General features: G+C 39.5%; 1 protein-coding gene and 1 pseudogene across 2 annotated transcripts; one reads left to right on the plus strand and one right to left on the minus strand.

The window, feature by feature from the left end:
• The first annotated feature begins 106,241 nt into the window (after positions 1-106,241).
• On the plus strand, positions 106,242-233,317 carry LOC149233828 (Haloacid dehalogenase-like hydrolase (HAD) superfamily protein). 2 transcript variants are annotated; one of them, XM_089379861.1, is made up of 6 exons: positions 106,242-106,531; positions 144,209-144,668; positions 231,671-231,782; positions 231,944-232,098; positions 232,505-232,766; positions 232,854-233,317. In XM_089379861.1, exons 2-6 carry the CDS (start codon positions 144,211-144,213, stop codon positions 233,007-233,009), a joined length of 1,143 nt encoding a protein of 380 aa, XP_089235987.1. In that variant the 5' UTR covers positions 106,242-106,531; positions 144,209-144,210; the 3' UTR covers positions 233,010-233,317. The 2 variants fall into 2 exon arrangements, with proteins under 2 accessions (XP_089235987.1, XP_089235988.1); XM_089379862.1 differs by lacking the exon at positions 144,209-144,668 and having other exon boundaries at positions 106,289-106,531.
• A 31,148-nt stretch (positions 233,318-264,465) lies between these two features.
• On the minus strand, positions 264,466-265,398 carry LOC149233829 (10-deacetylbaccatin III 10-O-acetyltransferase-like; annotated as a pseudogene).
• Between the last annotated feature and the right edge of the window lie 22,960 nt (positions 265,399-288,358).

Here is a 288,358-nt window from a genome sequence, read left to right on the forward strand (position 1 = left end):
CAACAAGCACAAACACATCCGGCGGTGGCGAATAGGATGAACTAGAATTGATGCAGACAAACGAACTGCTCACTTGCACACACCGAGGAACGAACAATGTTCTGATACCAAATGGAGTAAATAGATTCAGCAATAAACATAAATGCATATATATGCATATATATATATATATATATATATATATATATATATTATTAATAAATTGAAGGATGATGATTTTAAAATAAAGGTCCCTAGCATATATATCACCATGGGTACCTTTTCGGGAAAGGGTATGATCTTCTGATCGTGCCCTTTTGTTAAATTATACTAATTAATTAATTACATAACAACTTAACCACACATCGATTTAAAAAAGAGTATTATATTAATCACAAGAGTCTTCAACAAATATTACAAATAATTCACAATAACAACTATTATCTTTTGGTCTCGCCTCAAGGCTTTTTATACACTTCTTATCAAAATTGATCTAAGAGTCCTATGTCGAGAGGCAATTTAACTAATCTGACAAATAAGAGGTAATATTAAATTGAAATTCTATCTCCTCATGATTTTCTACTAAAAGAGAAAATCATGAGGGATTTTGATTGAACACATCAGCTCCTGAATCATTTCCATGCTTGCTTGATCTCGCCATGATCTTCTGCCGAAATCTGCCTAATTGCTAGAATGTCATAGCCAGAGTTGACTTCTAGTTTGACTTCTAGATCTTTCGATCTCTGTGTTTTTCCAGATCATGAAGGTAGGTGGACATTCATGTGTGGAACAATTATCATATGTTGGTACCTTTCATTCGTCCTCTAGTGCATTGAAACCTGTCTAACCATGGAGATAGTTGCAGAATGAGAAAGATTTTGTAGTTTTAGAAATGTTTAATTATATTTCACAAAGAAACAATAGATTCTAAAAAATGGATGATTAATACCTTTTGGATGCTTGAGTATGTCTATGATGACCTTGTTTAGACTGAAACTGCAACAAAATGGTCATAGAAAGGGTAAAGGAGAGGAAAAAGGATTGTAAAAAAGAGAACAATTTCAGACTTCAACATTCCCCCACACCAAAGTTTTTGCATGTCCTCATGCATCAAAAATTCAAAAGCAGTTCTTTCTTTCCTTTATTGTATAATCTCATAAGCTTGTGCAAGCACATCCAGACTAGTCCTCTTCTTTCTCTTTTTGATACCAAAGATTTCCCATGGTTTTTGCATTGAAATTTTGTTATGTAACCTTATGATTTTGTTTTTGAGGAATCTATTATTTGCTTTGAGTTTCTTGTTATTCTTGTACCAGTGGCATAGATGCAAAAGTATATTGTCATTCTGAGTCCTTAATATTTCATTTTGTATCTTTGCTACTTCTCGTTCCTTTATAAGATTTTTATTGAGAACTTCTAATTCATATATATCTTGCTTCAAAACATCCTCAATTCTTTATTCTTTTTCAAGAATATGATTTGAAAAAGGGGTTTCTTCATTGAAGGCATCTTCTTGATTCTGAGAAGAGAAACTTACCTTTTGTTGCACTTTTTGCTCTAAAGACTCCACATAATCATAGATTTCTTGTTGTACTAGATCAATATATGGTGTCTCCCTTGTTGGATTATATGTCTGAGGTGGTGTAATGTAATTTTCTTCTTCAAGATCAACATTTTTTGGAGGTTGCACGTTTGAAACTTTAGAAATGTTTCTACTTCTTCTCAGTTTTACTCCTGATTCTTCAATGTTATGAAGACTTTTCCTTTTTTTGGTTTGTTCCTGTTTCTTATTTTCTGGCTCTTCATTTTCTAGTTTGGTACTTAAGCTGACTTTCTTGCTTCGAACATTTTATTTTTCATTTTTATGTTTACATTTTTCCAAACACTGAAAAAGAGGAATGTCATCTTCAAGTGGGTATTACAATGCCTTTGTTTCATTCTGACCTAAAACCTCCTTTTCATTTTCTTCTTTAGGATTAGGATTTGAGAGTGATCTATGCTGACTTCTTTTAACCTTTTTACTTGCCTCTTCTTCCTGAGCTTCTACAAAATGATTGCGAACTAGAAAATCCTGCAAATTCTCTCCTTTGGGTTCTAGGTGTGCTTCTATGAGGATTTTAATGAGTCCATAATAATAGAGGCACTATTGAGGGTTTTTTATTCTCACTACACACTAGAGGCCATCTTCCTAAGACTACAAAGCAAGAAATATGGAAAATTTATTTCATTCCCATAAATAAAATGCATCAAAAGTTGAGCATGATAAAAGAACATGGTTCTGAACCTTCCTTCACAGGTTAAAAATTTCTGAATAACTAACAGTAAATTCCTCCATTTTCCTTTCAATGTTGTGACTAGAATTCCCTTTTTAAAGATAGAAATATCCATACCTGGATCCATGAGGAATTTTACCCAATCTTTCTCTTTGATTTTCTTGTTCTTAAACCAACTTTATATGTTTTTGGGTAATTTTGTAGCTTCTGACATTGTATATTTTATCAGTATAATTTTTATGTCGCCAATTTCTGCCTCTACCCCATCAAAAGCTTGAGCAAAATATTTGGTCACCTTTGTCTCGTGCCCATCAATTTTTTCAAAGAACTTGAGCCAACCCACTTGCTGTAGCTATTCTCTGACTCGAGGATATGCTTGAAGGAACTTGGCTCCATTAGGTTCTAATCGGATGATGACACCCATGGTGGAGAGAAGTCTCAATCCTGAACTACTTCTTTCTTGACAAAGGTGATGGAGAGTTGATAAGAGGAAAGGTAGGAAAACTGGATGGAGAGGGGTATGAAATGGAGTGAAATGATAACAAAATGAAGTACTCATGTGATATTTAACTTATGATAGGATTAAACTATTTCTCATGATTCCCACAATTTTTAGATTTGATTTCATAGGATCGATGAAATTTCAAATGGATTTGATGTGACATGTTAAGCTATAATGATGGAATTGGGATATAACGATTACAATAATAGTATATAATTTTAAGCAGTTCGCAAGATCCTTTATTTTCCCAAGCCTTATAATGAAATCATCCAATGAATTAAAATCTTATGCTCTTATATGAAAATAATTTAAAATTCTACATACCTCATTGTAATCTTCCTTTGCTCCAGATTCTCTAAATGTAAAGTGTTTGACTTGTTCTCACTGTAGAATTTGGAATCGGTTGTAGAAATGAAGAATATTTGTAGAATGACACTAATTTCATTGTTGTTTATTCTATGAGATTTTGTTGTTTGATCATAGGAGAGTTCCTTATTGTTGTTTCTTCCTTGATAAAAATCTGAAGAAGGTTGGTCTTCAGAAGTGCTAGATTTGCCACCTATAAACTTATTAGAGAGAAGAAGGATAAAAAGAAATGGGGAAAATATAAAGGAATTATGAAAATCTAAATGCCAAGAACTCTTGGTTTTTAGTTTAGATTTTCTGTATAAGCATGCCAACGTTGTTGGTTTTCATGCTTATACTTTTATTATTATTATTGTTATTTTTTTATGATACGAAAAATTACAATGGCGTTGGAGAATGGGGAGAAAAATCTCCCTTCTTAACCAACTTGAATTTAGAATTTTCTTGCAAACATTTGACAAACTCTTCCTTTGTTAGTGGTTTATGATATAATCTTAGTCTATGACCATTAACAAGGAAAGTAACTTGTTCATCATCAATAGTTTTGATCTTGATTGCTCCATTATTAAAAATAGTATCTACCTCATAAGGACCAAGCCAATGAGTTTGAAATTTCCCTTGAAAATATTTGAATTTGGAATAAAAAAGAAGAGCCCAGTCAACTAGCTTGACCTTTTTAGCTTTGATAAACTTGTCATGCCATCTTGATCTTTGTTGTTGAACTACGTTAGTTATTTGGATAGCATCTTGTCGAACCTCGTATAGATCATTCAATTGCGTCAGTCTTTGTTTTTGAGCTTCATATAGATCAAGGCTCAATTTACTTCTTGTCCTAAAGGTATCCACTTGGAACTCAATTGGAAGTAATAATTTCTTCCCATAGATAAGCTCATAGGAAGTATGCCCAGTTTTTTTTCTCCATGTGGTTCGTTATGCCCATAGTGCCTCTGGATGCTGTTCTGCCCAATCTCTCCTATGCAAATGTACAATTTTGGTTATAATTGCTTCAAGTACCTTATTTGTGGACTCCACTTTTCCATTGGCTTGTGGATGATATGGAGTAGGCTTTTGATGCTTGATTTTACATTGCTCTGTGATCTTTTGCACCAACTTGGATGTGAATTGAGTACCTTGATCTATTACAATTTCTCTCAACACACCAAAAAAAGTAAAGATATCCACAAAAAGAAATGTAACTACAACATTTTTAGTTGTAAATAAAAGAGGTTTAGCTTCTACCCATTTTGTAACATAATCTGTACAAACAAGTATATACCTTTTCTGTTTAGATGGACGATTTAGTGGCACAACAAAATTTAGAGCCCATTTTTCAAAAGGCTCTACAAGTAACTATGGTTGTAAAGGAAAATCATTTGATGGAATAGGCTTCCCCATTATTTGACAATCATCACATATTTTGACATAATCTTTGGCATCCTTAAAAGAGAAGGTTAATAATTCTGTTAACAAAGTGTCCTCCACATGGATCATTATGACAAGCTTTCAATACTTTTGTTACTTCATCTTCTCAAACACACCTTCGAATGACCAAATCAGGTCCGGTTTTGTATAATTTTCCATCTATCCAAGAATAAGGTGCACTAGTTTTGATAACTTTTTGCTTTTCCCTAGCTCATGGTTGTGGAGGTAATTTTCCTGTAGCTAAATAATTAGAAATATATTCAAACCAAGATGTTTTAGTAGATACTGCAAAAACATATTCATTTAGAAAATTGTTTTTTACAGGAACATCATCATTATTATTCTGCATTCTAGAAAGAAAATTAGCAACTGTGTTTTCTTTTCCTGGTCTATCAAGAATAGCAATGTTGAATTCTTGCAATAATAACATCCATATTGTAATTCTACCATTAGTAATTGTTTTGTTCATTAGATATATAATAGCAAAATGGTATGTATGAATGAAAGTTTCATAACCAATGATATAATAATGAAACTTATTAATGGCATGCACTACATCAAAAAACTTTTTTCTGTTACAGTGTAATTTAACTCTATTGGAGTCAAATTTTTTCTCATGTAATAAATAACATAAGGAATTAGATATTTTTGTCCCAACAAAGCTCCTAAAGTTGTGTTCACACCTAATCCGAAGGCGGTTGGGTAAACTGGAACGTGAACAGTCATCAAGAAGATGAACTGTTCTGTCTCCTTTTTGTATATAAACAATAGTTCTCTAATGAAATAATAGATAAGTATTCTTCTGCTCATTCTGGAGTTACCCTGGCCTGACATGGTATCAGAGCACAGGTCCCAGGTTCTAAAAATAGTTGTAACTCCTGCCTCTGTCCTGCGTTTCATTCTTTGCGCTGAATACCTGAGCGCTACCTCTGTCCTGCGTGTCATTGGGTATCTGCGCATCGGTTAAAAGTCATTGATTGTCCTGCGGCCTGCTCTCGCTCTCCTCCCTCTCCGTCTACCGCCTCCTGCCCCTCGAACCCCTCGTTGATTGGATCCAAAATAGCACCCTCCTCGGGTCTGCTCGGGCTGACAGGTGCTTTGATCAACGGTCTTCCATGACATGGAATCGACCTGCTATTCTACTTCGTCTCTAGTAGTATCTGCCCCTGCGTTATTCATCTCTCCTTCCGTGTTATTCATCTCCCCTTCTGCTTTATTCAACTCTTCCGCATGCTCTATATTGGCTTCTCCAGCCCCGTCGAAGGTTTCCAGAAGCCGATCCATGTTGGCTGCAACCATTTCCTCTTCTAAGAAATTGGCTTCTTTCGGTATTTGGTCCATGACAGCCCTCCTTTAGCTACATCTTGTGCTTTTCTTGACAGAGAATCCACTTCCGTATTCTGGTTCTCTACACCAGGGAAGTCAAGAGCAGAGCCTCTGCCTGAGGTGTTGCGACTTGGACATTCTCAATATACGCGCCTCAGCTGTATCCATTCATTTGATCTCTGTTTCTTTGGAGCGGTATTCTACTTGCTGCGAGTCGCGGAAGGTCTGGGATTTCATTGACGGAGGTGATTTTGTGGGAGTTTCAAAATGACTCGTCCTCTTGGAAGGAGATTGCAAAGAGTTCGTGCGAAGGAATTCGTTCGTTTGAGTGTGTAGGAGTGGAAGATTTTGTGTACTTCGCACACTGCCAATGTAAGAATTTTGGTGTTTACAATTTAAACGAAGACACATAGAGTTGGCTACCCACTATAGATGCAGAGTATCGGGTTCAGCGTCTCATGGCATTTAAACCCAGGCCCGATAGGAAGGTTTGGTGAAGCCTGATTTGATTAATACCCATTTGGTATTGTTTTAGTGCTTAATGTAGCGAATCTATGGCTATTTTTTTATAAGCTTCAGTGGTGGTAGTTGCCTGATTTGATGCGATCCCCAGCCAGAGACTCAAGAGACTCAATGTGCTGTAACAGTGAAGACTGTGAAGATTAAAACGCGCAGTATCATTCAAAAATTTTACATATTGCGCTGCTTTCATAATAGTTTTTCATTGATATATATATTGAAGTGATATATCCCTTGCGCATTTTTTTCAATTGCATAATATATTGATATATTGAACTAATATATTGAAGTGATCCATTGCGCATTTTTCAAAACATAGTAATATTGTAGTGATATAAGAAATGTTGATGCTTCTATCAAACGTTAGAAGAAAATAAAGTGCATAAGACTGTGGCATAAGGATTTTTTCAGCAGAAGTTTTTTTTTATCAACAGAAGTTTTTTTTAGCAGAGACATTCTTTTACAGAATGCATTCAATCATCTCTATGGTCGGAATAGTTCTCACTGGCAAGGAGAACTATTCTGAATGGTCTCGGATGGTAAAACACACCCTCATCTACAATGAGTTGTGGAAAGGAGTGTGTGTCGGAGAAGAAGACAAAGACCCTGTGCAGCCGACATCAGATAAAGAACTTGTCATTTGGGAAAACAAGAATAGCAAAGCCTATGCATTGATTGCAGCATCTGTAAATGAAGAAGTAAGTCGTCATATTTCATCCTATTCCACTGCCTTTGAAGCTTTACAAAAGCTGAAAGAACTCTATGATACACATTCTGCACTTGAAGTTGTTCAGCTCATGATTAAACTCTTCACTCTTGAACTGAAAAATAATGATCCTCTTGCTCTTGCATCTGAAATAAAGTCTATAATGCATGATATTAAATCCACTAAGGTTGAGCTGGATATCTCTCTTATTGCCTTTCTCAAAGCACTCTATCCTACCTACTCCAATTATCTTGAGTCATTACAAGCAAATGGAAATCTTAAAGATATAACCTTTGACTCTCTTGTGAAAAAGTTTGCTGAAAGAGAGAAAGCTTTTGTAAAGAAGACAGTCCCTGAATCTTCTGAAGAGACTGTTTGCCTTGCTCATAAAGAAAAGCATCCTGCTCAAGATTCTACAAGAGGAAGAGGTGGACGAAGAGGAAGAGGAAGATACTTCAGAGGCAGGGGGGGCAGACATTCTCAAGGAGAAAAGGCAGATCTGCATTGCATTCGCTGCAAACGAAATGGATCACATGATGCTTCTACATGCAAGCTACCATGGGACAAAATTGAGCAGAGAAGAAACCAGCAGAAAGGTAAAACTGATGACACAGACAAAGGTAAAGCACCTGAATCCGCTCACTATATTGAGGCACAATGTAACATTGGAGTAAATGAAGATTTGTTTAATGCTTCACTTGCTTCTTCGAAAAATGATTGGTTGCTTGATTCAGGAGCAACCTGTCATATGACTCATAGGAAAGATTTTTTTGAAGATTTCACTGACAATGTTGATGGAGCAGTATACTTTGCAGATCAGTCAAAAATCAAGCCATCAGGGCTTGGCACAATCAGGCTTAAACTGCCTGGTCTTCTAGATTTTCTTCTGGATCATGTTCTATATCTCCCACAGCTCAAGAGAAACTTGTTGTCCCTGGTCCACATCCGCCAGCAAGGTCACTCCATTCATATGTTTGATGGAAAGCTTGAGGTAAGAAAGGCATCTGACCACTCACTTGTCATGAGGGGTATAGAAGAAGAAAGACTTCTTAAACTGCAAGGAACCTCTGCTCATGCACAACATTTCTCATATATTTCTCATCATGAAGAAGGTACACTTCCGTCAAGTTTATTATGGCATGCTAGATTTGGACATTTAAACTATGATAGTCTCCGCTTGTTGAAGAAAAATGGTGTTGCTGGTTTGCCTACAATTCCTAGAAAACATAAGCAATGTGATGCTTGCATTCTAGGAAAGCATAGCAAACAGTGTTTTCATGATTCACATTCAAGAGCACATAGGAAGCTTGAACTCATTCATTCATATTTATGTGGTCCAATTCATGTTCCTTCTGCAAATGGAAATAAATATATCATGACATTTATTGATGATTACACCAGAATGTGTTGGGTTTATTTATTGAAGAACAAATCTGATGCTTTTCAAACATTCAAAAATTTTCATAAATGGATTGAAAATGATGCACAATCTCATATTGGGTCTATTCGCACTGATAATGGAAAAGAATATACATCAAATGAATTTGAACACTATCTTCGCCAACATGGGATTAAACATCAAACAACTGTGCCTTATAATCCTCAACAGAATGGTGTAGCTGAAAGAATGAACAGAACAATCTTGAATATGGTACGATCCATGCTTTTCTTCAAAAATGTAAAGATAATGTTTTGGGCTTATGTTGTTCTATGTGCTACATATATAAAGAATAGATGTCCATCTAGTGCTATAAGAAACAAGACTCCTTATGAATTGTGGTATGGACATGTTCCTTCGGTAAAACATCTCAGGATTTTTGGTTCCACCTGTTATGCTTTAATACCAAAGGTACATAGAAACAAACTTGGTGCTAGAAGTCGTAAGTGTATCTTCCTGGGGTATTCAAACACCTCTAAAGCATACCGTCTCTATGATGAATTAAATAAAAAGTTTGTTGTATCTAGAGATGTCATTTTTCTTGAATCATCCAAATCTGACAATGTTGTTGAGCGGCAACTTGATCGCTTGGATAGATTCACAAAAACGAAATCATTTCAAGAGTTTGATAATCAGATTCCACATCTTGAAGGGGGGATTCCTATACTAGATCAACATGTGGAATCTTCTTCTGAAGAACAATCTCCCGTGCATGAAACTCCAACACCGGATGATCCTTTAAGTGATGTAATTGATAGAATTGGGAGACTCAATCTTGATTCAGTCCCAACTCAATCAACAGAGCAGCCTGGACCATCTCAGAAATGTCCCCCAAAGTGGCTGACAAAGACACTTGAAAGTGTTCATCCTGATGAAATTGGAAAAACAGGAACCAGAAATACAAACCGACAAGATGGAGGTGATGTAGATAACTCTAATTCACCTGTTGATATGGATGTTACTTATGATTGTGAATTGAACTTGTCTACAGATTTTGAACCAACTTCCTTCAAAGAAGCTACTTCTCATGATGAATGGAAAGAAGCGATGCAGAAGGAGTATGATGCCCTCATAAAGAATGGCACTTGGAAGCTGGTTGATCCTCCATTTGGAACCAAACCAATTGGATGCAAGTGGGTCTACAAGAACAAGTACAAATCTGATGGCTCACTTGACAAGCACAAAGCTAGGCTTGTGGCAAAAGGTTTTGCACAGAAGGAATGGGTCGATTATGAGGAAACTTTTGCCCCCACAGCAAAATGGGCCACCATTCGGACACTCTTTGCACTAGCTGCTCAGAACGGTTGGAAAGTCCATCAAATGGATGTAAAAACTGCATTCTTGAATGGAGATCTAAAAGAGAATGTTTTTATGTCCCAGCCTGAAGGATTTGCTGTGAAAGGACATGAACACAAAGTATGCAAACTTGTGAAGTCCTTGTATGGCCTCAAACAAGCACCACGAGCCTGGTATGAAAAACTAACTGAGCATCTTCTGAAACTCAACTTCAAACATTTTGATCTTGATGATGCAACTTTATTTGTCAAGAAAGTTGGCAAAACAGTTGTATATCTTGTGGTATATGTAGATGATCTTTTAATGACAGGGAACAATGAAAGCTATATTGCATCCATAAAGAAAGAATTAGGAAAAAGTTTTGAAATGACTGATTTGGGCTATGTTCATTACTATCTTGGCATTGAAGTAACCCAACATCCAAAATCCATATTTCTTTCTCAAAAGAAATACATTGGAGATTTGTTAAACAGATTTGGCATGACAGAGTGTAATCCTCTTTCTACTCCAATGGAACAAAACTTGAAGCTCACATCTATTGAAGGAAAGGAATTTGAGGATGCAACAAAGTATAGACAGCTTGTAGGAAGTCTCGTCTACCTCAATACTACTAGACTAGACATTTCATTTGCTGTTGGAATCCTCTCTAGGTTTATGCAAAAGCCTTGTGAGGGACATTGGTCTGCTGCAAAAAGAGTTCTAAGGTACTTGAAGGGAACTCAAGACCTTGGAATCAAGTATACACAGGTGGACGACTTCAACTTGATTGGATACTCTAATTCAGACTTCGATGGAGACAAAGAAACTGGGGTATCTACTTCAGGATATGCTATGAGTCTTGGATCAGGAGCTGTCTCCTGGAGATCACGCAAACAATCAGTTCCAGCAGATTCCACAACAGAAGCAGAATACGTGGCAGCAGCTGAAGCAACGAAAGAAATTGTGTGGCTCAGGAAAATTCTTAAAGATTTGCAGGTAAAACAAGTACAATCAACTCCACTCATGATTGATAACACCTCTGCAATAAAGTTGGCCAAGAACCCAAAGTTCCATGATCGTACTAAGCACATCAATACTAAATATCATCTGATCCGACATCATGTTGAGGCCAAAACAATCCATCTTCGTCATTGTTCCACAAATGAGCAAAATTGCAGACATCTTCACCAAAGCGCTTGGAAGAGAAAAGCTTGAAAGTTTCAGAACGATGCTTGGACTCACCAACATCCCTTCAGATTAAGGGGGGGAATGTTCACACCTAATCCGAAGGCGGTTGGGTAAACTGGAACGTGAACAGTCATCAAGAAGTTTAACTGTTCCGTCTCCTTTTTGTATATAAACAATATTTCTCTAATGAAATAATAGATAAGTATTCTTCTGCTCATTCTGGAGTTACCCTGGCCTGACAAGTTGTATCTGAAGCATAAATAGAAATGTGAAAAGGAAGAGACCAATTAGGTCCTCTTAAAATTGGTGCTTCAGTGATCTTCTGCTTCAATGACTCAAATTCTTTTTGGCAGTCAGAATTCCAAACAAATTCAAAATCTTTTGTAAAAAGTTTGAAAAGTGGAAAGGTTATTTTTGTTAAATTTTCTATGAATCTTCTATAATAACCACTGAACCCAAGAAAACTTCTAACATCTCTTTGACAAACAGGAATTGAAATTTTAGAAATTAATTCTACTTTAGATGTATCCACTTTAATTCCATTACTTGAAATATGGTGGCCTGGAACAATCCCTTCATTAAACATCATAAAGCACTTGTCATTGCTTAATCAAAGGTTTGCTTCTTTACATCTAATAAGAAATTTTTCCAATTTTTTAAGAGCTTCTTCTAAAGTATTTCCATAATTAGTAAATTCATCCATATAAACTTCCACACAATCATGAATTAGATCAGAAAAGATACCTAAAACTGCTCTCTAAAATGTTGTAGGTGCATTACGTAATCCAAAGGGAAGTACCCTATAGGCATATGTTCCCCATGGACAAGTGAAAGTAGTTTTATCTTGATCTTCTGGTGCTAGTTGGATCTAGTTATATCCACTAAAACCATCAAGAAATGAAAAATATTTCTTCCCTGCCAAGGTATATAATACTTTATCTATAAAAAGAAGTAGAAAATGGTCTTTCAAAGTAGCTTTATTCAATTCCCTATAATCAATACACACTCCCCATTTTCCATTTTTTTTTGGAACAATTACCAATGGTGATGCCCATTGACTATCTGATATCAAATAAATGAAATTCACATTAAGTAACTTTTGTAATTCCTCCTTAACAATTTCTCTTAGATTAGGATTCATCCTTCTCTGAGTTTGTCTAATTGGTTTGGCATTTTCCTGGATACAAATATGATGCATACAAGTTTTAGGATCAATCCATTTCATGTCAATATACTCACACGCATAAGCAGAGGAATGTTTTTGCAACATATTTATCAATATCCTCTTTTGAAATTCTTCCAAATTATTATTAATATTCAATGTTTTTCCTCGAAAGATTTCCACGTGAGAATTGCCAAACTTTTCCATAGAATGTAAAGCCATTTTGTGAGATGGTAGATATTCAATATTGCATTGTTCTTGTATTTTTTATTTTTTTTTATTTCTCATAGTATGAAGAAGAATCATTATTATCCATTAAGTTTATCAATTGATCTTCTTCATCCATTTGTAAAAGAGTGAACATTGGTTGAATATCATCAAAGTCTTCATTACCATCATCTATCCAAATTTCACTTTCTATTTCAGTCATTGTTTTTGCGGGTGGATACAATGTGAATTTCTTAGTGGAGTTTCCATCACAAATATACATATCACCATATCTACAACTTGTGAATGCATTAGTTGTAGCTAGCCAATGCCTCAAAGGATCAATGGATGGCCTCCTAAGTTATTCTTGGGAGTTAAAATCATGAAATCAACAGGATATTTCCAAGAATCTAAAGAAACGGACATATCTTCCAACATACCATCTGATTTGATAACAAATCTATCTGCTAATTGTAACAGTGTAGGAGTATATTGAAGATTATGAAGCATTAATTGATCCATAGTTTGTTTACTCATGATATTGACGACTGCTCGTAAATCGATCAAAGTGTTTGGAATCTCGATACCGTTGATATGAATTTTTACAATAGGGCTACCTAAATCTAGATATATTTGAACAATTGGCTTCCCCATCATAATATCGACATTTTCTCCTACTAGTTGGATTTTTTTGACATCTTTTCTTTTTCTTCCTGGTTTTCTAATTCATAGCTCCTTAATATTTTTTACAAATATTGGTATTTTCTTTATAGCTTGAAGCAAAGGAATTTTGATGCAAACATTCTTAAGTTCATCTAGAATATCATAATCTGGTAAAACAACTTTCCTTTCTATTCCTTTATCAATTTTGAGACTTTCAGGAAAAGGTGGATCTTGTAGGGAAATAAAAGGTGGCTCTACTAGAGGAACTGTAGGAGCTTGTTCTACTTCTTCGTCTTTCAATTATATAGCAAAATCTTCCTTTGGAGGAGTAATTTCTTGATCAAGATTTGCATATTTTTCATGAACTTCATCCTCTTTAGATTTTTGGATGGCAATTGTTGGTGACTTCTTTTGCAAAACCCTAACAAATCTAAGTTGAACATCATTTAGACCTAATGGGGTTGCCATACAAGTTTGAAAATTTTGACCTTCAATATTATAAATGACTTTGATCCGGATTTAAACGGGAATGCAACAAATTACAGGGATAACCATAAATACAGATATGCAGCGGAAATAATACTTCATTTCATTAATGTAAAATACTGAAATATGCTTACAAATAGAAATGGAAATAAACCAGCTAGGGCGATGGTAGCTTATCTCTGAGAAGAGATGTGGCAGCTACATGCCTTTGAATTGTGTTGCAATGAGGCTAAAAGGCCTATTTATTATTGAGAAACAATGCAAAACCCTAAACATCCAAAAACCTAACCCTAGGAGATGAAACGCCAAACTGTGGGCCCCGTTTGGGTAAATTGGTACATCAACTTCTCGGGGTCGTAACTTTGGCATACGATCTTCGTTTGACGCGCACAGTAGCTCATTAGAAAGATCTATCCAAGGATTATAAGTTTGGGAAGAGCAACATCATTCCATGAACCAATGCTGCTCCCATTTTTCCCAAAAAAACGTCGTTTAGGGCCTCAAAACAGATCCGGAAGTTCAGGACCCGAAAAACTGCTAAAAATAGTAAATTGTGCTACAATTAAGGTAACTGAAAAACTGAAAGAGACAGTTGTGGGGGTCCAAGTGGGATAGGTGGGTGGCCACTGACATCCACCTGGATCAGACTTGTTGATTATTATTATTTGGATTTGGGAGTGGTTGAGTAGGTAGTTGATTGGATTTTTGAGGGAATGGTGTGAATGGTAACGAAAGTTGTTGATTTGGGTTTTGGAATTGAGGGGGGATGATTTGGTTGAGGAGGGTAATATTGTGGTGGATAAGAAGAATAAGGTTATTGTAATTGAGGATATTCAGGATTTCTACCATAAGGATTTTTCCAACTTTGTGCCCAAGATGTATTTTGAGGTTGTGGGGGCCAAGGTTGCCAAGGCATAGATGCAGTCCAGTTATTCTATGGTTGTGCATATGATTGAGTATTGAAACCTTGAGTCATATTGGTTGTTTATTTTTCCATGGTCTTTTAGCAACAAAACAAAGTGATTCAACTTGGCTTATTCCAACCTCTTCTTGAAAAACAACTTTAAGACCATGTATTGAGGCATTCCCTTGTATCATGATTTTAAGCACATATGACACAAATTTGTATACTATCAAGGGGACATTCTCTCAATGCATGTTTATTTCTACATCTGGGACAGAAAATAGATAATGCAGAATTCTCATATTTCTGCTTGTTTTGTATCATAAGAGTATCTAGTTGCTCACTAAGATTCCCAAGAATATTTATTTTGAAGTTATCAACAAAATACTTATTTAAGATCTACTTATTTTTCCAATTGCAAATTTACTAATTCTTGACATGATAGGATCTCTTGGATTTTTACCAATTCTAGCCTTGCCTCTTGAAATGTGTTACACAAATCACAAATTTCACCAAATAAAAGTTGAAAAACATCTCATTTGCCCATTAAGTTGAGAAGATAAATCCACTTGTCTCTTATAGATTTTAACAAAAGATATTTTAGTGTCCCATCATCTAGTTCATGCATCCTAGCCCTTTTAACATTATAGGAAAATATTTCGACTAAGTCTTCAAGACTTTCATCCTCTTTTTGCACCATCTTAAAGACTTCATCCTTAAGTTTATGGGGCATACAATAATCCTTATATTTTTCTAAGAACACATTTTTCATTTATTCCCATGCTCTAATAGTATGTGTTCCTAGTCACATGAACCATTTAAGTGCTCCATCCTTAAGGGTGGATGGAAATAATCTCAATTTTTTAGTATCAAGTAAGTAGTCATAAGACCTACATAAGACTTCAAACTCAAAAAGAAATTTTTATGAATCCTCAGTTCTTAGGTCATGGAAATTAGGGAGAATAGAAAGGGATATATTCTTCATTGTGGATGTGGTATCTTCATCAAAGATAGGAAATCCATAAGGATCCGGTTCTCCACTACCTCCTCTACCACCTCATCCTCCACATCCTCCTCTGCCTCTTCCACCTCCAATCCTAAGTTCACCATTTATATTGTGTACTTCTCCTTCCCCTTCCCCTACCATTTTAGACTCTTCAAAGTTGATATAAGGTTCAATGATAGGATTATCTAACTCTTCTTTTGGTTCCTCTACTAATGGTATATCAGAATAAAATTCCTCTTCTTCACTCAATACCTCTAGTTCTTGTCTTAAGAGTTGCTCTCCTTTCAAAGAAATAAATATTACTCCTATTTTTGGGAATGTAGGTTCTTCAACTACAACTTCAATAGAAAAAGTTGGTGAATTTCTAAGTTGGATTTCAGAGCCATGTACCTCAGGGAGTTTATGTCTACCTACTATGGATGGAATGTGAGTAATAGTGGATGGTGTAGCACTACGAGCTCTAGCGGGAGCGAGTGGTGATTTTGGAATTGAACTTCTACCTCTAATTACAAATCTACCCCTGGAATCCCTTTCTCTATGCATAAATGTTTTTTATCATGCTTTAATTATGAATCTACAAGATTGAATGCATCTAAAATGATATGCAAACCAAGAATAGAATCCTATATACACTTCCTCGACAAAGACACCAAAATGTTGGGTGATTTAATTGATCTTCAATTACTTCATTAATTGTCAACCAAGGTTCGTGTACTTATGAAGTGCATGTGCACAATATATGCTAGGAATTATTATTTTTTATGAAACTGATCTAAATATGGATGAATGTTTAAATTTGATCAAATTGTTATTACGCACATGTTCTTCTCATTACAACTACTTCAAAATGAATTGAAATCCAAATGTTGAATTGAATTGAAAATTAATCTATGAATTGAAATCACAACTTATTCTAATTGCATAATTGAAGGTCTATTTTGGAATTGCATAAAATAAATCCTAATGCTAATTTCAGTAAGGAAATATTAATGTTAATTGCATAAATGAAATAGTAATGCTAATTGCAGAAAGGAAATAAATCAAATTAAATATCTTCAATGAAATATTGCAGCTTCAAATGGTTACTCATGTGGCAACTAAACTTCGAAAGGAAACAAAATTCTAATGCTCATTGCAGAAAGGAAATAAATCAAATTAAATTTCTTCAACAAAATATATCAGCTTCAAATGGTTACTGATGTAAGCAACTAAACAACGAAAACCATCTATTCATTATCCACGAATTTTAACTGAGTTATGAAATGAAATTGCCAAACAAAATGCGTTTTGAAAAACAAATATTTTTGGTGTTTTTATGAGTGATCCATTGATACAAACAACAAGAAATTAGTCTAGAAAACAAGCAAATGTACTGACATAAAGAAAACTATAATGAATTGCAGTATAAATCAAACTAATCTATTCTTACAACTCTCCAGGGGGGCCTCCTGTTGAGCGTAAGTTCGTCACCAATTCAATTGACTCGCTTGACAGAAATGCACATATATATATTATTAATAAATTGAAGGATGATGATTTTACAATGAAGGTCCCTGGAATATATATCGCCATGGGTACCTTTTGAGGAAAGGGCATGATCTTCTAATCATCGACAATTTCAATGGTTAGGTCTTCAACAAGCATCTAGTATTTACATTAAAGGAGTCTTCAACAAAGAGGAAGTATTGTTTTACAACACTATAAGTAAATTGGTTAAGTTTGGTTCCCTTCTTCCCTTCTTCTCTCTTAGAAATCATTCAACCTTCCTAGCCTTGAATTTTTCCAAGCATCAAGGTTGAATCCTAATTGAAGTGTCTTTTCTCTTCAGGTTTTTTTCTTATTTATATGGTTCATAGGAGCCCCATCCCTGTCTTTAAATGGGTGAATGAATTTTAATTTTTCAAATATTATAAAATCTTATTTGAACATATATATATATATATATATATATATATATATATCTTTTCAAAAATGTTCCTCAAAGAACTACAGAAGTTCAAGTCTTGTGTGATATTTTGACTTTGAGTTCAAAGCTTGAAATTGCAAGGGTATAACTCTTTTCATCCCCACGGTTCTAAATGCAATTATCTTTTAAATTTCTCTACAAATGTCTTCGATGATTACTTTCGTCTTATCGAAATTTGTGATTCTTTTACTTACGGTTGTACTGGAAATTATCGATATTCAATTTTATTCATGTTTGTATGAATGTTATATCATATTATTGTGAATATCTAAGGCCTAGACCTATCTCAAGCCCTTTTCTTTCATGTATTTTATTTGATATGTTAAAGAGTAATGCCGCCTATATAAAAATGAGTGGTGAAAAAATTATTCCCTCGAATGTAATCTTGGAGATTTGATCATTCACAATGATCAACATTTATCGGCAACACCATTAGGGATGAACAAAAGGTTGACTTCAAAGACCATTAAAATTTATATGACACATTGAAATCCATATCAACCTCAATTACCAAATGGACTTGAAGATCAAAGGTGTGTGCTCCATTAGTTGCATTACTTAGCCTTACAAACTACACAAACACAATAAGAACTTGAACAATCCTAGCAAGTTCTTGCCTAATGAGAAAGCCTTGTTGAGTCACAAAGAGAAAGAATTGTTGAGTTATAAAGAGAAAGAGTTGAGTTATAAAGAGGAATAATTGCATAAATATGAAGGAAAATAAACTTGTGCTAAACATTGGAGTCGTTAAAAACTTTAAATGAATAATAATGAGAAGTGGATGGAGACTTTTTGAGACAATTCACAGAAGTTAATAAAAAAATTATTATTTCAGAAGGAGTTTCTACAAAGAAGGAATATATGATGGGAGATCGAGAAGAATGAGAAAATTAAGAATGGATAAATGAACAAGGAACGAATATACATCACTTTATTCCCTTACTTACTAATTGAAATACGTTATATTATTCGTTTTGTGGGTCCTCCACCCATAGTGTAGACCTATGACGGTCTTAACCTCTACCTTGGAACAGACTTCAACTCAGCCTTCCTTGGTTACCTCATCCCTACAGCCTTGGGTGGGACTATCCTTGGGAACCTATGCCTCTGACCTCCTTCGGAATATACTTCTGCCCTTGACAATAGACTTTGTAACCTGTACCTTTGACCTCTGCCTTGGGACCTGACAATTAGCTTACTACTACCTGATTGAAGAAGAAACCATTGAAGAATACAAAGATCTAGCCCTCTTAATATTAAAGGAGAGCTGCATCCTTTTCTAGTCCTTCCTCCCAAAATTATTTCAACATTTATTGGTGATGGTGCTATGGATCCAAAGAAACACCTTGATTAGTTTTTCACTATATGTGGCATTCACTTAATTAAACATGATGATCTTATGGTCATATTATTTTTGCAAACTTTGATTAGGGTAGCATATGACCAATATCTTTCACTAATTGCTAGAATAATTTATTCTTTTGATTATATTGCGCAAGTATTTATGTTAAGATATGTCGAACTAGTTGCATACCACACATCCTCTACAAAGTTTACACAAATTCATCTTAAGAAAAACAAGAGGATTAGGATTTTAATCTTCATTTATTTCATATCTTATAACAAATTCCTAAGAATCAATGTCCAAATGACACAGTAGTATCTGGATGTTATCTTAATGCCATTCCCTCGAATGTGAAATATGATATAAACTCTTCTTAGATTGTTGTTCTACAAGAAGCAATAAGAGATGGAGGAATATGTGATTGAAAGCAACCCTAACCCATAAATTATCCTTGGACATGTCCAAAGACAAGTATGTAGACTAGTGGTATCATATCAACCTTTTGATTTATCAAAACCAATACAAGAACAAGGAGTTGGAAGAGGAAATTTTCAATGACAACCCCCAAATGGAAGAGATGTTGTAGAGGAAGTTTCAAGAACACAAAAAGGTGTAGAAATTGTGCAATTTAATTGAACTTTATGACAAATGCAAAATGAAATTACTCACCTCCAAATAAATGATAGTCTAATTCCATGATCGTTGCCCTAGGCTAAAAGGATAGCAATGCCAAATCCACGAGAACGAGGTTACATAAATCAAAGACTTTAATAACATAGACCAAGAGAACCTTGGGTGCTGAATATGAATGCATCAATATTAGAAGAAGATGATGTATTTGAAGAAATTCAAGAATATTTAGAAACCCTGACAAATAAAAAATTTCAAGAATCCCATGTCTTAGAAACAATGCAATCTGAGGAAAATCTGAATACCTCCACTTAAGGAGATTTTGTTGAACAAGGAAATTCTAAACAAAATCAAGAGATTTTAGTTCATACAAGAGCTCAAAATAACAAATTCAAACAAAGGAATCAAGTTGATTAAGTGAAAACTATCAATAATGATTCTTAATAAACATCCCAAAAATTCACTCCAAGTGTAACAAAATATCAAATAGATACAACAACAAAGATGTTTTACAATATAGTGGATGAGATTATGAAGTTGAAAATCACTCTTCTTTTCTTGAGTTAATCAAAATACCCCAACAAAGGGAAAACTTATTAAAAATCTTAGAGAACATAATTCCATCAAGTTCAACAATAGAAGGAGCCTTGATTAGTGGTCAACAAAGACGAATTTATTTTCCACCAAGAGCACAAGGAAAAGTACCCCCTTTCTATCTTTCTCTAGAAAATCATGATTTGTTTTTTGACAATTAAAAGGTCGATATTGAGGCCAAAAATAATATCATGTCACTTTCAATAATGGAATCTTTAGGGTTAGAATGCACTAAATATTATGAAGCTAGAGAATTATTTTATGCTATTGATTCAAGAAAAGTCCCCGCGTATGGTGAAATTAAATACTTTTGTGCATGGATCCACTATTACTACTATATTCATTATAATTATAGCAGGTCTTCCATCTGCGTATGGATTTTTTCTTGGACATGATTGATGTTCTATGATTAGAGGATACATCATGAATGATGGAAGTTATATAATGTTTCCAAACAAAGAAGAAAGCCTTGTTAGGATCCCAAGGGAACATATGAAACTCATTTCTTATGATAAATACGAATTGGAACTTATTCAAAATTGCATAGTTTTAGGAATAAAAAATTATGATGTTTTCAATATGGAACAAACAAAAGCCCTTGAGGGGAAGCTCATTGGGCAAGTGACGTGAAAATGAAGTGCTATGTACCAAGATATTTGAGGTTCGAATCCCCCTAACTTACCCATGTCTACAGAAGGGGCATACAAAGGCACCTAAGGGTTATAGTGGCAGTGATCATAATCGACCCCGTGTAACGCTAGTATGAAACAGGCTCAATTGTCGATTCCTCTAGTCATAAAAAATGGAACAAACAGAAGATTCCACATTAAGAATTTTTCAAGGATTCTAGAGCATGTCATTTGACGGTGCTTGTTCAAATTTTGGAATTAGAGCTAGGATTGTATTTCAAAGTCCAAAATCTCATGTTCATCCATATGCTTTCATACTAGAGTTTCCTTTTATACATAATGAGGTAGAATATGAGGCTGTAATTCAAGGGTTAATCCTTTCCATCCAAATGTATATAAAGGATTTAGTTATAAAAGGAGAATTCTGAAGTAATCAATAATTAAATCAAGAAAAGGTACACAATTAAGAAAAATAAACTCAAGCGTTATGCCATAGGAGTTTGGAATATTCTTCAAAATCTTAACTCTTTTAATATAATCTTTGTTCCATAAGAACATAATCAAATGGATAACTTCTTAGCATTAGAGACATCTCTTTTCATTGCATATGACTCCATGGCCTAGAATTCTTTTCATGTGGAGAGAGTTTCTCACCCATCAATACATGATAATAATTATTATTGGAAAGTATTTGAAAATGACGAACATGTCAAAAAATTCTTCTCTATTGCATAAGAAATGTTATGAGGATAACTCAATTCAAAATATTTTCAAGAAGATGTGAACAATGAAGATTCATTCCTAACTTAAGACGAAAAGAATCCCTCTCGTCTAAAAATATACGTGAGTTTAGAATCTTTGTTTACAAGGAATGGTCAATCATAGAAGGAGAACCTTAAAGAAGAATATTCTTTAAGGAAAATTCAAGAAACTTAAAAAATCAAGGTTGGTGCAACAGAAAACCCATTCAACAATATCTTGATTTATTCAAAGAATTTCAAGATGTTTTTGCATGGACTTATTATGATTTGAAAGAGTAATACAAATCATTCTTGGCATACAATACCACTCAAGGAAGGTACAAATCCTTAAAAAAAAAGGTAAGAATCATAAATCCAAAGTTAAAACCACTAGTCAAGCTGGAAGTTAAGAAGATGAAAAAGGCTGGCATTATTTTCCTAGTAAGATATTTTAAGTGGATTTCTAGTTTAGTGGTAGTAAGAAAGAAGAATGGAAAAATATATGTCTCTACTTTGATTTTCGATATCTTAATAAAGAATCTATAACAGGAAATTATCCACTTTTGAATATGGAATTTCTCCTCCAACAAGTTATGAGTTTTGCATTAATGTCAATGCTCACTAGGTTCTTCGGATATAACCAAGTATTGGTTGTCGAAGAAGATAGACGCAAGGCTTCTTTTGTAACACTATGGGTAACATTTGCGTATGCAAGGATTCCCTTAGGGCTAAAGAATGTTAGAGCTATATTTTAAAGAGACCTGAATCATGTATTTAAAGACACGATAGGTAAGTGTATGGTAGATTACCAAGATGATCTTATTGTCCATGCAAAACTAAGAGAATGCCATATCAATGATTTAAGTTTAAGTATTTCAGTCTTGTAGATTGTATGGCATATCTCTTAATCCAATGGAATATTTGTTTGCAGTATCAAAAGGAAATATTTTGGGTCACATTGTAAGAAAAGAAGGGATTTATATTGACTCAAATAGAATTAAATCCATAGATGATTTACATCCCCCAACTTTTTTAAAGGTTGTATGATCATATTTTGTGAAGATAAATTTTGTCTAAAGATAGATACCATATCATGCTTCAATAATAAATCCCATAAATAAGTTTTTATGGATTTTGAATGGACTTCAGAAATACAGATGTCTTTTACAAATACCAAACAAGCAATTACAGTGACCCCATACTAACAAGTCCATATTTTGAGAGAGATTCCATACTTTACTCCTTTGCTTCAAAATACCTCCATACTTACTCAAAAGGACTTAAAAAGGAGAACAATTTCCTATTTCATTCATGAACAAAACATTATGTGATTATGAGTTGAAATATTTAGATCTAGAAAAATAAGCTTTTACTTTAGTCAAGAACTTGCCCACTTCAGAACCTACATTATCTCAACACATAATTAGCTTGAAGTAACCCTCCAATGACTAGATGAGGTCCATATTTACTTTAATTGCCTTAAAACCCTCAATGACTTGCATTAGAGTGCTCAACATCCCCTTTGGTCAAGTCAACTTAGTCAAAATTCTTGAAATACGATGTTTTCTTCATTTTCCTTTGATGTTTTTCTTTTTAGTTTGAGTAAATTAACCTTTTCCATCTTTGTTTGGGTCTGTTAAACACACATGGAATGTGAAGAGATATGAATGGTAAAACAGTGAATTTTCTTTTACTATTAACATAGATGTACATTTATTATACATTATTGTGACTATTGGATTCATCTTCCAATGTCTCTTGGACTCCCTTTGATTGTTTATCTTCCACACCATAACCTTTAGAGGATTAAGTGTCCAACATTCCCCCCCTTAATCCGAAGGGATATGTATGAGTTTAAAAAGAGAGATGTAATACACAATGTGAAAAAATATGGATGGCAACACTAGGCTGAATGTGCTCTCTAAAATGTTGGTATGAGGGGGTGGTTTAAGGATTACCACCAACACTAGAACGCTTAGTGCAGTGCCCAGAACTCTTCCAAATCTGAAAAGAAGGTGAAGTCTTCTGCTAGAGGAAGTGTACCTAATGCTTTGGAGAGGGAGACCTTCAACCTGGAAAAGGAAGGTCTACAACCTGCGATGGTTTAAAGATGACCACCAACTCTGGAATGCTTAATGCAATTCCTGGAACTCTTCCAGAACTCGCAAGAAGCTGAATCTCAACCTAAAAGGGAGGTGTCAACCCCGCATAGATGGTTTAAGCCTGACCGCCAACCAAAGACATGCTTAGGGGCATCTTTGTCTCTGCCTACAACTTTGAATCTGGTATGGAAGTTTGTGGCTCAGGCTTGCTTGATGTGGCTTTGAAACTTGTATATTACAATCACTTCCCCCCCTGTCATATACAAGGTGAGAAGATGGAGAAAACTCAACTCCAAGGTTGTTCAATACTCTAGAACAAGTTCTATCATATGACTGAAATATCTTCTTGGTTGTTGAAGCCCATTGCTAAGAAGCGATCCATCCACCATGAATCTTTGTTCTTGCCGGAGGCTTATTTTTGAAGCATCTGTTTGAATAATGAGTGGTTTTACGACAGTGCTCACATGCATGAAGATCAAAACAATGGTATTTCATATGACCAACTCGGTCACCATGTTGGCATTTAACAATCTATTGTGGTTGTTATGGAAGAGAAACAGTATCTGGAACAGCTGAAGATGAACTGTCGTGAAGAAATCCATCACTCTGAAACTGGATGGGCTTTGAGTAATCTGGAATATGAAAGGACAATTCCTTGTCATATCCAATACCGATTCTATGATCGTTATGGACAAGCTCTTCGCAAGGTCAGGTAATTGGCTTGGGAAGTGCAGACTGACCCTCTGCATATTTCTACACATCTGCTCCTGAAATGGGTACTACATTTTCCATTTCTTGTTTTTGATGGGAGTTTATCTCAATGTTCTAAACATAAACAAGTTCAAAATGATGATTCCACTATTGTAATTCTTCGTGTTGTAGATTTGACTTGAGTTGAAGAAACTTAATTTTCTCCTGTACATCTTCTAAACAGATTTGAATATTAAGGAGAGAGGCTTTGTCAATTTTCACTGTATCATTGTCAATGGAATGTATCAAAGTTTCTAGGAAATATAAAGCTTCACCAATTCGAGCCATTTTCAAACAAATGCAGCGCATTGATGATACTTTGAGTCCCTCAAAAAGCTAACTAGATTAGTTTATTTGTATAAAACAAGCTTCTTGAAAAAATCTGTCAAGTTTCTTGAATAAATTTTTCAACCATTCCTTAGAAAACTAGAGCATTACTTTAATCTAAAGTTCGAAAAAAGGTAAACTACTCCAAATTGGAAAAATTTCTAGTTACAACTTACCTGATAGATTGTTGAAGAACATAATTTATAGACTTTTCAAATACCAAAATTCTTCAGCAAAACCTTATTCCCTTTGAATAATACTTTGAAGCTTCCTAAAAGTGATATAAACACACTCTTCCTAACTTAATTTAATGGCTTCTCCATCTCTTTTGACGATAAAAAGAATGATCAAATATCAGTTCCTTCATCTATTTAGTAGAGTTAGTTTACCAAACAAACACAACACAAAGGCAGTTGATCTCGTTGGTGCTATCGAAATCGATGTTCATGTCTATTGTAGAATATTCTTCATTGGAGTTCATCTACCATTGTTATCATTACTACGTTTTTTTACCAGCCTGTTGATGGTGCTGGACCCGCCAACATGTCAAGGGGATCTCCCCGGTAAGAAGCCCCAATTAGACCTCAAACTGTTTGGTGTAGGAGTCCCAACAATGGGTCGTAAGGTAATGCCTTGACCGCGATGTCGCACAGAGGCAAGTAAGATAAATTTGTCAGTAGCAAGGGTGTGACTACTGCAGTGATTCAAGGAAGATGTATGAGAGGTTCTAACACATAAAGGGGGAGATAAGGGTGAAGGTGAGTTCCTGGTTGAAAGGGATCGGTCCCAACTCAGCTAGGAACACACAACACAAAAGGACATACAAAACTTCCAGCGGAGCAGTCCACTCGGATACGGTAGTCACAACATACAAGGTAAGATAACACATACATCACTCATAGATTAGTCTGAATGAGTGCAACGGTTGTTACAGCAAGGTTCATGTGAAAGGTCTGTCTGGTGTCTGGCAAAGTAGTTGACATAGACGGTGACAGCATTAACATCATATACAACACATTTGCAACAAGATTCATATAATTGCATGTGAATCAATTCATACACAAATACGTAAGTTAAACAACATATATCATTAAGGCAACCGGAGCAGTCCAACTACAATAACAACATATGCATGAAAATGTGTTGGCTCTTATTATATAAAAGTGTAAGTTCCAATCATACAATACATCCATGTAAACCTGCTAGCCCCATCAGTGAAACGTTACAGCCACATCCGCCTGCTCCTCCAAAGAGATGTACTAGCTCTGTGTAGTGGAGAAGCCAAGGCGTGTTACAATATTGTCCAAGATTTCTTCAAGATAGTCTTAATAGAAGCTTCGCTGACCAAAAGCCCATACAATGAGTTATGAGGGACTATTTATAGCAAAGGGTGAAGTGACCCTTAACATTCCCCTTTGTGACAGTTCAACTACCCTCATGACTCTTCACCTACTCTATGAGTGTTACATCTAACTGTTGACACTTGACTTACACTTAACACGACTCAACATTACAATGCACATGTACTCATGTGAGACAACATGGCTTGAGCAAGCCTTCCAAGACATCGTTGACACTCGGTCCGCTATGGTGAGACCAACTCTTTGACATGCTTGTGATGGTGAAGTTGGTGAGCTGATGCCAAGCTTGGTCGTCTGTGATGGTGTGCATGCACATCATGGTGACATCTTGCTAAAGCGAACTCTTGCTTCTGTTGCAACTGGTGCATTTGTTCGACCCCTTCATCCAACTCATCTGTTAACATGTGCATGGTCTTCTTGGGTGCTTTTGAACCGACAGCACATTGATGCATAGTGTCTGTGTTGATCTTCAAGTGTGTGCTAGTGGTCATGCGCATCAACTTGTCGAAGTACCTATTCAGCTCCAGTTGGACTTGCTTCTTATTTTTGCCTTGGTGAGTGTGTTGAATGGGTTGGATTGCATGTGTACGTACAATGACATGCATGCTGTTAAATCCCTTGCATGTGATCAACCACACTGCTCACCATTTTTGCTTCGTGTTAGCTGTTGGGATGAATCTTTAACTTGTACAGGCGCAGTTTCATCCATGAGTGCATGTTGCAGCCACTGATCTTCTTGATCTTGCTGCAACTCATTCGTATGTTTGTGTAGCTTCATGTTCTTCCTTGAGTTGCTACTTCGGCACATGCAATTCCTTCTTCATTCCATTCTCTGTCTTCGCACAATCTTCATGTCACGTTGTCACCTCATAGCCCGAGTCTCCAAAGTTGCTTTCATTATCAGTGGATCTACTTGATCTTGCAACTTTGTTTTGCCTCTGTGTTGTCAACAACCTTCCTCTTGCATTTGTTTCATTCGGTATGCTGCCTTCAGTTGTTGTTCATGATGTTTCTTGTTGTGATGTTGCTGCTTGATTTCCTTGTCTACGAACAACTTGATGTCTTCAGGAGTAGGCAAGCTCATAGAAACTTGATCAACTGCATCTCCAAGTGTGCACTTGATCTGAAAATGGAATGTACTTGTTTAAGGGTGCAAGGTATCCATTTCCCATAATTTCAAATGTGAGCTATACACTCCAAGTGACCTCTGAAAATGTGAAAACTTCTTATTTCTTATACAGAGATAGACTGTAGGGGCATTCACCGGACATGTCACCTCTAAAGAGAGGATGAGTTCCAGAGGCTACCTGGCCCTCTACAGGCTCTGCCTAAAGAAATAACAAAGTAAACACTTAGAAGTCTTTGACATACACATACTTGAAGTTTGATGTCTTGCGGAATAAGACAAATAACTTTCTGCAGCTGAATAGGTGATTATGTGTGTATGAAAGTTATGTATATTTGTTGTTTAACACTTTATATCAGTTTTGTTTAGCATATCATCTTCAGCAAATAAAGACATCAAAATGATAAAGCAGTTCACCCCCTCTGGGCTACATCTGCTAGACCAAACCTCTCAAACTAGGCTTGTCCTCTTGTATTAAAAATGCTACAAAGGCTAGTACAAGAATATGAGTGTCTCGAAAGATAGATCTAACTGTAAATACAGGATCAGAAGATAGGAATTAGCTAGACATGCTCTTTCCCAAACACTAAACAGTGAAATTGTACCTCATACAGTGCTTTCCCCAATTGGCCCTAGTGGCCCTTTAAACTTGCATGGAGAATTTCGAGGTGAAGATGACCTCAATTGGTTCTGAAACCTCTGCCATTAGCCTTAGAAGGTCTAAAATAGCAGACATAGGCTTTTGAATCACCAAAAATGGATGAACATAGTCCCCAAACAGCTCAAGCACTGAAATGGCCCTAGTGGCCCTGAAAGCTTCCCTGAAGCTAAACAGTGAGAAGAATGCCTCAACAGGAAAAAAAAGTTGTAGAAATAGATTCAAAATGCTGAAAACCTTCAGGAATGACCTTCGTTCCACATTCAATGGCTGCACAATTCCCAATGCAACTCCCAAACTGATTTGGCCCTGGTGGCTCCTGGAACTTCCATGAAGCTAAAACACCTGCAAACGACCTCAGATGGCTATGAAACCTATGTCAATGGCTTCAGAAGGTCGAAGATACCCAAAATCAAAAAAAAAAATCGTCCAAAAAGGACTTTCCTAGCCAAAGTTATGGCTCATTGAAGATTTCCTCCAATTTGGCCTAAAATCACTCCAGCTAACAGTAGTGGAGGTCCAGATAGGTCCGCCAATTATGGCAGGACTGCAAAAATTTGGTGCTCCGCCAAAATTCTGCCAACTTGACTGTTAGTTAACTCCGCATTCAGCGCGCATGTGACTGGGATAAGCGGCTGGAGGTTTGTATTGGAGTTCGTGCCGGCGGTTGAGTTAGGCCCGCAGTTATGGGGAGAGGGTCCCATGGTATGGGGGCTGGCCCCCTTCAGGCCCCGCCAAAAGCCATTTTAAACTTCATATAAGGTTTTCCCCGCTCACATAACAAGACCTTCAGTTGTGGCTCAGCAGTTAAGCATTTCGGTGTTAGACGGGAGGTCATGGGATCAAACCTCACTGTCACCAAAATTTTAAATAACGCACATGTGACCTGCTGACGTCACCCTGGCCATGTGGTGCCCTCCAGGCTTACCACGTGGCAACTTTTGATTGGCTGCCCAAAAAGGAATATTCCAATGAATATTCTGTGGAATATTCTCTTTTAATTTTTTTTTGAAAAAATTCAAAATTTCAATGTTATTAGGCAATTCTTCTTTTTGGCATAACTTTCTCATACGGCGACCGTTTTCCGAACCATTTGTGGCATCGGAATCAGGAAGACGATCTCTATCTAGTCGTTCAGATTAAAAATAGTTTTGAACACTTTCATTTTTGACCATTTTACGACACTTGGTCCTAAGCTCCTGATCACACCTCCCAATTGAGAAGGCTTTTGGTCCCCAAAAGCTTACTGAAATGCTGAACTGAACTGTACGGCGCTTGAGGAACAGAAATATTCTCTTTCGGTCAGCCAAAAGAGCATACTAATGCCAAAATGTCCTGCCTTGCCAACTGTCGTCATGGCGACTTTTTGCTGCATAAGCCAAGTACTTATCAAATCCCGACCAAGTTTGTTCATCAGACAAACTGAAAATTTGCAGGAACCAGCAATGAAACTTGCTGATATATGAGCTGAAATATTCCTCTGAACATGTGGGCTTGCAAGCTGTCACGATGCCCATTCATGGCACCTCCGCTCCAGAAGAAGAGCTGCCTCTAAAATGAGAAGGCTTTTACAAAGATGAAACACTTCATCATTGCTCCTCTTTACAATCTTGGAGATCAAATTAACTTTTTCCAAGTCAATATTACATTACATGCATGGTTAAAAACAAAGTAATCAACCCTTCAAATTAATCGTGCACATACATGTTTAAAATACAAGGAAATCATCATGATCCCTGTGCTCATGCATATCATTCTCATGCATGCAGTTTATCCTTCAACTTTCTCTTAAGTACAATCATAAGTACAAGATCCTCGATCACATGTACATGTACTTTCAAAGCTGAAATGAATATAACTTTTGCTGCGATAGAGTGAGTCTCATACTCAGCTTTTCCATCCTGCAACTTGCATTCCCTTAACAAAGAAATGCATTCAATCAAAAGACATGCAACTTTAATTGGATAAGAATTCTAACCATTTCTTACCAATCCATTTCAAAAGTGCTTCCTTTAACTGCACATCAATATCAACATGTGTATCATCCTGACACATATCAATGATGGAAACTTCCTTCCCATTCTTGCCATACTCTTTCTCCAATTTCTTCAATTTTCATGGAAGCATTGTTGGATTCAGAGTCCAACACCTTTCAACAGTATGTCCTTGCTTATGGCAATAAGTGAAACACATGTTCATCTTCTTGACAGCATGATTTGCATTGTTCAATGGAACTTTGGCTTCCTGCCTCCTTTCCTTCAAAAGTTTCCTGTATGTTGCCATTCTTTTCCAACATCTAGAAACCCTATGGTTAACCAAACCACAAAATGAACATGCAATTCTTTTCCGATGCTTATGTGGAAATTTACCATGCTTTACATGATCAAAGGAAATATGATGGAAATCAGATTTATACCTTTCTCTTTCACCTTCATTACCTTCATGAGGATGTGAATCGAAAGACAAAGAAGCTCCCTTTGGAACACTATCAATCCCTTCAATGGTTTTAGAGCTTTCACAATTCTCTTGTTCAAGTGCATGCTTATGCACACCTTCTTCTTGCAAGGTATGTTTCAAACTATTGCATTCCTCAAGGATACAACCTTTACAACCTTGAGATAAAGAACCTGAAATGAAACTACTTCTAGGAACTGTTTCAATTGCCTTCATGGCTGCTTTGGAACTTTCTCCATAAGATTGTCCATAGCCAAGACCCAAATTCTTAGGCCTTACCTCAACCATTATTGGCTCAACTATACCCTGTGCATGTTTGCCCAATCCTTTTCCTTCATATCCCATTTTGGACATCAACTTGGACCCTATGCCTGTGGTATGTTTCTCAAAAGAACCAACATAAACATTCTTATAAGAATTTGAATACAAACTAGAATTGTTTACCTCTTCTTCAAGCTGATACTTGGCTAAGGCTTCTTTGGCAACAAGGAGTTGTGTCTCCAACTCATGCATCCTTTCCAGCTTCATGTTTTCAATATGAAGTTGGCCTTCCATTTCCTGTAATTGGTCAGAAAGCAACTGCTTCTCTTCCCTCATGGAATTCAACTGCTCTTGAAGTCTAGAGCTCTTTCTTTCATCCTCATACGTTTCTCTCACCATATTCATCATGATGAAAAATTCTTGCTTCAAGCCTTCATCAAAAAATCTTGTGAAGGAGGACGATTTTGAGAACTCGCTTATGGAAGTTGCCATTATAAAAATTAACAAAAGAGCTTCAGCAAACTCAAACAACAAGCAGTTTGCGGAATAATAAAGCAGTCAATCTTTAACACTACTTAAGACACCTTTCAAGCTACACAATCAAGCTAGTGATGTCAGTCAAGCAAACCTAGTGCTCTGATACCATCTGATCTGAAAATGGATTGTACTTATTTAAGGGTGCAAGGTATCCATTTCCCATAATTGCAAATGTGAGCTATACACTCCAAGTGACCTCTGAAAATGTGAAAACTTCTTATTTCTTATATAGAGATAGACTGTAGGGGCATTCACCGGACATGTCACCTCTAAAGAGAGGATGAGTTCCACAGGCTACCTGGCCCTCTACAGGCTCTGCCTAAAGAAATAACAAAGTAAACACTTAGAAGTCTTTGACATACACATACTTGAAGTTTGATGTATTGCGGAATAAGACAAATAACTTTCTGCAGCTGAATAGGTGATTATGTGTGTATGAAAGTTATGTATATTTGTTGTTTAACACTTTATATCAGTTTTGTTTAGCATATCATCTTCAGCAAATAAGACATCAAAATGATAAAGCAGTTCACCCCCTCTGGGCTACATCTGCTAGACCAAACCTCTCAAACTAGGCTTGTCCTCTTGTATTAAAAATGCTACAAAGGCTAATACAATAATATGAGTGCCTCGAAAGATAGATCTAATTGTAAATACAGGATCAGAAGATAGGAATTAGCTAGACGTGCTCTTTCCCAAACACTAAACAGTGAAATTGTACCTTATACAGTACTTTCCCCAATTGGCCCTGGTGGCCCTTTAAACTTGCATGGAGAATTTCGAGGTGAAGATGACCTCAATTGGTTCTGAAACCTCTACCATTAGACTCAGAAGGTCGAAAATAGCAGACATAAGCTTTTGAATCACCAAAAATGGATGAACATAGCCCCCAAACAGCTCAAGCACTGAAATGGCCCTAGTGGCCCTGAAAGCTTCCCTGAAGCTAAACAGTGAGAAGAATGCCTCAACAGGAAAAACGAGCTGTAGAAATAGATTCAGAATGCTGAAAACCTTCAGGAATGACCTTTGTTCCACATTCAATGGCTGCACAATTCCCAATGCAGCTCCCAAACTGATTTGGCCCTAGTGGCTCCTGGAACTTCCACGAAGCTAAAACACCTGCAAACAACCTCAGATGGCTGTGAAACCTATGCCAATGGCTTCAGAAGGTCGAAGATACCCAAAATCAAAACAAAAAAATCGTCCAAAAAGGACTTTCCTAGCCAAAGTTATGTCTCATTGAAGATTTCCTCCAATTTGGCCTAAAATCACTCCAGCTAACTGTAGTGGAGGTCCAGATAGGTCCGCCAATTATTGCGGGACCGCCCAAATTTGGTGCTCCGCCAAAATTCCGCCAACTTGACTGTTAGTTAACTCCGCATTCAGCACGCATGTGACCGGGATAAGCGGCTGGAGGTTTGTATCGGAGTTCGTGCCGGTGGTTGAGTTAGGCCCATGGTTATGGGGAGAGGGTCCCATGGTATGGGGGCTGGCCCCCTTCGGGCCCCGCCAAAAGCCATTTTAAACTTCATATAAGTTTTTCCCCACTCACATAACAAGACCTTCAGTTGTGGCTCAACGGTTAAGCATTTTAGTGTTAGACGGGAGGTCATGGGATCGAACCTCACTGTCACCAAAATTTTAAATAACGCACATGCGACCTGCTGATGTCACCCTGGCCACGTGGCACCCTCTAGGCTTTCCACGTGGCAACTTTTGATTGGCTGCCCAAAACGGAATATTCCAATGAGTATTCTATGGAATATTCTCTTTTAATTTTATTTTGAAAAAATTCAAAATTTCAATGTTATTAGGCAATTCTTCCTTTTGGCATAACTTTCTCATACGACGACCGTTTTCTGAACCGTTTGCGGCGTCGGAATCAGGAAGACGAGCTCTATCCGTTCATTTAGATTCAAACTAGTTTTTATCACTTTCATTTTTGACCATTTTACGACACTTGGTCCTGAGCTCCTGATCAGCACTGAACGGTGTCTTCGACTCTGCTCTCTTGGAAACCATTGTACCTACACTGTTTAGAGGCAGATGAGCACCTGCAATACCTGGGGACATGGAAACACTCATGGCAAGCAATTTTTCAGTCGAAAACCAAAATGAACTTTAAGAACTGACTTGCAACATACCTATGTGACTGATCATGGAGGTTGTGCAATTTCGTCCGGGAGGTCAGGAGACCGAATGCCATGACTACACAAGGCACAGTCTGGGCTACTGGGAGACTGAATGACTCCTAGAACTGCGCAATTCACTGTCCAGTCTAGCTGTTGACTACTAGGATTACATAGTGCGTAATTCCAGCTGGGAAGGACTGCTAGCCTAGGGACAAATTTGCGCAATTTCTTAGGCCAAGCAGCCACTGTCCTCCAGAAATGTGCAAAATAGTCCTGAAGGCCAGTCCTGGGCAAGAATGCACAAATCTTGAGAGGAAGGTGAGCCTTCCTTCCCCATATTGCGCAATGTAGCCTTGGGGAAGTCAGAGTCTGGGCCGAGGTTTGTCGACTTGCTAACGGGCAACTGAAAGCAACTAAGACAGTAAATGCATGGCAACACTAAGTGATATCAGAAGTGATTGACAGTGCACACAAAACATGAATGAAAGATTCAACAAACAGTTTCATGCATGCGACAGCAGTGAGATAGTAACGAAAACTGAAACAGAGCTAGGAAAAGATAGTATACATGTAAACAACAATAATTGTTCAAAGAAATCAAGCAAACAATACTCCCACAAGTGAAAACACAAAAAGCGACAGAAATGCAGCACAAGGCATGGGAAGCGGACTTACCCCAAAACAGTTGAGTTGAATGTGCCGATTGCTCCTAGATGTGATGTGGGATGTTAAAGCTGCAAGGTTGATGTGAGGAATGAGCTCTGAGCATCTGGTTGATGACTTTTGATAACATCGAGGTTGTGACGTGCATGCCACAAATCTAGGGGGAAGCGACACTTGGTGGGAGGTTTCTGAATTACTCCTTGAATGTAATCTCCAACTGCTAAACATAGATCCCTGAGACAAGGGATGCCTTTGCATGTTGCCTTAGGAGAAGCAGCCTATGCATGCAAGTCTACTTTGCTCGGTCCCGGAGGGAACCGGTCAACTTAGTTGCACATGTAAGAGGTTGTTCAACTACTTGAAGGAAATGTGCATTTCTGGCTGGGAGTTGGGTTGACTGCCTAGGAGATTTGTGCAATTTCTGGGTAGAGCAACTGACTACTGCTCAGATTTGCGCAAATCTAGGCTGAGTAGCCTTGTTGGGGAAACTTGCGCAAATCCTGTTGGGAGTGTTGGCAGGCAGGATTACGCAATCCTGGAGCCCAGTAGGCTGTCAGATAGGATTGCGCAATTTCTGGAGGGAAGGCTGGTTGCCCTCCAGAAATGCGCAATTTTCAAGGGGAATTTGCTCAGCCTACAATTGGACCAAGTCCAGGTGAGCATGCTATGAGAGGAATAGATCAAACTGTGATCGACAGGTTGCCTTTGTGCAAGGAAAACATTGAAGCTTGAGTACTTGTCGAAGCAAGACAAAATGATGTGTAAGGTTGGTAGGGAGGCTCCAAAAGAGGCTAAGGAAAAAAATTGGAGGGTGTTTGTAGCCGCTACAACACTTGGCGACACATTGGTAGAACTCCAGCTCTCTAAATGGACCTTGTTCGTGAGAAGCAAGTCTAACACCTCCGGAAGTATTGTTTAGTTCTCAGCTCATCTTGGTTTCAAACTAACTTGATTATAAGATTTAGTATTTGCCAGAATCTTGGTCGATTGACACACATTCCAAGCCAAGGCAACACAGTTGTTTCGATTGGGGTCGAGGAGTATATAGGTGCACAAGCAGTATAGTTGTTAGAGTCTTAGTTTCATCTCTGGTGTTGCTCCACTGCCAGCAGGCCTGGACAGTACCCCGATGGAGTCACATAGGAACACAAGCATGGCTCCGCTACCAGCGAGCCTAGTCAGTACCCCGGCAGAGTTACTTGCATCACCTCCCTGCACAGGAAGCCTTTCTCTTCTTTCGCCTTATTCATTTTTCATTTTGAATTTTTTGACTTTTCATTTTTTCATTTTCATTTTCACTGTGCATAGCACTTATTCATTTCAGAGGCGAAAGAGAGATTCCGACTTATTGAGAGCAGAAGAGGTTGTTCCAGCAGAGAAGTAGTTTATTGGATCTTTGACATGCCTGCTAAGTTTTTCCCCCTCACCTTACTCTACTTGATTGAGCTGACAAGGGTTAACCCAAAAACAACCGACTAGAGAAGGTGACACCAGTTAGTGTGCAAGCGTTTTGTTTTCACCAAGGTTCACTTCGAACAGTAAGTATTTTCCTTCGACGTATCATGGACTAAAAGTAACAAGTTCATCATATAGAGGCAAGATGACAGAAAACCAAGAAGTGATAGTTGTACAAGCCCTCTTGTGCTTTACCCAACTCACTTCAAGAGTCATACATGGTTTCATGCAAGACTAACCTACAAACGAAACAAACGAGCTAATAAACATCAAAGCAAAGCAAAAGTAGAAGAGAAGGTGAAAGCAAAGAAAGTAAGCAAATAAGCAAACAAAGCAAACAACTGAAAGAAAACACTACTCCTACTCCTACACTAACAGTGCATGGGCCTTATCACGTGAAGTGATACTTCCAATGCAGCCATTGGTGCATTGGTAGACCCATGTTGGTGAAGGCTTGGTCCGCGAGCAACCCGGTTGTGCGGACCAACAAGAAAGAAAGATATAACAATGAAGACAACCACACTTTGTGTTTCAAGGTGCCCACGAGACATAAGTGAGTGCATGTGCAAGACGGGCAGTCTGTGGAGTTACCATGGTGTTGTGTGACACTACATGAAACTTTGAAGCATATTAACACTCTTGATTGTGACATGCAAGCAAACGAAAGAAACAAAGACAACTTGTGTCGCGAACAAGTACTTGCAATGTAAGACACCTCTAATGCATGAGAAATGAGATCGTGCAGTTCGAGTGGAGAAAGTGTGATCTGTGAGTGACATGGATCTTCAATGCATACAGATAAGTGATGAGGAGCCTTGGGATATTGAACAATTTCATGATCAGAAGTGAGACTAACCCCAAGAGAGCAAGGACCTGGCATAACCATCAGCTTGGGCTGAAGTGCCTCAAAGTCTTGGGTGTCTCAACTTCCTCATCAGGTAGATCATCATAAACCAGTGGCTTTGAAAGATCAACTGCGATGGAGTCATGAATGTGATAAAAAATGGAAGCAAATGGATCACGACCACTACGAAAAAATAAATAAATAAATAAAAATAAATAAATAAAATAAATAAATAAATAAAAATAAAAAATAAAATAAAATAAAACAAAAAATAAAAATCAATAAATTCTTCAGCATCCTCATGATCAGATGAGTTGAACAGAAGGGTAGATGAAAAGCAAACGAACTCATCCTTTGTGTTTGGGAAAAAGAGAGATGAAGGATCAAGTGGATTTTCAACGAGTAACTTATCCTCTTTGTTGTCGAATGATGGACTAACATCCGGTGAGTACTGCAAGTGATCAATAATGGGTGCATCCGTGGATGAAGACACACATGCAAAATCATGGATGGAAGGTTCACCAATGAGGTAGGGAAAGAACGGAGGGGGCTCGAACGGAAGGGAGTCATCCTTCACCGAGTGTTGATGTTCAATCTCCCACTCATACTCTTCATGAATGACAACACATGTTGGTTGTGCAACACCAACTCCGTCAATGGGTTGTTCCCCGTTCACAACAAGTGAAGTGTCCAGAATGGACGAACACAAGACAACATCATCCAAAGGAACACCCGAGTGCGAAGACGGAGGTCGTAGACAAGAATGCATATGAGAACTCGAAGGACTCAAAACCAAATCTAAGCGAGAATTGAGTGAAGTGATGTTGGGAGAGTGTGAAGGATGAACAGGTGTGTGAGTATGCTCTTCAGCATCACTTGGTAGTGGCAGAGCTGTTGAATGAGAGGAAGGCAGACAGTCATTTGAGATGGTGTCCGCATCCACATGAGATTGCGCAGCTCCATCAATGAAGAATGTTGAGTGAGGCTGATTTTAAGCTTTCTCTTGGGATGCGCAGATTTCTTAAGGCAATACTCGAACCAATGCCAAAGATAAGCAAACTTCATCTAGCTCCTCGGAGTTTGAAACTGCAAGTCACGGAAGTGCTGCCAAAAATCAATAATTAATTCATGCAAAGCCCTTTGTTGTTGTAACATTTTCCAGTCAAGATGGTCTGGATCAAAGTGATAGAATGTGTCTTCAATGAGATCACAGAAGAGCTCAAATGAGTGCACAGTGTCAGCTGGTATGCTAAGCACCCAATGAAATGGAGATTCGTAAAGTGTGTATGCAAGCAGCAAACCAACATGTTCGTCGAAAAACTCATCTTCCTCATGAATCATGGAAAGAAAGTTATGTAATTGCTTAGGCCAAGCCACTTCGCCTTCACCATAATACGTGTGAGTGGACAAGAGATTGAAAAGCTTTCGCGTGATGAAGACATCTTCACAATTCGAAAAACACCGCGGGGGAGAAGAGTGCAAGACTCCATGATAGATGTGCAAAGGTTCAAAACTGGATGAGAGGACACGGTTGTCATCAGGCCCTCCTTCTAGCGCCAAAAATGTTGATGGTGCTGGACCCACCAACATGTCAAGGGGATCTCCTCGGTAAGAAGTCCCAATTAGACCTTAGACCGTTTGGTGTAGGAGTCCCAGCAGTGGGTCGTAAGGTAATGCCTTGACCGCGATGTCGCACAGAGGCAAGTAAGATAACTCTGTCAGTAGCAAGGGTGTGACTACTGCAGTGAGTCAAGGAAGATGTATGAGAGGTTCTAACACATAAAGGGGGAGATAAGGGTGAAGGTGAGTTCCAGGTTGAAAGGGATCAATCCCAACTCAGCTAGGAACACACAACACAAAAGGACATACACAACTTCTAGCGGAGCAGTCCACTCAGATGCGGTAGTCACAACATACAAGGTAAGATAACACATACAACACTCACAGATTAGTCTGAACAAGTGCAACGATTGTTACAGCAATGTTCATGTGAAAAGGTTTGTTTGGTGTCTGGTAGAGCAGGCGACACAGACGGTGACAGTATTAACAGCATATACAACACATTTACAACAAGATTCATATAATTGAATGTGAATAACTTCATACACAAATACGTAACTTAAACAACATATATCATTAAGGCAAGCGAAGCAGTCCAACTACAATAACAACATATGCATGAAAATGTGTTGGCTCTGATTTATATAAAAGTGTAAGTTCCAATCATAAAATACATCCATGTAAACCTTCTAGCCCCATCAATGAAACGTTATAGCCACATCCGCCTGCTCCTCCAAAGATATGTACTTGCTCCGTGCAGTGGAGAAGCCAAGGCGCATTACAATACTGTCCAAGCTTTCTTCAAGATAGTCTTAATAGAAGCTTGGATGACCAAAAGCCCATACAATGAGTTATGAGGGACTATTTATAACAAAGGGTGGGGTGACCCTTGACATTCCCCTTTGTGACAGTTCAACTACCCTCATGACTCTTTACCTACTCTATGACTGTTACATCCAACTGTTGATACTTGACTTACACTTGACACGACTCAACATTACAATGCACATGTACTCATGTGATACAACATGGCTTGAGCAATCCTTGCAAGACATCACTGAAACTCGGTCCGCTGTGGTGAGACCAACTCTTTGACATGCTTGTGATGGTGAAGAGGGTGAGTTGATGCCAATCTTGGTCGCCTGTGATGGTGTGTATGCATGTCATGGTGACATCTTCCTGAGGCGAACTCTTGATTCCGTTGCAACCGGTGCATTGGTTTGGCCCCTTCATCCAACTCGTATGCTAACATGCGCATGCTCTTCTTGGGTGTAGCTGAACCGGAAGCACACTAATGCATAGTGTCCGTGATGATCTTCAAGTGTGTGCTGGTGGTCATGCGCATCAACTTGTCGAAGTACCCGTTCAGCTCCAGTTGGACTTGCTTCCTGTCTTCACCTTGGTGAGTGTGTTGAATGGGTTGGATTGCATGCATGTGCACAATGACATGCATGTTGTTGAACCCATTACATGCGATCAACCACACTTCTCACCATGTATGCTCTGTGTTAGCTGTTGGGATGAATCTTTAACTTGTACGGGCGCAGTTTCATTCGTGAGTGCACGTTGTGCCCACTGTTGTTCCTAATCCTACTGCAACTCATTCGTCTTCTTGTGCAACTTCATGTTGTTCCTTGAGTTGTTGCTTTGGCACATGCAACTCCTTCGTTCCATTCTTTGTCTTCGCGTGACCTTCATGTCACGCTGTCACCTCATAACCTGAGTCTCCAAAGTTGTTTTCATTATCAATGGATCTTCTTGATCTTGCAACTTTATTCTGCCTCTGTGTTGTCAACAACCTTCCTCTTTCATTTGTTCTGTTCGCTCCATTCGGTATGTTGCCTTCAACTGTTGTTCATGATGTTTCTTGCTGTGATGTTGTTACTTTATATCCTTGTTTACAAACAACTTGATGTGTTCACGAGTAGGCAAGCTCATAGACACTTGATCGACTACATGTCCAGGTGTGCTCTAAATGGTGTCTTTGACTCTGCTCTCTTGGAAACCATTATACCTACACTGTTGAGAGGTATATGATCACCTGCAATACCTGTGGACATGGAAACACTCATGGAAATCAATTTGTTAGTCGAAAACCAAAATGAACTTTGAGAACTGACTTGCAACATACCTGTGTGACTGATAATGGAGATTGCGCAATTTCGGCTGGGAGGTCGGGAGACCGACTGCCAAGACTGCACAAGGCATAGTCTGGGCTACTGGGAGACTGACTGACTACTGGAACTACGCAATGCACAGTCTAGTCTGGCTACTGACTGTTGGGATTGCACAATGCACAATTCCAGCTGGGAAGGACTGTTGGCCTAGGGACAGATTTGCGCAATTTCTTGGGCCAAGTAGCCACTGTCCTCCAGAAATGTGCAAAATAGTCCTGGAGGCTAGTGCTGGGCAAGAATGCGCAAATATGGAGAGGAAGGTGAGCCTTCCTTCCCTAGATTGCGCAATGCAACCTTGGGGAAGGTAGAATCCGGGCCAAGGTTGGCCTGACTCGCCAACGGGCAACTGAAAGCAACTAAGATAGTAAATACATGGCAACACTAAGTGATAGCAGAAGTGATTGACAGTGCATGCAAAACATGAACGAAAGATTCAACAAACAGATCAACATGCATGTGGGTGAGGCAATTCGCCAGTTGGGCAAACGTGGGTGCAAAATAGTTTCATGCATGCGACAACAGTGAGATAGCAATGAAAATTGAAACAAAGCTAAGAGAAGCTAGTATACATGTAAACGATAGCAAGCATTCAAATAAATCAAGCAAATAGTACTCCCACAAGTGAAAACACAAAAAGTGACAGAAATGCAGCACAAGGCATGGGAAGCAGGCTTACCCTAAAACAGTTGAGCTGAATGTGCTGACTACTCCTAGATGTGATGTGGGATGTTAGAGATGCAAGGTTGATGTGAGGAATGAGCTCTGTAGTGTCCGGTTGATGAGTTTTGCTAATATCAAGGTTGTGACGCGCATGCCACAAATCTAGGGGGAAACGACACTTGGTGGGAGGTTTCTGAATTCCTCCTTGAATGTAACCTCCAACTGCTAAACATAGATCCCTGAGGCAAGGGATGCCTTTGAATGCTGCCTTAGGAGAAGCAGCCTATGCATGCAAGTTTGCTTTGCTTGGTCCTGGAGGGAACATGTCAACTCAGTTGCACATGCAAGAGTTTTTTCGACTGCTTGAAGGAAATGCGCATTTTTGGCTGGGAGCTGGGCTGACTGCCTAGGAGATTTGCGCAATTTATGGGCTGAGCAGCTGACTGCTGCTCAGATTTGTGCAAATCTAGGCTGAGCAACCTTGCTAGGGAAACTGGCTCAAATCCTGTTGGGAGTGTTGGCAGGAAGGATTGCGCAATCCTAGAGCCTAGCAGGCTACCAGAGAGGATTGCGCAATTTCTAGAGGGAAGGTTGGTTGCCCTCCAGAAATGCGCAATTTTCAAGGGGAAGCTTCTCAGCCTACAGCTAGACCAAGTCCGGGTGAACAGCCTGTGAGGGGAATGGATCAAGTTATGATCGACAAGCTACCTTTGTGCAAGGAAAACTTTGAAGCAAGACAAAGTGCTATGTAAGGTTGGTAGGGAGTCTCCAAAACAAGCTGAGGAAAAATTTTGGAGGGTGGTTATAACCGCTACAACACACCCTTTACCTGCGCCTGCGAAAAATAGAATGCAAATCGTGTCGTTGCTACATTTTACCAACATTTACTTGCACCTACCAAGTATTGTTTGGAGAATGTGACCAAAGGAGTAATAATTGTGCGTAATTGTATAATATATATTGGTATGACCTGTGGGCCAACGGTGGTATGGAGGACCGGTGTGAGTGTTTTATTACAACAGAGGTATAAACCAGTGGTATATATTACAGTGTATGGAGTGGTTTGGTGGTATTTAGGAGTATGATGTCACAATGAGAGTAATCATGCGTATACATAGTCACAATGCTGCAATATTCACGATGGGAGGAATGGGAACCAAGGGATCGGAGTGTGAACCAGAGTGTTAGGGGCTCAAGTGTGAACCGAGAGTCAAGGGTGCTGGAGTCAGAGGAGGTAATACCACGGAGGAGCGAGCAGTGGTATATTGTAATGGGAGCGAGCAGTGGTATATTGCAACGAAACTGAGCAGTGGGATATGGAACCGAGTGCAACACAGAGCCATGAACAATCACACTAGAGCCATGATTCAGAAGCCCAACATATAATTGGAGACAACAATTCAAAAGCCCAACATAGTCAAGCCCGATACGCAGCGCCAAACTACGATTTGTACAAGCAGTTTGGAGAGCCACGAATGGCAATTCTAGGCCACCACACTTCCACTTCAATGGAGCTGACAACACACAGGCCGAGGATTATTGTGCCAATGGGAGCGATATGATTTTCGTTGGTTCACTGGTTATGACACAAACATTATTCTTGCACAACACCTCCAGGTAGCGTAACAACTTGCTCCAGTCTTCATGGGAAGCAAAGCAAATTTGATTCTTCAACAATTAGAATATAATGTAGTCTCAACCAATGCATTCAACAACATTGCACAATATTTTGTAGGGATATGTCGGTGTGCAGAAATGCATAACAAAGGGAGTTACAAGTGAAGATATATGAGACCTACGAACCTGGGTATGAGTGAAATATGTCAGTTTTTCTATACCAGGAAAATGGGAATAGCTGCAGGACAAGCATGCATAGAAAGGCCACAAAAACAAGTGGCTCACACTTGAGCAAGGTAGGAGATCGTCCGCTCTGATACCATGTTAGACGCACATGAAATGTGAAGATATATGAATGATAAAACAGTGAATTGCCTTTTATTATTAACACAGATGTACATTGATAATACATTCTTGTGACTGTTGGATTCATCTTCCAATACCTCTTGGACTCCCTTTGATTGCTTATCTTCCACACCATAACCCTTAGAGGATTAGGTGTCCAGCAAGGTCCAATGTTCACTTTACATTGCTTGAAAGGCTCTCGTAGCCCTCATATTTGTAGCCATCCCCTTAGAAGGATGACCCCAAGTGTAGATATCTAACTCCTTGCTTGATTTGATGATTTTGAGACATGGATTGTCTTGTGGAAAAATTGTAGATGCCTTTTGATACCTTGCATGCTCCATTTGACCAAAATTTGACTCTTTTTGCCCCATAAAAGCCCACATGTGCCCTATTGCTTTGACATTTTTCAAAAATTTCACGTGGCATGGCAAGTATGAAATATATTGAGTAATTTGAGCCTTTATTGTCTTTTGACCCCCTGGTACCCTGTGCATTGATATCCACAAACTACCTTAGAAAGAATTAAATGTTGTAAAATCTAAGACTGCCACGTTGAAGAACTAAGACATGATGAATATACCATGGGAAAAGAATGCATATTGACTCAATAAACATGTGGGAATGGCATAAGCGTTCATTTGACATGGGCTAGACTAGCCTTATAATGTGTGATCACCCCTACAAACCTAATGGTTCCCCTAAATCGTGAGTCCTAAAAGGTCAACCCTAAGTCCTCCAATCATATATAGGATGAAATGAGTTGAGACCAATTGCTATTAGGACTAGCCATGGCTAACCGTAATATGCCTAGGATACCATAATACATAGCCTCCACATGGATTACAAGGTTTTAGACTCACATTCCTTGGGCTTGTGATGGTGCTAAAAAAGTTAAAAGTGTGCGCATGTGTACCCTTTCTAAAAGAGGGGTAACGTGACCAACCTAGGATGCCTTTGGGCACTATGCATTTCACCATCTTGTCAAAAAGAAAGGGATTAGATATGATATCCATTCCCATGCTTCTTGTACTGTTCCCTCAACTACCACCTAATTTCTAGTCCTCATGGGCCAGATTACTCACTTGTGGGTTGTGGCACTTAGTTGTTGCAAACATGCAAGAGTCGTTCCACATTGAACAAAGTTAAAATGTTAATATAGAAATAGAAGGACAAGGGTAGATTTATTTTGAAGGAATTTCAAACATACCACTCATCCTCAATCTCAAACTTATCATTGTAGTGTTAGGATATTCTGACACATAGGAAGTAGTTAAGTATAACTTGGTATAGTGTATAGTTAGGTAAAGTGTGTTTCTTTAGTATGTACTTTTTGTAACTTACAATCCGATGGTCATGATATGTCTTGGGTTGTGTTATATTCTTTCCACGACTAGCCTCCCTAGCTAAACTGGGGGGTAGAGCCCCCCTTAGTTGTGCTGCGGGGTGGTCACAAGGGGCCGGCAGCCCCCGCTATACGGGGGGTTTGAGGGGGGTGGTTAGCCCCCGTCTACGGGGTCCAGGGCAGCGCCCCGAGGAATTTTTTTTTTTTTCGACCCATGGTTTTGGGCGCGATGGTTTTCAGTACATGGTATTGGATGTTGTTGGCTTGAGGGGGCCTGACCCAGGTTCAGCGTTAGTTACCCAAACAAATCCCTACACTACTTGTCCTTTCAACATCAACCCACAGAGCGCAGACTGAAGTCTCACCTGAAGTAGTATGGGGGGATGCTGGAACCAAGTTTCTGCACCCTGACATGGTCATGTCATTTATTCCTCCTATTCCTGCTTTCGCACAGGTTGTTAAGTTCTAGGGCTCTGTCTTCCCAACCCCTTATTCCTCCCTTCGATACCTCCGCGAAAGGGTACTGTCGGCCTTCACGGAGCCCTAACCTTCGATTCAGATACTTTTGCGCTGCTAAGGCAACGTATTGCACAGATTGTCAAGTTATCTTAAGAATCTTACTTATCTTATCAAGTAATCGCAGTTAGCACCGCGTAAATAGATTTTCTTTCTTGCATTCACTTAACCAACGTAATTACATACATTCACGCATCATATAAGCATTATAAATGAAATTCATACATAACATGTCAAGATGCATTAATAGGAACAAAGACATAGAATTTGTAGAATACTTCTCTTTATTGATATCTTTAAGCAATTACAGACTCTATCCGCCCTACGCACACAGCTGCAAGGGTCCACACACTCAATTGCGGACTTCCACCTTAGGCCTCTGTGTACTCAGCTGCAGAGCCTCTACCTACACTACGACCTAAAACTTAGACTTCTTACTTCAGAGCTATGACTCTCTAAGACTTATCTCTACTCTAAAACTACTTAGAGCTTAGCTCTTTTTATACAATCCCATAGTCCGCAGACCATGGGTAGATCTTTTACAGCCGACTTTACTTTACAAAAATGAGGGCGAACAACCCTTTATGACTCATGACACCTTCGTGCTCCACAACCACAAAATGCGGAAACTTTACAAGTTTATTACAAAATTCAACCCAGAACATGGGTTTTTGCCCCAAAACTGTCCTTGGGGGATCTCGTTCCAACCAAGCCCCCAACACAAACATCGTGACTCGCCCTTGAGTCACTCGGCAGGCACAGAGATCTTTGCGCGAAGACCTTCCAGTTCGACTCGTATGACCGCAACCTCAGCTGTGCGCTATGCGGTCACCTACTTCACATCTTCGACCATCTACATTGTCATTACTCCTAAACTGTCAACCTGAAGCTTTTGCTATGTCGCTTGCAGATTCGCAAGCTTACCTTCAATAGATCCTATCACTGTGTAAGCCTCATCCAGCCAGGGCTTCAGTCTTGCCTTCAGCACTGCTTCCTTGTGCAGCGCTGCATCCACCTGTTCCTTCAGCTGCTTGGCCTCCTGCAGCTTTTCTAGTCTTTGTGTCAGCGCGACAGTTCACGTTGTGCCCTTAACATCATCATAGCGTTGTTGTAGCTTGTGCGATTCTATCTCTAGTCGTTGTATGCTGGGGTCCTACTACAAGCTTGTTAGAACCTCAAACGAATGCTCAAAAAGTTGCGTGCAGTCTGCTACTGCACTATCCACCGTCGCTATTGCTTCTGTGACAACAGTTTCCCATTGCTCCTTTACCTCTGGCGGAGTGGAAGGTTGGGCCTTCAACTGCAATTCTGTGATCTGCAAGTTCAACTCGAACTGAACCTTCGCCATCTCAGTACAAGTATCGTGCACCCTGTGGCCAGCTTGCGGATGCGCACCTCGACTGGATCCTCCTCAGGAATGGGAAACTCTGGGACCATTTGGCATGCCTCCTCGACGACCTGCATAATGTGCTTGTTTTGATTGGTCGCCTCAGTCTTAGTGGTGATAGCAGAATCGCGTTGTATTGACATTTGCTCGTTGTTGATCTTGTTCACTTATCACATGGAAGGCGCAGTGCTCATGGGCCCTCATCTCTACAATCACTCCATCCTGCAAGAGGTGGAGTGCTTCACGCGGGAGCGCTGACAGTGGGCTTGTCAGCTTCGTTCTCTGTGGTCAGTGCTCCATCAAGTAGCACTATCGCACTGGAGGCCTTCGCACAAAATATCTCAGCAGCTTCTGAAGTGCCGATAGCCAGGCTGGTAGACACCGTGCCAGCCAGAACGTGCGGGTCTGCAGCTCCTACAACCTTGTCCGGATAGCCCCCAACATTATTTGTTGTTGCTGCTCAAATTGTTATAGGGCCTCCGCGGTGACATCCCTCACTGTGTCACCGATGTCGTGCAGATCACCCTTTGTTAGCGTGATGGGGTCCATCAATGTCTTGGTAGCCTTTGATTTCTTCTTGGACCCTCCTTTCTCTCGCTCCCTTGGGCACTTGATGCCTGCGGACGTCTCTTGTGGGTCCGCGTCGTGTTGCTCATTTGTCTCCTCCTCTGTCTCAGGTGAAGGCGACCTCGCGCCTTTGTCAGAGCCTCGCTCTATCCCACCTGTCTGCTGCGTGGCCTCGCACTCCTCCTGGGCCTTTTCAGTGGCCTCCTTTTTCCTCTTTTCAGCCAGTTGTGTCATCTTAAGCTTGGCCTCCTCCTTCTTCCTCTGCGCAGCAGACTTGCTTCCTCCCACCACCAAGTCCGTTGTAGCACGCCACTCTGCCAGCCATTGATCAAGTACTATGTCAATGGCGTCATCCATTGCCAGATAAGGCAAGTCATACCATTTCTGTGCAGGGTCCTTCCGCGCCCTGATAGATACATGATGAAACTTTGCAAATTCTGCGTAGCCCTGCAGGTTGGTGTACACCGTAGGCAAAAATCACGGTTTGTGATTGATGGTCATGCGGATGTGCATCTAAATCAAGATCCATAAGATCTTGTTGTCATTGACTCGCTACGCATCCTTGGTCGCCCACACTGAAGCGTACTTTGCTGCTTCTAGGAGTTCTGGCGCAATCGAAGGGAACTGGCTATCCTCTGGCAGCTCCCACGCTACCAGCACAATTGACAGCAAGAGCCATGCGTAATGGAACGTCTTGCTGAGCTCCTACACTTCGCGAAAGTTTTCAAGGAACTCTCCACGAAGGTAATCCGACCAGTTAAACTGGACTCCTTCGGTGCACCAGGCTGCTAGCGCGACGACAGGTGCCGATACCTCATCGACACGACACTTCCTCATCACTTTCCCCGCTAGAATCTACATAGTTACCTTCACAACAAGGTTGAAAATGCTAGATATAGAATATCCGTGCAGATTTTTCAACAGCTTAAACTTTTCCTTCATAGACTCTACAAGAGCCTGTTCACCACCTTTTCCACCAAATATCATGGTCGGATTCTCTCCTATGTAAGGCAAATGCGTTATTCAGTGTCAATCTATCTGTGTTGGGTATTGGCTCCTTCAGCCACAAACACCCATCATGCACCAAGCACAGCAACTGATTTTTGACCAATACTGTCACGGGGGTGCGGTTGTAGTGCGGCACCCAATGTAGGTTGAGCAACCCTGCCTTGTCTACTCCTTTTAGCCACATCCACAGCTCCAATGCGATCATTCCAATATTCGTATCAATGGTGCGGTGCATCAGCTGCTCAGTCGCCAGGTGTGGGAACTTCTTATGATCAGCCAAGTCCCAGTCCTCAAGTTTTAGCAGCGGCACCCATGCCAAGCGCGGTCCCTTGAAAACAATCTCATCCGGCAGCAGAGGGGTTTGCAAGGGGGTCTTTCTCTCATCGATGTCTTTCAGCACCTTGGTCTTGGGCTTGCGCGGAGGGAAATATTCAGGCAATTGAGTAATAGGGTCCACACCCTGGGCTTCAACCTACTCTACTTCGACTCCCACATCCTCATCATCCATCGGGATGTCTTAAATGTCTTCCTCCTTCGGCTCCAAATTTATGGCCTTGCCTTTCTCTTGTGCGGTGGGTTTTAGTGGGTTTCTCCCTGGCGATGCGCACACTGGTTTGGCAGGCTGCTTGCCCTTTTTGTCCTTTGTGGTTTCTTTGGTTAGGGTCAGCTTTGGCCTCAGCATTCTCGGTGATTTAGGGACTTTGGCAACCTCTGGAGCAGCTACTTCTTCCTCCATCTCAACTTCCGGCACCGACTCCTCTGCTTCGGTATTTATGGCTTTTGTGGGTGCCGACATGACTTTCTACAGGAACTCATGTGTCTCCTTCAGCAATGTCTCAAATGCTTTACTGGCTATCAGAAGTTCATAGTGCTCGCAATTCATGTGCGCCTGGGAGCTCAACAACTGTATTCTCAAAATGCCAAGTGTTTTTCACTAGACAGCCACTTGTAATTTATAGGGAATTTTGAATTCAAATCCGGCTGCTCGCTCCGTTTGTCCACATTTCTACCGTCAAATCATGAACAGTGACTTTAACAGTCACTTTCCGACCGGGCTGCGCGATTTCTCCATGGGTAGTGCAGCTCCCTTCGCACTGTCGCAAACCCTATGACACTTCCTTCCTTCGCGTAGTCCTCAAATCACACAGCTCCCCAACCCAGGCAGTGTAGTTTATAGTCCCGTGCCTCCTTTCAACTGCTTAGAGCACTAAGACTGTGCTACCTTCATTTAGTCACATGGCTGGACCACCGGTGTATGGCTTCAATCGACTACCATTCACCTTTCCTAGGAAGGGATCTCCATTCAATTTGACCAGCTGTACCACCCCTCCATCGATAATCTCCTTAATGACATAGGGCCCTAAATAGTGCATCCTAAACTTCCCTGGAAATTTATCAAACAAAACCATGTCATTTACCTTAAAGGTGCGCAGCTTAATGTGTCAATCATGCCATGTTTTTTCGCGCTGCGTTTGGACCTGTTGGTGAAATCCAGGTAGAAATCTCTCTTTCTCATCGAACTGTGCGAGCCTTTCCTCCAAGGCTCCGCAATCCGTCATACCCGTGAGCGCTGCTATGCACAGACTGGGCATAATATATTCCATAGGCTTTACTGCTTCAACACCATAGACAAGCCTAAAGGGGGTTTGTCCAGTGAACTTCTTGCATGTCGTTCAATAAGCCCATAGTACTACAGGGATGCGTATATCACAATCACTTCACTGAGCGTTGAAAACCTTGGTCAGTGCGTTCTCCAGCACTTTATTGAAGGCTTCCACCATCCCGTTAGCCTGCGGGTGATAAGGTGTGATCTTCTGGTGATATACCTGAAATTCCTCTGTTAGCATGCTGATCGTCTCAATCAAAAAGTGTGTACCGCGATCACTCATCAAAATATTTTGACAGCCAAATCGCGTTAGTACATTCTCAAAGAGGAACTTCGCAGTAGTTGTGCCTGTGTAATCCTTCACAGGCTATGCCTCCACCCAACGAGTCAAATACTCCGTCGCAATGATAATGTACCTTGCTCCCATCTTTCCTTGGGGCTGGATGGGTCCCACAAAGTCTATCGCCCATTTCTCAAAGGGTTGTAACGTCATCTGTGGATTCAAAGGCATCTCATCCCTACGCAATGGCCTGCCAGTCCTTTGACATACATCGCATGCCTTGCAATACACTTTTGAATCTTGATGGAGGGTTGGCCACCACAACCCTGCACATAGAATCTTCTGCATGGTCGCTCTCCCTGCATAACGTCCTCCCACGGTGCCCCCATGACCGTCTGCGAGGATGTTGCTCCTCTCAAACTCGAGTACATATCGTCGCAATAGCTCATTAGACCCCATTTTGTCGAGATGCCCAGCAATGACAGAAAAATTTGTCACGCACATCACTAACTCCTTCTATTGGACGGTGTATCCCTCTGGGGTAGTTCCTGTCGTTAGGAAGTGTATGATATCCTCAAAATGACCATCCGAGACACGCACCACAAAATGTTGTGCGTCGGGCAATCCCTCCTCCAAAGTAGTGGGATCTTCCCCTGTTTCAATGGGCGATAGATGGTCTGGTCCCACATTCAGTCATCCAGGCTTCAAAATAACCTCCAAATCATATTCTTGGAACAATAACATCCATCTGCAGATTATCCCCCCAAACACAGGCTTATTGACCAGGTACTTCAGTGCAGAATGATTTGTGTACATCTTAAAATGGTGTCCCAACAAGTAGTGTCTAAACTTCTAGAGCGCGCATAACATGGCTAACCCTTCGCGCTCGATGGTGGAATAGCTCTACTTTGCTTTGGATAATCTTCTGCTTACAAACACGATAGGATGGTCCAAGTCTTATCCACCATCCTGCGTTAGTACTGCTCCCAGCGCTATACATGACGCATCGACATGTACATAAAAACTCCTTCTTCCAATCCAGGAAGACTAAAATTGGCGCGGTGACCATCTTTTCTTTCAATACATCCAAGCTCTTCTTACAATCCTCATTCCAATAGAATGTGACATCCTTCTTCAACAACTTTTCCATAGGCACGTGATCTGGGCATAGCCTTTGATAAACTTTTTGTAACATCTTGTATGTCCTAGGGTAGCGTGCAGCTATTTCACACTCCTCGGCCCTTCCAGATTCAGTATCACCATGATCTTCACAAGATCTACTATAAGTCCTTGCCTACAAACCACATGACCCAGCAAGGTCCCAAAAGGAACATAGAATGGGCATTTCTTCAGATTGAGCGCGATCTGGTATCTTCGACAGGTATCCAACATCAGGCACAAGCTTGCTACATGGTGTTTCACCAGCCCAAACACAGTCCAATCATCAAAGTATAATTCCAGGAACTTATGAATAAACTCCTTGAACGCAGCAACAACTATGCACGAGAAAGTCACAGGCGCATTCTTCAACCCAAATGGCATTATAGTGCACTGGAAACAACCCCACTCAGTCGCGAAGGTTGTCTTGCTCCTATCTTCCGACGCGATTTTGATCTAGTGGTACCCCAAGAACCCATCAATGAAGGAATATGATTCCTTGCCACCTACATTTTCCAACACTTTATCAGCGAACGGAGTCGAGAAAGGATCATGTACGCAAGCGTCATTTAGCTTTCTGAGATCCACGCATATCCTTATTTCATCCTTCTACTTCTTCTCCTGTACCACCATTGGGCTTACCCAGTCAGATTCTTCCACAGGCTCAATGATGCTTGCCACGAGCATCTTGTCTAGCTCTAAGTGGACCTTCTCCTTATATTTTGGATTGAGACAGAAAGCTCTTTGCTTAACCAGCTTCGCGTCGGGTTTCAACGTTATCTTCTTAACACCTAGGTCCCCAATTATCCCTTTTAGATCTGTAAACTTGGTAGGGAATAAATCCTGGTATTCGCAGAGTAATTCAGCGACCTTATCCATCGTCGCATCATCCCAGTAATCTCCAATCTTCGCGAATTTGGGCTTTGTCTCCGTACCAATGTTTACTTGTTTCGTTTTCAATGGCGCGGTTATATCAGGATTCTCAATCTGCGGTCCTTCAACCTCGCGGTGACCTTCTGTTTCATGGATTTTAATCTTTCGCGGATCCTCATCCTCTTCTTTAGCAATTACGTTATAGCAATCTAGCGTGTGACTTGGCTAAGTAGCCCACTCAGGCTGAATCAGGTCCAAAAAATCCTGCGGTATCCTAAAGATTGTTGCTTTCACTTCTTGTAATGCTTCATCAATACAGTCAAACCCGTCTTCAAAGCTGAAAGTCATTATGAATCCTTCATGCAGAATATCCCATTCACTTGTACCATGGCAGAGCTCTGTTTCTACATACCAATTCATTGGGATGACATCCAAGGTGTGACAGAACAAGTGCACCCATTCAGGTTGGGGCTTCTCTCCATAAGCATGAGCCCATTTGGCCAAGTGCGTGTGCAGACCATCCTGCCCATCATATTTGTTCTTTATTCGTACCTTCAGCTTCCCAAAACGTGTTCTCATCATCCTCCTGCATTCGCGCCAATCATAAAAGATTCCCTTGTGTGTACCCCACCATCTTGCGGGCATAGCGCGCAGTGCCCAATCCAACGCCTGGAAGCGTTGCTTTTATAGTACCTCCATTTCAAATGCGTTCAAAAAGATATCTACATCATTCAAGCCATCAATAAGTAGGCATATTTCTTACCTCTGATGACACACATCACAAAGACTGGGTCATCATGTTACAGCTCAGTGTAGTTACTTCATGTAACCGATTATGCCAGCGCTCCAATTCTTCATCAGAGTTCGAGGTGCAGGAACTCTCGCGATCCCGTGTAATTCGTCCATCCACTGTTGGATTCACCCAATCTTGGTCTCGCGCTGTTATCTTATAGATGTAATCCAGATCATCATCTCTCTCATAATCGCAGACTGGTTCAGTATAGCGCGATCCTTCAACAGGATCTAGGGGTACTATTACGCAGAGCGATTTCTTCTCAAATATCATCTTTCACTTCTTTAGATTGATTACCCCGTTCATATCAGTAGCCCAATAAATTCCCAGGAGCACAGGGTAGGGGTTGCTATCATCCACAATTTCTATTACTTCAAAGTCAGCCAGCGCGCTCGCACCTTGAATATCTACAGTCACCCCCTGCAGCCACCCCATGGGGATGATCTTCTGTTGATTCGCCATCCTTAGCTGAATCAGAGACCACTCTAACGTGAGTGTACCCATCCGTTCCCAAGTCTGCTTCAGTAGGACGTTTGCATCTAACCCCAGGTCCAAGATAACCTGATCCATCTCATACTCTCTTATCTACGCGGTCAGTCTCATCTCCCATCCCGTCCTTGTTTTATGCTTACCAAGCTCTTTTACTACATGCGGTTCAGCCAGAGTGTTTCTGGCGCATCTATTTATGATCTCCTGCAGCCCCTTCACAGCCTTGTTATCGTGCAGTAGCTTCATGCAGGTCTCCAAGAAGGTTGTAAGCATAGAAGGGTCCATCTCCTGATCAATCTTATCCTTTCTCCTCGAGGTGGAGGCCTCAATGAAGCTCTTCTTCATCTCCATGAATGTTTCACATGCGCGCTCCAAATTGAACTCAGTCTCCTTCGCCAGAGCTTTGCGAACCCATGTGTTGTCCTTGGGTTGTTTCCACTTGTCATCTCTTGTTGTGATTCCACTTCAGAGCACTATATTTACGTTCAGATCCTCTTTGCGTGGCTCAGACCTCATCATTTGCAGGTTCTGAGTCGGCTAAGGCAGTCGCGTCCCTTTGTCATGTATCCTTGCTATCAGCGTGGGACAATCTTTTGTTTCATGATCAAACAGAGTGCAATACTTGCACAATGGACGCGTAGGGCTAGTTCAATCACGGGCACAGTGTTCTGGTCCTTCGCAATTGTAGCAAATCAGTTATCCCTGACCTCTGCTAGGTCCTCCTCTGCCTCGGCCTCGTCCGCGCCCCTGAAAGCCTGTCCGCGCCATCCCCACGCTTTAGTCAGGGGGGCGCGTTTATGCCTGAAGCCTATAAGCGGGAGTTCTATCCATCATCAATTCATAACTTCTGTAATTACACTCATCATATCCTACCGACCTACAGAAGTTGCAGAATAATTGTTACGGTGTCTGTACAAACTTTTGCAGCAAATGACAGTTATTCGTGGCATGTTTTCCTGCTACCTGACATATAGCACACCACAATGCAAGCCCCATGCTTGGTCATGCCTGAGCTTCCGGCCTCAAAGGCATTGGTCCTCCTCCTTCTAGGTATTTCACAAAGACTAGGAAATGGTCTTTTTCATGCCCCTGACCCTTGCATTTCAGGCACCATACCTCTTCGCACACCTCTAGTCGAACAGTTCTGTCTTGCTTCAAACTTTGCATCTCAAGTCAAAGATTTTTCAACTACGCGTGGATCTGCCGGACCCCCAAATTTGGATCTTGCATCGGTGTTTCATGTAGTCTCATTGCAATCTCCAAGCCCTCTGCCTGAGTTGTTATCTTCTGTTGTGACAGCGCAACCCTTAGGTGTGGCAGGAGAGAAGCCACAAACCATTCGCGATGTTGTCCATCTGTCAAGTTCATGTTAGCTTCGTGCATTTTACACTTCAACCTCTGATCTAATTCCCAAGGTGTATCACCTGGTTCCATCACGATTTCCTTGAACCCCACAATCAACTATGCCTCAGATTTAGGCCTACTGAATTCTTTATTCAATGTTGTCTGGATGTCTGCCACTCCAACATTCGGGTTATCATTAGAGTACTTGATGTACCAGGTTAGCACGCGCTCATGCAAAACAATAACTAGGGTTGCCTTGTTCATGTTATCATCTATAATTCCTTGAGCTTCCCATACAGTTTCTACCACGAACCAAAACTGGTCTGGGTCCTCATTTCCCAAGCCTTTGAACAAAGGCAACTTTACTGAATTTTCCATACTAAACTATGGTGGAGGCGGAGGTGGTACGGGTGAAGTTGGAGGTGGTGTGGGTGGAGGTGGCAGTCGCGGGAATCCTTGTCTTATTAACTGAATATCACTTCGTGGAGAAACCTGCGTTATTCCCTCTTCATCACCTCGAAGAGGTGAAATTAATGGACTATATTCAGGACCCTTTCTTCCTTCGTTCTTGTAAGTTTTTTCGCTTCGCATAGCTCCAAACTCAAGGTAGTTGCATAACCCGCTTTTCACACAATAACATTTTAATCCAGGTATTCAAAGATTTCAAGTACTTACCTCGCGGTCCTTTGAATAAATGTTGCTCCACCTTGTTGTAGTTGATTGAGGTATCGACCGCGAATTCAGTTACAAATTCTCCTATGACGCAATTGCGCCAATGATTGACAGCGCAGGAAATCTTATCCTCAGATGCTTCCAATTTATGTACTAGCTCCGGGGTCCAAACAATAGGACCGTCAAGTTTCCACCTTCCTTGGCTATCTGCTAGCTTCGTGATCCACTCGTATAGCTCAACCGGAAAGGAGCAAAAAAAGATCTTGTGGATCTCTGTATATAGGTACCTGTCCAACCACTATTCTTTTGTCAGTCGCGGGTTTCTATTCTCCTGTGGGGCAAATTTTTGGATCTTCCTATCCAACCAGTCTTTGATCTCTTTCTTAGTTGGATTCTAATGATACGACATCACACATCTTTTATGTAGATTCCGGTCCCGAAAACGGAACCATTTGTTAGCTTAAGGGGGCCTAACCCAGGTTCAGCATTTGTTAGCCAAACAAAATCCCTACATTATTGGCCCTTTCGGCATCAACCCGCAGAGCGCAAACCAAAGTCTCACCTAAAGCAGTATCGGGGGATGCTAGAACCAAGTTTCCGCACCCTGATATGGTCGTGATGTCCATTTATTCATCCTATTCCTGCTTTCGCGCAGGTCATTAAATTCTAGGGCTCTGTCTTCCCAACCCCTTATTCCTCCTTCGATACCTCCGCGAAAGGGTATGGTTGGCCTTCACGCAGCCCTAACCTTCAATTCAGATACTTTCGCGCTTCTAAGGCAACGTATTGCACAGATTTTCAAGTTATCTTAAGAATCTTACTTATCTTATCAGGTAATCACAGTTAGCACCGCATAAATAGATGTTCTTACTTGCGTTCACTTAACCAATGTAATTACATACATTTGCGCATCATATAAGCATTATAAATGAAATTAATACATAACATGTCAAGATGCATTAACAGGAACAAAGATACAGAATTTGCAGAATAATTCTCTTTATTGATATCTTCAAGCGATTACAGACTTGATCCGCCCTACCCACACAGCTGCAGGGGTTCGCGCACTCAGCTACGAACTTCCACCCTAGGTCTCTGCCCACTCAGTTGTAGAGCCTTTACCTACGCTATGACCTGAAACTTAGACTTCTTACTTCAGAGCTATGACTCTCTAAGACTTATCTCTACTCTAAAACTACTTAGAGCTTATCTTTTTTTATACAACCCCATGGTCCGCGGACCATGGGTAGATCTTTTACAACTGACTTTACTTTACAAAAATAAGGGCGGACAACCCTTTATGACTCATGACACCTTCGCGCTCCGCAACCACAAAATGCAGAGACTGTACAAGTTTATTACAAAATTCGACCCAGAACATGGGATTTTGCCCCAAAACTGTCTTTGGGGGATCCCGTTCCCAATAGATGCTTCGACATGTATATATACGTATTGTAACATTGAAAGGAACATAATGAAAAATCAATCTAGTAGTCTTGGTTTTGGGATCCAGGGGAAAATCTTTGCGTATACTTGTTTTATGTGTTATTCTTTCACTATTGTTTATTTTATGTTTTTATAACTCGTATGCAGGTAATTTATGTATGAGGTTAAAACCTACAATATGTTTTAGACATGAAGTGATCTGACGGTTCATTCTCTCCTCGGTATTACCGACACTTGATTTGTGGCTTAACACCCAATTGGTCCATGATCTAGATTTAAAGAGCATGGAGGGTCATTTTTAAGGTGACCGTTCATGAGAGAAGCTTATGTAAATTTTATTTCTTTTACATTCATAAATTGCCTGAAGTGGTCGCTTTGGCTCAGCCGTGGACTGTTTCCCTCTTTGAGGGTTTTAACGACGTTAAGAGTACTAGTGTATTGATCTGTTTTGTGAGCTGTCCTTTGGTGTTCTATCTGAGGAACTTACCCTGTAAATTCCTACATGGTATTAGAGCAATTTGAGGGCCGCATCCGTTGGTGATCCAAATCCGAAGCAAGTACAACTTCATCTGACCGTCGGTTCCTAGATCTATTGTTTCTGACCACTTTCGGGCCAAGAGGACTGCTCTATTGTGTTATGAGCATCTCTTTCAGTGAGGAACCCCTTTCATTTCACTCGAAAAGGTTTATGGTAGCCCTAGCTACGTTATTTTTAAGATCTGGAGGTATACAGTCTTTATTTGCAGTTTTAGTTATTTATCTCTCTGTTTATTTCGATTTATTTATCTCTCTGTTTTTATTACCGGATCCATACCTTTCATTTCTACGTATTCTCTTTGCCCCGTGACTCTGTGGGATCTAGGCAAATAAAAAACAAAAAGGAAGGATTTTTCTCATGCGTATGCTCTTTTCCGCCGCACCTTAGTGTGATCTCGGAAAATCAGAAACATTGAGGAAAATATTTAGTTTCCAGCTAAATCTAACTTTAAGTCGTAAGGTTTGGTTTTTTTTGCATGTCCATTTTGGGTTGTGTGGTTTTTTGTTTTTTAGGAAAAAAGGGATTTCTCAAGTAAGCATGCACTCCAAAGTTTCAGTGACTAGAAAAAAAAAACCATTCCTCTTTTCCAAAAATTACTAACTTTTAAACTAGCTCACTTGGTCCAAAGTTACTTTATGAGAATAGAGGTCTTGGGTTCAAGTCTTTCTTTTTTTTGAGTTATTTTTTCAAAAAGCACATGTAACATATGTTTTAAAGTTACTTTATGTAAAAGTGTTCTCACCCATTATAAAAAGTGAGTCACTTATAGTTCTAAAGTATCTTTATCTTTTATTTAAGTTACAATTTAGTGGGTAGCTCATAAAGTACCATTGTAAAAGTGGCTTTCACTTATTATTCTATGTCGCGGTAGGGTAATAACGTATTCACAATTTATTGATGTTCATATTAAATCTAAATTCACAAAAAACGTAAACGACATTACCTAATGTTTACATTTGAGAAATTTTTTATTTTTTTATTTTTTATTTTTTAAATCTATTTTTTCTAAGTTCTGATTGGTTAAATTGTTTGAGGTCTTATTTTGTAATGATAATTTCGTCGTCGTTCGTACGTTATTGCAGGTCTCGGTAGATTTTCATCAGTAGGATTTATTGTTTCATGCATTTCTCTTTTTAAGAGTGGAGGCTGACACGATGCAACTGAGCATGAATGAATGAACCTTGGAAACTTTTTCGTTTCACCTTGAAAAATTCTATTTTTTATGATAGATTTTCATAGTGTTAAAAAAACAGACAAAAACTTTACACTCTTCCACCTTTCCTTAATGGAAATCACTAGAAGAATAGAGTTTTCAATGTCGTCATTCGAACATATGGTTATTGCGAATCAGGTTCCGAGCATCGAGATGGATTTCAGATGCAAGTTGTCTTTCCAGGTAATCAATTCAATTCGATGATTAAATGCATATCAGACTTTACACTCTTTCACCTTTCCTTAATGGAAATCACTAGAAGAACAAGGGTAGCAGGAACCTATTGCTAAAGAACCCCTGTAGCATGTAGCAAAACTAGCATTGAGCGATATCACCAGAAAAATAGAGGTAGCACGAACTGGTTGTGTAAGAACAGTTGTAGCATCTATGCAACTAATTGAAGGTATGGCTTGCTACAGTATTTTCCTCTGTTCATTTTGCTCATTGTAACTTTCTTTCCTCTGTGTTGTTGTGTCTATTGTTCACTTATAGAGTGGATAACTCACAGATAAAAGATAACCCATTATAGACCATGATCAATACAATATAAATCAATAAGAATATAGTAGTAATACCCAATAGATAAATCTTCAGACAATAATTTCATCAAGAATTACTGATGCTAATTAACCTGTCAATAACTCAATACTTGTCTGCTTGTGTTCATTGGTTTGACTCAACATCTGATTTTGTAATTGCTCCTTCTCTAGATTACAAGATTCTTCTAGTTCTCGTAACCAGCGAATTCAAGCTCGGAGTTTCTTGATATATTCTGTCATTTGCTCACTCTTGGCCTGTTTATCATCAAATACATCTGTGATTAAGCACTCCAGTAATTATCAACTAAGACAGTAACATCGAAAACAAGGTCTCGTATGCACCTCGAGTTCATGAAGATCGAGGTTATTATCAGCCAACGCATTGACATCTAAAACCGGGTCTTTCCCTGTTTATAATAAAACTCATCTGCGATTAAGCACTCCAGTTATTATCAACTAACATGGTGACTTCTAAAACCGGGTTTTGTATGGACCTCGAGTTCTTGAAGTTCAAGGTCGCGTATCTTGAATACCAATATTCAAAACACTGGTAATTTGTGTGAATTTCGACATGCTTCCCAACTTCGAAGTATCAAACAAGGGTTTTATATGCGTTTGTGTCATCTTCAAGGCACCCAACGCACTATTCAGTTTAATGTGTCGTTACACACACAAAGTGTTGATGCATCTCCCTATCCCTACCCGAGTTTTAGAGTAGTTTGTTGCAATGATAGCCTATGAACATCTAGTTGTATCTTGTTCTGAACTCCTTGTAAAGCTATGTGCTCTACCCTTAACATTTAGCTATTTGAAATGCAGAAATGGACCAAAAAAATAACTAGAGCTCTAAGAAAAGCATACCTTGTAATCAAATTTAGTTTTTCCCTTAATCTTCATATTGAGTAGGGCTTCAACACCATCTTTAATAAAACTTCTTAAACATTTGTTTGCACATTGGGGTTCCCATTGTCAGCAAGATCCATCTTTAGTAAAAACTTCTAAAACATCTGTTTGCGCATTGGGGTTCCCACTGTCAGCAAGATCCAACATTTCTTGACCAGCAATCACTTCAGAGAAGGCTTGGCGAGCCCTTATCTTTGGGGAAGCAGTCATTACCTTAGTCCCAAATATATCACACCCAATCCTCTGTTTCTTATCATAGGGACTAGCAATCACCTCCCCTTGATTTTCCTTATGTTGCATTTTTCAGAAACAGAAAATCATCATTAAGCATACAAAAACCCATTTTCATGATAAAAATTGTTATCAGTAAATATAGAGCAACCCTTCTCAAAAGAACATATTTATCGGTTAATTTACATAAATCCACTTCAGAACTAGATTAAGATTGAGAAATACAGATATGAGAATCGATATCTATGTATTTTTACTTATATTGTAAGGACTCTTATGTCCACTGGCAGGGGATTTGGGTTGCTTTGCAAATGCCTTCATTTTCGATCTGTAAATCTTTGTTATATTTTCAACAAAACTCGATCCCCCAACCTTGCAGTCCTATCAATGCCTGTGCATTAAACACATCAGTGTTCTTAGAGCTCTTTGTGACCACAAGCCGAACCCTTATCTAGTGTCGTTCGCTAAATAAGAACCCAGTGAAGCCAACAGTACTAGATCTTACATTTGGTATAAAGATTAGAGTGGGCAGCGCTGGATGTAGAAAAATCCAGACAAGATAAGCAGGCTCACCAGCCTGATAACAGGAGACTTTCAACTTCCTCAACAAAATATCCGCATGGTTTAAGTGTTTAAGTTCTGTCTCTCCATTTATTTAAGAAATATTGATGAAGATGAGCTCAACTGCCAATGCATTCTAGATTTATATTCTACTACTGGTTAAAAATCACTGGTAGCAAGTCTGAGCTCCTAGATAACAAATTCTAGATTTCATCAATATAGAAAATCATTCAAATCAAGCAACGTAGCTGCTACTGATCAGGGTTGTGGATAACCTAGGACACTTGTGTTGTTCATGCAAAACACAAACTTGAAACTGTACACATGGTCTTCAAATAAAAACAACTAGCTCGTCTCCACTCACATAAAGATGTTTACTTTTTTATTCCATTCAACGGTTCATTTTCTAGGACTTCATTTCGAGGTAAGTGGTAATTAAACATATGAAACAAAGTACAAATGTCGTATATTTCGCAACGAATTTGATTAATGTTATACTTCAAGTCAAGATTAATACCAAATTGTTAATATTTCATATTTAAATATATATATATATATTAATGCTCATAAAAACTGTGTTGACGCCTTCCTAAGGCTTCTTGATTTGCTTCGCTACCCTTTGCATGTTGCCTTTATATTCTTTCTATGGTGTTTCTCTAGACACGATGCTACATGGTTGTGGCTTTACCATTATTCAACATTTGTGGTGTAGTTGGTTATTTTTGGAGGTCTAGATTTTTCAAGGCACGCACTTTTTTGAAAGCTTGTGGGAAGCTTCTTTCACATTCTCCCTTTACTATAAAATTCTCACAATTCAACCCTCGAAAATGATTTTACCTTGGTGTGTCCAATCACATTTAGGTGATTGGCTACCTTTATAATTTTTTATTATAAATAATTAGAATTTTCATTTGAATTAGGGTAAGCAATTTATAATGGAAGTAGGAAAAGGAAAACCAATAAATGTAGAAAAAAATTACAAGCCTTACTTTGAAATCAATGATGAGATACTACCCTTTCAGCATGAAATGGGCTATGTTGGTGAGTTTAAGGAAAATTTTCAATGCTCTTTTAAGTGGTAATGGTACCCTTCGGGTAGCAAAATAGAAGGGAAGCTTTGCCTCTGTTTTCTTTGATATTAGTGGTTCTACTCATTCTACATATGTTCAACCATTAAAACTTAATCTTAGGCCTTAGCATGCAATGTATACATATATTTAATAGCTTAGAATTCATTAGTCATGTGTAGAACATGAAAACCCTAGCTAAAAAAATGGGCATATCCTTGACTACAAGGGACATAATTGAATGACCATCTAATGCATTGATTCATAGATGATTCCTCTATGAATCAATGGTCCATGATTTTGGTCACCAACATTAGTAGAGACGAAATGCGTTCCAAAAAAAAAAACATTGAAATTAGAACATATAATACATACAATTACGATCTCATGGATTATCTAACATTTGAAGGAAAAAATGTAGTTGCAAATTACTAATTTTCCTTTTGCCCTTTACCTACAACTCATATTAAGGAAAAATAAAATTATCAAACATATGCTGACTTAATTAAATATATTTTGTATTCATATGGTTGATAAATACATAGTTCTTCGCATTGGGAAGGAAATTTTTGCTTACCAAACGTAAGTATTCATGGATATGCATTTAACATGGAGGCTTCGATTTCTATGCAACGTGTTAGAACAATTCTTAGATATGCATTTAACATGGAGGTTTCGATTTCTATGCAATGTGTTAGAACGATTCCTTGTTGCTCAGGCTGATCGACATGGGAGGGTCCTAGTGTTCTAATTACATTTAACCAAAACTAATTACATCATAGCAATACAAAATCAATTAGTAGCTAAATTAAACTAAGCGGCAGGGAACACTAGCTATTCGGCCTTGTTTATAAAAGTGGTTCACATAAAATCTTTTTTTTTTTAAGTGAGCTAATTAGATTAATATTGGAAAGGGGCGGAGGATTTTTTTTTTTAAATATAGCATCATCATTCACTTCCGCACATTCACGTACTTCGTCGGCATCTTCAACATTTTTTCTTCAAAAAGCCATAACTTCTTCACTCAAAAGATGTTTTTTTTAATCGGCCTAATTTTTCGAGATATTTCCATTGGAACACTTAGTTTCAGCATCTACCACTTCAGTTTCTATTAAAATGGAAAGTCCATGCCAAGTTATTCTTGACAACACCAACTACTTCCAATGGTTGTCCTACATGGAGGATTTACTTAGAAGTAAATGTCTTTATAGAATAGCCTCAGGCCAAGAGTCTAAACCTAAAGATGAAGATAAGCAAGCCAAATGGGAAAATAGGCAAGATCAAGCACATGGGTTGATAGGGATGTCTATTTCTCCAGACCTTAGATTCCATATCGCAGAACTTGATACCCCTGATGAAGCAATGAAACAGCTCAATAAAGTTTTTGGAATTAAAAATGAAATTAGAGCCCATCAACTCGAAAATGAGTTGCTTACGTTGGACCCTAATAATTTTTCTTCCATTGAAGATTTTTTGTCCAAGTTCAAGACCCTTAGACTTCTCTTGGAAGGTGTTAAGGTTAAGAAAGAAGATGGTAGCCTTATCTATTCCATTCTTACTAAGTTGGGACTAGCCTACTCTGTGTTTGTTTCCACCTTCCATTCTACAAGAGAAGCCTTTATTTCTCAAGGACAAGACTACAAGTCTCACTCTTTTGATGCCTTTTGTGATTCTTTAATAAGAGAACAAGAAAAACTCTTACATCTTGGTCTTATTAATGTTGGAAACTCTTCTAAGAAAACCTTAGCAGCCCAGCATCAACCAAATTGAAAGAATCCTAAAAAGAATGGTCCTAAACCAAACAAGGGTCCTAAGCAATTTCAGTTTCAAAATGAAAAATCAATTCAACAAAATTATAAGGCAAATAAAAACAAAGGGAAGAAGACTGATAGACATTGCAACTTTTGTAATCGTGATGGCCACTTAGAATCCAAATGCTTTAAAAAGATGGAAGCCTTGGAAGTAGCAATGAAGAAGCATAACATCCATTTGGAGCACTCTTCAACTTCAACTTCATCTTCAGGAATAGAACTTTCTACATGTGGTTGTCAAGCATCTCGGTCTAGTTATGCACTAAATGCATCTTCTTCTTCTCATTCTCATGAGTGGCTCATTGATTCTAGAGCTTCTTATCACATGGCAAAAAACAAAGCCATGTTTTCTTCTTTAAATGATTGTAACACCAGAAATATATATGTTGGTGATGATAGATCTCTTAATGTTGTAGGTACTAGAACTATTTATCTAGACAATGGTCAATTTAACAATGTATTATGTGTTCCTACCTTATCCTGCAACCTTCTATCTGTATATCAGATAACTCATTCAGGTGAAGGTAAAACCGTTGAATTTTCACCTCATGATGTTGTAATTAAGGACCTAAGAGATCCTAGACAAATTTTAGCTACTCGCATTGTTGATGATTCTACAAGGTTGTATAAGTTTAACAACTTTAGGTCATCAAATGTTCCCTCGGTATTTGTTCTCATAATGATGAAGTGAGAAAACTTTGGCATGAGTGATTTGGTCACCTAAACTATCGCTCCCTCAAAATCTATGTAAGGAAAATATGGTGACACGCCTTCCTATGGTATCTTGCAGAGATGGTGTTTGTTTCGGATGTGTACTTGGAAAACATCATCGGGATAGTTTTGAAAAATGTGCCTCTTGGCACGCCTCAAACCCCTTACATCTTGTGCACAATTATTTATGTGGTCCACTTCTAGTTGTTTCATTCTCTAGCTACAAGTATTTCTTAACTTTCATTGATGATTTCTCCAGACGCAATTGGGTATACTTCTTAAAACTCAAGCGTGAAGTCTTTAACATGTTCTTGGCCTTTAAGGCCTTTGTTGAGAAACAATATGGACATCAAATTCTTAAGCTAAGCTCTGATAATGGTAGAGAATATGTTAACAACAAATTCATCAACTTTTGCACTGAGCATGGAATTCAATTGCAACATATTGTTCCATATACTCCACAACAAAATGGTGTAGCTGAAAGGAAGAATCGCACTTTAAAGGAAATGGCTAATTGTATGCTTCAATCTAAAGGGCTTAGTCTTAATTTTTGGCAAAAGAAATTAACTATGAAAATTACATAGTAAATCACACTCCTGCTAAGGTTTTAAAGAATACCACTCTAAAAGAAGCATGGAGCTCAATTATACCAAATGTAAGTCACTTTCGTGTTTTTGGAAGTGAAGCATGGGCCCATATTCTCGATGAGAAACTTAAAGCCTTAGAACCTAAGAGTGAAAAATGTATTTTTGTTGGATATTCTAAAGATGTCAAAGGATATAGACTTCTTCCACCGAAATCAAAAAATGTTATCATTAGAAGAGATGTAAAGTTTGCTAAAAATATATCTACCTACGAGCCTAGTTCGGCGAATGTGCCACCTCTCTCTATCCCTTCTACTTCTAAAAATATTTCTTATTCAGATGATGATAGCGATGATGAAAATCCTCCCCCACCTTCTCAGGATCCTCCTTCAGCTCCTCAGCTTCCAAAATGGGTTTGTGCTACTCGGGATGCAGCAAGTGCTCTTGTAGGCGATCCTACAGATCAATGACATGCACGTTCTCAGTTCGATAGAGCCTCTTCTTTACTGGTTCAAGCTTTAACGAATTATGATCTTGACAACTTTGTAGAAGCTTAAGGCCATCCACATTGGGACGCAGCTATGAATGAAGAATATCGTTCATTATTGGAAAATGATACATGGGATCTTGTTCCTCTTCCAAAGGGACAAAAACGTGTTAGATGCAAATGGGTTTACAGAACCAAGTTTGGACCAGATGGAAAAGTTGATAAACATAAAGCTCGTCTTGTTGCTAAGGGTTCTTCACAAGATGAAGGAATTGACTATATTGAAACCTTCTCCCATGTTGCCAAAATGAACTCTATTCACCTTGTTCTTTCCCTTGCTGCCTCTTTCAAATGGGAAGTCCATCAGATGGATGTTAAATCTGCCTTCTTGCATGGGGACTTACATGAATAAATATATATGGAACAACCTCCTGGCTTTATACATATAGACTCCAGCCTTGTATGTTGGCTTAAGAAATCATTTTGTGGTCTCAAGCAAGCCCCTCGGGCTTGGTATGCCAAAATGGATAATTTATTTTGGATACCATCTTTTCTAGGTGTCATTCTGACAATACTGTCTACACCAAGAAAGTGGGTAAGTCTCTTATCATTCTTGTTCTTTATGTTGATGATCTTATCTTTACTGGTAGTGATCCCAACCTTATAAACCATGTGAAGTCCAGCCTTAAAAAGAAGTTTGAAATGACAGACTTAGAACACTTGCATTATTTTCCTGGTCTTCAAGTCTTGCAATCCAAGGAAGGTATTTCCCTTGCCCATTCCAAGCATGCTTGTGATCTTCTACACCACTTTCACATGGAAGACTGTAAGCCAACCCTTTCTCCTTTTCAGTTTGGAACCAAACTTTCAGTCACTTGTACTTCCCATGAAGTTGATGCTACCTTATACCGTAAGCTTGTAGGAAAACTTTTGTATCTGACCCATACCCGTCCTGACCTTTCCTTTGTTGTTGGCCTTATTGCTCGGTTTATGAAAAACCCACATGAAAGTCATTGGAAAGTAGCTAAAAGAATACTTCATTATGTTTGAGGTACAGTTCAGTTTGGGATTCATTACAGTGCATAAGCATCTCCTCTATTGGTTGGTTTCACTGATTCCGATTGGGCTGGTGACCCTGATGATCGGAAGTCTACTGCAGGTTATGTCTTCACTCTTGGTTCTAGACCTATTACATGGGCTTGCAAGAAACAAAGTGTCATTTCTCTTTCTTCAGCAGAAGCAAAGTATCGTGGTGCCGTAGAAGCTAGTAAGGAAGCCCTGTGGTTTCGTTATATCCTGTTAAAGTTTGGATTTTAGCATCAACATCTGACTACAATTTGGTGTGATAATCAAAGTGCCATTCAATTACGCAAAAATCCAGTCCAACATCAATGCAACAAACACATTGAACTACACATGCACTTCATCAGAAAGCTCATTCATGACCATGTTAATGAAGTGCAATATTGTTCAACCGATGATCAAGTTGCAGACATCTTTACAAAGGCTTTCATGGAGGTGAAGTTTACTAAACTTCGATTTATGGTTGGAGTTCAGGAAGTTGCCACTAAGGGGGGATAGGCTCTAATGCCTTCTTCCTTCTCCTATTGTGTCATATTTGTACATCCTTCAATCCTATCCCAAGTTGTTCTTAAGGGGGGATGTTAGGATATTCCGACACATAGGAAATAGTTAAGTATAACTTGGTCTAGTGTATAGTTAGGTAAAGTGCGTTTCTTTAGTATTTACTTTTTGTAACTTACAATCCGACGGTCACGATATGTTCTAAACATTAAGTGATCTGGCGGTTCATTCTCTCCTCGGTATTACCGACACTTGATCCGTGGATTAACACCCGATTGGTCCATCATCTCTATTTAAAGAACATGGAGGTCATTTGTAAGGTGGCCGTTCATGAGAGAAGATTATGTAAATTTTCTTCTTTTTACATTAATAAATTTCCTGAAGTGGCCGCGTTGGCTCAGGCCATGGATTGTTTCCCTCTTTGAGGGTTTTAACCACATCAAGAATATCGGTGTATTGATCTGTGATCTATTTGTGAGTGGTGTCCTTCGGTGTTCTATCTGAGGAACTTACCCTGTAAATTCCTACATGTAGTGGATATATAGAATTCATAAAAACATTAAGGTATTTTCAAAACAACAACATGAGATGTTAGCAAGGCATTTCTATCCCCATAATGAAAACTAATGATTACAAATCATGAGAATGGAAAACCTAGAAGATTGTTTAGAGATATGGTATCTTTGTGAAGGGTGATATATAAACCTTGAATGTCCTTGGGTTCCTTTGGAATGAATCTTTTGAAATGGGACCAACATGTTTTTATATAGGTAAGACAATGTAGGTGGAAGAAGAAATGGAATAGGGAAACCACCAAACCCCTTATAAAGAAATTTTTGATGATTTTGGAGTTTCTATTGAAAGTACTCCTTTAAAATAAGGTTAATACAAACAAGGACCTCCATAGGAGACTAATGTGAGTACATCTAGGAGACTAATTTGGGTACATGTAAAAAATTGTACATCATAAGGGAGAAATGTGACTTTGAAAACCCTCTAAAACACGAAACATTCCAATAGGGGAAAATCACTACATTGGATCTGTGACGAATAAAATCTCTAGAGGAAAAAATGTTATTCAAATTGACATAATAATGGGGAGTGATGTGACAAGGAAGGGGAGGCTTTAACAAATAGGTGACACCAAATAATGTAGGTTCATGCATTGTTCAAACATATGCTCTTGACAGATGGGTGAGGGGACATATGACTAATGCATGGACCAAAGATCAAATGGCACAATGTATCAGCTACAGTGGTGGCTGTTAGGGGTTGTTGGTTGTCGGATGGAGATAGATCTAGGAGAAAATTTCCTCCTACGGGGTCACCCACCTTTGGTGGGTAACAAGAATGATGGGGGAGAGATGATTGAATGATGACATAAACATTGATGATGAGGTAGAGTTATGGATATGATGGAATAGGTCCATCAATAGTTTGTGGGACATAAATAGTGTGTCTATGGTAAGGTAGAGTTAAGGATAGAATGGGATATCTCCATCAATAGTTTGCATGACATAATGAATGTGTCTATGGTACATACATAGTAGATACAATAAAGCAAAATGAACCATGCTTAATATTTGTAAATTTTGAATTTAAATTAATTAACTACTTAATGAACAAACTTATATATAACCAACTGAGATCCATCTTAACGTTGGATCTACTCAGTGTAAAGAGGGATCAAATCTATTTTCACTTTAAGATAGGTTTGTATCTCAAGAGATTTGATCCCTCTAAATGCCTGGTAGATTCAAAATTAAGATGGATCTAGGTTGTTTTAAAAAATAATATAATTTATAGTTTTTATTTCATGTCTCAAAAATACTTAAGTATTAATGTTTTGTTTGTTAAATATTATTTTTATAAATTAATATAGATTATAATATATTAATAGTTATTTATGTTGAAAATGTTGGAAAAAAATATAATAAATATTTATTTATTATTTTTTAAATTATTGATTTTTAATATATAATATTATTTTATATTAATTATTTTAATGACCATACACATATAATAAATTTATTACTATGTTAAATTTTGATGGTCAAATTTAACTGCTCTAAATTAATATTAATTATTTTTTATTGATCTTAATTTATTTTAAAGATTTCTAACTCATATTATTCTCACGAAAACGACAAGGGGTAGGAGGAGAACGGAGGAGGAGAGCGATGACAGGAAACCCTAGGTAGGTCAATGTTAGAGGGGAGGAGAATGTGCTTCAGGGAGGACAATACGCCTAGCGGTAGGCAACTGCACGCGAAGGACACCTGGGTTGTACCTGTCACCAGAGCTAGAGGCCTCGGGAATGAGGAAGGAGGTGAACAAAGGTATAGGGCAGGATCACGAGGGGAGAGGGGTTTTACTATTACTCATATTGTGCTCGTTTTGACCCCTCGGAAGCATGCGATCGATGAAGGTTTCAACAATTATTATTTTTGGTGGAGATTTCAACCAGCAAACAGGTACCGGTAAAATGGTCAACCAACGGGTTTCTATCAACCTGGAGCCCGAACCGGAAGACATCTTGTCAGTTTGGGGTTTGGATATTACTAAGCAGAATATAGAGAAGTTTACTCGTCCAAGTGGGCTTCCAGCTGGGAAGAGGAGAGGCTCGGTAGCGAGTTGAAGCTAGGAAAGAAGTCTAGGGTTTTTGGAGGATACACTATGTGTTTCAAAGGCGGAGGATTGGGGGGCTAACAAAGAAATAGAGGAGAGGTAGGAACCAACGATTCTACCAGCAATCTGTGCAACAAAGGCTGTGGTGGGAGGTTAAGTAAGTATAAAAAACCCTAGTTATGTACATACATCAGGTTTATTTTCTGGAGGCCTTGAAGATATCATTATCAGTTGCGGCTTTAGGGGTAACGAGGGGTTTAAATCATGTTTGATAGAGGATTTGGGACTCTGAGAAGTGGCAAGGAGGAAGTGGTTGGATAGTGCTCTTGCATGTAAGAGCCCGTTGAACCAAAAGACTAGAGAGTGTATAACCTAGCAAGGGAAACTCGCACCAGAAGCGTTAACAAAAGAAGCACCATTTCAGGGTTTTGGGGGTCAGTTAGAAGAGTTAGTGGAAGTATTGGGGGTTTACAGAGGGAAATTTAGGGGAGGAAGCTCTACGCCTATCTCGGTGGTGCGTGAAGCCGAAAACTAGGGTTTCACACTCCAGGAGGTAGGGGAACATTCTCTTTTCTCGGGAGAGGAGGGGCAACCCTCTAAAGTCAGGGCATTAATCAATTGAAGCCTTATAGCAGAGAGGCGGTTAGGGCCACTCTTCGAAGAAGGTATCAATGAGAGGGAGGCTTGACTAGAGGCAGGGGAAGTGAGGAGGAATAAGAATTCAGGGGAGAAGAGGAAGAAAGATAAACTAATTAAGAATAAGGAGGTGTACCTGAATTTGGTCCTTGGAGTCAACATTCAGATTGACAGGGTTATGGAAGCGGCAGAAGTAACCCTGGTCGGGAGAGCCAAGGGGAAAAAACACTCAACAAATTACATTACAGAATGGATTCCCAAAGCATTGAAGGAGGTGCCCGACCATAAGTTTGAAGTGACCACTCTTGCTAGAGGTTGGTTCATGATTAAATTTAGTAAGGGAGAAACTATTGAATGGGTATTGAGGTGAAACTAGTGTTTTGGTAGAGCGCCAATTTTGTTCAAAAAATGGAATCCTCTTTTTGATGTGGAGAGAGAAAAAGTGGGTGATCGGTTTGGGTTCGTCTCCCAGTGCTACCTCCACAATTTTAGACAACATAGGTGTTTAGATCCATTGGAAACACTTTGGGTATTTTCCTGGAGGCAGACATGTCATTTCTTGAAACAAGAGACAAGAGGCTAGCCCTCATTTTGGAAACACTAGATCCAATGGAAGGACTGGCAGAGGAGATACACCTAAAATATAAAGAATTAACTTTTACCTAGATCATAAATTATGAACAACTCCCCTTCCGTTGTCATAGATGCCAAAAATATGGGCATCTTGCAAGGGATTGTCCTCTGGGCTTCAGGAGGAGAAGAAGGTATAGAGGAGATGTAGGAAACACAGATCGCCCTCAGAAAGAAGAGGAGGAAAATGATCAAGCAGAGAAATTGGGGAACAAGCAGGAAGGAGACTAAGAGCCGATAGAAACTCAAGAAATCCAGGAAGTGCAGATGGAGGAAGTGGTCATGCAGGAGTATGAACAACCTGAAGAGTCGGTTTGGAAAGAGCTCGTGGTGAGAGGTGCAACACTCTCTCCACTACAGTTGGAGGGTATTGTTCTCTCTCCCATCCCTCCTCTTCAAAATCCTTTGTGTCTCTGCTCAATTCAATCTCGAGGCCTGGTCCTTTCAAGACTTTTTCTTTGGAAAATATGCATGTAGAATCTATGACCGAAGCCCTGTATAGTAGCATTACCTCAATTCTGAAGATTCATCTGAACCAACCCTTGTCATCGAGCTTTGTGACCTCTAATCCATATGAAAAATCAGTAGAGAAGTCTCATTACAACCTTCAGCCTCATGAGAAGAAGGCATTTCCCATTGGAGTTGTGGGTGGGTTGGGGGTCCCTCTAATATCAGCTGGACCTCGAAAAACTAGAGGAAGGAAGTCCAATCTTTCAAAGGCTCAGCAAAGAGCAAAAATTGACATTGTGGACATGAAACAATTTTCATTAAAAGGGGCACTTAGAGCAATGCTTGCCCCACCCCGAGTGACCTAGTGATAGTGTTGTCTTTTAATTTCCGAGGTTTTGCCAGTGCATCTAAAAAGCTAGCATTGAAGTCTATGTTTAAATGTTACTGTCTTGATGTTATTATGCTCCAAGAAACCCTTGGAGCAAGAGAGGAGATTAAACTGGCCTTGAACAAAATGCTTCCGGGTTGGACATTCATGACTATGGATGCCAAAGGAAGATCTAGGGGATTGGCTCTAGGAGTCAAAGATGGTAGTCTGAAGTTATTAAACTCATGGGGATCAGAGCTGGTATTAGGGGTTGAGGTCTATTCTCAGGAGCTATGCTTGGAATTATTACTTTTGAATATATATGGACCATGTTAGGACAGGTGATCCTTCTGGAATAACCTTTTCTCTAAATCCATTATGAATAATCCAAACTTGGGGGGGGGGGGGGATTTGAATTTCTCCCTGGGCTTGTCAGAAACATGGGGTCCTATAGCACAAGGCGACCCACTAGAAGATTGATTTCTGAACAAGATCCGCACTGGCAAGCTAGTAGATTTAAATATGACGAAATCCAGAACTATTTGGAGGAACACGAGAGTGGGGGAGGCAAGGGTAGCCAAGAGGCTGGACTGTTTTCTTCTAAAAGAGGATATGGCAATGAAGATTCCTTGTTTTAGACATTGGGTGGGTGAAGGAGGAGACTCAGACCACCTCCCCATCCTATTGGAAATGAAAGGACCTAATAAAAATCCGAGGTCTCCATTTAAATTTAATTTGGCATGGCTCAAGGAAGACTCATACAATAATTTGATTAAAGCTACTTGGAGGCCTTTGGCTGGTGAACAGGGGTTGTCTTTAGCTCAATCCTTCATGGAGAACTTAAAACGAATGAAAAAGGAAACCATAGAATGGGCAAAAGCTAAGAAGATAAAAGATGAATCCGATTTAAAACATAGTTACCGATCAAACGAGAAAATGACCTAGTACCCGTTTTTTTTGAGGTAGCAAAAAATCACTCGATTTTGAAAAGTAGTGATTTAGAATAAACGTTTTTTTTTAGCATATTTTTGGCACTTTAAATTTTCTTATGTATCAAGTATGAACATTTTTTTTTAAATGTTAGTGATTTTCATATTAATTTTGAAAAGTGTTGATGCTGCATCAATACAATTTTTTTTAGAGGGCTTATTTTTGACACTTTTTTATGTATCTAGTATGAACATTTTTTTTGTTAGTGATTTTCATCCTAATTTTGAAAAGTGTTGATGCAGCATCAACACAAAATTTTTTAGAGGGCTTATTTTTGACACTTTAAATTTTTTTATGTATCTAGTATGAACATTTTTTTTTGTTAATGATTTACATCTTGATTTTGAAAAGTGCTAATGCAATATCAACCATTTTTGTTTAGAGGGCTTATTTTTTACACTTTAAATTTTATAATGTGTTAAGTGTAGATTTTTTTCTTAATATTGGTGATTTTCATATTGATAATAAAACATAAAAAATAAAATAAAATAAAAACATGACAAGAAAAAAATCAAATATAAAAAATATATATAAAAAGAAGAAGAAGTAAAAAACAAAAAAAAACAAATTAATTTGTAAAAAAAATATATATTAAAAGAAAAATAATAATAAATAATGCAAAAGAAAACAAATATTCAAAAAAAGATAAAAACAATAAAAAAAAACACAAAAAATAATATAAGTAATAAAAAATAAAATAAAAAATAAAAAACATGACAAAAAAATCAAATATAAAAATATATATAAAAAAGACAAAAAAAAACTATAAAATGCAAAATAAAATACAAATTTAGTCGTAAAATTTAAAATTTAAAAAAAATGGAAAATATTTAAAAATACAACATAATTTAAGAAAAAAATAACAAAAAAAACAATTTTTTTTTTTTTTTTTTTTTTTTTTTTAACTTTTGTGATCCATACTGATTTTGATAAATTCTTTCAGATTAATCACATCATGAGTTTTTGACCGACGTTTCGAACCATCTAATGTGGTTCATCATCATGACAAAGGTGAAAAAATCAGTGAGTCGGAATGTTTAAATAGCAATAGCAAGGATGCATTTTTTCCAGAGTTGGCCATTAGAAAATAGTTGTTATGAATTAGCCGTTAAAAAATTAGTTGAATACATTTATTATTATTTTGTTATGTTTTGTTTTAATTTATTAATATTTTTAATTAAAATAATATTCAATTCAAAATTAGTTAGTTTAATTTAATAATATAATAAGAATTGAATATTTGTAAATATATAATTAAATATAAGTTTAATATGGTTATTATTAAAAATGAATAATATCAACAATTATATTTAAATATTATTATATTAAAATATTGGATAATATTTTAATAGGGAGGTCAAAAAGATATAAATTGCCATATAAAAGTAAAAATAATCAATTATTAACTATTATATTTATTAAAAAAATTATGAAAAGAGGGCGGGGATCCCATTGAAATTGAAAAATGTGCTATCAATCTTAACAGGGACGATGGTTGGAAGTTAAGTAGCAGTTGGATCCCTGCCCTCTTTTCGTAATTTTTTTAATAAATATAATAATTAATAATTGATTATTTTTACTTTTATATTGCAATTTATATCCTCTTTGACCTCCCTATTAAAATATTATCCAATCTTTTAAAATAATAATATTTAAATATAATTGTTGAATATTATTCATTTTTAATAATAACAATATTAAACTTATTTTTAATTATATATTTACAAATATTCAATTCTTATTATATTATTAAATTAATCTAATTAATTTTGAATTCAATATTATTTTAATTAAAAATATTAATAAATTAAAACAAAACATAACAAAATAATAATAAATTTATTCAACTAATTTTTGAACGGCTAATTCATAACAGTTATTTCCTAACGGCTAACTCTTGAACATATGCATCCTTACTATTTAAACATTCTAACTGACTGATTTTTTCATCTTTGTCCTGATCATAAACCACATTAGATAGTTTGAAACATCGACCAAAACTCATGATGTGATTAATCCGAAAGAATCTATCAAAAATAATAATAATAATAATAAAATTAAAATTAAATAGAAAAAAAAAAAAAGAATTAATATTTAAAAAATTAAACATTCCAACAAAAAATATTTAAAAAACAAAAATTAAATATTAAACAAAAACATTAGAATATAAATTATTTAAAAAAAATTAAAATTGAAATTAAAAATAAAAAAAAAAAAAAAAAAAAAAAAACAAAACAAAACAAAAAAAAGGCCCTAGGGTGGCCCACCCCAGGGCTTATTGGGTCACGGGGGTTGTCACGCCCCCAAGGCCTACGGTAGTCTTCCAACCGTGTCTGGCAAGGTGCGGCACCACCGTACACTTTCTTTTTAACAATACTCGTGCACATGGACTACGTCTTTCCACATTAACATACTTAGTTTATGTTTCGCAACCAAGTAAAATGCATTAGCCTTTATACTTAATGAAGCCCATACACATTCATTATCCAATATGCAATTTAACCAAGAACAACACAATTGCACACAAGTATAAAGGGAGGGGCAAATCCCGGAAAGTCTGCCCGATAATAATATATTATGACAATCTTCAATAATACATCATACAAGTGTGCCTGGCAAAATCCAAGGCCAACACTTAGAAATATTTACAATGTAGGCATAGACAGCCTTTACAACATTTGTGCACTCTTGCACGGTAGAAAGATGTCCACCCGGTCCACCTACAACACTACCTCAAGCCCGGCACAAATCTGCAACCAAACCGCACCTTAATACCTTAAGATCCACCTCCGGTAAAATCTGCACCTTTACAAGAGAAGCGCATGAGATATGCGCACTTCTCTTCTGCGCACTTGTTTTACCCCTGTCCTTATCACCCAAGAGAAGTGCGAGCTTGATTGGTGAAGATTCGATGATCCAAATGAGCTCAAAGCTTATTGTATATATACACAAGCTGCGTGAGTTTTAGGAGGGGCGTCTAGCCTTAAGGCCGACCCCCATATCCTTCACTCAACGCCCCAAATGTCCTTAATACAAGTCGGCTCCACTCCATTTGGCTGCGCATATAAATCGGCTCCAACACTCAGCTTATTTCTCAAGTGTCGCATTTGTTACAATCTTTCGTCGCATGGTAACCGGCGTTTCGTCGCATCATAACCGACCCATGTCAAACTGTGCCCGCCCGCGTGCAGAACTGCGCCCGCCCACGCCCGCCGTGCAGACTGTGCCCGCCCGCGTGCAGAAGTGCGCCCGCCCGGGTCGTCCACCACCCGTCGTGCAGAAGTGCGCCCGCCCGGGTCGTCCACCGCCCGTCGTGCAGAAGTGCGCCCGCCCGGGTCGTCCACCGCCTGTCGTGCAGAAGTGCGCCCGCCCGGGTCGTCCGCCGCCCGTCGTGCAGAAGTGCGCCCGCCCGGGTCGTCCACCGCCCGTCGTGCAGAAGTGCGCCCGCCCGGGTCGTCCCCCGCCCGTCCATCGTGTAGAAGGGTGTCCGCCCGGTGCGTTCACCGTCCGCCCATCGTGTGAAGGGGCGCCCGCCCTGCCCGAGTCTCGAGGGCGTTACATCCTCCTCCACCCGAAATCGTTGTCGTCCTCGACAACATACCATCCTGGTAGCTCTCCACCAAGATCACTATCTCCATGTGCAAAACTGCTCATGATATGTCAACAAGTGCCAACACATCTCACCCATGTGTCAACACTCATCTCTACACTATAATAGTCATCTTAATGATCATCATGTGAACTCATGTCATGATACTCCAGCATAATGTCAACACATCCCTGTACACTTCGTGACCCCATGTCTGAACTAGTTGGGTAGCTAATCCAACCGTCACGCCCAAACCATGAGAATGCACATCCTCATGCCACCATCAGTTGTTCCTCAAAGCATCTTGCCACATCCTGAACTCGATCAAGAGTCCATCCATATAAGTAAACCATGCTCAGGTCCATGGAACTCCATCCACCTCATCTGCAACATGTTGTCCATGATGTTTGGTGTCAATGTGCTACAAGTGATCAGCCACATTTATCCCAACATCATCATGTGTGTAAAAGATAGTTGAGTCTCGGCTCAACTCATGCCCAAGTGCTATCATCATCGTGACCCCATCACCTCAAAGTGTCTCATTGATCCTCCACATCAAGTCACTCTTCCAAGCCATGCCCATACATGTACTTTGGAAGTATGCATCCCATACTGCATCAAAGTCTTCTGACCTCAGCTCCTCAATGCATCAGATCTCTAAGTCCACCATGTATGATGTCCCAAAAGTCACAACAACCTCATGTCATCATGAGCTCCATAAACCATCCCCAACCAACACCCTAGCAAGCATACAAGTCTCGGCCAAAAGGTCCCTGCAAGATGCCTCAGCTCTCCATGTAGTAGGAATGCTCCATAGTTGCTCACAACTCCATCCAAGTAATCAACTCTCGATGTGCCCCATTCAGGTCCATGAAGCCCTCTTCATCATCTGCAATGTGCCATCCTCAAGTCTCCAACCTGATGTCCATGACTTTGTTGCCCATGTAGTCCAACCAAGTACATCACAACATCGGTCATCCTCATCCAAGCTGCAACCTTCGGTTTGGTGAACTCAGTCACCCAACCATATCATCATCATCACGAGTCCCTTCCATCATAGCTCCTCCACCAAGGTGTCCATCAAGACTATCTCTTGGTCTCGGCCATGAGAAGTCCACCCAAGGGTGTGCCCTTCAATCTGTCCATGAGTCATGCCGGGCACTTAGCCATGTGGCTAAAGCATGACCCAATCATCCACAATGATCATCAAGTTCCACCCTTGTCAAGGGCCTCTGCACCTTCAACCATAAGGTCACAAGTAGCCCCAACAAGTCCTGCAATAGTTGACAATCCTTGCTTCTCCATACAAGGTTCCATCATAGTCATCCATGGCAAGATCCTCCATAGCATAGGCAAACTGGCTTTGCCTTTCACTGCACAAGGTCCATCTACCAAATGCCCAAATGAAACACAAGTACCAATACTTACTTCATCATCATGAGGCTCCTCCTCATTCATCCATGTTGACAAACTGCACGATCCTGGTTCAACTTGATCAGCCTCAAGTTCATCCTTCATCGTAGTCATGTCTGCAACATCTTCATCATAGAAGGGGACAACAATAACCTTGTTGCCCTTCAAGAATTCTCGTCCAAGTATCATATCGAAGTCATTCATCTCCATCGTAATGAAGTCCAACTGACCTCTCCATTCTTCTATCTGCACAGGTACATCGTGTACCAAACCTGCCACCTTAGCTCTAGAGCCCACTGCCTTGACCTCCGTAGTAGATGTCAGCCCAGTCTCTTTTGCTAACCGTGTAGTCATAAAGTTATGTGTCACTTCCGTGTCTACCAGAGCTTGAATGGTTTTACCATAAACCATCAAGTCCATGTAACCCAAACTGTTCTCCATAACTTTTGTCACGAGCAACCCTGCTCAACCGAGTCTTGAAACCTTCACGAGCAAACCTTGCTCACCAGCTCTAGACCGAGCTCTGATATGCTTCAACACCTGAACCTTGTTCAAGTCTCTACGAGCAACCCTGCTCTGATACCACCTGTCACGCCCCCAAGGCCTACGGTAGTCTTCCAACCGTGTCCGGCGAGTTGCAGCACCACCGTACACTTTCTTTTTAACAATACTCGTGCACATGGACTATGCCTTTCCACATTAACATACTTAGTTTGTGTTTCGCAACCAAGTAAAATGCATTAGCCTTTATACTTAATGAAGCCCATACACATTCATTATCCAATATGCAATTTAACCAAGAACAACACAATTGCACACAAGTATAAAGGGAGGGGCAACTCCCGGAAAGTCTGCCCGATAATAATATATTATGACAATCTTCAATAATACATCATGCAAGTGTGCCTGGCAAAATCCAAGGCCAACACTTAGAAATATTTACAATGTAGGCATAGACAGCCTTTACAACATTTGTGCACTCTTGCACGGTAGAAAGATGTCCACCCGGTCCAACTACGACACTACCTCAAGCCCGGCACAAATCTGCAACCAAACCGCACCTTAATACCTTAAGATCGACCTCTGGTAAAATCTGCACCTTTACAAGAGAAGCGCATGAGATATGCGCACTTCTCTTCTGCGCACTGTTTTACCCCTGTCCTTATCACCCAAGAGAAGTGCGAGCTTGATTGGTGAAGATTCGATGATCCAAATGAGCTCAAAGCTTGTTGTATATATACACAAGCTGCGTGAGTTTTAGGAGGGGCGTCTAGCCTTAAGGCCGACCCCCATATCCTTCACTCAACGCCCCAAATGTCCTTATTACAAGTCGGCTCCACTCCATTTGGCTACGCATATAAATCGGCTCCAACACTCAGCTTATTTCTCAAGTGTCGCATTTGTTACAATCTTTCGTCGCATGGTAACCGGCGTTTCGTCGCATCATAACCGGCCCGTGTCAAACTGTGCCCGCCCGCGTGCAGAACTGCGCCCGCCCGCTCCTGCCGTGCAGACTGTGCCCGCCCGCGTGCAAAAGTGCGCCCGCCCGGGTCGTCCACCGCCCGTCGTGCAGAAGTGCGCCCGCCCGGGTCGTCCACCGCCCGTCGTGCAGAAGTGCGCCCGCCCGGGTCGTCCACCGCCCGTCGTGCAGAAGTGCGCCCGCCCGGGTCACCCGCCGCCCGTCGTGCAGAAGTGAGCCCGCCCGAGTCATCCACCGCCCGTCGTGCAGAAGTGCGCCCGCCCGGGTCGTCCCCCGCCCGTCCATCGTGTAGAAGGGTGTCCGCCCGGTGCGTTCACCGTCCGCCCATCGTGTGAAGGGGCGCCCGCCCTGCCCGAGTCTCGAGGGCGTTATAGGGGTGGACGGGGAGAGTGCAACTTCCTCATCGGCCACCCCCACAGCCCAACCGCCCCGAGGGCGGCAGGGGTCGATTCCCGGAATCGGCCCTGCCACCCTAGGGTCTTTTTTTCAATTTTTTTTTCAATTTTTTTTTTGTTGTAAGGATTTGTATTATAATATTTATTTTTTTTTTTTTTTGTTAATGTTTTATTTTAATTTTGTTATTGTTTTTATATTCATTTTCATTTTTTTAATTATTTTGCTTTTATTTTTTTTAACTTTAAAAAGAAAATGTTTTTATTTGTTTTTTTTATTTTTTTCTTTTCTTAAATTATGTTAAATTTTTGAAATATTTTCCATTTTTGTTTCATTTACCAGTAAATTTTGATTTTTGTTTACATTTTATAATTTTTTTTCCTTCTTCTTTTTTTATATATTTTATATTTTTTTTTATGCTTTTTATTTTTTATTTTATGTTTTATTACTTATTATTATTATTTTTAAAATTTTGTGTTTTTATGTTTTATTGTTTTTCTTTTTTTGCAATATTTGAAAATTTGTTTTCTTGCATTATTTGTGTGTGTGTGTTTTTCAAGGTTTTTTAGTCTTTTTTCCATGATGTCACGTTTGAAATATTTTGAGAGCTTAATTTTTTTTTGTAGACATAATCTTTGGTTTTAATTCCATGGTTGAAAAATTGTCAATATTTTAATGTTTTTCTAAGTCATGAATATTTTATCTTTAATGCTATGGTTGAAAACAATTATAAGTATTTTTTCTCAAGTTCATGCTTGAAAATTGTTGGAAATTTAAAGATTTTCATAGTCATGATATTTTATTTTTAACGTCATTATTAAAAAATGTTGAAAATTAAAACAAACAAACAAACGAACGTTATTCCAACATCAACATTTTTTTCATGGTGTTTTTTGCACACAAAAATTTGGTTTTTACTGCCATTTTTAAAAAATGTTGAAAATTTACAAAAAAAATGTTATTCCAGCATCAACATTTTTCGTTTTCAGCGTGTTTGTTCATTTTTTTTTGGGGTTTTTGGGCTAGAGTACTCGTTTTGAGGCAATACTTCTCGTTAGATCGATAACTATATTTTAAGCAGGATAGGGGAGGAATTAGATCTTTAAAAAAAAAAACGTTATTCGAACATCAACATTTTTTTCACGGTGTTTTTTGCACACAAAAAAATTGGTTTTTACTGCCATTTTTAAAAAATGTTAAAAATGTACCCAAAAAAATGTTATTCCAGCATCAACATTTTTCGTTTTCAGCGTGTTTGTTCATGTTTTTTGGGGGTTTTTGGGCTAGAGTACCCGTTTTGAGGCAATACTTCTCGTTTGATCAGTAATTATATTTTAAGCAGGATAGGGGAGAAATTAGATCTAATGGAGAGTCTGGAAGTGGACGGTTATGAGATAATGGAGAAGAGGGAAAGGATCAAACAACTGGAGATTGAAATAAGGAAAATTCTTAATGATAGAGAAGAGCAGTGATGGCTAAAAAGTATAGCAATATGGTTGGCAGCAGGGGACGAAAATTCATTTTATTTTTTTTCAAAATTATGCAAAAGGGAGGAAAAATTCAAACACAATCTGGGGACTAAAAATGGAGGAAGGAGAAACTGCAAAATCCTTTGTCGATTTAGCCTCGTTGGGCAGAAATCACTTCAAAAATCTTTTTAAAGCCCCAAAAGCGATATCAATAGCATAAGTGATTTTGGTCACCCAAATCTTCCCTAGGTATGTTGAGGAGGAGGAAAATGATCTACTTATGGCACCGGTGTCAAGAGGGGAGGTAGAAGGAATCTTAAAATCCATGCAGAGGGACAAGAGTCTAGGGTCGGACGGTTGGATAGTGGAATTCTTTCAGCATTTATTTGAGCTTATAGGGGACAAACTTACTAGGGTGGTGGAGGAATCCCAGGATAAAGGATCGGTGTATGAACCTTTCAATTCTACCTTCTTGGCTTTAATCCCTAAATCGGAGGATCCATCGTCCTTTAAGTAATTTAGGCCTATCTCTCTATGAAACTGTATCTATAAAATAATAGCAAAAGTCATTGCAGTCCGTTTGAAGCCTATCCTTTCAAATAACATATCCAAGGAGCAATTTGGTTTCTAGATGGAAGACAGATTCATGAAGCAATAGGGGTTGCACGGGTGACAATGCACAATATCAAGAGGAGTAGGAAAAAATGGGTGATTGTAAAAATTGATATTTTCAAAGTATATGGCAGAATCAATTGCCTATATATTCGTATGCTTATGAACCATCTGGGGTTTAGCATCGGGTTTATTAACTAGGTAATGGGATGTATCTCAAATGTCAGTTTTGTTGTCCTGATCAACGAGGCAGCCTCCCCTTTCTTCCATAGCCAAAGAGACCTTAGACAGGGATGCCCACTGTCTCCCCTCCTCTTCCTATTGGCAGTCGAAGGCCTACAGTCAACTAATTCTAGAAGCAAGGAGAAGAGGAGATCTAAAAGGAAATGAAGTGGCTATAAACATACATATCACTCATTTATTATTCGTTGATGATATTCTCTTATTCGGTGACGAAAGTAGAAATATTATACATCAAATTAAATCAATTCTTGATTTGTTCCTAGTTGCTACAAGTATGTGCATCAATGTCCATAAATCATCTTTGATCCTAGAAGGTTTCTCAAGGACCGAAATCATGAGGATCACAGTGGTTCTCCCATTTGAAGCAAATTCGATGAAGGACAGTTTCAAGTACTTGGGATTTCATCTTAAGCCAGACACATACATGAAACAAGACTCGTACTGGTTAGTGGCAAAAATTGAAAACCGGATAAAACACTGGAGTTATAAATGACTGTCGAGATCGAGAAGGTTGGTGTTGATTAAGTCGGTCCTTATGGCCATACTTGTATACTCAATTGCATTAACATGGATTCCCAAAGGAATTCTCTCTTAGATAAGGAATGTATGCAGCAGGTTTCTATGGGCCAAATCAAAGGAGGATTCAGTGTCGCCATGGGTGGCCTGGGAGAAAGTAGCTAGACGAAAGGAATGGGGAGGGTGGGGCATAAAATATCTTACAACCTTTGCATCTTCACTTGCAGAAAAGTTGGGGTGGTGACTTATATCAATGGAAAATTTGTGGACGATAGTCATAAAAAGGAAATACATTGGTCTGAATCCAATGGATGAATGACTGAGGAACCCAGATAAGAAGTCACCACATGCCTCAGTTGTATGAAAGGCAACTCTGGAATCCTTCAGGATCATAGAACAAGGTTTGGCCTAGCACATTGGGAATAGAGAGAAGCTCAAATTAGGTATGGACACATGGGTAGGTTGCAACAAGGGTTATGCCTTATCAAGAGAGGTTATTGCATATTTACACTCTCAAGGCTTTGTCTTCTTGAACCAGATTGAGAAGGAAGGCCAGTTGACAATATGGCATCAAACATGGAAATCAACGAAGGATATGCAATTGGAGCCCTAATGGATAGAGGAACGGCAAAACTACATTAGAAAGCTCCAGAGAACAAATGTTTGACTAAGGGATCGCCCAGACGTGCAAAGATGGGTCTATGCTCCGATTGGAAAATATTCCCCAAAGTTTGGCTACAGTCACCTAATGGTAAGAAGGGCGTGGGGTGCACCAGTGTGGTGGTTCAAAACTCTTTGGAAATTAAAAATTCCTGCAAAATCAAGAATTTTTTTCTAGTGCATCTTAAGGAACAAAATCCCAACATGGGATGAACTCCAGAAAAGGAACAAGATGGGTCCAGGTTTGTGCACCCTTTGCAAAAGAAAGGAGGAATCAATACAACATCTATTTTTAAAGTGTCCATTCAATAAAAGAACTTGGGAAGAAAAATTGAGATTAATGGGGAAGAATCAGGCTTGGGATGGGGGAAATATTGGTGAAGCCTGACAAAGATGGTGGGATGAGATTCAGGAGGAAAACATGAAAAATATCCCCCTATTAATCTCATGAGGCATCTGGTTAGCTCGAAACAAGAGTATTTTCAAGGACTTGACACCTGCTCACATTCCCATTGTTGTAGAAAGTGCCTCAATCTATTCTCTTATCCCTTTACCAAACACAGTCAAGGTAACTAGGCAAGTAAGAGAAGAACAGATCAGGGGAGATATACCATGGGCTTATTTTGATGGTGTGTATGATCCACAAAACATTTGTGGCGCAGGCCTCGCCATTCACATCAACAATCATAAAAGTCTAAAAGCATCGGTGGGCCTTGGCTCAGGATCAAATAATTTTGCTGAACTTCAATCCTTAAAATTGTTACTTGGTTGGCTTATTCAGATGGGGATGGGATCGGTCCAGATCTTTGGAGACTCATAAAATGTTGTAAAATGGTTTAATGGAGTACAAAGATGTCAAAACTATATTTTGATTCCATTACTAGAAGAAATTTTACATTTGAAACAACATTTTGATTCTATAAAGTATTTGTCACATTTACAGGGAACGAAACTCAGTTGCAGGCCTCCTTTCTAAGGAGGGTGTACAACAGGCTATGGATAACTGGTGCACAACAAAAGTAGACAAGGATTTGATTCGTGTGTCGGATCAACAACCATTCTTCCCATGATCGAGAGGGGAGGCTCCTTTCAAAAAGTCTAATGCTCTGCACAAGATATAGTTTCTTTTGTTTTTTGATTCTGTCTTATTGTTACAGGGGATAAAACTTTATACTGTTTTTAAAACACTGATTTTTGTATTTTCGTACAAACATTATATTCCTATTTGGGCTATTTTCCTCAAAAATAGGGGAGGCCAGGGAACAATCTATGGCTCATTTTTGGTTATATTAGGGTTGGATAGCACATAGATTTACAATCAACCCAAAATGATTTACTATGTGTTTACGTGATGGACATACAGTACATTGAATGATTAAATGCATCTACAAATGTAACTTTTTATTGCCTTAGTAGAAAGTTCGATTTTTTCCTTGGCAAAAAAAATATTTTAAAATATTTTAAAATTATGAATTTTTAAATTTCTATTAAATTAAGTATTATATATAAATATCATTTGAGTTATATCTTACTAAACCATTTGTTTTAGTCTTTGGATTTGATTGTATTAAGGTAGCTTTTGAGAAAAGTGTTATCATCCATGGTTTTGTATTTTGTATTTATTTAATTTATTAGTTTTTGCCCAAGGTTTTGTTATAGCCTATGGTTTTGTACTTTATATTTATCCAATTTATTAATTTTTGTCGGTTATGTGGAATTATTTGAGTTTCATTTACATTTTATATTTTATATTTATACATGTTTTAATTTTAATATTAATTAAAACATAAGAAACTTTGTTTTGTTTTTTCTTGTTTTTTATTTTATATATTTTTCCTAACATTTAAAACAACCTAGATCCATCTTAATAACTCCCAATCTTTTTTATAGTGAAAAGAGATTTGATCTTTCTAGGTACTTGGTAGGTCGAGAGTTAAGATGGATCTAGGCTAGTTTAATTTCCTTCTTTAGGCAATATTCCACATGAATATCATGAGTTCTCAATATCAAGGGTCATTTTAATTTTAATTTTATAGGGTTATTTTAATTTTGTTATTTTTATAGATTTATTTTATTTTGGTAGAGTTAAAATGTTTAGTTTACATTACATTAACATTTTTATTTAATTTTATTTCTATGTAATTTGACTGAGCCAAAACGTTTATAAGACAGACATTACAACATCTCTTCCATACCACTGGGTTGGAGCAACATCTCTTCCATACTGGGTTGGAAAGTGCCTCTTGGCGCAAAAATGTTACATATAATATTACATTACGCCTACACATCTCCCCTACACTGGGCTAACCCCATTGTTGTATGGAAGAATCACTAGGATTTTATGATGCCTAGACACCCATTGGAATAGTTTAATTTCTCCAAAACTAGCTTCCTCCTCAATCCTTCCACCCTTTTCTATGAGATTTAAAATTGACACTCGGTAGAAAATAAACTTCACACAAACCAACTAATCTACACCTCATAAATATTATAGCTGATATACACCTCAAAAATATTATAACAATTATTCATGATAACTAAAACTAGAATTAAAGTTAAAATAAAATCGTTAATAACCACTCATGGTATATTTACGCCCTAAGGTGTTCCCCTCTGAAATCAACTCCCCTCTTGTCTTACCTGTCTTACTATGATCTGTTTGATCTGATGTTAGACGATTAAAATGTTTGTCATCATTGATAAAAAAAATATCGTTATAATTGAAACAATATCGATCTTCCCTCCTTGAAACCATATGAATAGCCAGAGGATGCTCGATGCACCTCCTCAGAAACCCAGCTCTTTCCCTGCAATTCAATTCAGAGAAGGTTTCAGATCCTGAATACTTGCAACTGTACCTTCTTCTAGGATCAATAAACCTTAAAAACCCTAGAATCTTCTTGGATCCAGAACAGTCAAAACTTAATCTTCTTCTTAGACCAGCGAACCCTCGCAATTCGATTAAGAGAAGGTGTCAGATCCCGTGCCATAAGATGGCCATGGCTTGCATTTCATAATATCGTCGTCCTCTCCCTCTTATCGATGAAAATCCCAGGAAGCGTAGAAAGTTAACGTCATCATGGGATGTACTCCCTTCTCATATGCAGGTTGGTTAATTTTATGATCTGTTAAATTACAATTAGGTCACAAGGGAGCAAGGCTACTTCGATTGGTTCAAGGGGTCATGAACGAAATAGCAGAGATGGAAAATTTGTTGAATTGAAAAAGATAAACGAATGCTGGATGTTTGTGAATCCAGGCTGCTATTGAAATGCACAACTACCTGACGAGCGTTTATGAAGAAGGTGATGCCAGGTAGGCTTTAATTAGAATGGTGCATGCTTTGAATCATGCCAAGAACGGAGTCAATATTCTCTCAAGAACCAGGGTACATATATATTTTTTTCCTTGAACCCATTCAAAGTAGAGATGAGTTGGATAAAGCAAAAGTTCAATAAGTATCAGGCTTTTGGGGATTTTAAGGTGTGAAAATTGAGTAGTAATGACATGCTTAATATTTTCTTCATATGATGAGATGTTCGAACTCAACCAAAGGTTTTATCAAAAATTTACTGAGGAATTCTGATGTTTGGGCTCTCTATAGGGAATGGGATTCTACTTGGGATGAGCACATTCTAGCAGAAGTTAGACACAATTATGATATGGTAGAGGTTCTAACAAATTTCATTAAGGAGTTTGGAGTGAGGATGGCTCCATTAGTAAAGGTTGATGGATATAAGAACATTTAGGTGTATACAAATGCTTGTTAATATTTTCTTATATTATTAATAAGTTTGCATAACATTAATTGTTTAAACCATGATTGTGAAAGCAATAATAGAGTAAGCTTACCTCGGGTAGGTGGACAGCTGGGAGTTATCGACCCAAACTTCTCTTGGGAAATAAAGACTCCCAAAAATAAAGCCAAAAGGGTATTAGGAATCTGAGGCAAGAAGAAAAAGAGAAGAGGAGAAGACTCTCGAACTGGCCACCGTCTGAGGCTAAGAGCTCAACACTGGGGATTCGAGACTAAGTTCCGTAATGACCAAATAGTGTGAGGAATGTGACAAACCTATCCAAAGAACTACATGTGTGTAATGCAAGCCCGAGGGAAGGTGCAGTGAAGACTGGCCTCACGGTTGGGTGGAGTATTGCTCTTCCCTATGATTTATTTTCTTAAAGGAAAGAAAAGGTAAATAATGTTGACATTGTTTGTTTATGGAAAGCTGTAAAAAAAATATTGTCATTATTTCTCTACGGATGACTGTGAATAATACTAACCATTATTATTTTATGAACTACTATAAAGAACAAATTGTTGCGTAGGAAAGAAATGCAAGTGTCACTATATATCTGAGACACACACACACACACACTGTAATACAATTCAGAAAATCGCATTTAATTTCTGTTAACAGAGGCAACCAACATAGTATAGTATAAATCCTGTAAGATTGAATTTAACAATTAAACTCTGGACACCAGGGAGAACCCATCCGAAAGGATTAGCCCCAGGCAGTGCTAGGGGACTAGCAACCTGGAGCAGTCCCTCCAAGTCCAGAGAGAACAATAACAAAGTCTCTGTAGGAGGATAAACCCAACAATTCCATTTCATAATTACAATTTAGAAATAATGTAAAAAAATTGTATGAAATAACGCTTCGAACCAGACATATATGTATATAAATTAGATAATCAATGAAAGTATTTTCCGCAAGCTTCCATTACAACAAAGCGTTGATAACTCCTAGAAACAACTAATACAAAAAGGTAAACCCTTCATAAATTACAACTTCATTACGGTCCTATCTATATGCACATAACTAATCATTGCAGGCGGGCAAAATATAACGAACAATACTTAAGTTTAAAAAATTGGAAGTTCCAATAGTTACAGTCATGTTGGACTATTTTCAAAACAATTGGTTGATTATACCCATAGCAACACAAGGAGGCGACAAACGGCACATGAACCCTTAATACATTCAAAATGAATAAGGTACTACAGTGGCAACAATAAGTCGACCCAATTAAATAGAATATGAATCGTTGCAATTAGACGCCCTCAAAAGAGCTATCAAGCCTTCAAGGATGAACATGAGAACGAAGGAACACACCTAGTAAATGCAACGAAAACATAGGGTATGTTAGGATTCGGTAAGGTAAAGTCCATATTCGAGCCATAATCACTTTGAAGAAACCCTGCCTACGTGCATGCAAATAAACACAACGTATATTAACAATTCATGAACAATAATTGCCGAACTTTAGAGCAATTTATGGGTAATTTGTACAAGTGCAATATACCTGAGCGGAAAAGCTAGGGAAGTAGGAATCCTACTCTGTAGACTGGATAACCAAGTAGGGTAGTTAAATACTGAACTTGGAGATGAAAACCCAACTTAGAAACAGTGAGAATGAGACTGATAACTTACCTGTGAAGGAAATGGCCGCATTACACCAGGCCGTGGAAGCCACAGTAAAACCCTCGGACCCGGACTTACCACCGAAACCTAGTTCCTGCACACAGAAAAGGGTAGTGAACTAACATTTTGACAAATGCAGGTAATAGAGAGAGAGTATGTATGCAGACTGGGAGAATACCTTGAAAAAATTATGTAAATCCAACTAGAGGAGCTGTAACTTTAGAAACTGAAACATTTGGATGGTAAAATCTTGATAAAACTCCATGGTAGGTTGGAGGCATGTTAGCCTTAGCAGCACAAACCCTAAACCATCAAACCCTCAAGCAGACGATAGCCTCAGCGCGAAAGGAAGAATGACAAAATGAGAATCAACCGAGAGGTGTGGTTGCGAGTTAGTTCCCAAGATCCTTGGTCCGCTATTCCTCTACTGTCTGATCAACTTGACCACCATGGGTCATAGATCAATGCCCAGATCCCAAGGGAGGACTGCCAGGTCAATGGAGCAAACTAGGCTTCCAGATATTTCCAACCCACCACAGGTTCCTTTGGCGGGATTCGTTAACCAGACAAGCAGTCACATGAATCAATATATTTACAACAATATCAGGTTATAGAGTTATTGCATAAATATTATGGTTTATGTGATTAATATATGTCAAATCAATTCACGCACAAACCTTTGATATATGCTAGACAATTGTAAAAATATAACCTTTATATTATATATATGGGTAACATTTGTAAACATGTAAAGTGGCCTCCTTGTGTTGGTATGGGCTCAGGACTTCGAGGTTCGTTGATGATATTCTCTTATTCAATGACGAAAGTAGAAATAATATACATCAAATTAAATAAATTCTCGATCTGTTGCTAGTTGCTACAAGTATGTGTATCAATATCCATAAATCATCTTTGATCCTAGAATGTTTCTCAAGGACCGAAATCATGAGGATCACAATGGTTCTCCCATTTGAAGAAAATTCGTTGAAGGACAATTTCAAGTACCTGGGATTTCATCTTAAGCCAGACACATACATGAAACAAGACTCGTACTGGTTAGTGGAAAAAATTGAAAACCGGATAAAACACTGGAGTTATAAATGACTGTCGAGATCGGGAAGGTTGGTGTTGATTAAGTCGGTCCATATGGCCATACTTGTATGCTCAACTGCGTTAACATGGATTCCCAAAGGAATTCTCTCTTGGATAAGGAATGTATGCAGCAGGTTTCTATGGGTCGGATCAAAGGAGGATTCAGTGTTGCCATGGGTGGCTTGGGAGAAAGTAGCTAGACGAAAGGAATTAGTGGGGGTAGGGCATAAAATATCTTACAACCTTTGTATCTTCACTTGCAGAAAAATTGGGGTGGCGGCTTATATCAATGGAAAATTTGTGGACGATAATCATCAAAAGGAAATACATTGGTCCGACTCCAATGGATGAATGACTGAGGAACCCAGATAAGAAGTCACCACATGCCTTTTGATTGTGTTAAAGTAGCTTTTGAGAAAAGTGTTATCATCCATGGTTTTGTATTTTGTATTTATTTAATTTATTAGTTTTTACCCAAGGTTTTGTTATAGCCTATGGTTTTGTACTTTATATTTATCCAATTTTTGTCGGTTATGTGGAATTATTTGAGTTTCATTTACATTTTACATTTTCTATTTTATATTTATACATGTTTTAATTTTAATATTAATTAAAACATAAGAAGATTTGTTTTGTTTTTTCTTGTTTTTTGTTTTTATATTTTTTTTCCTTAAAAAAAAAAAAAAAACATTTAAAACAACCTAGATCCATCTTAATAACTCCTGATCTTTTTTATAGTGAAAAGAGATTTGATCTTTCTAGGTACTTGGTAGATCGAGAGTTAAGATGGATCTAGGCTAGTTTAATTTCCTTCTTTAGGCAATATTCCACATGAATACCATGAGTTCTCAATACCAAGGGTCATTTTAATTTTAATTTTATAGGGTTATTTTTATTTTGTTATTTTTATAGATTTATTTTATTTTGGTAGAGTTAAAATGTTTAGTTTACATTACATTAATCTTTTTATTTAATTTTATTTCTATGTAATTTGACCGAGCCAAAATGTTTATAAGATAGACATTACAACATCTCTTCCATACTACTGGGTTGGAGCAACATCTTGTTGGAAATAATATTGAGGGGGGGGGGGTGAATCAGTATTATCAAATCAATAAAACTTTTTCATTTCCATATTAAGATTCATATATGCTACTTCAGTTAAGGATAATTGCGTATATACGCAACTGTGTTTAATGAAACTAGCGTATATCCAGTAAACTTATGATTTAGTTAGTTGATCTTCAATGAGTGCATCAGAACATTATTCACCATAATAACAGTAAACAGGTGCAGTAAAACAGAACATATCATCACACATAAGGAGCACACATGAACACCATGATATAAGGTGGAAACCTAATGTGGGTGAAAACCACCTGCTGAAATTCGTCTCTATCTTCCTTTAATAAGAAACTTCTTTTTACAATAGTATTGGTGCAGTCTTATACCAGTACGCAGGCTTCTACCTGCAGAAGGCTACAACCTTCTTAGATCTTGTACTAGCCGATCCATTTACTAGTACGTAGGCACCGGCCTACTGAAGGCTCCAACCTTCACTCATTTTCCAGCTGCTCCTAGAAGGGAGCTACAACCCCTTGGCTCTTGTACTGGCCGATATGTTTACCAGTACGTAGGCGCCGACCTACTGAACTCTACGATCTTCCAAGGACCACATTTCATACATGTTCATACTGGATCCATAAATACAAAACAATCACCACTGTAATGCAATCATCAATTTATACCTGCATCATGAATCTCTGAATCACCCAATACTGAACCACTGAAACCCTGTCAACAACACAGTCACTAGAACACAGACCAGACAACAGAACTCTGCAACAATAACCAGATCCAATTGCAACTTCAAATATCATATCTCATAATGTATACGCGCTTTCGCCAAAGCCAACCCGCGTACATACGCACTTTCACCAAAGCCAACCCACGTACAGATCTGCAAATACTTACTCATAACTTTGCAGCTGTTCCAAACATCAGTCATACCCAGATCATAACATTCATACAATACAACATGCGTCAATAATTCAGATCTAGTCTATCCATAATCAAACCATATAATGATAAACATTCCAAGCCTTAAGATCCCGATCCATTGTTCATCATCATCCACATGAGTGCCTCCTTGGTTCAGATCAAGCTAAGCATCACAAACCCATGACCAGCATACTAGATCTCACACTTCATCAGATATTCAATCCTTGCACACTACTCCCCTTGGCCTAATGATCTTCTCCTTATATAGGTTTAGGCTTTTCTCAATACCATGGTCCAAAACCATGTAGAACTAATACCTTGGACCCAATACCTGGGATCAACACTTCGGACCAAATACCATGGACCAAAACTTGGTTTTCCGACATGTACGTGCCTTTCCTTTTGTGAACCTGCGTGTGTACGTATACACGCCTTTTATTCTTCTCACCCGCGTGTATACGCTCTTTCATCAAGATTAACCTGCGTATACCTCTCTCTTGAACTGCTGTATCATGATCTGTCATCTGATTGAGTTGCCACCTGTATCATACCTCTGAGTGAGTTGCCATCAAGGACAACACCGGTATCATAATGCCAACAATCTCCCCCTTTGGACTTGATGGCAACCACCACACCAAGTTGTAGAAATTTTGAATAATAAACACTTATTCACAGAGATTATCCCAATTATACACTATTGCGGAATACATGCATAATACATAAACCTCCTCTACGTTGATCATCAATTTAGCAGCATTAAAAACAATGAAACATCAATCGCATGCGCACATTAACACAGTACGTAACCCGGGGAAAGCATACAGCTGAAAACCCCACACTATCTGTATATATTAATGATTGAGAACATGTAACAATACATAGTACAATAATCCTCACAAGTACTCAGTACTAGCTCCACCTGTTACACACAATACAGCTCAGATTTGATCTCCAAATCTCCCCCGCTACTTGCTTGCCTCCACTGCGCAATCCCTGTTGAGAATGAATGAGAAAGGTTGAAGCAAACTCGTATTTGCTTGGCAAAATCACGTGAGCACAAGCTACAATTGCCCTTGGCCTCATTGGCATAACTCAATCCCATGCATGTGCAAATCTCATGCACAACTGATAGTCACAACTCACCCTTTCACTTACCTCTAACACCTGTCTTTGTTGAATTGTCCATGCACTGAGTTAACTGATGTATTCTTTAGTTGCTTTATGAGTTAATAATTGGTGAATTAATTAACAATCAATTCACACAACTCATCACTAGTGTATTCTTTATTTAGACTAAATACAACTAGTTCAACTAAGTCAAACTGAACACAACTCCATCAACTCCACATCCAACTCCACAGAACTCACATGCATGAGTTCTAACTGAAGTCCTCCATGTAATAGCTCAACTAACACATAAGAAACCACGTGATTCCTTCTGTCAGCTGCATGTGCCACATCCGTAGCTCAAACTGAAGTGCTCCAAGAGAATAAGATAATGTTTAAAGTCCAAATATTACTAAGGGCTAATAATATTTGACTGTTTCTATTTTTACCCTGGCAGTCTAAAAATAGACTCTGATCACTCCGCAGTGAACCAAAAATAGAAGTCCATCTATTTTTCCCAACATGACCAATCATTCATAAACAACATCCTGCAACTCATAGACCATGATCCATGTGTCTAAAAATTGACTTTGTGCCAAAAATAGCCTGTGGGCCCACTTAGTGAAGGTGACTCCTTTCCACTAAGCTCCATCATCTTGTTGCATTTTCAACACAAGTCACTCTCCCCCTTTGACATTAAGGGCAAAGGGTGAACCAAGATATTCTCTTCCTCTGCTGTCCATACTCCCCCTAAGTACCTGTTGAAATCTCTGATTGGGCTCCCCCTTTGTATATGCAAAGATGTACCAATCCGTCCATGCTCCCCCTGAGCACATGCAAGGCCTTTATAACAAAGACCAGCAATCCATTCAAGACCATGATAGTCATTAGCCACTATCATACATCATATATGATCTACACCATAAGCATCAACAACCAAACCTGCAATACCATTCCTTTGATCAAACAACAAGATGTATCATTTAGCCTCATAAGCTTCATCACAAAAGACTTCTAACCATAATGCCAACAATGCATAATTTGAAGTATATGCTCCCCCTGAGCTTGTGCCAACCATCATATACCAGTGACTGAACCATATCAGACTTTTGTACTGCTGCTTTTCTTCAGAACATCATATATGCGATTGTGCAACGTCTAACTCGCGTATATACACGACTTGTTTTCATGAAACCTACGTATGAGTTTTAGAACACTGATGTTCCACACTTTCAGCTTCCTCTGAGTCTGTCATGTCTATGTACTCTGCTATGCCACATCTTTCTGGTTGAACTTCCTTTTTCTTCCATATCTTCAACTGTGATGATGTTTTCTCCTTTTGGTATGGTGTCCACAATCTTCTCCTGCATTATTTTTCTATATGTCTAGGCTTGTTGCATGCATAACATCTTACATGTTTCATATTACTCCTAAAACAGTTAATGGATTTGTGGCTAAACATATTGCAAGAAAAACAATATCCCTTAAAGTATCTGGAACGTGATGATATTTCTGAGTGATGGTCTTGAACCATTCTACTTCTGCATCTGGCTGCAACATGTCCAAGATTATGACATACATAACATTCAACATTATTCATCGAAGGAAATAATCGTCTATCACTTCCACAGTTAGGAGCAAAAGATTTTCTTTGAGGAATTTCTTTCCTTGGCTGTTGATGGGGTTGTCCTCTCATCTCCTTGTTGATCATTTTAGGTTTCTCATTAGAGTTCCTTGCCTCACCTTGTGAGCTAGATTCACCTTCAACAGATTCATAAAAACCAAGACTAGTTTTGATAGTAGGCGACCTTTGACTACTAAGAATATCATCCAAAATCTTAGTACTGTCTTGAAATCGTAATAGTTTATCCTTTTCTTCTAATTTACCTTTCAAGATATTTACCTCAACCTGATGTTGTTCTTCCTTTTCCAGACATTGCTTCTTCAAAATTTCCTCAGACTTTCTTCCTTCTTCCATTTGTTGCCTTAGTTTGAGAATCTCCTTTTCTTGTTCTTCATTCAGCTCCTGTAGCATTTGACGAACTCTGAAGGCACATTCCAGTTGAGCTTTTAAGCTGATAATTTCTTCTTTAAGGGCACTCTCCCTTTTGCTAGGTAGATCTTGTTGATCTATGATTTTATCTGATGCTTCCTTTGCTTGTCCATCTTCAATCTGAGGTGATTCAGGATCTGAATACTTGCTTCCACTCAACGGCAGGCTGTCATTGTTCCTTTGAGCTGTCTTCTTCTTTTGACGCGCTTTCTTTCCCATTGTTCTACAGATCTCCTTCAAGCGATCAAGCTTCTACCAAAGGACCTGCTCTGATACCAATTGTTGGAAATAATACTGAGGGGGGGGGTGAATCAGTATTATCAAATCAATAAAACTTTTTCATTTCCATATTAAGATTCATATACGCTACTTCAGTTAAGGATACCTGCGTATATACGCAACTGTGTTTAATGCAACTAGCGTATATCCAGTAAACTTATGATTCAGTTAGTTGATCTTCAATGAGTGCATCAGAACATTATTCACCATAATAACAGTAAACAGGTGTAGTAAAACAGAACAGATCATCACACATAAGGAGCACACATGAACACCATGATATAAGGTGGAAACCCAATGTGGGTGAAAACCACCTGCTGCAATTCGTCTCTATCTTCCTTTAATAAGAAACTTCTTTTTACAATAGTACTGGTGCAGTCTTATACCAGTACGCAGGCTTCTACCTGCAGAAGGCTACAACCTTCTTAGCTCTTGTACTAGCCGATCCATTTACTAGTACATAGGCGCCGGCCTACTGAAGGCTCCAACCTTCACTCATTTTCCAGCTGCTCCTGGAAGGGAGCTACAACCCCTTGGCTCTTGTACTGGCCGATATGTTTACCAGTACGTAGGCGCCGGCCTACTGAACTCTACGATCTTCCAGGGACCACGTTTCATACATTTTCATACTGGATCCATAAATACAAAACAATCACCACTGTAATACAATCATCAATTTATACTTGCATCATGAATCTCTGAATCACCCAATACTGAACCACTGAAACCCTGTCAACAACACAGTCACCAGAACACAGACTAGACAACAAAACTCTGCAACAATAACCAAATCCAACTGCAACTTCAAATATCATATCTCATAATGTATACGCGCTTTCACCAAAGCCAACCCGCATACAGATCTACAAATACTTACTCATAACTTTTCCGTTGTTCCAGACATCAGTCATACCCAGATCATAACATTCATACAATACAACATGCGTCAATAATTCAGATCCAGTCTATCCATAATCAAACCATATAATGATAAACATTCCAAGCCTTAAGATCCCGATCCATTGTTCATCATCATCCACATGAGTGCCTCCTTGGTTCAGATCAAGCTAAGCATCACAAACCCATGACTAGCATACTAGATCTCACACTTCATCAGATATTCAATCCTTGCACACTACTCCCCTTGGCCTAATGATCTTCTCCTTATATAGGTTTAGGCTTTTCTCAATACCATGGTCCAAAACCATGTAGAACTAATACCTTGGACCCAATACTTGGGATCAACACTTCGGACCAAATACCATGGACCAAATACCACGGACCAAAACTTGGTTTTCCGACATGTACGCGCCTTTCCTTCTGTGAACCTGCGTGTGTACGTATATGCGCCTTTTGTTCTTCTCACCCGTGTGTATACGCTCTTTCATCAAGATTAACCTGCGTATACCTCTCTCTTGACCTTCTGTATTATGATTTGTCATCTGATTGAGTTGCCACCTGTATCATACCTATGAGTGAGTTGCCATCAAGGACAACACCTGTATCATAATGCCAACACATCTCTTCCATACCGGGTTGGAAAGCGCCTCTTGGCGCAAAAATGTTACATATAATATTACATTACACCTACACATCTCCCCTACACTGGGCTAACCCCAATGTTGTATGGAAGAATCACTAGGATTTTATGATGCCTAGACACCTATTGGAATAGTTTAATTTCTCCAAACTAGCTTCCTCCTCAATCCTTCCACCCTTTTCTATGAGATTTAGAATTGACACTCAGTAGAAAATAAACTTCACACAAACCAACTAATCTACACCTCATAAATATTATAGTTAATATACACCTCATAAATATTATAACAATTATTCATGATAACTAAAACTAGAATTAAAGTTAAAATAAAATCGTTAATAACCACTCATGGTATATTTACGCCCTAAGGTGTTCCCCTCTGAAATCAACTCCCCTCTTGTCTTACTTGTCTTACTATGATCTGTCTGATCTGATGTTAGATGATTAAAATGTTTGTCATCGTTGATAAAAAATATCGTTATAACTGAAACAATATCGATCTTCCCTCCTTGAAACCATATGAATAGCAAGAGGATGCTCGATGCCCCTCCTTAGAAACCTAGCTCTTTCCCTGCAATTCAATTCAGAGAAGGTGTCAGATCCCGAATACTTGCAACTGTACCTTCTTCTGGGATCAATAAACCTTAGAAACCCTAGAATCTTCTTGGATCAAGAACAGTCGAAACTTAATCTTCTTCTTGGACCAGCGAACCCTCGCAATTCGATTGAGAGAAGGTGTCAGATCTCGTGCCACAAGACGGCCATGGCTTGCGTTGCAGAATATCGTCGTCCTCTCCCTCTTATCGATGAAAATCCCAGGAAGCGCAGAAAGTTAACGTTGTCGTGGGATGTCCTCCCTTCTCATATGCAGGTTGGTTAATTTTATGATCTGTTAAATTACAATTAGTTTTCTTATAGATCTAACTTCAATTAGATTTTGAAAATAGGGTTTTCTTTTGCCCTTCTGAATCTTGTGAGATGAAAAGAGTTTTCTCACAGGTGATTACTAATTTAGTATTTTTAGCTTTAAGATGAAGTTTCTTTATCGGTTGTAAGTTCGAATCGCAGATCTTTATAAACAATGGAGCCCCCTACAACTGGAAAAAACAAACTTTTGAGAGCAGAGAGTGGACTCTACGGAGATGACGAAAGCAAATCCAAGTATGTTGAACATTAATGAAAGAAATAAAAAACTCAAAAATCCAAGATTCTAAGTATTTAACAGAAGACGAACCATGTGCAGGTTTCCCAAGCTTCGGATGGACGGGCCATATGGAGCTCCGACACAAAATTACAAGAAATATGATGTGCTGGTGTTGATAAGAATCAAAAATAGCGCTACTCCCTTCATAAGCATTCTCAAAGACATGTTAAATCACATGAAACTTGTAGATTCTGCTTCCAAAAGGAAAAGGAAGAACTGGGTTCTAACGAACACTTATTTGCACTGGGTCACAAGGGAGCAAGGCTCCTTCGATTGGTTCAAGGGGTCATGAACGAAATAGCAGAGATGGAAAATTTGTTGAATTGAAAAAGATAAACGAATGTTGGATGTTTGTGAATCCAGGTTGTTATTGAAATGCACAACTACCTGACGAGTGTTTATGAAGAATGTGATGCTAGGTAGGCTTTAATTAGAATGGTGCAAGCTCTGAATCATGCCAAGAACGGAGTTGATATTCTCTCAAGAACCAGGGTACATATATATTTTTTTCCTTGAACCCATTCAAAGTAGAGATGAATTGGATAGAGAAAAAGTTCAACAAGTATCAGGCTTCTAGGGATTTTAAGGTGGGAAAATTGAGTAGTAATGACATGCTTAATATTTTCTCTCATGTGATGAGATGTTAGAAATCAACCAAAGGTTTTATCAAAAATGTACCGGGGAAATCTGATGTTTGGGCTCTCTATAAGGAATGGGATTCTACTTGGGATGAGCACATTCTAGCAGAAGTTAGACATGATTATGATATGGTAGAGGTTCTAACAAATTTCATCAAGGAGTTTTGAGTGAGGGTGGCTCCATTAGTAAAGGTTGATGGATATAAGAACATTCAGGTGTATATGAATGCTTGTTAATATTTCTTTTATTATTAATAAGTTTGCATAACATTAATTGTTTAAACCATGATTGTGAAAGCAATAATAGAGTAAGCTTAAATCAAGTAGTTGGACAACTGGGAGTTATTGACCCAAAGTTCTCTTGGGAAATAAATACTCCCAAAAAGAAAGCCAAAAGGGTATTAGGAATCTGAGGCAAGAAGAAAAAGAGAAGAGGATAAGACTCTCGAACTGGCCACCGTTTGAGGCTAAGAGCTCAAAACTGGGGATTCAGGACTAAGTTTGGTAATGACCAAATAGTGTGAGGAATGTGACAAACCTATCCAGAGAACTACATGAGTGTAATGCAAGCTCGAGGGAAGGTGCAGTGAAGACTGGCCTCACGGTTGGGTGGAGTATTGCTCTTCCCTGTGATTTGTTTTGTTAAAGGAAAGAAAAGGTAAATAATGTTGACATTGTTTGTTTATGGAAAGCTGTAAAAAAATAAAATATTGTTATTATTTCTCTACGGATGACTATGAATAATAATAACCATTATTCTTTTATGAACTACTGTAAAGAACAAATTGTTGTGTAGGAAAGAAATGCAAGTGTCACTATATATTAGACACACACACACACACTGTAATACAATTCAAAAAATCACATTTAAATTCTGTTAACAGAGGCAACCAACATAGTATAGTATAAATCCTGTAGGATTGAATTTAACAATTAAACTTTGGACACCAGGCAGAACCCATCTGAGAGGGTTAGCCCCAGGCAGTGCTAGGGGACCAGCAACGCGGAGCAGTCCCTCCAAGTCCAGATAGAACAATAACAAAGTCTCGGTACGAGGATAAACCCAACAATTCCATTTCATAATTACAATTTACAAATAACGTAAAAAACTGTATGAAATAATGTTTCAAACCACACATATATGTATATAAATTAGATAAACAATGAAAGTATTTTCCGCAAGCTTCCATTACAACAAAGCGTTGATAACTCCCAGAAACAACTAATACAAAAAGGTAAACCCTTCATAAATTACAACTTCATTACAGACCTGTCTGTATGCACATAACTAATCATTGCAGGCAGGCAAAATATAATGAACAATACTTAAGTTTAAAAAATTGGAACTTCCAATAGTTATAGTCATGTTGGACCATTTTCAAAACAATTTTTTTGACTATACCCATAGCAACACAAGGAGGCTGCAAACGGCACAAGAACCCTTAATACATTCAAAACGAATAAGGTACTGCAGTAGCAATAATAAGTCGACCCAATTAAACAGAATAAGAATCATTGCAATTAGACGCCCTCAAAAGAGCTATCAAGTCTTCAAGGATGAACATGAGAACGAAGGAACACACCTAGTAAACGCAACGAAAACATAGGGTATGTTACGATTTGGTAAGGTAAAGTCCAGATTCGAGCCATAATCGCTATGAAGAAACCCTGCCTACCTGCATGCAAATAAACACAACACATATTAACAATTCATGAACAGTAATTGCCGAACTTTAGAGCAATTTATGGGTAATTTGTACAAGTGCAGAATACCTGAGCGGAAAAGTTGGGGAAGTAGAAACCCTGCTCCGCAGACTGGATAACCAAGTAGGGTAGTTAAATACTAAACTTGGAGATGAAAACCCAACTTAGAAACAGTGAGAATGAGACCGATAACTTACCTATGAAGGAAATGACCGCATTACACCAGGCCGTGGAAGCTATAGTAAAACCCTCAGACCCAGACTCGCCACTGAAACCTAGTTCCTGCACACAAAAAAGGGTAGTGAACTAACATTTTGAAAATTGCAGGTAATAGAGTGAGAGTATGTATGCAGACTAGGAGAATACCTTGAAAAAAATATGTATATCCGACTGGCGGAGCTGCAACTTTAGAAACTGAAACATTTGGATGGTAAAATCTTGATAAAACGCCATGGTAGGTTGCAGGCATGTTAGCCTTAGAAGCACAAACCCTAAACCATCAAACCCTCAAGCAGACGACAGCCTCAGCGCGAAAGGAAGAATGAAAAAATGAGAATCAATCGAGAGGTGTGGTTGCAAGTTAGTTCCCAAGATCCTTGGTCCGCTATTCCTCTATTGTCCGATCAACTTGACCACCATGGGTCGTACATCAATGCCCAGATCCCAAGGGAGGATTGCCGGGTCAACGGAGCAAACTAGGCTTCCAGATATTTCCAACCCACCACGGGTTCCTTTGGCGGCATTTGTTAACCAAACAAGCAGTCAAATGAATCAATATATTTACAACAATATCAGGTTATAGAGTTATTGCATAAATATTATTGTTTTTATGTTTAATATATGTCAAATCAATTCACACACAAACCTTTGATATATGCCAGACAATTGTAAAAATATAACCTTTATATTATATATATGGGTAACATTTGTAAAAATGTAAAGTGGCCTCCTTGTGTTGGTATGGGCTTAGGACTTCCAGGTGGACAAAGCAAACTGGGCTTCCAGATATTTCCAACCCACCGCGGGTTCCTTTGGTGGGTTTCGTTAACCAGACATGCAATCACATGAATCAATATATTTACAACAATATTAGGTTATAGAGTGATTGCATAAATACTATGGTTCTTGTGATTAAGATATGTCAAATCAATTCACGCACAAACCTTTGATATATGTCAGATAATTGTAAAAATATAACCTCTATATTATATATATGGGTAACATTTGTAAAAATGTAAAGTGTTGTATAATTTATTTATTTTTTCTTTATTATATGGTAAAACGGGTAGAAGTATAGAGGTACATGACATTGTTATGAACATTTAAATATTTTACTTATAATTACAATGGTTTTTTTTTGTGAAAAGCAAAATAGTACCATTATTTTTAAATGTCATTTTAATTCTTTTGTGGCAGAAATTGGGTCAGATATAAGTAAGGTGTTTTAGAAATTACACATGAAAACGCTTCAGTTTCAGTTATTATGTGTTAGAATCCAGGAAATAAGGTGCCAAAATTCCGATTGATTTAGTGGATTTTAATACTTTTTGAAGTTTTTTGGTTGATGTTATCTTTTATTAAAATTTCAATGAAAACAAGGGTCATTTGAGAGTTTTACATGGAATTGTTTAAGTGACTTACTTTTGGAGTTGTTTTATGGAGTTGTTTTTAAGTGGGATTTTTTGGAGTTTATGGTTTGTGAATCCAGGCTAATATTGAAATGCACAAGTACCTGATGAGCGTTTAAGAATAAGGCGATACCAGGTAGGCTTTAATTACAATGGTGCAAGCTCTAAATCATGCCAAGAATGGAGTCGATATTATCTTAGGAACCAAGGTACATCTATATCTTTTTCCTTGAACCCATTCAAAGTAGAGATGAATTGGATAGAGCCAACGTTGAACAAGTATCAGGCTTCTAGGGATTTTAAGGTGGGAAAATTGAGTAGTAATGACATGCTTAATATTTTCTCTCATGTGATGAGATGTTCGAAATCAACCAAAGGCATTATCAAAATTTTACCGAGGAAATCTGATGTTTGGGCTCTCTATAGGGAATGGGATTCTGCTTGGGATGAGCACATTCCAACAGAAGTTAGACACAATTATGATATGGTAGAATTTCTAACAGATTTCACCAAGAAGTTTGGAGTGAGGGTGGTTCCATTAGTAAAGGTTGATGGGTACAAGAACATTTTTCAATGGCAACAGGTTGGTCCTCAGCTTGTTTATGGATGAGTTGTGCCGAAGACGAAGCTTCTTAGGTTTTCACATCAGATTCCTACAAGGAGACTTACAAAAGAGGAGATGTGAAACATTCCTGATGTTTGTTGGGATATGGATCCTGCAACAACCCCAGTTGGTCTTGTATTTAAAGGAACTACAGAATCTGAAGAAAAAGCAGCACATGATAAAGAAAAAGTAGCACATGTTGGGGGAATAAATTTTAAAAATAAAATTATTACACTATTTTCTAAGAAATTTATAATAAATATATAAAATATAAATAATTTACTGAGTTAAATTAAATGATCTTGCATGGATAAGGTGTTCATGGGTGGGGTATCAAAGTCCCATCTATGTTGAGCATTTGTCTCTTATTATGCCGTAAGGCGTTTCCCTTTGAAAACAACTCCCCTAGCTGCCACTGTGTACCTGTTTGCACAATTGGATTGAATGTTAGTGATCAGATAATCACCCTATGAGTGACCTCAGTGAAGATTTGTTAAACAAAAGGTATTACAGACCCATGCGCTGGTGTGTGTGTTCTGTGTTATTGAAACAATAGATCGATCAGATTGCCAATACACAGAATATAAATGGAAAGACAACAGAGAAATAAAGTAAGCAACACAAAGACACAAACAGTTTTTAATAAGGAGTTCACCCTATTCTCCAGGGCTATGTCTCCGGTCCAGCTTCAGTGGTGGCCTTGTTTTATTGTGTCTTTCAGCAGAGAAATTACAATGCAGGGACTCAATATGAGTTCTCCTGAAGCAGATTTTGCTTGACAGAGTGGTTCTTGGATTCCCCAAGCCACTTGGAGTACACAGACTCTTGTTCTTCCCACCAGCTCTGTGACCCTCGGTCTACAATGGAAAGAGCCAACTGTGATGCTCAATCCGGACAGATTCCTCTATGGGAAGGCTTGATTCCTCAAGCTCTCTGGTGCTCGATGCTGCCTATGGTCATCTCGGCCCTCTGTCTCCTCTGCTTGGCTTTACTGCTCTTTGTGCTCAGTCCTCCTCTCAGGGTTCACTGTTCACTGTCTCTCTTGGTCGCTTGGACTCTTCGTTCTAAATCTCTCTTGATTTTTTTTGTTCAACTGTCTCTGTTCATGGCTTTAGCCATTCGACCTCCACGCCTGTTCGGTTCCTCTCCCGCCTACGTCGATTCGCCTACCACCTGTGTGCTTGGAGTTCCCTGTTCGGCGTCAGCATGAACGCTCGAGAAGTAGCCACGTGTCCTCACTGGAACAACGCCAGCTTGTTCGTCGATTCGTTTCTTTCTCCACCGTGGCGGTCAATGGATTCCAAATCCCCTTAAATCGTGGCTTAATTCCCTATCAATTCTACTCTGTCTATCGGACGCAATCTCAGCCGTCCGATCTGGGCTCCTCCAGATCCAACGTTGTACGCACATCGAGCGCGGTTGACTTGCTTAACTGATAACACGCGATCACGACGATTTTTATCTCACCTCCGCTGCCACGCATCGATCGCTGAGTGTGATCGCTCCGTTTTTTTTCGAAAACCTCTTACCGTTCAAGGGTGCCCCGATCAAACCGCCGGTTTCTAGGTTGTGGGTCCCACCTTCGTACGATGGCACTTTTCGTTTCTCTGCCCACGGTCCTCTGGCTCCCAATGTGACCGAGTGCTTAAGGCTCTACCATTTCAGCCCTGTTTGCCCAGCGATGCGCGTTAACGCGCATCGAAAATCAGCTCCTTTTCCCGATCTGGGCTCCTAGGGGCTATTTTGACCTCCTGCACAGTCTCCATGGGCCTCGATCAGCGTGCTTTGACCGAGGTCCTCGTCGTTCCGCGCCGGCTGCCATGGTCACTGGTTTAGGGTGCTTTCGATTGCTGTTTTGGATTCTTCAAGGGTTTGTTTCATCTCGATATAGTCATGGTTCTATGACAGTGGTTTATGGATCCGATTTGGATCAGTTAGACATTTGAAATATTTTAACCCATTCGATCCACCACCTCCTTCTATAGGAATTTACAGGGTAAGCTCCTAAGATAGAACACCACATGACATTGCTCACAAACATATCACAAATCAATACACTAGTATTCTTGACATGGTTAAAACCCTCAAAGAGGGAAACAGTCCATGGCTTGAGCCAACGTGGCCACTTCAGGCAATTTATTAATAAAAGAAAGAAAATTTACATAAGCTTCTCTCATGAATGGTCACCTTACAAATGACCCTCCATGCTCTTTAAATAGAGATCATGGACCAATCGGGTGTTAAGCCACGGATCAAGTGTCAGTAATACCGAGGAGAAAATGAACCGTCGGATCACTTCATGTCTAGAACATATTGTGACTGTCGGATTGTAAGTTACAAAAGTACATAGTAAAGAAACACACTTTACCTAACTCTACACTAGACCAAGTTATATTTAACTATTTCCTATGTGTCGGAATATCCTAACATCCCCCCTTAAGAAAAACTTCGGATAGGATTGAAGGATGTACAAATATGACACAATAGGAGAAGGAAGGAGGCATTAGAGCCTATCCCCCCTTAGTGACAACCTCTTGAACTCCAACCATAAATCGAAGTTTAGTAAACTTTGCCTTCGTGAGAGCCTTTGCAAAGATCTCTGCAACTTGATCATCGGTTGAACAATACTGCACTTCAAGAACATGGTCATGAATGAGCTTTCTGATGAAGTGCATGTGTAGTTCAATGTGTTTGCTACGCTGATGTTGGACTAGATCTTTGCATAGTTGAATGACACTTTGATTATCGCACTAGTCAGATGCTGCTGCCGAAAGCCAAACTCTGACAAGATCTGACGAACCCACAGGGATTCCTTACTAGCTTTTACAACACCACGATACTTTGCTTCTGCTGAAGAAAGAGAAATGGCACTTTGTTTCTTGCAAGCCCATGTAATAGGTCCAGAACCAAGAGTGAGGACATAACCTGTAGTAGAATTTTGATCATCAGGGTCACTAGCCCAATCGGAATTAGTGAAACCAACCAATAGAGGAGATGCTTCTGCACAGTAATGAATCCCAAATTGAACTGTACCTCGAACATAACGAAGTATTCTTTTAGTTGTTTTCCAATGAATTTCATGTGGGTTTTGCATAAACCGCGCAATAAGGCCAACAATAAAGGAAAGGTCAGGATGGGTATGGGTCAGATACAAATTTTTTCCTACACGTTGACGGTATAGGGTAGCATCAACTTTAGGGGAAGTACAAGTGACTAAAAGTTTGGCTCTAGACTGAAAGGGAGAAGGGGCTGGCTTACAGTCTTCCATGTGAAAGTGGCGTAGAAGATCACATGCATACTTGGACTAGGAAAGGGAAATACCTTCCTTGGATTGCAAGACTTGATGATCAAGAAAAAGGCATTGCTCACAAACAGACCATGTAGGAATTTACAGGGTAAGTTCCTCAGATAGAACACCATAGGACACCACTCACAAACAGATCACATATCAATACATCAATATTCTTGACGTGGTTAAAACCCTCAAAGAGGGAAACAATCCATGGCCTGAGCCACCGCTGCCACTTTAGGAAATTTATTAATAAAAGAAATAAAATTTACATAAGCTTCTCTCATGACGGTCACCTTAGAAATGACCCTCCATGCTCTTTAAATAGAGATCATGGACCAATCAGGGGTTAAGCCACAGATCAAGTGTCGGTAATACCGAGGAGAGAATGAACCGTCGGATCACTTCATGTCTAGAACATATCGTGACCGTTAGAATGTAAGTTACAAAAGTACATAGTAAAGAAACACACTTTACCTAACTCTACGCTAGACCAAGTTATACTTAACTATTTCCTATGTGTCAGAATATCCTAACACCTTCATTTAAGCTAACTACCTAACTAAATCTCTAAGACCTACGAATCTCTATGATATACAACCTAGAGCACCATAATAGCAATAGAAAGCCATGGATTCATCCCTTGAGTTGTTGCAAGTCTCTGTTGTGTTGTGAGCCTGAGTCTGAGCCTGACACTGAGCTAGAGCGAAACGCTGTGTGATCTTCCTTGCGATTGGTTTGATCTGCGTGGTGAAACAAATACCAAGAAAACGGTTGCCCCCGAATCGTCTGGATGGCTTGTCCACCGTTTAGCCCAGTCATTTCCACCAAAGATTCCTTGGATTCGAGCTCTGCAACTAGGATGGTGCAGGCGGGTTTCAGGTGGTTCTGGCAGTAGCGACAACCGCTCATGTGAGAGTTTGAGGCCAATGCCAATCAATGGGAATGCATAAATTGATTTAAAGTTTTTATTTGTTCAGGGTAATATTATATGTTCTGCTCTCAACACATAATTCACACTGGTTACTGTACCTTACTCTCATTTTGCTCTCCATAGAATCTGGTGTAGCTGCAAGGGTTTTGTTCACACAGTACACATTGAAATCAAGCATATATACCCTCTATCCGCTGATAATGGACCTAGGTAATGTAAGTGTTTTCTCTTTATCTTCTACTTTTAAAAAACATTTTGTTTATTAATTTTTATCTTCAATGATTCTTTATATGTCACAATGCTTCTCGAATTTATGCTTACTAGTTTCTTTTACAACATATATTGCAATGGCTAGTATAACACATTGCATATTAAAACAATTATTTACTAAAATTAAAATCAAAATCGTTCATTGTATATAACAAGGAAACCACTCAACGAGGAAAAGAGTCAAAAACGAAGTTCCATGTTTAACATCCATGGTGACCATGAAAGATGATCTCTATGTTGACCACTCTGCTTTTGGTATCGAGATTACGCACAAACAATATCTGTCACAAATTGGTATAGAGCTTGGTCAGTGGACGGAAGCAGAGTACTAACGCGAAACGAACTCTCGTTCACGAATATGCATCCATGATGGGATATATATCTGTGGAAAAATATAATATGCTTATACCTCCCGGAACATTCGGTGTGATGCTCCACGTGGTTCATGCATTTCGAATCCATGGTCGCTCTATATATGGAAATATCAAGAAGCTGAACCACAAATTTGGGCTCTTTGGGCTCCCTGCAGCCATTTGTTAAACAGGCTGCACTGATGCTGTAAATCTGACCATCGTTCCCCATTTTGTGGACTTCAACTTCAGGGGATAAACGAGTCAGGTGCGTGTCTGTGCCGTGGGATGTGATATTCTGTTCTAGATTTGTACATAGACCTTTGTTGGCATTATGCTTATGTGATATTCTGTTCTAGAGTTGTACATAGATCTGAAATTATGCTTATGGAGAAACGGTCGGTTCTTGTGATGCTTATAACTCTTAATGTATCTTTATTAAAAACATGCAGATTTGTTATTGCTTTTCCCGATTGTAGTTCTCTTCTGCTTTTCATTGTTGAACGTAGAATAGTCTCATGCAAGCTTTTCTATATGAAGGAATATGCCTATCTTGTTTTGGGGAAGCATAACATGCAATGTAGCCTCTCTCTCATATCTTTGACACTAGATATTTTGTTTTTCATCCCTACTCTGAACTGCAAGACAAACGCTTCATTAATTTTGGCCTCAAGCTTACCTCCAATGTTTTGCTCAACAAGCTTACCTCTCAATATGTTCAAGGAATTAACTTGCACGGGTTATCTTTTATAGTGGAATTGTGGTCTGCAAGATTTACAGAAATAGAAGATGACTGTCTATAGTACCCCTATCTTTATTGCAAGCATTCTACATATTTACAATACTTGCAAAACCTGTCAGATTGACCTTTTCCTGGTTCACCTATCTTAGTCTCACTTTGTCTTCTTTGGCTGAAAGGCTTTCCCTGTATCAAAAATATTCATATGAAAATACACTGTTGAAGGATCCCTGATGCTGCAAAAATGCTATTTTAAATATGTATTGACATCTTTTCAACTGTCGGAGACATCTATGAGATGTGTAGGATCTACGGTGTTAATGGTGTAAACAAGATGTTGATGAATCCATCGATTGTTCAATCTATTGAAAGGAGGGAGTTCAAGCAAGTGAATGTAATCTTGGTAGGGTTGTTTTTTGCTCAGACTGTATATTCTACTTGGCTAATTGTTGAATTACATTTGTTGAATTACATAAGTAGGCTGACATGTTCAAACCATGAGAACCTCAGAACCCATATTTTCAGGACCTATATGTTAAGGTCATGGCCAAACCAGACACCAAATACCACCACCACCTTGTTTGTGGGACCCTTTGTGACCCTTTGTGGGACAGGGGATCCAGGGGACCCATCTCTGCACAGCAATTTTACTGCTAAAGCCTATGTGGTGTACATGCTCTACCCCTCTGGATTTGAACCTACCCCTCTGGATTTGAACATGTGACTTCTTATAACTTCTTATAAGGATGTGACTTCTTATAAGGAAGCACATAAGCACATGCTCCTAACCATTAGGCCCTCTCTCTATATGTGACCCTCACTCTCTGTATGTGTGCGGAGTTTTTGGTACCCAAATATGATATAATTTTACTTATGCTCTTGTAAGTTGTGACTGCTGCTTAACATTGCTACAACTATGTCTTGATTGTGGCTTAAAGGATTTCACTCTGTTTTTTGGAAATGTGCGTCCTTTTCTTCAAATTCAATATTTTATCCCAGTCTGCAAAAACGGGATGTTACAGAACCGAGAAGCACACAATATGCAAATTAAAGTGTGTATAAACAAAGTTTTGTAGTCCAGAAAAAAGTATGCTATAATACCAATAAAACCTTTTCTTAGTAGAGATAAATGACAACTTTTTTGTACAGTTGCGTCTCTCCCTTTTTTTGTTACGAGTGATACATGTATATATACAATACTTATGTTACTGAAAATCCCAACTGCCACATCCATTCAACTTCCTTTTCCATAGTTGCATTGTGGATTGTCATCTTGTGTGTTCTAGTTTTGTGGGCCTTTGCATTGTAGCAGAACTTTAGTTTCCTGCATTGGAAGCTTGTGGAATATTTGGTCCCTGTAACGTTGAGTTGCAGTATCTGTGGTTTCTAAGACATTGGGTTGCAGGGTCTTTGATCCTTGTAGCATTGAGTTGTGATCTTTATCTGCCCCAAAATCCCGTGTTGTGCCTTGCCATTTTTATAGCACATTAGTGCAACATGCTCACAATCTCACAACCTTGTCTTCTAGTCTTGACCATCTCCTACAACTTTGCTTTATGTGTTACATATACCCTAGAACCTTGGGTTATGGTTTTTCTCAACTCTTGTAGATCTATCTTATGATGAGCATGCACTTTGCAACCTTAGGCTGCCAACTTTCACTACACTTTAATCTGTGTTTGCAGTACCTCAGCATACAACAACCTTATCTCGTGGCATCAAAAGATCTATACCTAGAAAATTTCGATTGATTGAGTTGTCTATATAAGATTTTATAATTGCATAAGGGTGGTGAAAGTGGCAGCTCTACTATTTGGAATCATTTCGGCTAGTGAGAAATAAGTAGCACTGTAGATGAAGTGCACAAGGAAGTTATATCTTTAAGTTTGGTATAGTACTACATGAACTTGAAATATAATTGTTCCATCCATCATCCCCTCAAAATTGGAAGCAGTTAACAGATTCTTGAGATCAGGGCCCGTACCTAGATTTGAATCATACAGGAACTGCAGATTTTCCTATCTGCATTGGATTCTTCAATTTTTGGTAATTTTTCAATCAGATCCATTTACAGAAAAATTCCATTTTGTAAGACTGTAGGCGTGGTTCTTGTGTTAGGATTTGTTGAAGAGGATTGGGAAATTTGCTGTGATTGGAGGAACTAATTCTCTATGCTTGGGAATTGGTTCCTGTTACCGCTCTTGTAAAGCCTGCCAAAACCGGCAAACACAGAACAAGGACCCATTGTCACCTTAGCCCAAGTCCCCACTCTTCTAGCCCAAATACCTCCGAAATGGCTATAGGAGGCTTCCCTTGGATGACTTCAACCAACCAACACAAAATCAATGCCTTGTATGGGATCAAATGGATGAAGTGAAGGAGTTATCTGCTGCTGCCCTGCTGGTTTAATGCATAAAGTCTGGTCAGCAAAAATTGACACCCAAATCTAACAAAATATATCACGTGAGTAGTCAAAATGAGTGTACAAATAACATGCTAAACAAATATCTAAGTATTTCTATGATTAGTACCTTGGTTACAGGGGTTGCTGTGCAATTGACCTTGCGGTCCTGTCATAGCAATCTACAAAATGTACAGAAAATTGCTGAAAATAGTAAGGGAATTCCCTTCAAGGACCACCCAAAAGTACCCAAACACTTCTAGATCCAAGATTTAGGGGTGGGAAGGCTAAAAGACAGAATATGAGTCACTTTGGACTACTTCTAAGCCTAAAACTTGCAACAAAATAGAAATTCACTTGTTGATGTTATGGGGTCAAAACTGCTTGAGTGCAAACCAAAAAATTATTCCAAATAAAATAATATTTTAATGGCTGGAAATAATCAAAGATATAATCTTGTATTTGAAGCTAATGCAAGGTGTGTTTAAGATACTTACTTGAGAAAAACATCTTGTTTGATGAGAAATCTGTAGAAAATGATGTGCTATAGCTTTAATTTGTTGCAGATCTCCATAAACAACTTAATACATCCTTAAAATGTGTGTAAAATATGCTTAAAAAATGGATGTAACAATTCCTTGGCTTAGATTTGGAAATTATTGCTCTTTTGCCCAAGGATTTACTAGCTACACATGATAGAAATTTCTACAACAAGCTAGTTAATAAAACAAAAAAGGAAAAAATTTAGTTTTTATAAAAATGTGGTTGATGGAGTGAGGCTTACCTTGGCATTTTACTTACAATCTTGCCAAGTTGCGATCACAACCCTCTTTGTCAATTTTTCTGTGAGGATTGAGATTGACTGAGGAGTCATGGGTGAGACTATCCCACTCAAATTAGTCTAGAACACTTGAAAAAAATTTGATCCCACTAGAAGGATCTATTCATTTGAGATGCCCCAATTGCTATATCAACAATAGCATCTGTTGATTTGGGGTAGCATCGGATGTGTTCTAAGCCTCAAATTTTGCAGGGAGGCTTGGGCACATGTATTCCAAAGAACCCAGAAAGCGTTTTGGGAAATTCCACCTAGAAGTGATTCTATTAAAATAATTAATATTTTTAATGGGGTTCCTAATTCTAAACTTAGGAAAATTAAAATATTAATGGATATTAATCTAATAATGGGTGAAACTCCTAGAAAAAGACACGGATCAAGCCAAAATGATTTGAGCCTTTGATTATGATTTAATCTAGGCCGTTGGTTGTCCAACAGGAAGATATAAGAAGGGGCTTGAGGGTCATTTGGAAAATACACTGAGAGATCAAGGAAATCGATTTTCTAAAGTGAGAAGTTCTCAGGAAGAAAAAATGATTGAGGAGATTTCTTGCAGCAGAGGGGCAGTGAGAATCCGGAAGAAGGAATTTCCAGAGAGTACGAGGCAGAGGGAGAACAAAAAGACGTCCAGAAGTAAGGCTGACGCCAACCCACACAGTGTTGACACAGAGGCAACACAGTCCTGGAGGGGAAGTCGAGTTTCCTGCTAAGGGAAGTCGAAATTCAGTTGCCGAAAGCCGGCGTGTGAGTCTGGGAGGAAGAAGTTTGATTTTCTCAGCTAACAGAGGATTTGGAAGAGGGGTAGCGTAATACCCAGCTAGGGTGACACAAAAACAACTGGGAGTGACGCAGTCCTGCGCAGAAGCCACGCAGAGGGTGACGCAGAGCCTCCAATGCAGCAAGATCAGTCACTGGTTCTCCAGTGATAGGGTGAGATCTTTTCACCAGTCTTTTGTTCAGTATTCTCTTTGTATCAGATTGCTAGTTGAGCATCCTAGAATTGTACTCAGATTTTCTCCTGCATAATAATAAAACCCTCAGAGCTGCTGCACCGGTTTTCCCACTTTGGGTTTCCGCGGACTATTGTCCAAAAATAACGGTGTCCTATGTGTTTCTATTTTCCTTGCTCATTTTCTATGTTTCAAAATCATATTTAATTTGGTGTAGGCTGCTTCATTAATTTACTTCAATGTTTCAAAATCATATTTAATTTGGTGTAGGCTGCTTCAGTAATTTACTTCAATGTTTCAAGAAGAAATCTTAAATAAGCTTATCATGTAATTTACCATCTAGGTGAAGTAGATTCAGCTGGTTGCAATAGAATTCCTGAGATTGTTAGATCTAGGAATTTTCACATGGAATCAGAGCTGTTGATGTGAAACAGGAAGAGTAGATCTAGCATTGAAGCAAGGGCCAACTTGCTGCAGCAAGCAGCAGTTCGAATCCCCTGAGGGATTGCGCAATTCTAGCCAGGAGGGCTATATTTTTGTGGGTGTCTCTATCTGAGTGAGTCGACAAAGAGGTAAGACTATCTGATCGCCAATTTGCCAAGGAAGAGGGAACCACGGAGAGCATCAACGCAGAGCTAGAGGGATGCTGTTTTCTGCAAGCTGAGTGCTGGGCAGAAAAGCCGTTGGAAGGAAGCAAATAGCATAGTGAGGGAATACTTATTGATTTCTTGCCGAGAAAATCAATATTTCTCATTTGCTAAGCAGTAGAGGAGCAACAACTTACCGGCTTCATTAGGGAGTGCGTAAGCCAGTGTAGAAGCTACGCAGTAGGGAGAAAGAGGGAGCTATTCGACATTTTTTGGAGGATATGGAAACCAATGGCTTGAGGGATCATGACAGGTTGGACGAGGCTTCCAACTATGTCATCTGGAAGGCTAGAATGTCTTTCCTTCTAGATAAGCATGCCCTCAAGACGTATGTTGATAGTGTGGTAGCTGTCCCTGTGGATGTAGATTTGCTGAAAAAGCGCAAAGCTGAGATGGCTAAGGCAAAAAGGATGATCTTGGATGGAGTCAAGGATCACATGGTGTGCCACGTTGCTAGCAAAGGGACTGCTAAGGAAATGTGGGATGCCTTGGCCACATTATATTCGGGATCTTCTGAGCAGCGGAAGATGTACTTAGAGCAGAAGCTGAGATCTGCTCAGATGCAGAAGGGAGAACATGTGGATCCATTCTTCACGAAATTGAAGGAGACCCGTGATGAGTTGTCGGCTACTGGGCACACACCTCAAGATTCAGAGTTAGTTAGACTGGCTCTAAATTATGTCTCGGTCCTCGGATGAATGGCAAGTCTTCGTCCAGAGCATTTTGGGCAGAGCAACATTGCCAAATTGGGACGAGATGTGGGAAGCTCTGAAACAAGAAGAACCGAGGAGAGACATGGTCAAGGTCAAACTTGACGGAAGCAACATCAGTAGTGGTTCGAAGCCCAAAGTAGAGGAGGGGGATAACGCAACCCTTGCATCAAGGGGGCATTAGGGGCAACAGAGACGAAAGAAAGACGTCTCCAAGATGAAATGTTTCAGATGTGGCAAGATGGGCCACGATGCATCCCAATGTCCTTTGAAGAAAAAGGACAAGGATGAGAAGCATGATCCTATGGTTGCAACTGCAAAGATTGAACAGGAGGAGTTTGCCATTACAGCCAAGATACCTCCAGGGGGAAGGTGGGCTGATATAGAACTGTAGTTTGATAGAGCTACAGATGGGCAGGATCATTGAGGAGCCCAACTCTTAGGTCATCACCTTGTTATGAGAGCCCATGATCAGTAGTAGCGGGATGGAGTTTTTTGTTGGTGCCATGGAGTGTTGATTCGACAGATGCAATAGTTAGTAGCGCTAGAATGTGAGCAGCACAGAGCAGAGAGGCAATAGTGCGTGGAGGCACAATGCAGAGCTTCAACAGTGCAGTGGCTTCAGAAGACAACGTGGGACTAGCAACAGTCAGGCTTTCAGCACCGAGGTGTATCCACGGGATACTTATCCAGTTTTAGGTGTTTTCAGTTGCTTCTCTCAACAACGGAGTTGCAGTGCGGATGCAGTGTTAGCAGCATAACGGATTCCACATTTGAGAGGGAGTTGTAGTACAGATGTAGCATTGGTAGTGTCAAAGGCAAAGTACAGTAGCAACAGTAGCGTAGTAATTGGTGGACAACATGTCAGACATCAGCAGTGCAAAGGATGATCCTTCAGAGTCAGAGCAATATGCAATAACAGTGTATTGCTAGAGCACATTCCTCGCTAAGAGGGAGTGTTGATTTGGGGTAACATTGGATGTGCTCTAAGCCTCAAATTTTGCAGGGAGGCTTGGGCACATGTATTCCAAAGAACCCAGAAAGCGTTTGGGAAATTCCACCCAAAAGTGATTTTATTAAAATAATTAATATTTTTAATAGGCTTCCTAAGTCTAAACTTAGGAAAATTAAAATATTAATGGGTATTAATCTAATAATGGGTGAAACTTCTAGAAGAAGACACAGATCAAGCAAAAATGCTCTAAGCCTTTGATTATGATTTAATCTAAGTCGTTGGTTGTCCAACAGGAAGATATAAGAAGGGGCTTGAGGGTCATTTGGAAAATACACTGAGAGATCAAGGCAATCGATTTTTTGAAGTGAGAAGTTCTCAGGAAGAAAAACCGATTGAGGAGATTTCTTGCAGCAGAGGGGCAGTGAGAATCCGAAAGAAGGAATTTGTGAAAATTTCTAACTTGAAATTCTATTGCAACTACTGATTTATTTCACCTACTTATTCTTCAAATAAGTTATTTACGAAATCCTTTCAACAAATATTAAAATAAATTCTACTGCAATTATCCCATAATTACACAGAGAAAATCCATACACAAGAACCAATCACATCAACACAATTGTTTTTGGACAATTGTCCTCGGAAAAACCCAATGTGGGAAAACCAGTGCAACAGATGAGGGTTTTATCATTCTTCAACAACAATCTCTTTTACAAGGAATGGTTTTATAGAGAAATTGAGAGAAAACACCTGAGACTTTCCCTTGGAAACTTTCTGACACCTAGGAGACCCTTCTCCCACTTTTGCGTCACTTTTGCGTTACTTTGTGTGGCTCAGCGTGGCTCTGCGTCCCTCTGCATTAGCCCTGCGTCTTCCCTGGACTGCATCTCCCTCTGCGCTGTCTCTCTATGTCCTTGCGTCACCTCCTCCTCAGTCACTGACTGCTACTGATGCCCTCCTCTTCCTCCACCCTGCAACTCTCCCTCTGAAATCGATCTCCTTCTCTTTGAGAATCAATTTTCCTTGAGATACTGAGTATCTGCCGGTGTTTCTCCAAATGATCCTCAAGTCTTCTCTTATACTTTTCCTATTGATGAATCAACGACCGAGATTAAGTCTCTAATCAACGGCTAATATTAAAACAGACTTGATCCTCGTCTCTTAGAAGCTTCTCACTCTTATCTTTATTAATACCCATTAATATTTTAATTTTCCTAAGTTTAGACTTAGGAACCCGTTGAAAATATTAATTATTTTAATAACTCCTCACCCGGGTGGAATTCCTCCAAACGATTTCTGGGTCTTGGAGATCTCATGTGCCTTGGCCTCTCCACCAAATTTCAAGGGTAGAGCACATCCAATGCTACCAAAAATCAACACTCCCTCTTAGTGAGGAGTGTGCTCTAGCAATGCTTCACCATAGAAGCATCACACTGATTCTCCACATTGGTCCTCTGTGCTGATGCTTGGCTTATTGCCTCACATCCATTGCACTGCTGCTTCCTGTACTGCTGCCCATGACACTGCCACTGCCACTGCTACATCAGTACTGCAGCTCCCTCTCAACGCGTTGTATCATTCTGCCCATAGCACTGCCATTGCTAACTGCTGCACTGCAACTCTAGATACCTATCCATTTCTGCTATTGAAATGGATTCTTCACCATCCCCATCTTCTCCCTGAAATAAACAAACTTTGTTCTTCCTAGAGCCTTGGTGAGGATGTTTGCCACCTGTTCTCCTATAGGAGTGTACCTCAACTGTACTGCCCCTCGTTGGACACAGTCTCTGACAAAGTGACACCTGATATCAATGTGCTTCGACCGATCATGAAATACTGGATTCTCAGAGAGCTTGATGCAACTCTGATTATCACACAAATCCCGGTCGCTTCCATCCTTCTCCTGAATAGATTCACAAGCAATTTCCTAAGCCATATGGCTTCGCACGAAGCTGTGCTAGTTGCCATATATTCTGCTTCAGTTGAGCTCAGAGCCACGAATTTTTGTTTTCTACTGCACCAGGAGGTCATTCTTGATCCAATTTTAAAACAATACCCAGTTGTACTTTTCCAATCTACTGAACTTCTAGCCCAATCTGCGTCAGTGAACCCACTCAGCCTGATGTCATTGCCTTGGGTGTACAATAGTCCATGCTCAACTCTTCCTTGTATATACCTGAGAACATGTTTGGCTGCTGCCCAGTGTGCCCTCTTGGGTTCCACTATGAACTGACTGAGGGTGTTGATAGCGTAACAAATGTCTGGCCTGGTATTGACCAGATACATCAGGGACCCTATAAGCTGCCTGTACAAGGTGGGATCAATGCCTTTGTCTTCTGATGCATCAATCTTCTTCCAGTTGGTGATCATTGGAGTAGCCATAGGTCTACAGTCCTGCATCCTGAATCTCTTCAAGGTCTCTGTAGCATATCTCCCTTGTCCAAGGAAGATCTCACCCTTTTGCTGCCAAACTTCCAACCCCAGGAAATAATGCATCTGTCCCAAATCCTTCATGTCGAATTCTGTGGCTAGGTTCTTCTTGCAGTCTTTGATGAGCCTGGATGATCCTGTCAGGAAAAGATCATCCACATATAATACCAGGATTAGAGGCTCATTCTCTATGACAAGATAGTAGAGATTAGGATCTGTGTCACTCTTGACGAACCCCATCTTCTGCAAGTAGCCATCAATTCGACCGTACCATGCTCTAGGTGCCTGTTTAAGCCCATACAAGGCTTTCTTTAATCTGCATACATGAGATTTCTTCTCATGTGTCTCAAAACCCTTTGGCCGTTCAATATACACTTCCTCTTCTATCACCCCGTTCAAGAATGCCGTTTTGACATCCATCTGGTGAATCTCCCACCCCATCTGTGCTGCAAGGGATATCACGGTTCTAATAAAATTATACCTGGCTATTGGGGCAAAGGTTTCTTCGTAGTCTGTCCCTTCCTTCTGAGCATACCCCTTAGCCACAAACCTGGCTTTGTATTTCTCCACACTGCCGTTTGCAGCATATTTGACCTTGTAGATCCATCTCGAACCTACCATTGACATGTCCTGAGGCCTAGGTACCAATTCCCAGACATCATTGACCATTATAGAACTGTATTCCTCCACCATGGCAACTACCCATACTTGATACTGAATGGCCTCCTGAGAACTAGAAGGTTCCCCAACTTGAGCTACTAGGGCCTAATATCTGTCTGGTTGTCTTCGCTCCCTTTTATCATTCCTGGGTGCACCAATGAAGTCCTTTGCATCCCTGTAGAATCTGTCGGAGTTCCCGACTCGTTCTTCCACTGGTAGTGGGTACATCTATCAACTCTCCCTCTTCCTGAGATTCCTCCTGTTCTGAAGCTTTGCCTTTAGGAGAATTTCTGGTACTACTTTCTGCTGCTCCTTGTGGTTGGACCAACGGATCGTCTTTTGACTGCTCCTCGGAAGGCATTTCTCGGGATTTCCTGAAAGCTCTGTCCTTCATGAACTTTACATCCCGTCGAACTACTACCTTCCTACTCCCTGGAAGATAGACTCTATATGCCTTAGCATTCTTGCTATATCCTACAAGATATCCTTTCTCAGCTGTTTAATTTCTTTCTCTTTTCTTCGGGTATACGGCAATACGCCAAACTCCCAAATATCCTGAAATAACTGACTTCAGGTGTTTTCCTGGTGAAGACTTTTTCCGGAGTGATTTTGCCCAATGCCTTGTGCGGAGTCCTGTTCTGGACATAAATTGCCGTGTTGCATGCTTCTGCCCATAGGAATTTTGGCATATCCTGATCATACAACATTGCCCTAGCTGCTTCCACAATAGTCTTATTTTTCCTTTCTGCTCCGGATTGTAGGGAGCTGTCCACTCTCTTCTGATGCCTTCCCTAGTGCAAAAATCGGTGAAGTCCTTGTCAACATACTCTCCACCATTGTCCGAGCGTAACACTTTATCTTCCTTCCTGTCACATTCTCCACTAGAGCCTTGAACTCTTTGAATCGACCAAAAACCTCATCCTTGGTTTTCAGAAAGTAGATCCAAGTCTTCTTGGAATGGTCATCGATGAAGGTGACGAAGTATTCGACACCACTAAGAGCTTTTGTGGACATCGATCCGTAGATGTCTGAGTGTATCAATCCTAGAACACTCTTAGCTCTATTGTTACTTCTGGAAAACACTGCTTTGGCATACTTGCCCATAGCGCACTGTCTGCATACATCATCTCGTTCGAAACTTAGTTCTAGAACTCCTAATACTCTTTCCTGAGAATTATTAGAGCCCCATGGTGTAAGTGTCCCATCCTCCTGTGCCATAATTCATTCAAATCTTTATCCCCATTGCTGCCTATTAGTGCCATTGGAGATTCTAGCTGTAATCTATATAGCCTATTACTTCTGATTCCAATCCGGGCCTTCTTTTTCCAACTCGGGTGTTTGACATATACTTTCTTCTTAATGAAGAAAACGTCATAGCCCTTTGTTTTGAAGTTGAGATATGGAGAGTAAGTTCATTCCCAATCCTGGCACATGCATCACATTGGTTGCTCGAAGCCACTCTCCTGTTTCGGTTTGAAAGACTACAGTACCTCTTCCTACGGGGGTACACTTTGCCTTATTTCGCATGGTGATCTGAAAATTCATCCTTTCTTCCTGATAATCTGAGAAACATTCTCGAATTCCTGTCATATGCCAGGAAGCTCCACTATCTATGTACCAAACCTCAGAGGAGGCAGAACTTGCTAGGCAAGCGACTTCTTGTTGATTTGGGGTGGCATGGGATGTGCTCTAGCCATGAAAATTGGTGGAGAGGCTAAAACACATGAGATCTCCAAGACCTAGGAATGGTTTGGGTAGATTGTATTCGGTTTGGGAGATATTAAAATAATTAATATTTTTAATGGAGTTCCTAAGTCTAAACTTAGGAAAAATAAAATATTAATGGGTATTAATATAAAATTGTGTTAGAAGTTTCCAAAAGTCATGGATCAAGCCAAATCTAATCTTACCCGTTGATTAGAGATGTAATCTCGGCTATTGAAGGACCAACAGGAAAAGTATAAGAGGAGGCTTGAGGGTCAGTTGGAGAACACATCAGAGTGATCAGTTATTTGATTTACTAGAGCGGGGTTTGCTAAATAACGTCGAATCAGTGATCAACAACGAGGGGCAGTGAGTACTGGAAAGAGAGGCAGGGATAGTGCTGAGAGACCAGCGCAGAGGCAGAGACGCAGAAGCCAGAGCAGGCCACGCATAGCCTGACAGAGACAGCGCAAAGGCCAGAGGGCCCGTGTCATCCACGTAGAAGGCAACAGGAGTGACGTAGAGGGTCCCAGAAGCTGCGCAGTGCCTCAGAGGGCTGACGTAGAGAGGGTTGAGGCTGACGTAGAGGCCAGAAGGGCTAGCGCAATGCTTCAGAGTTGCTGGAGATGGTTTCATGGGATAGGTTTTCTGAATACCTGTTTCCGAATAGAGAGGTATTACTGCCGGATGTTTTTCTCTGACGGGTGAGCTAGTTTGGCACCTAGTTGTAATCAAGGAAATACTGCATAATAATATACCCTGAGAATTGCTGCACTGGTTTTCCCGCATTGGGTTTTTCTGGGGACAAGTTGTCCAAAAATAACAGTGTCACTTGTGTGTTTGTTTTCTTTCAGCTGCTGATCTGTAGATGTTGTGACTGTATTGTGTTTATTTCGTTATTTATATGTTTTAAATAACTTGTTTAGAATTAACAAGTAGAAGAAATAAACAAGAAGAATACAGATTAAATTTCTAAGGGATAGACTTAGAAATTTCAACACTTCTTCTTCCAGTCTGGAAGCTAACATAGAATAATCGTGATCCATGTCCCTTGTGCTATCTTCTGGAAATCTGCGTGAGTTCCTTTGAGTTGATGCCTCTGCATCATGCTCTTGACCCATAGCTGATTCTTCTCTCCTGTTGCCAAATCTTAGCTCTAATACCATGTGAAAATTTCTAACCTGAAATTCTACTGCAGCTACTGATTTATTTCACCTACTTATTCTTCACAATAAGTTATTTACGAAATCCCTTCAGCAAATATTAAAATAAATTCTACTGCACTTATCACTTAATTACATAGAGAATCCATACACAAGAACCAATCGCATCAACACAGTTGCTTTTGGACAGTTGTCCCCAGAAAAACCCAATGTGCAAAAATCGGTGCATTAGATGAGGGTTTTATTATTCTTCAGCAACAATCGCTTTTACAAGGAATGATTTTACAGAGAAACTGAGAGAAAACACCTGAGACTTTTTCTTGAAAACTTTCTGACACCTTGGAGACCCTTCTCCCACTTTTGCGTCACTCAGCATGGCTCTGTGTCCCTCTGCGTCAACCCTGCGTCTTCTCTGGACTGTGTCTCCCTTTTCGCTGTCTCTTTATGTCCCTGCGTCACCTCCTCCTTAGTCACGGACTGTTGTTGATGCCCTCCTCTTCCTCCACCCCGCAACTCTTCCTCTGAAATCGATCTCCTTCTCTTTGAGAATCGATTTTCCTTGAGATATTGAGTATCTGCTGTGTTTCCCAAATGATCCTCAAGTCTTCTCTTATACTTTTCCTGTTGATGAATCAACGGTCAAGATTAAGTCTCTAATAAACGGCTAAGATTAAAACAGACTTGATCCTTGTCTCTTAGAAGCTCCTCACCCTTATCTTTATTAATACCCATTAATATTTTAATTTTCCTAAGTTTAGACTTAGGAACCTATTAAAAATATTAATTATTTTAATAACTCCTCATTGGGGTGGAATTTCTCCAAACGATTTATGGGTCTTGGATATCTCATGTGCCTTAGACTCTCCACCAAATTTCAAGGCTAGAGCACATCCGATGCTACCAAAAATCAACAGAATTTCTGGAGAGTATGAGGTAGAGGGAGAACAAAAAGACGTCCAGAAGGAAGGTTGACGCTGGCCAACACAATGTTGACACAGAGGCAGAGCAGTCCTTGAGGGGAAGTCGAAATTCAGTGGCTGAAAGCCAGGGTGTGAGTCCGGGAGGCAGAAGTTTGATTTTCTCAGCTAGCAGAGGATCCGGAATAGGGGCAGCGTAATACCCAGCTAGGGTGACGCAGAAACTGCCGGGAGTGACACAGTTCTATGCAGAAGCCACGCAGAGGGTGACGCAGAGCCTCCAGTTGAACAGGATTAGTCACTAATTCTCCAGTGATAGGGTGAGATCATTTCACCAGTCCTTTGTTCAGTATTCTCTCTGTATCAGATTGCTAGTTGAGCATCTTAGAATTGTACTCAGATTTTCTCCTGCATAATAATAAAACCCTCAGAGTTGCTGCACCGGTTTTCTCGCATTGGTTTTTTCCGGGGACTATTGTCCAAAAATAACAGTGTCCTATGTGTTTCTATTTTCCTTGCTCATTTTCTATGTTTCAGAATCATATTTAATTTGGTGTAGGTTGCTTCAGTAATTTACTTCAATGTTTCAAGAAGAAATATGAAATAAATTGTAATGTAATTTACAATCTATGTGGAGTAGATTCAGCTGGTTGTAGTAGGATTCTTGAGATTGTTAGATCTAGGAATTTTCACATGGAATTAGAGGTGTTGATGTGAAACAGGAAGAGCAGATCTAGCACTGAAGTAAGGGCCAACTTGTTGCAGTAAGCAACAGCTCGAATCCCCTGAGGGATTGCGTAGTTCTAGCCAGGAGGGCTATATTTCGTGGGTTTCTCTCTCTGAGTGAGTTGGCAAAGAGGTAAGACTACCAGACCGACAATTTTCCAAGGCAGAGGGAATCACGCAGAGCATCAGCGTAGAGCTAGAGGGATGCAGTTTTCTGCAAGCTAAGTGCTGGGCAGAAAAGCTGCCGGAAGGAAGCAAATCGCATAGTGAGGGAATACTTCCTTAGTGATTTCTTGCCGAGGAAATCAATATTTCTCATTTGCTGAGCAATAGAGGAGCAACAACTTACTAGCTTCATTAGGGAGTGCGTAAGCCAACCTAGAAGCTACACAGTAGGGAGAAAGAGGGAGTTGTTTGACATTTTTTAGAGGATATGGCAACTAGTGGCTTGAGGGATCAGGACAGGTTGGATGGGGCTTCCAACTACGTCATCTGGAAGGCTAGAATGTCTTTCCTTCTAGATGAGCATGCCCTTAAGACGTATGTTGATAGTGTGGTAGTTGTCCTTGCGGATGCAGATCTGCTGAAAAAGTATAGAGCTGAGATGGCTAAGGCGAAAAGGATGATCCTGGATGGAGTCAAGGATCACGTGGTGTGCCACGTTTCTAGCAAAGGGACTGTTAAGGAAATGTGGGATGCCTTGGCCACATTGTATCCGTGATCTTTCGAGTAGCGGAAGATGTACTTAAAGCAGAAGCTGAGATCTGCTCAGATGCAGAAGGGAGAACGTGTGGATCCATTCCTCACGAAACTGAAGGAGACTCGTGATGAGTTGTCGGCTACGGGGCACACACCTCAGGATTCGGAGTTAGTGAGACTAGCTCTAAATTCTGCCTCGGATGAATGACAAGTCTTCGTCCAAAGCATTCTGGGTAGAGCAACATTGCCAAATTGGGACGAGATGTGGGAAGCTCTGAAACAAGAAGAGTTGAGGAGAGACCTGGTCAAGGTCAAACTTGACGGAAGCAGCAACAACAGTGGGTCGAAGCCCAAAGTAGAGGAGGATAACGCAACCCTTGCATCAAAGGGACAATAGGGGCAACAAAGACAAAAGAAAGATGTCTCCAAGGTGAAATGTTTCAGATGTGGCGAGATGGGCCACTATGCATCCCAGTGTCCTTTGAAGAAAAAGGACAAGGATGAGAAGCATGATCCTAAGGTTGCAGCTGCAAAGATTGAACAGGAGGAGTTTGCCATGACAACCAAGATACCTCCAGGAGGGAGGTGGGCTGATATAGAACTGTAGTTCGATAGAGCTACAAATGGGCAGGATCCTTGAGGAGCCCACCTCTTGGATCATCACCTTGCTATGGGAGCCCATGATCAGTAGTAGTGGGATGGAGGAGTTTTCAATTGGTGCCATGGAGTGTTGATTCGACAGATGCAATAGTTAGTAGCGCCAGAATGTGAGTAGCGCAGAGCAAAGAGGCCGCAGTGCGTGGAGGCACAGTGCAGTGGCTTCAGAAGACAGCGTGGGACTAGCAGCAGTCAGGCTTTCAACACCGAGGTGTATCCACGGGATACTTATCCAGTTTTGGGTGTTTTCAGTTGCTTCTCTTAACAACTGAGTTGCAGTACGGATGCAGTGTTAGTAGTGGCAGTGCTAGCAGCATAGCAGATGCAACATTTGAGAGGGAGTTGTAGTATAGATGTAGCATTGGTAGTGGCAGTGTCAAAGGCAGTAGTACAGTAGCAACAACAACGCAGTAGTTGGTGGACAGCATGTCAGACATCAGCAACACAGAGGACGATGCTTCAGAGTCAGAGCAGTATGCAGTAGCAGTGTATTGCTAGAGCACATTCCTCGCTAAGAGGGAGTGTTGATTTGGGGTAGCGTTGGATGTGCTCTAAGCCTCAAATTTTGCAGGGAAGCTTGGGCACATGTATTCCAAAGAACCCAGAAAGCGTTTGGGAAATTCCACCCAGAAGTGATTTTATTAAAATAATTAATATTTTTAATGGAGTTCCTAAGGCTAAACTTAGGAAAAATAAAATATTAATGGGTATTAATCTAATCATGGGTGAAACTTCTAGAAAAAGATAAATCAAGCCAAAATGATCTGAGTCTTTGATTATGATTTAATCTAGGCCATTGGTTGTCCAACAAGAAGATATAAGAAGGGGCTTGATGGTCATTTGGAAAATACACTGAGAGATCAAGGAAACCAATTTTTTGAAGTGAGAAGTTCTCAGGAAGAAAAATCGATTGAGGAGATTTCTTGCAATAGAGGGGCAGTGAGAATCCAGAAGAAGGAATTTCTGGAGAGTACGAGGCAGAGGGAGAACAAAAAGACATCTAGAAGGAAGGCTGGCGCCAACCCACGCAGTGTCGATGCAGAGGCAACGCAGTCCTTGAGTGGAAGTCGAATTTCCTGCTAAGGGAAGTCGAAATTCAGTTGTCGAAAGTCGAGGTGTGAGTTCGGGAGGCAGAAGTTTGATTTTCTCAGCCAATAGAGGATCCGGAAGAGGGGTAGCGTAATACCCAGCTACGGTGACGTAGAAACTGTCGGGAGTGACGCAGTTCTGTGCAGAAGCCACGCAGAGGCTTGAGTGCAGCAGGATCAGTCACTGATTCTCCAGTGACAAAGTGAGATAATTTCACCAGTCTTTTGTTCAGTATTCTCTCTGTATCGGATTGCTAGTTGAGCATCCTAGGATTGTATTTAGATTTTCTCCTGCATAATAATAAAACCCTTAGAGTTGTTGCACTGGTTTTTGTTATATAAAAATTATTTAATTAAGTAGTTATTAGGCAAAGGGCAGGATCAAAGATCATGCCTGTTCACCAAGAGGCACCCAGGGCAGTATAAAGCCAGGGGCCTCCCACAATTGTAATCATCTTCTATCTTTTAATAAAAATAAATATGAATTTGCCAAGTATTTGAATGAGTTTGTGCCATCTGGTATTAGAGCAAGTCGGTTCTTTGGCAAGACGCTACACAAAAGTATCATCCGCTGACTCAATCCACTGCGTCTACGTCCTCTCTCCACACCTCCACGCTGTTTACGTTCAATCTTCTGCTATCTCCCTGTCCACAACCTTGCATTCTCTGCATCGTTACTATAATCCACTGTCGTCACCCGTTCCTTTGGTAAGGATACGCGTGTATTTTTTAGTTGCTGGTCGCTGTAGCCATGGGAGTCGTCGACGACGACCACGGTCAACGGACGTGACAACCAAGCGTGATAGTTGGTCGGGTAAGAGTTGGGAAGATTGGTCAAGACTTATAATAATCACATTATAAATTAAATAAACTAAGGAGGTTGGGTAAGCGTGTGGGTGTTTGGCTAATAACCATAATATAAAAATTTAATTTAATTGTTGTTAAAAAAAACTATATGTTTTTTTTTAGTGTGGTTCACGAACACCCTGGTCAGTGAGTGGTCGCTACGTCCACGGAAAAATCTGGGCTAATCGCCCCTTGGCCTACTGGCAAGACCTAACCCCAAGGACTTCGGGCATAATCAAACCTGTGACCTCCCGATGGCGAGGCACGGTTGACCAACTAAGTTAACCCTTGGGGCTAAAAAAAACTATATGTTATATAATTAAATTAATTAATTTAATTTAGATTTTTTTTTTTTTTTAATTCAAATTAAAAGCTGGCGGACAAATATACACCCTCACAACCCTGTTCAATGTCGTCAATGACAATGACCGATTTCAACAAAAAATTGATTGATCTTGAGAATAGGATTACTAGCCACTTCGATGATTTCAACCAAAAATTAGTCGATCTCGAGAGTAAGGTTACTGGACATTCCGACGATATCAAGAAGCTTCAGGATACGACAAATCGGATAGAACTATAGCTCGGACAGAACCGTATCAAATCCGAAATGAATCATAATCAGACAATGTCATTGCTGAGCATTTTGTGTGACAAGATGAAGGTTACACCCGAACAACTACTCCAAGATGATGGAGGTAATCAACAACACAATTCATCAGATTCAACAAATTCAGCAGATTCTCATGAAAAAGCGGAGTCTCCAAAAAAATCATCCACACACCATCAAGGAAATAGTAACACGACTTTTTCAAATAAGCAACTCTGGAATACATTCACCAATCAATTCCTTCTTTTTGCTCCACGTTAGCGACGTATCAATGAAGAGCAAAAATTGAGCTACCCAAATTCGATGGTAACGAAAAATGCAGCGTTGCGTGGCTGAATAAAGCAGAAGAATATTTCGAGATTTACGATATTGACAATGATGACGAAAAGATTAGACACGCTTCCATGAAAATGGAAGGCGAAGCATATAATTGGTATATGTGGTGGAAGAAGACGACAATCGCTATCAGTTGGAGAAAATTTAAGGATGCATTCTTTAAAAGATTCCAAGGTGTAAAGGAAGAAGAGTTCTTTTCAACACTCATCAGATTGCGACAAAAAGGAAATGTGGATGAGTACACTCGAGAATGGGAGACCTTAGCAACACGAGTACCTGGGTTATCAGAATCTCGTCTAATTCAATCATACATCTCCGGACTTAAAACTCATCTACGAGTAGAAGTTGAGTGTCATGACATTACATCAATAGAAGTAGCAAGACAAAAAGCAAAGGCTGCTGAAAAGAAATTTTAACAGATACTGCGGTCAAAATTGGAAAAAGTATATTCGAGACGAAGAATGCCCCAGTCTGTGAATACGGATAATACAAGATATGTTCCACCACATCTTCGTAAAGGTGAAAAATCTAATGTGGAAATGCAAAGGGTAAAAGAAGGAAAATGCAAACGCTGTGGCAAGAAGTGGGACACTAAACATATATGTGCTAAAGGAAAAGAATCAAAGCACCTATATAACTGTGAAACAACTAATGATTCAAACAATGATGAATCAGAGATAGAAGGAATAAAAGATGTCCCAGTATTCTCTCCAGAATTAGATGACGAAAGTATTTCACAAGTGTCACTATCAACTATGACAGGTATATCACAACCCCAAACTTTAAAATTAAAAGGACATATAAAGAAGAACAACGTAGTGGTTCTCATCGACTCTGGTAACACCCACAATTTTTTAGATGCAACCATGGCAAAGAGACTCAACATTTTCTCGTTTCCCTTGCCCAACATGAAGGTGATGGTAGCCAACGGTAAGAAGATTGAAAAGGTAGGGAAATGCCATAAGGTCAAATCGTAGAGTCAAGACTTTAATTTAGAATCCTCGTTCTTCACGGTACCATTAGGAGTAGATGTGGTCTTAGGTATCCAATGGCTATGAACCATAGGCACTTACTCTGCCAACCATCAAGAGCAGTTCATAAGCTTTAACTGGGAAGGGCAGAGGTCTAAGTTATATGGATTCCAAGCAGCAGAGAATCAAATCGTGTCATCATCCCAGATGATGAAGATGATTCGGAAAGAAGCACTGGCTTAGGTAGTACATTGTTACCAATTAGAAATGTTATCTGCAAACATGATCAATGAAGAGTCACCAGAAGTACAAGAGCTAATTCAGAAGCATGAAAAGGTATTCCAAGACCTGCCCATGAAAATGCCTCCTAACAGGGAAATCGAGCATACAATAGAAGTCAAAGCAAGATCAGACCCTGTCAACATCAAGCCGTATCGATATCCACATCACCAAAAGACTGAAATTGAGAGATTAATCCAAGACCTTTTAAAATGTGGGATCATCTCGAAAAGTAAGAGTCTGTATGCTGCTCCAGTGGTATTGGTAAGGAAGAAGGATGGATCATTCAGGCTATGCATTGATTATAGAGGATTAAACAAAATAACGATTAAAACTGTTGAAATTTCTAAGTCTAACCCGATAGAAATTTTCCTGCACTATATGGTTTATTTCACCTACTTGTTTAATTACTGAACAAGTTATTTAACCATATAAATACTGAAATAAACACAATGCAGTCTCAACCATCTACAGATCATCAACTGAAAGAAATAGACAAACACACAAGGGACACCATTATTTTTGGACAATTGTCCCCGAAAAAACCCAACTTGGGAAAACCGTTGCAACAGTTTTAAGGGTTTTATTATTAAGCAACTTTTCTTGAGTACAACTGGGTGCCAAACTGGCTCATCCCACAAAGAAATCTATCTAGCAGTAATACCTCTCTTCGGAAGCAGATATTCGACAAGTCTGCTCCACGAAACTCTGTCCAACAGCTCTCTGAGGCTCTGCGTCAGCCCTCCTGGCCTCTGTGTCAGCCTACAGATGCTCTGCGCTAGCTGTTTGGCCCTTTGCATCACTCACGCAAGCCCTCTGGCCCTCTGCGCAGTCACTTTCACCCTCTGTGTGGCTCCTGCTGGCTCTGCGTAGCCTTCTCTGCCTCTGCGTTGGTCTTCCGGCACTATCTTTGCCTCTCTGCTATGCACTCATTGCCCCTTGCTGCAACTTTGATCACTGGTTCGATTTCTCTCAGCAAACCCCGCTCTAGAAAATCGAACTGACTGATCAACTTGGTGTATCTCCAATTGACCCTCAAGCCTCCTCTTATACTTTTTCTGTTGAGTCTTCAACGGCCGAGATTACATCTTTAATCAACGGCTAAGATTAGATTTGGCTTGATCCATGTCATTTAGAACCTTCTAACCCAGTTTTATATCAATACCCATTAATATTTTTATTTTCCTAAGTTTAGACTTAGGAACCCATTAAAAATATTAATTATTTTAATATCTCTCTCATCGGGTAGAATTTCCCCAAACCATTTTTGGGTCTTGGAGATCTCATGTGCTTTAGCCTCTCCACCAATTTCCATGGCTAGAGCACATCCGATGCTACCCCAAATCAACAAAAAACAAATTCCCAATTCCCTTTATTGACGAAATGTTGGATGAACTACATGGCGCAAAATACTTCTCAAAATTGGACTTAAGGTCAGGCTATTACCAAATCAGAATCAGGTTGGAAGACATACCAAAAACTGCGTTCCGAACACACGAAGGTCACTACAAATTTAAAGTAATGCCCTTTGGGTTAACCAATGCACCAACAACATTCCAAGCCACTACGAACGAGTTATTTCGTCCATATCTTAAGAATTTTGTATTAGTATTCTTTGATGATATTTTAATTTACAGTAAAACTTGGAAGGAGCACCTACAACATCTGGATAAAGTTCTTACACTACTGAAAGAGCATCAGTTCTACGCCAAGAAATCCAAATGCTCCTTTGGGAAGGAAGAAGTAGAATATCTTAGACACATAATGTTAGGATATTCCGACACATAGGAAATAGTTAAGTTCAACTTGGTCTAGTATAGAGTTAGGTATAGAGTTAGGTAAAGTGTGTTTCTTTACCGTGGTACATTTTGTAACTTACAATCCGACGGTCACGATATGTAGTGATCCGACGGTTCACTCTCTCCTCGGTATTACCGACACTTGATCCGTGGCTTGACACCCGATTGGTCCATGAGTTCTATTTAAAGCGCATGGAGGGTCATTGTTCGGGTAATCCGTGCATGAGAGAAGCTTATGTAAATTTTCATTCTTTGATTAATAAATTGCCTGTAGTAGCCACGTTGGCGCAGGCCGTGGACTGTTTCCCTCTTTGAAGGTTTTAACCACGTCAAAAATACTGGTGTATTGATCTGTGATCTGGTTGTGAGCGGTGTCCTTTTGGTGTTCTTTCTGAGGAACTTACCCTGTAAATTCCTACATGGTATCAGAGCTATTTGAGGGCCGCGTCCGTTGGTGATCCAAATCTGAAGCCGGTAGAACTGCATCCGACTGCCGTTTCCTAGATCTGCTGTTTTTGACTGCTTTCGGGCCGAGAGGACTGCTCTGTTGTGTTCGGAGCATCTGTTCCAGTGAGGAACCCCTTTCGTTTCACGCGAAAAGGTTTCCGGTAGCCCTATCTGCGTCATTTTTAAGATCTGGAGGTATACAGTCTTTATTTGCAGTTTACTGTTATTTTCTCTCTGCTTATTTCGGTTTCGGTTTATTTAGCCTTTTTTTTAACCGGATCTATACCTTTCATTTCTGCGTATGCTCTTTGCCCTGCGACTCTGTGCGATCTGGGCAAATCAGAAACAGAAAGGAAGGATTTTTCTCATGCGTATGCTCTTTTCCCTGCACCTTAGTGTGATCTCGGAAAATCAGAAACATTGATAAAAATATTTAGTTTTTCGGCTAAAGCTAACTTTGAGCCGCAAGGTTCATTTTTGAAAATATCTAGTTTTTTGGCTAAAGCTAACTTCGAGCCATAAGGTTCGTTTTCTTTGCATGTCCGTGTTGGGTTTTGTGTTTTGTGTTTTGTAGGGAAAAAGAGCTTTTTCAAGGCAAGCACGCAAACCAAGCCCCCCCCTCTCTCTCTCTCTCTCTCTCAATTTTTTTGTATAGATCAATTGGTTCACAGCTATTTTAAGAGAGTAGAGGTCTTGGGTTCAAGTCTCCATTTTTTGGGGGCGGATTATTTCATTCTCGCACATTCGCGCACTTTGCCGGCAACTTCAACAATTTTTTTTCAAAAAGCCATAACTTCTTCATCCGTAAGCCTTTTTCAGAGCCGTTTTTTTTTAAACAGCCTAATTTTTCGAGATCTATCCATTGGAACACTTACTTTCAACATCTTCAGCTTCAATTTTTTTTTTTTTTTTTTTTTAAATGGAAAGTCCATGCCAAGTCATTCTTGACAGCACTAACTACTTCCAATGGATAGCCTACATGGAAGATTTACTTAGAAGTAAAGGTCTCTACAGAATAGCTACAGGCCAAGAGAAGAAACCAAAAGATGAAGACAAGGCTGCAAAATGGGAAAATAGACAAGATCAAGCACGTGGTTTGATAGGGATGTCTATTTCTCCTGATCTTAGATTCCATATTGCAGAACTTGAAACTCCTCATGAAGCATTGGAACAAATCACTAAAGTTTTTGGGATTAAAAATGAAATTAGAGCCCATCAACTTGAAAATGAGTTGCTTACATTGGATCCTAATAATTTTTCTTGCATTGAAGATTTCTTGTCCAAATTCAAGACCCTTAGATATCTCTTGGAAGGTGTTAAGGTTAAGAAAGAAGATAGTAACCTTATTTATTCCATCCTTATTAAGTTGGGACCAGCCTACTCTGTATTTGTTTCCACCTTCCATTCTACAAGGGAAGCTTTCATTTGTCAAGGAAAAGACTACAAGGCCCCTTCCTTTGACTCTTTTTGTGATTCTTTAATAAGAGAACAAGAAAAACTCTTACACCTTGGTCTTCTTAATCTTGGAAACTCTTCCAAGAAAGCGTTAGCCGCCCAGCAGCAACCAAATTCAAAGAATCCTAAGAAGTCATATCCTAAAAAGAATGGTCCTAAACCAAACAAGGGTCCTAAGCAAACTCAGCCTCAAAATGAAAGATCATTTCAGCAAAATGATAAGACCAATAAAAACAAATGGAAGAAGACTGATAGACATTGTAACTTTTGTAATCGAGATGGCCACTTAGAATCTAAATGCTTTAAGAAGATGGAAGCCTTGGAAGCCGCAATGAAGAAACATAACATCCATGTGGAGCATTCTTCAACTTCAACTTCAACTTCATCTTCAGGAATGGCACTTTCTGCATGTCGCTGTCAATCATCTCAGTCTGGTTATGCATTAAATGTATCTTCTTCTTCTCATTCTCATGAGTGGCTCATTGATTCTGGAGCCTCTTATCACATGGCCAAAAACCAAGCCATGTTTTCTTCTTTAAATGATTGTAACACCAAAAATATATATGTTGGTGATGATAGATCTCTTAAGTTGTAGGGACTGGAACTGTTCATCTAGACAATGGTCAGTTTAATGATGTATTATGTGTTCCAACCTTATCATGCAACCTTCTATCTGTATATCAGATAACTCATTCAGGTGAAGGTAAAATTGTTGAATTTTCACCTCATGATGTTGTAATCAAGGATCTGAGAGATCCTAAACAGATTCTAGCTACTGGTATTGCTGATGATTCCACAAGGTTGTATAAGTTTCACAACTTTGGGTCATCAAATCTTCCCTCAGTATTTGTTGCTCATAATGATGAAGTGAGCAAACTTTGGCATGAGCGATTTGGTCACTTAAACTATCGCTCCCTTCAGCATCTATGTAAAGAAAATATGGTGACAGGTCTTCCTATGGTATCTTGCAGAGATGGTGTTTGTTCCGGATGTGTACTCGGAAAACATCATCGGGACAGTTTTGAAAAACGTGCCTCTTGGCACGCCTCAGCCCCTTTACAGCTTGTGCACAGTGATTTATGTGGTCCACTTCCTGTTGCTTCATTCTCTGGCTGCAAGTATTTCTTAACTTTCATTGATGATTTCTCCAGACGCACTTGGGTATACTTCTTAAAACTCAAGAGCGAAGTATTTAACACATTTTTGGCCTTCAAAGCCTTTGTTGAAAAACAATCTGGACATCAAATTCTTAAGCTAAGAACTGATAATGGTGGAGAATATGTTAAAAACACATTCATCAACTTTTGCACCGAAAATGGAATTCAAATGCAACATACTGTTCCATACACTCCACAACAAAATGGTGTAGCTGAAAGGAAAAATCGCACCTTAAAGGAAATGGCTAATTGTATGCTGCAATCTAAAGGACTCAGTCTTAGTTTTTGGGCCGAAGCAATTAATTGTGCAAATTATATAATTAATCGCACTCCTACTAAGGTTCTAAAGAATATCACTCGAGAAGAAGCTTGGAGTTCCATTAAACCAGATGTAAGTCACTTTCGTGTTTTTGGAAGTGAAGCATGGGCCCATATTCCAGATGAAAAGCATAAAGCTTTAGAACCTAAGAGTGAGAAATGTACTTTTGTTGGATATTCTGAAGATGTAAAAGGTTATAGACTTATTCCATTTAAGTCCAAAAATGTTATCATTAGAAGAGATGTAAAATTTGATGAAAATAAATCGGCCTGCGAGCCTAGTCCGGCGGATGTGCCACCTCTTCCTATCTCTTCTACTTTTGAAAACATTTCTTCTTCAGATGATGAAAGTGAGGATGACAATCCTCCCCCACCTTCTCAGGATCCTCAACTTCCACGATGGGTCCGTGCTACTCGGGATGCAGCAGGTGATCTTGCCGGTGATCCTATAGATCAGCGACGTACACGTTCTCAGTTTGAAAGAGCCTCTTCTTTACTGGCTCAAGCTCCAGTAAATCATGATCCTGACACTTTTGCAGAAGCTTCAGGCCATCCACATTGGGAAGCAGCTATGAATGAAGAATATCATTCATTGTTGGCAAATGATACATGGGATCTTGTTCCTCTACCAAAGGGACACAAACTTGTTAGATGTAAATGGGTTTACAGAACCAAGTATGGACCAGATGGGAAAGTTGATAAACATAAAGCTCGTCTTGTTGCTAAGGGCTTTTCACAGGTTGAAGGCATTGACTACACTGAAACCTTCTCCCCTGTTGCCAAAATGAACTCTATCCGTCTTGTTCTTTCCCTTGCTGCCTCTTTAAAATGGGAAGTCCATCAGATGGATGTTAAATATGCCTTCTTGCATGGGGACTTGCATGAAGAAATCTATATGGAACAACCCATTGGCTTCATCCAAACAGACTCCAGCCTTGTATGTCGACTTAAGAAATCTCTTTATGGTCTCAAGCAAGCTCCTCGGGCTTGGTATGCCAAAATGGACAACTTTCTTTTAGAATCTGGCTTTTCTAGGTGTTATTCTGACAATACTGTCTACACCAAGAAAGTGGGCAACTCTCTTATCATCCTTGTTCTTTATGTTGATGATCTTATTCTTACTGGTAGTGATCCCAACCTTATAAACCATGTGAAGTCCAGCCTTAAAAAGAAATTTGAAATGACAGACTTAGGACACTTACACTATTTTCTCGGTCTTCAAGTCTTGCAATCCAAGGAGGGTATTTCCCTTTCCCAGTCCAAGTATGCTTGAGATATTCTTCGTCATTTTCACATTTAAGATTGTAAGCCAGCCCCTTCTCCCTTTCAGTCTGGAGTCAAACTTTCAGTCTCTTGTACTTCTCCTGAAGTTGATGCTACCTTATACCGTCAACTTGTAGGAAAACTCTTGTATTTAACCCATACTCGTCCTGACCTTTCCTTTGCTGTTGGCCTTGTTGCTCGTTTTATGCAAAACCCCCGTGAAAGTCATTGGAAAGCAGCCAAAAGAATACTTCGTTATGTTCGAGGTACAGTACAGTTTGGGATTCATTACAGTGCCAAAGCAGCTCCTCTATTAGTTGGTTTCACTGATTCTGATTGGGCTGGTGACCCTGATGATCGGAAGTCTACTGCTGGTTATGTCTTCACTCTTGGTTCAGGACCTATTACATGGGCTTGTAAGAAATAGGCTGCCATTTCTCTTTCGTCAGCAGAAGTAGAGTATTGTGGTGCCGTGGAAGCTAGTAAGGAAGCCTTGTGGCTTCGTCAGATCCTATCAGAGTTTGGCTTTGAGCAACAGCATCCAACCACACTTTGGTGTGATAATCAAAGTGCCATTCAGCTATGCAAAGATCCAGTCCAGCATCAGCGCAGCAAACACATTGAACTACACATGCACTTCATCAGAAAGCTCATTCATGACCATGTTCTTGAAGTGCAATATTGTTCAACAGATGATCAGGTTGCAGACATCTTCACAAAGGCTCTCACAGAGGCGAAGTTCACTAAACTTCGATATATGCTTGGAGTTCAGGAAGTTGTCACTAAGGGGGGATAGGCTCTAGTGCCTCCTTCCTTCTCCTATTGTGTCATATTTGTAAATCCTTCAATCCTATCCCAAGTTGTTCTTAAGGGGGGATGTTAGGATATTCCGACACATAGGAAATAGTTAAGTTCAACTTGGTCTAGTATAGAGTTAGGTAAAGTGTGTTTCTTTACCGTTGTACATTTTGTAACTTACAATCCGACGATCATGATATGTAGTGATTCGACGGTTCACTCTCTCCTCGGTATTACCGACACTTGATCCGTGGCTTGACACCCGATTGGTCCATGAGTTCTATTTAAAGCGCATGGAGGGTCATTGTTCGGGTAATCCGTGCATGAGAGAAGCTTATGTAAATTTTCATTCTTTGATTAATAAATTGCCTGTAGTAGCCACGTTGGTGCAGGCAGTGGACTGTTTCCCTCTTTGAGAGTTTTAACCACGTCAAAAATACTGGTGTATTGATCTGTGATCTGGTTGTGAGCGGTGTCCTTTTGGTGTTCTTTCTGAGGAACTTACCCTGTAAATTCCTACACATAATATCCCATGAAGGAGTAAAAATGGACCCTAATAAAATCAAAGCTATAAAGGAATGGACCAAACCAGTCAATATATCCAAGCTAAGAGGGTTCTTAGGATTGATTGGATATTATCGAAGATTTATTAAACACTATGCACATATAACTGCACCTCTAACCAACCTTTTAAAGAAGAATTCATTTCAATGGAATGAGGAAGCCTGAAGGTGTTTTGAAGAATTTAAGGAAGTTATGTCTAACGCCCCGGCATTGGCAACTCCAGATTTCTCTAAACCATTTATCATTGAGTGTGATGCTTCCGGGTTCGGTATAGGTGCAGTGTTAATGCAAGAGGGGCATCCAATAGCTTTTGAAAGCAGGAAGCTCAATAAAAGAGAACGTCTTAAGTCCACATACAACAAAGAAATGCTCGCTATTATGCACGCACTGGCTAAGTAGAGACAATATCTTTTGGGAAGTAAGTTCATCATTTGAACAGACCATAACAATGTCTAGCACCTCCTTCAACAAAAAACACTTTCCGAAGAACAACAAAAATGGATTGAAAAAATTGTCGCATTTGACATGGAGATACTACATAAAAGGGGAAAAGACAATGTAGTAGAAGATGGCTTGTCTAGGAAGGATGAAAAACAAACATTACTTGCAGTCTCGGTTGTTGTTCCTGAATGACTTAATGAAATTCGAAGTGAGTATGCCAAGGATCCAAAAATAGCTGCGATAATCAATAACCTTCCAGACAACTCAAAATTTGAATGGAAGAATGATATTCTATGGTACAAAGGAAGAATCTATCTGAATTCAAACTCCAAGTTTAAATCCAAGATACTCAAGGAGTCACATGATTCACTGTCAGCCGGACATGTAGGATTCTTTAAAACTTACTACAATGCACGACAATCATTCTTTTGGAAGGGGATGAGTCGCGATATTCAGAAATATGTAGTAGAATGTGACAAATGTCAAAGAAATAAAAGTGAAAATATTACGACACCTGGATTACTTCACCCCTTAAACATTCCGAATCAGAAATGGGAAGAAATATCGATGGACTTTATTGAGGAATTACCTGTATCTAAAGGCAAGGATTTTCGTAGTAGTCGACAGACTCACCAAATATTCTCACTTTATTGCAATGAAGAAATCAGACTCAGCGAAACAAATCGCTGAGATATTTTGCAAAAATATTTATAAATTACACGGTTTTCCAAAAGTCATTGTGCGTGATAGAGATGCCAAATTTAAGGGTAATTTTTGGAAGGAATTGTTTAACCATATAGGAGCCTACCTAAATATGAGTTCCGCTTACCACCCTTCAAACAGATGGACAAACATAAGTTGTCAGTAAATGTTTGGAAGCCTACCTACGTTGTTATGCTACAAAAAAACAAAATAAGTGAGTTTAGTGGTTGCATCTCGCTGAATGGTAGTATAATTCTACTTATCATATGTCAACAAAAATGACTCCATTCCAAGCTTTGTATGGGTACGAACCTCCAAAATGGAAGGATCTAGCTACTGTACAGACAAATCTACTAGCTGTTAAAAACCAACTAGAAGAAACCCAAAAAATCGTCCAAACCCTAAAAGAAAATTTAAATAATGAAAGAAACCGTATGAAACAACACGTTGACCGAAACAGAACTGAGAGAGAATTTGAAGTTGGAGAATGGGTATTTGTCAAGCTCCAGCCATACAAACAATTGTTCTTGAATCAAAAAGGAAAAAATAAATTGGTACCGAAGTTCTATGGACCATACCAGATCAACAAAAAGATCAGTGAAGTTGCATATAGTTTAAGCCTTTCGGATAAAAGTCGTGTTCACAACGTCTTCCATGTATCCTGCCTTAAAAAGGCACTGGGCGACCATCAATCAGCACAAACAACACTTCCATTCTTAGATGATGAAGGAAGGATCATTTTAAAACCAGAAGGTATCATATCCACCAGAAAAAAGAATCTCTGATCTCGTGTAATCAAGGAATACTCAAGTGGAAGGACTTACCAGAAGAAGAAGCTTCTTGGGAGATTGAAGCATTTCGTCAACAACATCTGTCGTGACGTATGTTATGAGGACAAAGCATTTTCTGGGAGGAAGGCAATGTTATATAAAAATTAGTTTGTTAAGTAGTTATTAGGCAAAGGGCATGATCAAAGATTATGCCCATTCACCAGGAGGCACCCAGGGCAGTATAAAGCCAGGGGCCTCCCACAATTGTAATCATATTCTATCTTTTAATAATAATAAATATGAATTTGTTGAGTATTTGAATGCGTTTGTGCCAGTTTTCTCGCATTGGGTTTTTTCGGGGATTATTGTCCAAAGATAATGGTGCCCTATGTGTTTCTATTTTCCTTGCTCATTTTCTATGTTTCAGAATCATATTTAATTTGGTGTAGGCTGCTTCATTAATTTACTTCAATGTTTCAAGAAGAAATCTGAAATAAGCTTGTAATGTAATTTACAATCTAGGTGAAGTAGATTGCGCTGGTTGCAATAGGATTCCTGAGATTGTTAGATCTAGGAATTTTCATAGCATCAATATACCATGCTCTTGTTGAAGATACCCCCTAGAGGGTTTGTTCAATGCTTGAGTATGTCTTCTTGATACTAGCTAAGGGCAAGGTGGAAGCTTTGGGTCAAGATATTCCCTTCCACGTGACCATTTGTCCCTCAATGGACTGCTATAACAACACTGTAGTAACCAAATAGTACTTGCAAATTTACTCTATGAAGTACAAATTAAAGGCTAAATCTAAGAAGAGAGAATAAAATAATCAATCCAATACACAAGTATTTTGGAAAACATTTCCTTATTAATGGCATAAATGATCTTACAGTTCAATAACTACAATTCTAGAGGAGAGATTAGCCATTTATAAATAACGGTTAGTTAATGATTAGTTGGACGCCTATAGAAAATAATGTTTACTAGTCATCCACACGTTGGAGACTTAGCAATTTAATAAAATATTACATTATATTCATGAATTTTCGCACTGAGGAGTTGAATTGACACCAATTTACCTTGGAGGTTGATATTCCCTTTGCTTATGTCCTTGGAAGACCAAAAATAGAGAATAGTAAACTTAGGAGGCCCAACATCCAACTTGAAAAACTCAACTTGGTCCTCTTGGAATTTGATTTGGTTGAAGAGAAAACTCTTGACTTTGTAATGACTACATTTTTGTCCACTACACTCAACTTTTTGGTCCAAAACACCCCTACTACCATTTGACTATCCAAAACAACTAGTTTCAAGCTTTAATGGCTAGTGGACTTGACAATTGATTAATAGTAAATCTGACTTCACCACCTTTTTGCTTGATCTCCAACACCTTGGTGAATTTGATGATTTTGCCACCTTGGTTTGCTATAACTTATGTAGATTTCACCTGGGTCTTGCTCCAATTTTCCATATCATGCCCTATTTTGCTACATCATCATTTCATCTACCACGTCATCACACCCCTATGCTAGATATCTAATGCCTTGAGGAAGCTGGAAAATTTGAGACATGGGTTTTATTCCTCTTTTCTTGTAGACCACTTTTGACATAATGCATGTCAAAAACTACCCAACATTGCCCCTGTTTTGCCACTTGGAAACCTGTACTATTAGTTGACCAACTTTTACAAGCCATAACTTCACAATGCCTTCACTATTGGAAAATTCAACGTGGCATGCCATCCTTTTATCAAACTGAATAAATTGAGACAAAGTTGACTTTTGACTTTTGGGACCACTTGCATTGGGAAACATGAACTGCCTCGAGAAACATGAAAAATTGACTCTGTGAGGCTAGAAAATCCACAAAAATTCTGATCTGCTTGAATGAACAAATCTGAAACTAACTTGTAACCCAAGGCACAAAATTTTCTCTACTTAATTTGCAGTGGAATAGGAACACATGATAGCAAAAACACAAAATTTTCTAGGGAACCCAACTGGGAAAACCCTTTGCTTGTTTGAGAATTTTATTGATAGAATAGTGAGCAATATATCTCTTACAAAAACAATCCTTTTTCAATAGAAACCAATCTGGTTTTCTCTGCTTGTATTAAGCTGAAACACCTACAAGACTCTGATCCCTGCTTCCCTATTACAAATCCCAAGGAAATTATCCTATAAATCTGCACACAAACCTCTCTTGGTATGCTGATCCTCTCACAAGCTCACACACACACAAATATGTATTCTCTACTGCCTTGTCTCACCAACTCATGCTCACAAGACAATGAATAACAATGTGCCTTGATCCTCCTTTTAAGCTTTTCAAATAGGCTAAATCTGGCAAGTCTTTATTTTAGGAAATTGAACTGTTGGTTGAAGAGTTAACGAAGGCTATCAAGCTGTTGTAACTTGTAACTTGTCCTGCCTTAATTTAGAAGTTAAGGCTCTCTTAGCTCGTCCTTTCCCAAATTAACTCGCACTAGAAGACAACGGAGCCTTCCACATCCGCACTAGTCAAACTGTTTCATGCACATGTCCTAACTTTTAGGAATTCATACTAAATTTTAGGAAATCGTCCTAATTTTTAGGAACTATATCCTAACTTAAAGGAATTGGTTCCTAACTTATAGGAACTTGTGCATGCTAAACTGCTTCTGGTCTCTTTGACTAAGGCACAAGTCAAAGAAGGACCTTTCTCGCTACTATTTTCAACAGAGACTGCCATTCTCCTGGATGAGTGAAGACTTGAGCCAGTGATCTAGTAACGAGTGAACAATGATCCAGTGTAGGGACTGATGTATGAACCAGCTAGTGAAGAAGTCATTAAAACATAACATTTTCGTTTTTGTTAGTAGTTAGTTAGTTAGTTAGGCTGAGTGTCTGTTTTAAGTTTGCTGTGTATGTTGTTAGCATATGCAGCAAACAGACCTAAAATTCTCTATCAACATTGAATATATCTGCAAATATGTATGCTACATACACAAGTTCAGTGAAACATAGAGTAGGTATATATGCCACATACATGGGTTCAGTGATGCCTGTTTAGCTCTCTTTCTCACCTGCTCATAGCTAACAGATCAATGTAGTCAATGTAGAAGTGATAGCCAACAGATCCATTGGTCGAACGATCTGGAAAGGAAGCAAAAATGGCCACACTGATAAATAAAATGACATATATAAAGTGGATAGAAATTGTGGAGAAAGGGATCTAGCAAGGATGGATACTAATGAAATGAGACTCTGTTGAATATATGACTCATCAAACACAAACCTCTGCTCTAGCAGTCTCGGTCTACAGGAAGGGGGATTAAGTGACTACTATTGCTCCCATAACACTAATAGATAACACCATTACTTATACTCTACAGGCGGTGGCTATGGCTTACATGTAGGTAGCTCACACGGTGGTGGTTTTTTCACTACCAGTAAGAATCTGATGAGAGACAATATCAATGCTTACCTAACTGCTGCTACTAATATTCTATCTATTTTTAATACCAGTAGCTTGGAGATTCTGAAGATTTGCACGATGTTGAGATTTATGAGTAGCCCTCAAAAGTGATCACAAACTTATGTAATGAGAATTGTTTTGATGAGATTGTTCGTGTTCTTCCTCCTAACTCTCATACAGAATTGCAATGTGTAATTGAACCGCACAGTCCATAACCATCTGCTTCTTCTTCATCATCATAAAGTCCTAGTACTTCATCACCATCATCGTCAACTGTTCCTTACACTCCTCTACCAATGCAAAGACCTAAGACTACTTGGGCTCAATCTACTATAAAGGAAGCTGAGAAAGCTGACTTTCAGGTGGCAGGAGAAAATCCCATATTAAGGAGTTAAGGAAAGGTTAATTTTGCTCTCATTGTAAGACTTAACTCAGAAGAAGAACCAAATGACTTTGAAGAAGCTAGTGTGGAAAGATGCAATGAAAGAAAAGTATGATACTATTATGCAGAATAAAACCTGGGAGTTATGTGAACTTCCAGTTGGAAAGAACCTAGTTAGCTGCAAATGGATGTACAGAAATAAGTACAAGTCTATTTAAAGACAAGGCGAGACTTGTAGCTAGATGGTTCACACAAAAAGTAAGAATTGACTATGAGGAGAGTTTTGCTTCAGTGCGAAGATTACAACAATAAGACTTGTTTTTGGCAATTGCTGCAAGGCATTCCTGGTCAGGACATCAGATGGATTGTTCAGATTTACATGGAACAATCCCCGGGTTTTGAAGTTCAAGGAAAAGAACATAGAATTTGAAGGTTAAAAATGGCCTTTTATGGTCTCAAACAGTCTCCTAGAGCATGGTATGAAAAGATTGATGCCTAAATGTGTTTTGACTTCAAGCAATATCCCTCCAATGAACCTTCCAATCCTCCTAGAAATTTATACAAGGCAAGAGAAAAGAACAAGTTAGTTTCATGATTACTTTCAAATAGTAATGTACAATATAGAACAAATGCATGCAACAAGCGAAAGCCTCTCTTGCACAAGAAAGGAAAGGCTATGCCCTTCCACAAGCTCTCAAAAGCTAGATAAAATCAACTAAAGCGCATGATGTAGATCAAAAAGAGATTTTGAATATGAATTTGTGATCTTAGCAAGCTGAAGCAAGAAAACCCCCTTCTTCGATTTCTTTTGATGAGATCGCTGAGAGCAACTTGATATGGGTCCTTGTACTCTTGTCATTGAGAGTGAGTTCGTCTATATGAAGAGTTACCCCACGCCCAAAATCCTTCAACAAATCGTTAACTTTCTACACATTTTGAAAAATATGTTAGCTCTCACAAAGGGATTAGATTGTACAATGGAGGAGAAGGCTAGAGATTCAACTGAGAATCTTCTAGTGCTCCTCTTCCTAGTGTATTTCTCCAATCCAAAAATTATGCAACTTACATTAATCCAAATAAATGGCAAAACGAGAGCTAATACAATCTAGAATCCATGTAGAAAATGAAGCATAGTAGTTGAAATAATCACCTTGCAATCATAGAAGGACACCAACACAAGATAGTACCTCAAAGTCTTTTATTATAGCATAAAGAAGTGAACACAAATTGCAGTAGAGTCTCCCCAAGCACAATAGCTCGTTCCAATATGAGACAATAGGAGCCCAAAGCTTGTTTAAACAGGAGAATGGGAGCAAATCCCAAGAGAAATGCCATATGAAAAGTGGCGATGGGAGGAGATCCCAAGAAAGCCAAGTCGAAATCCAAGTGTGGAGAGAACTTGCCATGTGTGAGGTCTAAGTCTAGAATGTAGACAACGCGTTCCCCATTATTTTATGTTCCAAAAACTCGAGCTGCCATGTGTATGATTGAGACAAGTGATGAGGGAGAAAACTCCCAACAAATCTCCAACAACACCCATGCTTTGACACCTTGCAACTCATGCTCCCAAACTACTCTGTAGACTGCTGTCAAGGAAATGCGTGGAGGCTACAAAATAAGGACTGTGTAGAGATGGACTGAAGTGTCATTGCCACGTGTGAAGGGTAGTGTAGTTGTAGTGGAGACAAGAGTCCCATAGTTTAAAAAACTGGAACCGGGTTGTGAACCAACTGCCTATCTAACCGTGATTCAAACCGGAACCGAATCAAAACGGATTCAGTAAACTGTAATTGGAAAAAATACATAAAATAATTAATTTTAATGAAAAAATCATTTTTAAGATTACAAACCATGATTCCAAACCATTAGAGACAAAATTTGGAAAGTCTTCTCATCTATATACCATGTAAGGTTGCATATATCAAAACGACATTAAGTGCAATAACCAACGAGGCACTAAATTGCCTCTAGAGCCCCAAAAAAAATGCTACAATGAGGCTTTAAATGGTCTCCTAAGTCCAAAAACAATGCTACAACTCAAGCTACTAGGCCCCTAGCCTACTACAAATCACTAATCGACATGATCACTCATCAAACACATCACCACTACTGCACATGGTATCTTCACCAGGAGCTACATAAACATCATCTAGCTTAGAGTTTGAGGACTCCTCACATTCCTCTCCAGCCTGAATAGCAGTACTAGTAGTAGCATGAGCAACACCACTAGGCCTAGCAAAACTAGAAGCACGCGGTCGCCGAGCTGCATGACTATTGCTTCCCTCATGAGTCACCGTGTGCCATGCTTGGTCTTGTTGGTTCACTTCCTTCAACACTTGGTTCAACTACCAAATATGCATTGGGATCAACACCCCCAATTCCACTAGACAACTCCAAACTAGCTCCAAGATGACAAAGAACCTCCAAACTTGTTGTTGCTCCAAAAATCAATTTTTTTGTAGAACTGTACAAGCTCTCATATGCACACAAACACTAGAAATAAGATGTGTGAGGCAAATAGGAGCTTAGGCATCATTTTATAAGCTTAGGGGGCCAGATTTAGAAGGGAACCTACCATGGTTTGCTAAAAAATACCTCCAAAAACCACCTGGGGGTCCCATCGACATGCCCAACCATGTGGCTTCCTGACCCACTGATTTTTTACAAAAATTGGCCGGTCAAGTACAAAACCGGTCGAATCGGCCAATTTGGTACCAAAATTGGCCAATTTGGTATCCAATCGGTCTTGACCAACCAACCAATCAGATTTTATGGGTTGGTTTGATATCCTAGGGAGCTAACCAGCCAGTTTGACCGATTTTTCCGTTTGAACGGACCAATTTTTAAAACTAGGGACAAGTCTCCACAATAATAGTCATCAAATCTGCCACAATAAATCTGATCCATGCATTGATCCTCCACGAAATATCTAGCTGCCAAGTAGATGATTCAATTTCCCCAAATTTGGCCACAAATTCGATTTGTTGGAGTGCAATAAGTCCCTGCTGATGCCATGTGCCAAATCATCTCACACAATTGTCTTTGACTTGACTTTTGACTTGAGTGATTTTCCAAGTCATTTCCACATCATTCTGGCATGTGGGAATTTATATTTTTTTCCACCTTATTTATTTTTGGCTAATTTTGTTGCCACATATTCCTTTAGACTTAGGAAAAGTGGGTTTTGAGGGTCTATAAATGATTTTTCACCCCTCAAAGTGTGTCTTAGTAGAAAGTTGAGGTCTAATTTTGATTACTTATACCCCCTACAACTTCTCTAGACATCACTTTTTACAATTTACATTAAAAATTTATTAAATTTTAATAATTAAAAAATGACACCTAGACCTAATCAAATTTTGCGAAATTTTACAAGTGACCTAACATGGTAATATACATTGACTCTAGACACTAGGACTCACTTAAGGCCTTACCATCAAGCCGCACTCCAGCTTTGGGGTATATCTGGGAGAAAAAACTCAATTAATTATTAAGCGCTGAAAAACACAAATAATTAATTAAGTGAAAAAAACTCCCTAGAGTGAACTCACTTGATAGCAAAGTCCTAAGCTACCTAGGCCTGTTACATGGCTTTATTTCATCATGCTAGCATCACATTTACAATATCCCCGTAGGGCTGCGGAATCTAAGTACAATGAAGAAAAATAGAAGAAAGAAGGGGCTTAGAAGCCCTGATGAAATCTGGAAATCTACAAGTGCAGGAATGCTTTGAAATATCCTTGGGCATGGAGTCTTCAAGTGTACTCCAGTGGTCAACATGTCCTTAGTAATACCCATATCTAGCATTATATTCTCTAAAAAGTCTCACCCAACACTGCTGAAGTTGGTATTCTATGTTAAAGTAAATATTAGCTTATAATGATGAACTATTAGAATTAGGCATCAATAAAGTCAATTTGATGTTCGCTTATTTTATGCTTTTATGCCTTAATTCACTTTATTGTGCTTCTTGGTCTATTCCATATTCATATAGTCATTTGCAAATGAAATATGTAGATTTCATTTGGAGTAAAAATGCTAATCTTCCTCAATTAATACTATGTGCCAGGTATGGAGCTTAATTTTCTTTCAGTTAGTCAGATTATGCGGCACAATCCCCAACTAGCTATCAACTTTAGGAATCATAAGTGCTACATAGTTGAGAAAAAGACCAAGAAGATTGTTGCTCTTGGTGTTGAGGACCATGGATTGTTCAAATTGGTGAATATTGGACATTTCAGAGAGCACGCACTAGTAGCCAAGAGTGCATCATATATCAATACATTATGTCATCAATGGTATGGACATCTCAACTTGACACACCTCTCTCAGTTGGCACAAGAGAATATGGTAGATGGACTTTCAGACATTCAACAACAGATCCATGGAGTTTGGGGAACTTTCCTGGTAGGGAAGCAACATAGAGCACCATTTGATGAAGGACAAACATGGAGGGCACAAAGAGTCCTTCAACTAGCTCATGCGGACATTTTTGGACCAATGAATATGACATCAATCACTAATGCCAGGTAATTCCTTTTGTTTGTGGGTGTATTTTTTGAAACTGAAATTTGACATGTTCAATGAATTTCAAAAGTTCAAAGCCTTAGTAGAAAAAGAATTAGGTTGCCACATTACCTAAATTAGGTCTAATAATGGTGGTGAATTATGTTCCAAACTATGTTGCACAAAACTTCTATGAACTTGACGTTTCGGGGCAGTACCCGTACCCGAAACTTGGAAACTCGACTGAAACTCGACCATCCATGAGAGTTAACATAGACTTGGTTTTCCTTCTAAATTGTCATCTATGCATCTTATTCCCTTTTTTCTTGCAAGATAATATATATATATATATATATGACATTTCGGCCACTGTTTCCATTTTTGGGAGGTGACGTTTCTAAACATATCTGTTTTGGAAACTTCGAAACGTTTCGGCGCTTCGTGCAACTTAGGTTCCAAAGATTTCGATAACTTTTGTGCTAAACATGGGATCAAAAAAGAGTTCACTACACCTTACATTCCACAATAGAATGGAGTGGTTGAAAGCTGGAATTGCACTAGCACTAAGATGGCCAGTTGTATGTTGTAGAAAAAGTGTGTTCCAAACAAGTTTCGGGCTAATTCAGTGTTCAGAACACAACACATGCTGTATAGATCTCAATGATGGCAGTGATAGAAAAGACTTGAAAGGAATTGTGGTCTAGAAGAAAGTCCAAAGTCAATCATCTTAAAGTATTTGGTTCTATTGCCTACATTCGGATTCCAGATGAAAAGAGAACCAAGTGAGATCCAAAAAGCAAAATGTTGATGATCACAGGATACAACAATCATAAATCCTACAAGTTGGTTGATATTGACACCAATAAGGTGCGCTTTAGTAGAGATGTTCATGAGGAAGTTGGACCTTTTTGTTAGTTTTTGGTAGCATTGAAAGTGCTCTAGCCTTGAAAATTGGTGGAGAGGCTAAGACACATGAGTTCTAAAGAACCCAGAAACCGTTTGGTGAAATTCCACCCGGATTGTATTTTTATTAAAAAATTAATATTTTTAATGGGGTTCCTAAGTCTAAACTTAGGGAAACTAAAATATTAATGGGTATTAATCAAAATATGGGTGAGAATGATCTAGAAAGCGGATCAAGTCATGTTTTAATTTTAGCTGTTGATTAGAGACTTAATCTCGGTTGTTGAAGACTCAATAGGAAAAGTATCAAATGGAGGCTTGGGGTTCTTTTGGAAATACACACATAGAGATTGAGGAAATCGATTTTCTGAGGTGAGAAGTTCTCAGGAGGAAAATTGATTGGGGAGATCTTGTAGCAGAGGGGCAAAGAGAATCCGGAAAAAGGACTTTCTAGAGAATATTGATAGAGAGGTGGAGAGAGCTTGCAGAGAGGCATTGCAGTAATTGGGAGAGTTGACGCAAAAAAGCTGCCTGTCACGCAGAATCCAGAACTGTCGGAACAACCGAAACTGCCCTGAACTGTCGGAATAGATGGGAGAGTTGACGTAGAGGGTGGAGAAGGTAACATAGGGCTGACGCAGAGCCAACGCAGAAATAGCCGAGGTTAGCCAGTCTTGTGCTGGATCAACCGAAATTCTGCCAGGTGAAGTGAGGTAAAACTCACTCAAATTTTCCGCTAGTATTTTTCTCTATAAAGGATTGTTAGATGAGCATCCTAGATTTGTATTCAGATATTTCTCCTGCATAATAATAAACCCTCAGAACTGCTGCACCGGTTTTCCTGCATTGGGTTTTTTCGGGGACTATTGTGTCCAAAAATAAGTGTCATATGTATCTTGTTCTTTGCTCTGTTTCCTATTTCATGATATCAAATATTTAAGTAGTATAGGCTGCAAAAGTAATTTGCTTCAGTATTTAGAAGAATAACTTGATGAATGTAATTTAAAAATCAAGTAGGTGAAGTAGATTCAAATTTGCTGCAGTAGGGGTTCCTTCGAGTCTAGGAATTTTCATATGGTATCAGAGCATTGATGTTGAAACAGGAAGAGCAGATCCAGTGGTGAGTAGTGAAGTCGAAAGCTGCACTTGGCAGCAATTCGAATCCCCTTGAAGGATTGCGCAGTCCTTGCCAGAAGTAGATTCGAGGAAATCTCTCTCTGAGTGAGATGACAAAGGTGTGATTTCCAGTGTGTGAGTTTACAGAGGCAGTGATGAGAGCCTCAGCGCAGTGCTTGAAGGGCGCAGTTTCTGCCGGGGCAGAAATCCGCTGGAAAAGAACGAAGACACGTAGAAGAGGAATTTTCTCCTCAGAGAACTTTCCGCCAGAAAGTTCGAATTTCTCACTTGCTGAGCAGCTGAACAGTGCTAAGCAGTGACTAGAGGAGTTAGTTCGATAGTTGTGTGAGATAGCATCACATGGGTTCAGAGATCAGGACAGGTTGGAAGGTGCTTCCAACTATGTCATATGGAAGACTAGAATCTTCGTTGTTCTGGAGGAATATGATCTCCAGGCCTACGTCAAAAGTGTTGTAGCTGTTCTTGCTGACAACGATCAAAAGAAGAAATACAAGGCCGAGTAGGGGAAGGCAAAGAGGCTCGTTCTCGATGGAGTTTGAGATTATGTGGTCTCACACATGCAGGGCAAGGATACAACCGAGGAGATGTGGGAAGCCTTGTTTTACAGTGGAAGATGTATTTGGAGCAGAAGTTGTAGCGGACTTCGATGCAGAAGGGAGGAGTCAACCTCTATCTTCAACATCTTTAGGACACTAGAGACCAGCTTGTTGCAGTGGGGTCCACTCCTCAACCAACCGCGATGGTGAGGATAGCCCTGAATGGAGTCTCGGATAAATGGCAAGTTTTCGTCCAAAGCATATTGGGTAGAGAAAAACTACATTCATGGGAGGAGATGTGGGCGGTTCTTCAATAGGAGTTAAGGAGGGACCTAGTGAAGGTCAACCTCAATGGCAGTAGTGGGAGTAGCACAAAGACGAAGGAGGAGGAGAACGCAACTCTGGCATCGAAGGGACAACAGAAGCCGAAGCGAAAGGACATTTCGAAGGTGAAATGTTTCAGTTTTGGCGAGTTGGGCCACTATGCATCCCAGTGTCCTTTGAAGAAAAATGACAAGGATGAGAAACATGATCCTAAGGCTGCTTCAACAAAGATTGATGAGGATGAGTTTGCCATGAGTGCCCATGCATCTCCAGGAGGGAGATGGGGCGATATTGAGCTATATTCAGGAGGACTACATGTGGGGAGGATCCTTGAGGAATCCACCTCTTGGATCAATTCCTTGCTACGGGAGCCCAAGATTTAGCAGTAGCGAGATGGCTTAGTGTCAGATGTTGTAATAGAGTGTTTGGAGGACAGATGCAATAGCTAGGGACTAGAGGCTGATCAACGCAAAGCAAGGTTGGCCGCAGTGCAGGAGGCACAGTGCAGAAGTCAACAACAACATAGAAGATTCATAGGGTCAAATTGAACAACAGCCAAATTCCAACATTCATTTTACTATGCTGAACACAGTTAAGTTCAGCTAGTTTTGGATGTTTTTTAGTTGCTTCTCTCAGCAATTGAGTTGAAATATGGATGCAATGTTAGCAGTGGCAGTGCTAGCAACATAGCAGATGCAGTGTTTGAGAGGGAGCTATAGTACAGATGTAGTAGCGGCAGCTGCAATGTCATGGGTAGCAGTACATTAGCAGTAGTAGCATAGTGTTGGTGGCAACAATAGTGCAGAAAGGAGGTGCTTTAGAAACAGAGCAACATGTAGGTGGACATTGTTGCTAGAGCACTTTCCTCGCTAAGAGGGAGTTTTAGTTTTTGGTAGCATCGGAAGTGCTCTAGCCTTGAAAATTGGTGGAGAGACTAAGGCACATGAGTTTTAAAGAACCCAAAAACCGTTTGGTGAAATTCCACCCGGATTGTATTTTATTAAAATAATTAATATTTTTAATGGGGTTCCTAAGTCTCAGGGAAATTAAAATATTAATGGGTATTAATCAAAATATGGGTGAGAATGATTTAGAAGGCGGATCAAGTCATGTTTTAATATTAGCCGTTGATTAGAAACTTAATTTCAGCCATTGAAGACTCAACGGGAAAAGTATAAAATGGAGGCTTGGGGTTCATTTGGAAATACACACAGAGAGATTGAGGAAATCGATTTTCTGAGGTGACAAGTTCTCAGGAGTAAAATTGATTGGGGAGATCTTGCAGCAAAGGGGCAGAGAGAATTTGAGAGAAGGACTTTCCGGAGAATACCGTCAGAGAGGCGAAGAGAACTTGCTGAGAGGCAACGCAGTAGGCGGGAGAGCTGATGCAGAAAAGTTGCCTATCACGCAAAATCCAGAACTGTTGGAACAACCGAAACTGTCGGGAACTGCCGTAACAGCCGAGAGAGATGATGCACAGGCAACGCAGTAGCTGGGAGAGATGACACAGAAAAGCTGTCTGTCACGTAGAATCCAGAACTGTTGGAATTGTTGGGAACTGCCGGAACTGCTGGGAACTGCCGAAACAGCCACGAGAGCTGACGTAGAGTGTAGAGAAGGTAACGCAGGGATGATGCAGAACCAACACAGAAATAATCGAGGTTAGCCAGTCTTGTGCTGGATTAGCCGGAATTTTGCTGGGTGAAGTGAGGTAAAAATCACTCAGATTTTCTGCCAATATTTTTCTTTGTAAAGGATTGCTAGATGAGCCTCCTAAATTTGTATTCAGATATTTCTCTTGCATAATAATAAACCCTCAGAACTGTTGCACCGATTTTCCCGCATTGGGTTTTTCCGGGGACTATTGTGTCCAAAAATAAGTGTGTCCTATGTATCTTGTTCTTTGCTCTGTTTTCTGTTTCATGAGATCAAATATTTAATTAGTGTAGGCTATATAAGTAATTTGCTTCAGTATTCGGAAGAATAACTAGATGAGTGTAATTTAAAAATCAAGTAGGTAAAGTAGATTCAGATTTTTTGCAGTAGGGGTTCCTTCGAGTCTAGGAATTTTCACACTTTTGACACTTATCCCTATTAATTTTCCTAACCCCAACAACCCAACCGAGTATTTACTAGCATATTTCCTTGCAGTAAAGTATTTATTACGTAGATATACTAAATATAAAGCACAACTGAGATTTTAACATGTAAATGAAACAAACAATTAAAGAAAAATCAATACGCCAATTTCATACACATGTACACATAAGATTTCTACCTTTTAAATTAGTTCTTCATTCAAATAACCTCATAACCTACAAGGGCTCCCTTCTTGAGATAGTGGTCCATTGAGGAAAATACCAGTACAACAAGAAACCTGGAATTGATCCACCTGATCAAACCCTTGATTTGTCCTTTAATCTCTTGGCTAATTTGCAATGTTCCATGGGGACGCGCCCCCCAGGGTGGGGGACGTACTTCCTCGCTCCCGGGACAGGGAAATTCCTGGGGAAACGTTTCCCCATGTTCCCTTTTCTGGGGAAACTCGGGGAAACTCAGGGGGGCTGTTTTCTGGTGATGAAAAGTGTCCCCCCACATCCCCCCATTTTTTTTTTTTTGCTAATAACAATTAAAGACATTAAAAATTAAAAATTTTAATAATTGAAAATATAAAAAATGAAAACTAAAGGATGAATTATAACTTTAAAACATAATCATTCACATTTCTCATTAACCTATGATTTTACTTTGCCGCCCGACATTTTCCTTCTGCTGCCACTCAACATTTTACCTTGTCGCCTGAGATTTTCCTGTTGCTGCCGCTTAACATTTTCCATCTGCAATTTGCTATGATTCATATTTACCATCGACCGACGGCCTGAGACATCTGGAGCTGCGATTTTCATTTTGTGAGATGGCGCTGTTGGATTTGTTAATTTTAGATAACAATGGCATGTTCTATGCTTAACACAATTTACTTCAATGTTCCTTTAGCAGCCCAATAACAATTTCCAATTATTTCCAGTAGCAATCACATTAACCATTAATCACATTGACAATGTAGATAGAACATAAAACAAATGCAGAAGACAAGCCAAGACAAAAGGACAACGGATTTGGTGGATGCCAGGGAAAAACCCCAATGTGGGGAAAATCCTTTGATCAAATCTTCTTATTATTATTCAATAGTTCAGCACAGAGAGAGAGAGAGTACAAAAGTCAAATAGATTAGCCCGATACAAAGTCAAATCAGCCCTATCAAATTCTGCAGTCAACTGTAGTCAAACTTCTGTGCTAACCAGAAAGTCAAAACAACAGAAATTCTTCCTTGAAGCAGCTCAATCTTCCTTGGTCAAACTCGCCCTGATTAGGAGGATAAATTCAGCCCAAAACAACCCATTGAAACTCGGTCAAAGGAGAGAGAAGACCGCTTCAATTTTCTGCAGTCAAACAACAGTCAACCCTGAAATCAATGCACGTCAACCAGCCCAGAATTCCTCGATTTTTGTGCCCAACAATGCGACTTGAGAAAATTGAATCTTTGGCCCAAAAACCGAAGTCAAACTTAGTCAAATGCCCCTTGGTCAATGCTGGTCAAACCTGCTCCTGAAGTCTGAAATTCGACCTATAATTTTTTGCCCAGAAAATCGTCTTCCTTGCCACACGTGTGTGAGAGAGAGAGGCTGCCCAAGCTGTACGAACCAATCTGATGAAGAGATAGAAGAACATGTGAGTGAATGATGTCCAAATGAAGTGTGAGGTCTCTTCTATTTATACACTTCGTTGTGGGTGAAGAGACACATCCATTGGGCTTCTTGAACCTACATTAAACTGAGGCCGACCTGAACAATTTGCACATGTGAGGGAATAAATTCAAAATCACACTTCTGCTTGTCTGAATGAGATGATATTTATATCAATCTTGGACCTCTCGAAAAGAGGAATCCAATGCAATCATCATCTCCATGAAATGAGCTGTCCCAAGGTGGAATTTGGCCCATGTTGCCAACTTTAACACCCCCTCTCAGCTAGGGAGAATTTCCACTTGCCAATCCATTTGTCATCATCACGCCATCCTGTCATCATGTACCATCTCTGTCATCTCTGCTCTGCTCTACTGAACCATGAAGTAATAATGAAGAAGTGATCGAGAGTGAGTCACTAGACCTTACCACTCTCCACTAACAAAAGTTAGTCCAGAGGTAGAACCTCAAATGATCCCAGATCAAGTTGTTGAACACCATGCATCCTAGTTATAGGGAGTATGGCAGTACACGATGCGTCCATTGGTAGTGCTATGGTCTCTAACCACTTTTCCCAATTCATTGGTCGGATGAGAGGTAATTCCCATGAGTCCCAGCCTCCACGGGTAGGATGTATGCTGGGGCATCGATAGGAGAAGGTGAACCACTCATCCTGCTCATATGCCATAGGAGTAGGCGAACCACTCATCCTATGCGTATGTCAATTGTAGGAGAAGGTGAACCACTCACCCTACATACATGTGTCCGCAATCGTAGGGGAAGGTGAACCACTCACCCTACATACATGTGTCCGCAATCGTAGGGGAAGGTGAACCACTCACCCTACACACATGTCAACCATCATGGGGTATCACAGGGGAAGGTGAACCACTCACCCTGTACATAGCGCACCACTAGGGGAAGGTGAAGCACTCACCCTATGGTTGCTCATAGCTCCAAGAAGTACCCCAAGCCCCCAAGAGCACCCAGAGCTTAGTGTCCAACTCATGTAGGACCCTCATAGGAGGGTCTTTCCACGACTCCAAGTCTCTTTCGTGTTGAAGAAAAAGGGTAACTAGGTTCGGTATTTGTTAATGTAATTTTGATCTTTGTACTTGTCAAGAAAAAGAATTATTATTTTTATAATTAATATGAATGGGTTTCTTTTTCATTCCATAGGTCTAGGAAAGTCAAAGAGTCAAGATTATATTGAAGAACTCTTTTTGAGAATTTATGTCATGTACATGGGTCAACCTAGTGTCAATTAGCCCTCCAAGACAAGCTCCATCCTCCAAAGAAGAAGACTACTGCAAAAACGATGTGAAAGTCAGCGAAGTCGGCCTATAGATGACAAGTAGGCTCAGAGAATAAGTCACATCGATTCATCATGACATGTCGGCTTAAATAGGTGGGTCAAACCACTATGTATAGGCATGTGAACTCAGAGTCAAAGTAAGAAGAAATATTCAGATACATTTTCTGAAGCTTCGATGGCACAGTAAGAAATCTCTCATGAAAAAGACAAGGTTACAATGCTATGATGAGAAGAAGGATTCTACGATCTTCGATGGGTATAACAGTCTCCACGCAAATATGATCTCGGTGCTCTGTATCGGTGATACTCTGTCTTCTTCTCGAGGGTAATAATTGTTGATTGCTCTAGCCACGAAATTTGGTGGAGAGGTTGGGGCACATGAGATTTCCAATACCTAAAAAGGGTTTGGGCAGATTCTAAACAGATCAGGAGATATTAAAATAATTAATATTTTTAATGGAGTCCTTAAGTCTAAACTTAGGGAAAATAAAATATTAATGTTTATTAATATGAATCTGTGTTAGAATGGTCCAAAAGACAAGGATCAAGCCAGATCTAATCTTAGCTGTTGGTTAGGGACTTAATCTTGTCCGTTGATATGTCAACGAGAAAAGTATAAGAGCAGGCTTGAGGGTCACTTGGAGAACACACCAAAGTGATCAGTCATTCTATTCTCTAGAGCGGGGTTTGCTAAGAGAGATAGAATTAGTGATCGGGAGATGCAACTGAGGGACATTTGAGTACAAAGAGACAAAGAGGCAGAGATAGTGCTGGGAGAGCAATGTAGCAGCCAAGGAGAGTGACGCAGAGCCAGCCAGGGATCACGCAGGGCCATACAAAGGCAGCCGGGAGCTGCGCAGAGCGTTAGAGAGGCCAGCGTTGCGGACACAGAGGGCCAGAGGGTTGACGCAGGGTCTCCTAGGGCTGACGCAGGGCCTCCCAGGGCTAACACGGACCCATTCGGGGTGACGTAGAGCCAGCGTGAGGCAGAGAGGGGCTGACGCAGTCCAGAGAGAGGCTGATGCTGGGGTTTCTGGGGCAGATTTGTGCTGAGTAGCTGCCGGAAGGATTATCCGGGGTTTCAGCCAGAAGATTTGTCAGAAACTGAGAGGTATTACTGCCAAGGAAATTCTCTGTTGGGTAGGCCAGTTTTGACACCCAGATTGTACTTTGATATTGCTTAATAAGAAAACCCTCAGATAGCTGCACCGGTTTTCCCACATTGGGTTTTTCCGGGGACATTAGTCCAAAAATAATGGTGTCATATGGCGTGTTTGTTTCTATTTCTTTTAGTTGCTGATCTGTAATATGTTGAGCATGCACTAGTGTTTATTTTCAGTGTTTACATTGTAAATAACTTAAGGAAAATAACAAGTAGGTAGGAATAAATCAGATAAAGTGCATGGAGGGTTTCTAACTAAGTAAAATTAGAAACTTCAACAATAATCTTAGTGAATTGAAGTCACGGTAACATACTCTCGACACATCTGTGATGAGGAGATACAATCTCAACATTCGTGTAATAAAGATCTCAGTCATAGTCTCGGTTAGCTGAGTGACATATTCTCGACATCCTGAATGCAAACATAATAAAACGGGGTTGTAATGTATCTCAGTGAACCCATCAGTCTTGGCGCAATTATGATGATCTCGCAGATCCTACAGGAACACTTAGTTTTGATGGACAGTATCATGATCAGTCTCAACACAATTATGATGACCTCGTAGATCCTACAGGAACACTCCATTTCGATGGAGAGTATCATGATGATTTCTCTGTATCTCGGTATATACTCTGCCTCAAGAACAACATATCTAAAATGATGAAGACCTCAATGCAAGAAGAAAAATCATAGTCATAAGTCTCTGTATACTAGTGATGAGGATATCTCTGTCTAGGCATACTCACGATCTTGATGGAAGATCATAATCTCAATGGATCTACAGTACTACTATATGTTATGATGAAATATCTATATGAATGTACAACAGTGCTTCAACTTCGGTGAAACAACATTAGTGATGACATCGGTGAAGCAAGAGTAGTAGTGATAATCTCAGCAGTGGCAAAGTAGAGGATTGTTGTCTCAGTCTTGGAGTGACTTCATTAGGTTAAGAGTCATGGTCTTGGTATTTGTCAACGAGGATCTCTATAAGAAGAATTTCATGTGGGTTTTCCTCTCAAAGAGTGAGAGGTTTTGGCCATGGCAGAAAGCCAACATCGTGTGTTCTTATCTCTTTTGTTTTGGTAGCTATTTGATGAACTAAAGAAGACACACTCTAATAATGATAAGTGAAGATTGAAATAAGAAAGAAAAATTGAAAAACACCTCACAAATAGTTATCATGCTAAGAAGAATCACATTAACTACATTTGCCCTTGATTCTTCAACATGGTATCAGAGCTATGGTTGAAGTCAAAGGAAGGGCAGTAAAAAGACATTTCAAGGACCAAGTTTCAAGCAGAACATCAAAGCAAGGATATCAAAATCTACATCGCAGGATGAAACCCTAATCTTGATCAAACCCTAAATCTACAACAACAGTCTACATCAGTAAGAGTTTTTTTTGTCTACGCAATCAAGGAGACAATCTACAACAACAAGAACTTGTGTCTCCACAGTCATCATCGAAAGGCCACCAAGACTCTCATCAGAATGTCTACAAATCAAGATAGCTCGAAGGATTTCAAAATGAAGATGACATCAGCTTGGAGAAAGTTGAAACCCTAGCAACAATCCTGATCCTCACCATGAAAGAAGATCATTTGATGGAGCAGCTAATCATCCTCATGAAAAGGAGCAACCTCTCTATTGAGGAAAGGCTTTCTCATTTGAAAGAAGATCATCCAAGAAGAAGCCCTCATTCACCTCCTTCATTAACATGATCAAGGTGAAGATTTTGTCTTCACAAATCAAGTAAGTACTTGTCATTAATCAGTTTGGTAAAATGACTTCATGATTGCAAGGAGATCTACAGGTTGATGAGTCATCAAAAGTCCTTGCATAGAATAAGGAGGCTTGTCATAATCCTCATAGAAAAGGAAAGTCATTAATGTCTATGGAAAGGTCTCTGAAGGTCAAGCATTGTATGAATGCAACAAGAGACTCATAGGATTCGTATGAATCACTCAAAGGTCCTCTCATGCATATGTAGCAGAAGAGGAGACATAAAGAAAGATATATGAAATGCTAGAAGATATACTCTCTGAAATTATAGTAAAGAAGGTCACATCACTTAGACCTACACAAAAATAAAGGTATCAAAGAATGATGGAATATCTTCATAAGATCTCAATTGAGAGATCTGGGAAAGATGATAAGAAGTAAGTCATCATTGATAAGCAAGGTAACAAATGTCAATGAACAAGAAGGTTATCTCATCCGAGAATTTGTGGTCTCTATAGAGAAAGACAAGTTGCAGACAACAGTGTTAAAGGTTAAAGAACTCAATCATGTGCATAAAGAAAAGAAAAGTTTGGTCATCAAACAAAACAAGAATAGTATAAGGTTCAATGCTATGAAAAGAATATGGAAAGAAGTTCATATCACTGGAAAGATGGAGGAAGTTGAATAAAAAGGGCCAAGGAAAGAGGGGGCAATAGATCTCCACTACGATTAAGATGGCCTCCCTCACAAAAGGATATTATCATAAGCTCCTCGATCTTTTGTTAAAGATACGACCATGATAGTAAGATGCATCGTGGCATCATGAAAGCATTAAAAGCAAGAGCTCGTGGCATCACCATGGGAATCATGAAGAACAAAATCCATGGTAGTCAAACATGAAAGACATAACTCTTGGGAACCTCATTGGACTTGAAGGAAAGGAAGAAGTCATCCAGGATAGGTCTCATCATACATCAAGTCAAAAGGGGAACATTTGCTAGATGAGGATATACAAGATCCTCAAGATTCTCTGATAGAATCCTAATTGGAGGATTCACTAATCTAGAGAGGAAGCAAGTTTTTCAACAAGAACTCCAACTCATGGAATTCATGGATGATGTTATGGTGACATAAGAATAGAAGCAGATCAAGTGGTTGAAGACACTTCAATCAAGAAAGATGCTGGAAGAAGCCTAGATGACCTAAAGGTGAAATGAGGTATGTATGTGTATTCAATTTTATAATGTCATATGGTTGCAGGTAATATGATCATCACTTCTATCGTAAGAAGCATGATCGAGGGAAAATGATCTCCTCCTCTGAAAGGATACAGAAAGGCATAAATCACACTAGATGAAATCAACATAATATGTCCTCATATGAAGTGTGAGGTGGTTGGCTATAATTAAGAAACTTTGATTGAAAGCCCGTGGAATGAAATGAGTGAGTAAGGAAGAGATCGTGTGTTAAATTATGGTATGTTCTATGCTTATAACAGTTTACTTCTTTTTTTTATTATATTCCACCGATTAGCAATCACATGTACATAAAGTAAAGTGCAGATAGAACATTAAACGATCGACAGAAAACAAGCCAAGACAAGAGACACAAGATGTGGCGGCTAGCCAGGAACAAACCCCACAATGTGTGGGGAAACCCTTTGATCAAATCTTCTTTTATCTTCAATAATTCAGCAGAGAGAAATAGTACAATAAATCTGATTCATATCAGCAGTAGCAAACCCTAGATCAGTAGCATCAGCATTAGCGGCTTCATTATCAAACTAGGGCAGACCATATCTCACAAACCGACAGTTGGATTGACTTCATTCCACCACCAAAAGTTTCGGCTTCCAGAGGAGGTTCAGATGAACCTACAACGCAGTTCAGATGAGGAGATCTTCTAGGCCACGCAAGTCAATCTTTACTTCTGCAGTTGCAGCTTCAGTTTCAGCAGTTTCCGGCTTCAAACTAGGGCAGTCGATATCTTGCAAACCGTTCGTCGGATTGACTTCATTCCACTACCAAAAGTTGCGGCTTTCAAAGGAGGTTCAGATGAACCTACAACGCAGTTCCAAAGAGGAGATCTTCTAGGCCATGCAAGTCAATCTTTACTTCTGTAGTTGCAGCTTCAAATTCAACAGCTTCCGGCTTCACATGTGTGAGAGAGAGACCCATTTCAGCGCAGTAGAGAAGAGACTCATATCTGCGCAGTAGAGAGAGAGAGAGATGTGATGAGATGAGTGAGTCCAAATGAGGAAAAGTCCTCTTATATTTATACACAACGTTGGTGGGTGAATAGATGCGACTGTTGGGCTTCTGAGCCTACATGAGTTGTAGGTCGGCTTGATAATGATTCCATAATCAAAATAAATTCATATCTCCATGAATACTTATCGGAATTGGATGATCTTTATATCAATCCTACACCTCTCGACGAGAGGAATCTAATAAAAATATTATTAGCCATGAATAAGATGACCCACATGAAGTTTTGCCCTAGTTGCCAATTTTAACACTCCCTCTCAACCATGGAAAACTTCATTTGCAATCTATCGGTCATTACTATTCATCCATCAAATGCACTGCCTTGTACAGCCTGACCCTTGCCCTGCTCTACTCTATTTTGCCTGTTCTGCTTTGTCTTGTTCTGCCCTGCACTGATCTGTATTGTTTTGTTCTGTTCTGCTCTGCTCTTGCATTGTTCTGTTCTACTCTGCTTTTGTCCGAATTATGAAGAAGAAGAAATGATCGAGGATGTATCATACTGACTCAAAGTCAGTCTCAGAGTATGTACCACTGGTCCCAGACCAGTCTCAACCAACCCAAAGTCAGCGTCATAGTGAGTACAACTCCAATGGTCCCAGACCAATATCATCCTCCACTGACTCAAAGTGAGTCTCAGAGTATGTACCACTGATCCCAGACCAGTCTCAACCGACCCGAAGTCAGCGTCATAGTATGGTACAACTCCTACCATTGGTCCTAGACCAGTATCATTGATCCCAGACCAATGGAGGTCATCCTAGCGTAGGGAGTACGGTAGTTACAACGATGCGTCCATCGGTACTACTATGGTCCCTAACTTCATTTCCCTGCTCATTGATCAGATGAGAGGTACTTCCCATGAGTCCCAGACTACATGGGTAGGATGCCTCGACAGGAGAACTAATCAATCCTGTCCTCACAGGAGAACACATCAATCCTGCTACAATTGCCATGGAGAACACATCAATCCAGGCCTCACAGGAGAACACATCAATCCTGCTACAATTGCCATGGAGAACACATCAATCCAGGTTGCCATGGAGAACACATCAATCCAGGCCTCACAGGAGAACACATCATCCTGCTACACAGGAGAGCGAATCATCCTGTTCCACAAGAGAGCAAATCATCTTGTCCCACAAGAGAGCGAATCATCTTGTTCCAGTGTGCACCACCAGGGGAGGGTGAGTCACCCTGTGGTCATATGTTGCTCCAGTAGGAACCGCAAGCCCTCAGAGCTCCCAGGGCTCAATGTATGCAACATGCAGGACCCTTGTACAAGGGTTTCTTGCCGACTCCAAGTCGTTTGGGAAAATCACAGATTAGATCTTTCCTCGGGGCTTTGACAAGGTGTATCAACCTGTACATCATCTTAATGTGATGGAGCTTCCTTGCTCATCGACTTACCATATCCCAGATGATGTCTATCTGCTGGAGCAATTGACGAATATGGTATTCCTCAATAATCGAATCCCACCTCTGGTTGTTACAGAGAATCACAGTGGTATCCAATGTAAATCCAAACAGCTCACTGAAGAGCTTTCGCAACCAGATTGCCTCACACGAGGTTATGCTAGCAACAATATATCCTGCTTCAGCGGTGCTCAAAGCCACCGACTTCTGCTTCCTGCTCATCCAGGATATCGAAGCAGATCCCAAGGAGAAACAACACTCGGAAGTGCTCTTACGGTCCTCCACATTGCCTGCCCAGTCAGCATCTGTGTATCCAAATAGTCTCACATCTCTGGCAATGTATCTTAACCCATAAGTGATAGTGCCACGAAGATATCTCAGCAGATTCTTGGCACCAATCCAGTGTATGTGGTGGGGTTCAACCATATGCTGGCTCAACGTGTTGACTGCAAAGCATATATCTGGACGTGAGTTCACTAAGAACATTAATGCTCCGACGAGTTGCCGATACTCGGTAGCATTTCGTAAAACAGGTCCAACAGCACTACCGCTTAACTTCTTGAAGTCAAGCTCCATCGGAGTAGTTACAGGGTTGCAGTCCACCATTCTGAATCTTTCCAATATCTTCACCACATATTTTCCTTGAGATAGGAAAATTTCTCCTGGCTTTTGCCACACTTCAAGTCCTAGGAAGTAGTGCATCAGTCCTAGGTCTTTCATTTCAAATTCAGAGGCCAGCTCCCTCTTACATTTGTGAATGAGAGGGTCTGCACCTGTTAGAAAGAGGTCATCCACATACAACACCAGTATGAGAGGCTTGTCATCTTCAACCTTAAAGTAAAGGTTAGGATCGGCTTCACTCCTAGTGAATCCTAGCTTCATCAAGTAGCTATCGATCCTCTCATACCATGCTCGGGGTGCTTGCTTCAGCCCATAGAGAGCTTTCTTCAACCTGCATACATGAGATTTTCGATCATAAATCTCAAATCCTTCGGGTTGCTCCAAGTAGACCTCTTCTTTGATCGAGCCATGCAAGAACGCAGTCTTGACATCCATCTGATGTAGGTTCCATCCTTGTGAAGCGGCAAGGGCTATGATCGAGCGGATGGTCGTATATCTGGCAACAGGTGCAAATATCTCATCATAGTCTATACCTTCCTTTTGGGAGAAACCTCGAGCAACAAAACGAGCCTTATACTTTTCCGTGCTTCCATCTGCTGCATGCTTTATCTTGTAAAGCCATTTTGAAGTAACAACAGTCTTGTCCTGGGGTCTGGGAACTACTTCCCAAACATCATTCTTTATGATAGACTCATATTCTTCGGTCATAACATCCTTCCATACTTGATGCTTGACGGCATCTGAGAATGACGAAGGCTCATTTTGTATGATCGTGCTCATGATGGTCAGGTATCCTTGATACCTATTAAGTTTCTTACTTTGATGGAAGGTTCTTCAGGGTGCAACATGTCCTTCAGCATCATCAAGTATCCCCCTAAGCCATGAAGGCCTCTTCTTAGAAGAGGAAGGCTCATGTGGATGAGGATCAATCGGATCCATGGGTTCTTCTACATCAGGCATTGATTCATCATCCTTTTCTTTCGGTTCCCTGGTGTCGGCTTCTTGAGAGCTACTCAAAGTCAGCAGATTGTCCACCTTGCTGAGAGCCATATCTTTGTCAAAGGTGACATCATGACTAATCATGAGTTCCCTTTGACCGGTGGTGAACATTTCTTCAGGAGTTTAGGAACCCAATGCTTGATGAGGGCATCGATTTTGTACATATACGGCGGTGATTGTAGTTTCAGCCCATAGAAACTTTGGAAGTCTTTGATCATGTAGCATGGCCCGGACAGCTTCCATCATCGTGTGGTTCTTCCTTCCCACCACACCATTCTGCTTAGGAGTATGTGGTGTAGTAGTCTCCCTCTTAATGCCAACCTCAGGTATGCCTGAGTAAACCAATTGTAATATATCGGAGGTCTTGCTTTGGCTTGATGGGAATGGTCCCCTTTTGAGCTTTCCTTTGGCACATCCCGGACATACACCTTCTTTCTCTACTTGGAATTCGGGCATCCCTGTTACCATCTGTCTTACATCGGGTAGAGCTTTGTAATGAAGGTGGGCAAACCTCCGATGCCAAAGTTTGGACTAAAGAGTTGTGTCACAAGACATGACACCTAGCAGACTTCCATTGACCTGATATAATGAATCAACAGTAAACCCAAGAGTAAAGGCATCTTTAACATTATTTTTCCATATACATACCTTGCCATTGCTGAAGGTTACCTTGTAGCCTCTGTCTTCCATCGCCGAGATGGATACCAGGTTCCTTTTGAGATCAGGTACATATAATACATCTTGTAAGTGAATCGTATTACCTTGATTCAATTTAAGAGAAACATTGCCTACACCTTTCACTGGGTATTTCATGTCATCTCCAAGGACAATTTCCAGGTTAGTTTCTTTCTCTACTAGATTATAGAGTAATTCTTTGTAACCAGTGAAGTGTCTTGAGGCACCACTATCAATGAGCCAAATTCCCATTGAGTCCGAAGGAGCGGAGGTAGATAGAGCAGCTGGTAGATAATATTCAGCGTGCTTATCGTCAACAGTGTTAGATTCATACCTGGAATTTCTAGCCTTCTTGAATGGTTGCCCTCTTCCTTGATTTCCCGCATTCCTTTTTCCTTTGTTGTTGAATTTTCCATTCCTTTGATTACCATGAGAGGGATTTTGATCATCGTCACGATGAGAGTCCTTTCTATCAGGGCTTTCCCTTGCATAGTGACCTGCTTTATTGCAAATGAAACATTGTCCTTTTCTTCCACCCTTAAATCCAACCTTTCTTTTCGATTTAGACCCAGAATTATTTCTTTTCTTAGCATGAGAAGAAAAAGCAGCAGGAGGGCCTTTAGGCAAGGGCATTTCCTGCTCTTCTACCCTTGTTTGTTCTTGAATGCATCTAGCCATTAATTCCTCGAAACTAGGAATTACGTTATTGTTCAGAAGAGTAGTCCTGAACACATACCATTCAGATGGTAATCCTCCGAGAGTTGTGAGTGCCATTTCTCTGTCAGTAATGGTTTCCCCAATAGATAGGAGATCGTTCTTGATCTCGGTGATTCTTAAGAAGTATGTTTGCATACTTTCATCTTTACCCTTCTTGATTTCCCTCAACTTATTTCTAAGAAACAAAACTTGATTTGCATCATTAACTTTAAATAAACTCACCAGTCTGTCGTAGATTTCCTTGGAGGTGTCTAGATCAGAGATGTAGGCCACCAAGCGCTTGTCGATAGAGTCCCGGATGATCTTCTTTGTTTTGACTTCTCCATTTTTCCATTTGTTCCAGGCAGCAGCAGATGCATTTGATGAAGGCTCAACAATATTGCCTCTTACATGGTCCAACACTCCTTGATCTTCAAGGGTTAGATCGATAGACATCTTCCATCCGTGATAGTCAGCTTTCTCACGGAGCTTGTCTTCGGCAGGAAAGAGTGTTGAGGACCCCATAGTTCTTTTAGGATAGCCTTGCCAATCTTCTCTTCAATGATTGCTCTTGCTCTTGCTCGGGCTTTGTCTTCACCTCAGCTCTGATACCATGTTAAATTATGGTATGTTCTATGCTTATAACAGTTTACTTCTTTTTCTTATTATATTCCACCGATTAGCAATCACATGTACATAAAGTAAAGTGCAGATAGAACATTAAACGATCGACAGAAAACAAGTCAAGACAAGAGACACAAGATGTGGCGGCTAGCCAGGGACAAACCCCATAATGTGTGGGGAAACCTTTTGATCAAATCTTCTTTTATCTTCAATAATTCAACAGAGAGAAATAGTACAATAAATCTGATTCATATCAGCAGTAGCAAATCCTAGATCAGTAGCATCAGCATTAGCGGCTTCATTATCAAACTAGGGCAGACCATATCTCACAAACCGACAGTCGGATTGACTTCATTCCACCACCAAAAGTTTCGGCTTCCAGAGGAGGTTCAGATGAACCTACAACGCAGTTCAGATGAGGAGATCTTCTAAGCCACGCAAGTCAATCTTTACTTCTGCAGTTGCAGCTTCAGTTTCAGTAGTTTCCGGCTTCAAACTAGGGCAGTTGATATCTTGCAAACCGTTCGTCGGATTGACTTCATTCCACCACCAAAAGTTGCGGCTTTCAAAGGAGGTTCAGATGAACCTACAGTGCAGTTCCAAAGAGGAGATCTTCTAGGCCACGCAAGTCAATCTTTACTTCTGCAGTTGCAGCTTCAAATTCAACAGCTTCCGGCTTCACATGTGTGAGAGAGAGAGACCCATTTCAGCGCAGTAGAGAAGAGACTCATATCTGCGCAGTAGAGAGAGAGAGATGTGATGAGATGAGTGAGTCCAAATGAGGAAAAGTCCTCTTATATTTATACACAACGTTGGTGGGTGAATAGATGCGACTGTTGGGTTTCTGAGCCTACATGAGTTGTAGGTCGGCTTGATAATGATTCCATAATCAAAATAAATTCATATCTCCATGAATACTTATCGGAATTGGATGATCTTTATATCAATCCTACACCTCTCGACGAGAAGAATCTAATAAAAATATTATTAGCCATGAATAAGATGACCCACATGAAGTTTTGCCTTGGTTGCCAATTTTAACATCGTGAGATATGCAACCATGATGAAGGCAATCAACATCCTATAGACCAAGAAGATTTGACTAGGAAATCTCCTGAAAGGATATGAAGACCTTGATGAAAGTCCGAAAAAGGAGACCCTTGACAATGGATAACTTTGGGAGATGTGTCAACATGTATGCAGGATGCTGATACCCACAGGAAGATGTTAAAGATGAAGAGCCATCTCGTAAGGTATTATTTGATTTAATGTTATGCTTTGATTTCTTGAATAATATCTAGATGAGTTCATGCAGGGGTACTAGAAAAAGAGTTATAAGTACAAGTACAACTAGCATTCATGTGGTGGTTGGAAATCCTTGAAAGAAACAATGATGAAGAAGTAGCCATATGACGAAGGTTCCAGATATGTATCAAGAAGGCCACTTTCCATGAAGAAAGGAATGACGTGATGAACCAAGAAGGAAAGTGATGGATGGCCTATGCCCTACAAGAAAGAAGCTCAAACTGAATTTTATGACATCAAGGAAAGAAGTTGATCAAGCAGCTGAAGGACCCACGAAGAAGAAGTTGTTGATGAAAAAGGAGAATCCCTTGATAAGAGGGAGCTTTGACAAGTCCCTAATCAAGAGGGAGTTTGAATTAAGATCACCCCTGATTACAAAGGAGTGACAATTGTGTTTTTCCATGTCATGTGTCATGCACTAGACGAGGACTAAAAACCGTAAGTCTAAATGAAGGCCATGAATGGAAATGTAGACACATGGTAGAAACAACATTCTTTTCTTCACTTGGGAAGAAAGAATGGGAGGATTGGGTAATCATCTGGCATCCGATTATATTTGAGGATGTGCAAGGCATCCAAGACAAGAGTAGGCAAGAGGACTGATATTATTTGAGGGTTGGGAACCCAAGTTAAGAATAGTCCTAGAAGGTCATACTCAGTGAACACTCGGGTGGGTATGTACCTTGAGAGACAATGATGAAGGTATCTATAAATCATTCGTCTCACCAACATTGTATCTCATGGTCTCATGGAGAGATGGAGCTGTTAGTCAAGGCCTTGCACTATGACAATGCTGATTGATATGATGCTATACAGATGGGATTACCAATCCGATTATTCTTATGAGAAATTTTTCAGATTGAAAATAACCAAGTACCATTGCAAATACCTCCCTAGTTAAGAGGGAGTGTTGAAGAAAAAGGGTAACTAGGTTCGGTAGTTGTTAATGTAATTTTGATCTTTGTACTTGTTAAGAAAAAGAATTATTATTTTTATAATTAATATGAATGAGTTTCTTGCTCATTCCATAGGTCTAGGAAAGTCAAAGAGTCAAGATTATATTGAAGAACTCTTCTTGAGCATTTATGTAATGTACATGGGTCAACCTAGTGTCAATTAGCCCTCCAAGACAAGCTCCATCCTCCAAAGAAGAAGATTGCTTGCAAAAACGATGTGAAAGTTAGCCAAGTCGGCCTATAGATGACGAGTTGGCTTAGAGAATAAGTCACATCGATTCATCATGAAAAAGACAAGGTTACAGTGCTATGATGAGAAGAAGGATTCTACGATCTTCGATGGGTATAACAGTCTCCACGCAAATACAATGTCGATGATACTCTGTCTTCTTCTCGAGGGTAATAATCTTAGTGAATTGAAGTCACGGTAACATACTCTCGACACACCTGTGATGAGGAGATACAATCTCAACATTTGTGTAATAAAGATCTCAGTCATAGTCTCGGGTTAGCTGAGTGACATATTCTCGACATCTTGAATGCAACTGTAATGTATCTCGGTGATCCCATCAGTCTTGGCACAATTATGATGATCTCGCAGATCCTATAGGAACACTCAGTTTCGATGGAGAGTATCATGATCAGTCTCGGCACAATTATGATGACCTCGTAGATCCTACAGGAACACTCAGTTTCGATGGAGAGTATCATGATGATCTCACTGTATCTCGGTATATACTCTGTCTCAGGAGCAACATATCTAAAATGATGAAGACCTCAACGGAAGAAGAAAAATCACAGTCATAAGTCTCGGTATACTAGTGATGAGGATATCTCTATCTAGGCATACTCACGATCTTGATGGAAGATCATAATCTCAATGGATCTACAATACTGCGATATGTTATGATGAAAGATCTATATGAATGTACAACAATGCTTCAACTTTGGTGAAACAACAGTAATGATGACATAGGTGAAGCAACAATAATAGTGATAATCTCAGCAGTGGCAAAGTAGAGGATTGTTGTCTCAGTCTTGGAGTAGCTTAACTAGGTTAAGAGTCATGGTCTTGGTATTCGTCAAGGAGGATCTCTATAAGAAGAATTTCATGTGGGTTTTCCTCTCAAAGAGTGAGAGGTTTTGGCCATGGCAGAAAGCCAACATCGTGTGTTCTTGTCTCTTTTGTTTTGGTAGCTATTTGATGAACTAAAGAAGACACACTCTAATATTGATAAATGAAGATTGGAATAAGAAAGAAAAATTGAAAAACACCTCACAAATAATTATCATGCTAAGAAGAATCACATTAACTACATTTTCCCTAGATTCTTCAACATCTCATAAGGTTAAGGATTTGACCTTCCCTAAGGGCTATGTGAGAATGTCTGTGGCCTGCTCATTTGTCTTGATGTGATGGATCCTTATTGCTCCTCGTTGTACCATATCCCGGATAAAGTGGTACCTGATATCAATGTGCTTGGAGCTGTCGTGGAACACGAGATTCTCTAAATCGAATCCCACTTTGGTTGTCGCAGAAGATCACGGTGCTATCTAGCATGCGCTCAAATGGCTCACTTAAGAGCTTCCTCAACCAAACAGCTTCATAATAGGCCATACTCGCAGCAATGTATTCGGCCTCGACGGTGCTTAAAGCAATCGATTTTTGCTTCCTGCTCATCCAAGATATTGAAGCAGACCCCAAAGAGAAGCAACAACCAGATGCACTCTTACGATCCACCACACTGCCAGCCCAGTCAGCATCAGTATATCCATGTAGCCTCAAATTCTCGGCAGTGTATCTCAAACCATAGTGGATTGTGCCTTGGAGATATCTCAAGAGATTCTTGGCAGCAATCCAATGTATGTGATGAGGCTCGACCATAAATTGACTCAATGTATTCACAGTGAAGCATATGTTCGGACGGGAGTTTACCAAGAACATCAGGGCTCCCACAAGTTGTCGATACTCGGTAGTATTTGCCAATCCGGGCCCAACAACACTCCCACATAGTGTCTTGAGGTTGAGTTCCATTGGAGTAGACACGGACTTGCATTCTACCATCCCACATCTCTCGAGTAGCTTCACAGTATATTTTCTTTGTGAAAGGAATATCTCACCTAGCTTTTGCCAGACCTCCAAGCCTAGGAAGTAGTGCATCAAACCAAGGTCCTTTATCTCGAATTCGGAAGCCAACTCCCTCTTGCATTGATAAATGAGAGGGTCTGCACCTGTCAGAAAAAGATCATCCACATAAAGGACCAGAATGAGTGGCTTGTCCTTTTCAACCTTGAAGTAGAGGTTCGGGTCAGCTTCACTCCTTGTAAATCCCAACTTCATAAGATAACTATCAATCTTCTCATATCAAGCCCTGGGGGTGTGCTTCAACCCATAGAGGGCTTTCTTCAACTTGCATACATGTGTCTTTCGATCTTGAACTTCGAACCCCTCAGGTTGCTCTACATAGACTTCCTCCTTAAGCGAGTCATGCAAGAAAGATGTTTTGGCATCCATTTGGTGTAGGTTCCATCCTTGAGAGGCAGCAAGAGCACTGATGGATCAGATAGTGGTGTATTAGGCAACTGGTGCAAATATCTCGTCATAGCCCACTCCTTCCTTTTGAGAGAAGCCTCGAGCAATGAACCTAGCCTTAAACTTTTCAACACTCCCATCAATGCCATGTTTGATTTTGTAAAGCCATTTTGAAGTGACCACTGACTTGTCCTTGGGTCTAGGAACCACATCCCAGACATCATTCTTCATGATCGATTCATATTCCTCATTCATTGCATCCTTCCATACTTGGTGCTTCACGACTTCTTCAAACGTACATGGCTCAAATTGAACAATGGTACTCATAGTAGCTAAGTACCCTTGGTACCTATTCGACTTCTTGCTTTCACGAAATGTCCCCCTTGGTGCAACATGTCTTTCAGCGTCTTCAAGAGTATCTTTGAGCCACAAAGGTCTTTTTTCTTGAAGTATAGGGCTCAACAGGGGGTGGATCAATGGGATCCATCGGGCCTTCAACATCGGGCATCAGATCATCTGTCGGAGATTCATCCTTCTTTCCTGCATCATCATCATTGTCTTTTCTAGGGATAGGAAGATCTCTGACTTTCCCAAGGGCAGAATCTTCATCGAAGGTGACATCATCACTTATTTCCACTTCTCTTTGACCAGACACATAGATTCTATATGCTTTTGAAGTTTCACTGTAGCTCACACAAGTTCCTTTCTTCCCAGATGCATCTAGCTTATTTCTTTTCTCTTTCGACACATTAAAATATACGGGACAACCAAAAATTCGAAAATGAGAAACATCAGGTTTCTTACCAATGAAAACTTCTTCAGGTGTCTTGAAGTCCAATGCTTGATGCAGGCACCTATTTTGAACATATACAGTGGTGTTGGAAGCTTCTCCCCATAAGAACTTCGATAGGCCTTGGTCATGAAGCATGGTATGGGTGGCTTCTATGATAGTTTGATTCTTCCTTTCGACAACTCCATTTTGCTTAGGAGTATATGCAGTAGTGGTCTCCCTCTTAATGCCAACTTCTCTACAATAGTCATTGAATTCATTTGACTCATATTCAGTTCCATTATTGGTCCTCAATATTTTGATCTTCTTCCTTGTTTGATTCTCGACCAAGGCTTTGAAAGAGCGGAACCATTTGAACACTTTGTCCTTCTTTTTAAAGAAATAGATCCATGTTTTGTGAGAGAAGTCATCCACAAAAATTGCATAGTACAAGTATCCTCCTAAAGATGTTATGGGCAACATATCTAATAGATCAGAATAGACCAATTGAAGAATATCGGTAGTTTGACTTTCACTTGAAGGGAATGGTCCCCTTGGACGTTTTCCAGCTGCACAACCCTAACAAATTCCTTCATAATCTATGTTGAATTTGGGCATACCTGTGATCATCTTCCTTACATCAGGCAAGGATTTGTAATGAAGGTGAGCAAATCTTCGGTGCCATAATTCAGATTGAACAAAAGTATCGCAAGTCATAACTCCCAAAGGACTTCGTCCAACCTGATAGAGACCTTCAACCCTAAATCCAAGTGTAAATGCATATTTCGGGTTCCTTTGCCAAATACGTACCTTTCCATCAACGAATGTCACCTTCAAACCTTTATCTTCCATCGCAGAAATAGATACTAGATTCTTTTTCAAATCAGGTACACACAATACTTCTTGTAGATGAAGGGTTTGACGTTGATTTAAGTGAAGAGTGACAGTCCCTATCCCTTTCGCGGGGTAGGTGGCATTGTCTCCAAGTATGATCTCCAAATTTGTCTTCTTTTCAACCAAGTTTGAGAGGGCCTCCTTGTACCTAGTTAAGTGCCTTGAGGCACCACTATCAATCAACCAATGATTTAATGTATCCGAAGGAGAAGCAGTGGTGAGGGCAGAAATAAGATAAATTTATTTTTGCTTATCTACAACATTAGTTTCCTCATACCTAGAGTTTCTCGACCTTTTGGGAGGACAACCATTTCCATATCGAGCAGCGGGAGCATTCCTCTTTCCTTTGTTGTTGAACTTGTTGTTCCTTTGATTGCCATTGCCTTTGTAATTGTTGTAGTTGTTGTTGTCATCATCCCTTGGAGTATCCTTCTTGTGAGGACACTCTCTAGCAAAGTGGCCAAACCTGTTGCAATTGAAACATCTTCCTTTTCTTCCTTCTTTGAATCTCGACTTAAACCCTTGACCTTGTCTTCTTGGACCAGCATTGTTCTACCTTTAGCATGAACAGAGAAAGCAGTAGGATTATTTCCATGTTGATTTTTAATGTACCTTGGACAAGTGGTTTCCCATGGGTTAGTCTCTACCTAGGGAAAAGTGTCCAAAATAATTATTTTCCTAAGTGTGACTTTATAAAGTGAAAGTGACTTTATAAGTGGTAAAGTCAATGTTAAATTATAAAGTGAAAAGTGACTTTAGACATAAAGTACAATGTGGGTACTTTATTTAATGGGTGAGTTAAAAAATAGTAAGTGAATTAAATGCACATTTATTCTCATCCCTTGATCTAAATGAATCTGAGCCATTAGATATTAGGGTTGCCCAAAAAATATTTAGGGAAACAAAAGGGGGAAAACAAAAGAGAGACTGAATTCATTCTTCATGAGCAGATTGGAGAAAGGAGATTGAGAGCTGGAGAAAAGTTTTGAAGGAGAAATTTGTTGCAGCAAGTTGAAGGAGCGATTTCTAGGCAAAGATGGGCATGGAAATCAAGGCATAGAAGACAACAGAAGGTACAGTAAGAACAACATTGAATGTTGTGCGCTGCACGTCGTTCAAGAGAAGTTTTTAAATTGTTTTTGTAAAAAATCCGTACAGTCTGTACAACAGTACGGAGTCTGTACAGTATAGTCGTATCCGCACAGTACATATTTTTAGCTTTAAGTGGGCACGAAAATCGAGGCAAAGTGGGCACGGTTTTCAAAGAGTTTTGGGCTGAAGATATAAGTTGTATTTTGCTGTTTTGTTTTGTCTGCAAATGCATTTTTCCTGAACTTGAAAGATAAATAAATTTGAAGAGCTCTCTAATAGGTTTTTCCCGGAGAAGATTGAAGGGGTTTTGCCTGGGTCTAAGTTGACCAAAAATCTGTGTGTATTTTTATGTGTGTTGCTGCTCTGGTTATGTCCATATTTATTTTCAGCATGTGTTGACAATCCCATGTGTTTTAATTTGAAAATTTCATTTCCAGAATTCTATATATGTTGAATGTATGTTTATGGGAAAGGGCATTTAACTGAATGGGAGTGATAAGGTGAAATTAAAATTGGGTTAGGATTGCAGGAAACTTTGTTTTAGTCATCAAATTTCAACATGGTATCAAAGCTACAGGTTGAAAATTGCAGTTTGAACAATAGACAGTAGTTTGGGACAACAAACAGTGGTTTGGACAACAAATTGATATTTTGGGATAGTAAGATGAAATTTCACACAGACTGAACTTTTGGGACGACAAGGTGTGCTGGAAAGCTCATTTCTCGATTTTCTTGGTTTTGTAAATTTTGGACAACAGTCAGGGCCATGTTCTTAAGGATAGAGGACACACTGGATGGAATATCCAACTATGTCGTTTGGAAGGACATAATTCAGACAGTGTTTGAGGAGGCAGCAGTTTGGAACATAGTGCGACAAGTGGTTGTACCTCCTACTGCTGCAGATGAACTTGCTGAATTCACAAAAAATAATGCAAAGGCAAAAAGGATTTTGATGGATAGTCTGAAGGATCATGTGGTTCCTCAGGTGAGAGGAAACACATATGCATATCAGATGTGGACAACTCTAACCACTCTCTATCAGAGTACCAATGAGAGCAGGAAGATGGTACTCAAAGAACAATTGAAGAACATTAGGATGACAAAGGCTGAAAGTGTAGTTCATTATCTTGGCAGGGTCAAATAGGTACGTGATGATTTGACTGCTATTGGTGAGGTAGTTGCACCCACAGAGTTAGTTAGGATAGCTGTAGCGAGACTTCCTAAGTCTTGGGAGGTCTTTGGAGATGTTGTTACCTCTAGGGAGAATCTTCCCAATTGGGACAAATTCTGGGATGATTGTGTGCAACATGAGATACAGAAGACTGGCAGTGGTGGGGTGAAGATAGTAGATGAGGAGGATGTAGCCTTGATAGCCAGGGGGAAGAACAAAGGGAAGGCCAAGAAAGGGGTTTCATCAGATGGGGCTAAGGGAAAGGAGAAGAAGAAGAAGAAAGATATAGATATGTCCAAAGTCAAACGTTGGGCATGTCAGAAGATGGGACACTATGTTGCTACGTGGCCTGAGAGGAAAAACAAGGGGAAGAAGGGCACTGCAGCTTCAGTAGAGGTGGAGCAGTTTGCTTCACAGTTTGACAAGGTCTTTGCATTTATTACTTCTACATCTAGTAGGAGTACATCATCTGATGTGTGGTACATAGACAATGGGGCTTCCCGCCATATGACAGGTGCATGAGAGTTCTTTTCAGAGCTTGCAAAGAGGGCCCTTGATATTGAGATTGTACTAGGAGATGACCGCACTGTGAGAGCTGTTGGTGTGGCGACTGTGACCTTTGAGAGGGAGCCTTTGCCTCCTTTGAAGGTCATGGATGTTTTGTATGTTTCGGGGATTAAGAAGAACTTTATTTCAGTGTCTGTTATGGAGGAGAAGGGGTTCGACACTTTCTAGGAGAGAAGGTATTGATGCATCCTAGGGAGCTTCCATCACTTCGGCCAAAGTGATTGGAGTCTGCTATGGGAAACTCTACAGGTTCAGTTTTCAGTTGGCAGGAGCATTGGGGAGTAGCACATCTAGTAGCACTCACACTAGTACCGCCAGCAGTAGAGACTTGTGCAAGTTATGGCATTGGAGGATGACGCATATGCATCATGGAGCTTTGAGAGTACTGAGGGAGATCACTACTAGAGTTCCCGATTTAAGTGTCGAGCATTATGAGGTCTGCAGAGGGTGTGCTTTGGGCAAGTACACCAAGTTACCATTCCCAGAGAGCAACAACAGATCTACAGGTATGCTAGACTTTATTCATACTGATGCTAGTGGTCGTTTGTCTTATGTGTCTTTGGGTGGTTATGGGTATTATGTTATATTCATTGATGACTACTCTAGGAGGACTTGGATATATTCCCTGAAGACCAAGGGTGAGGTCTTCAGTCACTTTAAAGATTTTAAAGCTCTTGTGGAAAAGCAAACAGGTAGGAAGATTCGGGTCTTGAGGTCAAACAATGGTGGTGAGTACACCGATGGTGGGTTTTCTGACTTCTGTGCATAGGAGGGCATTAGGAGAGAGTTCACGGTTCCTTACAATCCCTAACAGAATGGGGTGTCTGAAAGGGAGAGTAGAGCTATTGTTGGGGCTGCTAGAGCAATGATTCATGATCAGGGGTTGCCTTTGTTTTTGTGGCTGAGGCCTGCAATACTGTTGTTTATCTTCAGAACAGGAGTCCTCGCAAAGTATTGGGGAATATGACCTCAGAGGAGGCTTTCACTGGAGAGAAGCCCCATGTGTCACATATTCATATCTTTGGATGTCTCACATATTCTTATATCCCCAAGGAGCAGAGGATGAAGCTAGAACCCATGGCAGAGAAGGGTATCTTTATGGGTTACAACGAGACTTCGAAGGCCTATCGGATCTTCATTCGTTCTAAACGGAGAGTGGTGATTAGGAGGGATGTGAAGTTCAAGGAGGAGAGGGCCTATCGGAGATCATGAGAGTATGATGAGAGAGAGTCACAAACTTCTCCTTAGCAGGGTGGTCAGGTACAGGGAGCAGGACCTCAGGGTTCTAGATTGACTGGTACATGAGGTACTTCATGTTGAAATTTGGTGCCGGAGGACAGGTGGTTCCCTTAGGCTTTGATCTTTGGCCTAGGGAAAAGTGTCCAAAAGAATTTAATTTTTCTCCTAAAGTGACTTTATAATTTTATAAAGTTAAATCTAATTTAAAAGTGACTTTAAGTGATAAAGTTACTAAGTCTAATTTTAAAGTAAATGAAAAATTAGAAAGGAAAAGTGACTTTGGAAATAAATGACTAAGTGGGTCTTTATTAAAGTGGGGTGAATTAAAAAATAGAAAGTGAGATTTAAGTGAGCATTTAATCTCAACCATTGATCTAAATCTATTTCAGCCATTGGATTTAGAGATCACTCAAAAGTCACTTGGATCACCCAAAAGTCACTTGGAGTTATATTAAAGAAGGAAAAGGAGGAAAATGTCATTTCATTCTTTCATGAGCAGATTGGGAGAAGGAGAGCAAGAGAGCAAGAGAGATTTCTGAGCAGGGAGGAGGAGACAGCGGCTTGGCACACATTCCAAGGCAGCAGTTGAGCAGATTTGTACAGCTGATTCAGCACATAGTGAAAGGCAGATTTTTGCACAAAAATCGAGGAGCAGTTTGCTAATTTTTCTGCACACAAAACGGAGGCCGTACAACATTTATTGCTGTCCTGTTTGCTGTAATTTCCAGATTGCTGTGAGGCACGGGAAAGGAGATAAGTTGTAAATTTGCTTGCTGATTTTTGCTGAATAATTCTCACTGTAAAAAGGCAATTTTCAGAAATAAAGAAGAGCTCTCAAACTGGTTTTCCCCAAGAGTTGTAGGGGGTTTTTCCAGGGTCAAGTTGACCAAAAATATCAGTGTTTTAATGTGTTTTAATGGCTGTTTTTGATTGCTGATTTTTAATTCTGCAATTTCCAGCATTCTGAAAAATTTCCAGAATTTGTGTTTTCATCAATATTTATTTTTTTCAGTCTGTTAAATGTATGGTTATGGGAATGGGCATTTAACTACATGGGAGAAATAAGGAGAAACTGAAAACCGGGGTGGGAAAACAGAAATTTCTACATGGTATCAGAGCTTGAGTGCTGAAGGGCAGTTTGGGACAGCAAAAGGAAAAATTACAGTTGCTGATTTTTCACTCAGAAAATTCCAGCAAGCTGATTTTTTCATAAACAACAGTTTTATCTTTACTACAGCAGTGCTATTTTTCAGTTTTAGGACAGCAGGATGTCATTGGGATTGAGGGTGGAGGATAGGTTGGATGGGCATATAAATTACAGCGTTTGGAAGGAGAGAATGCAGAGTATCTTTGAGGAGGCAGAAGTCTGGGATATCATGGTGCATACCGCACAGAACCCTGTTGTTGTGCCCACTGATGTTACTTAGTTGGCTGAGTATAAAAAGAAGAACAATAAGGGTAAGAGGCTGATTCTAGACGGAATCAAAGACCATTGCATTCCTCATGTGAGAGGAAAGAGCAATGCCCATGAGATGTGGACAGCATTGTCCAATCTCTACCAGAGTACCAATGAGAACCGGAAGATGGTCCTGAAGGAGAAGCTGAAGAACATTAAGATGGAGAATGATAGTGCAGCTGGATATCTCACAAAGATTACCAATGTGAGAGATGAGTTGGCAGCGATTGGAGAGGCCATTCCACCCACTGAGTTGGTGCGGATTGCAGTGAATGGCCTCCCCCGTTCATGGTTGAACTTTGCTGATGGGGTTTGTGCACGTGAGACCCTTCCCACATGGGAGAGGTTTTGGGATGATTGCATTCAGACAGAGATCAGGAAAGGACATCTTGGGGCAGCCAAGCCAGTTGAGCAGGATGAGGACGTAGCACTGGTGGCAGGAGGCAAGAAAGGCAAAGGAAAGAAGCAGGCTTCCACAAGCAGTGGTGGGGGCAAAGGCAAAGGTAAAGGTAAACAGGGGAACACACAGAAGGACTATTCCAAGGTGAAGTGTTGGAATTGTCAAAAGATGGGACACTATGCAGTTGTGTGTCCGGAGAAGAAGAAGAAGAAGGGGAAGAACCAGGATGTGGCAGCTTCAGTAGAGATTGAGGACTTTGCTGGTCGTTTTGACTAAGAGTTTGCGTTCACTACGTGTGAGTCCTCTAGTGCAGGATCACCTGCTACACAGGTTCAGAGGGAGCATGCTTTTCCCTCGATTAGCGGGGCATCTTCAGGTATCTGGTATGTGGACAATGGGGCTTCACGTCATATGACAGGAGTCCGTGAGTACTTCTCAGAGCTTTCAGAGAGTGGCACTGATATTGAGGTAGTACTCGGTGATGACAGAGTTGTTAGAGCGGTCGGGGTGGGGACAGTGACATTTCAGAGGGAGTCCAAACCTCCCTTGAAGGTGTCAGAGGTTCTTTATGTGCCAGGGATGAGGAAGAACCTCATATCCGTCTCAGCTTTGGAGGACAGAGGATATGAGGTACTGTTCAGGGGAGGACAGGTGTTGATGTATCCCAGGGGCACTCCAGCTGATTCAGCTAGAGTGATAGGTGTACGCCATGCAAAGGTGTACAAGTTTGCATTTCAGCCCCTTTTGGCATTGAGCAGTAGTACCGACAGCAGAGCTAGCAGTTCTGAGCTGTGTGAGATTTGGCACCGCAGGATGGGACATATGTATCATGGAGCCTTGAGGACATTGCGGGAGATCACTACAGGTGTGCCAGATTTCAGTACTGATCACTTTCATACTTGCAGAGGTTGTGCGATGGGCAAGTTTGCCAAATCCCCTTTTCCCAGCAGTGACAGCAGAGCGACGGGGATACTTTGATTTGATTCATTCCGATGTGAGCGGTCGGATGTCTCATGTTTCCTTGAGTGGATATGAGTACTATGTGTTATTCATTGATGATCACTCCAGGAGGACCTGGATTTATTTTTTGAAGACCAAGAGTGAGGTCTTCAAGCGGTTTCAGGAGTTCAGAGCTCTTGTGGAGACTCAGACAGGTCGAAAGATCAAGTCCTTGAGGTCGGACAATGGAGGAGAGTACACCCTTGGAGAGTTTGTTGACTATTGTGCGGAGGCAGGCATTAGGAGGGAGTTCACTGTTCCTTACAACCCCCAGCAGAATGGGGTTGCAGAGAGGAAGAACATATCCATCATAGAGGCTGCCAAAGCCATGTTACATGATCAGGGGTTGCCATTGTTGTTGTGGGCAGAGGCCTGCAACACAGCTGTTTACTTGCAGAACAGGAGTCCGCATCGTGCCTTGGGGCACATGACTCCAGAGGAGGCTTTCTCTGGGAAGAAGCCTGATATTGGTCGTCTTCATATCTTTGGATGCATTACATACTCCTATATACCCAAGGAGAAGAGGACCAAACTAGAGCCCACCGCAGAGAAGGGTATCTTTGTGGGCTACAGTGAGACCTCAAAGGCCTTTCGGATTTACATTCCTGCACAGAGGAGAGTTGTTGTCAGATGGGATGTGAAGTTCGAGGAGGACAGGGCCTTTAGGAGGTCACGGGAGTTAGAGTATCTGGATCAGCCAGACCCTCAGCAGCAGTTGAGTCAGTCGCAGGGATCCAGTGGGTAGGGATTAGGAGGATCCGGTGGTACATCTATGAGGATGTCAGGTCCGTCAGTGAGCAGTGGCTTGCCGAGCCAGAGGGGTGGTGCTCCGGGCAGCATGCAGAGCAGTTCACAGAGCAGTTCACTAGGGAGTCCATTGATGGACAGTTCACACGGTACCTCAGCTTCTACAGGTTCAGGTGCAAGCAGGAGGACAGCAGACAGACAGTCAGGAGTTCAGGCTACTGATGATGATGAGGAGGAGGAGTTTCATTCTCCGGTGGGAGAAGTGCGCTCAGGAAAGAGGAAGCCCAATTGGCTTCAGGACACCTTGAGAGATGCCACATCTGTTGCTGAGCCGAAGAGGCCGGTCAGAGAGAGTAGACCACCTGAGAGGTTTTGTAGCTATATGGCGATGGTTACCAGCATCCTTGACTCTGAGCCTTCTAGCTATGAGGAGGCAGCTAGCCAGCAGGTCTGGAGAGAGGCCATGCAGGAGGAGTATTCTTCTATCATGAAGAATGATGTTTGGGAGGTGGTGCCGAGGCCTGAGGGCAAATCCGTGGTTACTTCCAGATGGCTTTACAAGGTAAAGCATGCTGCAGATGGCAGCATTGAGAAATTCAAAGCGAGGTTTGTGGCTAGAGGGTTCTCCCAGGTAGAGGGAGTTGATTATGAGGAGACCTTCGCTCCCGTGGCTCGATATACTTCGATCCGCTCCATTATATCGATAGCAGCAGAGATGGGTTGGAAGATCCACCAGATGGATGTGAAGACCGCATTTCTCAATGGCTTCATACAGGAGGAGGTGTACATTGAGCAGCCACAGGGCTTTGAGGTGCATGGGAAGGAGTCCCATGTGTGCAGACTGAAGAAGGCCCTTTATGGCCTGAAGCAAGCTCCCAGAGCTTGGTACTCCAGGATAGATGCATACTTGCAGGGGATGGGTTTCACAAAGAGTGAGGCAGATCCGAACCTTTACTTTATTGTGATTGGTGAGGAGCCTCTCATTCTGGTGCTGTATGTGGATGGCTTGATCATTACAGGTGCAGAGAGACTCATAGAGCACTGCAAGAGAGATCTTGCGGCGGAGTTTGAGATGAAGGACATTAGCTTGATGCATTACTTTTTGGGTTTGGAGGTGTGGCAGGAGGAGGGGCATTTCTTCCTGGGGCAGGGGAAGTATATTGTGGACATCCTTAGCAGATTCCACATGGAGGATTGTAGACCCATGTCGACACCGATGATCACCAACTGGAAGAAGCTTCATGCTTCGGATTCCGAGTTGGTGGATCCCACATTGTACAGGCAGTTGATTGGTTCCTTGATGTATTTGGTCAACACTAGACCAGATATCTGTTTTGCAGTCAACACGATGAGTCAGTTTATGTGTGAGCCTAGGAAGGTTCACTGGGTGGCTGCAAAACACATTTTGCGGTACTTGCAGGGGACAGTGGATTATGGTCTGGACTACAGGCAGGGAGATGGAGTGAGATTGGCAGGATACACTGATTCTGATTGGGCAGGTTGTGCTTCTGATAGGAAGAGCACTTCAGGGTGCTGTTTTGGGTTGGGTTCAGCAGTAGTGTCATGGTTCAGCCGGAAGCAGCAGTCAGTAGCACTGAGTTCAGCGGAAGCAGAGTATATGGCAGCCAGTCTAGCTAGTTGTGAGGCTATCTGGCTTCGCAAGATGTTGTTTGGCTTATTTGGTCAGCCGTTGAGATCTTCAGTGATTTACTGTGATAATCAGAGTTGCATTAAACTCACGGAGAATCCAGTATTTCATGACAGGTCAAAGCATATCGGGATCAGATATCATTTCATCAGAGACTATGTTCGGAAGGGAGTTGTGAAGCTTGAGTATATTTCCACTGATGAGCAGGTTGCAAATATTCTTACCAAAGCCTTACCACGGGGCAAGCATGTCTACTTCAGGGACAAGATGGGTGTGGTGAGGAACACCTTCCTCGGTAAGAGGGAGTGTTGAAATTTGGTACCGGAGGACAGGTGGTTCCCTTAGGCTTTGATCTTTGGCCTAGGGAAAAGTGTCCAAAAGAATTTAATTTTTCTCCTAAAGTGACTTTATAATTTTATAAAGTTAAATCTAATTTAAAAGTGACTTTAAGTGATAAAGTTACTAAGTCAAATTTAAAAGTAAATGAAAAATTAGAAAGGAAAAGTGACTTTGGAAATAAATGACTAAGTGGGTCTTTATTAAAGTGGGGTGAATTAAAAAATAGAAAGTGAGATTTAAGTGAGCATTTAATCTCAACCATTGATCTAAATCTATTTCAGCCATTGGATTTAGAGATTACCCAAAAGTCACTTGGATCACCCAAAAGTCACTTGGAGTTATATTAAAGGAGGAAAAGGAGGAAAATGTCATTTCATTCTTTCATGAGCAGATTGGGAGAAGGAGAGCAAGAGAGCAAGAGAGATTTCTGAGCAGGGAGGAGAAGGAGACAGCGGCTTGGCACATGTTCCAAGGCAGTAGTTGAGCAGATTTGTACAGCTGATTCAGCACATAGTGAAAGGCAGATTTTTGCACAAAAATCAAGGAGCAGTTTGCTGATTTTTCTGCACACAAAACGGAGGCCGTACAACATTTATTGCTGTCCTGTTTGCTGTAATTTCCAGATTGCTGTGAGGCACGGGAAAGGAGATAAGTTGTAAATTTGCTTGTTGATTTTTGCTGAATAATTCTCACTGTAAAAAGGCAATTTTCAGAAATAAAGAAGAGCTCTCAAACTGGTTTTCCCCAAGAGTTGTAGGGGGTTTTTCCAGGGTCAAGTTGACCAAAAATATCAGTGTTTTAATGGCTGTTTTTGATTGCTGATTTTTAATTCTGCAATTTCCAGCATTCTAAAAAATTTCCAGAATTTGTGTTTTCAGCAATATTTATTTTTTCAGTCTGTTAAATGTATGGTTATGGGAATGGGCATTTAACTACATGGGAGAAATAAGGAGAAACTGAAAACCGGGGTGGGAAAACAGAAATTTCTACACTTCAGTGTCAGTGACATCTGGGGTACCAGTGGTGAGTTCACCGAGCACTTTTGGAGCAACGGTGGCGAGTTCACCGAGCAATTCTTTAGGGAGTCCACTAGTACAGATTTCACATGGCACTTCAGCTAACACAGGCACAGGTTCTTCGAGGACAGGTGCTGGTACAGGCATACCAGGGTCAGTTGGCAGACCTTCAGGTTCACCAGACTGGGGGGCAGAGGATGAGGTTCCCTATGGGGAAGCTTCTTCAGGGAAGAGGAGGCCCAAGTGGCTTCAAGACACCTTGAAATAAGCGGAGCCTGTTGGTCCTCCGAAGAGGGTGAACAGGGAGAGTGTGCCACCTGAGAGGTTTTGCTGTTATGTAGCCAAGGCTACCAGCATTGTTGACTTTGAGCCTACTAGCTATGAGGAGGCTGCCAGCCAGGAGGTATGGAGAGAGGCTATGGTTGAGGAGTGTGCCTCTATCATTAAGAACACTGTTTGGGAAGTGGTGCCTAAGCTCGAGGGCAAGTCAGTTGTGACTTCTAGTCTACGAGATCAAGCATGCTGCGGATGGCAGTATTGAGAAATTCAAGGTGAGGTTTGTGGCTAGAGGGTTCTCACAGATAGAGGGAGTTGACTATGATGAGACCTTCGCTCCCTTAGCTCGGTACAATTCTATCCAGTCCCATATTTTTATTGCTCATAAATGGGTTGGCAGATCCATTAGATGGATGTGAAGACCGCATTTCTGAACGGAGTTATAGACGAGGGGGTGTATGTTGAGCAGCCATAGGGCTTTGAGGTACTTGGGTGGGAGACCCATGTATGCCGGTTGAAGCGAGCACTCTACAGACTTAAGAAAGCTCTGAGAGCTTGGTATTTGATGATTGATACTTACTTGCAGCAGATGGGTTTCATGAAGAGTGATGCAGATCCGAACCTATACTACATTGTTGTAGGGGATGATCGCTCATTTTTGTGTTGTATGTTGATGACTTGTTCATTACTGGGGCAGAGAGACTGATTAGTAGTTGCAAGGAGGATCTTGCTATGGAGTTCGAGATGAAGGACATTGGGTTGATGCATTACTTTTTGGGGCTTGATGTGTGGCAGGAGGAGGGGCATATCTTTCTGGGGCAGGGGCAGTATGCTGTGGATGTGTTGAGCATATTTCACATGGCAAACTGTAGACCCATGTCTACACCTATGATCACCAACTGGAAGAAGCTTCATGCTTCAGATTCTAGTTTGGTGGATCCCACATTGTATAGGCAACTTATTGGGTCCTTGATGTATCTGGTCAACACTACACTAGATATATGCTTTGTAGTGAACACACTTAGGCAGTTCATGGTTGAGCCCAGGAAGGTGCACTGGGTAGATGCAAAGCACATTCTTTGCTACGTGCAGGGGACTGTTGATTATGGTCTGGACTATAGGTGGGGAGATGGAGTGAGGTTGGCAGGTTACACAGATTCAGATTGGCAGGCTGTGCTTCTGACAGGGAAAGCACTTTAGGGTCTTGCTTCGGATTGGTTCGGCAGTTGTGTCGTGGTTCAGTCGAAAGCAAAAGTCAGTTGTTTTGAGCTCTTCCGAGGCTGAGTATATGATTGCTAGTCGGGCTAGTTGTGAGGCCATTTGGCTTCGCAAGTTGTTGTATGGCTTATTTGATCAGGAGTTGAGATTGACGATTATTCACTGTGATAATCAGAGTTGCATTAAACTCACGGAGAATCCAGTGTTTCATGACAGGTCAAAACACATTGACATCAGATATCATTTCATCAGGGACTATGTTCAGAAGGGGGCAGTGAAGCTGGAGTATATATCAACAGATGAGCAGGTGGCCGATGTTCTCATGAAGTCCTTGCCAAGAGGCAAGCATGTCCATTTTAGGGACAAAATGGGTGTGGTGAGAAACACTTTCCTCGGTAAGAGGGAGTGTTGATTTTTAATGTACCTTGGACAAGTGGTTTCCCATGGGTTAGTCTCTACCTAGGGAAAAGTGTCCAAAATAATTATTTTCCTAAGTGTGACTTTATAAAGTGAAAGTGACTTTATAAGTGGTAAAGTCAATGTTAAATTATAAAGTGAAAAGTGACTTTAGACATAAAGTACAATGTGGGTACTTTATTTAATGGGTGAGTTAAAAAATAGAAAGTGAGAATTAAGTGCATATTTATTCTCATCCCTTGATCTAAATGAATCTGAACCATTAGGTTTTAGGGTTGCCCAAAAGTCATTTAGGGAAACAAAAGGGCGAAAAGAAAAAAGAGACTGAATTCATTCTTCATGAGCAGATTGGAGAAAGGAGGCTGAGAGCTGGAGAAAAGTTCTGAAGGAGAAATTTGTTGCAACAAGCTGAAGGAGTGATTTCTGGGCAAAGCTGGGCATGGAAATCAAGGCATAGAAGATAGCAGAAGGTACAATACGAACAACATTGAATGCTGTGAGCTGCACGCCATTCTAGAGAGGTTTTTGATTTTTTTGTTGAAAAAAATCCATACAATCATATCGTAGAGTACATATTTTCTTCTTCAATTGGGCACGTAAATTGAGGCAAAGTGGGCACGGTTTTCAAGGAGTTTTGGGCTGAAGATATAAGTTGTATTTTGTTGTTTTGTTTTGTCTGCAAATGTATTTTTCCTGAACTTGAAAGATGAATAAATATGAAGAGCTCTCTAACAAGTTTTCCCCGGAGAAGATTGAAGGGGTTTTGCCTGGGTCTAAGTTGACCAAAAATCTGTGTGTATTTTTATGTGTGTTGCTGGTCTGGTTATGTCCATATTTATTTTCAGCATGTGTTGACGGTCCCATGTGTTTTAATCTGAAAATTTCGTTTCCAGAATTCTATATGTTGAATGTATGTTTATGGGAAAAGGCATTTTACTGAATGGGGGTGATAAGGTGAAATTAAAACCAGGTTAGGATTGCAGGGAACTTTTTTTTAGTCATCAAATTTCAACATTCCATTTGAGTGCTTATCTCTTTCCATCATCCTTATTTCTTCTTGAGTGCATCTAACCAATAATTCATCAAAACCCGAAATCCTGTCATTGTTGAGGATGGTGGTGTTAAACACATCCCATTCTCTTGTAAGACCCCCAAGTGCAATAAGAGTGAGCTCCCTATCACCAACAACTTCTAAAATAGGTAGGAGATCATTCTTGATTTCGGTAATTCTCATGAAGTAGGATTGAATGGACTCTCCTCTATCCTTCTTGATGTCTTTCAACTTGTTCTTGAGAAAGAGAACTTGATTTGCATTGTTTACTTTGAACATCCCAACCAGCTTGTCATAGTTTAATACGAATTGATGATCATATTTAGATGTACATTTCATAATTATTAAGATTTACTATTTACCTCTATTACACAGGAACAACTCCCAAGAGTTGGGAAACCAGTTCCAATAGTTCCCGCGCTTTCGGGAGCTTTGCAACTATATGGGAACGTTCCCTTTTCAGCGGGAGCTCCAATGGGAGCTTGGGAAAGTTCCGGGAGCTTTGAAGACTATTTTTTTTGGAGTTCCGGCGTTCCCTGGGGTTGGGGAATACAAAGCCTGTAGAGAAATATGCTGAACTGCCCACGAAACATGAGCTTAAGTTGAAACCTTTGCACGAAGGAAGGCCGAAGAAATCCTTTACACCAATATCCTTAATTGAGAAACTGGAGCATCCTTTACACCGATATCCCTAATTGAGAAACTAGAGCAATCTCCTGATGGGATAAGGAAGTGTGTGGCATCTTTATGTAAAGACGATATCTAGGATGTCATGCTGATGAGTATTTCTTTTGTTGTTTATGTATATATATCGCAAAAGATTGTGTGTGCATATTGAATGTGGCAGTCAATGCTTAAACATTAGAGTTGCTTTACTTTTTCTCTTAAGAATAACTAGAGAAACATATGTAAAAGTGTTCCTTTGTATTTTTAAGCTAGATTGTTTCAAAGACTCGTCATGTGTCGTAATGAACTTGACATTTTAATATTTTATATATATAAAAGGGAGAGACTCGTGTGTTGTAATGAACTTGACATTTTAATATTTTATATATATAAAAGGGAGAGACTTAGGGAGAGAGACACCCAAAGAATATATTTATATGTAAGAGATATTATATATTATATATTTATATATTTAAATTGATTTTAATATTTGAATATTTTGATTCAATATTAATTTTGATTATTATATAAATTATATAATTAAAAAAATATTTTTTATTTTTATATTTTTTATTATATAATATTACCGCTCCAGATTAGCCATTTCCTGTAAATTTTGGGGAAACCTGTAACTGTTCCCGACATCCATACCCAAGTTCCCAACGTTCCCACGTTCCAACAACTCATGCAACATAGTTATTTACTAATTTATTTATTGATGTATTGTTGGGATTTTATTTTTTTATTTTTTATATATTAAATTTTTAATAATTTTATAATCTATATGACTTTGATGTCCTAAGGGAAGTTTTGGGTTGCTTATATACAATCCCCTTATGCGCATCGCCGCTCCCACGTTTCTCCATCCCATAAACTTTGTGGAGCATTGCTGATTTGGTTCCTTCACTAGACGCCTCGCACTCTTCTTCAAACCTTGCACACTTGGATTGAAGTCCATCTTCACCCAATCACTGAGATCTTACTCTCACCATGTCTTATGCTCAAGATGTTTTCTTCTCCCTTAGCTTAGTCTTCTTTTTATAAGTTTTAGTTATTAAAAGAATCCACAACCCTAATCTCCAAAATTATTGATGGTTGAGATTAGATATCGACATCACTTGAGATCAATGGTTGAGATTTATCTAATTCACTAATGTGAATAAGCCTTGCATTTCATTCATTAACTCACTTTATGTTATAAAAGTCAATTACTTTAATAATTAAAGTAATTGTTAAGGCTAAGGGTCAATTAGGTGACTTACACATGCCTAAAAACTTAGGCCTGTGTGGAAGTGTCTGCTTGAGTTACTCCCATTAACATGTTAGATTGTGTAGCTCAGACAGGTGTTCTAGTCTCACAAGGTGTCAATGAGGCTAAGAGCAAAAGAGGATAAATTATCTCCAATTCCAATTTATTTTTCTAAGGGAAAATGTCTTAATTAGATTATTAACCAATTTTTATTTATTTTCCTAAGTCTAACTTAGGAAAATAGGTTAATTAATTAGTATTAGTTGAGACAAGTCGATTTCTTGCTAGTGACTTCTAGAAAAGTGATTTGATGAAGTTAGGATGATCTTAGCCATTGATTGTGATTAGATCTTGGTTGTTGTTTGCTCAATGAGAGATTATAAGAGGAAGTCGATGGGCATCTCGGAGATCATTCGTTTGAGAAAGAGGAAGTCGATGGGCATCTTGGCGATCATTCGATTGAGCAAGGGCACAGTGGTAACGTGGAACACCAACACGGGCTTTAGTAGTGATGGGTGAGAGATTTGTTGGAGAGATTTATTCATAGTGATTTGCAGTTTGTCAAAGACAAAAGGAGGCCAAATTATTTTTGCAGAGGGAGGCTGAGTTACCCAGTACAAGTTGCCAGTTTACCAGTGCAAGTTGCCGAAGGACCAATTTATGTTGCCAGTTGTCAGAGCGATTGACTAGAGGCAGTGTGAGTTGCATGATGCATAATAACTTGTAGGATTGATTTTTCGGAGGCAGTGCAAGTTGCTAAACAGGCCAATGCACATTTCCATTTGGCTAGTGCAAATTGCCAGTTGGAGGCCAGGTTGTTTTGCAGAGGTTCGATTTAGTCAAGTTGAAGTGAAGAAAATAATTTGCCATACTTTGCTAGTTTACGACAAGCAATTGTAATAATTTTCAATTACAAACCCTCATATGCAGAATTGGTTTTCCCTACAATAGGGTTTTCCCAGGGACAATTTGTCCAAAAATCTCAATGTCTATTTTATGTGTGTGATTTTCTCAGTTCCCATGATTTATTAATTGGTGAATATTGCAGTTTTGTTTTTATTCAGTATTTCTAGTAAATTAATTTGCTAGGACAAATAATCATTAAAAAATAGGAGAATAATTACCATATTAACTACAATAGAATTTTCACATGGTATCAACGCAGAATTGATGCACAACAGATTATTTGAGAAGCTCAATGCAGGGTCCGGAGAGAAAACCAAGGATCGACTTGTTCCATATTTACTTGCGGTTTGCTTATTTCATTATGAGGGTTTTAGAGAAATGGCTTCAGTTGGTTTACGAGATCAGGATAGATTAGAGGGAGCATCTAACTTTGGCATATGGAAATCTAGAATCCTGTTGATCTTGGAGGAGAATGGTCTCAAAGAATATGCAACTAGTGTTGTAGCCATGCCGACAGATTCAACACAACTCCTCACCTATCGAAGGGAAGATGCCAAAACAAGACACATTATTCTGGATGGGGTTAAGGATTACATCATGCCTCATATAGAAGAAGAGGATACAAGAAAGATGTGGAATGCAGTTTATAGACTCTATCGAGATTCTAGTGTAAATATGAAATTGATTATGAGGGAGAAACTTTGAACCATGAAACAAAACATGGGAAAACTATTGCATCTTACCTTACTAGGGTGAAACGTGTAAAGGAGGAATTGGCAGGTGTTGGTAAGAAGATTGAATATGATGAGCTCGTCAGGACAACCCTTAATGGGTTTATTGAGTGGGATGTCTTCGTACAGGTTATTATAGGAAGACATGATATCCCATCTTGGGAAAGACTATAGTTAGATTTTACCTAGGAAGAATTTAGGAGGAGTCTTGTCAGTGGCACTAGCAATAGTCGTCATAAGGGTGATGGAGAATAGGAAAATGTGGCTCTTGCAAGGAAGAACAAAGCGAAGAAGCGATCCAACAAAGGCTCAACTCCAAGGGGGACAAGAAGAAGGGCATACCAAAGGGTAAGTGCTATGGCTGTCACGAATTTGGCTACTATGTCAGTGATTGCCCACATAGGAAGAGAGGTGACAAAAAGGGAAAGAAGCAGATGACAACTTCAATGAATGCGGATGAGATTTCTAGTTGGATGGAACAGGAGTTCACACTCATAACTTGCTTGCCTAGCTCGACCTTAATGGGCGTTTGGTACATAGACAGTGGGGCATCATTCCATATGACAAGAGCTAGGGAGTACTTGTCCATCTATAAGGAGGAGGAAATAAGATTCCAGATTGAAATAGGGAACAAGTCCAAGTGCAATCCAGTTGGGAGGGGGACAGTCCTATTTCAGAGGGATTTTGGCAAGATGATTCCTATCCATGATGTGTTTCATGTGCCAGGAATGGGGATGAACTTGATTTCCATTTATATTCTTTAGGAGAAGGGGTACAATGTGCTCTTTAAAGGGAAGAAGGTGTTGATAAAGCACCAAGAGTGGAAGTCACCCATAGTAACTAGAGTAAGGAGCGGCATACTTTATAGGTTGGAGATGAATACTCCAAAGGCACTAGTGAGCAACAACGATTCTAGAGATTATGGAGATTTAGCGTATGAGGATGGGCCATATCCATCATGGGGCACTTGAATTGCTCTAGGAGACAGTGATAGGTGTTCATGGAGCACGATGATGTGTGCAAGGAATCTCTTTTGGGGAAGTTTGCTAAGGCAACTTTTCCAAGGAGTGACACCATATTCAAAGGTGTGCTTGATTTAGTTCATTCTGATATATGTGGTATGATGTCGACACAATCTCTCGAAGGGTACGAATATTTCGTTACCTTTATTGATGATCACTCCAGGAAGACCTGGATTTACTTTTTGAAGACCAAGGATGAGGTCTTTAGTCGCTTCCAAGAGTTCAAAGCTCTTGTGGAGAATTCAACAAGCAGGAAGGTGAAGGTTCTTTGGTCAGATAATGGAGGCAAGTACACAAGGAAAGCATTTTGAGAGTTCTGTACCAGGGAGGGCATCAAGAGAGAGTGGATGGTTCCTTACAACCTGCAATAGAATGGGGTTGCTAAGAGAAAGAACTGTGCCATATCAGAGTCAACTAGGGCCATGTTGTATGACCAGGATATGGCATGATACTAATGGGCAGAGGTATGCAGTAATGCGGTATATATTCAAAATAGGTCCCCACACAAGGTGTTGGGAAAGATGATACCAGAGGAAGTTTTTACAGGGAAGAAGCCAGATGTCAACCACTTCAGGATATTTGGTAGCTTGGCATATTGTCACATTCTGGGAGAAACATGTTCCATGTTGGATTAGATTGCAAAGAGGGGAAACTTTGTTGGGTACAATGAGACTTGTAAGGCATACTAGATATTTATTCCAGGGACCAAGAGGATAATTGTCAAAAGAGATGTTTGATTCATGGAGGAAAAGCCATATCTGAGGTCCAAAGATTTGCCAACAATAGTTGATCAGAATGAGCAACCAACAAAAGCTCCAAGGGTTGAACAACATAATCCGGTACAATGATAGTATGAGTATTATTACTAGTATGAGCACTAGCTCAGGTACAAGTGTTCTAGAGAATTCACAGAGCATGGGGCAACAAATGCAACAAATATGTGAGATGCATCAGGAGGATGTGAAGTCCAAATTCCACCATCTATAGTTTGTAGGAGAAACCGAGAGGTCCAATAGACACTCAGGAGTTTATGGAGACTCTTAGGATGGGAAGGAGATAGCGGAGACAACCAAACAGGTACACAGGCTACATGGCATTGGTGAGTCAGATCGTGGATAGCGAGTCTTCCAGCTATCAGGAGGCCACACAGTAGCAGGTGTGGCAGGATGTTATGGTTGAGGAGTACACCTCAATCATGCAGAACGATGTTTGGGAGGTGGTGCCTAGACTGACAAACAGGGTGGTGGTTAGATCACACTGGATCTACAAGATCAAGCATGGTGCAGATGGTAGCATTGAGAAATATAAGGCGAGGTTTGTGGCCATGGGTTCTCTCAGAAAGAGGGAATATATTACGAAGAGACATTTTCTCCCATGGCTAAGTATACTTCTATTAGGGCCATGATCTCACTAGTAGCATGGATGGGATGGCGGATCCATCAGTTGGATGTCAAGACAACATTCCTTATGGTGGGTTGGAAGAGAAGTGTACATTGAACAACCAGAAGGCTTTGTAGCACACAACAGGGAGACCCACGTGTGCATACTGAAGAGAGCTTTATACAGGCTCAACTAGGCTCCCAGGGTGTGATATGAGTGCATCGACGACTTTGTGAAAATTTTATTGCAGTTACTAGTTATTATTCCTCTATCTTTGCAGATTGTCTTCTGGAAATTAATTCACAACAAATACTGAATAAAAACACAATTGCAATTTCACCAAAAAATAATCACAGGAACTGAGAAAATAACACATTAAAATTGGACATTGATATTTTTGGACCAAATAGTCCTTGGAAAAACCCCGAAGGGAAAACCAGTTCTGCAGATGAGGCTTTATATTGTTTCTTCAACAAATAAAGGATTACTTAAATTGCTTGGTTGTCACTAGCTAAGCTCCGACAATTTAATTGATCTTCACTGCTTACCAAATTGAACTAGGAAATCAAGAATCTCCCTCTTCAAATCAACTTGGCCTCTCTTAGGCCATTCACACCTCCTCCAACAACTCACACTAGCGGATTGGAAAATATGAACTGGCCACTCGGAAAATCATACTTTCTCCTGGAAATTAATCTCACGAGTAATACTGCCTCCAGCAACTCGACTGACCAACTTGCATTACCTCTGAGAAATTGTTCTGACAATTGGCAACAAAAATGAGCCTCTGGAAATTCACACTGGATAAAATGGCTACTCACATTGCCTAATTTGGCCTTCCTCTTGTAGAATAATTTGACCTCCTTGCTCTTGGAAAACTGGAATCATTGTGAGGAATTTCTCTGGAAATTCTCGCAATTTCTTGTTGAAAATCCCGCTGCTGGTGTCTCCCACACTATCACTGCGCCCTTGCTATCACTATAAATCTGCGTATTCGAATGATCTTCAAAGGCTACATTGATATCCTCTTATAATCTCTCGTTGATGAATCAACGACCACGATATAACTCCAATTGATGGCTAAGATCAATTAACTTCCTAAAATCACTTTTCTAGAAGTCACTAGAGAAAAATCAATTTGTCTCAAATCATCCCGATTAATTAACCCATTTCCCTAAGTTAAACTTAGGAAAATAATAAAAACTGGTTAACTAAATCTAATTAAGACATTTCACTTAGAATCTTTTTTTGGGTAATGGAGATAATTAATCCACCTGTGTTCCTAGCCTCATAGACACCATTTGAGACTAGAAAAATTATCCGAGCTACAAAAACTAACATATTTATTCTTAACAGGTTCATTGGATCTCATAGAAGAATCCAGGAGGGACCTTGTAACGAAGTTCAAGATGAAAGATTTGGGGTTAATGCACTACTTTCTAAGCATGGAGATGTGGCAGATTGATGGGGAGATTTTCCTTGGAGAAGGGAAATGATGCATCAAGATCTTGAGGAGATTCAGGATGGAAGATTGTAGAGCCATGTCTACACCCATGATAGCCAATTGGAGGAAGGCAGATACATCTAAGGAAAAGGATGTGGACTCCACATTAAACAAGCAATTGATTGGCTCTCTTATGTATTTGGTCAACACCAGGCTAGATATATCCTTTGCAGTAAACTCTCTGAGTCAGTTCATGGTTGGATTGAAGAGGGTGCACTGAACAACAACGAGGTATGTGCTATGTTATTTGCGAGGTACAATCGAGTATGGGATCATATATACTCGAGGTGATGGTGTTAGGTTGATGGGCTATACTGATACAAACTGGGCAGGTAGTATAGTGGACAGGAAGAGCACTTTGGGGTGTTGCTTTAGCATGGGATTGAGAGTCGTCTATGTTGGAAAAATGTAGTATGACAACTTTTAATTCAGATTTTCCTTAATCTTAATAATTGCTTGTGAACCTTATTTATCTTCTTGTGATTCTTTATTAGATCTTCTTCATCAAACAATTACGAAGAACAAAAACAGTAAAGACAGTGGACACATAAATTAGGTTCCAAGCCAGGGCAAAACCCTTCCAAGAGGAAAACCCATTAAAACTCTTCTCTTCTAATAGAATATGCTTCAAAAGAGACATCAAAGACCCAAACCCTAGACCAAGTCCTCCTCCAAGTACCAAGTCAACCCTCTAAGAAGTCTTTCCAGATAGATCAAATCATCAAGGCTCAATCCAACTTCCAACTTCAACTTCCTCCAGCTTCAACCTTGCAACTTAGACCTGCAACTTCGACTTTGTAGCTATTGTAGAAACCCTAATTCAATGTCTTCAAGAGATCCTTCTTTGAGCAAGACAGATTCTCCCAAGATCAACGAGGTCAAGATAGAATATTCCTTCTTCCAACAACTTGATATTGCAACTCACTCTCCTGCAATTCAAAGTTGCAATTTCGACCTTTCTGGAAGCTAAAGAAACCCTAGATTTCGCGCGTGTGAGATAGATAGAGCCCAGAAACAGACTTTCTTCCTTCTTCCTTGCCTTCTAGACCTTTGCTCTTCCTTTCTTGCCTCTTCTAGCTTCAGATCGAACTTCTTCTTGAGGGATCGGACTTGTGTGTGAGTGAGTGTCAAATGAGGTTGAAACTACTTCTATTTATAGCCCTTTACAAGGAGTCGAATTCCCTCCTTTAGGCCGACTTGTAGCTGCCAGGGTCGATTTTTACTTTGGAGGTTTCCATGACATTCTAGACTCAATAAATTCTTTTACAAGGTACATCTTGCATGGACGGTTCTTATAATCATGATGTTGATTCTTTTGACTCATGACAATATATCCTATGACCTAACAAACCCTAGAAGCATGAAGAACATGCTTTTACCTAGAATACCATCAATAAAGAGCATGAAACACATGCTTCAAAATAATAAATTTTTCTTTTCTTCTTTTTATTTGTTACATAAGATACATATTGAAATGAGTACAACAAAAATAATGAAGACCGAAACTAGTTAAATTTCCACCACTCCCTCTTAACTAGGGAGGATTCATAATTGTACAAACAGTACAACATCATTCTCAAACTGAAGAGTTCTCATAAGAAGAGTTAGATTGATAAGCCAATTGTAGGCATCATCATTACGACCAACACTGTCTTTGAGGTTAACGAGACGAGCTCATCTTCATTCAAGAGCATTATGTTGGGAGGCTTTACGTGTGATACCACACTACCTCTACAAGGCACATACCCCATCTGGATGTTCACAAGGTATGTCCTTTCAGGACTATTCTTATCTTGGATTCTTATTTCTTAATCCTCAAAGAATGTCGGTCCTCTTCGACCAGTCTTATGTTGGATACTCGTCTTATCTATTGAAAAATCTAGGGAAAAGTAGTGTAGTGTGATTCTTCGTTACTTGATAACAATTTATGATGCACTTTGACAATTTATCTTCTTTTTCTTATTAGTGTGTATGTTTCATCAAACTGCTACCAAAACAAAATAACCAGAACACAAAGTTTGGCTCTCTGCCTGGGACAAAGCCTCTCCACTCTTGAGAGGAAAACCCTTGGTAAGTTTTCTCTTATTGAAGCTTCTTATTTGAACAAACTGCCAAACCCTAGACCCTTGACTAGGATATCCTCCAAGCATAAGTCAAATCCTTCCTCTTTATGCACTATAACTTCTGGCACATGGACCTCTATCTTCCGACACTTTGCTCCTCAACACTTCGTCCTTCTTCTGCTGCTTGTCTAAGTTAGACTCTCTTCTTCTTAGGAGAAACCCTAGAAAATTAGGGCTTCTTCACTTTGCTTTCCTTAGGAGACCTTGTAGACCTAGTTACACATCCGAATGAGGCTTCTAAATGTGTTGCCTTCAACTGCTGTCAAATCTGCAAAAGTATATTGCTGAAATCTTCGCACGTGTGGATAGAAACCCTAAAACAGTCCCCTTATCTTCGCTGTCTTTTCCTTCCTTCTTCGCTGCCTTAGAAGGCTCCTTTTTATCGACTTCTGCTTCTTCTATTCTCGGCTAGTTTCTGGCTCCTTTTCTGCACTAAAAGAGAGATATGATTGATGATCAAATGAGGAGTGGACAACCTCTATAAATAGAGGTCTGTCCCTCCTTTTCAGGCCAACTTGACTGTTTCATCATAATTCATCTTTTATTCATTATTTGGTTGCTTGGAGACTTCGTTGAAGCTAGGAGAGGATTTGACTTGACTTGGAGGTGTTCCCATGATCTTGTACATTGACATACATGATGTAACATGCCCTCAAAAGGTCTCATCATAATTAAATTTTGGCTTTGACTCTCTAGAAGCACTTCAAAATGTGCTTGACCTATTTTCAATGAGCAAGAAACTCATTGACAAATAATATCAAAATAATTTCTCTTTTCTTGAATAAATACAAATATCAAAATTACATTTATGAAGACCTAGCCTAGTTACATTTTCTTCAACATTATCCTCAACGAGTGTTGATACCTTTCCTTTCTTGGATACTCTATCATCAAGGAAACCATAGATGCTTATCCAATCCTCCACCATTCTCTCCCCAAGGCCTTCACTCAGACTTACAATTGTTAGCCTTGGTTAAGTGCATGACACATGAAGAAGAGAATGCACATGTGATGTCCATCATCACTTCCTCTCAACCAAAGAGGATATCCCTATTCTCCTTTTAATCAGAGAATATATCCTTGCTTCTATTAAAGGAGACCTCTTTACTCCCTCTCAAAATCAGAGGATATTCCAGACTTCCTTTCAATTTGAGAAGTCCACAACCTTATAACTTGTCTTTATGAGAGTATCAACTACTTGTTCTTCATAGCTACATGGATCCCTCTTTCCTTTCGCATCTCTTGTATCAAGCTTGCTTCCTTTGAAGGTATCATGGAGCCATCTTCTTTCTTCAGTCTTGTGACAAGATCTAGGTCATATATCTTGCTGATCATTTTCATCTTGTCATCATCAATGGAGGCATTATATTGAGCCTTTCCAAACTTCAAGCTAATCATAGCTTCCTCATGAAAGTGATCTTCTTGTTGTTGTACAGACTTGACCTTCAGGTTATCTTCTTGCACTTGTCACCTATTAATCCTAAGATGAAAGACATCTTGACTTTATGATTTCTAGGTATCATATGATGAGCTTGCCTCAACATTCATCATGTATTCCTGCAATATCCTTCCTGGTAGAAAAACAATATGTTAACCAAATAACCAATAACAAAAATATTAGACTTACCTCATCATGATGACCTTCTCATCAAAGCGTCAACATCGTCATGGCCCATCTCCATATGAGTCTTCCTTCATGCATCAGAGTGCCCAAGGATCATACTTGATTACCAAGTTACTATTTTCTTCTGAAGACTTATATAGGATGTTAGTTACTATTCTATACAGTCTAGTGAGAAAGTCTTGATCCATTATTCAATCTAGATTAAGTCAAAATCATATCACCATACTAAGCATAATTTTATGATCAACTTCTTTTACAGGATTTTGTACGCATAAATCCTTCCCAAGAGTTACCTTAAATATGCACTTCTATGCTTTCATTCAATCATCTAGCTATATGTCCTAGAATGAGATTGCAACCTGACCAATTGCATTCCTTCATCCTTTAAAAGGTTTGTTTCCATACTATATGGAATGTATACTATCCTTGTCATAATGCTTTCTTCCAAGAACCTTCCAAAATGATGGTTCTTACAGGGTCATGATGATCTATCTTGGCAAAATGACTACCTCTAACATAATGCTAGATAATATGCTTGGATGAACAATAATGTGCAAAAAATGGTCCAAGACTAGACGATTCCTACAAAGCAACTCAATCAAGTAGACTCTAAATATGCTACTATCACATGCTTCTATCTATGATGTCATGCATTTACAAAACCAAGATTCTCAACAATGAATGCTACTCTAAAGGAAAGACAAACTTCCTGAAGAACCTGATAGGGAGGATGCCTTCTTCAATAGTAAAGATCTTTGACATTTTCTTTCTATGACTTTTTCTCAGGTTCTCCCATTTCTTCGACTATGTGAGCTTCGCTTTTTTCCTTTATTTTGTTGTTTTGCTTGTTCGGACAATCCCTCTTAAGTGTTCATATTCATTGCATCCAAAGCATCAAACCATGGACATATTAGGCTTCTTCTTGGACTTTCCAAACTTTCCCTTCTTCGACTTCTTGATTCTAGCAATAAAGGTTTGAGACTCTTCATCTGATTCGATATCATCTTTTGCCTTGATGCTAGTTTCTTCAAAGATACATTGAGCCCACAACTCATCAAAAGGAGTCTAGTCTTTCTTAGAGTAGATACTCGTTGCAAAACTGCTCCATTCTGGTGGCAAAGCATTTAGTACACATATGGTTATTTCAGAATCAGAAATTGTCTCCCCAAGTCCCCTGCACCTGATCTCTTATTTGAGAAATCTTCATTAGAAAGGATGCCATGCCCTCATCCGTTGATTTCTTCCTTTTGTATAGTTTATTTCTCAAAGACATCTTTTGTCCCGATGTACTTATAGAGTACAAATTCACTAGCTTGTCATCCATAGTCTTAGTAGTATTCAAATTAGCAACAAATGGAACAAGCTGTTCCTTAATGGACTCAACAATGATCCTTTGTGCCCTTATGTCCCCCTTCTTGTATTTTGCTAGTTATTGAGTCTTGTCTTTGATAGGTTTAGTGTTTTCACCAAGAAAATTTTCCATTACTTCATGCCCTGTAAGTGCCAAATCTGTTGAGAAATCTAGGGCATGAAACAAAAGATGATTTCTCTAGCAATGATAACTGCTTGTGAATACCTTTTACTCCTTTAGATTAGGTTCTTCTTCTGAATTATTATAGTGTTCTTCTTCATCAAACAACTACCAAACAATAAACAATAATGAGACAAGAGACGTAGGTGTTGGACACGGATTGTCATTGATGTCAATATGGCAATATTCGAGGAGCAGACGGAGCCAAGAGGAGCAGAACAGAGGCATGAGGAACAAAGTATAGGAGTAGAGCAAACAGAGGACGCAGACAGCCATCGGAGCAACAGAGGAACAAGCAGTCATAGGAGAAAATGGAGCCAAGAGGAGCAGACAGAGCAACCAGAGGAACTAACAGAGCACACAGAGCTATCAGAGGAGCAGACAGAGCCACCATAGGAGCTAACAGAGTACAGAGCAGTAAGAGCCATAGGAGGAAGCAATCAAAGCAAGGAGGCATATCGGAGCCAAGAGGAGCGACATATGTATATGTCATATATATATGCCAAAGAAGAGGAGCACATAGAGCAAACAGAGCCATCAGAGAGCTTATATGCATGCATTTAACAACAAACAGAGTTATCGGAAGCCGAACTCATATATATATATATATATTTACATTATCGGGCTCGTCAAACCCATGTATGCATGCTTTAACACTATCAGCGCAGACTTCCGGCAAAATACATGGCAAATACACTATCGGCATAGACTCTCGGCAAATACACTATCGGAGGCCAAAAACTCACGTATAAATGCCTTTATACTATCGGAGGCGGAAAACTTGGCTCTAGGGCAAATACACTATTGGAGGCGGATTGCGGACTTGTAACTTTATACACGGGAGCGGTGAGTCATATTGGGTTGGTACATAATATCATATCGCATTGGCATTTTAGAGCGGAGGTAATACAATGTTAAGCAACACCTTTCTTTGCGATCGTTGATAGTGATATATATATATATATGTGTGTGTGTGTGTGCAGATCCGATGCAATATCACAATTGAATTAATATAATATCGCGTCCAGTGGAGGATCGGTCGTCGACCATCGGCGATGCCATGCTCTCGACATATAAAGGATCTCTGGCAGTCACGAATCGCCAATTGCGATTTAAGCGCGGACCCGATATAGAAATAGATGCGGGTGTAATATATCCTGAAGTCCGCCCTTTAGTCTTTTCGACTGTTTCGCCCATGTTTCTTGTGTAATCGAGTTTTTTGGCCTGCGCGGGGTTTTTAGGCCGACTGAACATCAGTTAAATGGGGTGCATCATGGTGATGGAGATTGCGATTGGGGCATAACACCTTCGTTAAATTGAAAACTCTGTGTATGCCTGCAATCATTGTCAAAAGGAGTGTTGTTACAGTTAACTGGGAAGATGTGTTGTCCGTAGATTATTTGGATCTCTCTAATGAATCTACGTGTCCCCAGAAGAGTCGGTGAACTTGCACAGCGCAGAGGAAGCCACAAAGACCGAGGAGGAAGCCAAAGAGGAGGTGTAAGCGGAAATGATCAGTCAGAGGTGCCTGAAACACATAAAAACAGAAACACAAGGAGAAGTGTGGGTCATTGAATGTATAATTTGTGAGAGAAGAGGCTGAAGAACAGGCAAGAGGCAGGAGAGACCAGAGAAATAGGAGAATTGGAGAAAGGCAGAAGCTCAATAGTGTTGGCTGCAGAAAATTGCAGCAAAATAGTTGATACTAGGTTTGGGTTGGAGCCCAAGAGGTTGGAGCCTCTGAACTAAACAGGATTGAAATTCTTGGGAGTTGGTGCTCCTAAGTGCAGAACTATTGTAATACAGAGTTGGTGCTCTGCAGGTTGAAGCCTCACTGAAGTCCAAGTTGGAGCTTGGCAACTAATTGCAACCAGTTATATATATATATATTGTATTTATTTCATTGCACTGTTTTTGTGTTAATAAAAGCATTAATTCCAGCTATCTGTTTCTGTGTTTCATATATATATATATATATATATATGTGCTTTTGGTAACAACAAGAACAACAAAAAAAGAAATACTGATTCATCCCCCCTCTCAGTATTTCCAACAATTGGTATCAGAGCAGGCTTCTTCATACTAGCCTAACAGCTTGAAGAAGGATCCGCAACCATGATGAGAAATCATGAAGCATCAGGAAGACCTCCTCTGTTCGATGGCACTAACTTTGGTTTCTGGAAAAAAAGAATGACCTACTACTTAATGTCCCTTGGACCTGAAGTCTGGCATTTTGTTCAAAATGAATACCAAATGATTACCACTCTTCTAACAGATCAAGACGAGTGGAAAGCCTACATCGCAAATGCAAAGGCCTTGAACTCCATCACTAGTGGAATCACTGATTCCGAGTTTACAAAAGTCATGCACTGTACCTCTGCCAAAGAAATGTGAGAGAAGCTAATTGGCTTATACGATGGAGACTCAAAAGTCAAGAAGGAAAAGCTTTAAACTCACAGAAGACAATTTGAAAGTCTGAGGATGGAAGATGAAGAAGACATTGCAGCATATCTCCTCCGAGTAGCTGAAGTGGTCAATTCCCTTAAAGGATTGGACGAAAAAATTGAAGAAAGTACCATTGTTCAAAAGGTATTAAGATCTCTTCTAGACAAATTTGACGCCAAAATAAGCACCATAGAAGAAGCAAAGGATCTAGATACCCTCAAGATGGATGAACTCCATGGAATCCTCACTGCCTATGAGATGAGGAAAGGTGGCCCAAGCTCCAAAGATGCAGCATTCAAGGCCTCAAAGTCAAAGAAGGGGAAAGAAAGGAATGATTGTAGTGATGAGTCTGATGTGGAATCCGAATTGGCTCAATTTGTACGAAAGTTGAAGAAAGGATCTAAGCTTAAAGGCAAGTACCCTCTTATCTGTTTTAAATGTGGAAAAATAGGTCATTATGCAGCAAAATGTCCTCATAAACATGATAGTGATGATGAAGGAAATTCTAAAAGAATGGCACACAAAAAGAAAGGGTTCAATAAGAAGAACTTCTTCTCTAAGCAAGATGAGTCTGATGAGGATGAGTTTATGGTCATCAAAAAGAAATCAGATGAGGAAAGTGACCATGATGAAAGCCAAGAAACATTATTCATGGCATTCACAAATGATGATGACTCAGGGCTGGAAGGAAATGTAGATGAACTGTTAATAAGTGCCATTGAAGAAAATGAGAAACTACGGAATAAAATCATTTCTCTCAAAGTGGAAAACGAGGAAACAAGAAGGAGAGAAGATCTCTTGGAAGCAAAGCTAAAAGAAAAAGAAGAGACTTGCGAAGAACGTGAAGCTGAAATAGTGTCTCTAAGAAAGGAGTTGGAGCAAATTAAAAAGGGCTGTAAAAGCTCTCAAATACTTGAGACTATTCTAAAAAGTCAAAAGCCTCAACATGACAAGTCTGGAATAGGTTTCAAAGGAGAATCGTCAAGTACTAAGAATAGCGCGAAAAGCTATGCCGATGCACTCTCCTGCAATCCAAAAGAAGAAAAAGTATGTTATCAAAAGCGCATTCCAGATTCGAAGAATGAAGAGAGAATTACTCCAAAGAAGAATGTGGAGTCGAATCATGGATACTATAGCAAATACAAACCTGTATTCTACCAAGGGCCCATCTCAAATCCAAAGAATGAGGCAGGAGTAATTCCCAGGAAGGAAATCGACTCAAACTGTAGCTGCTTCAATAGGTACAAAACCATCTTTCTTGGACACTGTTTTCACTGTAAAAACTTCGGTCATCAAGCTAGACATTGCATGACTCGGAGAAGTGAAACGCCAAACCTAAAGGACCGAATAATCAATTCATATGCCCCCAAAAGGGAGGGACAAATCAAAACCTTCAATTCATTTGATCCCTTGACCAAATTTGATATGATTTGCTCATTATGCTACAATAATGGACACTATGAACAAGACTGCCCACTCAAAGGAAGAAAGACGAGTAGTAAGAATTCAACATGGATAAATGCGGCCTGGCTCTATATGCTCAAAATAATGGAAATCATTGGTTTGTGGATAGTGGGTGCTCCAGACACATGACAAGAGACAAAAGGAAGTTTGTCTCATTGAGCAAAAAGGAAGGGAATGTGTCCTTTGGAAGTGGATTTGGCAGAATTGCGGGAAAAGGAACTGTTACTCTGATCAATGGAAAAGGAAAAGCTCATGATGCTCTGCTAGTAGACGGGCTCAAACACAATCTCCTGAGTGTTCGCCAAATCTGTGATCAAGGACATAAGGTTGTCTTCAGCACCAAAGGCTGTGAAATAAGGAACTCTTCCTTAGGGGAACTTGTGGAAAAAGGGGTTAGAACACCAGACAACATTTACATTCTGAACAAGATTCAAGAAAATAAATGCTACTTGAGTCAGATAGATGAAAGTTGGCTGTGGCACAAGAGACTTGGACATACAAGCTTCAAAAATCTGATCAATATCGGCAAGATTAGAGCTGTAAGAGGCATCCCAAGGCTGTTCAAACCAAATCAAGGAGTATGTGGTCCATGTCAACATGGAAAGCAAACCAGAACTAGCCACAAGACAAAGGAGCTCTCTACATCAAAGCCCTTGGAGATCATCCATGCTGATTTGTGTGGACAAACTAGAAATCAGGCACTCCAAGGAGAAAGGTACTTTGTGTTATTTGTTGATGATTATATTAGAATGATGTGGATATATTTTATAAAGTATAAATCTGAAACTTTTGAGTGTTTTAAGAATCTAAAAGCCTTTGTAGAAAATGAAAAAGATTCAAAAATTAAGTGCCTTAGAACAAACAGAGGGGGAGAATTCACTCAAACAAGTTTAGTGAGTTCTGTAATATTCATGGAATTAAAAGGGAATTCTCTGCTGCCAGAACACCTCAGCAAAATGGGGTAGTTGAAAGAAGAAACCGAACAGTCCAAGAAATGGCAAGAACGATGTTATTAGCAGCAAACTTGCAGCCAAAATTCTGGAGAGAAGCAGTAGGGACAACTGTCTATACATTGAATTGAACTCAATTAAGACCGAACTGTGAAAAAACTCCTTATGAGTTATGGAAAGGAAGACCTGCTTCAGTGAAGTACTTCAAGATCTTTGGAAGCAAGTGCTTCATAAAAATCAATGATGGCTCACCAGGAAAGTTTGATTCTCGGGTTGATGAAGGTATTTTCCTTGGATACTCTACAAGGAGTAAGGATTACAAGTGCTACAATTTTTGACTGAAGAAAATAGTGGAAAGCATTGATGTAAAGGTTGATGAAGACCTTCCAGAAAAAGAAATTGAAGAACATGAAGATGATCTTCTCATTGAAGAAGAAGAACCTAAAGAAGAAGAACCTGAAAAAGAAGAAATAGATGAGGAAGAAGAAGAAGAGGAGAAAGAACCACCTCATACCCCTTCAAAGATGAAGTTTATCCAGAAATATCATCCAGAAGAGCAGATTATTGGCAATAGAGATGAAGGGATGCAAACTCGAAGAAGGGTGACCATTACACCAAAGAGAAATGTTATTGCTCTGCTATCTATGATAGAACCAGAAACATTTGCAGAAGCAAGTAAGGATCCTCATTGGGTAAAAGCCATGGAAGAAGAAATGTCCCAAATTGAGAAGAACAAGACATGGGAGCTGGTACCTCGTCCAAAGGACAAAAACATAATAGGAACCAAATGGGTGTTCAAAAATAAAATGAATGAGGAAGGACAGGTTATCAGAAACAAGGCAAGGCTTGTCTGCAAAGGCTATTCACAAATTGAAGGAATTGACTTTGAAGAGACATTTGCACCAGTAGCTCATATGGAAGCTATCAGGATGTTCTTGGCATTTGCTTGCTCAAAAGGATTCAAAATCTATCAAATGGACGTGAAATCAACATTTCTAAATGGGGAACTCAAGGAAGAAGTCTACATGGAGCAACCAGAAGGGTTTGATCTAACAGAAGGAAAGGACTTAGTCTGTAAGTTGAAAAAGGCTTTATATGGGTTGAAACAAGCTCCTAGAGCTTGGTATGCAAGATTGGATCACTATCTACAACAACAAGGCTTCAAAAAGGGAGTGGTTGGAGCCTGAAAGTAATCTCTACATAAAGACATATGAAGGTAAGTTACTAGTTACTCTTGTTTATGTCGATGATTTGATTTTTGCTAGCAATAATGATGAAATGAGCCATGAAATTTCTCAAAACATGTCAAAAGAGTTTGAGATGTCAATGATAGGAGAGCTGTCTCACTTCCTTGGACTTCAAGTATCTCAAACCAGAGCAGGATTGTGTATATCTCAAACCAAATATCTAAAAGACATGCTCAAAAGATATGGAATGGAGGACTGTGCACCCATGAGCACACCTATGACCACAAACTGCAAATTGAGCAAAGATGATGACTCCCCTCCAGTAGATGCAACTCATTACAGGTCAATAATTGGAGCCCTTCTATACTTAACAGCTACAAGACCAGACATAATGCAGGCAGTAGGAATGGTGGGAAGATTTCAATCTGCTCCCAAACAATCCCATTTATTAGCTGTAAAAAGAATTCTCAGATATCTAAAAGGAACTCCTGATTTCGGTCTTTGGTACCCAAGGAGCTCAACACTGACTGTAACTGCATACACCGATGCTGATTGGGCTGGAAGTATAGATGATCGGAAAAGTACTAGTGGAAATGCGTTCTTCCTAGGAGACTGTTTAGTATCCTGGCTTAGCAAAAAACAGTCATCCATATCATTATCCACAGCCGAAGCCGAGTATATTGCTACAACAGACTGTTGTACTCAAATACTATGGATGAAGGAAGCTCTAAAAGATGTTGACATATGTACAGATCAACTGATTACCATCTATTGTGACAACACAAGTGCTATCAGTCTCAGCAAAAATCCAGTGATGCACTCAAGGACCAAACACATACCAATCAAGTATCATTTCCTCCGTGAGCAAGTCGCTGAACAAAACATCGTCCTGGAATATATCAGTACTAAGGAACAGATAGTTGATATTTTCACAAAACCTCTTCCTCGAGAGGCATTCGAACATCTGCGTTAAAAGATGGGGGTTATCTCTTTATCATCACTGAAGTTCATTCATAAAGATGTAGCAGGACAGGGGGAGCAATGTGACAGGGGGAGTCCGTATGCATTCCTTTGCCATTGTTGTCAAAGGGGGAGAGCAGAAGAATATTGCCATCAATAACAAAGGGGGAGATTGTTGGACACAGATTGTCATTGATGTCAATATGTCAATATTCGAGGAGCAGATGGAGCCAAGAGGAGCAGAACAGAGGCATGAGGAACAAAGTACAGGAGCAAACAGACAGAGGGCGTAGACAACCATCGGAGCAACAGAGGAACAATCAGAGTCATAGGAGCAAACGGAGCCAAGAGGAGCAGATAGAGCAACTAGAGGAACTAACAGAGCACACAGAGCTATCGGAGGAGCCAAGAGGAGCAGACAGAGCCACCACAGGAGCTAACAGAGCACAGAGCAGTCAAAGCCACAGGAGGAAGCAATCAGAGCAAGGAGGCATATCAGAGCCACATATGTATATGTCATATATATATGCCAAAGAAGAGGAGCACATAGAGCAAACAGAGCCATCGGAGAGCTTATATGCATGCATTTAACAACAAATAGAGTTATCGGAAGCCGAACTCATATATATATATTTACGTTATCGGGCCTGTCAAACCCATGTATGCATGCTTTAACACTATCGGCAGGCAAAACTATGCAATATGGCAAATACACTATTGGCGCAGACTTCTGGCAAAATACATGGCAAATACACTATCGGTGCAGACTCTTGGCAAATACACTATCGGAGGCCAGAAACTCACGTATAAATGCCTTTATACTATCAGAGGCGGAAAACTTGGCTCTAGGGCAAATACACTATTGGAGGCGGATTGCGGACTTGTAATTTTATACACGGGAGCGATGAGTCATATCGGGTTCGGTACATAATATCATATCGCATCGGCATTTTGGAGCGGAGGTAATACAGTGTTAAGCAGCCCCTTTCTTTGTGATCGCTAATAGCGATATATATATCTATATATATATATATATATAGACCCGATGCAATATCACAATTGAATTAATATAATATCGCGTCCAGTGGAGGATTGGCCGCCGGCCATCGGCGATGCCATGGTCTCGACATATAAAGGACCTCCGGGAGTCATGAATCGCCGATTGCGATTTAAGCGCGGACCCGATACAGAAACAGATGCGGGTGTAATATATCCTGAAGTCCGCCCTTTAGTCTTTTCAACTGTTTCGCCCATGTTTCTTGTGTAATCGAGTTTTTTGGCTTGAGCGAGGTTTTTAGGCTGAAAGGCCTATGCTAACTGCTCCGATGATTCAAGAGGCTGAACGTCAGTTTAATGGGGTGCATCATGGCGATGGAGATTACGATTGGGGCATAACACCTCCGTTAAACTGAAAAACTCCATGTATGCCTGCAATCATTGTGAAAAGGAGCGTTGTTACAGTTAACCGAGAAGATGTGTTGTTCATGGATTATTTGGATCTCTCTAATGAATCTACGTGTCCCTAGAAGAGTCGGTGAACTTGCACAGCGCAGAGGAAGCCACAGCGACCGAGGAGGAAGCCAAAGAGGCGGTGTAAGTGGAAACGATCAGTCAGAGGTGCCTGAAACACATAAAAACAGAAACACAAGGAGAAGTGTGGGTCGTTGAATGTATAATCTGTGAGAGAGGAAGTCGAAGAATAGGCAAGAGGTAGGAGAGACCAGAGAAGCAGGAGAACTGGAGAAAGGCAGAAGCTCAACAGTGTTGGGTGCAGAAAACTGCAGCAAAACAGTTGATACCAGGTTTGGGTTGGAGCCCAAGAGGTTGGAGCCTCTGAACTAAACAGGATTGAAATCCTTGGGAGTTGGTGCTCCTAAGTGCAGAACTATTGCAAGACAGAGTTGGTGCTCTGGAGGTTGAAGCCTCACTGAAGTCCAAGTTAGAGCTTGGCAACTAATTGCAACCAGTTATATATATATATTGTATTTATTTCATTGCACTGTGTTAATAAAAGCATTAATTCCAACTATTTGTTTCTGTGTCTCATATATATATATATATATATGTGCTTTTGGTAACAACAAGAACAACAAAAAAAGAAACACTGATTCACCCCCCCTCTCAGTATTTCCAACAATAGGATGTAGGTGATCAACTAGGGCTAAAACCTCTCCAAATTGAGAGGAAAACCAAAACGAATTCTTCTTCTTATAGAAATTTCAAGTGACAAATTCCAAGACCAAGACCCTTGACTTATCAACCTTTCCAAGACCAAGTCACAAGACCCTTCTTCACTGCTTCTTTCCCAAGTCAACAATAGTCAAACTGACTTCTAGCACTGCAAATTTTGGCTACTTTGGTATTTCGGCCTTCTTCCATAGTCTTGCAATTCTCGGCTGCCTGAAACTTCTGCAAGATCACACGTGTGGGCTGAATTATGGATCTTGATGATGGTTTCCTTCTTCGCTTGACTTGAGGGCTTCTCCTTGTAACCTCGACAAGCAAGATTGTTGGTGTAGTGACCTTCTACTTGGCTTCTACAAAGGCTGGTGTAACCCTACTGTAGAAACCCTAGTTTTTGTCACACGTGTGAGGAGGATGACCCAACTAAATTTCTTCGTTCTTCTTCCCTTCCTTCTCATTGGTTATGAGGCCATTCTCCTTGTGATTCTCGCACTTCTTATTTCAGATCTTTTTTTTGTAGAATAGTGCCATGAGAGAGGCCGAGATCTTTCAATATATAGTGATCTGCCCATAGAAAATAAGCCCTCTCTCATGGCACTATTCTACAAAAAAACATCTGAAATAAGCCGCTTTGTGACAAGGTCTTGGAGGGTTTGTGACGCAAATAACTTCTCTTTTTACAATGTATAACATGTCTAATTGGGTCTTCAATACTTGACATTAACCCAATAGACTTTATGGCTTGATGACCAATCCTAATCGCTCTCAATGGGAGCTTTATCTATCAAATTCCCTTAGCATGAAACCCATGACTCAAGTATAAAAAAATAAATTTAAAATCATGATTACACGTCATTATGAAGACCGAACCTAGTTACATATTTCAACAAGATCAATCCTTTTCTTCCATGCTAGTAAATTTGTTGAGCCAACGAGCTTATTGCTTTCCTTGCAGAAAGAACCGATATGACTTGTAGATTTAGAAATATAGTAACAATATTATACTTGTCAATCAAGAGTCTTTCCTTCCCTGATGATGTCTCCAACTATCTCGAGGCTTTCAAGATCTTCAAAGAGACTTTAATGATGTCCTAGAAAGATGTCTTCTAGGATACCTTCAACAACAACTTCAAGGAGCGATGAATGATACCTAGATTCCTTTGATGCTTACTTCAGAGATGCCTTCCAATGAGCCTTTAAATAGATCTCCTTCCAAGAGAGATCAACAATCTTCTTGTAATCTTCCTCTTTAGCCTTTCCTTTGATGAGGGCTTGATATAGTCTTCTGCAAGTGATTCCCCTTAGAAAACCCTTCTTTGTGTCCACAAGATGATCCTCTCAGCTGCATTCTCTTCACCTTAGCTCAGAACCATGTTGGAAAAATGCAGTATGGCAACTATTAATTCAAATTTTCCTTAACCTTACTAATTACTTGTGAACTTTATTTATATTCTTGTGATTCTTTATTATATCTTCTTCATTAAACCATTACCGAGAACAAAAACAATAAAGACAGTGGACACAAAAATTAGGCTCCAAGCTAGGGCAAAACCCCTCCAAGGGGAAAACCTAGAAAAACTCTTCTCTTCATATAGAATCTGCTTCAAATGCGACAACAAAGACCCAAATCCTAGACCAATTCCTCCTCCTAGTACCAAGTCAACCCTCCAAGAAGGCCTTCCAGATAGATCAAATCATCAAGGTTCAATCCAGCTTCTAGCTTCAACTTCGTCCAGCTTCGACCCTGCATCTTCGGCTTTGTAGTTGTTGCAGAAACCCTAATTTAACTTCTTTAAGAGATCCTTCTTTGAACAAGACAAATTCTCCCAAGGTCAACGAGGTCAAGATAGAATATTCTTTCTTCCAGTAACTTGATACTGCAACTCACTCTCCTGCAATTGAAACTTGCAATTTCAGCCTTCCTAGAAGTTGAAGAAACCCTATATTTTGCATGTGTGAGAGATAGAGCCCATAAACATACTTTCTTCCTTCTTCCTTGTGTTCTAGACCTTCACTCTTCCTTTCTTGCCTCTTCAAGCTTCAGATCAAACTTCTTCTTGAGAGATTGAACTTCAATGTTAAATGAGGTTGAAACTGCTTCTATTTATAGCCTTTCCAAGGGGTCAAATTCCCTCCTTTAGGCCGACTTGTACTTTGGAGGTTTCCAGAACCATCTAGACTCAAAATAAATTCTTTTACAAGGTACATATTGCTTGAAAGGGTCTTATAATCATGATGTTGACTCTTTTGACTCATGACAATATATCCTATAACCTAACAAACCCTAGAAACATGAAGAACATGTTTTTACCTGGAGGACCATCAATAAAGAGCATGAAACCCATGCTTTAAAATAATAAATTTTTGTTTGTTTGTTTGTTTGTTTGTTACATAAGATACATACTAAAATGAGTACAACAACAATTATGAAGACCGAAACTAGTTACGTTTCCAACAGTCTATTCGTACAACAAGAAGTAGAAGTCTGTGGCCCTGAGCTCTGTGGAAGCAGATTATATAACATCGAGCATGGCAACAAGCGAGGCTATTTGGCTTCAGAAGTTGTTAGTAGCCTTGTTTGGTCAGAAGGTAGAGATGACATTCATACAATGCAATAATCAAAGTTGCATCAGGTTATCTAAGAATTCAGTGTTTCATGACAAGTCTAAGCATATAGACATCATATATCATTTCATTAGGAATTGTGTAGAACACGTGACAGTTTAACTGTAGTATGTACCTGCAGATCAATAGGTAGCAGACATCTTGACGAAGGCTTTGGGGAAGGCGAGATTCATCTTCTTTAGAGATAAGTTGGGTGTTGTACAGAACACCTTCCTCGCTAAGAGGGAGTGTTAGATTTTGTAGCTCAGATAGGTGTTCTAGTCTCAGGAGGTGTCAATGAGGCTAAGAGCACAAGAGGATAAATTATCTCCAAGCCCAGTTTATTTTTCTAAGGGAAAATGTCTTAATTAGATTATTAACCAATTTTTAATTATTTTCTTAAGTCTAACTTAGGAAAACAAGTTAATTAATTAGTATTAATTGAGACAAGTCGATTTCTCTCTAGTGACTTCTAAAAAAGTGATTTGATGAAGTCAAGATGATCTTAACCATCGATCGTGATTAGATATTGGCTGTTGATTGCTCAACGAGAAATTATAAGAGGAAGTTGATGGGCATCTTGGAGATCATTCAATTGAGCAAGGGCGTAGTGATAGCGTGTGACACCAATGAGGGCTTCAACGGTGATTGAGGAGAGATTTGCAGGAGAGATTTCTTCACAGTGGTTTCCAGTTTCTCTGAGACAAAAGGAGGTCGAGTTACACAGTGCGAGTTGCCGGAGGACCAATTCGTGTTGCTAGGTTCTAGAGCGATTTGCAGGAGGCAATGCGAGTAGGATGTGCGAGTTGCTAGAGGCAAAATAACTTGTAGGATCGATTTTCCGGAGGTAGTGTGAGGTGCTGAAAAGGTCAGTGTCCATTTCCAGTTGGACAACGCAAATTCTGGAAGGAAGTGCGAATTGCTAGTTGGATGCTGGGTTGTTTTCAAGAGGTTCGATTTGGTCAGTTGAAGTCAGCCGGAGCTTTTCCAGTTTACGACAAGTAGTTGTAATAATTTTCAATTACAAATTCGCTGAAGAATAATAAAACCCTCATCTACAAAACTGGTTTTTCCACATTGGCATTTTTCCAGGGACAATTTGTCCAAAAATCTCAGCGTCTCTTTTATGTGTGGTTTTCTCATTTCCTACGATTTATTAATTGGTGAATATTGCAGTTGTGTTTTTATTCAATATTTGCAGTAAATTGATTTGTTGGGACAAATAGTCGTTAAAAGATAGCAGAATAATTACTAGATTAACTGCAATAGAATTTTCACATAACACTTCCTCTTGGCGAGGAAGTTACTTCCTGAAGAGCCATCTGGAATTGGCTATCCCTCTCGTCCTGACACAATGTCCCATGCATCATCCTTCACCGTGTCCTTCCCCCATACCTTGTGGTCTGCTACCTCTTCGACGATGCTATTCATTAGTGCCATGTAGTTTGGAAATTTCTTTGAAGGTTTGCTCTCCCTGAATGTGCTCCTAGGAGCCTCCACATGCTCTTGAGCATCCATCAATGTCTGCTCAAACCACATGGGTCTCTTGATAGAACTAGGAGCTATTGACTCCTCCCCACTCAAAGCTTTACTCCCTAAACTAAAAGCCTCTGCATGCTACTCTACCTTTGAAGCCTCCTACTCCTCGTCTTCTATCACTACTGGTGGCAACTCATAAGACTTCCAAGATGCCAAGTTCTCTTGAACTTAACATCTTTGCTCACAACTATCTTTGTCTATGCTGGTATGAAGATCTTGTAAGCTTTTGAGGTTTCGTTATGCCCATCAAATTTGCTCTTTTGTCTTGAAGGCTCCATCTTCATCCTCTTCTCCATAGGAACATGGATGTAAACTGGATAACCAAAGATCCTCAAATGTCCTATTTCTAGCTTCACCCCAGTGAGAATGCCTTCTTTGGAGTCTTGTCCCCCAATATCCCATGCGAACTCTTGTTCTACACATATACAACAATGTTACACACCTCTTTCGAAAGAAACATAGGCAACTCCTAATCATGTAGCATAGCCTTGGAAGAAGTGATGATGGGTTGATTATTTCTTTTCACAACCCCATTCTGTTGAGGGTTGTATGAGATTGTCATCTCCCTCTTGATCCTTTCTTCCTTGCAGAAATCCTTGAAGTTGTTGGAGGTGTACTCTATCACATTAGATGACTTCAAGAACTTGATCTTCTTGCCTATTTGGTTCTCCACTACCTTGAACTCCTGGAATTGACTAAATACCTCATCCTTAGTCTTCATGAAGAAGATCTAGATTTTCATAGAATAATCATCAATAAACATGACATAGTACTGTGCTCCCTATATTGATGCCATCAACATCAACCCACATACATTTGAGTGAATAATATCCAAGATCCCCTTGGACCTACTCTCGTTGCTTGGAAAATCCGCCTTGGCATTCATGCCAAGTGCACACACCTTGCCGCTCAATGCTAAAATTTTGGAGACTAGTGACTATCTCCCTTAGGATCGACAATGACCTGTAGTGCAAGTGTCCAGTGTTCTTGTTCCATATCTCACATAGGTTTTCAATGTCATGTATCAATGCCTAAATATGTTTTCTTGTCAACCTGTATAAGTTGCTCTCTCCAACCCTAATAACCACTGTTGTGTCTAGGCCAGACTCCTCTAGATGAATGAGCACCTGTCCATTCCTAAACATGACCTCATATCCTTTGTCCTTGTTCATTAAAACTAAGAGAAAGTTCTTCTTCAGTCCTGGTACAAATAGCACATCCATGGCTTCCAATGTCCCTCCTGACTCGAGTTGGAACTTAATGGTTCCAACACCCTTCACTACATACTTGACATCATTACCAAGCTCCACTTGTAAATTTGAGTCTCTCTCTGTTAGACTACGAAACAACTCTGGTGCCTTTGTCATATGACGTGATGCACCACTATTCTAATACTAAGCACTCCTGGTTATTTTGCTAGTAGATAAACATTAGACAAATGAGAAGTCCTTCTCAAACTTCATTGCAAACTCATGAAGTTGAACCTCTGCTAATGTTGTTGTCTGTTGCGACTTCCCCTTCCCCTTCTTCTCTGAACATTGTGATGCATAGTGCCCATTTTTGTTGCAAGTGAAGCACTTGATCTTGCTCAAGTCCTCCTTCTTCCTTAGCTGAGAAGTTGCCCCTTCACTGTTACCCTTGGAACCCTTCCCTTTTCCCTTCTTGGCCATACTGACCAGGGTCAAGTTCTCCTCTCCATTTCCTTGCCATTTGGCCTTATATTCTTCCCATGTCTCTTCCTGGATGCAGTTATCTCAAAGCTTCTCCCAATTAGGAAGTTTATCCTGAGTACAAATTCCCTTGACAAATGGTTCAAATGACTTGTGAAAACCATTGAGTGCCATGTCAATGAGTTCTACAACCCCCAATTTCTTCCCAATTGCTGCAAGTTGATCCCATGTTTGGGTGATCCTCATGAAGTAACTGGTAACACTATTAGACCTTGCCATCTAATGGATCTAAGCTTGTTTCTCAAGATTATCTTCCTGTTCATGTTATCACTTTGGAACAAGTCCACTAGAGCCTTGAACATCTTCCTAGTTGTCTTCTTCTTTGCCAAGCGAGGGATCAAATGGTCCTTTATGGCATCCATGATGATCCGTTGAGCTTTAATGTCCTTTTCATGGGCTTCCAACTACATTGGATCTATTAGCGATTGAATCTCCTTGTCAACAATCTCCCAAAGGTCATTTTCTTTCATCTGCAAGGTAACCCTTGCTCTCCAGGGAAAGGAGTTAGATGCTCCATCCAATTTATCCTCAAATCTCAAACTGGTTGCTACATCTTTAGATTTGGTAATTTATCTGCCTTATAGTAAGTCCTTATAGCACCCACAAGAAATAAAGTGCTACTAGTTTATAGATCTGCAAAAATCTCCTTGTGAATTTGTGTTTTGATCCTTTAAAACACTTAGAAAAGTTGTTTTCTGGCAAACCTTTGATTGTATGGTCTTCCTCTCTCTCTTTCTAAAGAGTGACCTTTGCTAATCACTGGTAGCAAATCTATGAGTCTATTGATATTGTCCTTCGTACCCTTGTGATCAAATTGCTTATTCTCTGTTGCCACAACTCATATTTTCTGGTTGTTATACTCGTTGCTACAACTCATATTTCTTGGTTGCTCCTATCGTCAGTACAACCTTATTGGCAGTTGTACTTTTGTATGGTTAAACTCATGTGAATCTTTTCTTGACCTTTGGTGACTCTTGACGTCATGTGCACCCTACCATGTCATTCCTGTATGTGATGTTCCAAAATAGGAAAAACAGTGATATGCAAGCAAATAGCAAATTTACACCACAAATTTTTTTAAAACAATTTAATAAACACCCAGAATGATCTAGGTGGATATTGGTGGTCACCCGCCTATTTCACTTGGACCCCCACCATCGATTCTTTTAGTTTTTTTAGTTTCTTTATTTGTAGCACAATTTACTATTTTTGGCAGTTTTTCGGGTCCTAAACTTCCGGCGCTGTTTTGAGGCCCTAAACGATGTTTTTTGGGAAAATGGAGGCCAACATGGGTCATAGACTGATGTTGGCCACTCAAAAGTTGTAGTCTTCAGATAGATCTTTCTAACGAGGTATTGTGTGCGTCAAACGGAGATCGTATGCCAAAGTTATGACCTCGGGAAGTTGATGTACCAATTTACCCAAATGGGGCCTGTTGACCCCTACTGGTCAACTACCCATGCAGTGCAACCCGTTTTTCTTGACAGAAAGAAGCAGCACTTGATTAGCATGTCCGTGCCATCCTGCCATCATCAGCAGTTTGATCATTTCCTTTATATAGGGTCTTAGGGGGTCATTTCAATTCATCTGATCTGTGAGTCTGTACTGAAAGCTCTCTTGTAATCTGATTTCTGATTAATAAAGAAGACTTTGGGGTTCAAACTGGCTGGTGTTACTCTCTGGGATTGCTGTGAGATCTTTAATTTTCTGCATATTTCAGTTTTCAGCCATTAATCATAGCTTGTTTTTTTTAGAGTAGTGTGAGCACAGGTATCTTGTTCACCTGCTAGGGTTTGAGGGCTGCTAGGGTTTCTGAAATAATGGCAGGTATCTCCATTATTTCCTGAGATCTAGCAGCTTTCTCTCTCTCTTTGCTGAGGGTTGCTTGAGATGTGCAGGAAAACATTTTTTGAAGGAAATTTTGTGGGCGTTCGGGGAAGTTCTCGGCTGAACCAGCCAACTCCCGCAGGCTCTTCTGTGCAGAGCCCAGCTGATTGTGCCCTGGGTTAATCATTTAAAGTTTCTTTTCTGTTTTACATTGAGAGATTTTCTTTCTGTTCACAGTGAAGTTCAAAAATTTCTGATATATTGAAAATATTGCTGCTCTTATTGTTAAATCTGGCATTTCAGAGGCCAAATCTGTAAATTATTAAGCTGTCTTAGGGTTTCATTTTTTTAAGGGTTTTCAAATTTTTGTTTTATTCAGTCTTCACTAGGGTTTTGTTTTCTTGTGTTTGAGGCTACAGGATTTTCATCAAGAAGCATTTATAAAAGAAGTTCCCAGCCACCGATAAAGTTCTGAAGCACGGGCCAAGCAAACGCACTGTCACCGGGTTCTCATTTCCGATATCGATTGCTGCTGTCAAGGCCATCACTCAGGTATATACGCGTCGGTAGCCAGGTAATGTGGGAGGTAATTTTCATCGCGGTTTCAGTTTATCCGCGTCTTGGTGTTTATGATTAACCATTTCTCAGTCTTTAATAAAAATAAAAAATCATATTCATTTTCTGTTGGTTTCATAAATCCATATATCGACTTATTGTATGCCTGCAAGAGAAGCTCGAATAACTGTATGATTGCAATCTGTGGTCCTGGGCATCGAAGCCATAAGAAAGTGACAGAGTGCAAGCTCAAATCGATTTTTATTCTTCCTCTGGCCACCGTCACCTGTGCTGGTCGAATTTTTTTTGAAAACGTGTTCAGTTTTGTGTATTATCGACCTTCACCTGCAACAAATATTGAATCCATTTCCCCCTGTGTGTTACCTCCGCGCTGCATTTCTATTTCATTTCTTCCGCCTTTGAAACTGTCGGATCTGCGTGTTATGTCCCATTTGGTAAGCATTCGGGTTGCCTAGCGTCAAAGTCCTCTGCATCATTTTTTCGATATCCACTGACAGCGATTATCACCGAGGTCGAAATGATCTGGTAAATCAATATGGCATGGTTGCTGTATGCCCGAAACTCCACCTGCAAACACTCGCGTTTTTCTGTGTCAGCCGTCGAAGGGCAATCCACGATTTGTAGTTACGGGCCAGATCTAGCCATCGTAGCAGGTATCATATATATAAAATGTGTTTGCGTGGTTGCATAAATGGTAAGTCGGGTTTCCATCTGAGTTTGGTTTCATTTTGAAGGATAGCGTAGGGTTTGGATGGTTCATTTTTCGTTCAATTCGTTTTCCAAATTTTTACGCTTAGCGTTGATTTAGATTTTAGAATTTTGACCTTAGTTTAATTTTCATAATGGTTAGATTTTAGTTTAATTAGACTTTGGTTTAAATTTTTTTTTAAATAATTAGATTTTAATATAAAGTTCCGTTTTGAAAATGTGAAAAATAAAAATAAAAATAAAAATAAAAATATGAAAAGGTTCATTTTATTTTTAGATTAGATTTTGTAAATTTTTAAAAAAAATTTTAATTTAGATTTTTCATTTAGGTTAGATTTAATTTAGAATAAACTTTTAATTGTAGATTTTGATAGTGCTGTTTTAGTCTAGGAATTAAATTTTTAATTTAGGCTTAGTTTTATAGTTTAGTTTTAATAATTTCTAGATTTCATTTAAAAAAAAAAATAAAAAAATTTTGAAAAATATAAAAATTTTGTGGAAAGTTATTTTGCCAGATTCAGTGGTTTTTCGCGATATATCTTTCATGCTAAGATCTGAAATTTTCAAAGTCGAAACACGAAATCCAATGTCTGGTTAATAATTCATGATGCTCACGGTGGTTTTAGGCATTTATCTCTTCAAAGCTTTCAGTTGCCGGATATCGTTTTGGTCACATGATTTAGCTGATGATAGATGGTTGCTGTTCATGGTCCATGTTTCTTTATCATTTAAAAAGTAATCATCTAAACATTGACTCCACAAGGCACTGGTCTGCTAAGTTAATCAAATCATCGTGTGCTTTTTTACATCGTATCTCGTGTCTCCCAACCAACTGGTCGACAGTTGGTCACACTATCTCGCAGGGTCTACCCCCCTTAGCCGCGGGAGACAGGCTTAAACGGAGGGATCGGGGACCAGAGTGACAGCCCCCGGTCCGAGCGTTGTCGTGCCAATCTGCGCGACAACATTTTTTGGCGCCGTTGCCGGGGATACCTTTTCTCGGTGTTTCAACGACTTTTCATTCATCTTCTCATCTTCTCATCTCTCATTTGAGCTGGCAGATTCAATATTTTGGCATCTTTTCATCACATATCGGTGTGTTTCTTGTTTGGGTGGCGACTCCATTTTTTATTTTTTCCCAGACAAGAAGCCTCCCGCATATCTGTTTGTTGGTTACTTCTTGGATCTTAGAATCAGTTTTATTGTTCAAGTGGCGACTCCACTTCTTTCATCTTTTGATTTTCTTGAGCAAAGAGCTAGTTCTATCATCCATCTGATCCCTTATTGTTCATCATGGATTATTCATTTAAACCATGTCATTTTACTGATAATCTCCATGATCTTCCGAAAGAGGCCATTGGTAAATTACTTAAGTTCTCGGGTGATGATTCGGTCACTGTTAAAAGGCATTTAAACATGTTTACTTGTGTAATGATCTTATACTGTAGATTTCCTCAATATAATAATGAAGATTTCAAGATGCGTCTATTTGTCCGTTCTTTAGAGGGTGATGCCTTGAATTGGTTTAATAACTTTCCTGATGATTTTTTCACTTCTTTACAAGACATTCTCAATGCTTTTAAAGATAGATATGATAGTCCAAACAGCTTGCCTTCTACTTCTAAAATTGTTGAACAGAAAGAAAGTAATTCAGCTGTTGAAGAAAGATTTCAAGGTCAGAATGTGTCATCCACCGGAAATATTGCAGATCATCATAGTGAAAAATCAGGGATAAATGACAATGAAAAGGAGGAGCAAAAGCAAATAATACAAGATTTAAAGATGCTGGTGAAAAATCTGGAAAGCAACCAAACTAATCTTATCAATGATGTTAAAACTTTACGCACCCATCTGGAAAAACGTAATAAGGAGATTGAGGACACGCAAAATCAGCATGCTAAGGAAATTGAGGCCATGAAAACTAAGCATGAAACGGAAATTGGAAACATGCAAGCGAATCATGAAGAAGAAATAAATTCCATGCAGCATTGCTTGATGAACATAAAGGAAGAAAATGTTAAAGTAATAAAAGACATGGAAGAACATCATGCCAGACAAATTAGTGCTATAAAGGTTGAACACTCTAGACAGATGGATGCCATTAGAATACAGGTTCAAAAATTTCAGCAATTGGAAAATGAAAGAAAACAGATAACATCAATAGATCAGGAGCCTTCTGACTTGTTGCAACAAGATCCATCTTGTTATGAGGAGGTTACTAGTTCAGTTGAAAGATGGTTGATCGAGGATGGACTTAAGAATGATAAAGATCAGATGCGGGCTAAAGAGAGACATATCACGCGTACTTCATCTAATAGTTTCGAGACAGAAAGTTCCAGCTCATCAGTAATTCATCCTGCCAGAAAGAAAAAGCGCAAGAGGAAGAAAATGAGAAGAAGATTTGACGCATCAGACGGCCGCGAGCTGCTTGATTTTCGGATAGGAAAAAGTCCTACCATATGCAAAATTGGACGTGGCACATCCGACAAGCAGCCGACAGATTTGCCTGAAAGCAGGCAAATGCTCAGTATGCACTATATTGAAAACATCTGATGCCGTAGGGCATCCTTTGTATCGTATTTCTAACCCTACTCCTTGTTTTTTCCGCATTTTCGTTTCTGTTTTAGATAGTTAATAAATGAAGAGCTTTTATCTTTATTGTGCTTAACGTATATGCTGATTTTTGGATGGACGCTACTTATTTTTGTGTTGTATGGATGCAGATTCTGGATTCTCACATTCCTGCAAGCAGCAACGTGTCCCCAAGTAGAGCCAGATGTTGACCCCTACTGGTCAACTACCCATGCAGTGCACCCCGTTTTTCTTGACAGAAAGAAGCAGCACCTGATCAGCATGTCCGTGTCATCCTGCCATCATCAGCAGTTTGATCATTTCCTTTATATAGGGTCTTAGGGGGTCATTTCAATTCATCTGATCTGTGAGTCTGTACTGAAAGCTCTCTTGTAATCTGATTTCTGATTAATAAAGAAGACTTTGGGGTTCAAACTGGCTGGTGTTACTCTCTGGGATTGCTGTGAGATCTTTAATTTTCTGCATATTTCAGTTTTCAGCCATTAATCATAGCTTGTTTTTTTTAGAGTAGTGTGAGCACAGGTATCTTGTTCACCTGCTAGGGTTTGAGGGCTGCTAGGGTTTCTGAAATAATGGCAGGTATCTCCATTATTTCCTGAGATCTAGCAGCTTTCTCTCTCTCTTTGCTGAGGGTTGCTTGAGATGTGCAGGAAAACATTTTTTGAAGGAAATTTTGTGGGCGTTCGGGGAAGTTCTCGGCTGAACCAGCCAACTCCCGCAGGCTCTTCTGTGCAGAGCCCAGCTGATTGTGCCCTGGGTTAATCATTTAAAGTTTCTTTTCTGTTTTACATTGAGAGATTTTCTTTCTGTTCACAGTGAAGTTCAAAAATTTCTGATATATTGAAAATATTGCTGCTCTTATTGTTAAATCTGGCATTTCAGAGGCCAAATCTGTAAATTATTAAGCTGTCTTAGGGTTTCATTTTTTTAAGGGTTTTCAAACTTTTGTTTTATTCAGTCTTCACTAGGGTTTTGTTTTCTTGTGTTTGAGGCTACAGGATTTTCATCAAGAAGCATTTATAAAAGAAGTTCCCAGCCACCAATAAAGTTCTGAAGCACGGGCCAAGCAAACGCACTGTCACCGGGTTCTCATTTCCGATACCGATTGCTGCTGTCAAGGCCATCACTCGGGTATATACGCGTCGGTAGCCAGGTAACGTGGGAGGTAATTTTCATCGCGGTTTCAGTTTATCCGCGTCTTGGTGTTTATGATTAACCATTTCTCAGTCTTTAATAAAAATAAAAAATCATATTCATTTTCTGTTGGTTTCATAAATCCATATATCGACTTATTGTATGCCTGCAAGAGAAGCTCAAATAACTGTATGATTGCAATCTGTGGTCCTGGGCATCGAAGCCATAAGAAAGTGACAGAGTGCAAGCTCAAATCGATTTTTATTCTTCCTCTGGCCACCGTCACCTGTGCTGGTCGAATTTTTTTTGAAAACGTGTTCAGTTTTGTGTATTATCGACCTTCACCTGCAACAAATATTGAATCCATTTCCCCCTGCGTGTTACCTCCGCACTGCATTTCTATTTCATTTCTTCCGCCTTTGAAACTGTCGGATCTGCGTGTTATGTCCCATTTGGTAAGCATTCGGGTTGCCTAGCGTCAAAGTCCTCTGCATCATTTTTTCGATATCCACTGACAGCGATTATCACCGAGGTCGAAATGATCTGGTAAATCAATATGGCATGGTTGCTGTATGCCCGAAACCCCACCTGCAAACACTCGCGTTTTTCTGTGTCGGCCGTCGAAGGGCAATCCACGATTTGTAGTTACGGGCCAGATCTAGCCATCGTAGCAGGTATCATATATATAAAATGTGTTTGCGTGGTTGCATAAATGGTAAGTCGGGTTTCCATCTGAGTTTGGTTTCATTTTGAAGGATAGCGTAGGGTTTGGATGGTTCATTTTTCGTTCAATTCGTTTTCCAAATTTTTACGCTTAGCGTTGATTTAGATTTTAGAATTTTGACCTTAGTTTAATTTTCATAATGGTTAGATTTTAGTTTAATTAGACTTTGGTTTAAATTTTTTTTTAAATAATTAGATTTTAATATAAAGTTCCGTTTTGAAAATGTGAAAAATAAAAATAAAAATAAAAATAAAAATATGAAAAGGTTCATTTTATTTTTAGATTAGATTTTGTAAATTTTTAAAAAAAATTTTAATTTAGATTTTTCATTTAGGTTAGATTTAATTTAGAATAAACTTTTAATTTTAGATTTTGATAGTGCTGTTTTAGTCTAGGAATTAAATTTTTAATTTAGGCTTAGTTTTATAGTTTAGTTTTAATAATTTCTAGATTTCATTTAAAAATAAAAATAAAAAAATTTTGAAAAATATAAAAATTTTGTGGAAAGTTATTTTGCCAGATTCAGTGGTTTTTCGCGATATATCTTTCATGCTGAGATCTGAAATTTTCAAAGTCGAAACACGAAATCCAATGTCTGGTTAATAATTCATGATGCTCACGGTGGTTTTAGGCATTTATCTCTTCAAAGCTTTCAGTTGCCGGATATCGTTTTGGTCACATGATTTAGCTGATGATAGATGGTTGCTGTTCATGGTCCATGTTTCTTTATCATTTAAAAAGTAATCATCTAAACATTGACTCCACAAGGCACTGGTCTGCTAAGTTAATCAAATCATCGTGTGCTTTTTTACATCGTATCTCGTGTCTCCCAACCAACTGGTCGACAGTTGGTCACACTATCTCGCAGGGTCTACCCCCCTTAGCCGCGGGAGACAGGCTTAAACGGAGGGATCGGGGACCAGAGTGACAACCCCCGATCCGAGCGTTGTCGTGCCAATCTGCGCGACAACAGGGCCCCTAGTTCGGCGCTTCATCTCTTAGGGTTAGGTTTTTGGATGTTTAGGGTTTTCCATTATTTCTCAATAATAAAGAGGCCTTTGAGCCTCAATGTAACACAGTTTAGAGCCATGTAGCCGCCACATCTCCTCTCAGAGATAAGTTGCCATCGCCCGAGCTAGTCTTATTTCCATTCTGTTTGTAAGCATATTTCAGTATTGGATATTAATGAAATGAAGTGTTATTTCTATTGCATCTCTGTATTTATCATTATATCGGTAATTTATTGCGTTCCTGTTTAAATTTGGATCATGGAACAATTAGAAATATGGAAGCACCTGAGCAATTTTATTATAACTGGTGCAAGAGTACAAATATATGGAAGGAATACACTTGGGCTTGCATTTTTTGGCAAGCGGAGCAATGCCCAGGTGAAGTAATGATAACCCAAAAATTGTCCCACTGCTGCTCTGCGCTGCCCTAGGAAATATGCACTGTCAGCTGCTATCTAACCTTGTCAAAAATCTAGAAATGGTTTGGCCTGGTTTTGACCTTCCAAAATCGACCCCTAAAAAGGCATTGCGCAGTCCCTAGCAATTTTGCATTGTTTGCTGCAAAGATATGGCTGAAAACCCCACATCTGGTGCTCAGAAAATTCTGCAAATTTATATCTGGGGTCCTTGTAAAAAACCCAGAAAAACCTAGAAATGGTTTGGCTTGGTTTGACGTTCCAAAATCGACCCCCAAAAGACCCTGTGCCCTCCAAATCTGCTGAGGCACATTGCCTACCGATACACCAACAAAATCCTCCCCAGACACTCCTGAAATGTAGCAATCAACTCCACCAATACTTCCCTTATTTGTCTCGACAATCAATAGCCCCAATGGCTGAAACTCTATCTCCCACGTATGCCCAGTTCCTCTCTTCTGCGTTGGCCATAGAGTTTGCATAATCATTCTTGAATATTGCTGCCACTTCCAGCCCTCAAACTCACCCAATAGCCAACAAACCTATTGAGCCTTCTTCTCCTAATTTCTCCCGGCAATAGCCCTTCGGAAGAATGTTGCAATGGCCACACTAGATCCATTACTACATCCTCAAGAAATACGCACTGTTGTGATGAACTTAATACAAATGCTGGAAATCTCTCTACAAATCTCCTCCGGATGATAATGGATGAACCTCTCTAGGGTGGCACTCGATGTCCCCAGAAGAAAGGGTGAGTTCTCCGCTTGGAAAACTCTTGCTAAACAACAAGTGACTAGACTAAACAGCTCGAGCAACAAAATCAAATTCGATAAGCCAAGAACGTGAAATGAAGTGTGCTGCCTTCCTTTAATAAATTTCGTGGAGCCTTTCTTCCCGCCTTTTCTTCCCTCTCATGCATTTCGAATCATTGGCTTAGGGAGTGCGTATTTCTTATGTGGGTGTTCCCCACATATCAATAACAAAAGAAAATAAAATAAAATTAACTTGCCTCTAACTCCTAAGTCTTTTATCAATAATCAAATGGGCCCTGTCTTCACCAAAATTGGCCCCCAAAATGTAGAAATAAATCCTGTTCCAAAATAATTTAGGAAGGGACATTACACTGTATGCATACGACTCATGAGGCCACGTACAACTCTTGTTCAACAGTTTGACCCTCTGCTTACTTGTGACGACTATCTGTTACATTTTTGGTGCTATCTCCTTGTCCCTCACACACGACACTACTAAGAATGAACTTTGCAATGACTAACTGACAACCGCTTTCACACTTGCTTGCATTAATGGTTGCCTTTGTTCCACTGATACTCTGTAGATGATGGTTGTCTCACGGGTGTTTCTTCTCCTTTGTGGCACCTGATTTCTCTGTCAGCTACTCTTTATTGCCATGCGCAACTCTTGATGGTTGATAATCTTGTCGACTGACCCTTTATGGTTGGCTCCTTTTTAATTTTTTAGTTTTTTTAACTTTTTGGCTTTATCCGTGCTGCCCACATATCACTTTTCACCTGCCTTGCCGCATTATACTTTTTCACTTGATGTCACACTGTGTATGGTCATACAACTACATACAACTGCCATATGAATCCCTTGTCATCTGCTACATGTGATTACACCTGTCACAGATTCGTTGCTTGTACTCCACCTTTTTTAGATCTAGCTTGTGTATAATTCTTCAAATATCGATTTCGCAAAGGTTGAGCTCTCATACCATGTTAATTTTCCTAACCCCAAACACTTCGATGAGTATTTCGTAGCAGATTTTCTTGTGGTAAAATATTTTTTACACAAATCTACTGAGTATAAACCACAAATGGGATTTTAACACGTAAGCGAAATAAACAACGGAAGAAAAATAAATACACCAATCTCATACACATGCACACATAAGATTTTTACCCTTCAAATAAATTCTTCATTCCAATAACTTCAAAACTTACAAGGGCTCCCTTCCTGGGATAATGGTCCACTAAAGGAAAATACCAATACAACAAGAAACCTGAAATTGATCCAACTGATCAAACCCTTGATCTGTCCTTCGATCTGCTATGACTTGGTTCTATCCCTTTCTACCCCTTGAACTCTTCCTCAAGCCCTTCGTAGTTGGATGAAAGTCCTTCACCCAATCAATGAGATCTTACTCTCACTGTGTATTGTGTTGAATTTCCACGATCTTGGGTCTAGGTTAGAATCTTAAAATCTCTGACACTACCAAACCAAGAATCTCAACAAGAACTACTTTGCACAGCGGAAAATATAAAGCAGTAAATCACATATGCACAAGTATACACAATTTTTAACAAAATTGTACAATAATGTACAACCCAATCTTTGTTATATTAAACCAAATCCGAATAATACAACAGTCTATGGCATACAAGATATAATGACAAACTTCGTTGCAACTTCTATGTCGTATCTTGTCTTGCCGGTCCTTCGCTCCCGTCCTGCTCACTAGTTGCTCCCTAGTCCTTCAAAGGACAACACGTCGAGACTCCAGCAGTGCTGCCACCTAACATTGCTGCAAGTCACTTCTGTAGCATGTACAGGGGCTGATCCAATCTGCTCTTTGGGTAGGCCTAATTCTCCAGCTCCAAACTGCGAGGTAGCAGTCACCTTTGTCCATCAAGGCGTTGCCCTTCGGCACCAAACTTCACCCAACCTTCAACTCCTCTTCGTCACTTCAAGGTAGCTCGTCTAGGGCTACTTTGGGCTAACAACATGTTGCCCTCCACTAGATCAATGATGCCCAATCCTTCACTATAAGTTCTGCTCCTAATTGAGGTCTCCAACTGCCCAAGTTGACCTCAATACATAGCACTCATAGGCTGCAATATAAGTTGATCCAATCTAGTCAATGTCCTTGACCCAACACAAGACAAAACTCAATCAAAACATACCTTTGACTACTGCTCTAAGTTGAAGTGAACTGTTGTCCCTGACTGTGACTGGTTAGGGCACCTTGGAACGCTGCAACAACCCTAACATAGTCACCTACACAACCCTTTCTTATTGCGGTTTTCCCTTGGAAGACTTCCCTTCATCCACGCTGCTTATCTGGGCATAAACTAGCCCTTCAACTCCTCCATGCAGCTCTGTTTGGGTTGGTTAGGCCTGCGAGCTACCCACAACAGTCTTCTAGAGCTATGACAACCTTACCTGAGGGTCTGTCCACCCTTTATCACTTTAGACTTGGCCCAGAATTACTCTCCTCTACCTCGACCCTCTAGCACAACAACTCAAACATCAATCCAACCATGAAAAGTGCCCAGAAGTGTGCTCTCCTCCTCGCTAGTCTGTCCCTTCTTCCTGTGGCCCAAAACACAGATTAACTGTCTCCTCCAACGAGCTTGTCACTTGTAATGTGCTGCACAAATGGATAAGGAATAACCTCACATATCACCCTCTATTTATACCAAAGAGAGGGGCTTTTAAAATGTCACATAAGGGCTTCCACAACTGTCATATGTCAACTTTACACCAAGCCGACCTTGACACACGTGTAAACTCCATAATTAATCTTCAAAAATTCATATCTCCACTTCTACAACTCGAAATTCGACGATTCTCGAAGCGTTGGATTCTCCTTTCTGCCCTCTATCGTCTCATGCCATCACATGTACAATTGTGCTCCTGGAAATGCCCAAAACATGATTTGGTGCAAAACCCCATACTTGGGTTCCAAGTCCACAAGTGACCCTTGTGGCGCTTTGCCCTCCAAACCTTGAACCCTAGGGCTTGGAGTACCTCCCAAGCTACACAAATCAACACTCCCTTTTAGCAAGGGAGGTACTTCCAAGAATAGGAAGTAACTCATCATCATCATCACTACTCGCAACACTTGCCCAACTCTTCACGCTCACAATCGCAACAATCCTTGTTCTGTAAACTACGCCCTTCTCGGAAGTGTCACTATCACTGCTGGAAGCAGCCTGCTTCTCCTTTCTTGTAAGTTGTAACGCTTTCCACTCTCTCCATGATTCCTTCTTGGAAGTTGTAGGAGCACCCTTGCTCCCCACTGACCACGTGCTCTTCTTGGAGTGCGGAGTCTCCCTCTGAATCTGCAAGCTCCCTCTCAAACTCGACTCCCTCTGAGTCTCTAGAATCTAGACCTTCTTCTCGGGAACTTGTACCTACTCCTATGAAGCCTGCACCTGCACCTGCTCCTGCTTCTTTGGAACCTGCACCTGCTCCTCCTTCTCTGGAACTTGCACTTGCTCCACCTGCTTCTCATGATCCATAGGCTTGCTCGTCAGCCTATATAGACTATGCTCTCTAGATTCGAGTACAATCCCATCGAACTTAGAGCCTTTGGGCTTGAGTCTTGTCTTCCCATCCTGGAACAAGACCTCAAACCCCTTCCTCTCGATCATCGAGATGAAAATCACGCTATATCTGAGTCCTGGTACAAACAGTACATCCTGGAATCGCAGCACACGTCCTGTCTCCATCCTGAATGGCACGACACCTGATCCTTGGATCTCCAATTGACTGTTGTCGCCCAACACCATGTACAACTTCGAGTCCCATTCAACGAGAGTCTCAAAAACCTCCTGTCACCCTGTCATATGTTTCTTCGCACCACTATCCACATACCATCCATTCTCATCGATAGTACCTTGCGACAAATAAGAGATCATAGCAAAGTCCTCCTCCAATCTCTTGGTGAGATCATCTGTCACAACATAAGTGACAACATCGATGACCTTCTTTCCTTTCTTCTTCTCGTCATCTCCCTTTTTCTTCATCGGACATCTCGGGGAAAAATGACCCATCTCGCCATAGTTGAAACTCTTGACCTTATTCAAGTCCTTCTGCTTATCCTTCATTCGCGCTGCAAGTGCCATGTCATCATCGAAAGTCTTCTTCTTTGGATGAAGATCATCGTCTCACAACTCTTCCTGAATGAAGTTGTCCCATAGCCTATTCCAGTCTAGCAACTTCTCTCTGGCAACAATCCCTTTGATGAAGGGCTTCCATTCCTCAGTGAACCCTTTCAAAGCAATCCTGACCATATATCTCCATCTGAAATAGTCACACAGATAGCAACAAGCTCATCTGACCTAAGACAATCTCATCAAATACGAAGTCACGCCTTCACCCTTTATCATCTTGGTGGATTTCAACGTATCCTCCAATACCAATACTTGGTTCTCGTTCTTATTCTGGAACAAATTCTGAAGAGCCATCCACATCTCATGTGCGGTGTTCTTCCTGGACAAATGAGGTATTAGGGCATCCTTCACACCATCTAGGATGATCAATCTCGCCCTCGTATCCAAATCTTTGTACACTTCCAGCTCCTTTGGGTCAGTTGGCTTCTTGATGGCTTTCTCGGCGAACTCCTAGATCCTGTTGACCTGCAAGACCAACTTGATCCTTTCCTTCCATTGACGATAGTTGCACAACCCCTCCAACCTGTCCTCATACCGGATTCCAGCCTGTAACTTTGACATTGTCACCTACAATGTGACCAACTCCCTCTTAAGTTGTAATTCACTGTGCACAACTTTGATTCATTTACTTCCAAAGTAGTTCAAACTCGGCTCTGATACCATTTTGAATTTCCATGATCTTGGGTTTAGTTTAGAATCTTAAAATCTCTGACGCTGCCAAACCAAGAATCTCAATAGGAACTACTTTGCACAACGAAAAATATAAAGCAGTAAATCACATATGCACAAGTATACACAACTTTTAACAAAATTGTACAATAATCTACAACCCAATCTTCGTTATATTAAACCAAACCTGAATAATACAACAGTCTATGATATACAAGATACAGTGGAAAACTTCGTTGCAGCTTCTATGTCATATCTTGTCCTTTCGGTCCTTTGCTCCCGTACTGCTCACTAGCTACCCCTTAGTCCTTCAAAGGACGACACATCAAGACTCTAGGAGGGCTGCCACCTAAGACTGCTGCAAGTCACTTCTGTAGCACATACACGGGCTGATCCAATCTGCTCTCTGGGTAGGCCTAATTCCCGAGCTCCAAACTGTTAGGCTAACAGTCACCTTTGTCCATCAAGGTGCCACACTTCGGCACCAAACTTCACCCAACCTTCAACTCCTCTTTGTCACTTCAAGATAGCTCGTCTAGGGCTGCTTTGGGCTATCAACACGCTGCCCTCCGCCAGACCAATGAAGCCCAATCGTTCACTATAAGTTTTGCTCCTAATTGAGGTCTCCAACTACCTAAGTTGACCTCAATACATGGCACTTATAGGCTGCAATATAATCTGATCCAATCTGGTCAATGTCCTTGACCCAACACAAGACAAAACTCAGTGCTCAAGATGTTTTCTTCTCCCTTAGCCTAGCCTTTTATAAATTTTGAGTTATTGACCAAATCCACAACCCTAATCTCCAAATTGATTAACAATTGAGATTAGATCTCAAGATCACTTGAGATCAATGATTGAGCTTCATCTAATTCACTAATGCAAACAATCTTTGCATTTCAGTAGATTAACTCACGTTATCCTATAAAAGTCAATTACTTTAATAATTAAAGTAATTGCTAAGGTCAAGGGTCAATTGGGAAACTTCCACACGCTTTGACACTTATGCTTGTGTGAAAGTAACTTGCCAAAGCTACTCTTATCAACACTCCTGAATTCAAAACCAAGTAAGCAGTGGTGGATAATGATTTAGGTGTCAACCTTCAGGCAATGCCCCCTAAAGTGAGGGAAGATTCTGGGCATGAGAAGTCTTCTAGGCTAGTAACTTCTGATGTAGATGGCCCAAATCAACATTTGGATTACATAGATACAAGTGGGAATGAGGAGGATCCCAAGAAGTCGTAGCACAAAACTATTGGATACGTTTGGATAGTGAAATGATTAAAGGACGATCATCAAGAGGAAAGAACAAACAAAACCAAACACTGTCAAATTTTCTCGGATAGCCAGTGTTCAGGAAATCTATGAGCCATAGTTGTTTGAGGAGGCAAAGGGAAGACATGGAAAATGGCCATGGCAACCAAACACGAGAGTTTGATGAAAAATTAGAGTTGGTACCTCAAATCTCTTCAGCTAGGGAAGAAACCCATTGGCTACAAATGGGTATGCAAGGTCAAGTACAAAGTAGATGGTACACTTGACAAGTACAAAGCATGATTCTTTGCAAAAGGGTTCTCTCGGCATGAGGGTGTTGACTATGAGGAGACCTTTGTGCCTACAACAAAGATGAGTACCATTTGACTTGTTCTAGCCATGACAACACATTTTGGCTAGAAGGTCCATTAGATGGATGTGAAGAGTGTCTTCCTCAATGCAGATTTATAGGAAGAGGTAGGTCTACATGTATCAACCATAGGGTATTCAGGTTTTAGGGTAGGAGCATCTGGTCTATAGATCAAAGAAGGCTCTATATGGGGTCAATTAGGCACCCATTGCATGGTACAACACCCTTGGTAGATACTTGGATGAACAAGGGTTCTAGCAAAGTCCTTTAGATTCCAATACGTATGTCAAATGAGTCATTAATGATATCATCATTCTGCTCATATATATATATATATAAATTATAGGTTGGTGAGGAAAGTGATATAAAATAGATCAAATCCAATATGAGCAAAACTTTTGACATGATTGCTCTAGGCTCGTACACTATTGTCTAGGTGTAGAAGTTTGGCAAATAGGTAGCAACATTTTTGTCTCACAAACAAAATATGCTAGGAGTTTGCTTGACAGGTTTAGAATGACAAATTGCAAAATCTTGTCTACACCTTTGAGAAAGCGCTGAAACTTTCAACCAACACTGACTCTATGGTTGTTAATGAGTCAATATGCAGGAAACTAATGGATAGCTTGATATATCTTGTAGCCACTAGACCCGATTTGAATTTGGTTGTGAGCTTCATTTCTAGATTCATGATAGTACCAAAGGTAGAACACTAGACTATAGCAAAAGGAGTGCTCATATATGTAAAAGAAACCACTAATTTTGGCATTTTGTATAGCATAAACAAAGGCCCTCGGCTAGATTCTATCGATGGCCTTCTTTGTTCTATATTGAGCATTTCCTATGGATTTTCAATGACACCATCATTGGATCTGAGTCTCTCCAACATCAATAGTCACACAATGTGAGAATCCCTCTAGGCTAGTTGAGGGTCTGCTACCACTTGTTATGGCTGAGACAAATCACCATATTCCTTGTAGGGAGAGTGTTTGTCATCTTTGATCTCTTTAGGAGGTGGGGAATGAGGAGCATTTCATTTTCCGTTGTCCCATCTACTAAGAGATTTGGGAAGATACCCCTATTTGTATAGAGACTCTACAGGCTCCCTCTGCCTTATTCTGTTATCCTGATCAAAGATGCTTAGTTGTTTTCCTCTAAGAAGCTATTAGCTTTATATATAGAGGTTTGCAAGAGACCCTTGGGGTTGCCATCTCTTGAATTACTTCCCTTGCCATACACCTTCAGATCATACTAAGGATCGACCACAAAGCAACATATCTCATACCAATTACCTTTTGTGTGGGGCAATCTCTCAGAGGGTTTTTTCAAGTTTCAACAAATGGTATCCACTCCAACATTCCTTTGCCGGCTGCGATCTCTTCAACACTGATATGTCTTCCATCCACACAAGATAGCTCCTTGGCATCAACGTGATTTGCAACAGATCAAGTTTGTTGGCAGTTTCTAGCTTGATCGCTGTAGGTAATGATCTCAAGATCGAGGGTTTTATCACCCCTCCAATGTTAGTTTATGGTAGCAACTAAAAAGTGTTCTAGTCTCTATGATGTCTAAGAGGCTAAGGAGCACAAGATCTCCAAAACCTAGAAAAGGTTTCGCGAGATAAGACTCAGAAACATGCCTCAATTAAATTAATCAACCAATAATTTAATTATTTCCTAAGTTTAACTTAGGGAAGTTGGTTAATTAAAGCTAATTAATTAAGGTAATTCGATTTTGCTCTGGAGACTTCTATTGGTGGAGTCAAAGTGATCTAAGCCATTGATCCGGATTAGATCTTAGTCATTGGTTGTCTAACAAAAGATTATAAGAGAAAGTCGAGGGCGTGGAGAAGAGGCATCGAGTATCAGTTGAGCAATTCGACTACCCAGTTGTAGGTACTTAGTAAGGGTGCAGTTGAAGCTAGGGAAGCATCAGAGAAAGGGCAGCAACAAAGATTTGGGTGCAGAGATTTTGGAGGAAGATTTCTTAGTATTTCCAGTGTCTAGGAGAGAGGAAAGAGGGGGCCGAATATAGCAGTGCAATTTAGCTAGATTCCCAATGCGAGTTGCCGGAGGAAGGCACGTTTCAGTTGCTAGTGGTCGGATCAGTGTTCTAGAGGCAGAGTGATTTGGTTTTAGAGGCAGAGGAACGCAAGACGGATCACTTGGAGGCATAGTTTTAAAACTCCGACTCGGATTCAGAACTAGCCGAGGGTCGAATCTGACTTTGACTCTAACTTGGTATCGACTCCGACTCCGACTCCGACTCGACATGACTCGGCCTAGTTGATTTCAGTGACTCGGGCTTTGTAAAGAATACATTAAATATGTATTTTTTTATGAAAAAACAGTATTTTAAATATTTTCATTCATGTTTCCAAACTCAAAGCATTAGAATATAGAGAGAAGACAACAAATGATTAAAGTATGCTCATGAATGTATCTATCATATCAAAATGGCACCCAGTGCACTGTCCAATACATGTAATATATAGAGATCAGAACAAAAACACATAACCAAGGAAGCTCTAAATGGCCTCTACAACAAAACATCACTAGTCACTACTGCTAGAGAAGCCAACATCATCTGGCTCAGACTTTGAATCAGAGTCAGACGGGGAAACCCATGGTTCCCCATCAAGATCTCCAACTACAACTGTCGAAGTAGTAGCACTAGTAGGCGCAACAGCTGCACGCTGAGATAAGCAAGCTATGCATCTGTGTCGTGGCTGAGTAGAGGAAGTGCCTGCAACTAGAGGACTTGGGGTTGGGCCTGGTACTAGTGGATTGACATTTAACTGAACATAATGTTCAAGTAACGCCTCCATCTCTAAATCCAAATCAAGACCAATATCCTCATCAGGGTCAAACTTTGTTGGTTGACTCTACACTACCCACTTTGATGTTGGATCAATATCTTCCAACAAAATGGGATATGTATTAGGTCTTTTGTTCAACAATTGGTTACAACTTAGCCGGAGGTTGCTCCTCACTGCTGCTCCAATGATTGCCCAAGAGGCTTCTCACTACTGCTCCAAAAACCAACTTCAACTCTTCACAAACTCCTCACAAATGTTCATACAAATGCAATGAGATAGTTGAGGAAATGTGAGGGGTTTGGGTAACTTTTATAGGCTTGGGAGAGGGTAGATGCATTGAGGAAAACCTAAAACCAAAAAAAAATTGTCTTTCAAGTTCGTCTTTCCCTCCCTTTTCCGCCGTAGACCGGCTCGGCCTGGTTATGACGGGTTCGATTGAGCCGGCTGGTCTGTTACCGAACCGGCCGAGTCAGTGTCCAGCTCGGCCGGTTCGGTAACAGACCAGCGTTTGGACTCATTTTTGTACCCAGCCGGCTTGGGCAGGGGTTCGGCTCAGTCGACCAGGCTGAATCCAATTCGCAGCGGCCTAGTTTTAAAACACTGCCCGGAGGCAGTTCCGGGGCTGTACGAATTTATCTTGAGCAGCAGTGTGCATTTACCAGAGGCAGTGCGATAGCCTGGGAGTGTGCGAGTTGCCGGGAGAGGGTCAAATCAGTTGCTGAGGGAGACGAGATTGTTTTCTAGATATTTTGCCAGTAGATCTCCGGAGGTTTCCCAGTTAGGCAACTGGTTGTAATATGTCTCTCAAATTTCTGCATAATAATAAAATCCTCATCTGGTGAGTGGTTTTTCCTTGAGGGTTTTTCCAGGGACAATTGTCCAAAATTAACAGTGTCAATTTTTGTGTGTGCAATGTGCATCTATTTCTCAGTTCCGTATTTTATTGAGAAGAATGAATCAGTGAATTATTCACTATTTGCTTTTAATAATTAACAGAAGACAAATAAACTGCATTCAGTTAGGAGGATAATTTTCAATTGTTGCATTCAAAGAATTTTCACATTTAGTGTCTCCATTGTGCCAGTTCTCCAACTTCAAACTTTAGAAATTCGACTTCAATTTATGCCCAGCATAAATATAACTAGCAGGCTTGGTCCATTTTCCTAGCATTCTGTGTGTTCATTTCCCTTAGGGGTCCTGGGCATTCTTCCCTTACTTTTTAAGTATGTATGCTTGCCTAATACTACCATAAGTGCGTGTTTTTGCATATACTCTGTTTTCTTTTTTAAATTCAATTTTCCAAAGCAGATTTTTAACTTTTTAAATTAATTTATTTATTTTCTGAATCGTAACAAATCCATATATACATTTGTATATAATAGTCATTATCCAAACCAACCTTATACATCCACTCAGTATCTCTACTAATCTTGTGCTTCTATATAACTAACACCCTCACGGACACTCGGTTTTATCCTTTATAACTTTATAAGTGTTTTATCTGCACCTTCATCAATTTTCTTTGAATTTTTATATGGTAACAATGATACAAACCAGCCTTCTAATGGATCTTTTTGCCTCTAGTAATTTTGTGCATCTGTATCACTAATACCCTCACTTACACACTCCATTTTTATTTTTTATAAGTGATTTTATCTGCACCTTCATCCATGTTCTCTTCATAATGTCATTATCTGTAATTTTATTTTCATGAGGCTTAGATTATAGCTAAAACGTTCTAGTATATACTACAGTGTCCAGATTCTAGATGAAGTTTGTCAATGTAGTATATGATTGTTAAAGAAAAAAGAGGGCCATTGAAATTTGGTAGAGCTTAGAGCTATGCGAGAACATATTGTTGCAATCATTTCAGACAAATAATGAAAGACAATTAAAATTGTTTCATGCTGCCTATGTACTTTAACATGTATTCTGTATAGTAATATTCAAGGTTGTTGGGATCATTTTGAAATTACAGGATGCCCTTTCCGTCTGCCAACTGTGTCGAAGCAGTGTTATTTGATGTGGATGGAACTCTTGTTGACTCGGATCCTTTGCATTATTTAACATTTCGTGATATGCTTCAAGAGGTTTGTATAATTTTGTAAATTAGAACTGTTGTGGTATCTATCAGTGTCTTGTACAATGAATACTTGGCATGTTTAAGAAGGTAGCTATCAGTGTCTTGTACACTTAGCATGTTTCAAAAGGTGGCTAGGAAACTATGAATCAGCATAAAGAGTTTTGTCAGGTTGGTTTCCAAGGTGGTGATCCGATAACAGAGGAATTCTTTTCTAAGAGCATCAGTGGGAAACATAATGATTATATTGGAGCTGAACTTTTTCCTGATTGGGATGAAAGCCAACGTAAGAAATTTCTCGATGATAAGGAAGCTTTGTTTCGCAGGTACAGATAAGACTACTACCTACTTTCTTCCTGATGCAAGAAAGAAAACTATAACCATTTTTGTTTGAAACACCCAAAACTGAGTTTAAACTTTCATGTACCTTTGCACCCCGAGAGAAGCAAGGTGCTCTATGGCCTGGGTGAGGGAATACCTTCCTGTGTTACATGCTAAAACAGCCGACATAAAAGAGATTGAATTCATATCTACGTGCGTGTGTGTGTGTCCCCTTAAGCCTGAATCTACTGAAATCTGAGAGGTTTGTACCTAGTGTGTTTTAATCCTCTGGATGCTTAATAGATCCAAGGTTAAAAAGGTTATACACTTGTAGTGAAAAACTGATGCAACTATTTAAAATCTTTAGTGGATACATAGATGATGGCTTTCAGATTTTGATATGTTTTGCAGAAAGGCAGTTCAGAATCTGAAACCTGTGGATGGCCTACATAAACTGTGCAAATGGATTGAAAACAGAGGCTTAAGGCGTGCTGCAGTCACCAATGCTCCTAGAGAAAATGCTGAGCTCATGATTTCTATTGTAGGCCTCACAGACTTCTTTGAGTTCTTGGTTATTGGCAGTGAATGCGAACGAGCAAAGCCATTCCCAGATCCATATTTGAAGGCACTGGAACATTTTAACATCCCATCAAGTAGAGCATTTGCTCTCGAGGTTTGCACTTTGAACAACAAATATATGTTTTCTCAAGTGTCTTTTTAGGGATCCTCATGGAAAACATTCTCGCTTCTTATTGTGAAGGATTCTCCTTCTGGGGTGAAGGCAGCTGTTGCAGCAGGGCTGTCAGTCGTGGGGCTGACAACAAGGAATCCAGGACAAGAACTCATTGATGCAGGTGCTACCTTCTTAATAAAAGATTTTGAGGACCCTGATCTCTGGAATGCATTAGCGTCTTGAAGATAAACATAATCATAGGAATCAATTATTCTCAGAAAGAATTGCCAGGTCGCAAAGACCAAATTTATGTCTTTTCCCATATTTCTGTTCTAAAATTTACTAGGTTCTACGAGAAGAACTGTAGAAAGTTGGGCAGACCTACAGCTTTCCTCGTGAAATTTATTTTCATTATTTTCTTTTCTTGTTTAGAATTCAATACTTTTTACTATATATTGACTTGATGGAAGTCTATATTTCGAGAGAAAAATGTAAGCATTATAGAATGGTAGATTGTTGAGGGTAACGTGATAAAAACTTTTCGTTTTATAGCTGTTGAATATTCTATATATACATTTTATTTGATCTAAGAATTGATTTGTTTGATATCAGGATAGATGGGATGTATCTCATATTTGTAAAAACAGCAAACATCCGTACCGAAGGATTATTCCATTTAACTAGTAGAAGTAAAGCAGTACAAGAGAGAGAAGCAGACTATCTTGGCTAACTAGCAGAATCTTAGACGTTGAATCAAAGCAACTGCTACAAACTTATATACTAGATGCCGACTTGTTAAAGGTCCACCATGAATTTCGATTTTCAACCACAAGCAAATTCTGAACTCGTCCCTATTTCCAATAGGGTGAATTTCTGTCACTTGTTCTCTTGCAGACTTAATGCCGAAACGGATGCTTTTTGGGCATTAGCACATGCCCAAAAAAATTGTATTTAGTAGTATGTGAGCCCTCTAAAATCCTTTTTTTTTTCCCTTCTAACCTCTTAAACCGGTCTCTGACCACTCAAAGCAACTAGTTTGTGTGTAGTCTTGGACTGTTGATCTTGTCCTTCTAATTCCGAAGTTAGTGAACCACTCAAAGCAACTAGTTTGTGTGTAGTCTTTTGGACTGTTGATCTTGTCCTTCTAATTCCGAAGTTAGTGAACCACTCAAAGCAACTAGTTTGTGTGTAGTCTTGGACTGTTGATCTTGTCCTTCTAATTCCGAAGTTAGTGAACCACTCAAAGCAACTAGTTTGTGTGTAGTCTTGGACTGTTGATCTTGTCCTTCTAATTCCGAAGTTAGTGATTTTACATTCAAGTGAAGTTCTGGGGTACGTGAACAACACTTTGGATTATTCACATCAACTTGGAAACTTGCATCTCAAAGCCGAAGCCGATTTCTGGATTGGCAAAGTTTTGGATGTATCATAAACTACCTCTATCTCACGATAGTTTCATGTGGGATTATTTACAATGGCCAAAATTAACCCAAGCAAGAAGGCAGTGGACAAAAAGTTGTTTGCCTTTTCCCAACACTTGCACCCTAGATTACCATTTCGACAATATTTGGAGTCTAGAGTTCCTATGTAAAGTACGCAAACCTATAATTTGACCTTGTAATTTCATCAAAACTTAATGACATTCAAGCTCAGTTTAGTGAGTTGCTTCAATGTGCATATAATAATTAGTCAAAATATTAAAGTAGCTAATGCCATGAAGAATCCAATAAATACCCACAATATGCCAATCAGAGTGATCGAATTTTGAAACAATTTCTTTCAACTTCTGATTGTAAAAGTTATGTAGTATTTATGTAGGTTAGTTTCATTTTCTTCCAGATTTATTTGTACCTTCCTGCCCCAAAATTCCACAAAACATAGTGGCAATAAACTCAGTTTATGAATTATATCAATGTGCATCGAGTAATAAGTCCAAATACTAAAGTAGCCAATGACATGAAGAATCCAAGAAATACCTGTAATAGCTCAGTTAATCATATTGCTGAAACTTCTAAACAATTTCTTTAACTTCATGATACTAAAGATTGATTTGCACCATATTAGTTTCACATGCGTTCAGGTTCATTTGTAAATAGCTTAGCTTCAGTGGGCATAATAGTTAAGAATATGTGTTTCATCTTAGAGGTCAGGGTCAAATGTAGAAAGTGGTAGAGTATCTACATTTTTGTAGATTTTAATAGTCAAATCCCTGCATGGAAGGGGATCCTTGTTCCACAAACAAGGGTTCTCATACATCAATTTGCTGTTTGGCTTGGGGGATCCTTGTTCCACAAACAAGGGTTCTCATACATCAATTTGCTGTTTGGCTTGGTCAAACAATTTCTTTGATTGTAAATGTTGATTTGCAATATGTTAGTTTCACATACTTTCAGATTGATTTGTAAGTTCAGTCAATGTTTATGTATATGTATGTTTGGGCGTGTTTGGTTTTGGAGAGGGGAGCATGAAGAGGAAAAGTATAATTACTTTAATTATAAAATTAACTAATAACATGAAGAATCCAATAAATACTTACAATATGAATAGTTAAAATTTAATCAATTTACTACAATTTCAAAACAAGGTCTTTCAACTTATCTATAATTACTTTAATAATAAAATAACTAATAACATGAAGAATCCAATAAATACTCTTTAATTATAAAATTAACTAATAAAATAACTAATAACATGAAGAATCCAATAAATACTCTTTAATTATAAAATTAACTAATAACATGAAGAATCCAATAAATACTCACAATATGAATAGTTAAAATTTAATCAATTTACTAAAATTTCAAAACAAGGTCTTTCAACCTATCTACTGTAAATATTGATTTTTAATAATGTCAATATAACATGTTATCAGAATTGAATTACAATTAATTCAATTTCTTATTCTTTTAATTTAATTCAACATTTTAATTTAATTTAACATCAACATTTTAATTTAATTTAACATTATAATTAGAGTAAGTATATCAACGACCCTATAATAATCAGTCCAAATATAAAATAAAGCAATGACATGAAAAATATAATAAATATCAACAGTATGCCAACCTTAAAAAGTTAATAAATTTGCGAAAATTTCAAAACAAGTTTTTAAAACCTGTTGATTGTAATTAATTTATATTAATTTAAATTTTTATAACTTTAATCAATTTGTTAAAATTTCAAAACAAGTTTTTAAAACTTGTTGACTGTAATTAGTTTATATTAATTTAAATTTTTATAACTTCTCTAATTTTCTAATTATTAATTATTATCATTATTTAAAATATAGAATTAATTAGGTTTTTGTTATATTTGGAAAATTATATAAAATAAAATAAATATTTTTGCTAGGATGTTAATAAAAAATGTCCACTGATTGTATTATTTTTTGTTTTATTGTAGGTGATTAAAAGAATAAAATTGGGTACTTGATGTTTAACCAATTTTTATAAATACAGTTGAAATGCTTTTAAAAATTATAATTTATTACAATTCTATGTTGGTGACATGCTCTATTTATAAATGCAATTTGACAAAACAAATTTTTATAAACACAGTTGAAATGCTTTTAAAAATTATAATTTATTACAATTCTATGTTGGTGACATTGTCTCTATTTATAAATGCAATTTGACAAATCATACAAATGTAGTTTTGATTTAATTAATTAGGTTTTTGTCATCTTTGGAAAACTATATAAAATAAAATAACATTTTGATTTAATTAATTAGGTTTTTGTCATTTTTGGAAAACTATATAAAATAAAATAAATATTTTTGCTAGGATGTTAATAAAAAAATGTTTATAGATTGTATTATTTTTTTGTTTTAATTTAATTAATTAGGTTCTTGTCATCTTTGGAAAACTATATAAAATAAAATAAATATTTTGCTAGGATGTTCATTAAAAATGCTTATTGATTGTATTATTTTTTGTTTTTTTGTTTTAGTAGGTAATTAAAAAATAAAATTGGGTAGTTGATGTTTAAGAGAGTTTATAAACATATTTAAAGGACTTTATAAACACAGTTAAAATGCATTTAAAAAATATAATTTATTACAATTCCATGTTGGTGACATTGCCTCTCTAAATGCAATTTGACAAATCATATATATATATTTTGTGGGTGGCACTAGCTTTTCAGTGGCAACAACACACGGTCACATGCATGGATTGTTGTTGATTATTTTTAGCCATAGCCTAAACATGTTACGGAGTGGTGTTTTCTAGGTGGTTCAAAGTAAAAGGAAGGGAAATTAGTATTTTTGGCTTGAAATCTAGCAAGTATCAAGAATAATTTTGGATTGATGAAATGACAGATATCAATGTTAACATTGCATAATCTGATTGTGGTATTTTTACATTAAAAACAACAATTTCATCAATTTTAAATTGATATCTTGGCAAAGATTACTTGCTTGAATTTCAATTATAGCAAACTGGTAGAGGTTGAAAAGTTAGAATGTTTATGCTTCTCATATGTTTAACTTAAAGAACTGTCAATTTTTTCCTATTAGTGAAGTATTTTTTAATTTTTATTTTAGTTTCCAAAAGAAAACAAGAAAAAATCATTATAATCTTAAAAAAAAAGGGTTATACATGTGGTTGTCCCAAACAAGACTTTGGTTTGACTTACAAAAGAACAAATTGCTTGAGAAAAAAACAATTACGAAGTGTTCACCTATCATTTCTAGGCATGACTCAAAAAACATTTTCTTCAACTTACAACTCTAAAATATCCATTATAGAAGAAATCATGACATAACTATCATATAAACATTTATATACGACAAAGAAAAAGCTAGGATAGAAACACTTAGTAAAACAAAATTTAATATTACACACAATTTCATTAATCTAGAAGTTGTGATACAGACACGTGTCTCATTTTTATGGAAGAAAATGATTTGGAATCCATTTTATGTTCTAAAATTTAATAAACAAGAATCTACAAATGCTCATCAATGTTTATTTGTTTCAAATGATTAAATAACTTAATATGATATGCATCTCAATTATATTTCACCCACTCCAAGGAGTGCGTGCCATAACACAAAAGACAATATTTGTTTCAAGTGATTAAATAACTTAATATAATATGCATCTCAATTATATTTCACCGACTCCAAGGAATGTGTGCCATAACACAAAAGACAAGGACTAGTACAAAATAAGTTATTTAACCCATACCTGTTCGTTTTTAATTAAATTTTCAAGTACATGTTAATCCATGTCCAAAGGTGTTAAATGTTTTGTTTTATTTTTAAATTTATTGAGTGTTTAAACATTTTGTAAACAAACTCATCACTAGCTATTATAAAAAAAAGTTCACAAAACAAACTTATATTATTGAAAATACGAGTTAGTTGTAACTGCAAATAAATTTATGTGGAAATTAAATGTCATTTTAAAACTCATTTGATGAAATCACTTATAATGAATATAGTTCAATTGTTCGCTACGTCTAAAATGGAGAAACTTAAGCACATATCCTTATTACAAACATAGACCTACAATAAAACGAAATTAATGATTTATTACCTCTTCATGAATATGCAGGGGTAGGTTAGTTCAACTGCCAACTAGAATCGTGGTTGGTAACATTGAGGATCTCAATTAGATTTGAACTTGTGACCTAAGATCTCTCTTTTAGCAACATGCCTTTGATGGATGGGTAACCAATTGAAGTAACCCTTGGGGCTAAGCAACATTATGATTTATTTAAGGGATGTTTAATTTTAATAAATAATAATTTTATTAATTTATTTGAATGATAAAAAAAGGATTTGTTTCAAAAGTTAATGAACCTTCTAATGACAAACATGAAGGTTTCATATATTACATATTGTTGGATATTTGTTGTATCCCATACATGTAGACTTAGTCACATTTCAAAAAAGGCACCCCCTTGGTTATGGTGCAGGGGGTACTTAACCCTCAAATTGCATGAGAAAAATTTGTGATTTTCATCACATGATAGGCTTTTCAGTATTAGCTCACAGGGATGTTGACGGTCTTTCTATTTTCTGTCTGGAAATAGTGCATTTTGATTTACCATGTTGATGGTTGTTGATCCTCTTATTTCACTATGTTGTAAAGGGCATTATACATTAATTTAGTGGCTTATCTTGGTACCTAGTTCTCACTTCATGGTTGCACATGATACTCATATGGATAATGGTAGCATGCCTTGGGATGCTTTAATTTTGGTTGATGGCCCATTTATTGGTTATCTTCATGCCTTTGGATGAACATGCTTGATGATGGTGATAATTCCTTGCCTCATGGTATTGCTCCTTGCATGGATTGATGAGATATGTTTCACGTTGATGAGCACCCGTGTATTTGAGATGTCTTTTATGTTTTTATGATGGTGCTTGATAAGATAGACAAATGGACCTTATGGGATGCCAACCTTCCACAAACTACATGCATGCTACTTGGTGCTGGTGAACTCCCCTAAGGTATTGAGGTGAGCTTGACATTGGCTCTTATTTTTGAGGAGAAACTCACTTTCCAGATGGTTGGCTTCATGACATATACACTTGTAGATTTCGAGAAAGTTGTTTACCTTGGGAATTGTGACTTGCATTGGTATTTGTGATCCTTACCTTAAGCATTGCAACATTGCCTAGAGTGTTGTTTATTGCATTGGGCATTGTGAACAAGTGCCTTTAAAATTGTGAATAGGTTCCTTGAGCATTATAAACCATGCATTGGGAACTATGAATTTGCCTAGAGCATTGGAGGAACCTTGTGATAGGTCTTACATTATTGCTTTTCCTTAATGGATGTGGTATCAACACGATTCAAGTGGTTTTCAATTTATGGGTGAGGATTGATGACATGACACCTTTAATGAGGGCATCCTAGTGTTTGGGGTGTTTATTATTGATAGGCCCTAACAATGTGCAACTAGAACCTTACTTTAAAGGGTGTTTATTATTGACAGTCCCTAACAATGTGCAGCTAGAACCCTACTTTAAATTCCAGTCCAAGATAGTAAATGCTGCACATTATATATGCATTACGAGAATCCTAAATTGTTAACCTTATTTAATTATAATAGGTTTTATATTTTAATCACAGGGTTACTTTAGATGGCATATTACACTTTTTTTTTACAAGATCGGTTATATTTTTATATTTCCAAAAAAAGGAGGAGAAAGCTCCTATTACATTTGATGCTGACTGGATTCATGCCAAAGGATAGAAGGATGGGAACACAGTCCCTGAAGCCTTTAGACATGATTCCCAAAATTCCAGAGATTCCTATTACAACTCTAACATATTGCCTTACAAATTGAGACAACAGTAAAATACATTTGCATAACATACTTCTAAAATACTTCTAAAACACTTAAAGAATGATTAATACTGGTTCACTGAATGGTCTTGTTGAGACCTTTGCTTGCTGCACTGATAAGTTGAATTTTCTCCCTCTTGGTTCAACGTGATATTTCTGAGTACATTTGTTTTTGAGTGAAGTAATTTCTGCCTTCTAGCTCTCTAACTCTCTTCAGATAGCCATTCTCAGCCTTCATTTCAAACCTCAGATCTTGTATTGTTTCTTTTATCTTGCTAATCATAAACTTATTAGCTCTGTGGATGGCACAACTATCGTTTTGGGGGGCTCTCTCAACTAGATTGAACTCCATTTCTGTAGGGTCTTCAGATTTCCTGAGAAACACAATTTGGTTCTCTGTGTTGTGATGATGCTTCCTGAGATTTCTTCTTGTAAAAAACCTTGCTAAGCTTCCCCTGCCCTTGTAAGAATGACACCTCTGATTTTGCTTGCTGTGGCCTCGCTATTTTGCCTTCCCTTTATAGCCTGATGGAAGGAACATAAACAAGCAAAGGGAAAGGAACTTGTCTGCACGGATAGCTAAATATTGGAAGGAAAAGAGGGGACCAGAATTGAGATTTATGAAGCTCAGGCACTTCGGATACAGACAAAACAGAGGAGAATGACTGACCAACATATTGAATGCAATTGGAAGGAATCTATCAACTATCTGAGTGCAAGGAGGAGAGGAATCACATTGAAAAAAGGTAGGAATGAAAATAAGAGAAGTGCCCAGACTGCTTTGATGGATGATAGCATCAGAGAGGCAAGGAGAGTGATGAGAGATAGGGTCTGCAGAATGAGCAATGATCAATCTGAGAATGCGAAAGGATAAGGAAGACCCGAGATATAAAGGCGAGGAGGGAGAAAAGTAAGGATCATGCCACTTAGAAATGTGCATACCTAGGGAGGCACTATTGGTTTTACAACGTTGATCTTCAAGCTATAGCTGAGACATGATTTGCGTAGGAAATTTTGATTGAGATCACGGGACTTCCCTGCTTTTTTAGCTAGGAAAATATCTTTGTCGAGATTTATAATGATACTTTGAATCTGCTTTATTTTGGACTTCAAATTTTCATGGGAAAGAGTGATTTTTGTCCTGATGTTCATGAAGGATTAAACACTAGGGAATAGTTGTCTGATACACCTCCACCTCTTCTCTTGTTTCTCCTTCAGGCCTGGTCACTGCAATGTTTGCAAAGTGGTCTGCTATGCTATTGTTTTCTCGCAGAATGTGCTTGAATGTGATGTTTCCTAAACCTTCCAAATTGTGCCTTATTCTTTTAAAAATTCGATTCATGGCAACATTTGAGGAGTTTCTTCTGTTGACCATGGCTTCGATTATAATTGCTGAATCCCCCATAATTATTGGGTCTCTAATCTCCTTTTTTTAAGGATCTTGGATCCCATTAGCAAACTATATGCCTCTGCCTTGTTGTTGGAGGTTTCCCCAAGACCCCACTCATAGGAGACCAACATTTTCCCCCCCGGCTTAGTGATGTTCCCTCCAGCTCCTACTCTGCCCGGATTATTTTTGGAGGCCTCGTTGAAAAAGAGACAGAACCTATTCAAGTTTCCTTTCCAATTTATAAATTCTTCCTTGTTCAGTCTAATTTTCCAATTCTGGATTGGAGGTTTATCCCTGGGATTAATCCATTATTTCTTATCGTTGCCCTGCTAATTCAGTTCCTTTCTTCTTGCTGTAGTAGACTATTGTCAATTGCTTTTAATCCTTTCATATTTAAGAATTCTTAGGTGAGTCATTAAGTTTTTGACAGGACTCTTCCAATTTTTGGAATTTGGTCTTTGAAAATGATTTTATTTCTTGAGAGCCATATCTGCTAACATAGTACAGATAGAAGGCCTTCCCAAAATCTTTTAATGGTTTGTTTATTCTTCATTGAGTAGGGATATATTTTTTACCATTCGATAAAGAAATCATTGAAGGTTCTAGAAAAATTGAGTTCCACTTCCAGGGGACTAGATAGCTGCTTCCAACATTCTCTAGTGAATATGCAATCCAAAAAAAGGTGTTGAATAGATTCTTCTTCATTTAGGCACATTGGACACCTTGACGGGCCGGAGAATCCTTTTCTTTTGAGGTTTTTAGCAGTGAGGATTTTTCCTTTTAATAAGGTCCAGCTGAAGATTTTAACTTTAGGGAGACTTTCTGTTTTCCATATGGATTTCCATGGTGCCCAATCTTGTTCATTTTGCTGAGCTTGTAGAGCATTAAATGTGAGCTTGACTGTGTAACTAGCTCCACTTGGATCCCATATTATTGTATCTTCATCCTCCATGCTTGTTGGGGCTGATCCTTTGAGGTGGTGCACTAAGATGTCCCATTGAATGTTTAAGTTTAGAGGAAGATTTGGTATATACCAGTCTTGCCAAATCCTGTTTTCTCAACGAGATATAGAGTGTAGAGTAGCTATCCCTTTGTCCTGCATCCAGTTTTTTATCTCTTCATAACGTGGAAGGTAATTTAAAGGTTCCTTCCCATGATTCTATCTTCCCATACCTTGATATTTTTACCATTGCCTGGCATTTTCGAGGTGTGTTTGCTGATAGTAGGTATCATTTTCTTAACAAGCTTCCAAACTTGCGTGCACGACCTTATTGGAACACTTTCAACCAACAAGTGTGTTCTTTGATGGTTCATATACTTCGAAGCCAAGGTTTGTTTCCACCAGCTGTCCTTGCCGGTTATCATTCTCCAAATGATTTTAGCCCCTAGGGCAACATTCATCAAACTGGGCAGCCTTATAGATAAACCTCCTTTCTCATAGGGCAGGGTTACTTGATCCCATTTTACCAAATTGAATTTTTTGGTCTCTTTTTTCCCTCCCTACCAAAGAAAACCTCTGATAATTAATTCCATTTGCTTTTGAATACTAGCCGGAGCCAAAATAGTGGCATATTGGTAAATTGGCAGTGCAGTGAGAATAACTTTAATTAGAGCCACCCTGCCTGCCAAGTTCAACCACATCATTCCCCAATTTTGAATTTTTTCTTTCATTTTTTTCAGTTTGTGTGCTCCACAACTCAGCCTTAAGATTTTCTTTGGATATGGACAACCCGAGATAGAAGAAATGGTTCTAGCTTGCCTGTATAGGAATCTCAAGAATTTGAGATATTCTTTGCTTGGTGCGGGGTGTAGTGTTCCAGCCATATATTCTGCACTTTGCATTGTTTAAGAGGCCACCAGAGACCTCCATAAAATTGTCAAGGATTTTTTTAAATCTTTGGGAAATTATGCATGAAGCACCGCCCAACAACAAAGTATCATAAGCAAATAGGGAATGGTTGATGCTTTTAACTCCATGAGAGATTTGCAAGCCGGTTAAAGTTCTTTCTCTCCTTCTCTTTTCCAGAGTTCTACTTAACAAATCAACCATTATTATATATAAAAAAGGAGAAAGGGGGCATCCCTGCCTCAACCCTCTGGAGCTTTGAAAGAAATCACTAGGTCTTCCATTTATCAACGGTGCTATCCACGGGCCCATTATGCAAGCACTAATAACCTCAATGATTTCACTTGAGAAACCGAATTTCTTTAAAACAACCATGAGATAGGGGAGACTTACCCTGTCAAAGGCATTGGCCATATCTAATTTTATAATGATTCCTTTTTCTTTTCTTAGCATGCTTGAATGGAGAGCTTCCTGGACCACCAGAACATTATCTATAATATGTCTGTTTGGTACAAAACCTCCTTGATTTTCTGAAATAATCTCTGGGAGAACTTTCTTTATTCGGTTGGCTATTATCTTCATTACTATTTTATAAGAAGAGTTGCACAAGGAAATTGGCCGAAATCTACTGAAAGTGGAGGGACTAGCATCCTTTGGTATTAATGCTAGATAAGAGGATTTGGTGGAGCCTCCCAATTTTTTTTTTAACACATTTCTTATCATTCTTACTAAATCCTTTTTTATTATCTGCTAATGTTTCCTATAGAATGCTATTGTGAAGCCATCCGGGCCCGATGCCTTATCCGGATGAAGACTCAAAATTGCTGCCTCTATTTCTTCTTCTGAGATTTATTGCATGATTTCTGCATTTTGCCTTTCGTTTATCTTGTTTGGGATATGCTGCAAAAAATTGTCATAATCTGCTGCTTCTCCATTTGCTGTTAGAAGATTTTTAAAATGTTTGTGTGCCTCTTTTTTTAATTCCACTGCTCCTCTAATTTCTTGTCCATCTACTTGAATTTTATCAATCTGATTTCTAGCTCTTCTAATATTCATAGAGTTATGAAAAAATGTTGTGTTTTTATCCCCTACTTTTAACCATAGGTTTATTGACTTTAATCTCGCCTCTTCTTCTTCTTTCCAGTTTTCTCTATATATTTCCCCAAAAAGTTCCTTTTCCAGAAGATGATCCTGTTTGCCCTCCTCATTGTTTTCTTTTGCCTCTTGTAATTTCTCCATCTTTTTAAATAGCTCTGTCTTTCTTTTATTTATTTATTTTGCTTTTCATTTTCTTTAGCCCATATTTTCAATTCTTTTCTCAGATTTTTAAGCTTGGTTTCCCACATATAGTAGGGTGACCCCATGACCTTCTGACCATACTACCGATATTATTTTTCTGAATTCTTCACTGCTATTCCATATTGGGCAATATCTGAATGATAATGGTCCTTGGTTGTCCATCAGCCCCAAAGTGATTACAACAAGCTTGTGGTCAGATGTCGTAGTATGAATGATTCTTGATCTTGCTGAATTATAATTGGAGATGATGTTGTCCTGAACCAAAATTCGATCCAATCTTTCTTTTATATTGCTTTTTCCTACCCTTTTGTTATTCCACGTGTACTTACCATTATTTGGAGGTATGCCTATTGGCTTGTTTTTTTCCATAATGGTTTCAATGACATCCCTTGATGGGTCTGCATGGTAGGTCCCTCCAAATTTCTCCTATATATTTAGGACAAGATTGAGATTCCCTGCCAAAATTATTTTCTGTCGTGAGTTTCATTTAAGGTTTCTTGAACCGTGTTCCAACATTTCTCTTTTTCCCTGTAGTGATTAGGGGCATATATGTTGATGATACAAAATTGCTCATTGGTAGTTGTCTCTTTTAGATTTGTTCGGATCCAGTATTGTTCATTTTTTTGCTGTAGCATTTCCCATTTTCCTTTCCTCCATAGTGTGCAGATTCCCCCTGAGGCCCCTATGGCTTGTTGAGTTGTTCCTTCATAATTTTTTAAATTTTTTATCATTTTTTTCTTATTCCTGGCAACTTGTTTTGGTCTCTTAAAGCATAAGGATATCTGGGTTTTCCTTTACTAAAATATCTCTTGCTGCATTTACTTTAAAGGGTGTTCCCAGACCATGACAATTCCAGGAGACCACAATCATTACTTATTTATTTGGTGGGATGAGGGATCTTTCCCTCTTTGTTGATTTTGATTTGTCTCATTGTTCCTAGAACTTTTCCCAGAGAAGGAATCCATAGGCTGCTGTGTTCCTAAAGCCTTCTCTTTTGCTGCCACTTCACCTCTCAGCTCTTTGTTAGATTTTATTCCTTCTTTCTTTTGGTGTTCTAGAGTTTGGAGAGATTCCTTTGATTGGTTTCTTGTCAGTATTCTGTGCATTGAGGGAGGAGGGGGGCTGCGATCTATTATAGGGATTGAGGGCGTGTGTATATGGGAAGGGGAAGGATGAGAGGGGGAGGAGGGGGGTGAAGGGAGGACATAAAGTTCATCAAGGGGTCCAAAAGGATTGGGATTGGAGAGAGATGTAGGAATTAGGGAGGGGTTATCCGAAATGGGAGAAGATGGGGAAGGGTCTAGGGGAGCCTGTGGATGGCTTGATGAGGAGATGGGTTGTTTATTTGACGATTTTTTCTTTTTTACTTGTTCCCATTTAGCTTCAGACTCTTCTAGATTTTTACTTTCTTATTTTTTTGGACATTTATTTGCAAAATGATCGTATTCATGAAATACCTTGCATTTGAACGATATCTGTTCGTAGTCCAGTTGTTGTATGTGCGTCCATTGATCTACTTTGGTCTCTACTGCCTCTAAAAGTCCTTTCCCTACATCCACTTCGACACAAATCCTTGCACAAACATGCATGTTCTCTTTTGGTTCACATCTGTCAATATACTTCCCCACATCATTCCCGATGGCTTTGACCGATTCATCTCCCTAGCAATGGAGAGGGAGATGAGGTAGTCTTACCCATACTGACATCGCGTTGGGTACATCCATTTCGGGATCAAAATCAAGGGTCCATCTGTTAAGTATAACCCTTGCATGTCCATGATGTATGGGCCGTTTCTGAAGATTAAATCTCGATTTTCCTTTGTTTCAAAGTGGAAAGTGTAATACCCTCTTCCACTTAATCCTATAGAGATTTTTCCATTTATTGAAGATGTCCAGTGTCTTTCGACCCATTTCTGAACTAATCGAGGGGATAGCCATAGTCTTGTAAACTAGCCAACCAATCCCCTTTCTGCTAGAGACAAAGCTACCCGACGGGGTATAGACAGAGGGAGAGATATCTCTAGAATATCTTTAAGTTTCTTCACAAACTTAGATATTGACGGCCTGGATTTTGGAGGGCCAATGGCTGATATTAATGATGCAAAGGCATTTGCAATTTCTTCTTCTTGTTCAGACTGAACATCTGGATGTGGGTCACCATCCTCTAGTGGATCCGACAACTCCATCGACGCAACAGGAGGCCGCAGTAGAGGGCAACTGAGATCCTCGAGCTCACTAGGGCCAGAACGCGCACAACTCAACAACAACGGGAAAAGGCATATTACACTTTTACTCTAGCTAACGAATAAGCATTTAATCTTCTACTTGAAAGTCCCTTGTAACAATTCTTGAATAATGCAAAAACTAGATTATACAATTCAAACCACACCACCTATTGCTACATAAATTTATTACAACAATTCAAAATAACAATTCACCACTTGTGAAAATTTAGCCACTATAATGAATACTGTTACAAAAAATAGGTTACAACGACTATTGCAGAAATTAAACTACAATCACAACAATAAAACTAATAAATATTGCAGAAATTCAAATTATAACTATAACACTAAAAAAGAAAACTAGTTACAACACTTAAAAACCTATGAAACTGGGTTCCTTGTTTTTTCCTCAAGTGTATGAATCCTACGAATCGGACATGATTTGACCTAATTCGAATCCTATTTTCGGGACACAATGTGTCCTAACTGGACACGCTCGAATGCGGGTCGTGTCCTGTTAGGACACATCGTGTCCCGAAAACCGGATTTGAATCCGGCGAAAAGGAACTTGCGAGCCTTTTAAATTAGAGCATTCCTATTTTTCTTTACCATTTTCTCTCATTCCTTTTGCAAATAGTGAGTTGTGGGTTTGTTGTTAGAAGTTTGGAGCAAGGAGCCAAGGGTTTGGAGCGCTTTCAAGGAGATTCAAGCACCAGGTAAGTGCATTTCATCTCTATTTTTTTGCATTTGTATTACAACAGTTTGTAGATGCATTTCTTTTACAAATTTGTGCATGTTTTGTTTATTTTTTTACAGTATTCATGGCTCAATCAAGGGCAGCAGGTAGGGGGCAAAGGAAGGGGAAGAATGTCCCCATTGGAGATGCCCCTCCTCCCCCAATATCATCAGAGTCTGCTGCAAGTAATGTTGAGGGAAGACTTCCTCCTAAAGGTAACATTGAGAAATATCCCTTGTGGAAATATGTCACAAGAGAGGATGGGCCAAGCAGCAAGGGGAAGGGAGGAGGCAATGTGCATTGGAGATGCAACTTTTGCCACAATACTTTCACAAGCACATATTTTCGTGTGAAAAGCCATTTGTTGGCTTTACCAGGTTGTGGAGTTGGAGCTTGTACAACTGTTCCTTTACAGAAGACGAAAGAAATGGAAAAAGAGTTCACTGTTGGTATGGTAAATGTCGCTGCAAAATCAAGAAAAACTGAGAATGATGACCCCCTTCCATTTTTGATGAAAGACACCACCAAATTTCCGTTTGAGAGTTCTATTAGGGAACAAGTAGCAAAAAGAAATGCAATTTCACTTGGTCCAATGGACAAGATTTTTCAAAAAGAGAAACGGGAAGAGCTTGATCTCACCATTGCCTTCTTTTTCTATCAAAACTTCATATCCTTTAATGTTGCATGCTCACCTTTATTTATTGAGATGTGCTGAGCTCTAACTCACGGGTCTCCATCATGGTATGTGCCTCTTGGTTCGGAGAAGCTTAGAACCACATTGTTGACGAAGGCAAAAAAAGAGGTGAAAAAAATGCTTGAGCCTATTAAAGCATAATGGCCAACATCTGGTGTTAGCATTGTTTATGATGGATGGACAGATCTAGCATGATACCCACTCATCAACTTCATGGTGTCTTCCTTGAATGGCCTAGTTTTCTTGAAAGTAGTGGATACACTTGGAGAATACAAGGATGCAAAATTTATGGGTGAGTTGTTTATTAAAGTTATTGAAGATGTAGGTGTTGATTCTTGTGTGCAAATCATTACAGATAATGCACCTGTTTGCAAGGCTGCTGGCATGATTGTGGAAGATAAATATCCACAAGTGTTTTGGACACCTTGCATTGTCCATTTATTGAACTTAGCACTGAAATCCATTGCTTCTGATGTGCTTTGGATTGGTAACATTACTGAGGATGCACGACATATCCGTAACTTTGTGCAAAATCATACAAATGCCCTCACTATATACAAGGAGTACAACAAGATCTATCATTGTTGAAGATTGCTGATACACAGTTTGCCTTTTTATTCATCATGTTGAAGAGGTTGAGGGAGGTCAAGACCACTCTTGGGGCCATGGTTATTTATGAGTTTTGGTCTTTTTGGAGAAAGACAGATCAAGTAGCCTCTAAAAGAGTGAAGGACATAGTGCTAGATGATGCTTGGTGGGAGAGGGTAGATCTAATTATTCAGATCATGGATCCTATCATTTCTTTGCTTCGATTTGCAAATACAGACAAACCCATCATAGGAAAGGTTTATGAGGGATGGGATTCCATGATTGAGTCTGTGAGGAGCACTATTCTACAAAGTGAGTGCCCTGAGTATGAGACATCACTCAAGGCCTTCTGTGGTACTATACAAGATATTATTGTTAGTAGATGGGACAAGAATTGCACACTTTTACATTGTTTGGCTCACTCATTGAACCCAAAATACTACAACCATGAGTGGCTGAATGGTGGACCTTCCCGCAGATTCCCTCCTCACATGGATGGTGAAATCTCACAGGGGAGGAAAGATGCATTCAAGCGGGTTTTTCAGGATAGAGCATTGCTTGATGAGGTGGAGGATGCATTTGCATAGTTTTCCACTGGCACTGGTCGATTTGCAGGATATGATGTGATTAGAGACGGGGGGGCTAAGAAGTCCTATTCTTGGTGGGAAAATCATGGGGCAACAAGCCCTCCTCTTCAGCAATTAGCCATGAGGCTCCTCTCTTAGGTGACTTCATCCTCTTGTTGCAAGAGGAATTAGAGCACATATGGGAATTTGTATAGTGTGAAGAAGAGCAGGCTTGAGCAATCCAGGGCAGAGACAATGGTGTATGTGCAAACCAACCTTCGTCTTATTTACAGGCAGAGGGAAGAGTGGTTGAAGGGAAAGACAAAGATGTGGGATGTCTTTCCTGATGATATGGGTTTGGACAATAGTGTTGAGTTGGCATTGGCCAACATGGATCTCAATCCAGTGCTAGAGCCTGTTAGATTTGATGACGGTGATATTGTAGAGGGGTCATCCTCCACACCAATAGATGCAGAGGTGACTATGGATACAAGGGAGGAAGACGATGCAGAGGAGAGCAGTGGTGACCATGATGATGAGGACATTGATACTGATTTTGATGATGACTATGAGGATTGATGACTCATGAGTCATGGGCTATTTACTGCCTAGTTGTTTTTATTTTCAATTTCTATTTGCCATTGGCATTGCACTACCTATGTAACACATTTTGATTTGATGATTTAATGAGAAAACTACCACTATCAGTGTCTTTATCTTACTATGTTGTCTTTCTCCTATTGGATCATTGATGAATTGAATATGTATTATGATTTATCATTTATGAATTTAGAATTTATGATTCATTGATTTATGATTTATGTTTTATGTGACATGTATTTGAATTTTGTATGTACTATGCATATTAACATTAATATTAATATTAATTATAAGTAATTAATTATTAATTAGTATTAATACATTAACATTAACATTAATATTATTATTAATGATTAGATATTAATTATTAAGTATTATTAATACATTAACATTAATATTATTATTAATTATTAGCTATTAATTATTAATTATTATTAATACATTAGCATTAATATTATCATTAATTATTAGTTATTGATTATTAATTGTTATTAATACATTTACATTAATATTATTATTAAGTTTAATATTATTATTATTATTAATATATTTTTAGTTTTTAATATTAAATATTTAATATTAATACACTAATATTACTTTTAGTAATAATAATTTAAATATTTATATATTCACATATTATTATTAAATATTAATACTAATATTTAATGTAAATAAAAATATTTATTATAGTAATTTTGATTAATTGTTATTTCTATTAAATCTATTAACTGTATTACACTCTTAATAATAAATTTAAAACATTTAGTAGTAAAGATTAAATAATTAAATAATTAAAGGTTAAATAATCAAAGTATTTATTTATTAATAAATAATCTTTTGAAAATACTTAAAATTATTTAAAAAATTAAGGATATTAATAAATAAAAATGATTAAAACAATCGACATCCATTTAAATTTTCTCACTTCAAACTATTAAAAACTATTTAATACCCTCATTCAAGGATCATCATTCAGGAATGTCCTAATGATGGATCCATGTTGGGGTTAGAAACATTGACCAAAAATGGTTTTTTCTGTGGGTTCTCCAGTTTCTAAAATAGATGAATTTGTATTATTAATGAGAATTTGTGTAAGAAATATCTAATTTTTAATATATATATATATATATGTTTAAAATCAATGAATTTGTATCTTAATGAAAATTTGTGTGAGAAATATCTAATGTATATATATATATAATAAAATAATATATAACGAATCGACCAATATGTTCGACACTGGAATCCCCGTATCCTACTCGAATCCCAAATCTCGATATCAAGTTAGTTAAAAACTAAAACTAACTACACTAATTTCATTCATTTTTTGTATAACTAATTCAAGTGTAACTTGAACAACTCAACTAAATTACATAATTGAGATGAAATATGTCATAAATGGTATAGGTGGAAATCTATATCACATGGAAAAGTAAACTTGTAGAAAGTCATCGAAATGCACTATCAAGAATCGAAATGCATGACTTGGAAGTGCAAGCAAAGAGAATAAAGATCCTGGTGAATATCGAGTGATGCTTGTTTCATGACTTTTGGGAATGATGAATATAGAGTGATGCTTTCTTTGCAGTTCATTGAGCGACAACACAGATGCTCGCTTAGTAATCGAAATAAAAAATGAGGTACTCGGTGCTTTGTGTTTCTCAGAAGAGTAATAGAAAAAACAATTGAACCCTTCATGTTCTTTCTCTTGATTTTTATATACCAATTCCTAACTATTGTACAATTGCTAACTACTTTTTTAGTTGTTATTTCCTTATATGGAGGAAAAGTAACAACTTTTTAGTTAAAAAAAGAGCAAAGTACATAACTGTTGCATTAGCCGTAGATTCATGCCCTATATTTTAGTCTATTGGTTTAAGTAGTTCATAGTGAGATAAGAATATTTTTATAGGGATGATGCCACAAAATAGTTAATACAAGAATTAAACAAGTGTTATAGGGTAGCTTTGTTTCTGTCACTGAAATTGGAAATTATGTTTTGGGAAAAATAGCATAAAAAATGATCTCTTACATATATCAATGTTAAATTATTAATGGTCAATAAACAAATCAAATCTTATAGTTTGGCTTTCACAGGAAGTAAGAAATGTACATGGATAAATTAATTGCTTGCTCAGATACAAGAACTTGCATAAATTTTGGTAGGTAATAACCACTAGTATAGCCCAGGAGGCTGCAAAAAGAAACAATAGCAAATGTAATTCTTACTTAGCAATTCAGTGCAGAAAAAATTCTACAACGATTATTGATTATTGTTGATGAGAAATCATGTAGTTCCCGTTGGTGATGAGAAATTCTGCAACGCTTCTTCTAATCAACAAAGTAAATGGGTGTCCCATTAAGATCTTCCAATGCATACGCCATTCCAACATACAGCTATGTAGTCTCATTAATTTCTTATTAAAACTTATTCTTTTTACACTAAATCCAACCATGAGTATCAAAAACCATTTTTTTACACAAAATCCAACCCTGAGTGATGTAGGATTTATTTTGGGTGAAAAAGGTGAAATAAGGAAATCTTACAAGGAAAACGCTATAATATGGGTTAAATAGAATGTGATAATGTGCAATTAAAGAGGTTAATTATTGAGCTCATAATTACTGCCAACTTATTTTGTTAGATGTACCTTGTGCAATCATATAGAATGGCATAATGTGCAATTCAAGAGGTTAAATATAGACCTCATAGTTACCCCCAACCTATTTTTTTGCATGTCCCTTGTGCAATCATTTCGAGTTTGAAGAGATGATCTGTGGATGCTGATTTGCACAGAATGTTCTATAGTTGTAAGGAACCAAGTAGTTGATTGCTTTGCGGGAAACCCAACTAACATTTCAATTATTTTCCATCTCTTTTTTTTTCTATTCTTTCTCCATAACTAGATCTCCCCTGTAATCTGGAATTGGGTACAAAAGGAGTAGATGTTGAGCCGTAATCCAATATATTCAAGTCCCACAGTCCTCACTGTGTGGACATACAATTTACTCTGGTACAGTGCTGCATAAAGATTGGGCAATTAATGTGGTCCTCCCGCTTTTAAAGTATCATTTAATTTTTTCCAATGCTGTTGGTAGGCCGTCGACACTGTTAGTTCTGATTTGTGGAAGCTGATGAAATCTTGTACAAATTCAATTTGAACTTTCCTCATTGTTCCTCTGATTTGAAAATTAGACGTCTTCTTCTAGTGGGTCCTAAAAGCCTTAAGAATGGAGTCTACTTCTGGTTTTCGATGGTGTAATGAGTTCTTCAGGCATATATAACTCCATTTCATGACATCATTTCAATTCATTTTCCCTTATTGATTAGAAAGCCCTTAAATTTATGTCTCCAATATAGTGATTGGGGTTCCACATGAAACTTGCACTAAATAGTTGTGTAAAAATAATTCATAGTAAATTCCTCCTCTCTGGAATACTGAAAAATATAATGAACATAAATTCTTATCAGTAGGCAGAAATTCTTATCAGTAGGCAGCTGATCCAAAGTCTAATTGGAGGTTAATCTTTCAATATGAAATCTTAGTCATTGTTCTTTTAAATACGGAGTGTAAACTGGAGAGGACAGTGTTATCACCCCAAGAAACTCTCCTAGGTTGTATCTCGGAGATGCTCGGGAACATTACAAACTCAACAAAATGTTGGAAATGCATGAATGGAATGAATGATGCTTGTTCAAGCCAGATAACCACTTCTACTATGCTTAACTCCAGACATGAGTGAACACCCCCAGACTACAAGACTTTAGACCACCAATTACTCACAGTTTGAGGATTAGGTGAACATGGAGAATACTGACCACACCAATAGATGCACAGGACCTTGTTATGGCCGGCTGCAACTAGTAAAGAGGTTTGCAAATCTATTTCCTAATGCACAGATAGGATGACAGCTCTTTGGCACTAAGTAAACAGAAACCTGCATAACACATTCAATGATACATACTAGACTTCAACACAGAGGTGGGATGACAGCCCCTCTAATGCTAAATATCAAGAGCACATGAATAAATGCATAACAGGCACAGCCTAGCACAGAGTAAAAATGGAAAGTGAGCAATTAACAACAAAAAAGCTTGTATTCGCTGAAAATGAAGACCAGACGCTGCAAGTATCAAAGTAGTTACAGTCTCCAGAAATTGAACCTTACATCAAAACAACAACCATCAACCCTGATTACATCTGTTTTCTGGGTATATATAGAGTTTGATTACAAAGATATGCTGTTGTGCTATGCATGGAGGGGTCATAATTGACCACCAACCACCTTAACTCTCTGATGGAGTCTCTGGTGCAGTCTGCCGCTTTAATGAACAAAATTGATCTTCTTGGATGCTCTGTTGTACTTCTCGAGCAGGTGGAGTGTCAGATGGATGAAATTCCATAACTAATAAATGCACTGATCTGCTCGAGGCACGTCCTCTTCCCTTCGGCCATACTGTTTCTTGAATATAGCAGTTGAAGATGAAATACTCCGGGCACTGGTAGATGAACGTCTTCGTCCTTCAGGAGTGTAGAACAATCAAAGGTGGCATACTGCACGGCGGGTGGAAGATCTGGTTAGAAGAGCACGATTGGCTGTCGGATGAAACAGATGGACAACAGATATGGCTCAGCGGGAGGAAACAGGTGGAAGCGGGAACAAGCAAACATGAGCCGTTGGATCGCAGGCGGACAGATCCGACGGCCGTCGGGTGGAAGAGCCCGGACCCGACTATACCATTGTAACATTATTTAACCGCAATATCGCATCCGATAGGGGCAATCGGCAATCGACCATCGGCGATGTTATAGACATGGCTTATGAAGGACCCCCTGAAAGCTGCGGTTGCGATTGTGATTGTGGCGAAAGGTCGTATGAGCGCAGGTTATATGTGGTTTTAACTTTAGCGCTTGGGGCTCGAGGATGAAGGTTCTTATATGATTTCTGATAGCAAGTCCTGGGAAATGAAGGTGGAAGGAGGATGGAAGAGGTGGAGGGGAAGGTGAAAGTGATCGGTATGAGCTTCCTTTGGGCCAAAACAAGGACCAAGCCCACTTCTGTCCTCTGAAGATCCGCAACATGTAGCAGAGCTAACACTGGCTCCTTCTGGGGATGAGATCCTCCCTGTGAGGTCTCAAGAACTTGCAGATCAATGCCTTTCCTGTGAAAAACAAATTAGCAAAATTTTCTAGTGTTCCATTGGGCATGGAGTCTACTTTGCTTACACTAAACTGATAAAACAAAATATTTACAACTTTAAGGCCAAAAGACCTTAAACCACATAAATTTTCAGAAAACGCCCATTAACTAGGCCATCAAAAACTGCTTCTCCTCCCATGCTTTTCAGCATGAAGGTATTGTTCCCTTGAATCTGAGAAATGATAAAAGGCCCTGTTCAGAAAGTGTCAAACTTCCCATGAATTCCTTTCTTTTCTTTTAGTGCATCCCACTTCAGAATCAAGTCTCCAACCTGAAAATTATTTGTTTTTGTCCTTCTGTCAAAAACTTCCTTGATCTTCTTCTGATGTGTTGTAGACCTTTCAATCCACTGTTTTCTGATCTGATGAACCTCCACTAAGTCAGTGATCCCTTTTGTCATGTCTTCTTCCTCATTATGTTCTATTTCAATCAGAGGAAGGAGCAAAGGGTTTATTGGTTTCAGCTTCTGCTTGAAAGGTATGGTGTCTTTCTCTAAAGGAATCTTATGCGAGATGATTTTCTTATCATACGTTTTCAGGTCACTATATTCCCATGCAAAGACATCATCAAACTGCCTCATTAAATTGCAGTATTTTGAATTTTGGTCAGCAAACAGATGAGTGGACAGATTTACATATTTTGGCTGGCCTGGACTCCCTATGTTATGCTTATAGACTGCAGACTGATCTTCATTTTGGGCAGCTTTATAAGGCACGTCATTCTGGTCAAACAGTGTTTCTAGAAGAATTAGACCCTTAGGAATATGATTGCTGGGAAGCTGGACAATACTATCTTTGCCAATCTTATTTCTAAGCTGGAATTGGGGGCTTTCTTGCAAGGCTTCATTCTCTGGGTCAATTTGCATGTCAGAAAATTCATCAATGACTGGCAAGAATCTGTTCACTTCATCATCATCCTCAAAAAATTTCCAATGGTGGACGTTATCAGGCAAGGACTTGAGCTGCAACGAGGCCTTCTGAGATTCTTCAATTTGGAGGATACATGCTCCAAAATTAGTTTCCGCAGCATAAATAGGATGATTAGAAGGGTTTTTCTCATCACTGATGATACATGCCAACTGTGCTTCTCTGTATAATCTCCTGCTTTCTCCTCCAAAAATGGGGACAGTGGCATAAGATAAATCATTCTGTAATGTCCCACCTAGTCTCTTAATCCATCCTCTGGACAACAACATGCCAAATTTGGGAGGGACATCTGCTACCACAATATCCATCATCATACTTTTCATGGGCAGCTGAGTTAGGGTAATAGCTAAATCTTTAATCAACCCCAGACATTTCACCTTTCTTGAATCAAATGAGAATAAATCATGATATGGTCTGGTGATGTCAAGGCCTAACTCTTCCATGACAGCTTTAGGCATCAGATTGTGGCTGGCCCCGGTGTCTAGCAGGCAGTTGTGGAGGATTTTGTCATGGATGGTCAAGGAGACATAAAATGATGGAGAATTATCATCAGTAGGCTCGGTCATTGGGCTAAGCACAACTGCAGGCCTATCATCTTGCAAATTGACAGAGTCAGTGGAGGTTTGTATGGCTTTCAGCTCAAGAGCCTCGAGGATAGGTTTTCTAAACACTTCACTCTTTACCAACTCTACCAGAGGCACAGATATTTTTAACTTCTGAACTTCTGATTCAAAGCTGAAAGAGGGAGGTAACTTGTCAGAACCTCTTACCTCTTGAACTGGTGCTTTGAGGATGACTAGATCAACTACTGGTCTTCTCTGTTTGCTGTTCTGTAACTCAGTTTGGACAACAGCTCTTTGGGCAGGATTCTCCTTGGCATTGTTTGCTTGTGACCTCAGATTATATCTTCGCTGCTCCTCAGTTTGTAGAACAACCTCTCTGTCCCACCTTTGACTGTCTTGTTCCTGTAGCAAAGATTCCTCATACGCAGTGAAGGTAAAAAATGGAGCACTGCCTTTATCTTCCATACAATGAATTTCATCCTCATCTTCAATCTGTTCCTCCTCCATGACTACATTTTGGAAAGGAGCTTTAACTCTTTGATCTTCGTTAACTTCTTTACCCCTCTGAATGATTTGCATTTGCTCATTTGCTCTTCTGAATGGATTGGGATTTCTTGGAGCAAATGTATTTGGGAGCCTTGCCTTCCCAGAGTTCTGCTCCACCTTCAGCTTAGATATTTCAGCAGCCAATGACTCTATCATTCTAGTCATTTTATCAAATTTGGGATCGGAAGGTGAGGCAGAGGAAGAAGAAGCCTCACCTCTCTGCCTCCTTCTATCAGCATGACTTCTGAGTTTTTCTGCAGCCGTAATGTTAGATTCTACCTCTAGTGCTGCATCCTGCATTTCAGCTAGAGTAGCACATCTTCTTTCTCTCAGCAGCAAACATAAATCAGAGTCAAAGGCACTGGCATAGGCAAGTTTGGCAGAGGTGGGGGTAGGCTTTACTTCAACTGGTATCTTACTATACATACGATTGAATCTTTTATTAAAATCAGGCAATGATTCCCCATTTTCCCTCTTTAGGTTACCAAACTCAGTATGGTAATACAGCAAGTCTTTTTTATCTCCCCAGTGCTTCAAGAATGCTTCATCTAAGGCTTCAATATCAGCAATAGATCTAGGGGGCAATTCTCTGAACCACTTTCTAGCCTCTCCATCAAGGCTCTGTACAAAAACTCTCATCCACACATCATTTTCACTTATATCTAAGTTATCAACATAACTATAAAAAGCCTCAAGGTGTTCTTTAGCTGTTACTCCCTCTGTGCCAGTGAACTTGGGCATATATTTTTGATATTCTCCTGTAGGCATAGCGTTCAAAGGAACAGGCAAGACCAGAGGTCCATACCTGGCAGCTACAATTCTTTCTATCTTCGTAGGTGCTTGCTGGCTTGCCATGACTGGGGTATGTGGAAGGATACTGGCAGATTGAATAGTATGAAACAATGAAATGGATGACAAAGACAAGGGCATGTTATGGACTGTATGGGACGCTTTCTTTGGACTAAGATCCAAAGGGGAACTAAATGAGCAAGGAGCTTTATAAATCTCTGAAGGAATTTTCTCACTAGCAATACTAGGCTTTATATTTTCAAATTGTGTATCTTCAACTAAAAACTTATCATGCAGAGAAAAATAAGATTTCTTGGGCTTACCTGATCCTGATGCTCCTTTCTGTGATGTTTTTTTTTGGGTTAACAATCTTCTCAGGGTCAGGCACTGGAACAGCTGGTGATTTCTGAGGATTTCTTTGAGTGTGTCTCACGAACTGAGCCAGGACTACAATGTGGAGTCGCCAAAGGTTGGTCTTCCTTTAGTGGAGTTGCCAGATAGAAGATTACAACCAGAAATGTGCCTAGACTTTGTTTATCATCAAAATCTGGAACTGTGTCATCTCCCAGGGAAGCTGAGCTTCAATCTCCTCTCCCCGACAATGACGCCAATTAATGTTATCACCCCAAGAAATTCTCCTAGGTTGTATCTCAGAGATGCTCGGGAACATTACAAACTCAACAAAATATTGGAAATGGATGAATGGAAGGAATGATGCTTGTTCAAACCAGATAACCACTTCTACTATGCTTAACTCCAGACATGGGTGAACACCCCCAGACTACAAGGCTTTAGGCCACCAATTACTCACAGTTTGAGGATTGGGTGAACATGGAGAATACTGACCACACCAGCGGATGCACAGGACCCTGTGATGGCCGGTTGCAACCAATAAAGAGGTCTGCAAATCTATTTCCTAATGCACAGACAGGATGGCAACTCTCTGGCACTAAGTAAACAGAAACCTGCATAACACATTCAATGATACATACTAGACTTCAACACGGAGGTGGGATGATAGCCCCTCTAATGCTAAATATCAAGAGCACATGAATAAATGCATAACAAGCACAGCCTAGCACAGAGTAGAAATGGAAAGTGAACAATTAATAGCAAAAGAAGCTTGTATTAGCTGAAAATGAAGACCAGACGCTGCAAGTATCAAAGTAGTTACAGTCTCCAGAAGTTGAACCTTACATCAAAACAACAACCATCAATCCTGATTACATCTGTTTTCTGGGTATATATAGAGTTTGATTACAAAGATATGCCGTTGTGCTATGTGTGGAGGGGTCATAATTGACCACCAACCACCTTAACTCTCTGATGGAGTCTTTGGTGTAGTCTGCCGCTTTAATGAACAAAATTGATCTTCTTGGATGCTCTGCTGTACTTCTCGAGCAGGTGGAGTGTAAGATGGATGAAATTCCATAACTGATAAATGCGTTGATCTGCTCGAGGCACGTCCTCTTCCCTTCGGCCATACTGTTTCTTGAATGCAGCGGTTGAAGATGAAATACTCCGGGCACTGGTAGATGAACGCCTTCGTCCTTCAGGAGTATAGAACAATCAAAGGTGGCATACTGCACAACGGGTGGAAGATCTGGTTAGAAGAGCAGGATTGGCTGTCGGATGAAACAGATGGACAACAGATATGCCTCAGCGGGAGGAAACAGGGGGAAGCGGGAACAGGCAAACATGAGCCATCGGATCGCGAGCGGACAGATCCGACGGCTGTTAGGCGGAAGAGTAGCACGGGAGATAACGAGCGGGGACGGTAAAATGGGCGGTAAGCAGTATGTATCGCATCGCTTTTGGTGAGTGAGCGGTAATCATACAAGGGCGAGCGATGCGAGTTTTCGGGCGACGCATGGCGGATGTGACGCGAGCAAAACCGTTGTGATCGCGAGTTAACGCGCGGGCGACTTGCGAGAGCGGGAGGAGCGAATGCCGTCGGATCGAATGAATGGACAGAGGAAAATCAATCGCGATATCAAATCGGAGGAAGTCAAGGGGGGAACTTTTATACATGGATGCGATTTGCCGATAGCGATATGGAGCCCAGACCCGACTATACCATTGTAACATGATTTAACCGCAATATCGCATCCGATAGGGGCAATCGGCAATCGGCCATCGGCGATGTTATAGACATGGCTTATGAAGGACCCCCTGAAAGCTGCAGTTGCGATTGCGATTGCGATTGCGGCAGAAGGTCGTATGAGCGCGGGTTATATGTGGTTTTAACTTTAGCGCTTGGGGCTCGAGGATGAAGGTTCTTATATGATTTCTGATAGCAAGTCCCGGGAAATGGAGGTGGAAGGAGGATGGAAGAGGTGGAGGGAAAGGTGAAAGTGATCGGTATGAGCTTCCTTTGGGCCAGAACAAGGACCAAGCCCACTTCCGTCCTCTGAAGATCCGCAACATGTAGCAGAGCTAACAAGCAGTCAACACATAATTAACTTAGAATTAACTTTCTTCTTTAATTCTTTGATTTCTTTGAATTTCTCCTTTGCTTCTTCATAATTCTATTTCATTGCCACAAATTGTTTGTGTAGCTCCCTGTTGATTTCTCTCAGCCACTAAATGGTTTCAGCCTAGCTGCTGCAGAATTCAAACACTTTCTCTGTTTTTCCAAATTAATTTTCTTCTGTATTGTCTTTACAGGTATATATTCCTCAGGTTTAAAAGACAGAAATTTTTCCATGTCTCTTTCAATATTGAGTCCGTTAACTTGCTCCCTTAATTTGTTTAGTTCCTTCATTAAATTGAAAGAAACTGATTGTGATACTAAAATTACCTGAGAGGACGTGGGTTGCTTTCCAACTGTAGTTGAAATCATGAACTCCTCTTTGTCTTCTAGCTCATCATGTTGCATCGGTGTTGTAGATGGTCTAACTTCAGACTGTGCCCTGCTGTTGCTTGGAGTATCTGTAATATCACAATTTCTTTTTACTCTTCTGCGTAGTGGTTCACTGGTTTCTTCTTGTTCCTATTGAAATGTCTGTGCTTAGGGTCCTCTTCAAACACTGGGTCGACTAACTGCTCCACAAATTTTCCCCAATTTTCCATTGGATGACAAATGCAACTCTTACCAGTAAATAGATTAACCCATGGTGGGCTAATTGATCTCTTTTCCTCTCTGGTATTGTCCCACCATGGCCTGTATGGATCTTAGTAGAAAACAAGAAACATTAATTTTCATGTTCCTCTGCAAATGTGCTAGAAAGCAAACTTGGTAGGTCATGTAGAGGGATGAACATCCCTCACAAGTAGAATATCTAATAATATGCTCTAAAACGTCTATCCATGGAGTTGGTAAAGACTACCTCTTTACTCCTTGCCCAGTATCCTCAACTGTTTCTCCTTCAACTAAAAATACTCCGCGTGCAATTGCAGATTCTACTCTTTCTTATAACCATCTTCTTTCTTCAGGAACTAACCAACTGTCTGGGAAATATTTTCCTCTGCTACTAGAAGTTCAATGTCCTCAACTCAAGCAACATTGGTATGGAAGTCGAAATTCAACGCGAATAATTCAGCCATCCACAGGTTTATGCTCTCAATTCTCTAAAATAATTGTAGCCATCCTGCTCTGTAGAATATGTCTGCAACTTTAGGATCACTCAAGACCATTTCTGTGGTAATTGTGTCCTGCGGAAATAGGTTTCCTTCCATCTTTCTTTTCGTTAATTTGCTCTATCTGATATTCTGCTACACTGAAACTCATCACCATAATACTTCTGAATATTAACCAGTTTTATGTGAGCTGCAGTCAGCTTCGTTCATAGGGAATAGCAAGTTACTGCTTTTGCATGTGGCATAATTCGAAGGCGTTGTCTAACCAGACTACAATTTCACCTAATTTTTGTCAGAATTTTGGCAAAAATTTCTTTCAAGAAATTTAATTCTGTGAGTTTTTGAATTGTTTTGTTTGTAGTGTTGGAAATAAATTTAGTACCATTAATTGGTTTTATAAGGTGGGAAATAAATTTAGTATCATCAACAACAATCTTTAGGCACTTAAAAATTTCCATCAAATTTTGGTTCCGAAATTTCCATTATTTTCCAAACAAAATTAGCAAAATTATCACTTCCTTAGACTACAGCTAATTAGAAATTTAATTGTCTTGCAAATTGCATAATTGTCATCCTGTATTATTCATTAGTTCCTTTGCAAGTTGCATAATTGTCGTCATGTATTATTCATTAGTTCCTCGTAATTGTTTATTCCTGCTGATATGAGAGGTATGCTACACTGGCAGTCCTTTGGCGGTAGTTATTCCATTCAATCATGATGTGCAGTCATTTCCCTCCAATCACATGTTAACGCCATTCAGATTATGATATAGGTGGAAAAGAATAATTCGCGATGGCTAGCAATATTTGTAAGGCCATAACAGTAATGCGAAAGTGCATGTTAAAAGGATATGTATGCTCATACATGGAATCTTCCGAATTTCCATTAGCTATACCGCTCAGGCTCCAGCAGGCTTCACTGCTCAGAGCCTCCGACTTCCCATGCTCCACCTCACATCCACCAATATGCATTCAATGTCACCTCCGTGCAGAGGATTTAAAACTCAGTCAATATGCGTTCAATGTCACCTCCGTGCAGAGGATTTCAAACTCAGTTGGGCGCACAAATTTTCAAGAGGAAATGAAAATGGAGGAGTTCAAACTCAGCAGTCGCGCGCAATCCTTTAAAATGAAATGAAAAACGCGTAGCTCCTGGTAATCACTATTTCGATGGGAGCAGCCACAAAATAGTTAAAATTGCAGCCGAGGTCCAGGTATTCCAAATTCATCAGGCAAAGTTCAGAAATGTCATGCTACTGCTGTGCTGTTTGTGAACCACCTTCAAAATCCTACTCGGTAGCGTGAGTTCAGCTCCTAAAATTTATGGGATACAAACTTCTGTTCGCACATCCATGGCGCTCCTTGGGCTAAAGGTCACGCGTTTTCTTTGTGGAGGGTTCATTTTCGGTCTCGTGAGAGATACACAGAGTGGGGAAGAAAGAGAGGGACGGATATACATATGGAACTAGTGGAAATGAAAGGAAGAGAGAGGGAAGAAAGGAGATGTATAGAGAAAAGGAAGAGAGGGAAGAAAGGAGATGTATAGAGAAAAGGTCCAGAAGAGATGAGAGAGAGTCATAGGAGAAGAGAGGAGAGAAAGAGAATAAGGGAGAGGGAGGGAAGAGAGAGGAGAGAAAGGAGGCAGGGTGAGACAAAATTGAAAGGAAGTTGCTGTGAAGGAAGGATTGAGGGAATGAGGGAGGGATAAAGAAAGAGAGGAATAAGGAGAGAGAGTGAGGTAGTAGCTAGGGAGGGAGGGAGGAAGATAAGATAGAGAGAGAAAGGGAGAGAGACATAGAGTGAGACGAAGACTGAGGGTGAGTGAGACAAGTATATATGAGGGGAGAGAGAAAAGGAAGGACAAGGAGATAGACCTAGAGGAGGAAGAAAAATAGGGGTGGATGGGGGAGAAAGGGAGCTCTCTCCCCCATGTTATCTCTTTCTTCCTCCCTCTCTTTTCATCCTCTAGGTCTATCGCCTTGTCCCTCCCTCTCTTTTTTTTCTCTCTATAACACCCCCTCTCTCTCCCCCCTCATATCTACCTGTCTCACTCACCCAAGTCTTCCTCTCACTCTATGTCTCCGTCTCCCTTTCTCTCTTCCTTTGCCCCTCTCTCCCTAACTACTACCTCACTCTCTCTCCTTATTCCTCTCTTTCTTTATCCCTCCCTCACTCTCTCAATCCTTCCTACACAACAACTCTTTCAATTTTGTCTCTCACTCACCCTGCCTCCTTTCTCTCTCTTCTTCTCTCCTCTCTCTTCCCTCCCTATCTCCTCTTTCTCTATCCAACTTTTTCTCTATACATCTCCCTTTATCCCTCTCTCTTCCTTTAATTTTCACTTAGTTCCATGTGTATCTCCCTCCCCCTCTCTTCCCAGCTCTATTTGTCACCCTCATCTCCCCTCTTTTTGTCCCTCTATCTTCCACCTTCATCTTTTTTTTAATCTCTACTTCTCTCATTTGCTATCCCCCACTTGCTCTCCCCCACGAACAGACAACACTCATTTGCTCTCTCCCACTAACAGACAACATAACATTCATTTGCTCTCTCCCACTAACAGACAACATAACATATTGGAGTTACATTTGCTCTCTCCCACACACTCTCTCTTCCCATTACTCTCTCACTATATCTCTATTCTTCTCATAACTCTAGTTATCTATCTCTACTTCTCTCATTTGCTCTCTCCCACGAACGGGCAACACTCATTTGCTCTCTCCCACGAACAGACAACACAACATATTGGAGTTACATTTGCTCTCTCCCACACACTCTCTCTTCCCATTACTCTCTCACTATATCTCTATTCTTCTCTCATAACTCTAGTTATCTCTCCCTTTCTCTATTTCCCCATTTCTGATTTGAATATTTCCTTGGCTTCCCTGGCTTCTGAAGGTGAGCATGTGATAATTCGCATGCTCTTTTTCATATTCAGAGGTGAAAGGAAAATGCAGAAAAACACGAACGGACAACACAACATATTGGAGTTACGTTCCCTGCATGTCCCCAACCGAAATCCACTGCTGACCATCCCAGGCGGCAACTGTCAGGCAAATACAATTCTGCTGCGGAACGAGGCCCCACTAGCGGCTTAGGGTGATGCAGTTCAAGAAAATCTATTGTAGACCTAACATACTAATCTATCAATCTCGCTTTTTCTTCCTTAAACATTCTCACTAAATCCCGAAGCGAAGCCTCCAATACAACTTTAGCAGAAACAGCGACGCATGCACTAAAACAGTCATTACCGTAGTACCCATCCGGGAGTGGTGGTTTGTATACCTTTCTCATGTTTACAGCAAAAAGAAGATGTACCTGATCATCAAAAAGAATCTTAAGGGCCTTCACCCTTGCTTTCCACACGAATGCGGCCAAGGCTTCAAATCTTGAACAACATACATATAGTGCATCGTCTTTTGTTGCACCTGCTAAAATTTTTTCCTTCAGTTTATTTAGAGATTCGACAGTGACCAGAAATGAACCAGTGACCAGACCTCCAGTTGCAGTTACGTCGATCAGGCTACTTCTGCCTAGGCTAATCCAAGCAAGTACTTTGTGATCAAAGCTGACAGTAGGTGGGATTCGTGGTTTAAGAATTTCTCTCTTCCATTCGGGCGTTACAGATAGAAGGGGCGCTTCCATGGCAAAATCAGCTAGCGCTTTAAGAAATTGTGAGAACCCTAGTCCATTAGCCATACTGTGCGATAGGACAAGACCGAGAACGAACCCTCCACAAAGAAAACGCGTGACCTTTAGCCCAATGAGAGCCATGGATGTGAGAAGAGAAGTTTGTATCCCATAAATTTTAGGAGCTGCACTCACGCTGCCGAGTAGGATTTTGAAAGTGGTTCACAAAAAGGACAACCATAGCACATCGTTTATGAAATTATTGCCTGATGAATTCTGGAATACCTGGACCTCGGCTGCAATTTTAACTATCTTGTGGTTGCTTCCTTCGAAATAGTGATTACCAGGAGCTCGGCGGTTTTCATTTCATTTTAAAAATTTGCGCGTGATTCCTGAGTTTGAACTCCTGCAATTTCATTTCATCTTAAAAATTTGCGCGCCAGACTGTTTGAAATCCTCTGCACGGTGGTGACATTGAATGCATATTGGTGGATGTGAGGTGGAGCATGGGGAAGTCGGAGGCTCGGAGCAGTGAAGCGTGCTGGAGACTGGGCGGTGTAGCTGCCGGAAAATTTGGAAGACTCCCTGGCACTTCCCCGCAGCTAGCTGTATTAAATAAGTTATAGCTTTGTAAATATTGCTGGTGGCCACCAAGAAACAAGACATGTATGGAAATCAAAGAAGATGCACACAAACTCAAAATATTGGAAGAATCCATGGTGAACATGCCAACCAGGATTGAGGTCAAATCAAAATTCAGTGTAGAGTAAATCAATTGATGGTTGAACAAGTAGAATAGAAATGAGCATTACATGAGAAATAAAAAAAGCATTACTTGACACATGGTAAGTGTAGTCGGAAGGATGTGTCAATTGTAGTCAGAATGATTTGCATGTTGCTGCAAAAAATCTCTGTGACTCAAATCAATTGATGGTTGCTGTAGAGAGTGTCAACAATGGTTGATGTTCAAACTTTTTGGCATAATGATTATTGAAATTTTATGTAGCATTTATGTTGTTTGAGTGCTCAGGTGGTGGCTGCTTAATCTTCTTGCAACGAATACAATGATTGATATTTTAGTTGCTGATGAGACTTTTGGCAGTGAATGTGATGGTATTTTTCCATCAAAATAGTTATTGATTTTCTTGCAACCTTCTTTGTTAGGTTAACATAAAAAACAGCCATTGCTGATTTTCATAAACTATTATAGATTACAATGCCATTTCTGATTTTAAATATAAGTTTCTTTTTCGTAAAAATTAAATATTTCTAAAGTTAATTAGGTCTTTGATTAAATTTATATTTTAGCATTTTTGGAGCTTTCATGTAAACTTTTCTTTAGGCTCAGGCTTTTTGTATAGTTTCAAGCTATCACCGTTAACTATAAGTGGTAACTGCTCTTCATCAATAGTTCTCAGCTTCACATTTCCATTTTCAAATACTTGCTCTTCTTCATATGGACCTAACTATATTGTGTTAGCTTCCCCTTGAAATCCTAGAAGCTTGAATTATACAGAAACAACACCCAATTGCCTGGTTAGAACGATTTGTTCTTCATGAACTGAACATTCTATTGGGCTCCTTGCTACTGGATAATTTCAATGTGTTGCAAAGCTTGGTTTCTAAAGTCATTCAATTGATTAAGTTGAGTTATTCTCTCTTTTTGTGTTGCTGAAATACTCATCCCCAACTTCATTTCTATTCACAAAGTTATTATTTCAAATTCTAGAGGTAACAACACAATTTTACCAAACACTCCTAGTGTGGATCTAGTTGATGTTTTCCAAGGGATATGATATGTCCATACTGCTTCAGAAAATATATTTTGTCAATCCTTGTTGTGGAATTGAATTATTTCCTTTCTGAATCTTTCAGATATGAACCATGTAGAAGTTTTTCCTATCTAATTGATTTTTTTTGGTCAAAATATTTTCCAAATCTCTATTTGTTACTTCCACATGTCCATCATCTTGGGGATGGTGAAATGTAGTCTTTCATTGCTTTATCTTGTACAAATTCATGAAATCTTCTACCAACTTTGATGTAGATTGACCTCCTCTATCTAATACAATTTCCCTGGGTACTCTATATGTAGTAAATATGTTGTCATATAGGAATTCAACAACTCCCTTTTCTTGAACTTTCTATATGTAGTAAATATGTTGTCATATAGGAATTCAACAACTCCCTTTTCTTGAACTTTCTTTAGTGGTTGCACGTCAACCAATTTTGTGAGTTAATCAATACAGAATAAAATATACTTATGTTTTGAGGGTGGATTAATAGTTCCAACAATATCAATGCCCCATTTCTTGAATGGCTCCAGAGAAATCAATGGTTGCAATGGCACTTCTCTCGATTTTGTTGGTTGACCCATTCTCTGACAAGCATCACAGTGTCTAACATATTCTTTGGTGTCCTTGTGAAGTGTTGGCCAATAATAACTAATGGAAAGTATTTTTTTGGATATCTTGGTGGCTAAAAAATGTCAACCACACATTTTATCATGGTAAACTCTCATGGTGTCATACACTCCATCTTTTGTAATGCATCTCCAAAGAACTTGATCTAGCCCCATCTTAAACAAATGGCCTTTTATCTGTGTGAATGGTGCACTTTTTCGAATCAAATCATTATTTTCCCAACATGAAAAATGTTGAGGCAATTTGTTTGAAACCAAATAATTTGCAATATCTATTGGCCATGAAGTTATTACTGCAACACCAAATAAATGTTCATGTGGAAAAGAATAATTCAAAGGCTCGTCCACTTTTTCATTAGAGATTATTGAAAGGAAATCTGCAATCCCATTCTCATGACGAGGTTTATCAAATATAATATCAATTATTGAAGGAGAAACCAATGAGTTATTCTACCATTAATGATTGGTTTATTCATTAGTTTTTTAACGGATGAATGATATATATGCACAATATAGGATACCCAGGGATATGTTGTTTGAACTTGTTAATGGCACACATAACTACTAGGAATTATTTTTCAATAATAGTATAGTTAAGCTCCACTTTTGCAATATTTTTGTTAATGTAGTATATTGCATACATTTTTTTCTATCCTAGCATAGCACCCAAACTTTTATCAGAATCATCATAATAAAAATGAAATGGAAAACTCCAATTTGATCCTTGTAAAACAACTGTAGTGGTCAATTTTTCTTGCATAGTTTCAAAAGCTTTGGTAATAGCCAACATGGTCTAAGGAACTTTTCACATCCCTTTGTTTCGTGCGTACATGCAACTTTTTAATCACAAGAATTTTTACAGGATCTACTTAAATACCATTAGTTGAAATGTGATATCCCAACATAATTCCTTCAACCATCATAAAGAAACATTTTTTTATTACTTAATGAAAGATGATTCTCCACACATTTTTGTAGAAATTTTTCTGACTTGAACAAAGCTTCATTGAATTCATGTCCCAAGGTTGAATCATTGATAAAATCTTCAACATATTCAAGAATTAAATCATAAAATATGCTTAAAACAACTCTTTAAGATGTTGCAAGTGCATGCTTACATAATCCAAATGGTAAGACTCTATAGGAAAATGTACCTCAATGATAGGTAAACATAGTTTTATCCTAGTTCTTCAAAGAAATATTTGATTGTACCCATTAAAACCATCTAAGAAAGAAAAATAATTTCTCCCAACAAAGAACTTAAAACTTGATCAGTAAACGAGAGAGGGAAGTGAGCTTTCCTAGTACCTTTGTTCAATTCCCTATAATCTTCACAAACTTGCCATTTACCCCCTTTCTTTGGAACCATAACAAGTGGTGAAACCCACTCATTATCAAGAGATAGGGTAAATGAATATGATTTTTGAGTTCCTCTTTCACAACTAGATTCATTCGTCAATGTGGTTTTCGAACAGGAATTGCTCCATCTAAGATATAAATATAATGCATATTAATATATGGATCTATTCATAAATTTCTACATAAATGGTTGCAATTGACTGTTGATATTTAATAATTTTCCTGACAAATTTCAAACTTTTTGACTCTTTGATTTCTAGATTCCTCAACAAAGTACTCTTATAAGATGTATTGAATTATTTCTCAAGAGGATGTAAGAATGAATCATAAAAATAAGGTGGTTTTGTTTAGATATCTATCTTCCAGATCCATCACATAAAAATATTAATTTCCAATGCGTTTGAACCATCCAATGTGGTTCATCATCATGACGATTTAGAACCACATTGGATGGTTCAAAACACTTCGGCAATTAATATTTTTATGTGATGGATCCATAAGACAAATATCTAAATAATTCTACTCACAGAAGCTTACGTTCAAATAAGGTGGTTTTGATTTTGCATCTAAATATTTTTTTCTTCATTATTTTGGTCACAAAATTCTCTATTTTTAAAAGTAGAAGAATATATATTTTTCATAAAATTAAAGATCATTTGGTCATCAATTGGTTCTTTAAGACTTAAAGCATGATCTAATGTAAAAATTAGTGTAGATAACTTAACATAATAATAACTTCCATCATCTGGAGGAATCTACAAGGGCTCTTGTATATCTATGACAAATCTTGTTGGGAAATATAAATATAAATTTTCTATTGATTCCCCTTGAGACATTATCATTTTTCTTGAGTGAAATTCAATAAAGGCATTTGTAATGGCTAACCATGACTGACTCAAGATTAATGGATACCCCCCCATCTAGTTTTGGTATGGAAAATGATAAAATCAATAAGGTATTCCCATGAGTCCACTATCACTATTATATCCTCCAAAATTCCTTTAGATTTTTTTGTTGATCTATTAACCATTTGTAAAATAGTTGGGGTTCATCTCATGAAATTTCAAAGATTTAAATGCTCCATGATTTTGTTTGTCATTATGTTATTGGTTGCTCTTAGTTCAATTAAGGTATTTGGGATGAGTGTTTTCCCAATGCGCATTTGCACAACAGGAGAACATGGATTCCCATATTTTATATTAATAGGCAGTCCTAACATAATATTGCCCATTGAGATGAAGAACAACAAGTTGCGAATCAAGGTTTACAACTATTTCTCGAATGTCAACAGCAATAGCTTCTGACAAGAGTTCGAGAACTGCGCTATATTCAGCAATGTTATTAGTTCTTGGACCCAAACAAATATCTTGAAGATCAATCAACTCACCATAAGGGTCATAAATAGTCATGCTGCAAATGATAAATTATGGGTACTATGGCAAGCACCATCAGCAAAATTGACATAAGGAGTCACAAATATCTGCACAGTAGGTGAAGACATAATAAGCAGGAAAGCTACTTGAAAAAACACACCAAACCAAACTGCACAAAAATGAATAACACACTTATGTACATAAGTAACCATGCGATATGACTCATGCATAATACTTTTTGAGGTACATCCCATTGCGGGGCTTGTTCAAAGGGTTATCTCATAATCAATTAGCTCATAGGCCCCTTTTTGTAGTATACACTTGACAATATAGGGCCCATGCCACATGGGTTTGAATTTTTTTCCCCTAGATTATCGTTAGCTTGGTCATATAACAAGACCAAATCACCCTCATAAAAAGCACGAGAGGAGACCGACTAATAAAAATGGGATTTAACTCACTTTTTTTGTGCTTCAATAACTAAAGCAGTGAGACGACGAGTTTCATCCAGTCGTTCCAAATATAGGAGACACTCCTCTTGAGGTGAGGTATCAGGGAGTAATTCAACAACCAATTTGAGTGAGGGAATTTCACATTCAATCGGTAGGGTAGCTTCCAGACCATAGACGAGCTGAAAAAGTGTGAATCCAGTTGTGTCTTTAGTCGAGGTTCAGTAGGCCCACAGAGCTGAAAAAAGCATGAGATGCCAATTGGATTTGTGCATCCCAATGGTGCGCTAAAGCATAGTAACTAAAATTTTGTTTACCACTTCAACTTGGATGTTGGCCTGAGGGTAATAAAGAGTTGAACTCTCGTGACCTAAGCCCAATTTAGAAGACAGCTCAGCCACCATATAATCGCGAAAATGGGCGCCATGGTCAGTGAAAATGGCTTGAGGCACTCCAAACCTGGAAATAACATGATTTGAAGAGAAATTGCGCAACTGTTTTACTGTCAACTGAAAAAGTAGGCATCACTTCGGCCCATTTGGTGAAGTAATCCACGACAACGATAATATAACCATGCCCCCCGGCTGAACGAGGGTTACATGTCATAAAACAAATGCCCCATTTGGCAAAGGGACCAACGGTAATAACGGGGTGAAGGAGAGCGGGTGGGGCATGCATTTTCCATTGAATAAATATGGTACTCGTGGCATTTGCGGACAACAAGAATGAAATCCTTAAAGATGGAGGGCCAGAAATAGCCAGCGCGGAGGATCGTTTGAGCAGTGGTGTATCCAGACAAATGACCACCACATGCACTAGAATGATAGTCATTTAAGACTCTTTCAACCTCATCGAGAGTTAAACATCGGTGAAGAACCGAATCAACACCAACATGATTTAAAGTATCCCCAATGATGCGGTAAGGTTGGGATTGATGCCGAATGTATCGGTGATCATCCTTGGACAACGCAGACCGAAAGGTAGAAGTTTGGAGATACACGATGATATCATCATACCAAAGATCGAGAGTGCTAATTAGAATGAGAGTCTCATCGAGGAGCTGCTCATCAGCACTAGTAGGTAGAGAAACAAAGGGAAAAGAGAAAATCAACTCAACAAATACAAGTGATTTCTTTGATTTGGCAGTAGTGAATACCAAATCGAATTCCTGGAGGATGACAATCCACTTGGAAGATTTTCCCCCAAGCAATTGACGAGTCTGAATATAAGTCATGGGGTTGCAATCGGAAATCACTGTTGTAGTGTGGAGGAGGATATAATGCCGAAAGCGTTGAATAGACTGAACAACAACCAAAGCCAATTTCTCGACATGAGCATAACAGGTCTTAGTATCGAGGAGATTGCGGATAAGGTAATAAATGGCATGTTCATGACCTTCGTCGTCGTCTTGCACCAATACCATAGCAATAGTGCTAGAAGTTGTAGCTAGATAGAGGAAATAATCACAATGATAGTTTGGAGGGTGCAATAAAGGAGCATTAATGAGGACAAATTTCAAGTCATCAAAAGACTTTTGGGTAGTCTCATCCCAAAGAAATGGAGTTCCTTGCTTAAGTAATCGGGTGAACCCTGTAGCTAGCTCAGCATAGTTAGGCACAAAGTGACGAAGGAAATTCGCTTTCCCTTGCAGACTCTGTAATTGATGCAACAAAGAGGGAGGGGGTAGATTAACAATAGCCTCGAATTTGAGAGGATCAAGATGAATACCATCCTTCGAAACAATAAAACTGAGAAGTCGTCTGGACTCAACGTAGAAGACACACTTATGCGGGTTAAGCCGAATGTTATAGTGTCTACAACGAAGAAAGATTTGTCGAAGATGATCGGGATGGTCATGGCGCTTACGTGAATGAGCAAGAAGATCATCCAAATAAGGCTGAACGATGTTTTTAATGTCATGAAAAGCATAAGACATCACTCGTTGGAAAGTAGCCCCAACATTATTAAGGCCAAAAGGGATATTTTTATATGCAAAAGTCCCCCACGGATAGATAAAGGCAGTCTTGTGTTGATTAGCCAGTGAAATGTTTATCTAGTTATAACTAGAAAAACCATCCATAAAGGATAAAATCTCACTCCCAGCACATTCATCTATAATCTAGTCTATAAAAGGAGTGGGATAATTGTCCTTTGGATAGGCACGATTAATGTCACGGTAATCAACATAGATGCGAATGGTGCCTTGTTTCTTAGTCACCGGTACGATGTTGGACACCCAATCTGTCAGAGGTATAGGATAAATAAATCCAGCTTTAAGAAGTTTTTCAACCTCTCCCTTGATGGCGGTCGCTTTTCTAGGGTGCACAGGATGAAGCCGTTGATGAACGGGCTTCACATAGGATAAGTCAGAATTTCATGCACGACTATACTTGGGTCAATGCCAGGAATTTCTTCATACGACCATGCAAAAACATCTTGAAACTCTTGAAAAAGGCGAGTATAAAGCTTGATCTCATCAGGAGAACAAGTTACCCCAATATGAACATGTTCAACGATACTAGGCTTAACAGAAATGTCAATAGGCATCGTTTGGGTAATATTACCCATGTTCCCTTCCGACTAGACTTCATGGGTCATGATAGGCGTCTGAAGTGGTTGGGTTGGGAAACGAGAAGAGAACTTCTCAAGACAGGTAGACATGACTTCCGGGCCAGGTAAGAATGAGGAACGATGATGAGTATCATTCCAAGGTGCTTCCTCAAGAGACATAATTTCCATGATACTTTCGTTAGTAGGAAACGTCTCGATTAAGGGATCGGAAGAATCCAAAGAACCAAGCCAAGGAGATTGAGAATATGTGTCAAGAGACGTACTCAAATCAATGTGATCAATAGATATTGAGACCAAAGCTGAAACAATCTCCACATACTTAATCTCGGTGGGGCTTAATGGCATGACATCACCACATGAATCAACTTGATCAGGGGGATGACCCAAGGATTAGACTTAACTGAGATCATGTTGACTAAGGCAACATTCGGAGGTGGGAGAGGAAAAATACCCATTAAGGCGGGATCTTTGAAAAGTCCAACCCCCACACTCTCATATGGAGCACCGGTATGCTTCACGTAAGGAACATTGCCATCCGAGGAGGAAGAGGCAAAGAAAGACAATTGGTTGACCATGAAGATTTTCCCTTGATGAGGAAAACGGAGCATGCGGAAAAGAGAGGAGGCTACACAATGCACAACATGGGTCCAACTCCGCCCGAGTAGAAGATTATAGTTAAGATTTGCATCAACAATTTCTACTTCAACATTAACTATCTGACCTTCCAAGGTAATGGCAAGGTTAGGAAGGACACCGAATGGTCGAGAATCGAGTCCATCAAAGGCTTCCAATGTGTTAGGCGATTGTTGGGCCTTAGTTTTGTCTCATTTTTCACTCAAAATCTCTCATGCTACTGTTTGATTAAATGATTATTGTTGCAAGTATTTGTTACTTCTTTTGTTTTAACGAGATTAAAATACCATTAATGGAAGTTTAATAAAGGTTTGTATGTTGCAGGTTAAAGTTGATTTGATCATGTTTTGAACCTACACTTACCTGCCTGCACTGTGCAACAGATTCCTGCACCAATTCAGTTCTTACAACGTGCCTACACCAGTGCAGTTAGCGTGCCTGCACCAGTGCAAGTTTTACAACATGCCTCCACCAATTTGGGGCTTTCATACATTGACACATTTATGGGAGAATCTGAAAGAGGTTTATGATCAAAATGTCATTTGAACACTTCCACATAAGCCAAGACACACCCAGGTCATACAGATTTATATTTAGAGAATAATTAATGCTACAACCCCGAATTTGTAGCAGTTTCCAAACTGCCTATTTACACCTCAATTTACGCGTCGATCATAGTGAATCTCATAATTCTGAAACATGGGTTTTTCTCCCAGCATAGGAAATTGAGTAAGCCTCAGGCCGTTTTCCAAAATTCGTAATGGTTAAGGAGATACGAAGGGGGCTTTGGAGGAAGTTTGTTAAAAATAACAACTTTTCTAGAATTCTAGAAAATGCCCAAATTTGAGAAATTCATGGTAAATCTCCATTATTTCAGTAGGGAAACGGTTTTAATGAAATTATATTAATGATAATTAGTTGGGATTCAATCCCCATGATGTTTGCAAAGGATTGGCTTCTTTTATGCCAAGTTTGGAATGTAAAAAATTATAAAAGAAGAGTTATGGCTCCAAGCCTAGCTAATCAATTTAGTCAATAAATTAAGCAGAGGGCAGAAGCACGCATAGGAGGGGGGAGAAGTTGTTCCAATGTAGCAGCACGTGGATTTTAGTGTGGAATGCTTCTCCTACTTGATGGGATTAGCCGATGTCTGCATTATGTAAAAGACTGTTTTCAATGATTAATTGAGGCAATTTTTATCCATGTTCTATCTATTTATTTATTGAATCTAATGACTTCGATTTCTGTGTGAAACAGGCACTCAAAGAGGGTGCAGTTGGCTGCCAAACCAGCTCGACACTGCTCTCATCTTTTAAATAGCATTTCAATCCTTGTTTGTTTGCATGTGAATTTGATTTCTATACAATTTCTTTTGCCTTCGATTGATGTTTCTAACTTGCAATAGATGTTTTATTCCCAAAAATTAATTCGATTTGCTGCAATCCATTATTCCAAGTTTTAAGGTTAATTTGAGTTGCTGCAATTTGTTTCTATTTCATTTGCTGCATTATTAATTATACTTGCACCTGAAATATTTTAAACAACGATTGTGCCCTCCAGATTGTCCGAATCCATAAGATCGACTCTGCCATTATGAGCTCTAACTCTAATTCTGTAAATTAATCCAGATCAATTAATTTATATCTAAAGCTGCGATTTTTACATTTGCTGAGCCGATATTCATAAATAAGGAAACTACATGTTTGAATTGATAAATGCTTCTTAATAAATTATTTTCTTTGCATTGATTTACACTAATTATGCAAGCATGTTACACAGATATGTTTGTTACATTTTAGTGCAAGCATGTTTAAATTACCTATTTTTCCAGCATTTTCCCATTTCTTATTGAAAATCCACTCCTTGATAAGTCCTATTTCCCTTATGATTTTGCAATTAGAACTTCCTTTCAATTGATTGCTTACTTTCTCGCATTTTTAATTGTTTGGATTGGTGTTTCTTGCACTATTGCAGGATTCACTTATTTTCGAATTAATAACAAGATGACTAGAATTGTTTTGTAGGTTACCAGGGATCTCTCTGGCATTTCCAATGCTGCGCCTCGACGTTCACAGAACTCTTTGGATTGACAAATTAAATGTTGGTCATTTATAGACCCTATACTGCACCCAACTCGATTGGTTTAGATTAGGAAACCTGCCTTCCAACAAGACACAGACATTGATGAAGGTGGAAGCACCTTTTCAGATGGTCCTGTGAGAATCTTTTCATTAATTATCACCTGAATGAGAAAGGTACACATGATGATTTCATTGGAACATGATGCTCGCTCAAAGCACTTCAGGTTTGCATGAGATCATCCGACAGAGAGAGGCGGAAAACCGCTTGTTACAGCAAAACTTTGACATGGCCTCGAGGGACAATAAACTGATCTTGAGCTAAATCAACAAGCAACTTGAGGATGAGAAAGAGTTGGATGAGCTGTGGAGGATTCAAAGTGACCGAGTCATCAACCGTAGGAGGCCCGGTGACTTGCTGCCCAAGAGAGGGAATCCATGCTTATCCGTGTGAATTCACACTTGCAGAGGCTGTTAGAGAAGGCAAACGAGGACAAGAGGTTGCTACGGAACATGAAGAATCACTATTGGGCGAGGATGCATGTTTTGCAAGGCGAAAATGAAGATGTTCCAAGGAGGTTGTCCGAGGCCCGTAAGAGGAAGAAGAAGACCAACCCGCTCCGTATCTTGGCTGAGGCCTCTCTCAATCACCATGATACTCATTAGCCTCCTTTAGCAGCATCGCCAAGAAATTTTGAGAGTTTTGAGACATTTTTGGCATTTTTGAGAATTTTACAGGTTTTGGCCATTTGAGTGGTCTCACCCTCGTGCGACCAGTCATGAGAAAGCTCAGAACGGGAAAACTTTACATTTTTGGAATTTTCATGCAAAAATACACTTGCCTATGGATGGGTTTCAGATTTTATGAAGATTTGGGCTTCCAAAAGCTCAAAATACATGCAAATTTTGACTTTCTGCCCCTTTTTTGAGTTGCAGAAAGCTGCCTTGGGAGAAATGACTTTTGAGGGGTCCAATCAACTCCAAATTCAGAAATTCCAGTGGGGTTGGAAAATAGTCTCACAGACCTTTCCAATGAGCTATCTTGCACCTGATTTGGACACCGGGAAGGCCCTCAAAAAGAGCTGTCAAGGCGCGCGACCAGTCAAAGTGAGGGGCGCGACCACTCAGGGAAATTTCACTGTTTTGACCAGTTCGGCCAGCAAAACACTGTTTTTACTTTGGTTGACTTTTGAGGCATGTAAATGATGGATTTTTGTGTAATTTTCATGGCACTTAGATACTTTTACTCTCCTTGAACACTTCTAGAAGATTCTTTGATTTAAATGGTAAATATTTAATGCATGGATAGGTTTCCTAAGTTTTAGAGGCAAGTTGTTTTGACTGCCTATTATCTAGTGCTCAGTTTAGAATTAGTTGAAACAGCTCCTAGGAAGCTGAGCTCGACCCCGAGAGGTGGGGAAAGGAGTTAGATCATCTATATTATGCCTTCTCTTGCTCATTTTCATGGTTGGACTCTTGAGGGAGAAGCTCCTATTGTATATTTTACTTGTATCTCTGCAATTTGAGGAAAGGGAAGACCAGGGTTTTGCAGACATCATTGGGATTCTTGTGGACTATTGTGTTGATGGTGTGTTCTCTTATTGTAATTGTAAGTGTGTTTATGTGTTCCATCTCTTTCTTTACTGCAGCTTATTAAACAAATGAAGTGATAAAGTTTGAATTCATGCTTGCCATGCTCAGCTTTCAAATTTGTTTAATGTTTATGTTTTCCCACTGTCTAGAGAGGATTCAAAGTCATTGTTTGCCCTCTTTAGCTTCTCTTTTTTCTTCTTTGATCATCCATCTCAGCTAAAGGCATCAGCACAAACTCCTACCTTGCCCCAAAGACCCACCTGCAAAAACTGAGCTCAATCCCCGCACCCTGAATCGCACTCCCTCCAATTGCCACCAAAAACACCAAAAACTTTAAATCAACCCCCCTTATCAGTTTACTAGCCTAATATCAGTGTTCCTAATTGGGTCAGCTCATCCTATTGAAAGATCTACCGAGTTTGACCAAGAGAGCCTTCTCATACCCCGTAGGGCTAGCTACGAGGTGAAATGGTTTGATGTTGCCTTGAAGGTTTACCTTCCTCAGCCTAGGGTGAAATCTCAAGTGTTAACATACTGGCGACCATACTGGGGAGAACAAACTTGTTTGTGGATTGATGTGTTTGTTTTGTAAGTCTTAGACGGAGCCTGAAGTTACGCCAGGTAGCCTTCGAAAACGCTCTTGTTTTACATCAGCGTTAGTAGATAAACGCTGCTTCAGTCAATCTCCGTGAGCTTGTGAATATAGCACTTCATTTGCATTTTACCCCAGTACATGTATCAAGTTCAGATCTGATTGTTGATGGTGAACAACGATCAGACACTTGGAAAGGCTGAAATCATTCACTGGCGACTCCTTCACTGAAAAATTTAGAGATCAATGCTTCATGGTGACTTCACTGCAGAGAGATCAGTAGATTTGAGATTTTCAAGATGGATCGGATCGCAAGAAGATATGCTCCCTGAGCCGAGATCACATTCCCGGTTTTCCAAATAAAATTCCGAAGGTAGATTGGTCAAGGAATCTGCCTATATTTAATGATGATGGTAAGAAGGATGCTTCTCTACATCTAGTTAGATTTCATATGCATATTCGCAAGTTGAAGGTGGATTTTCCTGAAGATTGCTTGATGAAGATATTCCTGGCCACTCTGGAGGGTAAAGCCCAATCATGGTATGAAAGTTTGCCGCCTTCTTGTATTTACAGTTTAAAGGATTTTCATGCTATGTTCATTGAAAGATATATGGACTCTTATCCATCATTACATCTAGTTCAAGACTGTTGCAAGCATGCTTATAGTTTTATTGAAAGCCTTGAGAAGTTTTATGAAGATGATAATTTCATGGATGAAGAGATCATGGAAGCCCTGTATGAAAAGCCGTTTCAGCAGCACATAGAAATCTTAGAGGATACTTGTCAAGATCAGCAGGTTGAAGATGGCCATATGGCTGTAATTGATGAAAGAGAAGAGCTTGTTTCAGATCTGCCCACAGAAGAAGACAGCATGCAGATTGAAGAATGTGATAATGTTAGGACAGCTACTTCAGTTCTAGATTCAGATCATGGTGACCAAGAATACCTTGTGCCGAATCCTGAAAAGGAGAGTTTTGTTGTTGAGATCATAGACAAAGTTCTTGATCCAAATGTCCTTATGCCATCAGAACAGAGCCTGCATGAGGAGGTAATTCAACCAGCTCATGAATAACAAGATGAGATCTTTGCTCAAGTAAGTGAAAACTCTTCTTTCAATCATAATTTGGATAGTTTGATTGCCATATCATATGAAGATGATCAACAAAGTTTCCAAGTTTCAGAAGATCAGGACTGTCATTCAGATTTTTCATGTTTTGAAATGTTATTTCAAGAAGACAAGACTTGTTTGAGCAAAGGGAAACAGAAAGTCTTATCTCCTTTGTCTGAAGAGGAGATAGATCAGCTTTTGAAAGGTCATGCTACAACCCAGGCTAAAGCAAATCGGCAGTGTGCACATGGTCACGAAAGTGTTGGTGAAACTTCTTCCTCTTTTGAAAATGATGACAGTCTTGTCATTAGTTTTATAGATCAGAAAACAGATAATATTTTCCTTCACAAAGATGATAAAGCTGTCATGTTTGATGATCTTGAAGATTGTTTTCTGTTTAAGAATGACCTAGAGCATGAAGTTGAGAGAGACAATATGATCAAGGAATTTACAGCCAACACTCATATGGCAGAAGCTTATACCTCTCTGTGCCTTTCTATCAATCAGCAACCCACTGTTCTTTAATATCAGAATGAAGGGAGTACTTATATTTTTGCAGCCGAATCTCCAAACAAGATAGTGCTTCAGGATTATCAAGATCCCTTTGGCATTCTTCTGCAAGCATTAGAAAAGATAAATTTTACCTGGTTCATTATCATAAGCTTTGGTTTCAGTGGTTATTTTGAGTTGCCTACAGGTTCATCGTTTCGCCTGCTCGAGATAAGCGAGAGCAGAAATTTGGTATGTAGCCATCTACTGGATTGGTTACATTGGAAAGCTCATTATACATGATTGTACATATTTCATTAGTATGCAGGTGGTTGTCATCATGATTTCACATCTTGATGGACTGCTACCCTTCTCTTGTTTTAGTTAAGTCAGTCATGAGTCATTTGTGTTTGGTCTATTGAGTGAGTTTTTTCAAGTTATTTCAGTTTGCCATCGAGTCGGTTTGAGTCAAGCTTCAGTTAAGTTTCAGTCGGTTTTCAGTCATGCATTTCAGCTTGAGTTTTTGACTCCATTGCCCAATAATTGTAAGGCACTGGTCTGCTCTCCCAGAGGTCTAAGGTTCTTGGCACCTCCAAGGAGCTACCATCCCCATTGGAGCCAATGTTAGTGTTGGTCATGATGCCCTCCATCAGTGATCAAAAAACTCTTTGCATATGCATAAGTAGGTGTCTCATCGATGTCAGTTTTGCATTCCATTAGGCATGCCATAAAACTGATGGAGGAGCTGGTCCTTGTTCCCTTCTTGTCTTTGCTGGATCAGGTCATATCAGTTAATGAACTTGTGTCACGCTTGTTTTGTTTTGTCTTGAAGTCCAAAGTCTTAGGTCTAGGGTTTCTGTCAAATGTCATTGCAAGATCATGAGTCAGAGGTCCATGGGTCCCTAGCAAGCCGGAAGGAGGTATGTAAATATGTTTCATGGATATTTTCATCAGGTACAACTCATTTATACCTTGGATTTAAAAACCATGTTTTTAAAGCCAAGGTCATGTCAATTTTGTAAAAAATAAGGAAATTTCAAAAATTCTTCACAATGCCGGCAATAACCCTGGTCTCCTCGCCAGAGTCCATCAGATGGTCAACCTGCAAAAAGAACGGAGTTAAAGCACTCAAAAGATCAAATTCAGGACAAAGCAAACTCAAAACAGTGTTAAAGAGAATGTCAAAACAAAACATTAGAAAGTGGGTTTGGTAAGTTAATTTTTTCAAATTGGGCCTACAAAGAGTAAAGGAGCATTAATGAGGACAAATTTCAAGTCATCAAAAGACTTTTGGGTAGTCTCATCCCAAAGGAATGGAGTTCCTTGCTTAAGTAATCGGGTGAACCCTGTAGCAAGCTCAGCATAGTTAGGCACAAAGTGACAAAGGAAATTCGCTTTTCCTTGCAGACTCTGTAATTGATGCAACAAAGAGGGAGGGGGTATATTAACAATAGCCTCGACTTTGAGAGGATCAAGATGAATACCATCCTTCGAAACAATAAAACCGAGAAGTCGTCTGGACTCAACGTAGAAGACACACTTATGCGGGTTAAGACGAATGTTATAGTGTCTACAACGAAGAAAGATTTGTCGAAGATGATCGGGATGGTCATGGTGCTTACGTGAATGAGCAAGAAGATCATCCAAATAAGGCTGAACGATGTTTTTAATGTCATGAAAAGCATAAGACATCACTCGTTGGAAAGTAGCCCCAACATTACTAAGACCAAAAGGGATATTTTTATATGCAAAAGTCCCCCACGGATAGATGAAGGCAGTCTTGTGTTGATTAGCCAGTGAAATGTTTATCTAGTTATAAATAGAAAAACCATCCATAAAGGATAAAATCTCACTCCCAGCACATTCATCTATAATCTAGTCTATAAAAGGAGTGGGATAATTGTCCTTTGGAGAGGCACGATTAATGTCACGGTAATCAACATAGATGCGAATGGTGCCTTGTTTCTTAGTCACCTTTACGATGTTGGAAACCCAATCTGTCAGAGGTATAGGATAAATAAATCCAGCTTTAAGAAGTTTTTCAACCTCTCCCTTGATGGCGGTCGCTTTTCTAGGGTGCACAGGATGAAGCCGTTGATGAACGGGCTTCACATAAGATAAGTAAGAATTTCATGCACGGCTATACTTGGGTCAATGCCAGGAATTTCTTCATACGACCATGCAAAAACATCTTGAAACTCTTGAAAAAGGCGAGTATAAAGCTTGATCTCATCAGGAGAACAAGTTACCCCAATATGAACATGTTCTAACAGAAATGTCAATAGGCGTCGTTTGGGTAATATTACCCCATGTTCCCTTCCGACTAGACTTCATGGGTCATGATAGGCGTCTGAAGTGGTTTGGTTGGGAAACGAGAAGAGAACTTCTCAAGACAGGTAGACATGACTTCCGGGCCAGGTAAGAATGAGGAACGATGATGAGTATCTTTCCAAGGTGCTTCCTCAAGAGACATAATTTCCATGATACTTTCGTTAGTAGGAAACGTCTCGATTAAGGGATCGGAAGAATCCAAAGAACCAAGCCAAGGAGATTGAGAATATGTGTCAAGAGACGTACTCAAATCAATGTGATCAATAGATATTGAGACCAAAGCTGAAACAATCTCCACATACTTAATCTCGGTGGGGCTTAATGGCATGACATCACCACATGAATCAACTTGATCAGGGGGATGACCCAAGGATTAGACTTAACTGAGATCATGTTGACTAAGGCAACATTCGGAGGTGGGAGAGGAAAAATACCCATTAAGGCGGGATCTTTGAAAAGTCCAACCCCCACACTCTCATATGGAGCACCGGTATGCTTCACGTAAGGAACATTGCCATCCGAGGAGGAAGAGGCAAAGAAAGACAATTGGTTGACCATGAAGATTTTCCCTTGATGAGGAAAACGGAGCATGCGGAAAAGAGAGGAGGCTACACAATGCACAACATGGGTCCAACTCCGCCCGAGTAGAAGATTATAGTTAAGATTTGCATCAACAATTTCTACTTCAACATTAACTATCTGACCTTCCAAGGTAATGGCAAGGTTAGGAAGGACACCGAATGGTCGAGAATCGAGTCCATCAAAGGCTTCCAATGTGTTAGGCGATTGTTGGGCCTTAGTTTAGTCTCATTTTTCACTCAAAATCTCTCATGCTACTGTTTGATTAAATGATTATTGTTGCAAGTATTTGTTACTTCTTTTGTTTTAACGAGATTAAAATACCATTAATGGAAGTTTAATAAAGGTTTGTATGTTGCAGGTTAAAGTTGATTTGATCATGTTTTGAACCTACACTTACCTGCCTGCACTGTGCAACAGATTCCTGCAGCAATTCAGTTCTTACAACGTGCCTACACCAGTGCAGTTAGCGTACCTGCACCAGTGCAAGTTTTACAACATGCCTCCACCAATTTGGGGCTTTCATACATTGACACATTTATGGGAGAATCTGAAAGAGGTTTATGATCAAAATGTCATTTGAACACTTCCACATAAGCCAAGACACACCCAGGTCATACAGATTTATATTTAGAGAATAATTAATGCTACAACCCCGAATTTGTAGCAGTTTCCAAACTGCATATTTACACCTCAATTTACGCGTCTATCATAGTGAATCTCATAATTCTGAAACATGGGTTTTTCTCCCAGCATAGGAAATTGAGTAAGCGTCAGGCCGTTTTCCAAAATTCGTAATGGTTAAGGAGATACGAAGGGGGCTTTGGAGGAAGTTTGTTAAAAATAACAACTTTTCAAGAATTCTAGAAAATGCCCAAATTTGAGAAATTCATGGTAAATCTCCATTATTTCAGTAGGGAAACGGTTTTAATGAAATTATATTAATGATAATTAGTTGGGATTCAATCCCCATGATGTTTGCAAAGGATTGGCTTCTTTTATGCCAAGTTTGGAATGTAAAAAGATTATAAAAGAAGAGTTATGGCTCCAAGCCTAGCTAATCAATTTAGTCAATCAATTAAGCAGAGGGCAGAAGCACGCATAGGAGGGGGGAGAAGTTGTTCCAATGTAGCAGCACGTGGATTTTAGTGTGGAATGCTTCTCCTACTTGATGGGATTAGCCGATGTCTGCATTATGTAAAAGACTGTTTTCAATGATTAATTGAGGCAATTTTTATCCATGTTCTATCTATTTATTTATTGAATCTAATGACTTCGATTTCTGTGTGAAACAGGCACTCAAAGAGGGTGCGAGTTGGCTGCCAAACCAGCTCGACACTGCTCTCATCTTTTAAATAGCATTTCAATCCTTGTTTGTTTGCTATGTGAATTTGATTTCTTTACAATTTCTTTCTGCCTTCGATTGATGTTATCTAACTTGCAATAGATGTTTTATTCCCAAAAATTAATTCGATTTGCTGCAATCCATTATTCCAAGTTTTAAGGTTAATTTGAGTTGCTGCAATTTGTTTCTATTTCATTTGCTGCATTATTAATTATACTTGCACCTGAAATATTTTAAACAACGATTGTGCCCTCCAGATTGTCCGAATCCATAAGATCGACTCTACCATTATGAGCTCTAACTCTAATTCTGTAAATTAATCCAGATCAATTAATTTATATCTAAAGCTGCGATTTTTACATTTGCTGAGCCGATATTCATAAATAAGGAAACTACATGTTTGAATTGATAAATGCTTAATTAATATTATGGTTTCCTTTAACTTCTGGATTGTTCTTACACATAATTAGTGCAAGCAAATTGTTACACAGAATTAGTGCAAGCATGTTACAATATACAGTAGTGCAAGCAGAATAGTTTGAATTACTTTTGAATTTATTCCAGCATTTAGAGTCTTTTCGTTATTGTGCAGGCACTGCTTGATATCCAGTCCTAATTTCCCTTCTGTTTGCTTGCAATTAGAACTTCCTTTCACATTGATTGCTTTTACTTTCTCGCATGCTTTTAATTGTTTGGATTGGTGTTTCTTGCACTAGTGCAGGATTACATTTATTTTCGAGATTAATAACAAGATAGACTAGAATTTGTTTTGTAGGTTACCAGGGACTCTCTCTGGCATTTCCAATGCTGCGCCTCGACGTTCACGAACTCTTTGGATTGACAAATTAAATGTTGGTACATTTATAGACCCTATACTGCACCCAACAACGATTGGTTTAGATTAGGAGAACCGATCGCCTTCCAACAAGACACAGACATGATGAAGGTGGAAGCACCTTCATCAATGATGGTCCTGTGAATAATCTTTTCATTAATTATCACCTGAATGAGAAAGGTAATATGATGGGGTAAGCGTGGAACATGGTTTTCCAGATCAAAGCAAATGAGGTTGGAATCAGATGGATCAACACCTCCAATAGCCGACAATAATGCTTTCCGCTGAGAGGGACAACTTTGAAGGACCTCGAGGGCAGACATAGCTGATGGTGCTTGAGCTAAATCCTCAACAATCTTGTAGTTCTGAGTGGCTCGAGCATTTGGATTATACAAGGACTTTTGCAGCACACCTCAAGAGGGTGGGCAGACAGCGGAATCAGGACTAGGTCGCTCTATATGGAGAGGACCGGAGGTACACAGGATAGAGGAGGAAGAGGTACTTTCATTCTCTTTCCCTGTCGTCGAGGTTTGATAATATTTAGATCTGGTAGCCACATTTATAGGCGTATTCATCATAAACACTTGGGAACCTGTGGAAGCGGAAGATTGAGGCTGGTCTACCATTTGGGTTTGCTGGGATGGAAAGGGTTCTTTTAAGACAACCGGGGTCCCTTTTAGCAAGCGACTAACTTCCGATCGTCGGGGAAAATCTTTAATGTAATGATCCTCCTCAAAGATGTGGCAAGGATACTTTGACTTTCTTTGAGAAGCATCGCCAGCAAAATATTTAGGAGGGCCCTGTTTCGGGGCATCGGATTTGGCCTTGCCTTTGCTCTTATTTTTACCCTTAGAGGTTTTGTCTGCTGCGGTAGACTGGATGGCATGAACCTCAGAGGTCTTACCAGGACTAGATGAATTTCTAGAGGGATCGTTGGAACCAGTGTTCGAGACCGATTTCTGCTTTGAAGAAGATTTCGCAGGAGTCTTAGACACAGAACCAATCACTCCATCAACATGTGGCGTATTCAGAGACTTCGATGTTTTCAGATCTGATGATGGTTTTGGAGCATTGGGTAACATCTCATATAATGTTCCAGATTGTGAGTAGACTAGGTCTAAATACTGGGCACGAGTGATGGCTTGCTCCTCAGTAACACACCCACCCATATCTATGTCCCTAGAAATTGGGCCGACGAATGATTTTGTGAACCATTCGGTCAACAACTGAGCAACAATTTCAAACTTGATTAGGCGACACCGACGCCTCCATTCGTGGATGTGATCGGAGATGTGGGTCGCGGTGTCTTGCTTAAGTGATGTAAGCAGATAGGTGCCAGTTTCATAGCAAACTAGAAGTTGGAAATGAGTGAGGAAAGCCATAGTGAGAGAGTTGAAGTCATTGTAGGTACCTCAAGGCAATTCGATGTACCATTTCATTGCAGCCCCTATGAGATTTCTTTGAAAAAGTCGAAGAAAGATAGAATCATCGACGTACGAATTGAAGGAGCACCAAAGGTGATACATCATCACGTGGGCTTGTGGATCCTCCTTCGATTTTCCCTCAAATTTGGGGCAATCGCTCGGAACCTTCATTGGAACTGGAGGCCAATAAGGCAAATGAAGGATAAGATCATTGGTGAGCCTTGAAACATCTGGCAGTTCCAACATGGCCAAGAAAGGCAATTGTGTGTTAAAAGGTATGTGGGGCCTCTAAGGAGATCCAAACTGCGGAACCCATCCTTGGTAAGGATTTTGCCCCCATAGTGGAGGATTTTGTCCATATGGAATCAGATATTTTCCCCACTAAAGGTTACCTTATGTTAGTGTCGGTCATGATGCCCTCCATCAGTGATCAAAAAACTCTTTGCATATGCATAAGTAGGTGTCTCATCGATGTCAGTTTTGCATTCCATTAGGCATGCCATAAAACTGATGGAGGAGCTGGTCCTTGTTCCCTTCTTGTCTTTGTTGGATCAGGTCATATCAGTTAATGAACTTGTGTCACGCTTGTTTTGTTTTGTCTTGAAGTCCAAAGTCTTAGGTCTAGGGTTTCGGTCAAATGTCATTGCAAGATCATGAGTCAGAGGTCCATGGGTCCCCAGCAAGCCAGAAGGAGGTATGTAAATATGTTTCATGGATATTTTCATCAGGTACAGCTCCTTTATACCTTGGATTTAAAAACCATGTTTTTAAAGCCAAGGTCATGTCAATTTTGTAAAAAATAAGGAAATTTCAAAAATTCTTCACAATGCCGGCAATAACCCTGGTCTCCTCGCCAGAGTCCATCAGATGGTCAACCTGCAAAAAGAACAGAGTTAAAGCACTCAAAAGATCAAATTCAGGACAAAGCAAACTCAAAACAGTGTTAAAGAGAATGTCAAAACAAAACATTAGAAAGTGGGTTTGGTAAGTTAATTTTTTCAAATTGGGCCTATAAAGAGTAAATTTCCCTCTAAACAGCCTCATTATGCATTTGAGAGCTTGCAAAAACGAGTGAGAGGTCAAAAGAGGCGATTTGCAGAAAGTTGGAGTCATTCTCAGGGGCGCGACCACTCAGGCTCAGTGCGCGACCAGTTGGGTAGGGCGCGACCACTCAGCGACCCCTCTGCAGTGTATTTTTCTAAAGGGCGCGACCACTCAGGCAGGGCGCGACCACTCAGAGCAGGGGCGCGACCACTCAAGCTGTCTTCTACAGAACCACTCCAAATCGACTAAATCGCCCTCTTGCTTGCTCAACTGATCGAGGTAGGGTCTTCTAGTGCGTTTGAATGCTTGAAACATGAAATGATGGGCTTGCATATATATGTTTATCACCAAGAAATGTAAGGAGAAATGGATTTGGGTGATTGCTTGTTCATGTAGGCATTATGCTAGGGTTGATGTTTTTTCAAGGCTTTAAATCCCTATTTATTCCCTCCTTGTTTCCTATTAAATTCACAAATGTCATAATATGTTTATATCTTATCTCATTTGCAATAAATACTAAATCTCTCATCCCAAAATTCCTAAAACCCTATCCCTCCCCCAAATCCCTTTACAAAACCCTAATGCCCTTTCATGTATTCTACCCAAACCCTAATACCCTCCACACGGCAAGGAAAATAAATGAACAACAGCAAGGATAAAAAATGTTATGTAAAAAGAGAAAAGAGCAATAATATGGCAAAATGACCAAATAAAAAAAAGATGTTGCTGTGCATAGTCATTGGAAAATAGAAGACACACTGCTGTTGCATATCCATAGCAAAAACAAGAAAAATGCAGCTGTGTATATGTATAAAATGGACATATTGCTGTAAATATTGTTTGCAAAAGAATATTGTTGTGTCTCCCCAAAACTAAGCCCTGT

Source organism: Pinus tabuliformis, chromosome J (assembly GCF_031772625.1).
Source record: "Pinus tabuliformis cultivar Carrire ecotype Pingquan chromosome J, CPIR1, whole genome shotgun sequence".
Classification (NCBI taxonomy): domain Eukaryota; kingdom Viridiplantae; phylum Streptophyta; class Pinopsida; order Pinales; family Pinaceae; genus Pinus; species Pinus tabuliformis.

Bases quoted from the DNA above. Each gene is read 5' to 3' on its own strand.
- LOC149233828 (XM_089379861.1), top strand. From the start codon at position 144,211: ATGGAGCTTAATTTTCTTTCAGTTAGTCAGATTATGCGGCACAATCCC. The intron at 231,783-231,943 runs GTTTGTATAATT...GAGTTTTGTCAG, and splicing joins TTCGTGATATGCTTCAAGAG to GTTGGTTTCCAAGGTGGTGA. The intron at 232,767-232,853 runs GTTTGCACTTTG...CTTATTGTGAAG, and splicing joins GTAGAGCATTTGCTCTCGAG to GATTCTCCTTCTGGGGTGAA.